The 288,358-nt window shown below is 42.1% G+C and overlaps 3 protein-coding genes and 1 non-coding gene across 4 annotated transcripts; 2 read left to right on the forward strand and 2 right to left on the reverse strand.

Annotated features, from left to right (window-relative positions):
- The first annotated feature begins 23,853 nt into the window (after nucleotides 1-23,853).
- Nucleotides 23,854-149,738, forward strand: LOC126418077 (aldehyde dehydrogenase, mitochondrial). Its single transcript, XM_050085165.1, has 12 exons — nucleotides 23,854-24,014; nucleotides 115,006-115,110; nucleotides 115,277-115,378; nucleotides 118,781-118,946; nucleotides 120,357-120,547; nucleotides 120,630-120,743; nucleotides 129,951-130,053; nucleotides 131,439-131,623; nucleotides 135,124-135,288; nucleotides 147,805-147,962; nucleotides 149,352-149,426; nucleotides 149,513-149,738. Exons 1-12 carry the CDS (start codon nucleotides 23,979-23,981, stop codon nucleotides 149,580-149,582), a joined length of 1,470 nt encoding a protein of 489 aa, XP_049941122.1. The 5' UTR covers nucleotides 23,854-23,978; the 3' UTR covers nucleotides 149,583-149,738.
- Trnat-ugu (transfer RNA threonine (anticodon UGU)) lies at nucleotides 120,023-120,097 on the reverse strand. The gene has a single exon. It is a non-coding gene; the product is annotated as a tRNA-Thr (tRNA).
- Nucleotides 149,739-162,708: 12,970 nt separating the features above from the next.
- LOC126418093 (NADH dehydrogenase [ubiquinone] 1 beta subcomplex subunit 2, mitochondrial-like) lies at nucleotides 162,709-184,914 on the reverse strand. Its single transcript, XM_050085166.1, has 3 exons — nucleotides 184,724-184,914; nucleotides 169,576-169,699; nucleotides 162,709-163,227 (listed from the first exon to the last, which is right to left on the reverse strand). The coding sequence occupies exons 1-3, from the start codon at nucleotides 184,828-184,830 to the stop codon at nucleotides 163,153-163,155; spliced, it is 306 nt and encodes a 101-aa protein (XP_049941123.1). The 5' UTR covers nucleotides 184,831-184,914; the 3' UTR covers nucleotides 162,709-163,152.
- A 25,251-nt stretch (nucleotides 184,915-210,165) lies between these two features.
- LOC126418109 (tubulin alpha-1 chain-like) lies at nucleotides 210,166-220,906 on the forward strand. Its single transcript, XM_050085168.1, has 5 exons — nucleotides 210,166-210,186; nucleotides 219,247-219,469; nucleotides 219,577-219,878; nucleotides 219,971-220,498; nucleotides 220,610-220,906. The coding sequence occupies exons 1-5, from the start codon at nucleotides 210,166-210,168 to the stop codon at nucleotides 220,904-220,906; spliced, it is 1,371 nt and encodes a 456-aa protein (XP_049941125.1).
- The last annotated feature ends 67,452 nt before the right edge of the window (nucleotides 220,907-288,358 follow it).

Raw genomic sequence — 288,358 nt, forward strand, 5'->3', positions numbered from 1 at the left:
AAGGTAAATGATATTGATGATAAGGTTTATATGTATCGACGTAAGAGATATTATTGAAGTATTGAGATTATGTGATGCTGATGATTATTGGAGTTTTGATGGATAAGAGGTAAAGTAAGTGAGGAGAATATTTTTTTTTTTTTTTGGTTTATATGGAACAAGGAGGATGAAGATGGCAGACTAGAACACTCAAGTAGGAAGAAGATTGTCTACACACACTTTGTTAAATCAATAAGCAGTATATACTTTTTTTTTGGAGAGAGGAAGTATTTGCATATATTGGCAACTGTACATTTGATTTGGCTTGGCAAACATTGGTCTTGACATGATGACTATGACGTTGACTAACTATTATTGACTGTTATACATTGCTGCCACTACTACTTGATACACATGTCGAACATCATATCTTTGACAGAATTGCATTTACACAGTTAACACTATTCAATTACACAGTAGTACTTAATGTGGATGAAAGGTGAGTGAGTGTGTTTTGTGTGTTTTCCTTTCCTAATCCCAAATAATTGGTACCGACCTATCTCCTAAATATTATTTTACTTGTTTGTTGGGGCTTGCACTGACACCCATAAATATTATAGGTTTACTGTTATTTGTGTATTTGTAATATTTAATATGACAATTATCTGATATCATTTGTGTGTTTATTATAATTTGTATGTTTAGTGTAAGAGCATTGATGATAATTTTGTAAAAGCAATTGTGTGTGCATTCAAACTGTTGTTCGTGCCTGCACCTGTTCAACATTGCTGGGTGCCACTGATGGAACTGCTACTACTGATGATGTCACTTGTTGCTGTCTGCACCTGTTTAACATTACTGGGTGCCACTGATGGACTGCTTCTACTGAAATGATGTCGCTTGTTGGTGTTCGCACCTGTTCAACATTGCTGGGTGCCACTGATGGACTGCTTCTACTGAAATGATGTCACTTGTTGGTTTCTGCACCTGTTCAACATTGCTGGGTGCCACTGATGGACTGCTTCTACTGAAATAATGTCACTTGTTGGTGTCTGCACCTGCTCAACATTACTGGGTGCCATTGATTGAATAATACTTATGTAAACTATTATGTAAAATCACATGTATGAAAGCATTTGTATTCCTTACTGTATTTTATATATTAGGTTATGGAACGGTCAGTGCAAAGCCAAAATTTATTTAGTGAAGTGATATTTACTTATTAATATTATCTTTTATTTTTGTCTGTATTTTTTTTGGACGAATTTGGTGGTATTTTCACCACCAATGCTGGCAAAAATACCATCAAATTCTGGCCCGTGGAGGAGGGGCATATGAAAGGTAGCTACACTGAGCCACAGCGCCAGAGATTGCGCCAAAGAGTATTATTCAGCCGCCTCCACTGGCAGTTCTTGTCGAGAAGTCGTAGTGGGCAGTGTTGGTTGAGATGTGGTAGTGGAGAGTGCTTATCGAGAAGTCGTGGTGGAGAGTGCTTGTTGAGATGTAGCAGTGGTGAGTCGTTGTTGAGAAGTTCCCATGGAGAGTGCTTGTTCAGAACTTGTAGTATTGTTTTGATGGGCTAGACACCAGATGTTGTTGGATTAGGGATGCTGTAATGTGCTTTTCGTCAATATATATGAAGGTAAAAAAAATTCCTTTTTTAAATTTATTTCAATGTTTTAAACAATAATGCCTCTTGGTCACAGGTTCCGTCAACAAAGTATCTGGCTCGTGTTCTTGTATTAGACTGTATTTCTGGTTTCTATGTGCAATTATAGTAATTCAGGTTTTTTTTAATTACTTCAGTATAAATGGTGTTTAAAATATCTGGTCTTATTGAGGAAGAACCGTGCCAGATGTGTACGTTGAATCACACTTCCACACACAGAACAGCGACACTTGTGCCTTGTTGTTTCGTAGCTTTCATAGTTGCTGGGGACTTAATTAATTGTGTTAACGCAAGTTTTCTCTCATTCTTTGTTGTTATTCTATGCAGTCAGATTGCGTACTAATACTAATCAGGGCCAACCGTTTACGAGACAGCGTAACCGAACAGACAGCTACTAAAAATATTTGCATTTTACTTAATTAAGCCCCCATGCAAAGTAATAGCATAACTGTAGCACTTAAGGCATTATAATGCTTTCGGTTTGTCTGATTCTCAAATCATAATATGGTAGTTAAGCTACTGCAACTAGTGGTCATCACTTTGTAAATAATTTTTTAATGTTAAATGGGATTGAGACAAAATATAGAAAGAAATTGAAAGTAAAAAAAGTTTTATAAAACGTTTTTAAAATGTTTGTGATTTTACAATTTGTTATCAACTTACGATCGCTTCTTCCTATTTTCACAATGTCAGATAAATTCATTTACTTTTTGCAGTTCCTTGCCGAAATTCGTTCGGTACGAACTGACTGTTCCGGGTCTCGTCAGGAACTGCCGTCAATTGCGCATTGCTACCCTTACACTGTACAATACATCACGCAGTATATTGAGAGTGTATCAATATTTTTAAAGCTCAACAGTTTCCTGCTGTACACTGCGAAAACCGTCAACACCACACTTGAAACTGTCAATATTATTGCGCAGTGATCAGTATTGCGCAATAAATATTGAGCGTGTGAGGCCCCTGCATGGATCAACCGCTACAACAGAGCCAACTCAATAGAGGAAACACCCAGTGAAAAGTCAATAGAAGAAAATACACTGGCTGAAAAAGAATATAGGATCCTATTTCAGCGTAACTTCGCACACCTGCACGACTCCAGCGGGTATCTACACCGAAGCGCCAAATAAACTGCTACACCTGCCTAATATCGTGTAGGGGCCCCGCGAGCGCGCAGAAGTGCCACAACACGACGTGGCATGGACTCGACTAATGTCTGAAGTAGTGCTGGAGGGAACTGACACCATTAATCCTGCAGGGCTGTCAATAAATCTGTGAGAATACGAGGGGGTGGAGGTCTCTTCTGAAAAGCGCGTTGGAAGGCATTCCAGAAATGCTCAATAATGTTCATATCTGTGGAGTTTGGTGGCCAGTGGAAGTGTTAAAATTCAGAAGAGTGTTCCTGGAGATACCGCTGCTGTAGCAATACTGGTCGTGGGGGGTGGGGGTGGGGGGGTGTCGCATTGTCCTGCTGGAATTGCTCAGGTCCGTCGGAATGCACAATGGACATGAATGGATGCAGGTGATCAGACACGATGCTTACATACGTGTCACCTGTCAGAGTCGTATCTAGACATATCAGGGGTCCCATATCACTCCAACTGCACATGAACCACGCCATTAGAGAGCCTCCACTAGCTTGAATAGTCACCTGCTGACATTCAAAGTCCATATATTCATGAGCGTCCCCCCATGAACCGTGGACCTTGACGTTGTTGGGGAGGCTTGCGTGCCTCAGCGATACAGACGACCGTACCGTAGGTGCAACCACAACGGAGGGGTATCTGTTGAGAGGCCAGACAAATGCGTGGTTCCTCAAGAGGGGCAGCAGCCTTTTCAGTAGTTGCAGGGGCAACAGTCTGGATGATTGACTGATCAGGCCTTGTAACACTAACCAAAACGGCCTTGCTGTGCTGGTACTGCGAATGGTTGAAAGCAAGGGGAAACTACAGCCATCATTTTTCCCGCGGGCATGCAGCTTTACTGTATGGTTAATGATGATGGCGTCCTCTTGGGTAAAATATTCCGGAGGTAAAATAGTCCCCCATTCGGATCTCCGGGCGGGGACTACTCAAGAGGACGTCGTTATCAGGAGAAAGAAAACTGGCGTTCTACAGATCGGAGCGTGGAATGTCAGATCCCTTAATCGGGCAGGTAGGTTAGAAAACTTAAAAAGGGAAAAGGATAGGTTAAAGTTAGATATAGTGGGAATTAGTGAAGTTCGGTGGCAGGAGGAACAAGACTTTTGGTCAGGCGAATACGGGGTTATAAATACAAATTCAAATAGGGGTAATGCAGGAGTATGTTTAATAATGTATAAAAAAATAGGAAATCGGGTAAGCTACTACAAACAGCATAGTGAACGCATTATTGTGGCCAAGATAGACACGAAGCCCACGCCTACTACAGTAGTGCAAGTTTATATGCCAACTAGCTCTGCAGATGACGAAGAAATTGAAGAAATGTATGATGACATAAAAGAAATCATTCAGGTAGTGAAGGGAGACGAAAATTTAATAGTAATGGGTGACTGGAATTCGATATTAGGAAAAGGAAGAGAAGGAAACATAGTAGGTGAATATGGATTGGGGTGAAGGAATGAAAGAGGAAGCCGCCTGGTAGAATTTTGCACAGAGCACAACTTAATCGTAGCTAACACTTGGTTCAAGAATCATAAAAGAAGGTTGTATACATGGAAGAAGCCTGGAGATACTGACAGATTTCAAAAATTGGTTCAAATGGCTTTGAGCACTATGGGACTTAACTTCTGAGGTCATCAGTCCCCTAGAACTTAGAACTACTTAAACCTAACCTAAGGACATCACACACATCCATGCCTGAGGGAGGATTCGAACCTGCGACCGTGGCGGTCGTGCGGTTCCAGACTATACCTTCTAGAACCGCTCGGCCACCCCGTCCGGCGACAGATTTCAGATAGATTATATAATGGTAAGACAGAGATTTAGGAACCAGGTTTTAAATTGTAAGACATTCCCAGGGGCAGATGTGACTCTGACCACAATCTATTGGTTGTGAACTGTAGATTAAAACTGAAGAAACTGCAAAAAGGTGGGAATTTAAGGAGATGGGACCTGGATAAAATGACTAAACCAGAAGTTATACAGAGTTTCAGGGAGAGCGTAAGGGAACAAATGGCAGAAATGGGGGAAATAAATACAGTAGAAGAAGAATGGGTAGCTTTGAGGGATGAAGTAGTGAAGGCAGCAGAGGATAAAGTAGGTAAAAAGACGAGGGCTAATAGAAATCCTTCAGTAACAGTAGAAATATTGAATTTAATTGATGAAAGGAGAAAATATAAAAATGCAATAAATGAAGCAGGCAAAAATCCCAAAGAAAGCAGGTGTTGACAGTTGTGAAAATTACCGAACTATCAGTTTAATAAGTCATGGCTGCAAAGTACTAACGCGAATTCTTTACAGACGAATGGAAAAACTAGTAGAAGCCGACCTTGGGGAAGATCAGTTTGGATTCCGTAGAAATATTGGAACACGTGAGGCAATACTGACCCTACGGCTTATCTTAGAAGCTATATTAAGGAAAGGCAAACCTACGTTTCTAGCATTTGTAGACTTACAGAAAGATTTTGACAAAGTTAACTGGAGTAGTCTCTTTCAAATTCTGAAGGTGGCAGGGGTAAAATATAGGGAGCGAAAGGCTATTTACAATTTGTATAGAAACCAAATGGCAGTTATAAGAGTTGAGGGGCATGAAAGGGAAGCAGTGGTTGGGAAGGGAGTGAGACAGGGTTGTAGCCTCTCCCCGATGTTATTCAATCTGTATATTGAGCAAGCAGTGAAGTAAACAAAAGAAAAATTCGGCGTAGGTATTAAAATCCATGGAGAAGAAATAAAATCTTTGAGGTTCGCCGATGGCATTGTAATTCTGTCAGAGACAGCAAAGGACTTGGAAGAGCAGTTGAACGGAATGGATAGTGTCTTGAAGGGAAGATATAACATGAACATAAACAAAAGCAAAACGAGAATAATGGAATGTAGTCGAATTAAGTCGGGTGATGTTGAGGGTATTAGATTAGGAAATGAGACACTTAAAGTAGTAAAGGAATTTTGCTATTTGGGGAGCAAAATAACTGATGATGGTCGAAGCAGAGAGGATATAAAATGTAGACTGGCAATGGGAAGGAATGCGTTTCTGAAGAAGACAAATTTGTTAACATCGAGTATTGATTTAAGTGTTAGGAAGTAGTTTTTGAAAGTATTTGCATGGAGTGTAGCCATGTATGGAAGTGAAACATGGACGATAAATAGTTTAGACAAGAAGAGAATAGAAGCTTTCGAAATGTGGTGCTACAGAAGAATGCTAAAGGTTAGATGGGTATATCACATAACTAATGAGGAGCTGTTGAATAGGATTGGGGAGAAGAGAAGTTCGTGGCACAACTTGACTAGAAGAAGGGATCAGTTGGTAGGACATGTTCTGAGGCATAAAGGGATCACCAATTTAGTATTGGAGGGCAGCGTGGAGGGTAAAAATCGTAGAGGGAGACCAAGAGATGAATAAACCACGCAGATTCAGGATATAGGTTGCAATAGGTACTGGAAGGTGAAGAACCTTGCACAGGATAGAGTAGCATGGAGAGCTGCATCAAACCAGACTCAGGACTGAAGATCACAACAACAACAACATATTCATGAGGTTGTCTCCATAAAAAAAAAAAAGTTCAAATGTGTGTGAAATCCTATGGGACTTAACTGCTAAAGTCATCAGTCCTTAAGCTTACACACTACGTAACGTAAATTATCCTAAGGACAAACATACACACACCCATGCCCGAGGGAGGACTCGAACCTCCGCCGGGACCAGCCGCACAGTCCATGACTGCAGCGCCCTAGACCACTGTCTCCATACCCGTACACGTCCATCCGCTCAATACAATTTCGAACGAGACTCGTCCGACCAGGCAACATGTTTCCAGTAATGAACAGACCAATGTCGGTGTTGATGGGCCCAGGCAAGGCGTAAAGCTTCGTGTCGTGCAGTCATGAAGGGTACACGAGTGGGCCTTCGGCGCCGAAAGCCCATATCGGTGATGTTTCGTTGAATGGTTCGCACGCTGACACATGTTGATGGCCCAGCACTGAAATCTGCAGCAATTTGCTGAAGGGTTGCACTTCTGTCACGTTGTACGTTTCTCGTCAGTCATCGTTGGTGCCGTTCTTGGAGGATCTTTTACCGGCAGCAGCGATGTCGGAGGTTTAATGTTTTACCGGATTCTTGATATTCACGGTACACTCGTAAAATTGTCGTACGAGAAAACTGACATTTCACCGCTACCTCAGAGATGCTGTGTCTTATCGCTCGTGCGCCGACTAAAACACCACGTTAAAACTCACTTATACCTTGATAACCTGCCACTGCAGCAGCGGAACCCGATCTAATAACTGCGCCAGACACGTGTCTTCTACAGGCGTTGGCGACAGCAGGGCCGTATTCTGCCTGCTTACATATCTCTGTATTTGAACACGCATACCTATAGGAGTTTCTTTGGCGGTTCTGTGTAACAAAAACTCCGTAAAGATTGTTTTTCAGTGTTCCAAAGAATGATAAGATGCGTAACATGTTGCAACTCGCTCGTAGAGATCCAGATGAATCACAGGTCTCTACGTGTGTTTGTGTCTGTGAGGATCTAAGTAAACGCTCCACATGAACACGTTTTCGCTCGCATCGTAACAGGTGGAGTACTTCGCTTTTAATGCAATGTTTACAACGTCACTGCTCATTCGGAGTACGTCTCATTTTCCCCTTCCTGTTCTCTGAGGCTACTAGAACTGTCTTCTTAAGGTCACTTTATTCGTAATACAGTTATGTAACAGCTTTAAATTATATACCATAATACTTATTAGTATCTATTTTCATTTATTAGCTTTATTTTTACCTAATCAGTTTGAGCTGATTCACAAGGATGGTGTTAAGCAACTGTATTTGATGCCTGACGTAGCTCTTATTGTGAAGAATCTGAGAAACCATTTAACGATTTCCGACCATATTATTCTTCTAAATAAGTCGTCGATTAGAATAATTTGCCACTTACATCTATCTACATTGATACTGTTGTAAAGAAGTATGGTTTTGGCCAAGACAAAACTTGAGCATTGCTTGGAATCTACGAGGAAATATAATAAGACCAGGGCTTTACGATGAAATGAAAGTTGGTCCTGCTTAAGCACTTTTAAATAATAATGTTTCAGCAGCAGTTAAGTGTGCAGTAGAACATCAGATACACAGATACTTTAGCGTTCTGCTGCGTCAGATGGTAATTTTATAGAAGTTATTTTCCGGTGGTTTAAATTAATGACCTGGAGGAACAGAAAAACTGCAATTGTGTAAAGCTGTTGAAGGCAAACACGATGGTGCTTTGCAGGTCTCCAGGAGTGTGATTACGCTGCCTGAAAATTGAGAAAAGGGGTACCTGGAATACAGTAGTCCACTACTGGCCATTAAAATTGCTACACCAAGAAGAAATGCAGATGATAAACGGGTATTCATTGGACAAATATATTATACTAGAACTGACATGTGATTACATTTTCACGCAATTTGGGTGCATTGATCCTGAGAAAACAGTACCCAGAACAACCACATCTGGCCGTAATAACGGCCATGATACGCCTGGGCATTGAGTCAAACAGAGCTTGGTGGCGTGTACAGGTACAGCTGCCCATGCAGCTTCAACACGATACCACAGTTCATCAAGAGTAGTGACTGGCGTACTGTGACGAGCCAGTTGCTCGGCCACCATTGACCAGATGTTTTCAATTGGTGAGAGATCTGCAGAATGTGCTAGACTGGGCAGCAGTCGAACATTTTCTGTATCCAGAAAGGCCCGTAAAGAACCTGCAACATGCGGTCGTGCATTATCCTGCTGAAATGTAGGGTTTCGCAGGGATCGAATGAAGGGTAGAAAAATGGCTCTGAGCACTATGGGACTTGACAGTTATGGTCATCAGTCCCCCAGAACTTAGAACTACTTAAACCTAACTAACCTAAGGACATCACACAACACCCAGTCATCACGAGGCAGAGAAAATCCCTGACCCCGCCGGGTATCGAACCCGGGAACGGGAAGCGAGAACGCTACCGCACGACCACGAGCTGCGGACTGGAGGGTAGAGCCACGTGTCGTAACACATCTGAAATGTAGCGTCCACTGTTTAAAGTGCCGTCAGTGCGAACAAGAGGTGACCGAGACGTGTAACCAATGGCACCCCGTACCATCTCGCCGGGTGATACGCCAGTATGGCGATGAGGAATACACGCTTCCAATGTGCGTTCACCGCGATGTCGCCAAACACTGATGCGACCATCATGATGCTGTAAAGAGAACCTGGATTCATCCGAAAAAAAATGACATTATCGAAGTCGGAAACGTGATGGTACCCACTTCTCCTCCTTACACGAGGCATCACGACAACGTTTCACCAGGCAACGCCGGTCATCTGCTATTTGTGTATGAGAAATCGGTTGGAAACTTTCCTCATGTCAGCACGTTGTAGGTGTCGCCACCGGCGTCAACCTTGTGTGAATGCCCTGAAAAGCTAATCATTTGCATATCACAGCATCTTCTTCCTGTCGGTTAAATTTCGCGTCTGTCATCAGTTAACAATCAGAATTATCTTCTGAATGAAAAAGTTTTCATTGTGCTTCATTGTGGAGGCTTCCAAAACTTGCACAGGAAAATCTTTTAAGCATAGGCCGAGCAAATAATCCAGTTACAGATTCCCCTAGTTTTAAGACAATTCTGTGACCTATTGCTGTGTTGCAATACTTCCTTTCTGGTCGTCATGCAATGAAGTTTTCACGTTTGTAATCTGGGTTGTTTTCGAAAGACGAAGAAACCGTAAACGCACAAACTTTCGAAAGAGTTCAGCTATTAGCCTTAACAGATGATGCTGTAATATACCGTCTAGTAAGGTCATCCGAAGACCAGTATCAGTTGCAAAGCGATTTAGAAAAGATTGCTGTATGGTGTGGCAGGTGGCAGTTGACGCTAAATAACGAAAAGTGTGAGGTGATCCACATGAGTTCCAAAAGAAATCCGTTGGAATTCGATTACTCGATAAATAGTACAATTCTCAAGGCTGTCAATTCAACTAAGTACCTGGGTGTTAAAATTACGAACAACTTCAGTTGGAAAGACCACACAGATAATATTGTGGGGAAGGCGAGGCAAAGGTTGCGTTTCATTGGCAGGACACTTAGAAGATGCAACAAGTCCACTAAAGAGACAGCTTACACTACACTCGTTCGTCCTCTGTTAGAATATTGCTGCGCGGTGTGGGATCCTTACCAGGTGGGACAGACGGAGTACATCGAAAGGGTGCAAAAAAGGGAAACTCGTTTTATTATTATCACGTAATAGGGGAGAGAGTGTGGCAGATATGATACGCGAGTTGTGATGGAAGTCATTAAAGCAAAGACGTTTTTCGTCGCGGCGAGATCTATTAACGAAATTTCAGTCGCCAACTTTCTCTTCCGAAAGCGAAAATATTTTGTTGAGCCCAACCAACATAGGTAGAAATGATCATCAAAATAAAATAAGAGAAATCAGAGCTCGAACAGAAAGGTTTAGGTGTTCGTTTTTCCCGCGCGCTGTTCGGGAGTGGAATGGTAGAGAGATAGTATGATTGTGGTTCGATGAACCCTCTGCCAAGCACTTAAATGTGGATTGCAGAGTAGTCATGTAGAAGAATGTAGAAGTAGAAGAACAGAATTCCTTTCCTTTGTTTCTTAAGAGTTGTAAATTCATTTTCCATCACTGTATAACTGAATTGTTTGCAGAAAAAGCACGGAAAAACACTATTAATTTCGGCTGACATTCCTCTTACACACGAATAGCTCCCTCTTGCTCCCAGCCAGTGACGTTACCAGAGATTCAACCAATAACAGAGCGTTTTCGATCACGTCACCAAATCTTGAAATTTATACATCGATGACGCTGAACTGTTGACCGAACTACGGCTGTCAGTGGTGTCAGTGTGATAGCTGCACAGGGCGCCTTGATTTTTTTCTCGTAGCTCGTCCAGCGTAGCTGGCTTCTGTTAATAAACTTAATTTTTCATGGTCACCCATAAGTAAAAGTCAATCGGATGGCAGGTAAAGTTGATGTTTGCAGTATGTGAATATACGCCTCACCAGATACGCTACCTTCAAAGAAGAATGGGCCAATCAGACCGCGTGATGACAGACCACACAACACATTAACACCCGGTAGATTAACATGTTTGTCCACGTGAACCGGAGGATTTTCTGGAGCCCAGTAAATGCAGTTGCGAAGTTACAGTACCGTCCAGTTTGAACCGCGCCTCGTCAGACCATAGCTATCCCTGTAAACCGTTCATCCACGCGAAGCGTGCCTTCAAACCACTCGCTGTACTTCATCCTTCGATCCCGGGGGTCCTCGCTCATAGCGTGCAGAGATCTTGGAATGTCCACTTTCCACTTTGCAGCCTTCAGAATTCGTCCTATGCTTGATCGGCTTCCCCGCTTTAACGCGCACTCTTCTCCACTGCTTCTTGAGGTGAGCTAGTAAAATTTTGCACCTCAGCAGCGCCGGAAGCTGAACTTGTTGGTGTTTTTGGTCGGCCAGACATTTCCGTAGTGTTTTTGGTCGGTGAGACATTTCAGTACGCACGTCCTGAACAGTACCGTCGGCTTCAAATGTATCCCGACTTCGATAAATTGTTGTACGTGGTGGTGGCCGATTTCCGTACACTTTGCGCCATTGCCGTTGTATCTCTATCATGTTTTCATACATCCAGTACCACTTCAGTACGGCCTTGCGTCGCTCAAACGACAATCTTACTTCATTCACTGCTCCACTGTCGTCTGCTGACAAAACAATGGACTTGCGCTACCGCACAAAATTGCAGCGATAGACTGTGGCGATATATCGTTTTGTTCCAAAGATATTAACTATCAAAGAGTGTCTGCATTTTTCTGCACATCTCTGTATTTTTAACGTAGGAAAATTGTGCAGCAAGCACATTGTAACTTCCTCACATTTGCGACCGCCATCAGAAAAAGGTAGTGGGCTCCTCGCAATATTGTGTGCCATCACGCACGATTGCTCGGAGACAGCAGATTACCGCCCGTGTGTAGGCTGCCGTTAACATCACAGCACAAATAGCTGCGACTGGAATGGTGCTCTGACAGGGAAGCATGGAACACTGAGGAATGACGTTGCTTTGTGATGAGCGATTACCATCGTCGGCGAGTACGATGATATCCTGGTGAAAGTTTCCATCCTCTAAGGTTTAGCCCGCCGGGTGGCCGTGCGGTTCTAGGCGCTACAGTCTGGAACCGCAGGACTGCTACGGTCACAGGTTCGAATCCTACCTCGGGCATGGATGTGTGTGATGTCCTTAGGTTAGTTAGATTTATGTAGTTCTAAGTTCTAGGGGACTGATGACCTCAGAAGTTAAGTCCCATAGTGATCAGAACCATTTGAACCATTTTTCTAAGGTTTTAGAGAGACAAGGCGTGTTACTCCTGGCATCGTGGTGTAGGGAGCCAGCAGGCATGGCTTCAGGTCACGACAGGTAGCGACTGAGGGAACTGTGACAACACGACGGTACGTCGCGGCCACCCAGGGCGCTCATGTGTTAGCGACAGTATCCTGGTACCATTTTTCAACAGGACAACACTCGTCCACACAGGTTGCGCGTCTCCATGAAGTGTGTGCGTGAGGTTGAAGTACTCCCTCTGCCAGCAAGATCCCCAGATCAGTCCTCGATAGAACATGTTCGGGACCAAGCGGACGTCAACTGTGTTCCAGAGCCATTATTCAGGATATAGAGGACCAGTTAGAATAGTTGTTGGCCAGTTTGCCACAGGAGAGGACACTACGGTTCTATGACATCCTCCCCAACAGAGTCAGTGCCTGCATCCACGCCAGAGGGGGTGCAACCCCGTAGTCGTAAAGGGGCTCATACTGCCAAGTCCTTCGTAGGTGTCATTCGATCCTGTAATCACTGCAATATCATCACATAACCTTTGAACCTATTCAGCTTCATTTCCTTTCTCCTCAAGTTTTTTATCCGGCACTGTACAGGGTGTATCAAAAAGAATCATCCGATTTAAAAAACTCGTAAATATTATATGATTTGAGATACGTGGGTGAACAACGTACTGTTGGAAAGACCATATTCTCGAGTTTTACGTGGTTCCCGCTAGGTAGCAGCAAGGTGCGCCCACTTCAGTTCTAACGAAAATGGCGTCGGGGAAACAGAATTCGTGTTCTACGTTTTGCGCAGTACGGCTCAGTAATACACTACTGGCCATTAAAATTGTTACACCACGAAGGTGACGTGCTACATACGCAAAATTTAACCGAGAGGAAGAAGATGCTGTGATATGCAAATGATTAGCTTTTCAGAGCATTCACACAAGGTTGGCGCCGGTGGCGACACCTACAACGTGCTGACATGAGGAAAGTTTCCAACCGATTTCTCATACACAAACAGCAGTTGACCGGCGTTGCCTGGAGAAACATTGCTGTGATGTCTCGGGTAAGGACGAGAAATGTGTACCATCACGCTTCCGACTTTGATAAAATTCGGATTGTAGCCCATCGCGATTGCGGTTTATTGTATCGCAACATTGCTGCTCGCGTTGGTCGAGATCCAATGACTGCTAGCAGAATATGGAATCGATGGGTTCAGGAGGGTAATACGGAACTCCTTGCTGCATCCCAACGGCCTCGTGTCACTAGCAGTTGAGATGACAGGCATCTTATCCGCATGGCTGTTACGTGCAGCCACGTCTCGATCCCTGAGTCAACAGATGGGGACGTTTGCAAGACAACAAACATCTGCACTAACAGTTCGGCGACGTTTGCAGCAGCATGGACTATCAGTTCGGAAACCATGGCTGCGGTTACCCTTGACGCTGCAACACAGGCAGGAGCGCCTATGATGGTGTACTCAACGACGAACCTGGGAGCACGAATGGATAAACGTTATTGTTTCCGATGAATCCAGGTTCTGTTTACAGCATCATGATGGTCACATCCGTGTTTGGCGACATCGCAGTGAACGCACATTGAAAGCGTGTATTCGTCATCGCCATACTTGCGTATCACCCGGCGTGATGGTAGGGGGTGCCATTAGTTACACGTCTCGATCACCTCTTGTTCGCATTGACGGCACTTTGAACAGTGGACGTTACATTTCAGATGTGTTACGACCTGTGGCTCTACCGTTCATTAGATCCCTGCAAAACCCTACTTTTCAGCAGGATAATGCACTACCGCATGTTGCAGGTCCTGTACGGGCCTTTCTGGATTCAGAAAATGTTGGACTGCTGCCCTGGCCAGCACATTCTCCAGATCTGTCACCAATTGAAAACGTCTGGTCAATGGTGGCCGAGCATCTGGCTCGTCACAATACGCCATTCACTATTCTTGATGAACTGTGGTATCATGTTGAAGCTGCATGGGCAGCTGTACCTGTACACGCCATCCAAGCTCTGTTTGACTCAATGCCCAGGCGTATCACGGCCGTTATTACGGCCAGAGGTGGTTGTTGTGTTTGTGAAATCTTATGGGACTTAACTGCTAAGGTCATCAGTCCCTAAGCTTACACACTACTTAACCTAAATTATCCTAAGGACAAACACACACACCCATGCCCGAGGGAGGACTCGAACCTCCGCCGGGACCAGCCGCACATTCCATGACTGGAGCGAGAGGTGGTTGTTCTGGGTACTGATTTTCAGGATCTATGCACCCAAATTGCGTGAAAATGTAATAACATGTCAGTTCTGGTATAATATATTTGTCCAATGAATACCCGTTTATCATCTGCATTTCTTATTGGTGTAGCAGTTTTAATGGCCAGTAGTGTAATTGTTTAGCACGACTATGTATGGTGTGGGTCCTCCTACAGCACAGAGCTATGGCATGAACATTTCCGAGAAACAGGTTGTTTGTATAAAGGCAAATCGCCGGGCCGTCCCCTACTGACTGACACAGACGTCGAACGCATCCGTCTTAGTTTCACACGATGCAGGATGACAGTTTTCTTCCATACTCAATGTTTAGTGACGAGCCGACATTCCATTTAAATGGAAAGATGAACCGTTATAATGTGAGAATATGGGATACGGAACAACCACATGAAGTGTTATTGTAGTTTCACGGGAAAAGGCGTACGGTCCATTTTTCTTTGCTGAGGACACTGTTACAGGAAGCACATGCTCTATATGCTCGAGAACTTTTTTTTCCCACAGTTGGAGACTGATTCCAACGACTTCAGTTACCGACCGGATGGGGTGCCGCCACACTGGCATTTGGAAATGCAGGAATTTTTAAATCAAAGGATTACTGAACGATGGATCGGTCGCACTGGGCCAAATGATTCAGCCTTAGATTACTGCCCTCCAAGGTCACCAGACTTGATTGTATGTGGTTATTTCTTGTGGGGGTTTGTAAAAGACTCTGTTTATGTGCCTCCGTTATCAACAACAATGAATGAACTGAGACATCGCGTAACAGCAGCTGTGGCAGCTGTATCTCAAGACATGCTCGTTGCAGTGGAGTAACAATGTGAATACCGCACTGATAAATGGCGTGCATCTCAAGAGGGCATATTGAACACCTATGGAAAGGTATGAAAAAAAAAAGCTTTTCGAATTTTCCGTTCATCAAAGAACAAAATTCGTTGTATATTTTTATTAGTTTCAGAAATATAGACGTGCGAAATCTGATGATTATTTGATACACCGTGCATATTTTATTGCTAAAATCTTAAGCATCTGTGGTGTGTTAAAAGTAATGGTGTCAGCTGAGCAAGTTACATGCTATGAGAGGGGCGATGAGGGGCGGGGAGGGGGGGGGGGTGGAGAGGAGGAGGAGGAAGTAGGAAATTGTTGTCCCCTCCCCCCTCACTCCCCCCCCCCCCCCCCAGACACCAGCTCTGGAGTTGCACCCAGTAACACCGCTACGACGCCACTGCAGGGCGCACGTGGCGTAAAATATAAAGCGGTTGTAAATTACACGTCATCTCGGAATGATCCGGAGAGGCTATAAAACGAGCAAATGGACGAGTGAAAGATTAAAAAAGAATGTATTACAAAACGACTGATCGCAGTTCCAGAACAAAGCTTTCGAGGGAATTGGTCCATTTGTCGCACTGAAACTTCGTGGCAGATCAAAACCGTGTGCCGGAGTGAAAATCTATCGCACTCTTCGACCCTTCATCTCTCTTTTACGCCAACTTTCTCATTAATATGTCACTCGATTTAGCAAGCTTAGTCATGCAGCTTATAACGCTAGGGGCGGCACATGATTCACGATATTTACACAAGATGATTTACGGGAGTGTTATCAGCGTGTAAAGTTTATCACTGACTTTTCATACAAGTGTGAACCTTTCGGCTCCCATAAATAAAACCTCATGCAAGTGGAAACAAGTGTTTAGGAAGTTGGGTAGTGATTTAAGTTGCTGGGCTGCTATATCTTCTTAATTTGACATGCACGCTTCAGAATTCTATGTATATAATGTTAGCCAGTCACTCATACAAATACTTGTGTATCACTTGGTAGTGATATGGAGTGGGACGATAACGTAGGCTCAGTTGTGAGTAAAGCAGGTAGCAGTTTTCGGTTTATAGGTAGAAGGATAGAGAAATGCAGTGAGTCTACAAAGGAGATTGATTACGAATCGCTCGTGTGACCCGTCCTAGAATATCGCTCAAGCGTGTGCAACTCGTACTAAATAAGACTAGCAGGGGATATTGAACGTGCACAGAGGAGAGCAGTACGAATGGTCACAGGATTGTTGAATCCGTGTGAGAGTGTCTCACAGATACTGAATGACTTGAACTGGCAGACTCCTGAACGCATACGTAAACTATCCCGGGGAAGTCTACTTACAAAGTTTCAAGAACTGGCTTTAAATGATGACTCCAGGAATATACTGCAACTCCCTACTTATCAATCCCTCAGAGATCGTGAGGACAAGTTTAAATTAATTACAGCATCCACAGAGGCATTTAAACAATCATTGTTTGCGCGTTCCATACTTGAACGGAATGGGAAACAGCCTTAATACTTGGTACAGTGGGATGTACCCTCCGCCACGGACTTCACAGCGGTTCGCAGAGTATAGATAAGCGCAGACGATTTCATTATCAGGAAGGTAGGAATAAGTTAGTCACTTATCTAATTCTTAACTGGAGCGCTAATGTGATTGTCGAGATTTCATTATTATGTGGACTCGGAAATTTCCTGTAATATCATTACCATTTATCATCTTAATAACTTAACATCTTTCTGTGATCCGTAGTGCCCCATGTATTCATTATTGTCTCACTTCCATGTCTGTACACAAGTCACTTCTCTTTCGATTAGATGAAGTTCTGTACGCAAGTGAGCTAAGTCTTTACTAAACATAGGAGCCACATACGTCCTCATTTTCCATACACAACAGTATCTACTGCTGGTGAATCATGTTGATGCCTTGGGCAGATGAAGGGAATATTTTGAAAAGTTGCTCAATGTAGGTGAAAATACGATCAGTAATGTTTCAGATTTCGATGTACAATGGGATAGGAATGATGATGGAGATAGGATCACATTTGAGGAAGTGGAGAAAATGGTCAATATATTGCAGTGCAATAAAGCGGCTGGGGTGGATGAAATTAAGTCGGAACTCATCAAATACATTCTAGGCGCTCAGTCAGGAATCGCGCGACTGCTACGGTCGCAGGTTCGAATCCTGCCTCGGGCATGGATGTGTGTGATGTCCTTAGGTTAGTTAGGTTTAAGTAGTTCTAAGTTCTAGGGGACTGATGACCACAGATGTTAAGTCCCATAGTGCTCAGAGCCATTTGAACCATTTTGAACCTCATCAAATACAGTGGAATGTCAGGTCTTAAATGGCTACACAGGATAACTGAAATGGCGTGGGAGTCGGGACAGGTTCCATCAGACAGCACGAAAGCAGTAATCACACCAATCTTTAAACATGGAAACAGAAAAGATTGTAACAACTACAGAGGTATCTCTTTAATCAGCGTTGTGGGTAAAATCTTCTCAGGTATTGTTGAAAGGAAAGTGCGAGTATTAGTTGAGGACAAATTGGATGAAAATCAGTGTGGGTTTAGGCCTCTTAGAGATTGTCAGGACCAGATCTTTAGCTTACGGCAAATAATGTAGAAGTGTTACGAGTGGAACAGGGAATTGTATCTATGCTTTATAGATCTAGAAAAGGCATATGACTGGGTTCCTAGGAGGAAGTTATTGTCTGTTCTATGAGATTATGGAATAGGAGGCAAACTTTTGCAAGCAATTAAAGATGTTTACATAGATTGTCAGGCAGCAGTTGGAGTTGACGGTAAATTGAGTTCATGGTTCAGAGTAGTTTCAGGGGTAAGGCAAAGCTGCAACCTGTCTCCACTGTTGTTCATATTATTTATGGATAATATGTTGAAAACAATAGACTGGCTGGGTGAGATTAAGATATGTGAACACAAAATAAGCAGTCTCGCATATGCGGATGACTTAGTTGTGATGGCAGATTTGATTGAAAGTTTGCAAAGTAATATTTCAGAGCTAGATCAGAAATGTAAGGACTATGGTATGAAGATTAGCATCTCCAAAACGAAAGTAATGTCAGTGGGAAAGAGATATAAACGGATTGAGTGCCAAATAGGAGGAACAAAGTTAGAACAGGTGAACGGTTTCAAGTACTTAGGATGCATATTCTCACAGAAGGGCAACGTAGTGAAAGAACTGGAAGCGAGGTGTAGCAAAGCTAATGCAGTGAGCGCTCAGCTATGATCTACTCTCTTCTGCAAGAAGGAAGTCAGTACCAAGACTAAGTTATCTGTGCACCGTTCAATCTTTCGACCTCCTTTGTTGTATGGGAGCGAAAGCTGGGTGGATTCAGGTTACCTTATCAACAAAGTTGAGGTTACGGATATGAAAGTAGCTAGGATGATTGCAGGTACTAGTAGATGGGAACAATGGCAGGAGGGTGTCCACAATGAGGAAGTCAAAGAAAAGCTGGGAATGAACTCTATAGATGTAACAGTCAGGGAGAACAGGCTTAGATGGTGGGGTCATGTTACACGCATGGGAGAAGCAAGGTTACCCAAGAGACTCATGGGTTCAGCAGTAGAGGGTAGGAGGAGTCGGGGCAGACCAAGGAGAAAGTACCTGGATTCGGTTAAGAATGATTTTGAAGTAATAGGCTTAACATCGGAAGGGTCACCAATGTTAGCACTGAATAGGGGATCATGGAGGAATTTTATAAGGGAGACTACGCTCCAGACTGAACGCTGAAAGGCATAATCAGTCTTAAATGACGATGATCATGATGATGATGAACAGTATCTATGATCGTCTGTAGAAATAACCCCCTCAGTGCTTAGGTAAGCCGTCACATCGGTGTACTAGACGATGATCTCACGCTTTCTTTCGATCTTGATTCCACAGAGCTAGTTTTAGAAGACTCCAGGAAAGCGTGTTGATGTTTTTGATTCTCCTCCACAGATCTTTGTTACACCGAGAGTATCTTTGCAAGAATCGCATTCATATTGGATGAAACTCAGGAACCAGCATTAAAAACACCACAAACTGACGTATGTGTACCCATGTTCAAGAGCGCAACCAGGGCCTGTTAGTTTCGCGTTGAATGACGAAGTGGTTTTAAGATTTCTCGACTGTTGAAGCACCCATTGTATTTTGTGACTGTCTAGAACCTGAGATTCAACTGGTACGTCTGTCTCTTTGTTAAACGTAGGTTTTTATCCAAGGGGTGAGCGGTCAGCTACTTTCCCCCTCTTGGGCACCCCCTTGCTGGTATTACCAATGTAATATTACACACATCCATATATTTTGCATTTTTCAAACATGTCGCAAGTGCTGGGTTATTTTTTTCCTGGGAACTGTGTTTGCTGTTTTCTTTTTTCCAGCTCATGGTTCTTTGTTATACTTTGGCTTGGTTTCATCACGTTCTACACGTAACATTTTGGGTTACTAGTACTTTTTTACTACCTACATCTAAATCTACATCTACGTGATCACTTCGCAATTCACACTTAAGTGTTTCGCAGAGGGTTCGTCGCACCACTTTGAGTATGTATCTTTCCAGTCTCGAATAGCGCGTAAGGAAAACGAACACGTAAATTTTTCCCTGTGAGCTCTGATTTCTCTTATTTTATTACGATGTTTGCTTCTTCCTATGTTGGTGGGGGCGAACAAAATATTTTGGCCTTCTGAGGAGAAAGCTGGTGATTTAAATGTCGTGAAATTATCTCGCGGCAGCGAAAATGTCTTTGTTTTCATGATTGCCACCCTTACTCACGTGTCACATCCGTAACACTTTCCCCCCTATTTTACGAACCTACAAAACGAGCTGGCCTTCTTTGAACTTCTTCGGTATCCTCCGTCAGTTCTCTCTGCAAAGAAAATGATAGCATTTGCTAATATGAAGTCTTGGTAAAAATTCAGAAAAGACATGGAAGAGAATATTAAGGATGACAAGAAGATATTATACCGTGTATTAGGTAACAAAGGAAAGCAAAAAGAAAATACTTCAAAAGACATCAACAAAGATGCAAAACCTATGTGGGAGGAAGGAGAGGTTTTGAAAGTACGGAAACAGTACTTTCGAAAACTATATGAAGGACAGGATGGAACGTATGCACATGATGAGCATGATGAGATATAGGGAGACGAAAGAAATATCACACCCACAACGGAAATAGAAAGGGAAGATCTGCAGATGTTGGATGCAGAGAAAGCTGTATCAGAAACGAAAAATGGCAAAGCTCCTGGTGTAGGCTGTATAGAATAATGAGAATAGTGTGGACGTATGGAAAGATTCATGATGATTGGGCTAAAACAATTATTGTACCTATCTTTATGAAGAGTAACAAGGCGCTCTGTAAGAACGACTTTCTAAGAGGTCCGGCGAGAAAGTGTGCTCTCGCCAATGCTTTTTAGTATAGCCATGGACAACACCATAAGGGACGTACGCCGAAAGTTATCAGCAGATGACACAGCATATGGAAATAATGCGATGATCTGGGAAGAAAATGAGCAGGTGGAAGAACAACTAAATACCTGGAAGATAGTAACTGAAGAAGCAGGCATGGGAATAAGTTTAACTAAAAGTGAAGTAATGAAAGTCAGCAAGAAAAATGAAAAAAATGAAGTATATAAGTTGTAATAGAAAAAATATTCAAGAAGTAGATGCTTTCAAGTATCTAGGAAGTAAATTAAGCAGGAAAGTAAACATCAACGACGAAATTTTGGAGAGAATAGAAAATTGTTCGAAATTTTATTACTGTGTATCGGTCATAAATAGAAATCGGGAATATAGGCCAAAGCAGAGATCGTTATTTGCAAGTCATATTATCTAGCAATTTTGACCTACGGATCAGAGTGTCGGACGTGGACAAAGAAGACAAGCAACAGATGTGCCCTTTCTACGAGGGATTCTATGTAAGACGAGAAAAAACAGGGAGAGGAATGAAATAATACGAAACACCCTGCAGATCAAGCCCCCCAAAAGAATCTGTGGAGAGTAATAGACTTAAATGGTACAGTAATATTAAATGAATGGGACGAGAAAGACTTCTAACAAGGGAACCTCCCCATCGCACCTCCCTCAGATTTAGTTATACGTTGGCACAGTGGATAGGCCTTGAAAAACTGAACACAGATCAATTGAGAAAACAGGAAGAAGTTGTGTGAAACTGTGAAAAAAATAAGCAAAATATACAAACTGAGTAGTTCATGGGAAGATATCCAATATCAAGGACATTAGGAACGCAGGAGCGCTGAGGTCTCGTGGTAACGTGAGCAGCTGCGGAACGAAAGGTCCTTGGTTCAAATCTCCCATCGAGTGAAAATTTTAATCTTTTATTTTCAGTTTATGTGACAAACTCTTATGTTTTCATCACTTTTTTGTGAGTGATTATCACATCCACAAGAAAACCTAAATCGGGTAGGGTAGAAGAATCTTTATACCCATTCGCCAAGTGTACAAGTTAGGTGGGTCGACAACATATTCCTGTCATGTGACGCACATGCCGTCACCAGTGTCGTATAGAATATATCAGACATGTTTTCCTGTGGAGGAATCGGTTGACCTATGACCTTTTCGGTTCCCATTGGAGAGGCACGTCCTTTCGTCTACTAATCGCACGGTTTTGCGATGCGGTCGCAAAACAAAGACACTAAACTTATTACAGTGAACAGAGACGTCAGTAAACGAACGGACAGATAATAACTATGCAAAAATAAAGAAAGTAAAATTTTCACTCGAGGGAAGACTTGAACCAGGGACCTCTCGTTCTGCAGCTGCTCACTTTACCACTGGACCACGCCGCTCCTGCGCTTACATTCTCATGATGTTGCCTATGTTATCCATGGACTACTCAGTTTGTATATTTTGCTTATTTTTTCACAGTTCCACACAACTTCTTCCTGTTTTCTCAATTGATCTGTGTTCAGTTTATCAAGGCCTATCCACTGTGCCAACTTATAACTAAATCTGAGGGGGGTGCGATGGGGAGGTTCCCTTGTAAGGAGAACCATAGAATGGACAGAACCTGGAAGAAGAGTAAGTTGAATGCTACGGACAAGATGGAGAGCCCAGGTAAAGGATGATATGAACTGAAGAGGACCAGAGTGGGAGGAGATGCTAAATGATAGACTATGGGAGAAAAGAGGAACTTGGAATGGCCTCTGTGAACAACCTGTATAAGCGGGAACGTTCCAGCAAGAAGAAGAAGAAGGGGCCTACCTGGTAAGGATCCCCTATCGCAAAGCAATATTCCAGAAAAGGCCGAGAAAATGTAGTGTAGGCAGTCTCTTTAGCAGATTTGTTGCATCTTCTAAGTGTTCCGCCAATAAACCACAACCTTCCTCGCAACATTTTTTGTATGAGGGTTCCAATTTAAGTTTTTCGTAACTGTAATGTCTAGGTATTTAGTTGAGTCAACAACCTTCAAGTTTGTATTATTTGTCGCGTTACTGAAATTTAACGCCTTATTTTAGTACTCAAGCGGAGAACATCATAGTTTTATTTTCCAAGTTCAATTGCCACTTTTCACACCATACAGATATCTAAATCATCTTGTAACTCACATTGATTTTCTGAATACTTTACAAGGAGGTTAATGACGGCGACATCTGCAAATAATCTAAGAGCGCTGCTCATGTTGTGACGCAAATCGTTTATATGTATTAGAAACAGCAGAGGTCCTATAATAACACTCCCTTGGGGAATGCCAAATATAACTTGTGTTTTACTCGATAACTTCTCCTCAGTTACTAGGAACTGTGACCTTTCTAATAGGAAATCGCGAATCCTGTCACACAACTGCAAAAATCTTCTCGAAATCTGGAAATAAAGAATCAATTTCAGATTCCCTGCCGACAGCACTCGTTAGTTCGTGTAAGTCATTTTCCGTAATTAATGGAAAAATTGTCACACTTATTTTCCAAATATTTTGCCTATTCAACCCATTGGTAGGAGATATTAAAACCTTCAGATATGTTGTAGTAGTCCTTTCGACATTGATGAACAAAACTATAGCTGCTCCAATGATTCAAATGGCTCTTAGCACTATGGGACTTAACATCTATGGTCATCAGTCCCCTAGAACTTCACGAGGCAGAGAAAATCCCTGACCCCGCTGGGAATCGAACCCGGGAACGGGAAGCGAGAACGCTACCGCACGACCACGAGCTGCGGACTGCTCCAACGAGTTTCAGTATAGGCAGATCCAGGTTGGGTTCCTTTACTGATGACGTTCACTTATCAGTTGTACCTAGACTACGTCGCCACAGAGTACGCATTGCTCTGGAGGGCTTAGGACGCACTAGGGGTCAGCGAAGGACGTATACCAAGCTGGGCTATTTATAGCCGAGGATGAAAGAAAAATTCAGCGTTCTTGTAAGGGGTTGTTCTGAAAGCGGGAAGAAAAGCTATCAGCAGTAAGTAAGATTGAAAATTTCTTCCGTAAGGACACATTTCGCAACCAAAAGTAGTTCGTTTGAGAAGCTACAGAAAACCCCACGCCATGCACTTGTTTAAAGGTCGCCGCCGCTCACGTCAGCTGCTTGTATCCGTGCAAGATGCTTTTCGCAGCGGCCGCCGGCGGCGCTGTCATCGCATCGGGATTCTGTGGAGGGGCAGGCGTAAACACATGTAGTGTCGCTTCTGCCGCGCCCACAGTCGGCCATCGCGAAGCGTCTGCGACAGCTGCGTTATCATATCAAGAGGCGAAACACCGGCTGTGCGATCTCTCTCTCATTCCAGCAAGCGAACCAGCGATGGCCAACAGGAATCCCAAGATTAAATACACCCAGGTAAATGTTTACGTGCTTATAGCTCTGGCGTGTCTGCAGGAGACGATGTAGGAACTTGTAGGACTGTCAAAACACTTGTTCGAATTCACCCAAATCATATTTAGCCACCGTTTTGCGAAAGACCCGATTTTTATTTTTCACGCTTTCACACCTCTCTCTGTCTCTGTCTGTGTGTGTGTGTTTTTCTATTCTATATAGATTTTTGTAATTTTTCCACTGATATATATTGCAATATTAAAATTACTATATCATTCTGCCTTCGCTTTTCATATTTGTCAAAAACGAGAAACTGCAGAGTTACGAATGTATTGTCTTACTAGTGTTTCGGAAGGAATGAGTGTACCGGAACAAACATTGCTTGTTAGTGACTATCAACACAGGAACAGACTCGTAAACTTGACAGCCGCCCGATGGAGACAGGTCAGAGATTATCAAGAGCGACAAAAATAGACGACTCTGCAAGTATTTTTTAGTCTTTGGTGAACACCAAACAATAAAATTCATAAAATATCTTCATACAGCCTGAAGAAGTGTAAAAATAAATTATTTGTCTCAGTTAAAACGCTGAAGAATACTATGCAAGACAACAAAAGCCTGCTGACTATGGTGTGGCTTTCCCGAAACATGGTTTGGGTACAAGAAAAATAAATGCTTTATATTAATGAAGACATACAGATCAACAAACATGGACAGTAACTTGTAAGCTTTTCCCGTCTCACATATTACAATATAAACTACCTGCCGCCTTCCGTAAATTAATTTTCGTTTCGCTTCTGATGCAGATTTAACAGGACCAACTCGCAGTTTTATATCCTCCTACATAGTTACTATTGTTCCACGACATTTTATTTATGATAGCTTCTTCTGTCTAATTATACTTTTGCAAATTCTTTTTTTCTTTGTTTGAAATTTCTGATGCTTGCATGCACTATAGTGCTCGTGATTGTGACGATATGCCGAAGTGACTGGTCACTGATCTTACCGTGGTTCAGAGGAAGCCAGTTTATTGACACGAAACCTGATTCCAAGTGATTTTAAACATTTGTCCAGACAATGTTTGTTGTTTATTGATCTGACAGCGCTGGATTTGCTTTTAGAAGGAACGGGGTTCGAAATCCCGTACGGACCCTCAGATTTAGGTGAGCAGATATTTCACTGAATCACTTTGGGCGAATAGCGGAGTGATTTCTCCAAAAATCAAATTGGAGACTTCCTTCGTGGGTCAAAGCGACCTTGTTCTACATCGACACGACTGTCAAGATGCTGAAGTCAAATCTTGATTAGAGTATTTTAATATCCTGTCATCGCGGACATTAGAGATAGATCAGAAACCGACCTGCAGGCTGGAAATATTGGGCTGTCGAAGGAACAGCTGAATACCCACCTGAAGTACTGGGTGTGAAAGCTCCAAAATCATGGATGAGACTGATTGTAAACTCGAACAGCTATCCACCTCCATCGTTGCCTGAACTTGCCTCTGTTTTGTAGGAAGAATGGTATACGATTCCGTTTGCAAACGATACGGGAGCCATACCTGTCCATTATGAGAAGACTGGAAGCTGTTTTGAATGGCAACGGATTTCCTACACTGTACTGGGCATGGTAATGAACTGTGTTTCAGGTGTTAACCATTTTTTTCCGAACTCCTGTATGTTACCCAGTTAGAATTGCTAATGATGCGCTGAAGGAACTACTGTTGGTAAGCGAGCTGTATGTTTTCTAACTTTACCTTCATGATCTTGTCGTGAGATGTATGTGCGAGGGAACGATATATTGGTTGGCGCTTCAAGGAATGTACGCTTTCTGGTCGTTGACACCAAACTTCTCCATGGCGGACAACACCTCTAGTAGCATCTGCCACTGGAGTAGGATGAGAAGATTCTCGTCCTACACCAGTGGCCGTAACGCTTTCGCGCTTACTAAATGTACCTGTAATGAAAACCGCTGTTCTCTGGAACCTCTTCAAAATGGGGACTCGATGGTCATCTGTTCTCGGACTCGATATCAATTGCGCACAATTCTACATTAAATGGACTCCTATTTGGGAAGACTGGGGTTCAGATCTTTATCTGGCGATCAATGTTTGTTTTCCCTGGTTTCCCTAAATCTATGACCCTCCTCCCTAAGAAAAGTCCAAAATATGAACATGTGCTCGATGTGTAATAACAATGTCCTACATGGGCTGTTAAACCTTGCTCTTCCTTTCTTTTTTGGTCGTAAATAGGACCATTCCTATTGCCCTCGAGAGAAGCGTCACAGAACTTGTCAGTCATGACAACTTGCTTGGATTGTGAAGTTTTCACCCATATCAGTAATGGAGATTCGTCTGCCAGGTCTTCCAGTAATTCCCTGCACTTGTCTTTCATAGCAATCACACTATTCGTGTAGCTGTCGCTCCTAACTACACTACTGGCCATTAAAGTTGTTACACCAAGAAGAAATGCAGATGATAAACGGGTATTCATTGGACAAATATATTATACTAGAACTGACATGTGATCACATTTTCACGCAGCTTGGGTGCATAGATCCAGAGAAATCAGTACCCAGAACAACCACCTCTGGCCGTAATAACGGCTTTGATACGCCTGGGCATTGAGTCAAACAGAACATGGATGGCGTGTACAGGTACAGCTGCCCATGCAGCTTCAACACGATACCACAGTTCATCAAGAGTAGTGGCTGGCGTATTGTGACGAGCCAGTTGCTCGGCAATCAGTGACCAGACGTTTTCAAATGGTGAGAGATCTGGAGAATGTGCTGGTCAGGGCAGCAGTCGAACATTTTCTGTATCCAGAAAGGCCCGTACAGGACCTGCAACATGCGGTCGTGCATTATCCTGCAGAAATGTAGGGTTTCGTAGGGATTGAATGAATGGTAGAGCCACGGGTCGTAACACATCTGAAATGTAGCGTCCACTGTTCAAAGTGCCGTCAATGCGAACAAGAGGTGACCGAGATGTGTAACCAATGGCACCCCATACCATCACGCCGGGTGATACGCCAATATGGCGATGACGAATACACGCTTCCAATGTGCGTTCACTGCGATGTCTCCAAACACGGATGCGAACATCATGATGCTGTAGACAGAACCTGGATTCATCCGAAAAAAAGACGTTTTGCCATTCGTGCACCCAGGTTCGTCGTTGAGTACACCATCGTGGGCGCTCCTGTCTGTAATTCAGCGTCAAGGGTAACCGAAGCCATGGTCTCCGAGCTGATAGTCCATGCTGCTGCAAACGTCGTCGAACTGTTCGTACAGATGGTTGTTGTCTTGCAAACGTCCCCATCTGGTGACTCAGGGATTGAGACGTGGCTGCACGATCCGTTACAGCCATGCGGATAAGATGCCTGTCATCTCGACTGCTAGTGATACGAGGCCCCTGGGATCCAGCACGGCGTTCCGTATTACCCTCCTGAACCCACCGATTCCATATTCTGCTACGCATTTCTCCTCCTTACACAAGGCACCACAGCAACGTTTCACCAGGCAGCGCCGATCAACCGCTGTTTGTGTACCAGAAATCGGTTGGGAACTTTCCTCATTTCAGCACTTTGTAGGTGTCGCCACCGGCGCCAAACATGTGTTGCTTCAAAAGGGTCAATCGACGCTCAAACATAAAGCAGAATGTTTCATGTAAAATAGAATCTTTATGGTCCAACACACTGAAATGAAGTTTGACCAACGCGAGCAGCAATGTCGCGAAACGATAAACCGCAATCGCCATAAGCTACAATCCGACCTTTATCAAAGTCGGAAACGTGATGGTACGGATTTCTCCTCATTACACGAGGCATCACAACAACGTTTTACCAGGCAACGCCGATCAACCGCTGTTTGTGTATGAGAAATCGGTTGGAAACTTTCCTCATTTCAGCACGTTGCAGGTGTCGCCACCGGCGCCAACCTTGTGTGAATGATCTGAAAAGCTAATCATTTGCATATCACAGCATCTTCTTCCAGTCAATTAAAGTTCGCGTCTGTAGCACGTCATCTTCGTGGTGTAGCAATTTTAATGGCCAGTAGTGTATATCAGCGCAACTGGCTTACAGTGCCCGGCATGTACAGCTTGCTCCCTCAGTCCAGTAATGCAGCATGTTTAAGGCTCTTATAGCTGTAGAAAAACTTTCTCGACGGCATCTTGTCAGCGTTCCGCGTGCCACAGTACCTCGAATATTTCGCCTTACAGTGATAAGTCTGCCTCGTTGTGAGTTTCCCAGACCGTATTAATAGGGACCTCCAGGAATGACTGATGGCATGATTTTCAGATTTACTGCAACGAGGCTTGGTTCGTGTTCAGGTTCTGAGGAAGGCATCCAGGCCAGGCGTCGAAATATTGCACCCAAGAATGGAGTAATCACTTAAACTAGAAACCCGGAGACATACTGTCAGTTTCTCGATCGTTTAGGGTACACATTGTGGAGTGGCTATCACTCCCCTTGTGACGCTTCAAAAACGGCACTCGATGCCAAAACATAAAGCATAATGTTTCATGTAAAATAGAATCTTTATGGTCCAACACACTGAAAACACACTGAAATTAAGTTTGAAAATTGTGACAATATGCGAAGGGTTGACTCAGTAATTGTTACTAGTAACTACTTTTATTTTTTAAGATACTGAATCGAAATTTTTAACAGTATAGTCACATTAAACATGACTCAATAGACTGTGGAAGAGAAATACAGGGTGTTTCAAAAAGTAAAATTTGAAAATTCATATATATTAGTTTATAGTACCTACAGAGGTGATTATAGAGTCAATTTGTAGGGAAATACATGAAGTTTTGTCTCTCGTAGTTCGCTATATAGTGCCGAATCGCACCGTAAGGAGCACTAGCGGCAGTTGCGTTAAAGATGGCACTGGACCCAAGCATGCTAGCTGTGTGTTTTGTTTTAAAGAATCGAAGTCAGCGACAACAGTTCAGCGTAATTTCCATACCGAGTACGCTAAAGATCCTCCTAGTAGGCGTACAGTTTGAGTCAGATAAGTGTTTGGTAGAAACAAGATGCTTGGTAAGATATGGGAAATCATCTGGTTGTCCAAGCTCATCTGACGATGTCGTTAAACAAATGAGTCAACGTCTTGTCAACAGTCCTACGAAATCGACCTGGCGTGCATCTCGCAAACTGCAAACCCCACATGCGACCTTTTGGCATATGTTGAAAAACCGTTTGCACTTGAAACGGTACAGATTGACGATCGTACAAGCAATAAGACACTGTAAAAATTTACTATAGTGATCGAAGCAGAAGAAATGAGTTAGTTTGTGCTGCGACCGGGACTTGAACCCAGGTCTTCTTGCTTGCTAGGCAGAAATGCTAACCATTACACCCCCGCAGTACGATGGTCAACGTTGCTGCACGAACTACCTAAGCTGCGTGCCCTCCCCAACACAAACATCAGTTCATTTTTCCCTTACATATTGTCTCTACTGCCAGGGCTGTACGACATTGACAAGAACCCCAGCATTGGACGTAATGGAACGTACATGTACCATTGGTAATCTTATAGATCTTATAATTATAAGACTGATAAAATTGCTCGAAAGAACTTCTGTGCGGATATGTTAAATCGATTACATGAGGATGAACATTTCTTGGACAAAATCATCTTTTCTGAAGAGTCGACTTTTCACTTAGCACACACACCTGTAGGATTTGAGGCAAAGAAAATCCACATCAAACATTGCAACATGTTCGTGATAGCTCTAAACTGAACGTTTTTTGTGCATTGAGCAAGAACAAAATGTACGGCTCCCTCTTTTCCCGTGAGAGAACCGTCAATGGGATAGTGTACCTGGACATGTTGAAACAATTTTTGATACCACAGATCGATGAGAATGACCAAGAACGAAATGTTTACTTCATGCAAGATGGTGCACCACCCCACTACCTGGCTGTCGTCCTGAATTTTCTCAGTGACCGCTTTCCAGGTCAATGGATTGGCCCTGGTGCACCAATTCATGGCCCCCACGTTCCCCAGACCTGACAGCACTCGATTTTTTAAAGAATGGGGATTAATCAAGGATATCGTGTTTGTACCTCCTGTGCCAGCTCACTACCTGAATTTAGAGCAAGAATTTACGCCGCTACTGAGCAAGTTATACTTGCAATGCTACAGCGAGTTTGGCAAGAAATTGACTTCCGATGGGATGTGTGCAGGAAACCACACACATCTTTAGTGTAAGGTAAAAAAAACTTTAATGTGTTTCCCTACAAAATAACACTAAACCCAGCTCTATATCTTCTTTCTATAAATTTGTTTGAATTTTTAAAGTTTTAAAGTCTGTTTTCAAAAACCCTGAATAGTAACACTTTTCAGTGTTCTACAGAGTTTCAACAAAAATAGACTTTGGATTTGGTAACAGTGGAGATCAAGGGTGTTGGACAAGTGTAGTTCCACTTCCATTACGATGTAAACACCACGTAACGGGAATGGAAATACGCTGGGACATTACGTACTACTCATGTGCATCTACCACCTGGTCAAAAGTATCTAGGCATCTTTTACTGGAGGTTAATGTGGAGTATGTCCACCTGTTCGCCTTTATGATGGCTTGAAATCTGCCAGGGACATTTACATCGAAGTGTCTGAATGTCTCTGGGTGAATAAGGCCGTATTCTTCCTCAAAAGTCGTAACGGATACTGGAGTCTGGAGCGACGTCGTCTTTCTGACACTTCCCAGAGGTGTTCCGCTGGGTTGAGGTGGGGACTCTGCGCAGGCCAGTCCATTTCAGGAATGTTATTGTTCACAAACTATTGTCTCACAGATGCTACTCTATTTTAGCGTGCGTTGTGCTGATACAATCAATCATCGTCTCCGAACTGTTCCTCTATTGTACGCTGTATACAGTGCTGAGTGTGTTCACATTCTTTCGCGTTTAGCGTTTTTCGTAAGCACAATAAGGGGATCACACCCTAACCACGAAAAACGCCCTTGTACCATAACACCACCTCCTTTGTACTTCACTCTTAGCACTACACCTGGTGGCAGGCATTCAACAGACTCAGACCCTTCCAGTCGATTACCACGGAGTATAGCGTAGTTTATCACACTAAATAATTCGTTTCCCTTCGTCCACCGACCAGTGGCGTGGTTCCGTACACCGCCTCAAGTGTCACTTAGCATTCACTACAGTAATGTGTGGGTTGTAAGGAGCTGCTGGACCACTGTACCCCATTACTTTCAATTCCCTATTCCCAGCCATTGTGCTAGCTGAACTGCTGGTATACTCTTCATCATAAGAATAAATCTGATGAAAACAAACACAAAAGCGATAATTGGTCAGAAGCCGTAGCACTCGTACACTGGTGGTGTTACGCTCTTGGAAGTAGGTCATACTTATGTATGACTTTAAGATATTCAAATGTATTAACATCCATCAACGTTTTCCTTAATCACGCTTTAGTTATGTAGTTTTTATTTCAAAATTCGTGTGCAGTCAGGGGCGATTCTAGAAGTCGGTCGGGGGGGGGGGGGGGGTTGGGGGAATGGAATATCGCTTAACAAATGGCTCTGAGCACTATGCGACTTAACTTCTGAGGTCATCAGTCGCTTAGAACTTAGAACTAATTAAACCTAACTAACCTAAGGACATCACACACATCCATGCCCGAGGCAGGATTCGAACCTGCGACCGTAGCGGTCACGCGGTTCCAGACTGAAGCGCCTTTAACCGCACGGCCACACCGGCCGGCTATCGCTTAACAAAAGAAGAGTTGGAGTCCTCCACCAACAAATTGGTAAAATTTGGCGTTGCTTAAAGTAGTGCTATAGGTATGCGTGTTGAAATACAGAGATATGTAAACAGGCAGAATAAGGCGCTGCGGTCGACAATAACTATAGAAGACACGCGTGGTTAGTAGATCGGGTTCTACTGCTGCAGTGGCGGGTTATCAAGGTATAAGTGAGTTTTAACGTGGTGTTATGGTCGGCGCACGAGCGATGACACACAGCATCTCAGAGGTAACGATAAAATGTCAATTTTCCCGTACGACAATTTTACGAGTGTACCGTGAATATCAGGAATCCGGTAAAACACCAAATCTCCGACATCGCTGCTGCCGGTAAAACATCCTGCAAGAACGTGATCAACGACAACTGAAGAGAATCGTTGAACGTAACAGAAGTGTAACCCTTTCGCAAATTGCTGCAGATTTCAATGCTGGGCCATCGACAAGTGTTAGCGAGCGAACCATCGTCGATATGGGTTTTCGGAGACGAAGGCCCGCTCGTGTACCCTTGATGACTGCACGACACAAAGCTTTACACCTCGCCTGGGCCCGTCAGCACCAACTTTGGTCTGTTGATGACTGGAAACATTTTGCCTGGCCGGACGAGTTTTGTTTCAGATTGTATCAAGAGGATGGACGTGTACGGGTATGGACTCTGCATGTCAGCGGGGGACTGTTGAAGCTTGTGGAGGTTCTGTGCGTGGGGTGTGTGCAGTTGGAGTGATATGGGACCCCTGACACGTCTAGATACGACTCTGACAGGTGACACGTACGTAAGCATCCTGTCTGATCACCTGCATCCATTCACGTCGACGCTGCATTCCGACGGACTTGGGCAATTCCAGCAGGACAAAGTGACACCCCACGTATCCAGAATTGCTACAGAGTGGCTACAGGAACACTACCGGTGGCCACCAAACTCCCCAGACATGAACATTATTGAGCATATCTGGCATGCCTTGCAACGTGTTGTTCAGAAGAGATGTCCACTCTTTCGTACTCTTACGGATTTATGGACAGCCCTGCAGGATTGGCGGTGTCAGTTTCCTCCAGTACTACTTCGCACATTAGTAGAGTCCGTACCACGCCGTGTTGCGGCACCTTTGCGAGCTCGCGGGGCCCCTACAAGATATTTGGCAGCTGTACCAGTTTCTTTCGCCCTTGAGTCACTGTCTACGACCACCTGCATGCTTTCGCATAGCATTTCGTCTTTCAGCGGCCTTATTTAAAAGCAGAATGACATTTTGGGTCACACCAACGGTAGTGACACTTTGACCGGCTTCGAGGCGTCCAACTGCTTGTTCACGATCGTAAGCACTCGAATGATGTCTCCCAGACGTGTTGCCGTACTGCATGGAATATCGCAGTAATCGGTTCCACAAGTTCCGTCGGACACCGTAATGCGTAACTGTCGAACGTATACAGAGCGTTCGCGCATAGGCTTCGCTGCACTTAACACGTCCCGCCCTCTATATTTCATTTTACTGCCGTTTGTCAATTGTTCTGTACCAAGTGTCAGTTGTTCTTTACAAGGGAACCTCCCCATCGCACCCCCTCTCAGATTTAGTTATAAGTTGGCACAGTGGATAGGCCTTGAAAAACTGAACACAGGTCAATCGAGAAAACAGGAAGAAGTTGTGTGGAACTATGAAAAAAAAAGCAAAATATGCAAACTGAGTAGTCCATGTGTAAGATAAGCAACATAAAGGCGAACGTGAGATAAGGAGCGCCGTGGTCCCGTGGTTAGCGTGAGTAGCTGCGGAATGAGAGGTCCTTGGTTCAAGTCTTCCCTCCGATGAAAAGTTTACTTTCTTTATTTTAGCATAGTTGTGATCTGTCCGTTCATTGATTGACGTCTCTGTTCACTGTAATAAGTTTAGTGTCTGTGTTTTGCGACCGCACCGCAAAACCGTCCGATTAGTAGACGAAAGGACGTGCCTCTCCAATGGGAACCGAAAACATTTGACCGCAAGGTCATAGGTCAACCGATTCCTTACAGTAAAACACGTCTAATATATTCCATACGCCACTGGTGACGGCATGTGCGTCACATGACAGGAATATGTTGTCGACCCACTTGGCGAATGGGTAAAAGGATTCTTCTACCTTGCCCGATTTAGGTTTTCTTGTGGATGTGATAATCACTCCCAAAAAGTGATGAAAACATAAGAGTTTGTCACGTAAACTGAAAATAAAAAATTAAACTTTTCATCCGAGGGAAGACTTGAACCAAGGATCTGTCATACCGCAGCTGCTCGCGCTAACCACGGGACCACGGCGCTCCTAAGCTCACACGCTCCTTGATGTTGCCTATATTGTGCATAGACTACTCAGTTTGTATATTTTGCTTATTTTTTCATAGTTCCACACAACTTCTTCCTGTTTTCTCGATTGATCTGTGTTCAGTTTTTCAAGGCCTATCCACTGTGCCAACTTATAACTAAATCTGAGGGGGGTGCGATGCGGAGGTTCCCTTGTTAGCAGTTGGCATTTGTTCCTTAGCAAGCTCTGTAGTATGTCTGTACGTGAACGCTAATCCCAAGAGCTACTGTAGTTGTTTTCATACGGTTTTCACTAACAGATGGACATTCATGAGGAACTTAGTGTGTGTAATCTATCACCACAACGCTACAGAAGTCGTCCCGACGTAGATAGTGCTAGGCGTGAGAATTCTGAGCGGCTCGTTAGTTCCTACTAAATAGAGCTGTACCAGTAAACCCCGATTCCTAAAAAAATCTAACTTCCGCGTATAAAACAACTTCAAACGTCTGGTTACTTTAATATGTTAACTATTTGACTTCAAGCATCTCAGCGAGAAAATTTTTTGGGAAGGTATGAAATTAAGCTTAAAATTTGTTGTAAGTCGCTAAGTGTTCTCATTATGAAACACTGGGTGAATGCAGTCCTAAGCAATAGCAAGTTTTTTCAAGCTTCTTAGTGGTTGCGGCGTCACATCTCCTGAACTGTGGGTCATACAAAGGTATTATTTTGCAGGTACATTCAGTAGTACATGTGGAGACTGTCTGAGAACTATGTTGCGAATAAAGTTAATAGCAAAGTAGTAATATCATAGAACGTCATGTCTGATGCTGCAGTTTTACTGCATGAACAGCGAAAATGAACGACAATTTGTGATGATAGCGAAATTTGAATATTACACGTATTCGCCTTGTTTCAGCACGTTTTGAGTTTTAATAATAGCAATGTCGTTGCTACGGATGTAAAGAGAAGTAAAGTATGTGAAAGGAGGTATGTAAAACAAACGCACAGTGTTAAATATATTGAAATGAGGCACTGTATATGTTGAACAATATCTAGACATGGTATTATAAAGTCTTGTATTGTAGAGATCAGCTCTGCGATTTTATGGCCATTTGTTTACCAGGCAAGTGCTAGGTAAACTTGCAAGTGTGTCCGACTAAACTGACAGACAGTGTATACGTATCGGTGCTATGTTCATGTACAGATAAAATTTATGCATGACAGTCTGATTAATTTCTTTCAATCTATGCAGGTTCTCAAACTGTTGGGTGTATCTATGTATTTCTGCATGAGACAGTTTCCTATAAAGTGTCAGTGTAACGTAATTAATTATAACAGATTTGAAATGTGAATCAGTGCAGCAGAAAACATAAAAAATATTGTCGGCTTTCACTTCTTATCCCGCTACCGAAAAAAAGTGAATAAAGTGGAGTCTGAGTTATGGTACTATGGTGCAAAAGCGCAATGCCATTGTCTTCGCATCTGCAGTTCCTGGTATTATATTTGTTAGGATGTCTGTGAAACGCGTATATAAAGTTTCGCGGTATTTCTGAAGGTGACCTATCTGTAGCAGCGAAGTAATAACACTCTTAATGCGGGCTAAAATGCGCCATCCCAAAATCACGTGACTTAAGCAGCAGCAGATGTTGCGGACGGAATTCTCGTTCTGCGCATCTCTGCTGGGCCGTCAGCGGGAAAAGTTTCGAAAAGGTTCGAAATCGTGTTAGGTTTGTGTCAAGTCGCTAAGTGCTTTGATTCTCAAATACTGGATGAATAAAGTCCTTGTGTTTGTGCGCCATCAGTTACACTGCACCAAGACACAGTTTCTAGCAGTAATACTCGTCTTATTGTCTTAAACTCTTAACATGAGGTTATACTTCTTAACTGGTAGATTACGTCAGCATTTTCAGTTTTCTAAAATTCGGTTGATAATTATACGAAATATTGAAAATCAAATTTTTGTTGCCCCCTGGAAGCCATTAGATAGGCAGCTGCATTTGGTTCCGGGTTCTAGAACAGTCGCTTGCTAATAAGATACCATGTGGTTATAATTAAACTTTCCATATTTAACACCTTATAACACGGAAACTAATTACCGTACGAGTCCAAACTTGGTAGCATTAATGTCAAGGACATGGGGAAGAGAAATAACGCAGAATCAATTCAGCTGAAACACTTTTAATGTGCCGCTATGGTACATCATACCATCAGATACCGGTACCATTACTGATAGAAAAGGAGCTCAATATGGCGCCCATCAGTGTCCAGAAGAATCTGAAAGCGCAGAATTGCCTTCTGCACAGCGGAACGAAGCATGCCCGTAGGTATGTTGACTACCTCTCTTGATGTGCTGCGCTTCAGATCAGCACGTGTGTGAATTTTCTCCTGGTAAACCCTGTCCTTCAGGTAGGGCCACAACCAGAAATCACAGGGAGTGAGATCAGGTGATCGTGCCGGCCAATCATTTGGAAACGTCCGCCCCGGTAGCTGAGTGGTCAGCGTGACAGATTGTCGTCCTATGGGCCCAGGTTCGATTCCCGGCTGGGTCGGGTATTTTCTCCGCTCCGGGACTGGGTGTCGTGCTGTCTTCATCATCATTTCATCCCCATCCGGAGGGCAGGTCGCCCAATGTGGCGTCAAATGTAATAAGAACTGCAGCAAGGCGACCGGACCTGCCCCGCAAGGGGCCTAGCGGCCAATAACGCCAGACGCTCATTTCCATAGTCTCACACAACTGACCATTCCCAGTGCACTTGTAGACGTGTCAACACGAGCTTTGACAAAAGGAGCAGGGCGTTATTGGTGAAGCTTCATTATCAGAAACAACAGTAATGCTGCAGCAGCACTTCGAGAATATCGCCGGCTGAAAGGGTTACGGAAGGGTCCTCTTTCTCCACCTGCTGTGTGGAGCGTGATGAAAAAGTTCGAATTAACTGGAGAACTGGGCGTCGCTCTGGGAAGAGGCCGACGACCGTTTGCACCACAGGTGGTTGATGAAATCGCTGTTGCTACGGCAGACAACGCTGCGCGTAATTCCCGATCGTCAGGCAGTGCACTTGTTGTGTCACGGCAGTTGAACATCCTTTGGTCCATTATACGGAAGGTGCTTCGAACGATTCTCAAATGGTATCCATACAACATCCATATCGTACAGCAGCTTGCACCACAGGACACACAACGACGTGTTCACTTCCCTCTCGAGAGGGCTGGCCCTGGATCATCCTATGAACAGACGAAGCTCATTTTTCTCTGGGGGATGAGGTGAACACACAGAATTGTCGAGTGTGGGGATCTTCATCTCCAGGCAGTTCCTCTATGTGGTGAACGTGTCACCGTATGGTGTGGCTTCACGGCTACGTTCACCGTTGGCCCATTCTGTTTTGAACAGGTTGGCATTCAAGGACCAAAGACATGCTGTGTGACTGGCCAGCGTTACTGCGATATTCTTTCCCAGTGTTTCATACCAGTGTTCGATTTGTGCTTTTACCAGTGGGGGGGATGTCTTAGGGGGTTAGTATAATTATATATGTTACTAGCTTGGACCGTGGCGTTACCCATGGTTAAACAGTTATTTATAAATAGATGTTAATGCCGAAATTCACTATTCACGCGTAAGCACTATCAGAAAAGCCATCCCTTGTTATATCTTTAAAAGTACACTATAGGTAAAGATTATTTACAAAATCATCTACATACAGATACACGAGGGGAATTCAAAAAGTAAAGGCACATTTGTGAAAAGCTGTACTTATTCTGATGATAGAAAACTGAAACATGCGTTATTTTTCTACATAACCTCCCTGGACTTCAATGCAGTTTTTCCGACGTTTTACGAGTTTTTTTTATTTCATCAGAAAATACGTTTTTCGGTTGCATCTGTAACCAATTTTGCACCGCAGCAATGACGTCTTCATCACTTTCAAATCTTCTTCCCTGTAGTGCTTCCGTTAAGGGTCCAAACATGTGAAAATCGCTTGGAGCCAGGTCTGGACTGTGGATGTTCCAGCACCTCGAATCTCTACTCCTTTATTGCGTCGGCTGTCCGTTTGGCAGAATGTGGGCGAGCGTTATCTTGCTGCAGGATGACACCTCTTCGCAGTTTTCCACGACGTTTGGATATGATTGCAGGTTTTAGTTTCGTACGCAACACATCACATCCACCATACAATACGGACCTGGCTCTAAAGCCTCGTTTACGCTGGGGCGACGTCTTGCTACATTGTGGCATGCTACGGAAATGTGGCGTGCGTCGTCTTGTCGTTTAGTTCTAAATGTTTTGAAATGCTTACCTACTACATAACACTTTTTCAAAATTAATAAGCACACATATTAATAGTATTAATAGTAAGACTGTATTAAAAACTTTCAGTGTTCGGCTCCACAAATTTAAATTATATGTGAGGTTTTACTCCAGTGCGTGGGAAATAAACATCCCAGGTTGGGATGCATAAACTAAAACCAGAGGAATGGATGGTCTGATGAAGAGGGGGGAAATCCCCCCCCCATCCCCCCCCCCCCCTGCAAATCTCACACTTCCATACCCACCGTACAGGAAAGAGGCGCATTGAATGAAACAGTTTTCAGGCAAGATGGGGCCCCATCGCACACCGCTCCTGAAGTTTACCTGCTTCTCCGAAACACACTAAAGAATTATCAGCCGATCGTTTCCAAATGGAAATGGAATTGAGCGTTTGGCGTCATTGGCCGGGAGGCCCCTTGCGGGGCAGGTCCGGCCGCCTTGGTGCAGGTCTTATTACATTCGACGTCACATTGGGCGACCTGCGCGCCGGATGGGGATGAAATGATGATGAAGACAACACAACACCCAGTCCCTGAGTGGGGAAAATCTCCGACCCAGCCGGGAATCGAACCCGGGCCCGTAGGACGGCAATCCGTCACGCTGACCGCTCAGGTATCGGGGCGGACTGTGAGACTGTGAATCACAACGACTGATCAAGGCACCTGGTGGCCATGGTTGGAACTGAACAGTGGCGCTGTGAAATCATGCAGCCCATACTCTGGGCATTAATGCTACCAAGTTTGGTACTCGTACGGTAGTTAGTTTCCATGTTATAAAGTGTTAAATAGGGGAAGTTTAATTATAACCACGCGGTAGATTTCTTACTGGAAGCAGTGGCGGCAAATAACCACACAATCGCAGTTATCTCGCAAGCGGCTCGATTGCGGGCCAATATTCACTGGAACTGTTTTGCGTCTGTTTTAAACTTTCACCCGTGTGAGTTTGAGCTTCTCGGCATGGCGCCCGAAGCGGCCGCTTGGCGCCGCAACCCAGCCCTGCCCCAGCGTGACGTCACCACAGGCCGTCTGGATGGAGTCTGCGTCGGCTGTAAAACTAAACCCGTGTTTAGTGCTGCAGCTGTGACGCTCATAACAAAAGAGGCTCCTGCCGGCTCGGGTTGCATCTTGATTCACTCTGCATGCAGAGGAATCAAGATGCGCGGCGGTGTGAGGGAGGGGAGGGGCTGCGAAGCGCGTTGTTAACGCGAGCCGCGTATTGGGTGACACGTTAAGACTTGTGCCGTCGTAAACGTCGTTGGTGAGCGAAGTACATCGTGAACTGTTTCTACGCACGGGCGCGCTCCTAGACAGATACGCCACCTTAGCACAGTGGCCTCGCACAAGTGCGCCGACTACCATAACACGACTCCCTCCCCAGTCCAAATTCCCATTCATCCGTCAGTCCACTTTGTATCTCCCCCTCTCCCCCCCCCCCCCCGCAAAAAAAATTGAAAAGGATTGCAGAAGCTCTCCAAATGAATTTGGAGTAGCACCTCAGCATCGAACGAAACGTGGAGTCCTGCCTGAGACACAGGCATATGAGCCTTAATCAAATGAAACTACAAGACTTCAGAAGCCTTATCAAGCCTCAAACATCTATGATGTACAGGATGGTCCATTGATAGTGACCGGGCCAAATATCTCACAAAATAAGCGTCAAACGAAAAAACTACAAAGAACGAAACTTGTCTAGCTTGAAGGGGGAAACCAGATGGCGCTATGATTGGCCCGCTAGATGGCGCTGCCATAGGTCAAACGAATATCAACTGCGTTTTTTTAATAGGGACCCACATTTTTTATTACATGTTCGTGTAGTACGTAAAGAAATATGAATGTTTTAGGTGGACCACTTTTTTCGCTTTGTGATAGTTGGTGCTGTAATAGTCACAAACGGGTAAGTACGTGGTATCACGTAACATTCCGCCATTGCGGACGATATTTGCTTCGTGATACATTACCCGTGTTAAAATTGACCGTTTAGCAATTGCGGAAGAGGTCGATATCGTGTTGATAACAATAGCCAACACGATATCGACCTTTTCCGCAATTGCTAAACGGTCCATTTTAACACGGGTAATGTATCACGAAGCAAATACCGTCCGCAATGGCGGAATGTTACGTGATACCACGTACTTATCCATTTGTGACTATTACAGCACCAACTATCACAAAGCGAAAAAAGTGGTCCAACTAAAACATTCATATTTCTTTACGTACTACACGAATATGTAATAAAAATGGGGGTTCCTATTTTAAAAACGCAGTTGATATTCGTTTGAGCTATGGCAGCGCCATCCAGCGGGCCAATCATAGCGCCATCTGGTTTCCCCCTTCAAGCTAGACAAGTTTCGTTCTTTGTAGTTTTTTCGTTTGACGCTTATTTCGTGAGATATTTGGCCCGGTCACGATCAATGGACCACCCTGTATATCTATGCAGACGGAAGAGACGAACGAAAATATGTACGGAGGCCGGAATTCGAAGACGGATCTCCTGGTCACTACACAGATGTGTTCAGCACTACACCACCATGGCGCAGTGGCTTTGCGCACTGGAAGTGCACTCTAGAGACCTGAAAAGGCGTTTGCACGTATGTTGTTTCATTTCATTAAAGCACGTATGCCTGGGTTTCGGGCATGATCTCCGTTTCGTCCAATGCTGAGGTGCTCTTCCAATATAACTGAAGCGCCAAATAAACTGGTACAGGCATGCGTATTCAAATACGGCGCAGTGGTCGGCAACACATATGAGACAACAAGTGTCTGGCGTAGTTGTCAGATCGGTGACTGCTGCTACAATGACGGATTATCAAGATTCAAGTGAGTTTGAACGTGATCTTATAGTCGCTACATGAGCGACGGGGGACAGCATCGACGTAGCGATGAAGTGGGGATTTTCCCATGTGACCATTTCATGAGTGAATATCAGGAATCCGGCAAAACATCAAATCTCCGGCTTCGCTGCAGCCGGAAAAAGATCCTGCAAGAACGGGACTAATTACGACTCAAGAGAACCGTTCAATGTGATAGAAGTGCAACCCTTCCGAAATTTGCTGGAGACTTCAATGCTGGGCCACCAACAAGTGTCAGGGTGCGAACCAATCGGCGAACGAGCGATGGTACACGGCTTCTCAGAGGTAGCGATGAAGTGAGGATTTTCCTGTACGACCATTTCACGAGTGTTCATATTGTTCAAATGGCTCTAAGCACTATGGGACTTGACATCTGAGGTCATCAGTCCCCTAGACTTAGAACTACGTAAACTTAACTGACCCAAAAACATCACACACATCATTGCCCGAGGTAGGATTCGAACCTGCGACTGTAGCAGCAGTGCGGTTCCAAACGGAAGCGCCTAGAACCGCACGGTCACAGCAGCCGGCTTCACGAGTGTACCGTGAATATCAGGAATCCCGTAAAACATCAAATTTCCGACATCGCTGTGGCCGGAGAAAGATCCTACAAGAACGGGACCAATGGCGACTCAAGATAATCGTTCAACGTGACATAAGTGCAACCCTTCTACAGATTGCTGCATACTTCAGTGCTGGGCCATCAGCAAGTGTCAGCGTCCGAACTATTCCACGAAACGTCGTCGATATGGACTTTCGGAGCCGTAGGCCCACTCGAGTACCGTTGATTACTGCACGACACAAAGCTTTACGCCTCGCCTGGGCCAGTCAGTACCGGCATTGGACTGTTGATGAGTGGAAACACATTGCCTGGTTGGACGAGTCTCGTTTCTTACTGTATCGAGCGGATGGACGTGTACGGCTATGGAGACAAGCTGTTGATCCTGCATGTCAGCAGGGAACTGTTCAAGGTGGTGGAGGCTCAGTAATGGTGTGGGGCGTGTGCAGTTGGAGTGATATGGGACCCCTGATACGTCTAGATACAGCTGTAGGGCAGGTGACATGTACGTAAGCATCCTGTCTGATCACCTGCATCCATTCATGTCCTTTGTGCATTTCGACGGATTTGGGCAATTTCAGCACGACAATGCGACAACCCACACGTCCAGCATTGCTACAGAGTTGCTCCAGGAACACTCTTCTGAGTGTAAACTCTTCCGCTGGCCACTAGACCCCCTAGACATGAACATCATTGAGCATATCTGGGATGCCTTGCAACGTGCTGTTCAGAAGAGATCTCCATCCCCTCGTACTCTTACGTATTTATGGACACACCTGGAGGATTCACGGTGTCAGTTCCCTCCAGCACTACTTCAGACATTAGTCGAGTCCATACCACGCCGTGTTGCGGCACTTCCGCGTGCTCGTGGGGGCCCTAAACGATATTAGGCAGGTGTACCAGTTTCTTTGGGTCTTCAGTGTAGTTGATGAGCCTCTCCAATGGTGTTAGAGTTTAGGGGAAATACGAAGTGGGTTGAGGCGTGAGTAGGAATTTGTACTGAGGAGGGAGGCGTTCTAGCATGTGCGTGCAGTTGTGCAAAAGCCAGTATACCAGGGTGGTGTAGTGGTTGGCGAATGTGTCTAGTAGGCAGGAGACACGCGTTCGAATGCCGGCCTTGGTACAAATTTTCGTTTGTCGCTTCAGCCTGCGTATATACACTATAGATGTTTGAGACTTCAAATGGTATCTGGGCCCATATACTTTTATTTGATCTTTTGAAAAGTCTTAATGGTGTGGAACGAGTCATTTTACATTCACATCACAGATGAATTTCTAAATGTAAGAGGAGTCCCAAAAACTGTCTAAAAAGTCATTACCAACAATTTTACAGGTTCTGGAACTGTGCGAGATGTTACCTTGTTTGGGGAAGCAAAAAAATGAATTTCTGTAAAATTGTCAGTATATTCAGTCTACAAGGACGTGCCTCCAAATTTTTTATTCTGTTCTCATCGTCGGTTGATGTATTAAGTCATGCACATTCCTCGGTCGTTGTTCCTAGTTCGCTGACACAAGCTGCACTCTTTTTGATGTGTTCCATTTCATATCCCTACAAATTGTTTGTATTAGTTGACAGATTCAAACTGTGACTGATACTATAGTCACAGCATATTGCGTTTTTGCGTTTCGTGAACTGCATAACATTGTATTTGTGAACATTTAAAGCGAATTGCCAATTTTTGCACCGCTTCAAGATCTGACTATTCGCGCAGCTTTTTCAGAGAGTACATCATTATAGATAACATCACCTGCGAAAAGTTTGACGTTACTACGAATGTTGCCAGCGAGGTCATTAATATATAACATGAACAGAAGGGGCCCAACACACTTCTCTGTGGCACACCCGAAGTTACTTTTACATTCGTCGATGATTCTCCACCCAAGATAACGTTTTGCGTCCTGTTACCAAAAAATCCTCAATCCCCTCACAAAATTCTCTTGATACCCTACACGATCGTACTTTCGATAATATGCGTGCGTGTCGTGCTGTGTCGAATGCCTATCGGAAAGCAAGAAATACTGCTTCTACCTGACCGCCATGATCCAAAGCTTTCAGTACTTCATGTGGGAAAAGTACGAGCTACGTTTCACGTGATCGATGTTTTCGCAATGTGTGCCTACTGGCATGGTGGACGTATTCTGTCCGAGGTACTGTATCTTTTCAGACTTGAGCTCAGAATATATTCTAAGATTCTAGAAGCAATAGATGTCGAGCATATTTGATGGCAGTACAAAACCCACTACGGAATTCTCTCGAGAAACAAAACTTCTGATCTAAAGTTTCATTGTACTTCAAAATATATATGCGAAGAATAATGTTGGTGTCGATATAATCAACTATGTTAAGTGATGTGGGGGCCTCAAATGGAAAACGTCTTTAAAATCAAAGGCATTAGTAATGCAGCACTTAAAATAGATGGTAAACTTGCCATGTTGTATTTCTGTAGCCCAATCGTAGCTGTAGGCAAACGACTACCAATACGTGATGGATAACTGGTGACAAAACTTCGATACTGGCCGTTAGTAGCCAGAAGAAAGCTAGTCGTCTTGCACACATCATCAGTTGAAATTGTCCGGAACCTGACTCAAGCGACTAACAACAACAACAGCAGCAGCTAGATTTGTGGCGACATAAGTCGTGAGTGCTTCACCACGACAATACATCTGCCCACCTTTGTCAAAGTGTTTTTGCCAAAATGGGTGCCAAAGCCCCCACACATGTTCTTAGTCTGCGATTGCGTTTACCTTTACATCTTTAAATAAAAAATGAACTTGCGCCATTTCAAGGCTACAGAGCCCCATTAAAACACCTTGGCAGGATAGCAAAGCACCAATTTCGTGAGTGCTTCTAAGTCTGGAAAAAGCGAAGGCAGAAATTAATTCAAGCAAAGAGTATCAACTTTGTAGAATACAACGAGTAAATGAATTCCTGTCTTCAACAAAAGGAATTTTCGACACTAGTCAGCAAACTTTTCGTACATCGTTGAGTGTACATGTACATGCAAATGATGAAACTGTATGAAAAATGTTTTGCTGGCGATTGTTTCAAATGTTGGAGTTTATTCTTTCAGAAGTCACGTGTGCAAACCAGTACTCAGAGGAGTAGTTTTCTGAGAATTTGTTGACGGCCTTGAACTGCGCCGGTTTGAGACCTGGCTCGAAAAACGACATTCTCGCTTGCGTGACCCGACGTGAACTGTCTATACCAAATGTCCTTAGTCCTCGCCCTTGAAGCAAGTCTAACAACGCGCTTCTGCAATGGGCTTCTTTGTCGCTCTGTTTCCACCAGTCATTTGGAGTCCAAAACGACAAAGCAAATGACCTGTCGTGACAGGAAGCAATTACTGGAAGCACTCTCGGACTAGCATAACTATTTGGGGTTTCCTGTGCTCTCCAGTGTGTGACAGAACTGCACACGTGGGAAATAGCTGCACATAATGATACCGAGTTAGGAGAACGAATAAATCGTATGACTCTTATTACAACTTGTGTTAGCAGTAATCCCGTGTCTAGAAAGGCATCGTGTTGAGAAATAAAGCTTAGCTGTTTGCTATGCATATAGAGATGACAGAAGCAGCCTCACTGTTAGTTTTTAATTGTTTGCTCTTATTGTGCGTTTATTTGGCGTACTTAATGCAACACACATTTATTGCTCGTTTGTTTATAGTACAAACGCTGCAGTTTCTTACTAAATTAGGGAATCATTTTATAGCATTTGGTTCCATTCGCCACATATGTTAGAAGCAACTTGTTGTAATAACGCCATAATCAGTCCAAGCACCCCTCCCGATCGCCAGTTTGGTTATGAGCCAAAATTTCCTTTTCTGGAGGAGACTGCTAAACTTGACAGTTTTGTTTCTAAATCACTCTTTATTCCTTGGGCAGAAACGAAACAGCCAATGTCAAGAACAGCAAACTATAGACTTACAAAAATTGCTTTTCAGATGAAACTTCCTCGCAGATTCAAACTGTGTGCCGGACCGAGACTCGAACTCGGGACCTTTGCCTTTCGCGGGCAAGTGCTAGTTCTGCAAGGTTCGCAGGAGAGCTTCTGTTAAGTTTGGAAGGTAGGAGACGAGGTACTGGCAGAAGTAAAGCTGTGGGGACGGGGCGTGAGTCGTGCTTAGGTAGCTCAGTTGGTAGAGCACTTGCCCGCGAAAGGCAAAGGTCCCGAGTTCGAGTCTCGGTCCGGCACACAGTTTTAATCTGCTAGGAAGTTTCATATCAGTGCACACTCCGCTGCAGAGTGAAAATCTCATTCTGCTTTTCAGATGATGACTGGCATTTTACCTCGTAATACAGAAAATTAAACTGCGGCGTGCATTACTTTTGTCTGACATTTGCTTCAAAACCACCGTACACAGCCATATTTTCTTACGAACGATACTCACTTTGTCTTATTGAGTTGGTCGGTTAATTACGTCACAGTAATGTAGATTTACGTGTACATCCGGAAAAAAATTCATTTTTGTTTGCTTGTGTGACCCCTAGAAGGGGGAATAAACCGGTAACATGGCTACGTACGTAAATACGCAAGTTTGTAGCGCTTTGGAATAATGGTTATATCTGTATCTGTGTTACAAAAGTGACGAGAAAGAACGCGGCCGAGGTTACTATGTCCCAGCATTAATGTCTGTTTCTGTTTTAGTCACAATGGAGCATAGGAGCATGACAGCTTATATGCCACTTTACTTGCTGAAATTAATCTTAATTCAGGATCCCCAAGGGAGTACAAACAGAGGTGACAAAAGTTATGGGATAGCGATATGAACACATATAAAGGCCGGCTGTATCGCGTACACGAGGTAAAAACATTCAGCACATTGGCGGAACTGTCATTTTGACTCAGGTATTTCATGTGAAAGCTTTCTTGACCAGATTATTTTCGCACGACGAGAATTAAGACTCTGAATGCGGAATTGTAGTTGGAGCTAGACTTATGGGACATCCCATTTCAGAAACCGTTCGGAAATTAAATATTTCGAGATCCAAAACGGCAATAGTGTGCTGACAATACCACACTTCAGGCGTCACCTCTCACACGGACAACGCAGTGGCCGACGGCCTTCACTTAACGACCGAGAGCAGCAGCACTTGCGTAGAGTTGTCAGTGCTAACAGACAAGCAACGCCGCGTGAAATAATCGCAGAAATCAATGTGGGAGGGACGTACGACGAACATGTCTGTTACGGCAGTGCAGTGAAATTGGGCGGACCAACGCGAGTGCCTTTGCTGACAGCACGACATCGCCTGCAGCGCATCCCCTAGGCTCGTGACCATAACGAACTGACCCTAGACGACTGGAAAACCGTGGCCTGGTCAGACGAGTCCCGATTTCAGTTCGTGAGAGCTTATGGTAGGGTTCGAGTGTGGCGCACACCCCACAAAGGGATGGACCCAGCTTGTCAACAAGGCACAGTACATGCTGGTTGTGGCTTCATAATGGCTTGGGGCGTGTTTACATGGAATGGACTGGGTCCTCTGGTCCACCTGAACCCATCATTAACTGGAAATGGTTATGTTCGGATGCTCGGAGACCGTTTGCAGCCATTCATGGACTTCGTGTTCCCAAACAACGATGGAATTTTTATGGATGACAATGCGCCATGTCAGCGGGCCATAATTGTTAGTCTGGTTTCAAGAACATTCTGGACAAGTCGAGCAAATGTTTCGGCCACCCAGATATCGCCCGACATGAATCCCGCCGAACATTCGTGGGACATAATCGAGAGGTGAGTTCGTGCTCAAAATCCTGAGCCGCACCACTTTCGTAATTATGGACGGCTATAGAGGCAGCATGGATCAATAGTTCTGCAGGGGACTTCCAGCGACTTGTTGAGTCCATGTCATGTCGAGTTGCCGCGCTATGCCATGCAAAAACCGGTCCGACACGATATTAGGAGGTACCCCATGGCTTTTCATCACCTCACTGTATTGAACGGGGCTTGCAGAAATACGTCCCTCATCGAAAGCCAGTTAACAAATATCACAGTAGCTTTCCACGAAATATTACTAGTATTTTTTAAGAAAGTTTGCTACTCAACAGTACACACTCGACCGTGGGTCAAACACATCCGAGGCTGTTCGAACTGTCTGGTCTTGTTTGCGCTCGATCATTTTTTTCCTGCTAATTCCTGTTGATTAAAGTAGTTTTTCATTATATCCCCCACAAGCATTTTATAAGGAATCACTTTCTGGACAAAGAAGAGGATCTCAGTATCCTACCAATAAACAAAGCCTGCTACCTGCACTGGAAATTTTAATTTACACCAGAAAACCCGTTTTAACCAGATTCAAGCCAGGGACCGAACAACTCATCCAGAATGCACATCAATAACGCATGCATCGATCTTATCAAACGCAAATAGCTCTTATCATTTTCGAAGCCCAGGGGACAGGAGAATCCACATTCATACCATCCTGCACATCCGTTTAGTAAACAAGGAATTTAAAGCCAGATATGCGGTTCGATTGGAGACTCGTTAGGTTAAAATGGTTCAAATGGCTCTGAGCACTATGGGACTTAACACCTGAGGTCATCAGTCCCCGAGACTTAGAACTACTTAAACCTAACTAATCTAAGGACATCACGCACATCCATGCCCGAGGCAGGATTCGAGCCTGCGACCGTAGCGGTCGCGCGGTTCCAGACTGAAGCGCCTAGAACCGCTCGGTATAGACTAGTTAGGAAATACTACACGCCAGTCTTAACTCAGTTCCATTTCTCACAACACTCTGTTCCTTATGCAGATTCTTAGATGAGCCTTACCTATTCTGTTAGGCAAACTTCGCTATTGTATACTGGGATGGTGCATCACGCTAAATTTGTAGTGAAGAAACAGAAGACATACGTTCGGCCTTTCAGAAGAGTATCACCCACACAGTCCCTAAGATAGGAAGAGCAGATAAATACAGCTATCTCAAAATCAGCACAACGTTCAAGTTGCTGACAAGAATAATACACAGAAAAAGAAGGAAACAAAATTGAGCGTCAGTGAGATGGAGACCTCTTTGGCTTTGGGAAATGTAAAGGCACCAGAGGCAGTTTCGTAGTTGATAATGGAGGCAACACTGAAGAAAAATACAGATACGTTCATAGAAGCGTTAGGAAACGAAAAAGATGCAAGATCATTGCAATTCTGAGAACAATTTGTTGTAAGCTGTAGAGGAATTACTGTAACACAAAAATATACGAGAACAGGGAATAATAAGAATGGAAGCCCAAGAATGAAGTGCCGGGATTTAAAAGGAGGTAAGATAGGGATAGAGTCTTTCGCGACTACATTCAATCTAGACATGGAAGAAGCAATGACGGAAATAAAAGGAGGATTCAAGAGTGGGATTAAAATTCAGGGTGAAAGAGTATGATGACATTGCTATTCTCAGTAAGTGTGAAGTAGAATTGCAGGTTCTTCTGAACGGAATGAATAGTGAGAATATAAAATATGGATTGACAGTAGACCGGAAAAAGGCAGAAGTAATGAGGAATAGCAGTAATGAGGTTAGTAATAAACTTTAGCTTAAAACTTGGGGACTAAGAGATAGACGAAGTGAAGAAATTCTGCTGCCTTTGAAACAAAACACGTGATGTACCAAGAAAGGAGGACATAAACACGGACCAGCACTTGCAGAGTGGACATCTATCGCCATTAGGGGTCTGCTACTGGTCAGACGACGTTCTCGCTTCCACTTGCCTGGAGCAGAAGTACAGGATGTCTTGAGACGAAAAATCCAGTTCGAAAGTCACCAAAACAAACCTCAATGTTCGCACAGATTTCAGCCTCGTATTATTGTACTTTCAGATTTTAACAGATACGGCTTGCCACTGTATCCGATCGTGAAATGTTCACATAAAGGCTGCATTCGAGTTGGGGATGCTGGGAGGTGCCAAGTCGTTTTACAGTCATCCTCTTAAACTTTAGAAAACCATCCACGATTCTTATCTCGGATGTACGGAATTTGCTGCGACGCCTTCGACAAGACGTGCTCTGAAAAATGCATGGAGGTGTGCCTGCGTCTCGGCAAAAGTTTACCAAGCAGGCATCGCCCATCTTGCAATGCATTCACGTCGAGTGGGTATAATAATAAAAGCGGTAGAAATGTTTTCGCGCTAACTACATGATAATCATGGAGAATAACAGAGTCGTAAGCAGTAGTATTAAAGCTTATCCATTGTCCACCCTGACAACACGGCGACTGTATATTATTCCCCGGTTACTTAATCCTCGTAAAACCTACGATAGCAGTTGGTACCAATTCACGGTTCCCAACAATCTGGTATTGGTAGTATAGGGTATAAAACAGGAAATTTTGTGCTTATTTTGTATGTGGCGCACCGTTGGAGACCTTATAATTGTAATTAATTAGTTCATAACTATAAATTTTGGTTCCTTTAAATAAAATATGACGTAGCAAAATTGATTATGGTTCAGTAATAATATATCATTTCCTACCTGTAATGCTCTAGTGTTAAATGAAATATAGTTCCAGATCACTTATGAAATGTCCATTAACTAGTTTGCGAGTCTTTTCAGACTCCTCTCCAGATGAATAAATATAGAACTTCTTCGTACTTTATCAGAAGGTGGACTGAAAAATGCCCGAAAATTAGATAATGAAAATATATTTATTTCATAAGTGACACGGCAGCTGTCTGTATCAATATCTCGGATGAAAATATATTTATTTCATAAGTGACACACGGCAGCTGTCTATCAGTATCTCGGATAAGCAGTGTGGTACGTCTTTTCGCCTGGAGAAAAATTACAGTCAACTGCTAGTCGACCTGCTGCTTGCTTTGCTGTCTATATGACTGCGTATTCTTTATTTTTATTTCAATGAAAATAAGTATCGTGTGACATTAGCTGAATAGTGACCTGAAGAGATTCAGCTGTGCAAGTTGTAAAGGTATTTCTTGGTTCACACGCGATGGGCACTGTCCCTTCTTCTCGCAGCTTGGTCCCTTTACCCCCCCCCCCATTCGCCCCCCCCTTTTGACCCAACCAATTGTCCCTTATTGCGGTACGAATGTCAGTGCGTGTGAGATATCCGGGGTGATTCAGCTGTCCCTACCTACAGATTTTATGCAACCAGCAATGCGCTCATATACCACGCACTCGATTGTCATTTTCTCTCCCTCGTTATGCGCAAACTGTTCGTCCTACAGAAAAAATAAACAGGATGTTTTTGCCATTTTGTAGGAAATTTAATGTAGTTAAATTTTGTACTAGTACACGTTTTCGCTATAGGCCGAAATTTTCGGATTATTTAAGAAAAGTGATCTACAACGCGTTTCTCTTGAAGAATTGAAAAACTGTACCAGTACAAACTTTAAATACATTAAATTTCCAAAAAAAGTTCCTGTTTTCTGTCGGAGTGGTAGTTTGCGTGTGGCGAGCGGGAGAATATAAAAATGTCGCGTGCGTTCTTTGGAGGCATTGCGGGTTGCATAAAACCCATGGGTAGGGGCAGCTTATATATATTGTGGTCCATTCATCGTGACCGGGCCAAATATCTCACGAAATAAGCGTCAAACGAAAAAACTACAAAGAACGAAACTTGTCTAACTTGAAGGGGAAACCAGATGGCGCTATGGTTGGCCCGCTAGATGTCGCTGCCATAGGTCAAACGGATATCAACTGCGTTTTTTTAAATAGGAACCCCATTTTTTATTACATATTCGTGTAGTACGTGAAGAAATATGAATTTTTAGTTGGACCACTTTTTTCGCTTTGTGACAGATGGCGCTGTAATAGTCACAAACATATGGTTCACAATTTTAGACGAACAGTTGGTAACAGGTAGGTTTTGTAATTTGAAATACAGAACGTAGGTACGTTTGAACATTTTATTTCGGTTGTTCCAATGTGATACATGTACCTTTGTGAACTTATCATTTCTGAGAACGCATGCTGTTACAGCGTGATTACCTGTAAATACCACATTAATGCAATAAATGCTCAAAATGATGTACGTCAACCTCATTGCATTTGGCAATACGTGTAACGACATTCCTCTCAACGGCGAGTAGTTCGCGCTGACGCATGTTGTCAGGTGTTGTTGGCGGTTCACGATGGCAAATATCCTTCAACTTTCCCCACAGAAAGAAATCCGGGGACGTCAGATCCGGTGAACGTGCGGGCCATGGTATGGTGCTTCGACGACCAGTCCACCTGTCATGAAATATGCTAATAAATACCGCTTCAACCGTACGCGAGCTATGTGCCGGACATCCATCATGTTGGAAGTACATCGCCATTCTGTCATGCAGCGAAACGTCTTGTAGTAACATCGGAAGAACATTACGTAGGAAATCAGCATACATTGCACCATTTAGATTGCCATCGATAAAATGGGGGCCAATTATCCTTCCTCCCACAATGCCGCACCATACACTAACCCGCCAAGGTCACTGATGCTCCACTTGTCGCAGTCATCCTGGATTTTCCGTTCCCCAATAGTGCATATTATGCCGGTTTACGTTACCGCTGTTGGTGAATGACGCTTCGTCGCTAAATAGAACGCGTGCAAAAAATCTGTCATCGTCCCGTAATTTCTCTTGTGCCCAGTGGCAGAACTGTACACGACGTTCAAAGTCGTCGCCATGCAATTCCTGGTGCATAGAAATATGGTACGGGTGCAATCGATGTTGATGTAGCAGTCTCAACACCGACGTTTTTCAGATTCCCGATTCTCGCACAATTTGTCTGCTACTGATGTGCGGATTAGCCGCGACAGCAGCTAAAACACCTACTTGGGCATCGTCATTTGTTGCAGGTCGTGGTTGACGTTACACATGTGGCTGAACACTTCCTATTTCCTTAAATAACGTAACTATCCGGCGAACGGCCCGGACACTTGGATGATGATGCCGTCCGGGATACCGAGCAGCATACATAGCACACGCCCGTTGGGCATTTTGATCACAATAGCCGTACATCAACACGATATCGACCTTTTCCGCAATTGATAAACGGTCCATTTTAACACGGGTAATGTGTTACGAAGCAAATACCGTCCGCACTGGCGGAACGTTACGTGATATCACGTACTTATGTGTTTGACTATTACAGCGCCATCTATCACAAAGCGTATTATATATATATATATATATATATATATATATATATATGGTGTCAATTATTGAACTATATGAAAAAAGCTAAATTAGTTGCAAACTACGGCGTGCACACGCTTTATTCAACATGTAAACGTCACTACAGATATTCGCATTTAGGTTATGACATGTTCGATATGTCTGCCATCATGGCCAATGATGTGGCGCAGACGAATAGCGAAATTCTGCGTGACCCGCTGAACTGTCTGAACATCGATGCTGTCGATGACCTCCTGAATTCGAGTGATCTGAAAATGCACTCCACCATCTCTTCTCCCCGTGAAGACCAAAGTCACAGGAAAATTTCCTCCTTCACGATCACTCGAATTTGATTTTAATGTTCCAGTGTCTAAAAAGAAGTCGGTGAAAGCTATGTGAATAAAATTTAGATGTGATGTCTAAAAAGCTGTGTGGTGATAAACGTTCACGAAAATTATCCGGTAAATGTAAACACACACCACACATTTCTGCATTAAGAACAGAACGTCCACCGATCGTCTGGCGTAGTAAATCGTACATTAAAGGCACCGATAGTTCTCGTAATGGAGCTATTTTTGAGTGCTGCAATGTCGAACTAAGTAACTTTGATACTAATTACGCTCTTTAACTCATGTATCTAGCAGTTCGACTGGTAACCTGCTTTACAATATGCACTGGCTGACGTATCCTCCTGCATCAAATTGACTTGTAACGCACTGAACCATATGTAAAAAGTATGTATTTTTACGTGATGAAAATAGGAATCGGGAATCCATCTATAAAAGAAAAACAGTATAGGTCCATGTTACAATATTTAATAGTCTATACGGAACTATCTAACTCGGCAGTGTTGTGTTTGAGTGTGCGTTCTCATGGGCAATATTTTTTCGGCAGTGTGTGGCCCAGATTCCTGTAGACCTAAAAGCTCATGGCTACGAATCAGCACGGCTTCGAAAAGCATCGCTCGTGCGAAACCCAGCTTGCTCTTTTCATACATGTCATACTACGAACTATGGATGAAGGGCAACAGGCAGATTCCATATTTCAAGATTTGCGTAAGGCATTCGGCACGGTACCCCGCTGTAGAATGTGGAATTGGATCACAGATGTGAGTGGCTCGAAGACTTGTTGAGTAATAGAACCCAGTATGTTGTCCTGAATGACGACTGTTCATCGGAGACAGGGGTGACATCAGGAGTGCCCCAAGTAACTGTGACAAGACCGATACTATTTTATGTATACATAAATGATCTGGCAGACACGGTGCCCAGCAATCTGCGGTTGTTTCCTGGTGATGCTGTGGCTTATAGGAAGGTGTCGAAGATGAGTGACTGCAGATCGGTGCAAGATGACCTAGACAAAATTTCAAGTTGGTGTTATGAATGGCAGCTGGCTCTTAATGTGGAAAAATGAAAGTTAAGGCGGACGAGTAGGAAAAGAAAACCCGTAATGTTCGGATACAGCATTAGAGTGTCCTGCTTGACAGTCATGTCGTTTATCTGTGTGTAACGTTGCCAAGTGATATGAAGTGGAACGAACATGTTAGGATTGTGGTAAGGAAGGTGAATGGTAGAATTCAGTTTATTAGGAGAATTTTAGGAAAATGCGGTTCATGTGTAAGGGAGGCCACATATAGGACGCTAGTGCGACCTAATTTTGAGTACTGCTCGAATATTTGGGACCCGCGCCAGGTCGGATTGAAAGAAGACATAGAAGCAATTCAGAAGGAAGCTACTAGATTTGTTACCGGTAGGTTCGATCAGTATGCGGCTGTTCCGGATTCGTGAGTTCAGTTGGGTTGGGAATCCCTGAGGGAAGAAGACATTCATTTCGAAGAACTCTACTGAGAAAGTTTAGGGAATCGGCGTTTGAAGCTGACTGCAGAAGGCTCCTGCTGCCGCCAAGACACATTTCGCGTAGGGACCACGAAGATTAGATACGAGAAATTAGGGCACATATGGAGGCATGTAGACTGTCATTTTTCTCTCGGTGTGTAGGAAAGGAAACTACTAGTTGTGGTACAGGATACCCTCCGCCACGCACTGTATGGTGGCCTGCGGAATATGTATGTAGATGTAGATGAATAATGTTGCCGTCAACATTGCTTCAATGTTACTGCAATACATGACAATACTGCGGTACGCCTGGGCAAAATTACTGGTGGAGCAAACTTTTGCAGGTAATTTCTAACGTATTGGTAAGAGCTTCAGTCTGGAACCGCGCGACCGCTACGGTCGCAGGTTCGAATCCTGCCTCGGGCATGGATGTGTGTGATGTCCTTAGGTTAATTAGGTTTAAGTAGTTCTAAGGTCTAGGGGACTGATAACCTCAGATGTCAAGTCCCATAGTGCTCAGAGCCATTTGAACCATTGGTAAGATGTTGCCAGTGTTGTCAGCCTAGAGTGGAGAATACTTAGTGTGGTGGGGCCTCTGTCCTTGTATATACAGGGTATTTATAAATGAATATCGGGGTTTTAACGCTTTATAATATTTATTACATTAAACTTACAGTTATAAATGATATGCCAAATGAAAGAGCAACTCAAACTGTTGTTTGGCAGCAGTGCGCATGCGCAGTGCGCAATGTTTCCGCCGCAATCCGCTAGGCAGCGGTAGTAGCGAAAATGGCGACTAGTGAACAGAAAGTGTTTTGTGTTTTGCAGTTTGCAAAACAGACTGAATCTGTAGTTACTGTGCAATGTGCATTCTGGCTAAAGTTCGGTTGTGATCCTCAAACTGATAACATTCGTAGATGGTATCATCAGTTTGAAGATACCGGCTGCCTGTGTAAAGGGAAGAGCACAGGACGACCAAGAGCTAGTGAAGAGACTGTTGAGCGAGTGAGAGAGCCGTTCACTTGTAGCCCAAAGAAATCAGTCCGGAAGGCTAGTCATGAATTAAAAGTTCCCGTGTCGACCAGCAGATCCCTCTGTACTAAGAAACAGGATTGAAGCAGCTGTTGCTACAATAACTGAAGACACACTTATCAACATTTGGGAAGAACTCGGCTATAGACTTGATGTGTGCCGTATGACAAATGGTGCTCACATTGAACATTTGTAAGGTTCTTGGTAAAACTATTTGAGTTGCTCTTTCATTTGACATACCATTTATGAAATATAATAAATATTATAAAGCGTTAAAACCCCGATATTCATTTATAAACACCCTGTATTGTTTTTCCTCTTTCTCACACTGGTACTCGCTGGAGCGCGTAGTCACATGCAGCAATATTATTTTGCTTCAGTTGGCACAGGTATGTAGACACACTAGATTTGTTGGTTGTTTACAAGAGGGTGTCCCAAACGGTATTCCTCGGGAAATACCCCTTGAAAAATTACAAATAAACAGCATTTTTTGACACTTTGACAGTAGTATTCTTTAAAAATTTTATTAGAATTTCTGTACTGTTAGCTATGACGTAAAATTGAAGTAATCACTGAATAAAAACAATTTTTTCTGATTTTTTAAATAATTTTATTAACCCTCAAAATGAACAAGATGTTCCTTCAAAGTACCATATTCTCAAAGTGTTTCGCCAGCGTTGTACCAAGAGGCATATCGGTCAGAAGTGCACCTTACGCGAGGGTCGTTCAGTAAGTAATGCCCCAAATCTTTTTTCTCAGAACATATTTATTGTTAAGAGTCAGAATTTGGTGACAATGTACATCAACATGTCTTGACCTATTTTTCTACGTAGTCTTCATCACGTTCTGTGGCCGTACGCCAACGTTGTGGAAGAGCGTGTATTCTCTGATGGTAAAAGCTCTTGTCATGTAGGTGTAGCCATGTTTCCACTGCATAACTGACACTCTCATCAGCTTCAAAGTGTGTTCTCCGTAGAGGATCTTTAAGCGCCGGTCGGCACGAATAATGGCATCCACACGATTCAGCATGTCCGGAGCAGTGGCTGTGACAGGACGTCCTGAGCGTGGTTGATCGTAGAGCTCTGTTACTGCATTTCAAAAAAAATGGTTCAAATGGCTCTGAGCACTATGGGACTCAACTGCTGAGGTCATTAGTCCCCTAGAACTTAGAACTAGTTAAACCTAACTAACCTAAGGACATCACAAACATCCATGCCCGAGGCAGGATTCGAACCTGCGACCGTAGCGGTCTTGCGGTTCCAGACTGCAGCGCCTTTAACCGCACGGCCACTTCGGCCGGCTACTGCATTTCCTGATGCTGTAACTTTCTTCACCTATCGCCCAACTGTACTCGTATCAACTGTAGCATCGCCATACACTGCACACAAAGGGTTATGAATACTCTCCACGGTTTCTTTTTCTGCACACAAGAATTCAGTAACAGCGCACTGCTTGTAACGTGAGACGTATGTAGACGCCATTTTGACGCTGTACTACGGCTCTGCCATCTGTCAGAACGGTTCGAAACTTCACCGGCCCACAGAACAAACATCAAATGTGAAGCACGAACAAGGACGTTTGTCTATGCATATTTAAAGCTTTTTAAAAACATGTGGGGCATTTCTTATTGAACGACCCTGGTAGACTAGAAGTGCATCAGAGTTCTGTGTGAATCACCACTAGGCAAAAACTGAAGTGCCACCGCCTGTTATGTTGTAAGTGGTGTACAGTCGTCCATATTGGTACTGGTATTCCCAATTCGCGGACGAATCGCTTCTAAACGATGTATTCAAAAACGTCTTTCACCGTTCTGAAAAAGGTACAGAGGTTGGACAAAAATATGGAAAAGCCGCCAGAAATGCGTGCTTCAACGAAAATACAGAGGATAACCAAACCTGCAGGTGGTTCTGTTGTATCTAACCACGAACGTCACCTGCGCAATGCCTTCAAAACGCTGAAAACGTTGAAAATGTCAGTTGTGGTGAGAACGGTTGTGAGAGCTAAGGTCAAGAGGCACCGATCGAAGATTCATACCGCATACAGGGAAAGCGGAGGAACACCATCCGCGGACGAAAACCTGTGTTTATTGGTCGTGAGACGCGCCTATTGAAGAAAATGGCGACAAAAAAATACGAGGACGATAGCTGCAGAAGCCACTGCAGAACTGAAGGTAGAGTACGTGAACCCTGTCAGCACAAAAACAACACCAAGAGAGCTCCATAAGCAAGCAATTACAGTGCGAGCTGAAATTCCATAACCACTCACCAGTGATGCAAATGCCCGTAACATGAAAAAGTGCTGTTGAAGCCATAAAATGTGTACTACGCAGCAGTGGGAATAATCTCATTTGATCGGATTATACTGATCTGTATTTCACTATATAAAGCTTTCACGACCAGTGTGAAATATATTAAGACCCTTTTCGGTGCACACCCTGGTCGTCAATTCTAAATGAGTTAGGTTGGACTTTTTCATTAATCTGTGGGTGAGTAACCCGAAACTAAGAAAACCAACATAATTAACGTTCACCGTCGTCAGCCATAAAATTTTTAAATGCTTAACGTCAAATAGCAACACATTAACTCATTTTTAAAGTGATAAATGGTTCAAATGGCTCTGAGCACTATGGGACTTAACATCGGAGGTCATCAGTCCCCTAGAACATAGAACTACTTAAACCTAACTAACCTAAGGACACCACACACAACCATGCCCGAGGCAGGATTCGAACCTGCGAACGTAGCAGTCGCGCTGTTTCGGACTGAAGCGCCTAGAACCACTCGGCCACTGTGGCTGGCGTAAAGTGATAAGACCTCTGATTAATCAATCGGGGGCAGGGGGGGAGAAACAGGTGATTATCTAAACCGACAACCAGTTAGCAAGAAAATAGAAATGGTTGTAGAACATGAGATCATTTTCCGCCATTGTTCTTGTCTTCTGTTAGGAACAGACGGAGACTTCAGTGCATCTGTACTCTTACAGGAGAAACTCCCCATCGCCCCCCCCCCCCCCTCAGATTTAGTGGTAAGAGGGCCCAGTGGATAGCCCGTCAAAAACTGAATGCAGATCAAGCATGAAAACAGGAAGAAGGTTTACTGAACAACGAAAAAAGAAGCAAAATAGGAACAGTCAACCGTCCAACCTTAACAAGTGCAATGTCGAGATGAAACGAACAGCTGCCGCGTGTCGTTAAGCGTCGGCACGGTACCTCAGACTAGGAATCGACGATCAAATTGAACGGATATCATGTGACGTCCGCCCAGACCAAACGAAACGAACAATACCGAACAAAATTATGCAGGATGGTCCATTGATAGTGACCGGGCAAAATATCTCTCGAAATAAGTATCAAACGAAACAACTACGAAGAACGAAACTTGTCTAGCGTGAAGGGGAAACCAGATGGCGCTACGGTTGGCCCGCTAGATGGCGCTGCCATGGTCAAACGGATATCAACTGCATTTTTTAAATAAGAACCCCCATTTTTATTACATATTCGTGTAGTTCGACCACTTTTTCGCTTTGTGATACATGGCGCTGTAATAGTCACAAACGTATAAGTACGTGGTATCACGTAACATTCCGCCAGTGCGGACGGTATTTGCTTCGTGATACATTACCCGTGTTAAAATGGACCGTTTAGCAATTGCGGAAAAGGTCGGTATCGTGTTGATGTATGGCTATTGTGATCAAAATGCCCAACGGGCGTGTGCTGTGTATGCTGCTCGGTATCCTGGACGACATCATTCAACTGTCCAGACCGTTCACCGGATGGTTACGTTATTGAAGGAAACAGGAAGCGTTCAGCCACATATGAAACGTCAACCACGACCTGCAACAAATGATGATGCCTAAGTAGGTGTTTTAGCTGCTGTCGCCGCTAATCCGCACATCAGTAGCAGGCAAACTGCGCGAGAATCGGGAATCTCACAAACGTCGGTGTTGAGAATGCTACATCAACATCGATTGCACCCGTACCATATTTCTATGCACCAGGAATTACATGGCGACGACTCTGCACGTCGTGTACAGTTCTGCCACTGGGCACAAGAGAAATTACGGGACGATGACAGATTTTTTGCACGCGTTCTATTTAGCGAAGAAGCGTCATTCACCAACAGCGGTAACGTAAACCGGCATAATATGCAACTTGGGGAACGGAAAATCCAAGATGGCTGCGACAAGTGGAACATCAGCGACGTTGGCTGTTTAATGTATGGTGCGGCATTATGGGAGGAAGGATAATTGGCCCCCATTTTATCGACGGAAATCTAAATGGTGCAATGTATGTTGATTTCCTACGTAATGTTCTACCGATGTTACTACAAGGTGTTTCACTGCATGACGGAATGGCGATGTACTTCCAACATGATGGATGTCCGGCCCATAGCTCGCGTGCGGTTGAAGCGGTAAATAGAATACTTCATGATAAATGGATTGGTCGTCTAAGCACCATACGATGGCCCGCAAGTTCACCGCATCTGACGTCCCCGGATTTCTTTCTGTGGGGAAAGTTGAAGGATATTTGCCATCGTGATACACCGACAACGCCTGACAACATGCGTCTGCGCATTGTCAATGCATGTGCGAATATTACGGAAGGCGAACTACTCCCTGTTGAGAGGAATGTTGTTACACATATTGCCAAATGCATTGAGGTTGACGGACATCATTTTGAGCATTTATTGCATTAATGTGGTATTTACAGGTAATCACGCTGTAACAGCATGCGTTCTCAGAAATGGTAAGTTCACAAAGATACATGTATCACATTGGAACAACTGAAATAAAATGTTCAAACGTACCTATTTTCTGTATTTTAGTTTAAAAAACCTACCTGTTACCAACTGTTCGTCTGAAATTGTGAGCCATATGTTTGACTATTACAGCGCCGATCTATCACAAAGCGAAAAAATTGGTGCAACTAAAAATACATATGTCTTTTCGTACTACACGAATATGTAATAAAAATGGGGGTTCCTATTTTTTTAAAAAAAAGTTGATATCCGTTTGACCTATGACAGCGCCATCTAGCGGGCCAACCATAGCGCCAACTGGTTTCCCCTTTCAAGCTAGACGAGTTTCGTTCTTTGTAGTTTTTTCGTTTGACGCTTATTTCGTGAGATATTTGGCCTGGTCATTTTCAATGGACCACCCTGTATATTAAAAAAAAAAAAAATGGCCACGGACTGTAAACCGGGCGAGCCGTGTTCAAAACCAGCTCGTGATATTTATTTTTAATATATTTTTTTTCCACAACGTCATGAACTGTCGGTCATTGAAATGTTTATTCTCTCTCTGTAATCTTGGCAGTTGTCATACTATACATTGGTTATGGACTATGAATCACGTGGTAAGACTACGTTCTCGTCGCAACTAAATGTGATGAAACAGTGAGAGCAGGCGAGATGCGACATAGGTGTCGCATCGAAATGAAAACAACAAACGAGTGTGAACTGTACAACAAATGAATTCGAGAATCAAAGCTTCCAAAACGGAACACAACTTAAAACACGTTAAAACCAAGTTTTGAAAGAGCATAGAGAAACTTTGTGAATGTGAAACTCTTACTTTCATTTGTTGCAACTTATGTAAGAAACAATTATATTTCCTTGATAGAGGTCACATTCATAGAGACACCTAATTCGGACAAGCAGGCATATCTCACTCATTTACTAGGCGTACAAATTAGGTGCTTCGGTAAGAGATTCCTATCATAGAAATGACAATTAAACCAAGACCCTACGCTGTCGACAGGCGTTGATGTACATCAATGGGGACAGTTGAAAATGTGTGCCCCGACCGGGACTCAAACCCGGGATGTCCTGCTTGCATGGCAAACGCTCTATCCATCTCAACCACCGAGGACACAGAGGATAGTGCGACTGCAGGGATTTATCCCTTGCACGCTCCCCGTGAGACCCACATTCCCAACTTAATGTCCACGCACTACATTCGTTGTGCCCCTGCCCACTACACTTGTTACTGGCGGCAGACAGTCTGACAGAGTCCCGGAAGAGTTCGGGCAATGCGCGTGCATCCGCACAGGAGGAGGTCATGGCCGGTTAGCCTGAGCTATATATGGAGATGGTATCTGTTGTTTCGGACACGTCTGAAAGAGCTGATACCATCTCCATATATAGCTCAGACTAACCGGCCATGACCTTCTTCTGTGCGGATGCACGCGCATTGCCCGGATTGTCCGCCGCAAGTAACGAGCGTAGTGGGCAGAGCCACTACGAATGTAGTGTGTGGACATTAAGTTAGGAATATGGGTCTCACAGGGAACGTGCAAGGGATAAATCCCTGCAGTCGCACTATCCTCTGTGCCCTCGGTGGCTCAGATGGATAAAGCGTCTGCCATGTAAGCACGAGATCCCGGGTTCGAGTCCCGGTTTGGGCACACATTTTGAACTGTCCCCGTAGATGTATATCAACGCCTGTCGACAGCGTAGGGTCTTGATTCAATTATCATTTCCTTCTAGAGCGCTGCATGCCCGAAAGAACAGATACCACTCCATATATATTCCTATAATATGACACACGTACTGCCACTAATGTTGTATATGACATACCAGACGTGTTTTCCGGTGGAGGATTCGGTCGACTTGTCGCCTTGTCATCAAACGTTTGCCGTTCCCATCCGAAGGCCCTTCCTTTCGGCATGTGCAGAATCAACTGTCATCATAGGTATCTCCCTTACACCTCGCTGTTGCCAACGGACATTTCACCACGACACAGACACAAGTATGAATACAGCGAACAACGAAGAATAAAAAGTTGGCACCGTGGAGGTTTGAAAACGCCTCGCCTCGCCGTGACTTCAGCACGACGCCATCGCTGTTAGAGGCAGCTCTATTTTTCACTTCTTGTCCTTGGACCGTTCCCTGTTTCTGTTTTGCTTTTTTTTCAGTTCAGTGCACCTTCTTCGTTTTTCCATGCTTGATTTTTGTGTAGCTTTTTACGGTCTGTCCACTGGGACCTCTTAGCACTAAATCTGAGGGGGTGCGATGGGGAGTTACCGTTATTAGTGTGATCTATCCTCCATTTCATTTATGTCAGGACACTGAAACTGGCAAGTGAGGTATAATGCGATAACGACGGCAAAACTTTGTGACTGTCCTATTTGAGGTACCGTAAGCACATCGCGTGGGAAAGCCGCGAGAATCGTGTTTACTGTTGACGTTCTCGCTTATCTACGAGCGGCGCTTTCACTGGACTCAGTTTAGAGTGAGTTTCTCTGGTGCCTCCTTCGCCATAAATGTTTCCAAGGGAGAGCAGTGGGGTCGATTACATAAAGGCAGTAAAGATGTCTGTTACGCAATGTTTACCTGTTGAAATCGCTGCGAGAATCGTTAAATATTTGCGACGCCGAATATAGCGGCATATACCCCGTATCGGTCACACCAGACGCGACATCGTGATGTGGCGTCACGTCATACCACGTGATGATCTGAATCACGGTATTCGCACTAGCAGTTAATACAAGGCTACTAAAGCGATTCATTCGTTCTGTACAGGGTGTACATAAAGTCCGGGAATACTTCCAGTTATTTATTGCACAAGAACTAAACATTGTACAGATGTTACACATATTGCATTTTGAATGCTCTTTTTTTTTTTTTTTTTTTTTTTTTTTTTTTTTTTTTTATATATAAACATTTCCCGATATGCTAACCAAGAGTGACCCGGCAGACGTCAATCTGGTAATAAGAGTTCTTGCCATACCCGTCCCAGCAGGGCATCGTCGACTGTGGCAGTCGCTTCCCGTATTCTCTCCCAGAGCTCTGCAACATCACGTGGTAGAGGCGGTACGTACACCAGGCCTTTAATGTGTCCCCACAGAAAAAAAGTCACACGGAAATCTAGTGTTAGGGTAGGCCATTTCGAACTCCAACACAGAAAGCTCACTCCGCACCTGAACTCGCCATGTTTGCGACTAGCGCTGACTATCGGCAAATTAGCAAACTACGCTGTGGCGGTATACATGAAAAAAAAAAACTACTTTCAGGGTTTCTCTACAAAATGACATATGTATGATATCTGTGCAATGTTTGGTTCTTGTGGAATAAATAGTTGAAAGTTGAAACACGTATGTAACATAGCAGCGATGGCGAGGCATTGTAGCATCTGTGACCAGAGAGTATGCGCTTGACCGCGCGAGTGTTGCGAGCAGTTCGCTAGTTGTCGCTATGCAGAGCAGTACTCTGTCAGTAGTCGTTGCGAGTCTGTAGCTCTGTCTAGTTGAGAGCAGTACTCTGTCAGTAGTCGTCGCGTGCAGTACGCTAATAGTCGTCATGCAGAGCGGTCGGTCAGTAGTAGCAGCCCAGTGCGGTTGTGTGATGTAGGCGGTCGGCAACACTGGTCAAGATGGTGGATAAGGTATACTGTTAATTAATATAATCATTAGATAATGAAAAATTTTATTTATTGTAATTATTGTCCAACAAGTCCCCCAATAATAATTTTTATTTCAAAAGCAAAAAAAAAAAAAAGTCCATTCAGTGATAAGGAAATTCAATTAAACCGAAACATCGGTCTTTGGCCCTGTGTAAAACAATCAGAGTTAAAGTCTTACCTCAGAATAAATGGATGTCACATTTCTGCTCTTATCTTTCTGCACGGCTTGGAGGAACTGCATTGCAAATGATAATATTCCTTTTTTTTTTATTTTACTGAAAATTTTCTTTAAAAGAAGTGGAGTGAAATGGGAAGTGCAACGAAATCTTTAGTTCAATAAAAATTAAATTTTTGAAAAAAATGCTTTTGAAATAAAAATTATTATTGGGGGACTTGTTGGACAATAATTACAATAAATAAAATTTTTCATTATCTAATGATTATATTAATTAACAGTATACCTTATCCACCATCTTGACCAGTGTTGCCGACCGCCTACATCACACAACCGCACTGGGCTGCTACTACTGACCGACCGCTCTGCATGACTACTATTAGCGTACTGCACGCGACGACTACTGACAGAGTACTGCTCTCAACTAGACAGAGCTACAGACTCGCAACGACTACTGACAGAGTACTGCTCTGCATAGCGACAACTAGCGAACTGCTCGCAACACTCGCGCGGTCAAGCGCATACTCTCTGGTCACAGATGCTACAATGCCTCGCCATCGCTGCTATGTTACATACGTGTTTCAAAGTGTTCCAGAACTTCATGTACACCCTGTATTTCCAATAGTGTTACATGTAAGTTCTGTATTTTCCATAATGTTTACACCTACAAATATAACTGATGCATGGATGAGAACTGTAAAATAAGTTTGTGTTGTGCCCATCAGCTGGCGTTAAGAGTGCAGTGCCTTGACAAAATGGCGACAAAACAAGAGGAAAAGATACTTTTGCTTGCGTGACCACTTCCGCAGCAGCTGTTCAACTCCGTTACTATTGGTTAGCCGTCTTCAGGTGACTACAGTTTAATGAAAAAGAATTAAACCACATGCGTTTCGCTTTTATTCATAAAGCATCTTCCGTTATTATTCTGCAAATTGGATACATACGTTCGTACATTTTTGTTTGTTTGTGCCTTTTTTATACGATAAATACTTGTCAAACTTAAAAATGGTTCAAATGGCTCTGAGCACTATGGGACTCAACTGCTGTGGTCATCAGTCCCCTAGAACTTAGAACTACTTAAACCTAACTAACATAAGGACATCACACACATCCATGCCCGAGGCAGGATTCGAACCTGCGACCATAGCAGTCGCACGGTTCCTGACTGCGCGCCTAGAACCGCGAGACCACCGCGGCCGGCTGCCAAACTTAAAAACATGTTTTTCTCAAAGCCATGTTTTTGGGCGTGATTGTCGTCGCCAACGACACAATTTTCATCCGATTTTGGTTATCTTTGGTCTCCCATGAAGAAAGTTATTGAATTATCTTCAGTTCATCGTAGCCGATTTTTTATGTTGATATTTTTTGCGGTTAGAAAAGAGGGGTTCAAAAATGACCATTTTTTCAAATTTCGCCAATTTTTTTTTTCAAATCCGTACGCTGAACTAAAATTACATCTGTAAGGATCACGGTAATATGGTATTTTCATGTCTCAGATAACCACAATCGGAGTTACAGCGACAACCGTCGATTTACCTCCTTTCAGAGCTGCCTCGGGAATATTGGAATTACACAGTGAAGATATTAATACTTTTCAGTAAAAAATACAATAAAAACATCGATGTATACTTTATTCATTACAGCAAACTCCATTTGTCTACTACATTCCAGTACGGAAAAAATCCTGTATTTGATAAATATTTTTGCCCGTCACCATGTTGTTCCGAGTTACGGACCGGGTTTACGTATTATACGCGCTAACAAATTTGACACTTGGCGCGGTGGCTGATGGGAACGACCGTAAAGGCATTTCTCATTCACAGTCGCTCCCATCAGCTATCGCGCCGAGTGTCAACTTTGCGACAATATTACTATCCCCGCTGCCAAGCGCACTGTAACAGCTCAGAGAACGCATCACTACTGCTGTGATGGCCATGGACAGGATGTTGCTCCATAAGATATGGAACGAACTTGACTACCGCTTGGGTTCTTGTGTGACCAGAGGGACACTCATGGAACATTTGTAGAGTGCAAAATGCAGACTTGGTGTAGCCCAGCACAACGAAACGTGGTCGTCACGTTCTCTGTTGGACAGTTACGTCACGTGATCCTAAGCTCCAGTCCATCAAAATTGTTTCCGCGATCCAATGTTGGTGTATTCTCATCCGCGTACTTGCCCTAAAAATTGTTGCGTTCTTTTCCTTGTTTTTTCTGTTATTATTTTGGCCGGTTGCTGCTTTTGGTGTAGAAGTCTGCGACGACTGCACGAAGAAAAAGCTGTATCTTTCTGACATGTGTTTTCGCACACGAAACAGAAGATGGTAGAGAGGAGGTCGAAATACTGACTTCGGTCTTCGAAATTGCTCCACCGACCGAGGTAGACATCATTACGTTTGCTGCTTTCAATCATCGCACGAACGTCAAAATGGCTCTGAGCACTATGCGACTTAACTTCTGAGGTCATCAGTCGCCTAGAACTTAGAACTAATTAAACCTAACTAACCTAAGGACATCACACACATCCATGCCCGAGGCAGGATTCGAACCCGCGACCGTAGCGGTCGCTCGGCTCCAGACTGTAGCGCCTAGAACCGCATGGACACTCCGGCCGGCGCACGAGCGTCGAAATGACAGACATTGACGAAGTGATCACCATATTGGAAAGCAGCTACAATCGCTTAATAGTGGAAAAACATATGCCCCGGACGAAATGCGTGGCGGATTCTGCAGACTTTTTGCGGAAAAACTTAAGAAGTGACGTTTTCATTCGAAGAGGTCCGAAGACGTAGAATCTGATTGTAGTTGGTTCGATGCGTTACGCGCAGCTGTACGACGACTGACATTCGCTGTTCCTCTGTCTGATAAATGAAGCCTTCGGGTTTTCCCTTACGCTCTGAAACCACACACTATCTTCGTGCAGCCGTACTGGGAAGAAATGACAGGTGGGGGGGAATCACTGTGAGTAGATTTCCCGCATGACTCACCCTTTCTCTGATGCCGGTCGGCACAATGCCGCTATTGCAGACTCATATTAACAGTTTCGTCGTAAGTGCATCAGAATGTCGTTGGTGCCATTATAGTAATACCCTGGTAACTTGGTTCTTTGAATACCGCGACTTCCACACACTTTAACGAACTTCAAATCATATATTTAGAGCTTGCATACCTTTTCCAAACAGACAACGGACCAGCCACAAATATTTTGAGGATGCTAAAATTAAAAATGTGTGCTGAATACATGTTTTCAAAATGCGATTTGTAAATTATAAAATTTTAGTTAAAAATTCAACATTAAAACTAACGTTATAGGCAAAAAAAAACATTTTTTACAGACTAACGCGGCATTTTATATTTCATACAAATGCTTCGGAGTATAAAGCAGTACGAAATACATTGAAGAGCCGAAGAAATTGGTACACCTGCCTAATATCGTGTAGGGTCCCCGCGAGTACGCACAAGTGCTACAACACGACGTGGCGTGGACTCTACTAATGTCTGAAGTAATGCCGGAGGGCATTGACACCATGAACCTGGCAGGGCTGTCCGTAAATCCGTAAGAGTACGAGGGGGTGGAGATCACTTCTCAACAGCACGTTGCAAAGCATCCCAGATATGCTAAGTAATGTTCATGTCTGGGGCGTTTGGTGGCTAGCGGAATTGTTTAAACTCAGAGGAGTGTTCCTGGAACCACTCTGTAGCAATTTTGGACGTGTGGGGTGTCGCATTGTCCTGCTGGAATTGCCCATGTCCTTCAGAATGCACAATGGTTCAAAAATGGTTCAAATGGCTCTGAGCACTATGGGACTTAACATCTGTGGTCATCAGTCCCCTAGAATTTAGAACTACTTAAACCTAACTAACCTAAGGACATCACACACATCCATGCCCGAGGCAGGATTCGAACCTGCGACCGTAGCAGTCGCGCGGTTCCGGACTGAGCGCCCAGAACCGCGAGACCACCGCGGCCGGCATGCACAATGGACATGAATGGATGCAGGTGATAAGACATGATGCTTACATATGTGTCACCTGTCAGAGTCGTATCTTGCGTATCGGGGATCCCATATCACTCCATTTGCACACGCCTCACACCATTACAGAGCCTCCAACAGCTTGAACAGTCCCCTGCTAACATGCAGGGTCCATGGGTTCATGAGGTTGTCTCCGCACCCGTACATATGTCCATCCGCTGGATAAAATGTGAAACGAGACTCGTCCGACCAGGCAACGTGTTTCCAGTCATCAACAAACCAATATCAGTGTTGATGGGCCCAGGCGTGGCGTAAAGCTTTGTGTCGTGCAGTCTTCAAGAGTACACGAGTAGGCCTTCGGTTTCGAAAGCCAAATCGATGACGTTTTGTTGAATGCTTCGCACGCTGACACTTATTGATGGCCCAGCATTGAAATCTGCAGCAATTTGGGGAAGGGTTGCACTTCTATCAGTTGAACGATTCTCACCAATCGTCGGTGGTCCCGTTCTTGCAGGATCTTTTTCCGGGCGCAGTGTTGTCGGAGATTTGATGTTTTACCGTATTAGTGATATTCACGGTACACTCGTGTAATGGTCGTATGGGAAAATCTCCACTTCATCGCTACCTCGGAGATGCTAGGTACCGTCGCTCGTGCGCCACGTTCAGATTCACTTAAATCTTGATAACCAGCCATTGTAGCATCAATAAACGACTAACAACTGCGCTACACACTTGTCGTCTTATGTAGGCATTGCCGACTGCAGCGCCGTGTTCTGCCTGTTTGCACATTTCTGTATTCGAATACGCATGCCTATACTAGTTTCTTTGGCGCTTCAGTCTGTAATAACTGTGTATGTAAATGAGAACAATAATTTTTTTCCAGAATGAATTTTCACTTTGCAGGGGACACTGTGCTGATTTAACTTTAAAGTGGATAGTTAGTTTTAATCAAAATAACAAAATTTTGCTATGTATGTCAAAATTCTTGAACGCGTTTCACCTGCTATTGATATTTCCACCCATGTATTTTAAAATATTACCAAGGCTTTGAATTCATCCTACGAGATTAATTTCGAATACTTGACCATACGAAGATCTATTGTCCTCTTCAGGTCTGTGTTGAAGCGTGAGATGCAATCGCAACACAAAAGCGCGTGCGCTGTCTTGACTGCAACACTGAGCTCAAGATGACTGTAGATGCAGCCGACACCAGCTATTGTAAAGATAAACTAGTAATTGTCGGCAAATAAAAGAATAAAAAAGGATGATACCGGATGTCTTTGTAATGACTGTAGTTAAAATATGTGATTTTAATTTCTAAAATTAACGTTTATTGTTATACTGTTATAATCATTAGTTGTTACTTAGGGCATGTAGAGCCCTTCGTCTGCCTTTTGTAAGGTGCCTCTTACGTGAGGAAGACATTTTTACCAGTTTTAATAAATTATTGTCTCTTATTGATGTATTCACGATAGTTAGGAAGTGCTGTAGTCCGTACCCGGCCATGAGTCGGAGAGCATTTCCCAAGCTGGATGGCTAGGTGAAGAAGCGACCATATGTCGCGCGTAGTGGGGTGGGGCTCGGCGCTGGACCGTAGCAACAAGCGTCAGCCTGGGAAATATACGTGACGGGAAGTACCGCCATCTTCGCGCCACATTCACTGATTTTGTTTATTTACATTTAAGTCCTTTATGACAACATGAATACTAGGAGGCTCTGGATGTTTAAAACAATTTATCATAATTTTGCCTCGTTAAAATTCACACCCGTTCATTAACAAATGCATATCTTAGTAAGTACGAACTTGATAAGAAATCCACGAACTGTGACGAAACTAGTAAGAGATACGGACTGCCCGCCAAAGTCGGCAGTCGGCGTTAAGAGCTCTTCCTGTCTTGTTCGATGGTAGCCATGCTCTCGGTTACGAGTAGTTTGTGACATGAGTGTTTCATTATTGATCTAATAGGAATAAAAGTGATATTACGGCATTCTGAATGTTAATTTCGAGTAAATAGATACCCTAAAGTTGACCGACAGCAATTTCAGACAATTAGCTTCCACTGACAGAGACATCCAATGCGCCAATGAAGAATCTGCACGGGACGACATTTATGAGAGCTGCACTGCGCACAGGTAGGAGGAAATCCGACGACACGACCCACCAAGGCGGATCAAGGAAGGTCCGACTTACACTCGCAAATTCCGGGTGGAAATGCTGACCAGTTATACTGTGTCACATATACCACCCTCTACGGACTCGCGGCTGAGTAATAACAGTATCAGTTTAGAAGCAAGGGGATCTAGCACTTTTCATACTTTAGGCTTCGAAAAATTGCAAAATTATCTATTAAATCACGCGACTGCCAACTAAAAGACAACTAGTTTACTAATATCATTACTTATTATAGCTATTAGAATTTTAACCCCCAAAGAAGACAGGTGTTGTCAGAGACCTCACATACGTAGCTAATATTTCAAATAGCAGGATAGTTAATGTAACTGGAAATCACCAGCTTATTTTTGTGATTTTGGCTTGGAGCATGCTGTACCCATTCACCCAGGTTTTTGAATCTTCTCTGTTGCACCCAAATGTCGCACGATGGTGAAATGATCACAGTTCATCCCATCTGCTGGTTCTCGAAAACACTGACGTGGACCATTATGGATTAATGCGCTTAAACGATCAACAAACCCGAAGGCCTTCCTGAACGTGGGGAGTCACTAATATCAAAGCTATCCTCCTTAAAACGAGAAAACTCCTTTATTGTCGTACGCTGTCAAATGGTATTAACCCCATATACGTCGCAGATGTTTCTGGTCGCCTGCGCAGCTGTCACTCTCTGTAGAATTCAAAGAGAAGAATTTGTTGGAAATGTTCCGATTTCTCCACTTGCCACTTAATTTTCTAGCGTCGACAACTCCACTCACTATCACCAAATGACAAAATGACAATATGTAAACTCAAATACCGAAAGCGAACTACAAATAAAAAAAATGACAATCGAAAAATGAACGCCGGCCGTGCTGGCCAAGCGGTTCTAGGCGCTACAGTCTGGAAACGCGCGACCGCTACGGTCGCAGGTTCGAATCCTGCTTCGGGCATGGATGTGTGTGATGTCCTTAGGTTAGTTATGTTTAAGTAGATCCAAGTTCTAGGGGACTGATGACCTCAGACGTTGAGTCCCATAGTGCTCAGAGCCATTAATTAAATTATCTGTCAGTCAACAGACGAAGTCGGCCTGTACGCTTTTGTGCTGTATGTGTCCCTTCACTCTTCCATTTCACTATCACATCGGAAACAGTGGACCTTGGGATGTTCAGGAGTGTGGAAATCTCGCACACAGACGTACAAGTGACACCCAATCAACTGACCACGTTCGAAGTCCGCGAGTTGCGCGGAGGCCCCATTCTGCTCTCTCACGATGTCTAATGACTACTGAGTTCCCTGATATGGAGTACCTGGCAGTAGGCGGCAGCACAATGCATCTAATATGAAAAACGTATGTTTTTGGGGGTGTCGGGATACTTTTGATCACATCGTGTATGTTGCTGCGTACGAAATTTAGCTAACATATTGAATTTTTCTTTAGACTTGGTTGCAGTTCTCCGTCTGTCACCAATCTGTAGCGCACACATTTGCGATGGCACCGCGCCAGCCATAAAGCCAAAGTGAAATTTCCACAACATTTCTCATATTTCATAAACGGTTTCAGGTATCGAAATGAGGTTTTGACAAATGATAGCACACAAAGAGGAGAGTACTTTGCTGTATGGGAATTATGCGAAGCTTCATTATCTTCCGTGTTATTCTATTAACTACAGACTTTTCCGATTGTAACCTCCCCATCACTTATCGCCCTTAATGACAATAAAAAACTAAACCGCGTGTACCTAATGGAAATTTGGGAAAAGCAATCATCACTGAAGTTAATCTGTCGGTAAAGAGGGAGGAAAGGGTTACATCTAAATGAAAGGAAACATGCAAATGAAATAGGCGAAAATTAATTTTTAGAAAAGGGTAAAATTAATGAAGAAAGTAAATGTGCGGTCGTTACGTTAACAATTAATTGGCGTTAATTAGATATTTGAGATTTGGGGAAAACTACGGTCGCCAGTCATATGGACAACTACTATAATAACTGAAAATGAAAGATTAATGCACATATAATTAGCACTAAAAGCGTGGCAACTGAAGGTTTACACATGCTGTGTGAAAACTGAATGTTTGTCAGAACTAATAAATTTCGCTACACTCTGACTTAATTTAGCAAAAGAATTAATAAAACCGGAAAATTGAAAGTTAATTTAGTGACCGAAATTAATAATGAACTTTGTTTCTGAAGCACATCGAAATTCAATAAAATAAGGTTAGTCTTGGGCTACCTCAACAATCATTTCAAAAGCTACTTGAATTTACGCAATTTAGAAATAAGAGATTTAACTTTGAACTTGAATTAAATGATTCTGAACAATTAACAATAGTAAAATTTAGTACACACAAAGCTGAGCTGCAGTCACAGGTAAGCTAAAATATGGTAACAAAACTCGCACTCTTAATTTGTGCTTGTGTAATCTAAATATTGTAGCCAGCTATGAATACCTTAACTGAACTTTGAAATTAAAGCAGTGAAATGGAATGATATTACTTCAACGCTGGCGTATGAATTTCAACGACACTCGGGTTCATTCCAGAAAAGGAAGGGACCCTGCTTGGTAATGCAATTGGGACAATGAGCAACAAAGGTTCATGCTAAGTTGCTGTATTTTTGTGATGCAACAGTTTGAAAAGCTGAGGTCTGCCATACAGTTCTAAAACTTTACGTGCTTCCAGTCTTCCTTGTTGATTGATTGAAGGTTTGCAGTCGTCGATCGGGGAGGTGGCGACAGTCACTCATTGTCGGCCGTCGCTGTTGCAGAAGCTGTATGTTGGCGCGCCTCCTTCTCGACACGGTCACCAGGCGAAACGGGCTCTTGATGTGCGCCAGCTAATGCTTCCCGTCCGCGACACCGTGTCAGGAACTATCATAGCAAGTCGAGTGCAATTACATACATGCTGCCAAACGCCGAAAGCGCGGCAACTCACGGGAGCGTCACACAACACACTTGCTCCACCGCCCTACTCCAGCCAGACTCCCACTGCCCGCGCTCCATGCGGCAGAGTTAACACTGTCAAAGATCCTAAACACTTTGGTTCTCCACACGATCTATCGATGTAATCGTTCGATAGCATAGGAGGATATGCATTTCCGGCGTTACACGATGAAAGAATGGCATTCTTCAATGGTCCATACAAGTGGAAATCCGAGGGGCTAGTTCAGGTGTGACAGCCGTGGATGGTCTCCTCTTACGCCGCAAATCGTGGAGCTCCGCTGTACCTTTTGTCGACAGCAGATGCTCCAAAGACTTTGCACAAGCGATTGTGAATATTCCCCACAGTTTCTTTCTGTGCAGTGAGAAATTCAATGGCGGCACTTTGCTTGTAACGTACATCACCTACAGACGCCATTTTGAAACTGTTCTACAGCTACGCTATCTGTCGGAAGCGACGGAAACTTGGCGCGCTCATTCAGGGGACTTCAAAAAATACATACGTAGCGTTTCGCATTCGTAGCATTGTTTTGGGCTGAGGAAAAATGCGCTGCATTACTTTCTTGGAAACCCTCGTATAATAACGCAGTATTTCAAACCAGTGCGAAGTTTACGGATAAAAATGACTGCTTGTTACAAGAGGTTTGTTTAAAAACGAAAAATGTCAGCACTGCTGCTATCGGTGATTGATATTTCGTTTTTTTACTCGTTTTTTAGTAAAAGAAAAAAAAACGTCTGTTATAAACGAGAACCGACAAATACCGAAAAGTATAAGTTTTTCGGAACTAAAATACCGCCATCGGTTTTAATCGGTCGGTTATTCCCATGCCTAGTGGCTGGGTGGGACAGGGAACAAGTCGCGCCACGAGTTACGTGTTCAAGCAAGGAAAGTATGTAAGCGAAACAGACGAATGGGGAACCATTACAGCTACTGTACTACCGCAAATGGGGAAATCCACTTACGTAACTTCCACAAAGCGCTTGTTAACTTACGGCATCCTGCGCTCAGTGAGGCTGCTACCACAATCGGCACGGCAGCACGGGAAGTGACTGACTCTACACTCTAGTGCGAGATGCTATGTGTCTAACTGCATGATCTCTATGGGGTCGATCGCCGGGATTGCAGATATCGTTAACGCGCCGTTTTCGGGATTCGGGGAGAAGACCCCGCCACGTATTGGATCCGCCTCCAGGATTAACGACGACAGGCCAGCCAACCTGGATGTGGTTTTTAGGCGCATGTCTAAGTGAATACCTGGCCGGTACCCACGTCTCGCCTCGCCTCGCAAGTGAAACTCTCCCGCGCACCCCCGTCAGATTTAGTGGCAAGATGGCTCAGTCAAAAACTGAACACAGATCAACATGAAAACAAGAAGAAGGTGTACTGAACTGTGGTAAAAAGCGTAATAGAAACAGTGAACGGTCGGACAAGAAATGCAATATAGAGCAGCTTGTGACAGCAGCGGGCGAGCTGTGTTCAAACTTCGCTCGTGCGCCTGTTCGCAACAGCGAGGTGTACGGAAGGGACCTATAAATGCAGTTGACTCTGCACAACTACTCTGTTAGCGGCTGAAAGGAAGTGGCTTTCGAATGGGAACCGCAAACGTTTGATAAGGCGACAAGTCAACCGAATCCTCCACCGGAAAACATGTCTGGTATTCGTGAAATCTTCTCGGCTGATCACCCGAGAAGATTTCACGAATGGAATACGCCGAGAAAGTCTCAAATCACATGTCTGGTATGTCATACCCGGCATTAGTGGTAGTACGTGTGTCATGTAATAGGAATGTCTTACCGACGCACCTAACTTGTACGCCTGGTAAGTGAGTGAAGTATGCCTCCTTGTCCGATTTAGGTGTTCGTATGAACGTGAATGTGATCACTCCCAAGGAAATGATGAAAACATAGTATTTTGTCACGTAAGCTGCAACAAATGAACGTAACAGTTTCACAATCACACAGTTTCTCTTTGCCCAGTCAAAACACGTTTTTAGTCTTTAATGTTGCTTTCCGTTTTGACTCTTAAATTCCTTTGCTGTAACATAGTACACACCTACAATTAATAATGTCAGTAGAGAGCCAGGATGTGAATCGGGCATTCAACAAAGCTACGATCCCCCTTGAAAATGTCCTCCGCTGATGGGAACGAAACGTCGGGTTTTAAAGTGAAATTCCTTCAATGGCTCTGCGCACTATGGGACTTAACATCTGAGGTCATCAGTCCCCTAAAACTTAGGTTTAAGTAGTTCTAACTAACCTAACGACATCACACACATCCATGCCCGAGGCAGGACTCAACCTGCGACCGTAGCGGTCGCGCGGTTCCAGATTGTAGCGCCTAGAACCGCTCGGCCCCTACGGCCGGCTGAAATCCCTTCGACCACAGCATAATAGCCCGGTATATTTTAGTAACTGTGACAATTCCGCCCGCGAAAGTTTACATTTTACAAATACTTCACACCCGTCTGTCTGTTGTTTTCATTTCTGTCAGACGTCTATGTGGTATCTCGCCTGTTCTCAGTGTTCATCATGTTTACTTGAGACGGTAACGTATTCTTACCACATGAGTTGTATTGTACAACCAGTATATAGTACGACAACCGCCAACACTGCAGAAAGAGAACAAACATTTCAATGACGGCACGGACAGTTCTTAATGTTGTGGGGAAAAAAGATATATATGGCACGAGAGAGATTTGAACACGCCTTACAGTTCAGTACACCTCCTTCCTGTTTTCATGCTTGATCTGTATTCGGTTTTTGAGGTTGTCCACTGAGTCATATTACCACTAAATCTGAGGGGAGTGCGATGGGGAGTGTCCCATGTTAGATAGACGCTACACATGCGCAAACATTTAGACAACGTCCTCATGCTTGAGTATGAGATATTAGTCTAGGCACAGACAAAATACTATTGGACTTAACACCTGAGGTCATCAGTCCCCTAGAACTTAGAACTATTTAAACCTAACTAACCTAAGGACAACACACACATCCATGCCCGAGGCAGGATTCGAACCTGCGACCGTAGCGGTCGCGCGGTTCCAGACTGAATGGACACAGGCAGATGGAGTACACAAACTCACTGCCCAGTGGGGGAGAGGAGAGGAGTTGGCACCAGGAAGGACGTCTGAGCACTAGTCGTCTCTAACGTTAGCTAAAACCCATAAATAATGGTGCAGACATCATATTAAACAATGTGATGCACAAGTTCAGGGGCTTTCAATAAGTAATGAACATTTTTTTTGTCGGCTAGTTTCACTTGAAAAAAAAATGCTGAATTTGTTGTGGGACACCGTGGAATATTCGCGCTTCAGCGCCTATAATTTCATGAAGTAGCGATAGATGGCGGCCCTATACGTAGCCTTCAAAATGGCGTCTGTAACGGAGGTGCTGTCAATAATTTTCTTTTGGTGGAAAACCAGAGCAACACAGATATTCATAGGTTCTTGCAGAATGTCTACGGAGACCCGGCAGTTAACAAAAGATCGTCCAAATCTCTCCGATCTCCCGCGTGTCAGCCAGCCACATACAGCTGTGACTTCTGCAGCATGGGAACGTGTGGACACTCTCATTCGAGGTGATAGACGGATCATAAATAAAACGCCTCGCTGCTCAGCTCGACGTTTCTGTTTAGGAATATGCGTACACGACAGGAGCTCACAAAACGTCGCTGCACTGTTCTACCTCGTCCACGGTACAGTCCGCATCTCGCACCTTCCGACTTCCCACCTATTTGGCCCAATGAAGGATGCTATCCCCACAGCAGTACGTTGATGATGGAGAAGTAATTGGTGCAGCAAGACATTGGCTCTGATGTCGACTAGTAGAGTGGTACCATGCGGGCATAACGGCCTCCCACTAGGATGGCGCGACCCCCTCCCATTGAACGGAAAATTTGTGGAAAAATAGGGTTTTGTAGCCAAAAGGAGGGGGGGGAGGGGTAATAATATGGTGTATTGGAATCCTGAATAAAACCAACCTACTTTCAGCAAAAAAATGTGGCGTTGCTTATTGAAAGCCCCTCGTGCTCAGAGCAATGCCTTTTGTATACATCCACAGTTAACTTACGCTTTCTGTATAATTGAAAGAAAATGTCAGAGAAACACAGATAATGCTATTAAAACGTTTCCGACTTCCCCCCTCGAATCCAGAATTTCTAAATAAATCTGTGGACGCAAGGAATACTAGACACCAATGAAATAGTTTGATGTGCAGCGATCTTTTTGCAAATGATAAAACAGCTGTAGAAAGACTGTAATGTACGGAGGTATTCGTTTTCCCAGCCATTTGCAGCAGAAAATTAATAAGACAATCTGATAGCATTGGTCGATGCGTGACACTTTTGAACTCCTAATTTCCCGAATATTTATGTGATCCATACTGATGATAAAACATTTTTATTTGTAGCTTGTCGGATTTAATATTTAGAACAAGGAACTTACAAAAGCAATGATTTTATTGTCTAATAATATCTGCACAACTTTTTTTATTAGGTGTGGCGAGATAGGTGTTTCCATCAAATAGGACCCGCAAATAGCTTAAAGTTCTCATGTCAATGCTCTGCTCATTTTGTGTCGGTATGTTTTCATTCAATTAGTCGTATATCAAAAGTGAAAGCAAGCCCTGTCTTGTACAGAATTATCATTTTTGAGACATTAAATTTTGGAAGATCTTAGGAAGAATACGAAAAATATGGTTTTAGCAGCAGCAGACACGCATCAGTATTAACAGCGAACTGCAAACCAACCACACAGCGTTGGGAGGATCAGTAAATAGTAATGATAGTTTTCCTATGTAGCAGAACAATTTTACAGTTTGCTGTTGTGACGTCATACGTAACGGACTTGCTTCGTGTAGTAATCCCTCCAGCATTGAGCTAATTGAGATAACAATGGCAATGATTCCCTCTGACGACGGGGGGCCAGATGGCGATCTTTCCCTGTTGTGGTCACAATGTCTGACCTACTACTTAGGCGATGTGTACGACCATCCTTTCCGCGCATATTTCACTACTGGAGCAACAGCCGTTATGGATGAAGAAATGTCGCAGAACGAGAAACCCATTTTCTGGAAACCGAACATTCTATCCCATTCGTACTCATGCTGACGAGGGATACTGAGCACCTGTTCATATTTCCGCTTTGTTTCGGGGCATTTTATGGACTTAGAATCATGTAACAATGACCGTTTAGGTCCCCCCGCAAGAGCTCAGCGCCATGTGTATTGTCTTAATCACTTACTGCTTTATACTGTTCATACTGTTCTGCACTTAGTCAGATTTTGAATTAATTAGTGCTGTTCACGCTAGGTGCTGCAATTTTCACGAAGTGTATATTAAAGTTCACTTACTGGTACCGTGTAACGGAGAAATCTGTAAAGTGCTTCCCTCTATGAGCAGAAGCCAAGAAACAAAAAAAGAGATAAGTTTTTAAAGCTTTGACGTTCGACAGAAGATTAACTGAAGGGCAGCGTTCGAGTCTTCCGAGAATTTTCAGTAATTAACACTTGTTTATGAAAAAAGTAGGGCCGCGAGGCACTTTTCTTTATCACAATTCTGGGAAACTCTTCACTAACGTGGGACTGACGGTAGAAGTGGAACAGATTAGAAGAAAGATTTTCTGCATAAGCTCAGAGATCATTAAACAAATATCTTTCTGGTGATAACGTTGAAGTTCATTTCATACGTCGGTATCACATAAACTAATGAAAAATAAGGCGACACCATATTACTTGCATATGAGTAGAACAGCTTCTAGTCGTAGCTTTTTCGAACGAATGCAGTACTGTGGCGCGAAAGGATAGCAATACATTCAGCGATACGCGATGATAATGCTCGCCCTGTTATACTTGTTCCTGAAACCGAAATTGCTGCACGTTTTGGTGTAACAGCCATTTCTCAAACCGAGCGAGGTGGCGCAGCGGTTAAACACTGGACCCGCATGCGAGAGGACGACGGTACAAACCTGCGTCCGCCCATCCTGATTTAGGTTTTTCGTGATTTTCCTAAATCGCTTCAGGCAAATGCTGGGATGGTTCCTTCCCCTATTCTTCCCTAATCCAATGTGACGGACGACCTCGCCGTGTGTCCCACTCCGGCGTATCAACCAACCAACAATTTCTCAAGGACTAGTCAGCATTGTTACGCGCAGTGCAGTTGTATGTAGTGTGCTAGAAAATAACTTTTAGCGCCACTAAAAAGAATACCAATTTTACGTATATTGAGATGTATGTCTGTCTGTTGTTAAGAGACGTCTCTTGCTTTACGGACAAAGGAACAAATGCCACAGAAAAAGTAGCCTGCGACTATGTCATTACATCATTACTCGCAAGTATCTGGAAATGAGTGTTAGAATTTCGACATTCAGAAACTTGGGTGTTTAATGTTTCGCTCATTAAACTACTGTCATAATCTACTCAGGAAGAGATCTGATTTTTCGTCAAAGGCTTAACGCAATAAGTCAAGTATTAAGTTAGTCAGAAACTGTATATGTCTTGATAACTAACGGCGCAACTATTTGAGAACAGCGTTTTCTGACAAACTTTACACACAATTTCAAACCTTTTAGAAACATTTGCTTCTGGCACTCACCCCCTCCTTCCCTCCACGATTTATGCAGTAAAACGTCAGCGTCAGGCACGACGTTTTAATTTACTACCTCGATACTGCTAAATCTATTCATAAAGCATTTTACAGACAGCATCCACATACACCGCTGAACATATCTGCAAGACTGTATAACTGTACGACACATAGTTAAAGAGATAAAACATCGTAAACAGTGAAATTTGATTTTCACTTTTTCATTAGTCCTTGGGTGAATAGCTCGAAATTAATAAAACCAACGTAGTTAAGATTTTGTATGTTTAACTATAAATATTTTGCAAGCTTAAGTTCAAATATTTAACGTCTTAACTAAATTTTTAAATTAAGTAGGCATTTGAAGCTGTTTTGTATATGGGAGCTAGATTTTTAGAGGATGTGGGGGTGGGGGTTTACTGGTGCGAAGTTAATAGGCGAGACAGAAGAGACAGAGGAGAACGCCAGACACCGACACCGACTGATTTGGTAAGCGCGAGAGCGCTATGTGGATGTGCATCAGCGAAGTCCCTACAACAGGCGTTGTGCATCGCGGGGAGAATTGCTTAATACTTAGAGCGCGTATCTAGTTTCCAAGAATATTCGGGCAACAAATTATGTGACATCTTGGGTTGTCGGGTGTTCTGCCGGATATCAGCGTCGTACTTGCACGACATTTCGGTCACGTAGCTCGTAACCTTCGTCAGGTGCGACCTGAGACTGCTCCTCGAATGGACCTGGTCCAGTATTTATGCCTATGGCCTTCCCCCTCCACCAACGGCTACAGGCGCTTCCTCTGTGGTCCGCGCCCATTCCCGACCATCACGAGAAAATTTGAAGAAAAGAAAATAAATAAATAAAGATCATAAGCAACCTTCCGGACCAGCCTTTCTTTCCGCGCTTCATTCACGAGTGGAAAAGTAAATCGTAGTGGTACAGAAGAGCCCTCCGCCACACATCATAAGTTGCCTAGCGGACTGTAGGCTTGGAAATTTCATTGCTCTTACGTTGACTGAGAGGCCGAAGTAAGCTAAAGACGAATTACCTCGATTTTCGTAACTTGGACCCTACTTTCCTGATTGGTTTACGTAAGCGCTCAAGGGACCCAATCAACGTCAATCAAATTCTTACACTAAAAGAAAAAAAATCGTCATTTTCCACGGGTATCGCACACTACTTGTTCAATTGCTACAAACATCAAAACGAAATATTGAAAATAAATACCAGTGTAATCTATCCAATGGTTGATTTTCAGTCTTAAAATGGAATAGTGTTACGTTGCTTCAAAACAATGCTGACTATTTGCAAACTTTTTTTCCTAGATTGATTTATAACTCATAAATGTGAAATGTTAAATGTTGTCAGTAATTTGTTGCGCTAATTTCAAGTTTTGGTGAAAGAAACTTTCGTATCACGCTGTTATAGAATTTCCCTAGCAAGAATCTTCGCCCAGATTGACAACGCCTTCTCGGATGTCATTACGTAACAGCACATATGTGATAACAATGACCGAACGTTCTACTTTGCAAGCACTGGAACAGTGATTACCCCCACAAATACTAATAAATCAAATATACACACAACCGAAGCCCTGCTAATATCTTATTTTTAGTAAACACTCTGCCGAGGTAGTTGTCCGAAACTGAGTAGACATCCAAAAAAATTTTTTGATGCGTAAAAAATCAGTTTTTTACAATATCAAGCATTATGAAACCAATATAAACATAACGAGAAGCGCGAAATGCTAATAATGATATAAAAGACCCTTAAAGCCCAAAATCAAAGATAACCAGCGCGATTTGCTTAATCAAAACATTGTTGCGAAAAGTAAGTATTGTTAACGACACTCACCACTGCGCAGATGAAAGGCGACTTTATCAAAATTATCAGCTTCTGGTACTACCGTGAAATATCAGAGGCACTTCAGTGCTGCCAACTTCGATAGTCTTGATATCCAGTCGAACGACTGATACCGATAGCGAAATTTAGCGCACAGCAAATAATTTTTTTATTTACATTTTTACACATCGTACACCATTTCTGCCCCTCTAATTATCAGTCTGTGATACACTAATGTGATTTCGAGACGAAATTTTTTGTTCTCATATTATTAACTGCACTGGTGCAAGAATAAAATATCGAACAGGTGAATTTATAACTAAAGACGAAAATATACCGACGTGTTGCGTATCACCTGGGTCCCTTGACCGAGAGCGCCAGCTTCAGCCAAAGATAACGTTCCATCAAGTGGATCTCTCTCTCTCTCTCTCTCTCTCTCTCGTTGCATCCGAACTGAAGACTGCATTTCTGTAAAAAATCTGATATACAGTGCAGATGTGCAAATCACAGTGAAACGAAGATGCGTTCAGTCAGCTAGGTTTAGTTTCTTCTTAATCTTGATTTGTCCAACACTAAAATAAGATGTACACCATTCCGGCTGTGATACATTTAGCAGTCATCCGAAGACAAGAATGTTACTGTTTACCTCCTTGTTTTAACGTAGGCGAAATTCTGTTAGCTACAAAAGTTAAAACAATAATAAAATAATAATAATAATAATAACAACTTGGAGTAGCTCTGCATTCTCAAAGTAAATGTGTAATTAGCGTCTGTTAGTCATTCTTGGGTTAGTGAGTTCCCACTAAATTGGAAAACCATATTCAGAGTTGCGGCAATAAACACAGTTCATCACTCGTCGCATTTCTCCGATCGATGGACAACACAGTATTTCATGTAATGGAAACATTACAAATATTGAGAAAAAATGTAGTATTGATATAGTTTCCTATTTAAAAGCTGCACTTGCAATTGCCTTTGTCCTTGTAAAACATTCTGTATAAGCTATTTGTAAAAGCACAGTTTCAAGAACATTTGTTTAACTTGCGCGTATGAAAGAAATCTCCCCACCTTTATTCCCCACAAGAACCGAAACAAGATTATTATTGATCGTTTAAATTTTACAACTTTTCCGTAATAATCTATACAAATAAGTCTCAATAACAATTTCCTTAGCTGGTGCGATTTCCATGAGGCAGTGCCAAAAAAGTCCGTAGACTCGTCGATGCGATTCAACATTTTGATGCTATCTTTTTCCTCATTCCCAAACGAAGTGTTGTATGCACCTCTTGACATACCTGAAAAGCACCCATTTTGACACGGAACGATTGTCGTGTCGCAACGGCGTATTATGTGGCTTTGCTGACTCATTTACAGCGACACGCGTTATCATCGTAAAATGTCATGTTCAGTAGACAATTACAGTAGAATTAATAAAAAAATATTTTCGTACTTTAATAATTTTTTTGTAAGTAATACGTATTAATATATACATCTCTACTTAACTAATAAAAGGTCGTTTGAGACTACGATATCAGTACTGTTCATTGCAAGGAAAGCTTTGACACCTATTGCATTCCATGAAAGACAACATGTTTACGCCAGTGACTGTTAAACTTTTTGTTTCCACTGCTAAGTAGTGCGGATGTATATAACAGCAAATGACATCGACATATAAATGTGTCAGCGTGTATTAAGTTGACATGGCTTAAAGCCAAAACATGTAAGTAAACATGGTTACCTAGCTGCATTTTTCAAATTGTGTAATCGGTCGAATGTCAAAATACATAACGATTTTTGTAAAATATTTGATGAAAATTTTATATTTCAGCTGCACTTGATAATCGCCTAAGACCGAAATTGCAATAGTGGAAATAATAAGCTTAACAGTCACTGGTGTGAAGATGACGTCTTTCAAAAAATTTTACATAACTGTGAATCTCAGTTATGAAAAGTTAATTTATTACATTCTATTTTTCAACAGTAATTCTGAAATAATTTGATATCGCTGTGTGCATCCAAGGAAAAGATGAGGCCTCCCAATCATGCCACAGTCACAAATAAGTCCAGTAATGACGCTAAAGATTCTGGTAAAAGTTTACATATTAAAATCATAAGCGAATTATTGTCACTACGGAACTTCAGCGAAACTTCTTGCCCCGGACTCGCATTCGGGAGGACGACAGTTCAAAACCGTGTCCGGCCATCCAGATTTAGGTTTTCCGTGATTTTCCTGAATCGCTTCCAGGAAAATGTAGGGATGATTCCTTTCAGAACGATTTTGTTCTTCATCCTCGAAACATTCCGAACTTGTGCTCCGTCTGTAACCACTTCGTTTTCTACAGAACGTTAAAGCCTAATGTTGCTTCATCCTTCATAACCTCTCCGTCGTCGACGCTATACAGTATACCCCATCCTCCTTCGTCTGTGCTGTGTGAATCACTCGGAACTGTGTACCTTCTATTACACCAATACACGGTGAAGCAGAACTCAACCGACATACTTTTATAGACGATAGTGTGGGCCTGGTTTTATCTGCACGATGTCTTTGGGAGACATACGTAGATAGCTGAAGAATCTTTGTACTTTCTGTCCTGAGAGCCCAGTTACTGAAGTTTCCTGAACACACAGACTTCGATTTATTGGTAGAATACTGGGGAAGTTCAAGCGGTCTATAAAGGAGATTGCTTACAAATCGTTTCTGGGGCCCATTCTAGACTATTGCTTAAGTGTGTGGGAGGCGTGCCATATAGGGCAAGAGGGGATATTGAACGTACACAGAGAAGGGCACCACGAATGGTCGTAAGCTTGTTTGACCCATGGGAGAGTTTCACAGAGATATTGAAGGAATTGAACGGGGTCACTCTTGGAAATAGACGTAATCTGTCCAGAGAAAGTCTACTAATAAAGTTTCAAGAACTGCCTATCGCTCGCATAGGGACCGTGAGGTCAAGATTAGAACAATTACTGTACGCACAGAAGTGTTCAAACAGTCATTGTTCTCGCGCTCCATACGTGAATGGAACGAGAAGAAACCCTAATAACTGGTAAAGCGGGACGTACCCTCTGCATTCACCTCACGGTGGTTTGCTGAGTGTATACTGTCCTTCTAAATTTCACACAAGTTCGTCCGCGAAACTTACAAGACCCCTGGAAGAAAAGATATTTTGTGTAGTTTGGAAAGTAGGAAGTGAGATTTTGGTGGAAGTGAAACTGTGTGGACGAGTCGCTAGTCGTACTTGGCTACTAGCTCTGTGGGTAGTGCTCTGGCCCGAGAAAAGAAAGGAAAGAGTGTCCGTACCGATTCGCAGTCCAGCACACAGTTTTAATCTGTCTGGAAGTTTGCCATCATCATAGACTCCGCCGCAGAGTGGAAAATTCGTTCGGGATTTCTGGTTACACTTTCTCGCCAGTCAAATATCCTGCGATCCTTCACAGAGGCCTTCTTTGTGTACAGGGCTATTACAAATGATTGAAGCGATTTCATAAATTCACTGTAGCTCCATTCATTGACATATGGTCAAGACACACTACAGATACGTAGGAAAACTCATAAAGTTTTGTTCGGCTGAAGCCGCACTTCAGGTTTCTGCCGCCAGAGCGCTCGAGAGCGCAGTGAGACAAAATGGCGACAGGAGCCAAGAAAGCGTATGTCGTGCTTGAAATGCACTCACATCAGTCAGTCATAACAGTGCAACGACACTTCAGGACGAAGTTCAACAAAGATCCACCAACTGCTAACTCCATTCGGCGATGGTATGCGCAGTTTAAAGCTTCTGGATGCCTCTGTAAGGGGAAATCAAGGGGTCGGCCTGCAGTGAGCGAAGAAACGGTTGAACGCGTGCGGGCAAGTTTCACGCATAGCCCGCGGAAGCCGACGGTTTGGAAAATCTTACGGAAAAGGCTAAAGCAGAAGCCTTACTGTTTACAATTGCTACAAGCCCTGACACCCGATGACAAAGTCAAACGCTTTGAATTTTCGGCGCGGTTGCAACAGCTCATGGAAGAGGATGCGTTCAGTGCGAAACTTGTTTTTAGTGATGAAGCAACATTTTTTCTTAATGGTGAAGTGAACAGACACAATGTGCGAATCTGGGCGGTAGAGAATCCTCGCGCATTCGTGCAGGAAATTCGCAGTTCACCCAAAGTTAACGTGTTTTGTGCAATCTCACGGTTTAATAAAGTTTACGGCCCCTTTTTCTTCTGCGAAAAAAACGTTACAGGATACGTGTATCTGGACATGCTGGAAAATTGGCTCATGCGACAACTGGAGACCGACAGCGCCGACTTCATCTTTCAACAGGATGGTGCTCCACGCACTTCCATCATGATGTTCGGCATTTCTTAAACGGGAGATTGGAAAACCGATGGATCGGTCGTGTTGGAGATCATGATCAGCAACTCATGTCATGGCCTCCACGCTCTCCCAACTTAACCCCATACGATTTCTTTCTGTGGGGTTATATGAAAGATTCAGTGTTTGAACCTCCTCTACCAAGAAACGTGCCAGAACTGCGAGCTCGCATCAACAATGCTTTCAAACTCATTGATGGGGACATGCTGCGCCGAGTGTGGGAGGAACTTCATTATCGGCTTGATGTCTGCCGAATCACTAAAGGGGCACATATCGAACATTTGTGAATGCCTAAAAAAACTTTTTGAGTTTTTGTGTGTGTGTGCAAAGCATTGTGAAAATATCTCAAATAATAAAGTTATTGTACAGCTGTGAAATCGCTTCAATCATTTGTAATAACCGTGTACATATCTTTTAGTTTCATTTGATATCGATCTCGTATGCTTGAACACTATTCTTCAATGAAGGGCTGTACAAGTCTTTTTGTTTGCAATCTTTTTTATATATAAAAAATATTGAGATTTTCCAGTAACGTGCCTATGGCTGGAGGCTTTCCACCTTGTGTACCTGCAAACGAGCCTATATGCTCGTTCCACTTCGTCTCTCTCTCTCTCTCTCTCTCTCTCTCTCTCTCTCTCTCTCTCTCTCTACACACTGTCACTCGCCCCCCAAAACTGATACGTAATTACTGAACCTAGTTGTGGAGTAAAAGGATATCAAATTTTTTCTTCGAATACTCCACTGTTCATTTCTCTGCTACATGCCAGTCTCTGCACCAGAGGTCACCACTTGATACAAAAATTGAACTACCCAGAAGACATAGTCGGATCTCAATATAACCTGGTACACGAACGTAGCTTTGGATGGTTTGTAAAAGATCGAAGTTACAATTCTTTGCGACAGGTGGAACGGCCGCTGGAGTGCATTAGCGTTGTTCGTATTTGCTGTTGTTTCCAGACTACATACAGTATACGAGATCTGTTCGAATTATTCCGGAACTTGGTCCACAATTTTTTTTTCCTATTGTGTATGGTCTCCGAAATACCCTCATCCACAGTTGGTATTTCGCTCCCAATGCCGCTTCCACTTTTGGAAGCAGTCTTGGGTACTCTTTCTTGTTGCTGGAATGCAGGAAGCGCCGTCTGCGAATTTTCTTTGATCAAAAATGGTTCAAATGGCTATGAGCACTATGAGACTTAACTTCTGAGGTCATCGGTCCCCTAGAACTTAGAACTACTTGAACTTAACTAACCGAAGAACATCACACACATCCGTGCCCGAGGCGGGATTCAAACCTGCGATCGTAACGGTCGCTTGGTTCCAGGTTGTAGCGCCTAGAACCGCTCGGCCACCACGGCCGGCTTTCTTTTATCTCGTCTATCTTTGCAAGTCGTCGTGCTTCCAACGTATCGGCATTATAACCGTAGACCCACGTCTCATCACCAGTTATGATTCTCTTAAGGAACATATCGTTCTCATTTGCGCGATCCGAAAGCTCTTCACAGATTGCGAGGCGAAAGTCGTTCTGGTTTTGACTTATGAACCTTGGGACGAACTTGGCGGCAACACGATGCATTCCAAGATGCTGTGTCAGGATTTCATGACATGATCCAATTGCAATGTTACATTCTTCGGCAGTCTCTTGGACAGCCAGTCTTCGATTTGCACGCACTGTTTTGTTGACGTTCCTGACATGAGCATCGCCGGTAATATAAATTAACGTTGCCGTGTAGGAAGTCAGATCTGGAAGCTGGAGAGACCTGTTGAGATTGAATAAGAGTCCCTAAACGTTCTTTCCACCAACCTGTCGTCCTCTAAAGTTGTGTCCCCAGCGCAGAAGACAGCTCGTCGGTCGTGGTATCTTGGTCGGCTGTCGTCTCGAACTTGAACCTGTGTTTGTGCCTTTTTTGTGTGGGATGCCACTTGCCGAGGTTAGTCTCTCTATCTACAGAGGGCAAGATCTGTACTACTTACAATGATGTTAGGCGACACCTCTCATTAATGTATCCTGTGTGTTTATATTTTAAAATATCACGTTTTACACTGTCTTCCACAACACTCGACACAGTTTTCTTAATAACACGGTAATTTTTCTGACAACTTCCGATGTAGAGTACGACATGCCCGTCGGAAACAGAGTTACACGTCCGGCCCTCCGAACGACCGAAACAGAGTTGCGTGACCGGACCTGACCCCAAGTTGTCCAAAGCACTTCGGTTGCAATATACACTCCTGGAAATTGAAATAAGAACACCGTGAATTCATTGTCCCAGGAAGGGGAAACTTTATTGACACATTCCTGGGGTCAGATACATCACATGATCACACTGACAGAACCACAGGCACATAGACACAGGCAACAGAGCATGCACAATGTCGGCACTAGTACAGTGTATATCCACCTTTCGCAGCAATGCAGGCTGCTATTCTCCCATGGAGACGATCGTAGAGATGCTGGATGTAGTCCTGTGGAACGGCTTGCCATGCCATTTCCACCTGGCACCTCAGTTGGACCAGCGTTCGTGCTGGACGTGCAGACCGCGTGAGACGACGCTTCATCCAGTCCCAAACATGCTCAATGGGGGACAGATCCGGAGATCTTGCTGGCCAGGGTAGTTGACTTACACCTTCTAGAGCACGTTGGGTGGCACGGGATACATGCGGACGTGCATTGTCCTGTTGGAACAGCAAGTTCCCTTGCCGGTCTAGGAATGGTAGAACGATGGGTTCGATGACGGTTTGGATGTACCGTGCACTATTCAGTGTCCCCTCGACGATCACCAGTGGTGTACGGCCAGTGTAGGAGATCGCTCCCCACACCATGATGTCGGGCGTTGGCCCTGTGTGCCTCGGTCGTATGAAGTCCTGATTGTGGCGCTCACCTGCACGGCGCCAAACACGCATACGACCATCATTGGCACCAAGGCAGAAGCGACTCTCATCGCTGAAGACGACACGTCTCCATTCGTCCCTCCATTCACGCCTGTCGCGACACCACTGGAGGTGGGCTGCACGATGTTGGGGCGTGAGCGGAAGACGGCCTAACGGTGTGCGGGACCGTAGCCCAGCTTCATGGAGACGGTTGCGAATGGTCCTCGCCGATACCCCAGGAGCAACAGTGTCCCTAATTTGCTGGGAAGTGGCGGTGCGGTCCCCTACCGCACTGCGTAGGATCCTACGGTCTTGGCGTGCATCCGTGCGTCGCTGCGGTCCGGTTCCAGATCGACGGGCACGTGCACCTTCCGCCGACCACTGGCGACAACATCGATGTACTGTGGAGACCTCACGCCCCACGTGTTAAGCAATTCGGCGGTACGTCCACCCGGCCTCCCGCATGCCCACTATACGCCCTCGCTCAAAGACCGTCAACTGCACGTACGGTTCACGTCCACGCTGTCGCGGCATGCTACCAGTGTTAAAGACTGCGATGGAGCTCCGTATGCCACGGCAAACTGGCTGACACTGACGGCGGCGGTGCACAAATGCTGCGCAGCTAGCGCCATTCGACGGCCAACACCGCGGTTCCTGGCGTGTCCGCTGTGCCGTGCGTGTGATCATTGCTTGTATAGCCCTCTCGCAGTGTCCGGAGCAAGTATGGTGGGTCTGACACACCGGTGTCAATGTGTTCTTTTTTCCATTTCCAGGAGTGTAGTTACTCTTATGTTTATGATAACCAGTGAAATTTAATAAACAAAAACGATGTACTCTTAGCGTAACCATGAGAGATTGTCATGCTGGAAACTGGGTTAAATACAATGAAAACTATATAAATAATTTATAAGAGAAGTCGGGCGTTTTGACGCCTAACACCCGAATGTGCCGACCAATCAGAAGTAAGTTCAGTACAATTGGCGGACTCTCCCACGGGAATAGTACATACTGTACCATATGCTGCTTGTACCTCATTCCACTTTTGTACCATATCCTACTTCACGTGTATGAAGCTGCATCAAGGCGAGTTTCTAGCAAGATAAAATACTGGCGGCCACAGCCACGTCGAAGAGCATCCTCACCAGGGGCCATCTTGAGCTTCCGTCCGGTCATTTTTAAACCGTGTGATCCATCTGTAACACAGAGTACAGCTATAACACTCACTACCATAGGGTTCCTGCGTCATTTGGTGTGTCTCTGTAAAGCTTTTCCTGAGTTTAACGCAAAATTTAATGTGGGCGCGTTATTCCTCTAACTCCCCCATCTCCAAATTCGGGAGCTGTGCGACACAACGTTGTACTCAGTACAGCACAGAACTAGCAAATCTATAACAATGAAACTTCCGGCAGTTACACATCAAACACAGGAATATGCAGGGATGGCAACGCATTTCGCTCCAACACACGATAAGCGCGAAGTTGCGGATGTTCCGGAATTTTTTGAACAGACCTCTTATAAGGGGCGTGAACAGTCAGATATTGAACGATCACTGTGAAGGAAGGGAAGAGGCCGCGTACCTCTTTGAGACAGCTTTATCAGCACGTGTCAGAGGCTGAAAGGACCCGCAGTAGCCAGATTGGTGGGGCATTCGGATGTGTTGTACTGCATGGGAACGTGAGCGCAGACAAACTCGTTTACACTTTGCAAAATCTCCTCTACCTGCAAAAATTTCCCTAAGCCAGGAAACTAATATTGTGGGCAAGCTTTCCTTTAAGACCTATCCTAAGAACTTAATGTGCACAGTTTGTAACGGATAACGCGACGTTTTTTAGGTCTTAGGCGTGGATCCTACAGTGGGAGGTTTACACAAGAGTTTAATGTGACAGCGCATCTGACAAAAACATTATTTCATTTAAACACTCCAATTTATTCATTAAGAGACAGCCGGCCGCTGTGGTCGAGCGGTTCTAGGCGCTTCAGTCCGGAACCACGCGGCTGCTACGGTCGCAGGTTCGAATCCTGCCTCGGGCATGGATGTGTATGATGTCGTTAGGTTAGTTAGGTTTAAGTAGTTTTAAGTTCTAGGGGACTGATGACCTCAGCTGTTAAGTCCCATAGCGCTTGGAGCCATTTGAACCATTAAGAGACATATGATAACAACTCATGAAAGGAGACGACTAAACTTTTGATTAGTACAACCTGTATGAAAATTCTGATTAGTGATTGTGTGGATAGCAGTGATCCGCGACTGCATGAGAAGTTACACCCTGTTAACTCAAAAATGACTGCCTAAAATGTAACATCAAAACCCGCTGTTTCCTGACGGAAAACAATGACTTTAAGCTTGGCGACTGATTCAAAGGTTCATACCTTCAACACATGTACGTGGGGGCGGTCAATAAGTAATGCAACACATTTTTTGTTGTTGCTGAAAGCAGGTTGGTTTTATTCAAGATTTCAATGCACCATTTTGTTCCTCGCTCTTTGGTTACAAAACTCTGTTTTTCAACATAATCTCTGTCCAATGCAACGACCTAACGCCACGTAATTGGGAGACCCTGTACGGCCGCATGGTAGCACTCTTCTGGTCGAGTCGGAGCCAACGTCTTGCTGTAACTGTAACCTCCCCATCATCCACGTATTGCCTCCCGCGGAGTGCATCCTTCATTGGGCCAAACAGATGGAAGTCGGAAGGTGCGAGATCTGGGCTGTAGGGTGGATGATGAAGAACGGCCCAATTAAGTTTTACAAGCTCCCCGCGGGTGTGCAGACTTGGGTCAGGCCTTACATTGTCATAGAGAAGGAGAAGTCCGTTTGCATTTTTGTGGTGACGAACACATTGAAGTCGTTTCTTCAATTTCGTGAGTGTAGCTCGGTACACTTCAGGGTTGATCGTTGCACCATGAGGGTGGGCGTCAAATACGAGGCGTGTTTTTTAAGTGAGTACCGTTTTGAAATGAAAAAAAGACGTGCTAAGATATCGCAATTTTATTTTTACATGAAAGCCTGTACCTGAATCTACGTACTGACGCCATTACAGTCTGGTTCTTCCTTGTTTACGTTGTGTACAGAGTGTTTAAGATGCCTCCGATAATCGTGAGTCTCGCCGACTGTGAAGTACGGGCTGTTGTAAGATTTCTTACAAGGGAACCTTCCCATCGCACCCCTCTCAGATTTAGTTATATGTTGGCACAGTGGATAGGCCTTGAAAAACTGAACACGGATCAATCGAGAAAACAGGAAGAAGTTTTGTGGAACTATGAAAAAAATAAGCAAAATATACAAACTGAGTAGTCCATGCGCAAGATAAGCAACATCAAGGACACGGCAGTCAAGGAGCGCCGTGATCCCGTGGTTAGCGTGAGCAGCTACGGAATGAGAGGTCCTTGGTTCAAGTCTTCCCTCGAGTGAAAAGTTAATTTTTTATTTTCAGTTGATGTGACAAACTCTTATGTTTTCATCACTTTTCTGGGAGTGATTATCACATCCACAAGAAAACCTAAATCGGGCAAGGTAGAAGAATCTTTTTACCCATTCGCCAAGTGTACAAGTTAGATGGGTCGACAACATATTCCTGTCGTGTGACGCACATGCCGTCACCAGTGTCGTATAGAATATATCAGACGTGTTTTCCCGTGGAGGAATCGGTTGACCTATGACCTTGCGACCAAATGTTTTCGGTTCCCATTGGAGAGGCACGTCCTTTCGTCTACTAATCGCACGGTTTTGCGGTGCGGTCGCAAAACACAGACACTAAACTTATTGCAGTGAACAGAGACGTCAATGAACGAGCAGACAGATCGTAACTTTGCGAAAATAAAGAAAGTAAAATTTTCAGTGGAGGGAAGACTTGAACCAAGTACCCCTCGCTCCGCAGCTACTCACGCTAACCACGGGACCACGGCGCTCCTGAGCTTACATTCTCCTTGATGTTGCCTATTTTGCACATGGACTACTCAGTTTGTATATTTTACTAATTTTTTTCACGGTTCCACACAACTTCTTCCTGTTTTCTTGATTGATCTGTGTTCAGTTTTTCAAGCCCTATCCACTGTGCCAACTTATAACTAAATCTGAGGGGGGTGCGATGGGGAGGTTCCCTTGTTAGTGCTCAAGGCCTAAAAGCGATTGATATTCATCGTGAGATCTGTGCAGTTTACGGAGGAAACATTATGAGTGATGGAATGGTAAGAAAGTGAGAGAGAGCATTTAAAGATGGCCGCTCAAATGTGCATGATGAACAACAGAGTGGACGTCCTTTGGTCGTTAATGAAAGTTTGGTACAGGAAGTGGACAATAAGGTGAGAGAAAACAGACGCTTTACGATTTCCTCCTTGCGGGATGACTTTCCTAATGTTTCTCGTAGTATTTTGTATGGCATTTTGACTGAGCACTTGAATTACCGAAAATTGTGTGCACGTTGGGTACCGAAAATGTTGACGGATGTGCACAAAACCAAACGTTTAGACACTGCATTCACTTTCCTTGAGCGGTACCACAACGACGGTGATGATTTCTTAAGCCAAACTGTTATGGGCGATGAATCATGGGTGGTCTACGTCGCACCAGAATCAAACCAACAGTCCATGGAAGTTGATCAAGGGCATCGTTTTGCTGCAAGACAATGCCCGTCCGCTGTGGCGAATCAGACCAAAGATCTCATCTCATCACAACTTTTCGATGGGAAACTCTGCCGGCCGGCGTGGCCGAGCGGTTCTAGGCGCTTCAGTCTGGAAGCGCGTGAACTTTACGGCCACAGGTTTGAATCCTGCCTCGGGCATGGATGTGTGTAGTGTCCTTAGGTTAGTTAGGTTTAAGTAGTTCTAAGCTCTAGGGGACTGATGACCTCAGCTGTTAAGTCCCATAGTGCTCAGAGCCATTTGAACCATTTTTTGGGAAACTCTAAATCATCCTCCGTACAGTCCCGATCTTGCGCCCAGTAACTACCATCTGTTCCTGCACTTGAAGAAGCACCTGGGCGGTCAGCGTCTTCAAGACGATGACGAAGTCAAAACAGTGGTGATGCAGTGGTTAACAAGTCAGGCGGCAGACTTCTATGAGGAGGGTATCCAAAAACTGCTACAACGTTATGACAAGTGCCTCAATATTGACGGAAATTATGTAGAAAAGTAGATTAAGGTACAGGCTTTCATGTAAAAATAAAATTGAGATATCTTAGCACGTCTTTTTTAATTTCAAAACGGTACTTTCTTAAAAAACACGCCTCGCAGAATAAGTGCTTCAGAGTCTGCGAAAACCGTCAGTCCCAGAAGACCGTCGCTATGACTATATCGGCTGAGGGTGCGGTTTTCAACTTTTTCTTCGGAGCAGAGGTAGTGCGCCGCCATTGCGTGGATTGCCGTTTCGTTTCCACTTCGAAGTGATGAACCCATATTTCATCGTCTGTGACTATGTTCGACAAAAAATTGTCGCGATCAGCGTCGTAACTCGCAAGAAATTCGGCACATATGGTCCTTCGTTGCTGTTTACGAGCATGTGTTGGTGGCGATGAACCCAGCGGGCACAAACCATTGAATACCTCCACCTGGTGGACGAGTGTGTCACCACTACCAACATAGACGTCCAGCAGTTGTGCAGCGAGGTGATTGTAATTCGTCGATCACCTCGAATGAGTGTGTCCGCACGTTCAGACATTACAGGAGTCACTCACAGCATTGTGCGGCCGACCGACACGCGGGAGATTGGGCAGATTTGCAAGACCTTGTGTTGCGATGACAGACGCTTTGCCCAACCGACTCACCGTGCTAGTGTCCCCGGAGACATTCTGCAAGCCCCTATGAATATCTGCGATGTTCTGGTTTTCCGCCAATGGAAACTCAGTGTCAGCTCTCTGCTTGGGACGCACTTCCGTTAACAGACGCAATTGGCTACGTATAGTGTCGCCACCGACCGGAACTTCTTGGAACTATACGAGTTGAAGCGGGAAATTTCCATGACGCCCCACAGTAAATACCGCAAATTTTCAACCGAAACTGGCCGAGAAAAAAAAGTGTTGCATCACTTATTGAACGCCCCACGTGCGTTGAAACTGAGACAGGCGATCGTACAAAATTCCACGAGTGCGGAATAAGAATGACCTAGCTCACATATGCTGTTGTGAATGCTCGCCACAGCCTCATTGCCCTGCGCCGTGGTGGCCCGAGGTATATAGAAAAAGGAAAAAGCGTGGTGGACGGCGTTTTCTTGGAGGCTCTCTCGAGAATACGAGGGCGCTTTGCTACCGACGCGTTGCAACAAGCGTTCGATAGATGTCTCCTAACTCGGAAGTCGCTATCGGCAACACCGCCTTCAGCGAGTCTCAGCCCCGAGTCCTCAACGTTTTGCTCTCTCACGCTCTCCGTTCCGTTCCCGCCAAACAGTGGCAGTCGCCAGTAGAGAACATGTAAAACACTGCGGCCCAATAGCGAGGTTTCCCTTTAGCATAGAGAATCCCACCGATTCTACACAGAGTACGCGAAAGAACTTGCCCCCCTTCTAACAGCTGTGTACCGTAAGTCTCTATAGGTACGGAAGGTTCCAAATGATTGGAAAAGAGCACAGGTAGTTCCAGTTTTCAAGAAGGGTCGTCAAGCAGATGCGCAAAACTACAGGCCTATGTCTCTGACATCGATCTGTTGTAGAATTTTAGAACATGTTTTTTGCTCGCGTATCATGTCATTTCTGGAAACCCAGAATCTACTTTGTAGGAATCAACATGGATTCCGGAAACAGCGGTCGTGTGAGACCTAACTCGCCTTATTTGTTCATGAGACCCAGAAAAATTAGATACAGGCTCCCAGGTAGATGCCATTTTCCTTGACTTCCGGAAGGCGTTCGATACAGTTCCGCACTGTCGCCTGATAAACAAAGTAAGAGCCTACGGAATATCAGACCAGCTGTGTGGCTGGATTGAAGAGTTTTTAGCAAACAGAACACAGCATGTTGTTCTCAATGGAGAGACGTCTACAGACGTTAAAGTAACCTCTGGCGTGCCACAGGGGAGTGTTATGGGACCATTGCTTTTCACAATATATATAAATGACCTAGTAGATAGTGTCGGAAGTTCCATGCGGCTTTACGCGGATGATTCTGTAGTATACAGAGAAGTTGCAGCATTAGAAAATTGCAGTGAAATGCAGGAAGATCTGCAACGGATAGGCTCTTGGTGCAGGGAGTGGCAACTGACCCTTAATATAGACAAATGTAATGTATTGCGAATAAATAGAAAGAAGGATCCTTTATTGTATGATTATATGATAGCGGAAAAAACACTGGTAGCAGTATCTTCTGTAAAATATCTGGGAGTATGCGTACGGAACGATTTGAAGTGGAATGATCATATAAAATTAATTGTTGGTAAGGCGGGTGCCAGGTTGAGATTCATTTGGAGAGTCCTTAGAAAATGTAGTCCATCAACAAAGGAGGTGGCTTACAAAACACTCGTAAGACCTATACTTGAGTACTGCTCATCAGTGTTGGATCTGTACCAGGTCGGGTTGACAGAGGACATAGAGAAGATCCAAAGAAGAGCGGCACGGCACGTTTCGTCACAGGGTTATTTAGTAAGCGTGATAGCGTTACGTAGATGTTTAGCAAACTCAAGTGGCAGACTCTGCAAGAGAGGCGCTCTGCATCGCGGTGTAGCTTGCTGTCCAGGTTTCGAGAGGGTGCGTTTCTGGATGAGGTATCAAATATATTGCTTCCCCCTACTTATACCTCCCGAGGAGATCACGAATGTAAAATTAGAGAGGTTCGAGCGCACACAGAGGTTTTCCGGCAGTCGTTCTTCCCGCGAACCATACGCGACTGGAACAGGAAAGGGAGGTAATGACAGTGGCACGTAAAGTGCCCTCCGCCACACACTGTTGGCTGGCTTGCGGGGTATAAATGTAAATGTAGATGTAGAAAATGGTGCGTCGCGATCAAGCGCCAATCATAGAGCAAAACTCCGCTACTACTAACGTGGGAAACTCCCAATCGCACTCCCCCCCGCCCCCCCCCCCCCCTTCAGATTTACCTGTAAGACGGCTCAGTGATTAGCCCGTCAAAAACCGAACACAGATCAAGCATGAAAACAGGAAGAAGGTGTACTGAACTGGGAAGAAAAGCAAAATCAAAACAGCGAACGGTCCAAGCTCTAGCTGTGCAACATCAAGAAAAGTTGAATAGTCGACAGTCGAGGCGTGGTAGTTCAGTGGTCACGGTGTACTGTCAACTGGACAAGCAGTGTTCAGAGCTCCCTCATACCATATTTTTTTCATGACATTATGAAGTGTGTGTCCGATCATTGAAATGTTGCTTCGCAGTCGTAGCAGAATAAGAATACGTTACCGTGGCAAGTAGATGTGATGAATAGTGACAGCAGGCGAGATACTACATACACGCCTCACAGAAATGGAAACAACAAATAAATGGGTATGAACTACGTTACAACAAACGAATTCAAGGGTTAAAACTTCCGAAACGGAACACAGTTTCAAAAACGTTAAAAATGTTTTGACAGAGCGCAGAGAAATTGTATGATTGTGAAACTTGCGTTCATTTGTTGCAGCTTAGCCGGCCATGGTGGCCGAGCGGTTCTAGGCGCTTCCGTCTGGAACCGCGCGACCGCTACGGTCGCAGTTGCGAATCCTGCCTCGGGCATGGATGTGTGTGATGTCCTTAGGTTAGTTAGATTTAAGTAGTTCAAGTCTAGGGGACTGATGACCTCAGATGAGTCCCATAGTGCTCAGAGCCATTTGAACCATTTTTTGTTGCTGCTTATGTGACAAACTGTTATGTTTTCATCATCTCATTGGGAGTGATCACATTCGCGTTCCATACGAACACCTATATCTGGCAAGAAGACATACCTCGCTCACTTACAAGGCGTACAAATTAGGTGCGTCGGTAAGACATTCCTATCATATGATACACCTACTGTCACTAATGTCGTCTATGACATACCAGACGTGTTTCCCGGTGGAGGATTGGGTTGACTTGTCGCCTTACCATCAAACTTTTGCGGTTCCCATTCGAAAACCACTTCCTTTCGGCTGCTGATTGAGTAGCTGTGCAGAATCAACTGTCATAGGTATGTGGGGACGCAGAACCACAGGATCTGCCCCCAATATCACTGCCCTACCGCAGCAAGAACAACTGTGTCTTTGCCAGATCAGTTCTCTGTAGTACGCGCTCTATGCTACAAGCATTGTGTGTACCCTGCGAGAATAAAAGTATTCAGAGTAAGTGACGGAAGTGCGAGAGATTATTTATCGTCGTAATTACCATTGCTGCTCTCCACTACCTACAGTTCCCTAAGTTAAACCTCGCTGTTGCAAACGGACTTAAACCACGACATAGACACAAAATTGAATATAGCGAAAAGCGAAAAAAATAAATAAAAAGCTTCGGAGGAAGGAGGATTGTACACGGGTCGCCCGCTTGACAGTCGAACACTGTGATCAGAAAACCACGACACCGTTGCTGTTTATAGCTCCTGTATATTGCACTTCTTGCTCTTTGTCAGTTCACTGTATTTTTTTTTACAGTTCAGTGCACCTTCTCCCTGTTTTCATGCTAGATCTGTGTTCAGTTTTTTACGGGCTGTTCACTGTGGACCTCTTACAACTAAATCTGGGGGGGGGGGAGGGGGGGGTGATGGGAAGTTTCCCTGGTAAGAAACGTGCGCACCAGCTCTGTACTCGTGACGTCACACACTAATCTACCAATCGCGGGTTTTCGCGCCAATGGCACTGGACTCACATCAGAGGGCGTCTGAAACTAGTAATGCCAGCTTACGAGGCTTGCAAGCTATTTTCTGCAGCATGTTTTTTCTAAAGCGGCCGATGATTCTCTACAGATGCGGTGCGCAAAACATGAGGAAGCGGCCGCTGCTTACCGCTTGTGGCGGCTCCCCGTCCCCGGGCAGACACTGGGCTAGACGAGTTTGTAAAGATGGACAGTGAGCGGTTTGCTACCCCCTGGCATGTCTCTGCAGGAGTTTGTGACACTTGCGCGGGGTAACACTTGTACGGAGAGGGAATGAATTGTTGATATTTGCGAGGAGCTCAGGACACTGTAGTTAGTGGACAGGGTAGGGTGTTCCAGAACTAGGATACACCGGCCTGTCCACAGCTACCTGCGGCATATTCTGGGCAAGCCTAAAACACATTTCCCGCACAAAGTTTGCTGTCCTGCACCAGTTCGTAGTGAGCTTAGCTTTCTTTCAGAGTTCAATACTGCAGTTGACCTCTGATTGGCAAGTGTTTCAGTGCTGGGATAACGGAGTTCACCGAGATCACCAAAGGGAAGCCTTTACTGATTGACAATGGGGATCATTATATAGTGGATTATACAAACGAACAAGAAGTGTCTTACTGGCGTTGTCTAAACTTTAAAAAGATTAAATGCAGAGCAAGGGTACAACTCCAGTTCCACGAAGTCCACCTGAATCTCTGGTCTATGCTCCCAGCAAAGTGCCGTTTTCCGTAGCATTCTTTAATCGCCCCGTCTCAGCTCTAACGCAGCATTCTTTAATCGCCCCGTCTCAGCTCTAACGCACTGTGTCTTCTCGCGCACGTAAAAAGCATTCAGAAACCAGTGAGACCAACACCATGTTAAAGAACGGAAATGAAGGTACACTGAAGAGCCAGAGAAACCGAGCATGCAGAAGTGCCGCAACACGATGTGGCGTGGACTCGACTAATGTCTGAAGTAGTGCTGGATGGAACTGACACCATGAATCCTGCAGGGCTGTCCAGAAATCCGTAAGAGTACGAGGCGGTGGACATCTCTCCCGAACAGCATTTTCCAAGGCATCCCAGAGATGCACGATAATGTTAATGTTTGGAGTTTGGTGACCAGCGGAAGTGTTTAAACTCAGAAGAGTGTCCCTGGAGCCTCTCTGTAGCAATTCTGGACGAGTGGAGAGTCACATTGCCCTGCTGAAATTGTCAAAGTCCGTCGGAATGCACAATGGACACGAATGGATGCAGGTGATCAGACAGGATGCTTACGTACGTGTTACCTGTCGGAGTCGTATCTAGAAGTATCAGGCGTCGCATATCACTCCAACTTCACGCTCCTCACGGCATTACGGAGCCTCCACCAGCTTGAACAGTGCCCTGCTGCAATGCATAGTCCATAGATTCATGAGGTTGTCTCCATACCCGTACGCGTCCATCCGCTCGATACAAATCGAAACGAGACTCGCCGACCAGGCAATATGTTTCCAGTCATCAAAAGTCCAATGTAGGTTTTGACGGGCCCAGGCGAGGCGTAAAGCTTTGTGTCGTGCAATCATCAAGGGTACACGAGTGGGCCTTGGGCTCCGAAAGCCCATATCGATGATGTTTTGTTGGATTGCTCTCACGCTGACACTTGTTGATGGCCCAGCATTGCACTCTGCAGCACTTTGCGGAAGCTTTGAACTTCTGTCACGTTGAACGATTTTCTTGGTGGACCTATTCTTGCAGGATCTTTTTCCGGCCGCAGCAATGTCGGAGATTTGATGTTTTACCGGATTCCTGATATTCACGGTTGTTGTTGTGGTCTTCAGTCCTGAGACTGGTTTGATGCAGCTCTCCATGCTATTCTATCCTGTGCAAGCTTTTTCATCTCCCAGTACCTAATGCAACCTACATCCTTCTGAATCTCCTCAATGTATTCATCTCTTGGTCTCCCTCTACGATTTTTACTCTCCACGCTGCCCTCCAATACTAAATTGGTGATCCCTCGATGTCTCAGAACATGTCCTACCAACCGATCCCTTCTTCTAGTCAAGTTGTGCCACAAACTCCTCTTCTCCCCAATTCTGTTCAATACCTCCTCATTAGTTATGTGATCTACCCATCTAATCTTCAGCATTCTTCTGTAGCACCATATTTCGAAAGCTTCTATTCTCTTCTTGTCTAAACTATTTCTCGTCCACGTTTCACTTCCATACATGGCTACACTCCATACAAATACTATTTAAATCTATACTCGATGTTAACAAATTTTTCTTCTTCAGAAACGCTTTCCTTGCCATTGACAGTCTACATATTATATCCTCTCTACTTCAACCATCATCAGTTATTTTGCTCCCCAAAAAGCAAAACTCATTTACTACTTTAAGCCTCTCATTTCCTAATTTACTTCCCGCAGCATCACCCGACTACATTCCATTATCCTCGTTTTGCTTCTGTTGATGTTCATCTTATATCCTCCTTTCAAGACACTGTCCATTCCGTTCAGCTGCTCCTCCAGGTCCTTTGCTGTCTCTGACAGAATTACGATGTCATCGGCGAACATCAAAGTTTTTATTTCTTCTCCATGGATTTTAATTCCTACTCCGAATTTTTCTTTTGTTTCCTTTACTGCTTGCTCAGTATACAGATTGAATAACATTGGGGATAGGCTACAACCCTGTCTCACTCCCTTCCCAACCACTGCTTCCCTTTCATGCTCCTCGACTCTTATAACTGCCATCTGCTTTCTGTACAAATTGTAAAAAGCCTTTCGCTCCCTGTATTTTACCCCTGCCACCTTTAGAATTTGAAAGAGAGTATTCCAGTCAACATTGTCAAAAGCTTTCTCTAAGTCTACAAATGCTAGAAACGTAGTTTGCCTTTCCTTAATCTTTCTTCTAAGACAAGTCGTAGGGTCAGTACTGCCTCACGTGTTCCAACATTTTTACGGAATCCAAACTGATCTCCCCAGAGGTCGGCTTCTGTCAGATTTTTCCATTCGTCTGCAAAGAATTCGTGTTAGTATTTTGCAGCTGTGACTTATAAAACTGAAAATTCGGTAATTTTCACATCTGTCAACACTTGCTTTCCTTGGAATTGGAATTATTATATTCTTCTTGAAGTCTGAGAATATTTCGCCTGTCTCATACATCTTGCTCATCAGATGGTACAGATTTGTCAGGACTGGCTCTCCCAAGGCTGTCAGTAGTTCTAATGGAATGTTGTCTACTCCCGGGGCCTTGTTTCGACTCAGGTCTTTCAGTGCTCTGTCAAACTGTTCACGCAGTATCGTATCTCCCATTTCATCTTCATCTACATCCTCTTCCATTTCCATAATATTGTCCTCAAGTACATCGCCCTTGTATAGACCCTCTATATACTCCTTCCACCTTTCTGCTTTCCCTTCTTTGCTTAGAACTGGGTTTCCATCAATGCTCTTGATATTCGTGCAAGTTGTTCTCCTTTCTCCAGAGGTCTCTTTAATTTTCCTGTAGGCAGTATCTATCTTACCCCTAGTGAGATAAGCCTCTACATCCTTACATTTGTCCTCTAGCCATCCCTGCTTAGCCATTTTACGCTTCCTGTATATATCATTTTTGAGACGTTTGTATTTCTTTTTGCCTGCTTCATTTATTGCAAGTTTATATTTTCTCCTTTCGTCAATTAAATTAAATATTTCTTCTGTTACCCGGGGGTTTCTACTAGCCCTCGTCGTTTTACCTATTTGATCCTCTGCTGCCTTCACTATTTCATCCCTCGAAGCTACCCATTCTTCTTCTACTGTATTTCTTTCCCCCATTCCTGTCAATTGTTCCCTTATGCTCTCCCTGAAACTCTGTACAACCTCTGGTTCTTTCAGTTTGTCCAGGTCCCATCTCCTTAAGTTCCCACCTTTTTGCAGTTTTTTCAGTTTTAATCTACAGGTCATAACCAATAGATTGTGGTCAGAGTCCACATCTGCCCCTGGAAATGTTTTTACAATTTAAAACCTTGTTCCTAAATCTCTGTCTTACCATTATATAATCTATCTGATACCTTTTAGTATCTCCAGGGTTCTTCCATGTATACAACCTTCTTTCATGATTCTTGATTAAGTTATGCTCTGCACAAAATTCTACCAGGCGGCTTCCTCTTTCATTTCTTAGTCGCAACCCATATTCACCTACTATGTTTCCTTCTCTCCCTTTTCGTATTCACGGTACGCTCTTGAAATGGTCGTACGGGAAAATCCCCACTTAATCGCTACCTTAGGGATGCTGTGTCTCATCGCTCATGCGCCGTCTATAGCACCTCGTTAAAACTCACTTGCCATTTTTATTTTGTCGGTATTTAACTGGATGTTACTGTCATTTTTGCCAACCAGAACTTCCTCATAATTCAATGCATCATCTGCAAAAGACCATTGACAGCAGCCAATAATATCGGCTAATTCATCAACGTAAACATAAGCAGTAGCTATCCTATTAGCTCCTTTGGGACATTTCAAATATTGCTTCAGTGGATGTAGATGACCATCGGTCCAAGATGATCATCTTCGTCCTCCCCGCTGGTCGCAAACGTAGGAACATACTTTCGTTAGCAGGCATAGATCTGACACGTAATCAAATGCATCTTGAAAGTCGTGGCGCACCATATCTGTGTGGTTTCACCTATCAAGGGTGCTGAATGGTTAGTGCAGAACGCGAGTTGGATTTCATGTGATCGACGTTTTAAGACAGTAATCTGATTTCCACTGAGAACGTTGGTTTATTCCAGATGTGTCATTGTGTTTGAAATCTGAATACGTTCTGGTAGTCGGCTACAGATATATGAATGATATAGGGCGATTGTTCTGTGTGTCAGTTTTGTTCTTATTTAATTGTGAATGGACGTGGCTTCTTTCCCAGCCATGAGCAACATTTCTTATCTCAAGGGTTACACCGAAAATCGCAAGTTTTTATATGGAACTTGACTCTACCTGAGTTCTCAGGCCTTTTTAAATTTGTCACTTGAGCTTTAAGACCGCTAGCACTTATTAATATGTCAATTATCCTAGCGACGGTGCTCCGATTGAGTGGTAACATTTCTTGGTTTTCCTTTATAAATGATCGTTTGAAGGCTTAATTCAACATTTTGGATTTTGCTTTGCATTTTTATATTTCGTTTCCTGTCTTGTGCTCAAGTGTGTAGACACTGATTTTTCTTGTCACTTGCACACTTTGATTCTTCCGTCGCCACTTTGTAGAACTTCTGAAGCATGGAAAAAGCACAAAATTATACTGTTCAGTATTAGTTTATTAGTTTACCGGTTTTCGGATTACAGAGACCACCGTCAGAGTATAGTTTAACGATGGTTTTGTCAGTCTGAAATCGATTAACTCGTTCATCCGCTCGATACAATTTGAAACGAGACTCGTCCGACCAGACAACATGCACGAGTCATCAATCATCCAGTGTCAGTGTTGATGGGCCCAGGCGAAGCGTGTCATGCAGTCATCAAGGGTACACGACCGGGCCTTCGCCTCTGAAAGCCCACATCGACGATGTTTCGTTGAATGGTTCGCACGCTGACACTTGTTGATGGCGCAGCATTGAAATCTGCAGCAATTTGCAGAAGAGTTGCTCTTCCGCCACGTTGAACGATTCTCTTCAGACGTCGTTGGTCCCATGTTTGCAGGACCTTATTCCGGTCGCAGCGATGTCGAAAATTTGATGTTTTACCGGATTCCTGATATGCACGGTACAGTCGTGAAATGGTCGTACGGGAAAATCCCCACTTCATTACTACCCCGGAGACGCTGTGTCCCATCTGTCTTGCGCCGACTATAACACCATGTTCAGATTCAAATCTTGATTACCTGCCATTGTAGCAGCAGTAACCGATCTAATAACTGTGCCAGACACTTGTCTTATATAGGCGTTGCCGACCGCAGTACCATATTCTACCTGTTTACATATTTCCATGTTTGATGTGCCCAATCTTGAAAGCGCATGCCTATACCAGTTTCTTTGGCGCTTAAATGTATATCGTGCATGAGAAAATGGCGCTATCCAAAACCGGCGCCGAGGCAGCTATGATGTGCCACTGCCCATAGATAACTGGGGTGAACGACGGCTGTGGAGATGTGAACGGGCGAACAGACTTGAAACAGATGAGCAAGTGACCGCCCAGATGAACCAAGGGGCTACCAGCAGTGTCTCGTCAACGGTCGTTCAGTCGACATTGCTGCATGTGGGCCTCTGTAGCAGGCGCCTGGTTCACGCACCGATGCTGACTGATGTTCATCAGCGACGAATCCTGGAATTTCCACGACAATGCTGCAACTAGACGGCCACTAATTAGTGACAGGTGGTCTTTTCAGATGGATAGCGTTTCATGCCCCATTGGACAGGTGGGGAAAATTTTCGTAACATTCCGTGGGGTGATCTCGTCATTCTGGAAGGCACAGCGGATCAACACAAGTATGCATCTGTCCTTGGGGGGGCATGTCCACCACAATGTGCATTCTTTTTTCCTCGACACGATGGCATCTACCAGCAGGACAACACATCACACAGATCTCAGTGTACATGTGCGGCTCGAAGATCACCAGGATGAGATTAGCATATTCATCAGGCCACCAAACTCTCCAAATTTAAACGCAGTCGAGAATGTGTTGGGCCACTTCGATCGGGCTGTGCGCGCTATGGATTCTCAACTGAGAAATGTAGTGCAACTGGCCACGGCACTGAAGTCATTCTGGCTCCACAATCCTGTTGGCACATTCCAGAATCTCATTCACACTTTTTCTGCACGTCTCACGCTGCAAAAGGTGGTCATTCAAGCTTTTGACATATTGTCACATTAACGTGACTGGATGGTGTATTTTGGTGCTAAGTCGTAGACACAACACCAATTTTAGTCGTGATGCGTAAGAGAGAGAGGAGTATTCTGCATGGCGAGCGTGGAGTAGGTGACGACGGAAGCAAAATGGCGAAATAAGAGAAGAAAATGTAGATGCCTAAATTTTCTCGCATTTGTGAAACTCATAGCGGTAGTGACTTACCACTTATTTGCAGCACTGTACGTCCTTCGGATTACTCCAGAACCTTGCAGGTATCTCGACTGATGACTTTTCCTGACTTCTAGTTTGAACTGAGGGGGACATCTCAATGCATTACGCTAGTTAAAAAATGGTTCAAATGGCTTTTGAGCACTATGGGACTTAACTTCTGAGATCATCAGACCCCTAGAACTTAGAACTACTTACACCTAACTAACCTAAGAACATCACACACATCCATGCCCGAGGCAGGATTCGAGCCTGCGACCGCAGCGGTCGCGCGGTTCCTGACTGTAGCGCCTAGAACCGCTCAGCCACTCCGGCCGGCATTACGCTAGTTACCTGCGAGGAAAATAAACTGAAGAAAGGCTGGCATTTACTGTCTGGTTCTTAGCAACTGGAGATATTGAAGTGAGTACCTGTTTAGCATTTCATTAGCTGCTGTATAACATTGTACGAGACATAATTCAGTAGATATGACGTTAGAAACGCTGAGATACCTGAGAAAGTGCCACAGCAAGCACGGCATTGTAATTTAGTAATTATTTACCACTGACTCCATTCAGAACACATTTTGCAGACAGTAGCTACATATATCACTGGGTGGACTTAGAAAATTATATCATTGTATGCTATGTAGTTCAGACATAAACAGTATACTACGTGAAAATGAAACTGTAAGGCGAAATTCGCAAGATGTACTGGTGAAATATGTGTACAAATACACTGTGTGATCGAAAGTTTCTTGACACCTGGCTGTAAATGACTTAAAAGTTCGTGGCAATATCCATCGGTAATGCAATATGTTCACCCACATTTAGCCTTGATGACAGCTTCCACTCTTGCAGGCATACGTTCAATTATGTGCTGGAAGGTTTCTTGGGGAATGGCAGCCGATTCTCCGCAGAGTGCTGCATTGAGGAGAGGTATCGAAGTCGGTTGGTGAGGCCTGGCACGAAGTTGGTGTTCCAAAACATCCCAAAGGTTTTCTATAGGATTCAGGTCAGGACTCTATGCAGGTAAGTCTATTACAGGGATGTTATTGTCGTGTAACCACTCCGCCACAGGCTGGACATTATGAACAGGTGCTTGATCGTGTCAAAAGATGCAATCGCCTTCTCCAAATTGCTCTTCAACAGTGGGAAGCAAGAAGGTGCTTAAAACATGAATGTAGGCCTGTGCTGTGATAGTGCCATGCAAAACAAGTGGTGCAAGTCCCATCCATGAAAAACACGACCACACCATAACACCACTGCCTCCAGATTTTACTGTTGGCACTAGAAATGCTGGCAGATGACGTTCACCGGGCGTTTGCCATACCCACACCCTGCCATCGGATCACCACATTGTGTACTGTGATTCCTCACTCCACAAAACATTTTTCCACTGTTCAGTCGTCCAATGTTTATGCTCCTTACACCAAGTGAGGGGTCGTTTAGGATTTACTGGCACGATGTGTGGCTTATAAGCAGCCGCTCGACCATGAAATCAGTTTTCTCACCTCCAACCTACCTGTCATAATACTTGCAGTGCATACTGATGCAGTTTGGAATCCCTGTGTGATGCTCTGGATAGATGTGTTCCCATTACACATTATGACCCTCTTCAACTGTCGGTCTTTGTCAGTCAACAGATGAGGTCGGCCTGTGTGGCATTGTGCTGTATGTGTCCCTTCACATTTCCACTTCACTATCACATCAGAAGCAGCGGACTTAGGGATGTTTAGGAGTGTGGAAATCTTGCATAGAGACGTTTGACAAAAGTGACAGCCGATCACCTGACCACATTGGAAGTCCAGGAGTTCTGCGGAGCACCCAATTCTGCTCTCTCACGATGTCTAATGACTACTGAGGCCACTGATATAGTGTACCTGGCAGTAGGTAGCAGCACGTTGCATCTAATATGAAAAAGTATGTTCTTGAGGCGGGCTGTTCTGATGCTTTTGATCACATAGTGTACATGTGAAATATGCTAAATATGGGTGAAGCAACAACTATCCTTTTCATAAGTGTTATATATGTGTGAAATGTATTTGAGATTAAAGCCATGGGTAAAAAGCTCATCCTAAACCCCTGGAACGATTTCAGTCAAATTTGGTTCCCATATTAGTTACAGTCTGAGAAGAAATACTGTAGGGTGGTAAGAACCACCAGTGTCCTCTTGGGTTGACTTTGATAACATGGAGAGAGAAAGGAGAAAGAGGTGATGGACAGACATTGAGGAGGAAGAAGGAGGAGGAAGAAAAGGAGGAGGAGGAGGACAGAGATAGTGGAGGGGAAATGGACAGAGAGAGCAAAGAGGAGGAGATGCACAGAGAAAGGAAAGAGGAGAAGATGCTCAGAGAGAGGAGGTGATGAAGAGCCAGAGGGAAAGAGGAAGGAAATGGGCACAGAAAGGAAAGAGGAGGAGATGGACAAAGAGGGGGGGGGGAGAAGGAGGAGGACATGGTTACAGAGGAGGGGAGGGGGGAGAGGAGGTGGACTAATAGAAGACTGGAATAAATAAATACCTGGGCAATGCCAGGTTTTACAGTCAGTCTGGCGATAAACTGGTTAAGGTTTAATATTGAAGCAACCAGACTGTCACATTAAGCTGTCTTTTCATGTCAATAGGATGAGAAACTGCTGCAAAACTTTATTTAAATAAGATAATGAGTTTGCTTCCTCTGAGCAAGGAAATGCAAAATAAAATTATAACAAAAACACAATTCCTGGAAAGGGACGTTTTCTCAACTCTTAATTATAGCCCTTCATCTTTTATTCTGAATTATTAATTTATGCAATACTGTGAGGAACAAATACAGTTTGTAGTGTCTTATACATCATACTAAAACCAGGGTACAGTAGCCTGCATAAACAATAAAATATTGATTTAGTTGTACTCAAGATTTTTTAGGATGTTACACACCTTGTGATTTATTAATTACAATGGTATTGTTAATATGTTATGTGAGTTAATCAACATAATTCATTTAAGAAATATTTTTTCAGCAGTCTTCCATTTTTATTACATCTGTGTGCACAATTATAAAATTGTTATATCTGCATATAAAGAAATTTCAGAAATGTAGGTTTGGGGGGCGGTAGGGCACAACTTAGACAGTTCTACCAGGGTCACAGGATTACCTCTGTATAGCTTTGATAGGATATGCTAAAAAAGGCAGCATCATTGTCCACATTGTTGAAGAACCACAGACAGAACACAATCTGGACATAAAGACCATGACTGTGGGACTGCTAATGCAATTGTAAGTGCTAAGAGTAAACCTGATGGGTGGATTGTGAAGAATGATGAATCAGGTCGCCATTTGGCCATCCTCATTTAGCCTTTCCTGAATTACATAAGGCAAGTAATCCCTTTGGACATAAAAATACTGATTTCCTTCTCCCAGTCTGAACTTGTGGTCCTATGATGTCATCATTCACAGAAGTTTAAATCCTATGCTATGTTCCATTTTCACACTGTTCACACTGATGTCTTTCCATACTCCTACGTGAAACAGCTTTCCAATGGCATACCAACTATTTTGTTTTCATCTCCTGTAAATCAAGTGTTAGGCGATTAGTGCTATCTTGTTCTACAAGCAGCATCAATTCCTTAATGTTAAATCATTGACATGGGGCTCAGTTAAATTTTATTATTATTATTATTATTGTTATTATTATTATTATTATTATTATTATGACGACGACGACGACGACGACGACGACGACGACGACGATAGCCAGTCTCCAAAACAAAGACAATCTCTGAATCTGGGACGTGACGATCTAGAGACAGCAGTGCTAACCATTAGACTGTGAACTGTGGGCATTATTATTATTTCTTTCCTTTCTCAGATGTTATGTTAATAATAATAATAATAATAGTAATAATAGTAATAGTAATAGTAATAGTAATAGTAATAGTAATAACAATAATAACAACAACAACCCACAAGTCGAAACAACAACAACAGCTATCAACACAATCATACACAACAAAATAATTGAAAATACAACTATGGAAGAGTTAAAACTACTGGTTTATATAGGAGCACTCACTACACTAAATATACACACTAGGCAGAGATCAGAACCAACCAACACACAGAAGAAACCCACAAAACCAGCATGGCAACACAGGCTACAGATCAGAATAGAAAAACTGGGAAAAGACATCGGACAACTAACACAATTTATAAGAAATGAAATATCAGACAAAAAACGAAAAAGGTTAGGTAAAATCTCACAACAAGAAGCGATAGAGCAATTAGATGAAAAGAAGTAGAAATTACAAGCATTGGCCAAATGACTTAGAAGATACAAAAAAAAAAAAATGAAAATAGAAGGAAACAAAACCAAACATTCAACACAAACCAAAAGAGATTTTACCAGACAATAGATAACACACACATCAAAATAGACAATCCACCAAACATAACAGACATGGAACACTTCTGGAGCAACATATGGTCAAACCCGGTACAACATAACAGACATGCACGGTGGATACAAGCAGAAACAGACAAGATGATACCACAAATGCCTGAAGTGATAATTTTGCAACATGAAGTCACCCGAGCAATTAATTCTATGCACAATTGGAAAGCCCCTGGAAAAGATAAAATAGCAAATTTCTGGCTAAAGAAGTTCACCTCAACACATTCACATCTAACTAAATTATTTAACAGTTACATTGCAGACCCATACACATTCCCTAATACAATTACACATGGAATAACTTTTCTGAAACCTAAAGATCAAGCAAACCCAGCAAAATATCGCCCCATAACATGCCTACCAACAATATACAAAATATTAACTTCAGTCATTAAACAGAAATTAATGACACATACAACACAGAACAAAATTATAAATGAAGAACAAAAAGGCTGTTGCAAAGGAGCATGAGGTAGTAAAGAGCAACTGATAATAGATGCAGAGGTGACATATCAAGCTAAAACTAAACAAATGTCGCTACACTATGCATACATTGATTACCGAAAAGCTTTTTATAGTGTACCCCACTCATGGTTACTACAAATATTGGAAATATACAAAGTAGATCCTAAATTGATACAGTTCCTAAACATAGTAACCAAAAATTGGAAAACCACACTTAATATCCAAACAAATTCAAGTAATATCACATCACAGCCAATACAGATTAAGCGTGGAATATACCAAGGAGACTCATTAAGTCCTTTCTGGTTCTGCCTTGCTCTGAACCCACTATCCAACATGCTAAACAATACAAATTATGGATACAATATTACTGGAACATACCAACACAAAATCACACATTTGCTATACATGGATGATCTAAAACTACTGGCAACAACAAATCAACAACTCAACCAATTACTAAAGATAACCGAAGTATTCAGCAATGATATAAATATGGCTTTTGGAACAGACAAATGTAAGAAAAATAGCATAATCAAGGGAAAACGCACTAAACAAGAAGATTACATACAGCGACTGCATAGAAGCGATGGAAAAAACATATGCCTATAAATATCTAGGATAAAGACAAAAAATAGGAATAGATAATACAAATATTAAAGAAGAACTAAAAGAAAAATATAGACAAAGACTAACAAAAGTACTGAAAACAGAATTGACAGCAAGAAACAAGACAAAAGCTATAAATACTCACGCTATACCAATATTGACCTACTCATTTGGAGTAGAGAAATGGAGTAACACAAACCTAGAAGCACTCAATGCACTTACACGATCACAATGCCACAAATATAGAATACATCACATACATTCAACAACAGAAAGATTCACCTTAAGCAGAAAGGAAGGAGGAAGGGGATTTATCGACATAAAAAACCTACATTATGGACAGGTAGAGAATTTAAGAAAATTCTTTATAGGACGAGCAGAAACTAGCAAAATTCACAAAGCAATCGCTGATATAAATACATCGGCTACACCATCGCAATTTCATAACCACTTCTACAACCCTTTAGACCACATAACATCAACAGATATGAAGAAAGTAAATTGGAAAAAGAAAACACTACATGACAAGCACCCATATCATCTAACACAGCCACACACCAATCAAGACACATCCAACACATGGCTAAGAAAAGGCAATATATAGTGAGATGGAAGGATTCATGATTGCAATACAGGATCAAACAATAAACACCAGGTATTACAGCAAGCATATTATTAAAGATCCCAATACCACAACAGATAAATGCAGACTTTGCAAACAACAAATAGAAACAGTAGACCACATCACAAGCAGATGTACAATACTAGCAAATACAGAATACCCAGAAGACATGACAATGTAGCAAAAATAATACATCAACAACTTGCCATACAACATAAACTAATAAAACAACACGTTCCCACATACAAGTATGCACCACAAAATGTACTGGAGAATGATGAATACAAATTATACTGGAACAGAACCATTATAACAGATAAAACAATACCACATAGCAAACCTGACATCATACTCACCAATAAAAAGAAGAAATTAACACAACTAATCGAAATATCCATACCCAATACAACAAATATACAGAAGAAAACAGGAGGAAAAATTGAAAAATACATCCAACTGGCTGAGGAAGTCAAGGACATGTGGCATCAGGATAAAGTTGACATTATACCAATTATACTATCAACTACAGGAGTCATACCACACAATACCCACCAGTACATCAACGCAATACAGCTACATCCAAACGTATATATACAACTACAGAAATCTGTAATTATTGATACTTGTTCAATTACCCGAAAGTTCCTAAATGCAATGTAATCAATATAATGGAAGGAAACATTCCACGTGGGAAAAATTATATATAAAAACAAAGATGAGGTGACTTACCGAACAAAAGCGCTGGCAGGTCGATAGACACACAAACACACACACAAAATTCAAGCTTTCGCAACAAACTGTTGCCTCATCAGGAAAGAGGGAAGGAGAGGGGAAGACGAAAGGAAGTGGGTTTTAAGGGAGAGGGTAAGGAGTCATTCCAATCCCGGGAGCGGAAAGACTTACCTTAGGGGGAAAAAAGGACAGGTATACACTCGCACACACGCACATATCCATCCACACATACAGACACAAGCAGACATATTTAAGGACCGGGTCCTTAAATATGTCTGCTTGTGTCTGTATGTGTGGATGGATATGTGCGTGTGTGCGAGTGTATACCTGTCCTTTTTTCCCCCTAAGGTAAGTCTTTCCGCTCCCGGGATTGGAATGACTCCTTACCCTCTCCCTTAAAACCCACTTCCTTTCGTCTTCCCCTCTCCTTCCCTCTTTCCTGATGAGGCAACAGTTTGTTGCGAAAGCTTGAATTTTGTGTGTGTGTTTGTGTTTGTTTGTGTGTCTATCGACCTGCCAGCGCTTTTGTTCGGTAAGTCACCTCATCTTTGTTTTTATATATAAATGCAATGTAACATATACAGTACAGTTAAAAGGAAGTCACACTTGGTCAAGGTCCGCGTCACTTTCCATTTTTAACCAGACATAACGTCTGACAAAGGAAAGAAATAATAATAATAATTATAATAATAATTATATTATTATTATTATTATTATTATTATTATTATTATTATTATTATTACACACTTTACAGGTCTTTTATCAGACCACATGAAACATTCATGACTACTTGTTCTTCCTGTTCTTCCAGTACTCCTTCATTCATTAACTAAAGGCTCTCTTCCTTTCTTCAGTCCACTTTGGTCTTTGGGCTTTAGATGCTGTTTCCTCTGACATCACCTCCCACTTGTACACCTTGTGTCTATAGATGCCTTTGTCCATGATGTCCACTGAATCTATCCTAGCTCTTTCCAGATGAATTTTGACTTTTCATCCAGTGTGTAATGGTCTTGAGTCCCAGTATGTACCTGATGATTCGGCTGGTGGGTCTGGTCTGTGGGAGTCTGCTGATGTGTCCATAAAATTTTAGTTGCCTCTTTCTAATGTCCACTGCAATGTTGGAGAACATCTGTGCGGTGTCCCTGGAGTGATGCCTATATCCTTTGTTTGTGAGTTTTGGTCCAATAATTTAATGATTTTTCTTTCCTGTGTGAGAATGTTCTCAAGGTCAGCCTTTGTGTGTAACATCAATATATCACTGGCATATAGCACCTCAGGTTTGATTACAGTTTTGTAGTGACAAATTTTGGTGCAGGTGGACAGATGTTTCTTGTAAATACCCTGTGTTTTGTATAAGGCTCTCCTCATTTTCATTATTATTTTTTTATTATTATTAATGGAAAAATGAAAAACATCATTTAATTGAAAAAAATTATTTTGTTTCTTTTTAGACTTCAGATATATTGTGTACAATTTTCCACTCACTGACCTATTATAGGATGCTGCTGGCACCATCATAATTAGTATGATCAGGTGAATAACTTCATTAAAACAGTTTTTTGATGTACCTGGTTCAGCAACAGTTCTTCTTCCAGTGAATGATGCGTTACATTATTGCATACCAGTGCTAACGTTTTGTATCATTTCTGACTGCGTGTGTGAAGCCTGCCCAGATCAATGTCTGCTGTGTGTATTCCAAGCAATTGTTGAAACAGTTATATCAATGGAGCACTTGTTTGGCAGGACACTGAAAAGTGTCTCTTAAAAATAGGACTGTCGTCTTAGAGCCTCTCGGTTGAACAATTGACCAGTCTTATTCACAAGCGGCTCAAGAATGTAAAGAGTTCTTTCAAATAAGTAAATCCAGAAATATTGATTATAGTAATCAATACAAAAATTTATGAATTCGTAAGAAGTTGTTACATATTCTCACTCATAGCATTAAAACCCATGAAGAGAGGAATTTATCAAAATTAATGAACAGTGATTTTGTACGTAACATTGTTTGTCTGGCCACTCCTATCATTAGGGAGGTGGGCACTAAATATTATTTGCCATGAAAATTCCATTGGTCAGACATGAACCCGGAATCTTGCTTTTTGTAGGCAACATTCTTACTGACTGCATTTGGTGGGCATGACTCATGACCATCCCTCACTATTAAGAGTACTCAGGAATTTTAGGGATTAGTTCACTTGCACTAATGAAATATCCCTTACACATAATGTGCTCGTTGTTTTAGTAGTTATTTTTGCATAACTTTCGGCATCTGTCATCCATTTTTGCAGTTTTCTGTATTGGAAGCTAACGATCAGATGTTTCTGTTTTCTAAAAAATACTGTAAATACTATTCCATCTTGCTGTTCAGTTAAAGCAAAAGATTAGATATGCTGGACTTTTCTCCTTTGTTGCAATAGTGCCAAGACTGAACAGAAAAAACATCATTTTGTCGTTTGTTTTTAGCTCTTCATCAACAACCAGTTTGTGGATGCTGTTTCTGGAAAGAAGTTTGCCACCATCAATCCAGCTACTGGCACAAAGATCATAGATGTTGCTGAAGGTGACAAGGTAATTGAAGAATCCTTTTTCAGTTTTAATATTCTTATAGTGCTTCCGAAAGAAGCTAGTGATACAACACACTTTATTTCAAATATAACTTTGTGTCAAACAATCATTAATATGCTTTGTTTGGACTGAAAGTTTACGTATATAATGTTCTCTGTTGCATTTCCAGGCTGATGTTGATCAAGCAGTTGCAGCTGCCAAGGCAGCTTTCAAAAGAGGATCTGAATGGAGGAATATGGATGCTTCAGCAAGGGGCAAGCTAATGAATAAGGTACGCATGGTTGTAAAGTTTGTCACCAAGTGTGCCAAGTGTAAGCTATCAGTATTTGATTTCATGATAATTCAGTTTTGTTGCATATCACTATTTGAGTTCATGTAAGATTAGTATACTTCAACAATATAATATTGAAAACTTTTCATGCGTCACATCCATGACTGAGTCTGATCTGACGTTGCAGGAACGGGGACAGATAAATTAAAGAAAAAGCCACAGGGGCTGACATTTTGTAGTTTGGTGATGTTTTTGTGAGTCAAATTATTTACAAGTACACTACAAAAGCAACATGGAACTTTAAATGTTGATAGCTCTAATCAAAAATTAAAGACTCGACAGGAGGTATTGCAATATTCTTTACCAAGTGATCAAAAAGGCTTAAACTATTTGCTATGCACAAAAGATCAAAATTTCAAGAACATAGGCTTCAAATAAATACACTTAGTAAAGAAAATGGACATAGCAGTAAGACAAATTATATAAAATTCAGATAATTACCTACTAACTTCAATGATGTTTTTCTAATATTAGCTGAAAACACACGGACAAAAAAGACCAGAAAGGAAAAGAGGTCCATCGGACGTGTATTGCAGGCCACCACCAGACATCAGTTTTGCCAAATTATTCATTAAATAGATCACCAGATCCCAGAAAAGCAGTAGCTCTTCTGGCCATGATGGTATTGAAGCTGAAGCACTAAAATCTTGTGCTGACTTGGTGGTGTCCCTTCGAGTTACCTTTGTAACGAGTTGATGAGAAGAGGAGTATTTTCCTGAAAGACTGAAATGTGTGGGGTAGTAACACCCATTTGTGAAAAAAGATGTGATGTGCATGTGAACTCTAATTATAGATCCAACTCCCTCCTTCGTGTGTTCCGTGTTCTCTCTCTTTCTTTTTCTTACAAAAGAACATTGAACAATCTCTGTGAGAATGAATAGCAGCTCATTTCAGCTTCTGTCAAGGTTCCTCTACTAAGAAAGCAATATATCATGTGATGAACATAGTGCTGGTAGAAATAAATAAGAGAAATTACCTTATTGGCGTTTTATGTAATCTTGCCCAGGCCTTTAACTGTGCAGATTATGAATTCATGTAGAGAAACTAAAATGTTACAGCATCCGTATGTATATAATAGAGGGGGTGAGGGTACAAATGGTAAAAGTGCTAGCTGAGTAAATGACAAAGATAGTTAAATAGCTAGTTATGAATTATATGAGTTAGTATCGGAATATTGGCTACCTTATCCTAATGGTTGGTTGGTATGTGTATAGTTGTAGGTATGGTTAGAGGTTGTAATGCCTCTGCACTATTTTTTATAATATACTAAAAATACTTTTACTCCTTGTGTCTTAAAACTGTTTACAGTAAAACAGTTACAAGTGCAATAACATTTTATTTACAGTGCTGTGTTTTTAAAGATTTTTTTTTTTTTACAGCGCACATGATGTACATAGTACAATATATGTTCATTGTAAAATGGGAACATGTGTGAAATTAAAGTGAAATTAATATAACAAATTGAAGAGCAATAGGCAAATAGCAGATAAAATGAAAATACCAAAACAAAAATATATTGGTGTGTTTCCAACACATACGAGGGATTATTTGTAGTCATGTCTATAATCCTCTCACAGTCTGTGTCTATGTAATCACAATCATTTCCTTCTGTGGTATGTCTTGAAGAATGTCCTTCCTGGGCAACACTCATGGTGGTATGTCTTGAAGAATGTCCTTCCTGGGCAACACTCGTGGTGGTTTACCATTACATTGTGCGTTTTTCAGTCTTCCTCATCCCCTTCTTTGACCATGTCCTGAATCTTTCTCATTGTAACTGCTGTCAGGGAATGGGATTAATTGTTATAGAACTCATGATAAAGTGGAGGGATGTAGTTCTTCATCTCCTGGACAATTTTCCATATCTCAAATTTTATTCCAAACTCATTTTGATACAAAGGCTGCAGAAGAGGTATTGATAGGGGATGAACACTGGGGGTCCTAAAATCCTCTTGTGGTATTCTTCCATTGTATTTTGTTTCCTTTTGTAGGCTTAGCAACTTTATCCTTTGCTATGGTATCCATGGCTTTAATCGAATGGAAGTTTTCTGTTCTCATTTCCACTACGGGAAACGTTCTGCTGATCTGCTTCACTGCATGTCTTGGGGAATGAATACATGTCTGAAGTGTTTCTTTGCCTTTTCATGGAAACCACAGTCTTTCACATTCCGTATGTGTGTGGCAAGTTTAAAGGACCTGTTGTGCTCAATATGCTGATTTGCCTCAAGATGTAAAGGCAGTATTTCAAATATTATAAGGATTCTTAAGTGTATGCATTAGGCTATAGCTGTACTTTCAGAAAAGTACATACCTGAACAGTGATTAAAGACAGCAACAATTGTCATTCTGTTTTACATTTAAATTATACTAGTTCTATTCTAAATGCAGTCCAGGCTTAGAACTTAAATTTTATCATCACAGAGTACAAAGCTATGCAGGAAGTCACATGCACTTCCTTTGCTCTGAAGAGATCCACACTTTAGCTTTCCAGATGTGCATTTAGATAATTTTCTTGTGAAATGTCACTTGCACTACTTATACCACTTGTATTCTTAGCCCCTGAACTGCCAATACATTTAAACTCTCAAAGAATTTCTTATGTGAATGTTCTAGATGTTTCTGAATAATAATGGTTGAAATTTTTGTCATTAGTACAATAATTCTGTGCAAAGTTTGGCTGAAAGTTTATACTTTCAGGACCTTGGATCACATCTGTACTAAAAAGTGTATATAGTAACTTTAGTAGAGACATCATTTAATCTGTGGAAGAAATGATGCATGACACCACGTTTTCAAATTTTCTACAGAATCGGAGGACACATTCAGTCTTCTTTTGTAGGACGATGTTTCCCTACTACTCTTGATCCATGCTGTTATACTGATACATAAGGTGTCTCAGGAGGAATGATCAATATTCAGGGAAATGACAAGAACGATTATTCAAAACGAAAAAAATGTGTTATCCATGTATGCTCCCCAGACTGACCCAAACTACAATATAAGGATGTAGGCAGTGTGACATATGGACGTTTGGGTTGGTCTCGGGAGCATGCATGTATAGGTGAAGTGGTTCAGGTGGCCACTCACAATAAGTGGGAAATTTAGGTTCAGGCCCAGGTCTAGCACAAATTTTCATATGTCACTATTGGGTAGTAAATTTATACCCAGTACAGCTGATGTCAAGCAATGAGCTGCCAGAGAATTAATTTAGATTTACACTCGAGTTTGAGTGTTTATAGGAACTCTGTAACAGTTCAGTTTGTCGTATTAACATGTACAGTGTGTAACAAATGATGGATCTCATTCTGTTTCATATGTTTCTCATACAAATAATGTTAATTGCAGCTTGCTGACTTGATTCAGAGAGACATTGAGTACCTGGCCAGTGTGGAAACTCTGGACAATGGGAAACCGTATGGAGACTCCCTGTTTGACATCAATATGGCAATTGATACACTTCGTTACTTTGCTGGATGGGCAGACAAAATTCATGGGAATACTATTCCATCAGGTATGAAACTAAAGGAGTAATTCTGTGTTTCATTTGTGTTGTAGCATGTAGTATTAAGATTCCATCATTAGGGAATTATGCATCAACACCAAAGTGTACAGTGTGTTTTACTAACAGTCCCTTTAAGTCTGAAGAGAAATAATGCAGGTATGCTGAACAGTAGAAGGTTGCAACATGTGATCCCTCCATTGAGAATTCATGAAAATTGGATGCAGGACATTTGCAGTTTTAAATTTCATTATCAGGTGGTGCTGGAAACTGTAATCATTGTGCAGTATATTTTAAAGACTGTGCTGCAGCATTGAAATGGCAGTCAGTGAAGAGTTCCACAGGTAACATGTGCCAAGTGGTTGCACAGGTGGAAAGGAGATAGTGAAAATGGAAAATCCAAGGTGGAATGTAACAGTACTATGAAAAGGATAGTTGCTACCCACCATACAGCAGAGGTGCTGAATTGCAGGTAGGCACAACGAGAAGACTGTCAGAAAGTGAGGTTCCGGCCAACAAGGCCTTCATCAGAAATAGACAACTAGAGGTTGAAAATCCGCTTCAGTTGTAAATTTTTTTATTAGCATGACTGGTTTTGGGCTCTCATAAGCCCACACACACACACACACACACACACACACACACACACACACACACACACACACACACACACACGACCACTGCCTCTGGCTGCTGAGGCCAGACTGCAAGCAGCAGCACATGATGGGAGAGGTAGCTTCAAATGTCACCAGTTAAAACACAGTCCTGTTGCAGTGACACATTGTTATCGACATTGCTTTCTCATTGAAGGAGGCCCAAATACGAAAATGATGAACCAACTATTCAACAAATTTCAACAGTCAATTATTGTGATGGATACATTTGTTGGCTGCAGGTCAACTGCAATTATACCAGAAAATGGCAAGAAAGTGGTACAGTTATGCAGTGCGTTTCAAGTCGTATCTGTTGATGAGTTGCAGCTGAGTCCCAATTGAGGCCATCAGTTTTGGTATGAAATGATAATTAAATGGACACCCTAGCTGCAAGCAGGCGTTGATATACTTCATTGGGGACATGCTGAAAATTTGTGCCCCGACCGGGACTCGAACCCGGGATCTCCTGCTTACATGGCAGACGCTCTATCCATCTGAGCCACCGTGGGCACAGGCACTGCTACCAATCAGCTGTTGACCCAAATCAACCAGCCATTGGCACAACGTGCTTCTGAGCACAACATCCTGAGTTTCACCCATGCCCTCTATATCGTTCCCAACAACATCGCATTTTTTGAATTATATAGAAGAGAGCTGTCGTTGCGATGCCTCCTCCAGTTGAGTTTAACATAATTGAATTTTCTGAATTTTTGAATTCTGTTGTGATTTAAAGTTAATTATTTTTATGTAATTTATTTCATGACCACAGATGGAAATTTCTTCACATATACACGAAAGGAGCCAGTGGGTGTGGTGGGGCAGATTATTCCGTGGAACTACCCTATTCTGATGTTGGTCTGGAAGTGGGGCCCTGCTCTGGCTGCTGGCTGTACCATCGTACTGAAGCCTGCCGAGCAGACGCCACTCACAGCTCTGTATGTGGCTGCACTTACCAAAGAGGTTGGTGTAGCTAAGTCAAGAATCAGTTTTCACATTCCAATGACTGTGCCCTCTTATCTGTGATATGTTTTTATTGTTTTAGGCAGGGTTTCCCAATGGTGTTATCAATGTAATAACAGGGTTTGGACCAACAGCTGGTGCTGCTCTTTCTATGCATCCTGACATCAACAAAATTGCATTTACTGGATCTACTGAGGCAAGTATTCCACTTTTCTATAAGATATCGCTGGCAGTGTGTTACATTATGATTAATAACAGTAACTACGTCATGTGTCTTCTGTAACTTGTTTTATATCCCAGAACCAGACTTACTATAGATCAGTAGATTCACACAGATGTAAAACAGCCACAGCATTCACCCAGGATTTTTTTCATCTTCTAAAAGGATAGGAAAGGTTCCTGGAACTAGGATTGTAGATGGATTAGATAGAAAATTTCACAGGTTTCTGAGTTTGGGAGAGACAGCAGGATAGGAAGAGATAAAAGTGAATAATGATATATCAGTAACAGATGAGATTCAAAAATACGTAGAGTGAGAAATGGTAGAGAGGGTAATCTTTCAGACTGAGATAAGGGAAGGAGTGGAAAATTCCTCAGCTAAAATAGTTGTATATACAACTTTTAACATTCATTAAGTGTTGTTAGGGCTCCACAAGACACCAATACTTTGGGGACCTGCCCTGGTCCATGATTGTTCAACCACTGGCCACAAGCCATGAAGAATGGTTGAAGCTAGTTGCAAGCTGTGTACATCTCACTTGTTATCACAGATGTAACCCGTAGAATTGATCTGGTGGATCTGGGGAGCACTCTAAAGCCTGTCAAGTGTTCCTCAAACCATTCTGACACAATATGGGAGCTGGATGCAGTCTTGTGGAAGGCATAGGTTGCTTGCAATGTGCAGACAACTGAAGTGATGGATATGGTTGGGCACTAGAATCCTGTTTAATACAACAGTGAGACATATTGTGAGGCATTTGTCATTTCATTCCGTGTAAACATTCTCCACTGTCGTAACTGTGGTGCTGCGGCAAGGGGAGTTTGTCTTGTTTTGTTTCACATAGTCATTCTCTGCTATCGGTGTACAAATGTGAATATGGCTTGTCAGATCCAGTGTCATTTCTCCATTCTTCAAGCACTCAGTGGCAGTATTCCTGCACCCACACATCATTGTGACGTATGACACACAGTGAACAGAGTTGTATCAGTGGAACAGTGTTTTCTATAGCCCATGGTGAGGTAGTGGTTCTTGATGGTATATAATTATAGTTGTCCAGCTGAGCTCTACCTTCTTTTGGCATACACTACAGGAATGCTCACTTCTCCCTATCTGAATATCAGTCAACAAAAACTGAAGTTGAAGTTGTGGAAGTTGGACAAATGTGCAATCCTCGCTAATGCTTTCTGATTATTTTTTGTAAGGAAGGGTTACACACTGTCATGTTATTGCCTTGAAGTTTTGCTAGGTTAAACTATATAGGTTACACTAGTGGTCCTGCTGTTGATATTCTAAGTGTGTCAGGTTCATAAATTAATAATAAGCGAGAAGTCCCTTAGAATCAGTAATGGTTCCTAACACCAGTGATTTAAGATTTGATGAGCTGGTTATTTATTCATCAATGAAAAATAACAAATAAAACTGGTGACCTTACAAAAAGCAGAGGGATATGGTATTAAATAATAATAATAATAATAATAATAATAATAATAATAATAATAATAATAATTATTATTATTATTATTATTATTATTATTATTATTATTATTATTATTATTATTATTATTATTATTATTATTATTATTATTTTCTGCCAGTCGTAAAAGGCGGCGAAAAGAACAAACCACTAATAGGGCTAACCCCCCCCCCCCCTTTTAAGTGTGATTAGTTGGCTCAGGACAGAACTAATGAAGCCTAGGACAAGCACTGTCATGGTAGGGGATGACGCTTGAACCCTATGCCCGTCCACAATGGTAACGACACTGCTAGCCACACGGAAAATAATTTAAATCCAGATAGAGGTGTTTTGCACAATATGCTTCCTGCAACCACCCTACAAGGAAAACAAAGACGGGCTGAGATGGTCAGATGAAGTTAACCGACACTCATGTTCTGTTATTACCGAGCAACAAACTTAGGAACCAACACAACTGGATACAGATCACAAGTATACACAACATTTATTACCAGATACCCAGAATTAAAATTTTTAACAGAACAATGACTAGCTGATCAGATCCGTGTAATAATAAAAAATAACAGGATACCCCAGTCAAAATTAGAAAACATCAAACAACAATTACAACAAATACTGGAACAAAATAGTGTGCAATCAGAAGAAGAAGAAGAAGAAAATACAGTAATTGACTCAAACATCCCAGAGCAAACAAATTAAGAACAACATGCATCAATTAAACAATCAGCGGAAAATGAAATCTTAAGACAGCCACCAGAACAAGCGCAAATAGAACATGAAATGACACACATGTTAGACATAGAAGAAAAATTTCAGCTGACATATATAGAATACAAAGACACAAATACAGACATTAGACCATTCTTGCATAGACCACCAAATAACCCACAAGTTGAAACAACAATAACAACTATAAACACAATCATACACAACAAAATAAATGAAAATACAACTATGGAAGAGTTACAACTACTGGTTTATATAGAAGCACTCACTACACTAAATATACATACTAGGCAGAGATCAGAACCAACCAACACACAGAAGAAACCCACAAAACCAGCATGGAAACACAGGCTAAAGATCAGAATAGAAAAACTGAGAAAAGACATCAGACAGCTAACACAATTTATAAGAAATGAAATGTTAGGTAAAAGGTTAGGTAAAATCTCACAACAAGAAGCGATAGAGCAATGAGATGAAAAGAAGCAGAAATTACAAGCATTGGCCAAACGACTTAGAAGATACAATAAAAGTGAAAATAGAAGGAAATAAAACCAAACATTCAACTCAAACCAAAAGAAATTTTACCAGACGATAGAGAACACACACGTTAAAATAGACAATCCACCAAACATAACAGACATGGAACACTTCTGGAGCAACATATGGTCAAACCCAGTACAACATAAGACATGCACAGTGGATACAAGCAGAAACAGATACATACAAGATGACACCACAAATGCCTGAAGTGATAATTTTGCAACATGAAGTCACCCAAGCAACTAATTCTACTCACAATTGGAAAGCCCCTGGAAAAGATAAAATAGCAAATTTCTGGCTGCTTGTGTCTGTGTATGTGCAGATGGATATATGTGTGTGTGTGCGCGAGTGTATACCCGTCCTTTTTTCCCCCTAAGGTAAGTCTTTCCGCTCCCGGGATTGGGATGACTCCTTACCCTCTCCCTTAAAACCCACATCCTTTCGTCTTTCTCTCTCCTTCCCTCTTTCCTGACGAAGCAACCGTTGGTTGCGAAAGCTAGAATTTTGTGTGTATGTTTGTGTGTCTATCGACCTGCCAGCGCTTTTGTTTGGTAAGTCTCATCATCTTTGTTTTTAGATATAAATTATTTAACAGTTACATTGCAGACCCATACACAGTCCCTGATACACTTACACAAGAAATAACTTATCTGAAACCTAAAGATCAAGCAGACACAGCAAACCCAGCAAAATATCGGCCCATAACATGCCTACCAACAATATACAAAATATTAACTTCAATCATTACACAGAAATTACACATACAACACAGAACAAAATTATAAATGAAGAACAAAAAGGCTGCTGCAAAGAAGCATGAGGATGTAAAGAGCAACTGATAATAGATGGCGAGGTGACATATCAAGCTAAAACTAAAGAAAGGTCGCTACACTATGCATACATTGATTACCAAAAAGCTTTTGATAGTGTACCCCACTCATGGTTACTACAAATATTGGAAATATACAAAGTAGATCCTAAATTGAAACAGTAATGAAAAATTGGAAAACCACACTTAATATCCAAACAAATTCAAATAATATCACATCACAGCCAATACAGATTAAGCGTGGAATATACCAAGGAGACTCATTAAGTCCTTTCTGGTTCTGCCTTGCTCTGAACCCACTATCCAACATGCTAAATAATACAAATTATGGATATAATATTACTGGAACATACCAACACAAAATCACACATTTGCTATACATGGATGATCTAAAACTACTGGCAGCAACAAATCAACAACTCAACCAATTACTAAAGATAACAGAAGTATTTAGCAATGATATAAATATGGCTTTTGGAACAGACAAATGTAATAAAAATAGCTTAGTCAAGGGAAAACACACTAAACAAGAAGATTACATATTGGATAACCACAGCGACTGCATAGAAGTGATGGAAAAAACAGATACCTATAAATATCTAGGATACAGAAAAAAAATAGGAATAGATAATACAAATATTAAAGAAGAACTAAAAGAAAAAGACTAAAAAAAATGCTGAAAACAGAATTGACAGCAAGAAACAAGACAAAAGCTATAAATACTTATGCTATACCAATATTGACCTATTCATTTGGAGGAGTGAAATGGAGTAACACAGAACTAGAAGCACTCAATACACTTACACGATCACAATGCCACAAATATAGAATGCAACACATACATTCAGCAACAGAAAGATTCACATTAAGCAGAAAGGAAGGAGGAAGGGGATTTATCGACATAAAAAAACCTACATTATGGACAGGTAGACAATTTAAGAAAATTCTTTATAGAATGTGCAGAAACTAGCAAAATACACAAAACAATCACTGATATAAATACATCGGCTACACCATTGCAATTTCATAACCACTTCTACATCCCTTTAGATCACATAATATCAACAGATACAAAGAAAGTAAATTGGAAAAAGACTAACACAGCCACACATCGATCAAGACACTTCCAACACGTGGCTAAGAAAAGGCAATATATACAGTGAGATGGAAGGATTCATGATTGCAATACAGGATCAAACAATGAACATCAGATATTACAGCAATCATATTATTAAAGATCCTAATACCACAACAGATAAATGCAGACTTTGCAAAAAACAAATAGAAACAGTAGATCACATCACAAGTGGAAGTACAATACTAGCAAATACAGAATACACGACAATGTAGCAAAAATAATACATCAACAACTTGCCATACAACATAAACTAATAAAACAACACATTCCCCCATACAAGTATGCACCTCAAAATGTCCTGGAGAATGATGAATACAAATTATACTGGAACAGAACCATTATAACAGATAAAACAACACCACATAACAAACCTGACATCATACTCACCAATAAAAAGAAGAAATTAACACAACTAATCGAAATATCCATACCTAATACAACAACTGGCTGAGGAAGTAAAGGACATGTGGCATCAGGATAAAGTTGACATTATACCAATTATACTATCAACTACAGGAGTCATACCACACAATATCCACCAGTACATCAACACAATACAACTACATCCAAACATATATATACAACTACAGAAATCTGTAATTATTGATACATGTTCAATTACCCGAAAGTTCCTAAATGCAATGTAACTTATACCGTACAGTTAAAGGGAAGTCACGCTTGATCAAGGTCCATGTCGCTTTCCATTTTTAACCAGACGTAATGTCTGAGAAAGGAAAGAAATAATAATAATAATAATAATAATAATAATAATAATAATAATAATACATGTGCAACTGTGATTAAAATGTAGGTGCATTTCCTCAGTCAACTATTCATTGTAAATTTGTGTGATATAGAGTCCCATAACATATTAACTATAAACCATTAACTAATCCACAGAGTTAAGTTCAGTTGCTCATTAAGCAGATTGTAAACTTCAGGCTAGCTGGAATAATTATCAAAAGCAGCTGAAATAGTTCAAAGCCCCTCACTGCTCAAAATCTGAGAAAGCTAGTTTTGTTCTTTCATTGTCCGGTTAGTGTTAATGCGTGATATCTAATGACATTTTATTGACAGGTGTTTAACCAACACCTGGAGGAGCAGTCTAGACACCACCTCCATAAGTTATCCAACCTGCTAACATCCTACTGCCACCTCAGGGCACCACTATCCAGCCCCTATCCTACCCACAATGTTCCTCCATGTCCACCCCTCATAGCACTTAAATCCTTCCTGGCTGCCCTTTTCAACTTCCACATCCCCAAAACTCCCTAACAACTCTCCACCAAATCTAGAGCCAGAACATTCCCATAACACTGGTGTTAACCTTTCCATCAAAACTCTCATCTCCACAGAAGGAAGGCCTCACATTCAGCCCTATGCCCAAATTTAACCATGCTGGACTTGTCAAAACCTACTCTCCTTCTCCTGATCCCTGCAATGGAAACATTTCTTTGCCACCAATGCCTCCAACTGCTCTCTTGGTTCACACCACCATCAAACTGTGATCCTCGCGACCCCCTCCCCCTCCCACCTAACTCCCCACTGGTCGTATTCCAGGAATTCCTTACCTCCAACTTAGCCTCACCATCCTTCCCCAGGTTCCTTCCTCAGAATACCAACCTTTCAGCAGAAGAAAGAATAGCCAGACACAACTTCAAAACAAATCCTGACCTAATCATCCTACCTGCAGACAAAGGTTCCATCACTGTTGTTATGAACTGCAGTGACTACCTGGCAGAAAGCCAAGTCAGTTATCTGACTCCTCCACCTGTAAACTCTGCCAGAGTGATCCAATCCCATAAGTCCACCACAATCTCTAATCTTTTCTTAAAGCCGTAGACCCTTCCCAGAACCTATCCTCACCTCTGTGACACCCATCTTCTACAAGTGCCCCAAAATCCGTGAACCCAACAATCCTGGATACACCATTGTGGCTGGTTATTGTGCCACCACTGAAAGGATTTTGACCCTCATTGACAAATACCACCTCCCGATTGCCCATAATCTGGCCTCCAACATCAAAGATAAGAACCAGTTCCTTCACTGACTCTTTATCATCACTACCCTTTTGCCACCTGAATCGCTTCACATCACCTCACTATACGCCAACATCCCTCATGCTCACAGTCTTACTATTATTGAACACTACTTTTTCAAACATCCTTCAGACTGCAAACCCAATGCCTCATTCCCCATACACCTTACTAACTTTATCCTGACCCACAACTACTTCTCTGTTGAAGGGAAGGTACACAAACAAATCCATGGCACAGCTATGGGCACCCTCCTGTGTCAACCTGCGATGGGCCGTCTAGGGGAAGCCTTCCTAGCCTCCCTTACACTGGTTCAGGTTCATCGATATCATCTTCATGATCTCAGGGCCAAGACATCCTCCCTGATGGCTCTATTTGCATCTCTGTCCACATTAAACCCACCAACCACCAGCAATACCTGTATTTCAACAGCTGTCATCCTTTTCATACCAAAAAAATCCCTCCCATACTCCCTGGCTGACCAGGGATGGTGTATTTGCAATGATAAGAACATGATTCCTCAGTATGCTGATAGTCTCATCAAGGCCTTCAAAGGGAATCACTATCCCCCAGACCTAGTCTGCAAACAGATCTCCCATTTCATTTCCTCTCACACCCCCAATCTTCCCACCACCACCATAAACTGGCCACAGAGGAGTGCCTTTTTTTCGCCCAGAACCACCCTGGACTGGAACAACTGAACCATGTCCTTCACCAGGGCTTTAATTACCTATCATCATGCTCTGCAAAGAGGGACACCCTAACCAACATCCTTCCCACCCCTACTAAAGTGGTGGTCTGTTGCCCACACCACCTCTACAATATCCTAGTCTATCCCTATGCCACTCCCAATCCCAACCCCTTGCCAGAAGGACCACATCCCTGTGGAAGACAGAGGTGCAAAGCTGCCCATTCCAACCACCCAGCACATCCTATTCCAGTCCTATCTCAGATTCCACCCCATCAGGAGTGGGACCACCTGTGAAAGCAGCCATGTAATTTACCGGCTCTGCTGTACTTATTGCACAACTTTTTGTATTAGTATGATAACCAACCACCTGTCCACAAGAATGAATGGCCAGCACCAAACCTGTGACACAACTAGCACCTGAGCATAACATGCTTGATTTCCACGGCTGCTTCACTTCCCGAGCCATCTGAATCCTCCTCTCCATCACCAGCTGTTTTGAACTGTGCAAATTGGAGTTATCCTTACAACACATCTGTGCTCCCGTAATTATCCTGGCATCAACCTATGGTAACATACTATCCCCACACCCTCCACCCAACAGTTTCCACCCCCTCTTTTCTATCATCTCCTCCTCACAGTCGTCTTCCAGCCTGCACCTGCCCATCTTTCCCTGCTCCTCTCCTTTTTTCCCCACCTCCCTGCTCACAACCTCCTGATGCAGCACCTGTTGCCATTCTAGTCCCTGCACACTCCACCGAACTGTGTTCCTCTGTCACCCACCGATGCACTACCGTCCCGTCACCTTCCCCACGCCCTCCAGATTGCTGCTGCCATCCCACATGATAGTTAAATTCAGACTGAGGTGTTGGAGTGGACAGTCATGTGTGCGTGATGTGTGCTTGCTTGTATGCATGAAAGGTGTGTCTTTCACTGTTTCTGTTTTGCTGATGAAGGCTTCGGTGGAAAGCTTTGTGTACATGTCTTTTTAATTGTGCCTGTCTGCAACTCAGTGTCTTCTTTATGGTAAGCAGCAATCTATCTTTTTCTGCATCATTGTTAAACCCTAATGTTTCTTCTTATCTTTCCTCCAGGCTTCACTTAAACCATTCCCCTTTCTTGCCATCATACCGTTATTAGCTTTGCTACTCTCCACAGTTGTTTTATTTGATTGTGTATTGTACCTTTTCACTCTCTTCTATCCCATCCAAATATCCCAAACCAGTATCTCTTTCCAGTTTTTTGTGTGTGTTGAATGCTCTCTGTCTCCCTTTCCATGAGACAGCATTCCAAATATATTATGTTGTTGACATTTCAATTTTAATTCTTATCTTGTCTTTTCCTGATAGTTTAGCATGTCCTTCTATGTCCAGAAATTATGAAGTCTCATCTCTTCAAATAATTTGTGCTTGTTACTAGTCACAGAACATACATGATCTTAACAGACATATCATGTTGTGTGTTCCTATTAGGTTACGGTGTATTCTTTTCTGTGCAGTTAATTTTTGTATTGTCTAAACAGTTTCAGCATGAAAGAATTATGGCTACTTATAATTATGTAGGATTAACCATTAAAATTAACTCGGTCATTATACAGATAATTTATTTCATAAACAGTCTAAATATTTTTAGTTGCTTGTAGAAGTGTGTTGTTTCATGCTATTATTGGACTGTAAATGTATCATTTCTGAAAGACTGTTTAGTACAAATAGTTAGATTTAAATATAACATTTTTAATTTTTTGACTTTTAGGTTGGTCATCTGATCATGGAGGCATCAGCGAAGTCCAACTTGAAAAGAGTATCTCTGGAACTTGGTGGAAAGAGCCCGCTAGTAGTGCTTTCTGATGCTGATGGTTAGTAGAGCTTTACATTTGTGATTGAAGAAACAATTCACATGGAAATAATAGAAATATAGCATCCGATCAGCAAATAACTTATACTGCATGTTATAGTTCTCGAAAAATATAAGTGAGGAAATGGTAATCATTAAAAATACATCATTTTAGGAAATATGAGCCTACAGTTATAAGTGTCTATTGGCCCAATGGAGGAGGGAGAGCTATGTTGAGAGGGTGACTGCAAAACAATAAATTAAAGGAATACATGGTATACACAGATGGAAAATTAAAATTAATGCAATAGCAACTCGCAAAGCTTTGATTCAGATTGAGAACTTATGTTTACTTTTTAAAATGTTCTTGGTGAATCTTCATTTGATTGGCGACTTTATTTAAGACTGAAGTCTGTTTTTGAAGGACTGAGATGGCTGGTATGTTATGTGCCAAATTACTCAGTAAGTATGAAAACAATCAATTTTTGACTAAATAATTTAATTGGATGGATAAAAAATCTACTCACCAAGTGGCAGCAGGACACACACACAAAAGAAGGCTATAATTAGCTAAGATTTTGGAGCCAGTGGCTCGTTATTGGGGCAGAAGGGTTTAAGGGGAAGGAAGAGGGGTGAAGGAAAAGGATTGGAGACATGTAGGAAAAAGGGGTAGATTTTGAGAGTTACCCAGGACCGCAGATTAGGGGAGACTTACAGGATGAGATGAGAACAGTGTTTCTTTCTTATCCTGTCTGATAAGTCTCCACTGACGCATGGTTCTGGGTGACTTTCTCAAAATCTACCCCTTTTCTTAGATCTCTCCAGCCATTTTCCTTCACCCCTCTTCCTTCCCCTTTAACCCTTCGGCCTGAAGAAGCAGCCACTGGCTCTGAAAGCATGCCTAATTACAATCTTCTATTGTGTGTCTGCCCTGCCACTGCGTGATGAGTAGACTTTTTATCTATCCATTTAAATTAGATTACACAGTAAGATTTTCCATTTTCATATTTGACTTAAGTGAGAATTAGGAAGTTGGTGTTGACAAGGCACTATATTTATGACTTCTCATAATTACAATAAATAACTACTTTGTATGTAACTGCATTCCAATCATTTAATGAGTGGGAAGGAAATAAAGTAGAGAGGTTGGAGCATTTGGTTAATATGTGCTTTCATCATCATCTTGAAGAAAACATTCTAACTTGATTCTTCAAAGTCCCTCTGAAGATTAAATATTTTAAGTAGATATTTACTTCACAGAACTATTTTTGTAATTAATTGTGTAGGATATCTAACATAGTTACCTTCTACTTGGAATCTATATTTTTGAACTGTGTGGCAAAATAAACTGTGTAATAGTCATAAGCGATATTGTACATCACATTTTTAATACCTACTTCATTGCAGTTGATGAAGCTGTTGAGATTGCTCACACTGCCATATTCGCCAACCACGGTCAGAACTGCTGTGCGGGATCAAGAACTTTTGTACAAGATGACGTGTATAGTGAATTTGTTAAAAAAGCAACAGCTAAAGCTGTAGCACGAAAAGTGGGGGATCCTTTCAGTGATGGCACCGAGCAGGGGCCTCAGGTAGGCTGCGAGACCTATTGGAAACAGTACTTTTGTGTTGTATTAGCAACTCCTAAATGAAGCTCTAGATGATGTAGACTTACTGGATGCAAACTATTGTTGATTCTTGTTTTGTTTGTTAGCGTTTTATAGAAATGTAAATGAAGAACTATAAACATCCATTTCACAATTATGTATGTATGAATATCATGATGCAGTGGGCTCAGTAATACTTTCAAAAGTGAATATCAACACTGAAGGAAAAGATAGACTGCTACTTACCATAAAGAAGACACATTAAGCTTCAGACAGGCACAATTAAGAGAGACTTACATGAAGATTTTGGCCACAACCTTTATCAGCAAAAGAGAAACACACACCATTCATAAACACAAGCAGGCACGCTTCATGCACACATGGCTGCCAACTCCAGCATCTCAGGCAGGAATTCGACTATCATGTGTGATGCAAGCAGCAATCTGGAGGGAATGGGAAAGAGGAAGGGATAGTAGTGCACATGTGGGGAGAGAGATGATGCTGTCTGGCAGAGTGTACAGGGACTAAAATTCCAAAATGTGCAGCATCAGGAGGTTGTGGGGCTGGGAGGGGGGGGGGGGGGGGTGGAAGGAGGAGAGGAGTGGGGAAAGATGGGTGGGTATGTTGGCAGAGGACAGCAAACAAAGAGGATGGGAGATGAGAAAGGGGGAGGAGATGACAGGACAGAGGGGGTGGAACCTGTTGGGTGGAGGATGTGGGGACAGTATGTTACTGTAAGTTGAGGTCAGGATAGTTACAAGAGCGGAGAATGTGTTGTAAGGATAACTACCATGGCTCGGGTAATGAAGCAGCTATTGAAATCAAGCATGTTATGCTTAGCTGCATGTTGTACCACAGGGTGCCCCATGCTCACCAACCCACAAAAGAGCTGTGGGTTCCATGAAAGGGGGGGGGAGAGAGGGGAGGGGGGGAGGGGAGAGGAGAGAAGTAGTTGTGGGTTATTGGGTTATGAAAAAAGTTAGTAAACATAACAGTGAAAACAATCAATTACTGACAAAATTATTTAATTGGATAGATAAAAAATGTACTCACCAAGCAGTGACAGAACATACACAAATAACAAATGGTTGTAACTGGCAAGTTTTTGGGGGCCAGTGGCTCTTTCTTCAGGAAAAAAGGCAAAAGGGTTGAAGGGGAAGGAAGAAGGGTGAAGGAAAAGGACTGGAGAGGTCTAGGAAAAGGGGTAGGCTACAGGAAAGTCACCCAGAACCACGGGTGAGGTAAGACCTACCGTACGGGATGAGAAGGAAAGACTGATTGTTGGGGGGTGGGGGGGGGGGGGGGGGCTGCATTGGATGAGTTTTGAAAACCTGAGAGCTTAAAGGTGGAAGACAGAGTAATATGCAGACAGAGATTACTGCTTAAACATCATGCATGAGTTAATAAGTGTTAAAAGCTAAGAGCATTGTATGTAACAGAGGTGGGAGGGGCTGAAAAATAGACAGGAAAGACAATTAGAGATGTAGATAACTAAAACAGAGTGAAGCAAACAGTAGTTACAGTGAAGAAATGCCGAGAAGGTTGAAATTAACATAAATTAAGACCAGCTGGGCTTGCACCCATTGTTTTACATGGAATTATCACAGCACAGGCCTACATTGATGTTTTAAGTGCCTTTATGCTTCTCACTGTTGAATAGCAATTCAGGGATGGTGATTGCATCTTTCAACACGATCGAGCACCTGTTCATAATGCACGACCTATGTCAGAGTGGTTACATGACAATAACATCCTTGTAATGGACTAGCCTGCACAGTCTTGACCTGAATCTTAAAGAAAACCTTCGGGATGTTTTGAAATGCTGACTTCGCACCAGGCCTCACCGACGGACATAGATACCTCTCCTCAGTGCAGCACTCTGCAAAGAATGGGCTGCCATTCCCCGAGAAACCTTCCAGCACTTGATTGAATGTGTGTCTGTGAGAGTGGAAGCTGTCATCAAGGCTAAGGGTGGGCCAACACCATATTTAAATTCCAGCATTACCAATGGAGGGCACCACAAACTTGTAAGTCATTTTCAGGCAGGTGTCTGGATACTTTTGATCACATAATATATGCAAGCTTTCGGTCAAAGACTTTTTGGCCGAAAACTCTCACATTCCGCAATCTTTTTGTGGTCTGTCTGTGAGTCAACATCTCTTCTTTATAGTGGGTAGCAGTCTATCCTTTTCATAATATTGTCATTATTCCATCCTGGATTTTCTGTTATTTGATTTTACTCTGTGGAATAATGACTACCCCAAATGAAGAGGAATTGAATGCAGTTTTACCTAGAAAAAAATATTAATAACACAGGAAATTATTGAATGTGTAATAAGGCTCAAAAGCAACACTTGCGATTGCAACAGAATAATCTGCAACTAAAGTATGGAAAGTTTGTTCTTATATATGTACAACTGACTTTAAAATTAAGTGAGTACATTACAGAACTTCAGAAAATAAGAGTATAATCCTCACATACTTCTCAGCAGTTGCTGTCAGTTGTGATAAAGAAAGCCATCCTTTGCATATTTGTCAGCTGCTTGCAGTTCATAGTGCATAATATGTTACACAGAATTAAAACAGTTGGCAAGTGTTACTGAAAAGAAAATTTTTGAACATATGGAGAAGTCAAAATATGCTATGAGTGAATGACAAGAGAAAAATTTATTGATTAACAATAAAACAAATTAATACACCAACATAAAGTTATTAGGGAATTATAACAAAGAAATGGTGAATTTTCTGATAAATGTGACAGCGAAAACTGATTCACCATAATAATAATAATAATAATAATAATAATAATAATATTATGATGATGATGATGATGATGATGATGATGATGATGATGATGATGATGATGATGTTATAATATCAATTTTCTTTACAATTCATATTTTGTTGTTCACAATACTCGTGCAAGTTCTTTGACGAAGTCATATAGTTCCACATCAGAATTTCTCTGCATTAAATCTATTTTCATAGTTGTCTGAATGGAATTTTAACTCTTTAAAGACTATTCCCGAGAATATGTAAATCCATACTAATCTTAAATTTTCAAATAATGCTTATTTTTGCCATTCTCATTAGTGAAGGTAGCTGGTTGGTCAGCATTAGTTAATTGAATATTGCCTCTATCAGACTCTGTGGTCAGTAAAATATGGAATACTATTAACTGGCAGACACATTCATGGTTGATTATTGATTTTAGTATAAGCACTGTGCTTACTCTGCTTCCCTTAAGCTTCATTTTATTTGACTTACTATCTAAATAAAAAGTAATCAGAGATCTTTCATGATATATTAAAAATTATAACAACTAGGTGTTTGTTGAAATGTAGCAGGTAAAGTAATACTTTAAATATATCATGCTAAAACAGCAAACTTGCAGTAGAAAACAATAGTGACATTAACTATTTACTTAAAACTTCTGCTGTGTGAGACCATGATACTTGTTTATTGATATGCTTAATCATTCACAGATTGACCAGGATATGTTTGAGAAGGTACTTGGTTTAATAAAATCAGGAAAGGAACAAGGAGCTCGGCTTGAATGTGGAGGAGATGCTGTTGGTGGGAAAGGCTACTTCATTAAGCCAACGGTCTTTTCCAATGTTAATGATAACATGAGAATTGCTAAGGAAGAGGTAATTATTGCTTTGATATTTTTGTGTTTTAATGTAGTCAATCCTAGTTTATCTAAGAAAGAGAACATATGAACTAGAGTTCTGGAAGGACAGTAGGGTAAGAGTCAGAAGCCCACCAGATGAAAAAAGAGGGGAGTAGGGGATGGTAGTTGTGTATAGAGAAATAGTACCATTAAGAAAATTGTGTGGGGGTGGGGCAGTAATTAGGTCTATTGACACAAACAAGTTGAGGTACACACACCTCCAACAGGAAAAGGAAATACCAGTGACAGGACTACAACACGACGTGTTGCGTGAATGCATTGAAAAAATCTGTTATCACACTTCAGAATGTGTAGCTGTATTAACAATAGTCTAATGCCCTGAATATCTGTCTCACCCAGAATATTATGTAGTCTACCGAAGATGCTTAGAGAAGGGTGCCTGCTGAGACCTGTAGTGAATGGAATTGGCTCCCGAGTTTACATTTTGGGAAGTTATCCACTGGGAAAGTGATATATCTAGTTGAAAAAAACGCACTTTTATGAAATATTCTGTACATTTTTTAGATATATTATTCATGGTGAAGTCATCTGCAACTCACATTGCTGTAAGACTTGACTTCAAATCTTTTTTTACTCTCATCCTGTGATGTTTGCACACTTTATTTCTTCGTTGATAGTCTTCGGTGTCAACATGCTGCATTGTTATAGTGGCTGAAAAATGAAGGGGGGGGGGGGAGGGGGGGTGGAAGTTCAACACTGACTGCTGTAAATGATGTAGCCAACAGTTGCATAATTGCGTTTCATAGTTCTTTACTCTCATTGTTCACTACCCTCCAATATTGCACAATTATATGGCCAGTTCATTATTGGTAAATGTTGATAAGCCTCATTAATAAGTTGCAGGCAGCTACTGCTACAATAGTTTGCTGCTGAACATCTGTGAGCAGTAAAAACCTAACCACACAGTTCAGTTCTTGCAGAATAATATGATATGCGTGACACTATTTTTCAAATAAAGTAAACAGACATTGTCATTAATTGTTGTAACACACCACCTATTTGTGTTACTTATTTTACTGCGAATTTGATGCAGTGTTGTTAATCTAACCAATACATGTTTCACATACGAAAATCAGCCTCGGGACCAAAAATTGCTCCTTTATACATCCTCACAATAACAGGCACTGACACTATACATTGTTTGATGTTTAAGTTACAGAAATTACATTTAAAACATAACCCATTCAATTAACCGAATACGTTGAAAAATTCCTTTTTTAACAGTTCCTTCTACCACAAAGGTTAGGCTGAATTATTTGTTTAAATAATGAAATTAACAGATATAATTGTACAAACAATACTTTTGATGAACATGGCAATTATTTTGGAATTAGTAAACGGCTGGCTTTGCTAATGTGTTTTTGAATATAGCCAAATAAATACTTTAACAATGGTAGTAGTTCTTCTTCCAAATGTTTATAATTAGTACAGAATTTATATTTGTTTATAAGTCAACATTAGAATCTAAGCCATGAAACAATTACTGATTTCACCCTGTAGCAAAAGATATTAACTAGGAACTGTCAAAATAACTTAGGAAATTAATTACATACACAAAACTAAGCACAAAATTAGACCTGGTGCTATATTCCTCAAGACTGGGGCCCAACCTTTCCCTTTTATGGAAATGCAGATTATACTCATGCATGTTAATGGTAATTAGGCAAAAATGAATTTGAGGCAGATGGCAAAACAGGAGGGGAAGTAAAGAGATCCCAGCTTGCTTCATCACAATACCATTAGCAGGTACTACAGAGATAATATGAGAGAAAATTGCTCCAGATAAGTGTGATGTGATGAAATTGTGCCTACATTGAGCTGTTTTAAATAAAAAGGAAAACGTAACAGTCTGACATTGTTATGGATTCACTTTTGTGAAAGTAAGGGTAAATTCCAGTTAGACTCTGGTTTGTGGCTACACAATTAATATATGAAAAGCCTTGCAGAATGTTAGTGACAAATTTTCCCTGCAAATTGTTTTGCATGTTAAACACCACTGTGGCAAGATGTCCTTTATATAATATTCATTGTATGAGAGCTGTTTGTTACCAATGTTTCTACAAGGACTATCACTCTCAAAATTATTAATCATAACATAATAAATAAATTTGTACATGCCTGCTGTATATGAAATATGAGATCAATTGTACAGTAAAACTTGCTCAAAACAAATCACTTGGGACTGATGTAATTTTCTAAATTGGACAAGTTTCCTGATTACACAAAACTCACTGGGTTAAGTAAAATTTGTTGGGCATCATGCACAAAGGTACAGTAATTTTTTTTAAATTAATCATGTACTGTATTTACGTACCTTCACTCAAGCACAGTAGTACTGTATATTGGACAATAGAACACTGAATTATTACACTAATTGATAAATAACACTGCATTTCTATATTTTTACATGCACTCTAAACTTGTTTGTTATTGTATGTACATACAACTTGGGAGAATCTGTGTGCTGCAAATTTCGGAACATCATTTATGCACACAATGGCTTCTTCAGGCATATTAATTTTTATAGGGACATATTTTACACCTCTTCTTCTTCCTTTGTTTCTTTTTCATCATCCTCTGTATTGTGGATTTCTATTAAATCTGTTGGAGAAGTGAAAGTGGAGTGAGTTGACAGAAGGTCACCACTTTGAATGTAATCATCTGCACTACATGGAATGTTTCGCATTTTCATTAATTCAGTAGTTACATTTTCTTGAACTTTGATGGCCACAGAAGCGTCTTGTTCTTGACCGCCAAACCCCTCTTTGTTGAAGCACTTGGTGACAGTTTCCGGTTTTATTTCCTTTACTGCCAAGCCAATCCAATTTACTGCATCCAGGACAGAAACTGACCACACAAGAGCAAATGCACTTTCAGCTTCTTCAACACTAACAATAAGAGGTTGCAGCAGTAATCACCTATGATGATACTTGAATGTCAACCCCCTGGTCCATTGGTTATGTGAGGCTGGTTGAACCTGGAAGGAACCAAGCCAATTTCACATTTGATAATGTTACTTTCGGGTGGCAGGTTGCATTGTCTAGGAAAAGGAGAACTTGACGATTTCCTTTTTTTATTTTGGTATTGAAAGAGTCCAGCCATTCTTCCATAAGACCACTCTCCATCCACACCTTTTCATTGCTTCTTCATGTGACTGGAAGCTTACTGACGCCTATGTTTCTGAAACAACTTGGTTTTGCCACCTTTCCAATCACCAGTGGCTTCTCCATTTCACCTAACATGTTTCCACACAGCAGTATAGTGAGTCTTCCCTTGGACATTTTTTCGCCAATGCACTTTTCTCCTAAAATTGCTAGCAAATTTGAAGACAGCGCGTGATAAAACAGTCTAGTTTCATCAGCATTGAACATATCTTTCGGGTCATAATTCACAATTAAGGTGGACAGTGCTGCCTTCCATTCTGTTGGAACACTTTCCTGCACATCCTTAACTTCCCCACACACCTCATTCCACACGATGTTGTGCCTAGCTTTGAGATTGTCCAGCCATCCTGTGCTCTTTAGCGACTTTGAGAGCCTCACTCTGCAACATGGGTCCAGATAAAGGTAAGGTTCCCCCCCCCCCCTCCCCCCCCCCCCCCCCCCCCACTCACCTCAATTACATTAATCTTTTCGTTAAGTGTTAACTACACATACCGGTTGTTTGACATCATGTTACTGTATCTCTTAAAGTGCTGTTAGTCAACTGAAGCTGGCAGAAAATAATCACCTTGCCAGGTAAAACCATTGTCTAAAGGAGCCATACCCACCTCTTTCACTGTGCACATTGCAGCAGAGTGTTGGTAAATGCGCAACAATGTTTCTGTATGTGCTGGCATGCGTCAATAATGAAGAAAACGAGAAAGCCGACAGAGTGCTGATGAATGAACCATTTCCTTTGATGTACTGTACTAACACTGAGCATAACTTACTTGTTGTTGCACAGAACAGCGCAGTTTTAGGTCCACACCAGCAGCGTCGCGCTGTGCTGGAGCTCTTTTCCTGGTTTTGCACCATTTAACAGAGGTGTTAAAAGTAACATTCTTGTAGAGTCTTGAATAACTAGTGAACTGTATTACAGTAGTACTGTATAGGCTCTTTTTCGCATTATACAATGAATTATTAAGTATGCTCTAAGATTTACTTTCCGTTTTCATGTTAGACACATTCCGCTTTGTACAAAAAATCAGCATATAAAAGTGCACTGAATGAGTCAGGACTGAAATACTTCTACGGTTTGGGCAGATTTCCGAATTATACATGTGCTGATTTGAGCATGTTTTACTGTATTTTTTTTTTTTTTTTTTTTGTCATCTAATTTGTAGCCAAAGTCATTAAGGCAATTATCAGCTGTTGTAAAATGTGAAAGTAGAGCAAGAGAGCAGGAAAACAATTTTCTTTGGGGTAGAATAGAACCCACAATCTCCACTGTAGTGATTTACGACCTTACACACTACACTGTGGTACTGCTACACAGACTGAGATCGTATTAATGGATGGTAAATAAATTAATCTCGTCTCTTGAAATGAATGTCTACCAGGAATAACAGTTTTAGGGTCAGATATATGGCACCCTAAACCATATTACCATTCAGTCTGTTCTCTGATCCCCATCCCTGACTAGAAGCAATCCCCTTGTCAGAGTTTCTCTGCTAGGTCTGAAGTCAACTTGTGTGTGACATACGCTGTAAAGTTCCCACAAGGTTGGTATTCCTTGCATTGTTCATAACTTCAAAGAAACTGCTGCCAAATAACTCATACACAGTGTCAGTTTTTTCCGTCTCATTGCTAATAAATTTAATTTTGTTAACAAGCAGTTTCCCCCGTCAGGTAGCAATGTCCACTGCTTTAATAGTGTGTGACTGTACATAGTCAGGCAACCTAGTTAGTTCCCATCACTGATGGATACTGAGTATACGATTTGTTTTTCTGAGTAGCAGAAGGAAAATCTAAGAATTGGGTGTGGTGTCTGTGAACAAAAGTAATTTCTATAAAGATGACAGCTATAGGCTTACAAATTACTGCCATTAAGGAAGTAAATACTCAGCCACAGTGCACGAGAAATACAAACCACTGTCGGGAAGCCACCTCTGCGCCACACAAATAATATTTTGGCAAAAATTCCCCCTATCTTTCTCTGCCTGTTATCGCTTCCTATCAAATGATGATGGTCCACCAATAGTAGCCAGCACTGTTTCACTCAATAACTCCACTTCTTATGAACAAGTGTGGAAAACTCCCTTTTTTAAGTGAATGTGACACTGGTATTTGACAATGTTCTGCTAACCAGGAACACCAGAAAATCCTGAGGAAGATACCAGCAGAACACTGAATCTTTGATTGTAAATATGAAATTTGAAAAGTAATATGATGCTGCCTGACAACCTAGATTACTTTACCTCCAGTGATGAAGGCCAGGAAAGCCTGCAACTTCTAGGCATTCTTTTACTTTGTTTCTCTTGCCTGATGTTAACCACCAATGTCAAATACTTTTGTTCTGCAATAAGCTAGGGATACATTGTGTATATGGAAATTATTTGTATTTCTAGTATTGTGGTAGCGAATTTCAGAGTTCACCCTGAACTGAATCTTGTTATTGACCACAAAAACCACAACAGAATGTACCATTGGCACATAAGTGTAAAAACTGCTAGGTCCCTGAAGAGGATACTGCAAGATATTTGGTGATTTGCTTTACACTGCTTCATTTCCCCAAAAGATTATGCAACAAAGTATGTACAAAGACTACAAAGCAGTTGATGCATTTAGGTGTGTCATCACGTATAGTTGCGCATAAATGTGAGTGTGTTTATGCTGGAATCAGTTCAATTCCACTTAAAGGGCAAAAACCTGAAGCTTATTCTGAAACTGAACCCTGGCAAAAGTACACTCCTGGAAATTGAAATAAGAACACCGTGAATTCATTGTCCCAGGAAGGGGAAACTTTATTGATACATTCCTGGGGTCAGATACATCACATGATCACACTGACAGAACCACAGGCACATAGACACAGGCAACAGAGCATGCACAATGTCGGCACTAGTACAGTGTATATCCACCTTTCGCAGCAATGCAGGCTGCTATTCTCCCATGGAGACGATCGTAGAGATGCTGGATGTAGTCCTGTGGAACGGCTTGCCATGCCATTTCCACCTGGCGCCGCAGTTGGACCAGCGTTCGTGCTGGACGTGCAGACCGCGTGAGACGACGCTTCATCCAGTCCCAAACATGCTCAATGGGGGACAGATCCGGAGATCTTGCTGGCCAGGGTAGTTGACTTACACCTTCTAGAGCACGTTGGGTGGCACGGGATACATGCGGACGTGCATTGTCCTGTTGGAACAGCAAGTTCCCTTGCCGGTCTAGGAATGGTAGAACAATGGGTTCGATGACGGTTTGGATGTACCGTGCACTATTCAGTGTCCTCTCGACGATCACCAGTGGTGTACGGCCAGTGTAGGAGATCGCTCCCCACACCATGATGCCGGGTGTTGGCCCTGTGTGGCTCGGTCGTATGCAGTCCTGATTGTGGCGCTCACCTGCACGGTGCCAAACACACATACGACCATCATTGGCACCAAGGCAGAAGCGACTCTCATCGCTGAAGACGACACGTCTCCATTCGTCCCTCCATTCACGCCTGTCGCGACACCACTGGAGGCGGGCTGCACGATGTTGGGGCGTGAGCGGAAGACGGCCTAACGGTGTGCGGGACCGTAGCCCAGCTTCATGGAGACGGTTGCGAATGGTCCTCGCAGATACCCCAGGAGCAACAGTGTCCCTAATTTGCTGGGAAGTGGCGGTGCGGTCCCCTACGGCACTGCGTAGGATCCTACGGTCTTGGCGTGCATCCGTGCGTCGCTGCGGCCCAGTCCCAGGTCGACAGGCACGTGCACCTTCCGCCGACCACTGGCGACAACATCGATGTACTGTGGAGACCTCACGCCCCACGTGTTGAGCAATTCGGCGGTACGTCCACCCGGCCTCCCGCATGCCCACTATACGCCCTCGCTCAAAGTCCGTCAACTGCACATACGGTTCACGTCCACGCTGTCGCGGCATGCTACCAGTGTTAAAGACTGCGATGGAGCTCCGTATGCCACGGCAAACTGGCTGACACTGACGGCGGCGGTGCACAAATGCTGCGCAGCTAGCGCCATTCGACGGCCAACACCGCGGTTCCTGGTGTGTCCGCTGTGCCGTGCGTGTGATCATTGCTTGTACAGCCCTCTCGCAGTGTCTGGAGCAAGTATGGTGGGTGTGACACACCGGTGTCAATGTGTTCTTTTTTCCATTTCCAGGAGTGTACATATCAACTGAACTTTGGCTATGTGAATTAAGTCACCTAAAGGCTACTAAATCTGTCTAAACATCAAAGAGAGAATCTGGTTTTGATGGTATGCTCTTAGCAAGAGATGTGATACTGAATGTTATCACCTGTCACTAATCTATTAGCAGAAAAGATTTTGCTCAAACATCTTTGAATACTTTAATTAATAAGCCCATTTGCTGGCCATGGTAGGAGTTGATGTTATTGTGGAGACTCTCTTGATATGCTGTTGTGTTACAGACTGGGGAACAATAAATTTCTGAATAACTTTTGACAATACAGGAATAGATAGATTGCTACTTACCGTTCAGAAGGCACATTATGTTGCAGACAGGCACAATCAAGACACTTCCATAAAGCTTTCTGCTGCAGCCTTCATCAGCAGAAGAGAAACACACCATTCATACACACAAGCAAGCACACCTTACGTGCACGACTGCCAACTCTGGCAGTTCAGATCGGTCCGAGGTCCCGAAGTTGGCAGTGCATGAAGTGCGCTTTCTTGTGTGTATGAATGGTGTGTGTTTCTCTTCTGCTGATGAAGGCTGCGGCAGAAAGCTTTATGTAGGTGTCTTTTAATTGTGCCTGTCTGCAACTTAATATGTCTTCTTTACGGTAAGTAGCAATATGTTTTTTCCTACATGGAGTTTCCATTCTTTGAATAACTTCTGAAACTGAATGTCCCATGCTTTTCCTTCTGCCATTCAAAATTCCATATTTAACCCTTTCCACTGCAAAAGCAAGTTGTGCTTGAAATTTGGAACTTTGTTTTTCACTCTGATGTCAAGCCTCATTTGACATGATTTTTTGTAGCTCTCACATGCTACATTCTTGACTCTCTGTATAATAGGCATCAATGCTGCATACTACTGCCATCTAGGAATCCTGTGTTAAAGCAGTGTTGAACTATAGCAGTTGTGTTGAGAGAGAGGTCACAATTATTATGTTCAAATTAGTAGGTATGAAATGGCTAGTTCTTCATGCAGAGAGAGAGACAATGATTTTGATGGCAACAGGGATTCATTTGTGAACAACTGGAATAAAATGGTGATGGAAACAATCCACCCTGAAGAACATCATAAAATATCACACAATGAAATTTTTTTTTATTTTTTTTATTTCAATGCTTATGTAAATGTACTTGAATGAAACTGCACTTTCTGTTTTGATGTACCATATTTACTCGAATCTAAGCCGCACTTTTTTTCCAGTTTTTGTAATCCAAAAAACCGCCTGCGGCTTAGAATTGAGTGCAAAGCAAGCGGAAGTTCTGAAAAATGTTGGTGGGTGCTGCCACAACTAACTTATGCTGTCGAATATATGTAGCGCTTCACAGGCATGCTTTACTGGCACAAAGATAAATACTGGCCCTAAATCCTCTGCGCTAGTAAATAAATGGAAAAAACAAAAAAAAAAGGTGGGAGACGACCTTTTTTTTCTCTGCCCTGAGTTTCGACCACTGCATTTTCATACATTATCCAACGAAGTAAATACAAATCCCGTATTGTTCATCTTCGAATGTAGCAGCATTTCAATGTACTACGAAAATCCGACTGGCAAGACTGTTTGGGATGTTTGTCAATATGGCCAACTCTACGTTCTGAATTTTTTCCTACCTGTGAGAAGAGATGGTTGCTAATAGGAACTTCTATGAATTGTGAATCACATGCAGTATTCTCTTCACCATAAGAATAATAAGAATATAAACATTTTGCCATGTATTGTTATGTTTTTGCTGCTCTCTCATTTAAATCCTGTCTGCCTAATAAACTACAAAACTAGAGTGAGACAACAGCAAATGCGGAAGAATATACATATCATGTCATGCTTATATTCGTATTATTCTTATTCCTAATAGTGATACAGTCAGAAATGAAGCACAGCAATTGACTAGATTTTTAAATCTAAGATGACTCTAATTTCTGTGCAGAATGTAATGTACTAAAGAGGCGTCTGCAAAGATTTTCAAACGGAGAAAAATTTTCGCTAAACTCTCGTTCAGAACATCTTCTATCATACGCAGTGTATTATTTGGTTCTTGTTGATCATTAGCAGCAGTGTAAGTCTCTTGCCATTGTTTCGCTAATGAGACGATTCCTCTCTCTTTTTTTTTTTTTTTTTTTTTTTTTTTTTTTTTTTTTTTTTTTTTTTTTTAAAAATTGTAAGCGGCGGTAGTGCGCACAAAAGCAAGCCATGCCGCGAGCCACGACAGGCCGTAAACACGCACATCAGAATGCGACAAACAATGCATGACACAGTACAGTAATGCATTTTCAGCTTAGAGTGACATAAACACCTATAACAAAGAAAACGGCACTTATCAGATCAAAGAAAAGTAAGCAATCAATTCATACCAGACGAAGCAAGTGAAAAAGGAAGGGTACCCGTACAAATACGGACGGAGTGCCTGACGCATAGCAATGGCTACCTGGTAAAGCTTAACTACTAAGGTTACGACTCGAACCAAACTACTGTAGCTGTATCGTCATTCATTCGACCTAAATAGTGTCTCATATTACAATGGACCAACTTCGTTTCGATTTGGAGATGCGACCTAAAACTTTTCTCTCCCCTTGAATTTCGAGTCTAAAATTTCAGGTGCCGCTTAGATTTGGGAAAATTTTTTTTCTTTGATTTTGAGTCTCATTTTTCAGGTGTGGCTTAGATTCAAGTGTGGCTTAGATTCGAGTAAATACGGTATATCCTAACCCTGACAGGCGAGCGGAAGTGGAAACAGTCTCTTCTTCCTCCACCATATCACCCCCTCCCAATTCATGTCCCCAAATCACCTTCAGCCTGTATTGCTCCCCACTGGCTCCTACAATTGTGCATCACATGCTTAGCTCTTATACCTGCCAACCTACCCTCCTACATTCCTAGTCGGCAAATCAGCTGCCTCTCTGGGTCTCTAGCCACCCTCCCCACTCAACCTGATGCTACCCCATCACAACCAGGCCATCTGCCAAAATGTGAGTGTGGATGTGTTTGTGTATGCATGCATATTTTACTTTAGTTTGTAAAAAGATTACTCAGAAAGCTAGCAATTTTTATTTCTTTCTGTGTGCACCTATTGTCAGCTCAATCCTTCTGTTTTTCAATGGGTGGTCTCTTTTAACCCGAAAGTATTTACATTCTACCAGAACTTTTGTACAAAATCTGTATGTTGTATGTTAGACGGAAGGTCATTTGCATATATGAGAAACAATAGTTGACCGAAGATTGAACCGAAGCCCAAAGCTCATTTCTTCCCTGTCAGAAGAATCTCCCCTCCTTACATTGCTTGAATTAATAATAAGTGTAACTTCCTGCATTCATTTTGCTGGATATTTAATTATCTACTGGTTTGCTATTCCATAAAACCTCAATTTATCGTGATTCACCAGTCAGATGCCTTCTATAGGTCACAGAAAATATCAGTCGATGTTATTTTGTTATTTAATGCTTGTAAAACTTGTTGAGTGAATGTGTAAATGGCATTCTCAAATAGAGAAACTTTTATGAAATCCAAACTGTGATTTGCTGAGGATATTATTGTTGCTCAGGTGACATACTATTCTAGAATACATCACCACAAAATTTTTGGAAAATATCAGTAGTGAAACAGGTCAGTAGTTATTGATACCTCACCTACCACTTTCCTTATAAAAGTGTTAAAAATGGCATATTTCTATCTCTCTGGAAAAATGCCCTGAGTTAGTGATGCATGACATACTGAGGGTATAGAAGTCATGGGATAGTGATGTGCACATGTACAGGTGGCAGTGAGCTGTTCTTTGTACTCAGGTGATTCGTGTGAAAAGGTTCCCAACATGACAATGACCACACAACAGGAAGTAACAGACTCTGAACAGGGAATAGTAGTAAGATCTAGACACAGGGACATCCCAGAAATCACAGGGAATTCAATATTCCGAGATCAGTAGTGTCAGGAGTGTACTGGGAGTACCAAATGTCAGGCATTACCTCTTACCACGGAGTGGCTGACAGTCTTCACTTACTGCCCAAGAGCAGCAGCATTTACATAGAGCTGTCAGTCCTGATGACAGAAATCAGGGTGGGATGTATCATGAACATATTAGTTAAAACAGCACAACAAAATTTAGCATTAATGGGCTATTGCAGTAGATGACAGATAAGAGTGCCTTTGCTAAGAGCTTGATGTCACATGCAGTGCCTCTCCTGGGCTCATGATTGTATCAGTTGCACTCTTGACAACTGGAAAACCATAGTCTGGTTAGACGAGCCCAATTTCAGTTGGTAAGAGCTGATGGTAGTGTTTGATTATGGTACAGACACCATGAAGCCATGGACTCAAGTTGTCAGTCAGGCACTGTGTAAGCTGGTGGTGGCTCCATAACAGTAAGGGCTGTGTTGGTGTGGAATGGACTAGGTCCTCTGGTCCAACTGAACTGATCATTGACTGGAAGTGGTTATGTTCAGCTACTTGGTGACCATTTGCAGCCATTCGTGGACATTGTTTCCAAACAATGATTGAATTTTTATGGTTGACAGTGAGTCATGTTACCAGCCACAATTGTTCATGATTGCTTTGAAGAACATTCTGGACAGTTGGAGTGAATGATTGGCCAAGCAGATCACCTGACATGAATCCCATCAAACATTTATGCAAAATATTTGAGAGGTCAGTTCGAGCACAAAATCCTGTCCTGGCAACACTTTCACAGTTATGGATGACTGTAGAGGCAGCATGGCTCAGTATCTCTGCAGAGGACTTCCAACGATTTGTTGAGTCCGTGCCATGTTGCTGCACTACGCCGGGCAAAAGGAGGTCTGACACAATATTAGGAGCTATCCCATGACTTTTATCACCTCAGTGTACTATATTATGGGAACTCCATCAAATCCAGATGAGCTTATATTTTTGAGAGGATATGTGATTTTCTTAATTTCAGAAGAAATTTGAGTATCTTCGTAATCACATTATTTTCTTTGCCTGAAACTGACATAAAAATCTTGACTCTGGCATATACTTAGTTTCAACGCACATCCTAGTTTTAATGTCAGGGATGTGTCTTTGATATCACAACAGTATTATTGTCATCTGTCACTGAACACAGCGGTTTATGAGACTGTACATGATTTTGCAATCATTATTATAAAAATGGCGTTAATGTTTCAGATATTTGGTCCAGTCCAATGTATTATAAAATTCAAAACACTAGAAGAAGCAATCGAGAGAGCTAACAACACAACTTATGGATTGGCAGCTGGAATAATCACAAAGGACATAAATAAAGCTCTTGTGTTTGCACATGCTGTAGAAGCTGGTTCTGTATGGTAATGTATCCTCTCATGCTATGCTTAATACACTTATGGGCTAAATTTTATTATACGCCTGTCACTGACGTCACAAAATAAGTCATATCAGTTCACATAAACTGCTTTATCAAAGGTGGGAAGCTTCCCTACAATTATTGGGGGACAGTTGTTGTGGGTGGTTACATTTTGGTGTCAATGGATGTGTGTGCAGTATGATTGGTACTTCCAAAGCTAGCGAAAAGCTATTGTATGTAAGAGCCATTTGCCAGTCAGCTGCAAGTGAATCGCTATGTATCTTCATGTTTGTTTATTGTTTCCATCTGCAATTTCCATCATTGGAATATGACCTTAGGAAAATCTTTTCCAAGTGTGTGTTGCTGCTAAGTTGGACAGTTCTTTACATAAAAGCAAGGAACGGTAGCATATCGACGATAAGTTGTTTTTGTTATCATATGCTGGGTCATATTTTACTTCTTTGTTATTAGTTGGACAAACTGTCTTCATATACTTTAGGTATTGTAGAGTTTCCAAGCTTCTCTCATAATATTTTACTAGCATTTTCTGATTTTGATTAGAACCTTTTACATTCTAGTGTCAAAATGATCTCATATCCATACCCATGTTTACTTAGGTGACCTTTTTCATTTTTAATAATTAATCTCCATACTGAAATATTGTTAAGATTGCAGGCTCTGTTAGTTCACTTAAATTTCTACGTCCAGAAGAATCACTCTTCTCAAGTCCTCGTTTCTGCAAGCCCAAGTATGTTTGTGAATAGATGCTGCATCTCATTACTAAAGCAGTGGCCCCAATACAAAATTTACTATGAGTTACAAATTAGCTTATACCGGCCTAATTCTTTATTTCTCTGATTTAGTAGCTCTTCCACAAACATGCTGCACTCTTGTGTAAATCCTATGAAATCATTGGTATGTGCCCTGACATAATAAATTCCCTGTGATGTCATAATGCTGATCGCCAGATGCCAAAATTTGGGGGAAACCAGAACAGGTTTCTAGTAAAATTCTCTTCTTGGCAAAGGCCAGGTTTGTTCACAGTGCCACGGTTTGTTTATTTAATTGATTTTGTACCTCATGTCAGCATTTGGGGAGTGTGATCTTAAACCAGTGAGCACCTCTTCTCTTGCTCTTTGCTCCAAAATAAACTGTAGGACCAGAAGATTTACAGGCTTGATTTTGTGTTTGATCCAAGACTATTAATTGATATGGGGAGCAGTTGCTTCCCCACTGCCCCCTACCCAACCATCCACCAAATAAGTTACAATGTCCTATAGTAATGAAAGAATTATCGCAAGTTAGTTACGCAAATACTCTTGAAATACAGAATGTAGAACAAATGGACCATGCAAAGGCTTGATTTTAATCACCTGTTTTGTTTTAATTGCAGGATAAACTGTTATGATGCTGTAACATCACAGGCACCATTTGGAGGATTCAAACAGTCAGGCTATGGCAGAGAACTGTGAGTACATTTGCAGATCAGATAAAGATGGAGTATTCAGATATCCTGTTTGCAATTAGGTGGCTTATTCTGTTTTCTCTTTTCAGGGGAGAAGATGCTCTGAAAGAATATACAGAAGTAAAAACAGTTTCTGTTAAGCTGCCAGTAAAAAACTAAGTTAACATACAACAGAGATTTAAAGCTGATTCTTGATGTGATGTGTAATGCCTAAAATACCAGTGACAAGACTTAAGCAAGAAATGTTTTTGAAGATTTACATGTTTTGATAAATAATGCCTGGATGTAATACAAAAATTATTAAAACTTGCCCTATATAGCGCAGACAATTTATTTCTTACAACTTAGTCAACTTTTGTAGAACACTTATATCCAGTCCTGAAAAGAGTTTGGGTCATTTACTGAATACGAGTTGCTGACTGGCAAAATCCAGATGTGTTTATGAAGACCTATCACTACTCACCCAATAGAAGAGCTATTAACAGTGGACAGGCATCCAAAATGTCAATAAAATTGCTTTAGATTTTAGATTGGAGCTTCAAGAGAAAGAAAAACCCTGCTCGTACATTTAAAAAGAGGTAATAACTGTTTTCTGTAAAGATACACAGTTAGTCTTTTCGTGTACATACTTAACAAGCCACTCCCTTAACAAATACATTGATGAGCCACAACATTATGACTACCTGAATGAGATTTTCACTCTGCAGTGGAGTGTGCGCTGATATGAAACTTCCTGGCAGATTAAAAGTGTGTGCCAGACCAAGACTCAAACTCGGGACCTTTGCCTTTCACGGGCAAGTGCTCTACCAACTGAACTACCCAAGCACGACTCGAGCCCCATCCTCACAGCTTCACTTCTGCCTAAAGCACTTGCCCGTGAAAGGCAAAAGTCCCAAGTTTGAGTCTCGTTCTGGTACACAATTTTAATCTGGCAGGAAGTTTCATATCAGTGCCCACTCTGCTGCAGAGTGAAAATATCATTCTGATGTATATTACTGTTTTACTTCTGAGAGCATACATTTGTAGAAGAGTCAACCAAAATTTTGCTTCCTCCTACACATATCAAGCAAAAAGAAAATGGAGGTATAATTAGAGAGAATCAAGCTCACAAGGTGGTGTACCGACAGCAAGGCGGCTTGTGAAGTACGGAGATACATGGAAGCCAGATTAAAGTAGGTGCACGAGGGAAGAGTACGGTACATTAACACACAGTTCCAATCTGTCTTCATTGGATAAGCAGAAAATGACTGGAAGAACCACAGTGTGCTCTCGGTTTGCACAGCTGGATCAAGAGCGACAGTCACTAATAGAGAATGTGGCTGAAATGGTCAGCTTTCTTCATTTTATTTCAGTAAAGATCAAATCTGCAAAATTTATCTTAGAACTAAGTATGGATGATAGGTTATGAGCAGACTGGGAAACATGTACTACACACTTAACTCTTTCAAACCCACTGTTGGACTACATTCAATGTTATGATTTTCCGCTACAGCTCTAATGTCAGACATGTTTCCACAAGTGTAAAATTAACAAGAGTTAGGAAGAATGCAGCGAGTAGAAAAATTTGATTGGAAAGGATTAAGTGACCATTCATTCACCCACTCCCACACATCGTGTTCTGTAAATTTCATCATGAAGCACAGCTTTCACAGATGTGTAATGAGTCTAGTCATACATGAATACACAGAAGCAGCCACTGCAGATTAGTTCAGTAGACATACTAACAACGAATTAAGTAGTGTTAATCTACACACACTGATAAGTGTGATAAAGTGTTTTAAGTGTACCTGTCTGCTACTTAACCTGTCTTCTTTGTGGTAAGTAGCAATCTGTCTTTTCCTACATTGCTGTTAATTACAAGAGTTACTTAGTGCCTATACACTGGCAAAGCCAGTACTACTTTAATATAAACAATAGAATTATGCAGAATTTACCCTAGGTTATGACTTAAGACTTGTGCCATAGGATTAAAAATCACCGAGATACCTCCATAAAATGGCTCAGCTGTGCATCTCACAACATGTGTAGCTGATAGTTAATGAGACGCACAAATGTTTTGATCTATATCAAGCAGTTCCTCATGAATTTAGTTGTAGCTGGCTCAAAACTCATGGTGCTTACCAACTACATGTAATGCATCAAACAAAAGGTATTAATGATAACTGTAGAAGCATTCATAAAAAAGTCCCATAATTTGAAGCTCTCCTAAAACATAGTGGTACTCAAATAATACATTGTGCAGGAAGTTGACTGTAACATCGTCTGAGGGAGAAAAACGTATTACAAGAAACTCCATTTGAATCTACACTCCTGGAAATGGAAAAAAGAACACATTGACACCGGTGTGTCATACCCACCATACTTGCTCCGGACACTGCGAGAGGGCTGTACAAGCAATGATCACACGCACGGCACAGCGGACACACCAGGAACCGCGGTGTTGGCCGTCGAATGGCGCTAGCTGCGCAGCATTTGTGCACCGCCGCCGTCAGTGTCAGCCAGTTTGCCGTGGCATACGGAGCTCCATCGCAGTCTTTAACACTGGTAGCATGCCGCGACAGCGTGGACGTGAACCGTATGTGCAGTTGACGGACTTTGAGCGAGGGCGTATAGTGGGCATGCGGGAGGCCGGGTGGACGTACCGCCGAATTGCTCAACACGTGAGGCGTGAGGTCTCCACAGTACATCGATGTTGTCGCCAGTGGTCGGTGGAAGGTGCACGTGCCCGTCGACCTGGGACCGGACAGCAGCGACGCACGGATGCACGCCAAGACCGTAGGATCCTACGCAGTGCCGTAGGGGACCGCACCGCCACTTCCCAGCAAATTAGGGACACTGTTGCTCCTGGGGTATCGGCGAGGACCATTCGCAACCGTCTCCATGAAGCTGGGCTACGGTCCCGCACACCGTTAGGCCGTCTTCCGCTCACGCCCCAACATCGTGCAGCCCGCCTCCAGTGGTGTCGCGACAGGCGTGAATGGAGGGACGAATGGAGACGTGTCGTCTTCAGCGATGAGAGTCGCTTCTGCCTTGGTGCCAATGATGGTCGTATGCGTGTTTGGTGCCGTGCAGGTGAGCGCCACAATCAGGACTGCATACGACCGAGGCACACAGGGCCAACACCCGGCATCATGGTGTGGGGAGCGATCTCCTACACTGGCCGTACACCACTGGTGATCGTCGAGGGGACACTGAATAGTGCACGGTACATCCAAACCGTCATCGTACCCATCGTTCTACCATTCCTAGACCGGCAAGGGACCTTGCTGTTCCAACAGGACAATGCACGTCCGCATGTATCCCGTGCCACCCAACGTGCTCTAGAAGGTGTAAGTCAACTACCCTGGCCAGCAAGATCTCCGGATCTGTCCCCCATTGAGCATGTTTGGGACTGGATGAAGCGTCGTCTCACGCGGTCTGCACGTCCAGCACGAACGCTGGTCCAACTGAGGCGCCAGGTGGAAATGGCATGGCAAGCCGTTCCACAGGACTACATCCAGCATCTCTACGATCGTCTCCATGGGAGAATAGCAGCCTGCATTGCTGCGAAAGGTGGATATACACTGTACTAGTGCCGACATTGTGCATGCTCTGTTGCCTGTGTCTATGTGCCTGTGGTTCTGTCAGTGTGATCACGTGATGTATCTGACCCCAGGAATGTGTCAATAGTTTCCCCTTCCTGGGACAATGAATTCACGGTGTTCTTATTTCAATTTCCAGGAGTGTATTTTGAATGAGAGTCTGCAGGTAAAATGGTTTGGGCAAATATAACTATCATGGGAAAGCTGAAACTTTTAATAGGGTCATTCTGATACATTTATTCAGAGAAAAAGCTACACCATATCTGCAGTGATCAGGATTCCTTGCCTAGTATGCTGAAGGTCTCAAGAGAGCCTTCACAGACAGGCGCTTCACTCCACACCTACTCCACAAATGGACTTCTCGTGCCATATCCTCACACACACTATAATCCTCCCACCATACCGAAGAATCGGCTCCGAAGGACTACCCCCTCATTACCCAATATTGTTGTTGTTGTTGTTGTTGTTGTCTTCAGTCCTGAGACTGGTTTGATGCAGCTCTCCATGCTACTCTATCCTGGGCAAGCTTCTTCATCTCCCAGTACCTACTGCAACCTACATCTTTCTGAATCTGCTTAGTGTATTCATCTCTTGGTCTCCCTCTACGATTTTTACCCTCCACGCTGCCCTCCAATACTAAATTGGTGATCCCTCGATGTCTCAGAACATGTCCTACCAACCGATCCCTTCTTCTAGTAAAGTTGTGCCACAAGCTCCTCTTCTCCCCAATTCTATTCAATACCTCCTCATTAGTTATGTGATCTACCCATCTAATCTTCAGCATTCTTCTGTAGCACCACATTTTGAAAGCTTCTATTCTCTTTTTGTCTAAACTATTTATCGGCCACGTTTCACTTCCATACATGGCTACACTCCATACAAATACTTTCAGAAACGACTTCTTGACATTTAAATCTATACTCGATGTTAACAAATGTTTCTTCTTCAGAAACGCTTTCCTTGCCATTGCCAGTCTACATTTTATATCCTCTCTACTTCGAGCATCATCAGTTATTTTGCTCCCCAAATGGCAAAACTCCTTTACTACTTTAAGTGTCTCATTTCCTAATCTAATTCCCTCAGCATCACCCGACTTAATTCCATTATCCTTGTTTTGCTTTTGCTGATGTTCATCTTATATCCTCCTTTCAAGACGCTGTCCATTCCGTTTAACTGCTCTTCCAAATCCTTTGCTGTCTCTGACAGAATTACAATGTCATCGACGAACCTCAAAGTTTTTATTTCTTCTCCATGGATTTTAATACCTACTCCCAACTTTTCTTTTGTTTCCTTTATTGCTTGCTCAATATACAAATTGAATAACATCGGGTATAGGCTACAACTCTGTCTCACTCCCTTCCCAACCACTGCTTCCCTTTCATGTCCCTAGACTCTTACAACTGCCATCTGGTTTCTGTACAAATTGTAAATAGCCCTTCACTCCCTGTATTTTACCCCTGCCACCTTTAGAATTTGAAAGAGAGTATTCCAATCCACATTGTCAAAAGCTTTCTCTAAGTCTACAAATGCTAGAAACGTAGGTTTGCCTTTCCTTAATCTTTCTTCTAAGATAAGTTGTAGGGTCAGTATTGCCTCACGTGTTCCAACATTTCTATGGAATCCAAACTGATCTTCCCCGAGGTCGGCTTCTATCAGTTTTTCCATTCGTCTGTAAAGAATTCGCATTAGTATTTTGCAGCTGTGACTTATTAAACTGATAGTTCGGTAATTTTCACATCTGTCAACACCTGCTTTCTTTGGGATTGGAATTATTATATTCTTCTTGAAGTCTGAGGTTGTTTCGCCTGTCTCGTACATCTTGCTCACCAGGTGGTAGAGTTTTGTCAGGGCTGGCTCTCCCAAGGCTATCAGTAGTTCTAATGGAATGTTGTCTACTCCCAGGGCCTTGTTTTGACTTAGGTCTCTCAGTATCATTTCTCCCATTTAATCTTCATCTACATTCTCTTCTATTTCCATAATATTGTCCTCAAGTACATCGCCCTTGTATAGACCCTCTATATACTCCTTCCACCTTGTTTCTTTCCCTTCTTTGCTTAGAAAAGGGTTTCCATCAGAGCTCTTGATATTCATACAAGTGGCTCTCTTCTCTCCAAAGGTCTCTCTAACTTTCCTGTAGGCAGTATCTATCTTACCCCTAGTGAGACAAGTCTCTACATCCTTACACTTGTCCTCTAGCCATCCCTGCTTGGCCATTTTGCGCTTCCTGTCGATCTCATTTTTGAGACGCTTGTATTCCTTTTTGCCTGCTTCATTTACTGCATTTTTATATTTTCTCCTTTCATCAATTAAATTCAGTATTTCTTCTGTTACCCAAGGGTTTCTACTAGCCCTCATCTTTTTACCTATTTGATCCTCTGCTGCCTTCACTATTTCATCCCTCAAAGCTACCCATTCTTATTCTACTGTATTTCTTTCCCCCATTCCTGTCAATTGTTCCCTTATGCTCTCCCTGAAACTCTGTACAACCTCTGGTTCTTTCAGTTTATCCAGGTCCCATCTCCTTAAATTCCCACCTTTTTGCTGTTTCTTCAGTTTTAAGCTACAGTTCATAACCAATAGATTGTGGTCAGAGTCCACATCTGCCCCTGGAAATGTCTTAAAATTTAAAACCTGGTTCCTAAATCTCTGTCTTACCATTATATAATCTATCTGATACCTTTTACTATCTCCAGGGTTCTTCCATGTATACAACCTTCGTTCATGATTCTTGAACCAATATTAACCTAGAAGAAAACAACTCAACCTTATCCTTCACTAGGGTTGAAGTTCAGAAGAACGCGAAATCCCGAAGACTGGCTAAAATTTAGACGCGCGAAATTTGGCACGGACTTCAATGCGGGATGCCTTTAATAGGCTCCACAACAAAACATTGTCTCGAAATTTGGTAGAAAATCCGAAGAAATTCTGGTTGTATGTAAAGTACACAAGCAGCAAGACGCAGTCAATACCTTCGCTGCGCAGTGCCGATGGTACTGTTACCGACGACTGTGTGAACGCAGTTTTCTGAAATTCCTTCACCAGGGAAGACGAATGGAATATTCCAGAATTTGAAACATGAACAGCTGGTAGCATGAGTTTCTTAGAAGTAGATACCTTAGGGGTTGCGAAGCAACTCAAATCACTTTATACGGGCAAGTCTTCAGGTCCAGATTGTATACCGATTAGGTTCCTTTCAGATTACGCTGGTACAATAGCTCCCTACGCAATCATATACAACCGCTCGCTCACCGATAGACCTGTACCTACAGATTGGAAAATGCGCAGGTTGCACCAGTGTTTAAGAAGGGTAGTAGGAGTAATCCATCGAACTACAGACCTATATCATTGACGTCTGTTTGCAGTAGGGTTTTGGAGCATATACTGTATTCAAACATTATGAATCACCTAGAAGGGAACGATCTATTGATACGTAATCATGGTTTCAGAAAACATTGTTCTTGTGCAACACAGCTAGCTCTTTATTCGCACCAAGTAATGGCCGCTATCAACAGGGGATCTCAAGTTGATTCCGTATTTCTGGAAAGCTTTTGACACCATTCCTCATAAGCGACTTCTAATCAAGTTGTGGGCCTATGGGGTATCGTCTCAGTTGTGTGACTGGATTCGTGATTTCCTGTCAGGAAGGTCGCAGTTCGTAGTAATAGATGGCAAATCATCGAGTAAAACCGAAGTGATATCAGGTGTTCCCCAGGGAAGCGTCCTGGGACCTCTGCTGTTCCTGATCTATATAAATAACCTGGGTGACAATCTGAGCAGTTCTCTAGGGTTGTTAGTAGATGATGCTGTAATTTACCATCTAGTAAGGTCATCCGAAGACCAGTATCAGTTGCAAAGCGATTTAGAAAAGATTGCTGTATGGTGTGGCAGGTGGCAGTTGACACTAAATAAGGAAAAGTGCGAGGTGATCCACATGAGTTCCAAAAGACATCCGTTGGAATTCGATTGCTCGATAAATAGTACAATTCTCAAGGCTGTCAATTCAACTAAGTACCTGGGTGTTAAAATTACGAACAACTTCAGTTGGAAAGACCACATAGATAATATTGTGGGGAAGGTGAGCCAAAGGTTGCGTTTCATTGGCAGGACACTTAGAAGATGTAACAAGTCCACTAAAGAGACAGCTTCACACTACACTCGTTTGTTCTCTGTTAAAATATTGCTGTGCGGTGTGGGATCCTTGCCAGGTGGGATTGACGAAGGACATCGAAAGGGTACAAAAAAGGGCAGCTCGTTTTGTATTATCACGTAATAGGGGAGAGAGTGTGGCAGATATGATACGCGAGTTGGGATGGAAGTCATTAAAGCAAAGACGTCTTTCGTTGCAGCGAGATCTATTTATGAAATTTCAGTCACCAACTTTCTCTTCCGAATGCGAAAATATTTTGTTGAGCCCAACCTACATAGGTTGGAAAGATCATCAAAATAAAATAAGAGAAATCAGAGCTCGAACAGAAAGGTTTAGGTGTTCGTTTTTCCCACATGCGGTTTGATGAACTTCCCACCCCTCCTAAAACAGTAATCTATCACCCACCCGATCTAAGCATCATCATGGTTCCAGAATGAGATTTTCACTCTGCAGCGAAGTGTGTGCCGATATGAAACTTCCTGGCAGATTGAAACTGTCTGCCAGACCGAGACTCGAACTCGGGACCTTTGCCTTTCGAGCGCAAGTGGTCTACCACTGAGCTACCCAAGCACGACTCACACCCCGTCCTCACAGCTGGCAGAAATAAAGCTGTGAGGATGAGGCGCGAGTCGTGCTTGGGTAGCTCAGTGGCAAAGGACCCGAGTTCGAGTCTCAGTCCGGCACACAGTTTTAATCTGCCAGGAAGTTTCATCATCATGGTTCATCCCTATGCTACTCCCACTCCCAAACCCTTGCCATACGGGTCATATCCCTGTGGAAGATCCAGGTACAAGACTTGCCAAATCCACACACCAAGCACTTCCTATTCCGTTGCCATCACAAGCTCAGCCTATACTATCAGAGGCAGGGCCACCTGTCAAATCTGGTACCTCATACACCAATTCTTTTGCAATCATTGCACAGTTTTTTATGTCAGTATGACAATCAGCCAGCAGTCTGCCAGACTAAATGGCCACTGGCAGCCTGCCGTCAAGAACGAAGTTGACCACCCAGAGGCACAACATGCAGCTGAGCACAGCATACTGGATTTCAATGGGTGCTTCATAACCTGGACCATTGGGATCCTTCCCTCGATCACTAGCTTTTCTGAACTACGCAGATGGGAGTTATCCTCACAACACATCCACTCCATTAACCCACTGTCCCCATACCCACAAATCAAGAGTTTTGCCTCCCTCGCAATTCACGCCTCCATGTCATCTTTATCATGCACATCACCCACCAACTCCAGTAACTGTCCATTACATGCTTAGCCCATGTAGCTGCCACTCCTCCCTCACACATTCCATAACAGCAAACCTACTTTCCTCTCAGCTGGTAGCTACCCACCTGCAACCCTTCTCTCTCTCTCTCTCTCTCTCTCTCTATCCCATCTGACACAACCCCCATCCCACACTAGTCCGCCACCAAAATGCTATCATTGTATGCAGTTGTGTATTTACATTATAGCATCTTCTACAAAGGATAAGGCACACGAAATTTGTTTGCAGACTAGATATTCAGGGTTGCCACAAGTTTCCCCAAGTGAAATTAACTGATATTTCCCTGGTTTCCAGACAAGCTTTAGCATTTTTCCCTGATAAATTTTGAGATCTCAAGGATAAGTTAAGACGTAATTTGACAATCTGTCTTAGTGGCTATGGTACAAAAAACTATACTGCAAATGAGAAAATATCTTAAAAAAAAAAAGCTTGCAAGCATATTGCGTTCCCAAATGTGAGTAAAAATCTTAAGTACTAACATCAACATCTTTTTGTAGTTAACTGTTTTTAGATGGAGAAAGCAAGCCAAATGGTTACGTTTCATTTACACCACTGATATTGAGTTTCAATAAACAAAACACATTTGGTAACAAAAATAAACATTTGCTTGGAAGTTGCAAGACAGATTTAAAATACCTTCACTGATTTCAGAAATAACCTCAGAAAAAAAGTAGGCCTCTTGAAAGAAGTGTACAAGGCAGGGAAGAATTGTGTAAACCAACACTGTACGTGACTGTCAATAAAATGATGGTTCTATTATGTTCATTACTGTCGGTTCTTAGCAACTTGTTACATCTATTATTTTTCCAGGTATTGCGTGATTTTTCTTTAGAGAAACATGTGAATACATAGGGTACAAACTATTAGTGACTGACACAATTTTCTTCTTCTCATCATCCATACTTTCTAACATATAAACTACTTTTGAAGTGCCAAAATGTACAAGAGGAAATAAAATGTCTATAAAACACCACACTGTACAAGGTATCTGTGGTGAGACAGTCACAATTCCTGAAATTCAAAGCCCGTGGTCTCTGGCCTGCTGAGGAGCACCACAGTCCTGCATCCAAGGATAAACCATGAAAATCCACTGAACTAAGTCACACACAAACAGACCTGGCCTCCTGGCAGATCAGTGAGACTAGATCTGATGGGGCAGGGCCTGCACATTAGTGGGAACCGAATGGCTTCAGATCGGCAGGCCCGATCCATTACAGATACCCGCAAGAACAGCCTCTGGTTTCAGCCCGTCATTGAAATCCACTCATGTGGCCAGCTATTCGTGAGCCACAGACAGCAGTCGATGAAATGAAACCGTGGTGATCAATCAATGCAACAGATAACTTGTTCAAATACTCTGAGAATCAGTAATAATGAGGATAGCTAGCAAATTACCATAAAGATGATTGCTGTGCCGCACACAGGCATGTAGAAAAACAATCACACTCTCACAACTAAATTTCCAGCCATAGCTTCTGTCAGAAAATGAGAGCGCACACACATCCACACAATCACTCTGAAACAACTTGTGCACACATGACCACTGTCCCCTGCTGCTATGTCTACAATCTCTGAGAATCGGATCCAAACAAACCACTCTTCATACTTCCCTGCCTCTCATCAGCAGCTGCTAAACTAGCAGTGGCAAGTGGTGGCAGCACTGGCTGCAAGCTTGGGGGAGTGGTAGGAAGGGGAGAAGCAGTAGGAAGAGGGAGTAGGGAAGCGGCGCATGTGCCAGCTGCACCCAGCCAGCGACAATGCATGACACCGCATTAAACAAACCATTTCATCTACTGAGACAAAAATGAGGGTCTTTTTTTTCCAAATTTCCCTAACGTCTTTGAAAATCCCTGATTTCCAGAACCCGTGGCAACCCTGATATTGATGGCAGTGCCTGTCTGTAAAGGCCCACAAAGGTATCTGATGCTAGTTTATGCACCAATACGTTCACTTTCTGATGAGGCAGCAGAGGATGGCTATAAAGAGTTGCAGAAAGTGATAAACGAATGCAAACTCCATTACAAGATCGTAACAATGGATATTAATGCAAAAACAGAATAAAACTAAAGAATGACTTGTCAGTGTGAAACTCTGGAAACTACATTACTAGTATTTGGTGTGAACATGTTTGTCTTTAACACTTTTTCCAGAAGGAAAGAAATGGAAAATGAATTTGACTAGAACAAAATCAAACTAAAAATTTGAGAGATTTTATTGGGAATTACAAGGAACATGACAGTACTACACAATTTTCAAATTGGAAGTTATGATGTAGTCAAAAGAAGCAAAGCAAAATTAAATACAAAGCTAGAAAGACACTGATTCGTCAGGCAAGAAATTTCCATAACTTACATTACATAAGTAACGGTAACGCATTCAGCATAAATGAACTGAGAGACTGGATTGAAGAGTTTCCAGCAAACGGAGCACGACATGTAATTCTCAAAGGAGAAGTCTTTATCCATAAAAGTGCATTCCCCAAGGGAGTGTTATAGATCCACTGCTCTTCACAATATATAAATGACATAGTAGACAACTTCAGAACTTCCATGGGGCTTTTTGTGACACCTTGTCTAGGGAGTGGCAATTGACCCTCAACATAAACAAAAGAAACATTTATCAATAGCAACTGGGAGTGTCAAGTGATTAGTATATGCTGGGACATCAGCACAACATGTTTTTAATTGTGTGTTAATTTATTTGTGACAAGCTGATGTTCCCTACACATTTTATTTGACACAACATCACTATGTGACTTTCAGTATTTTAACGAGCATGTACAAATAATATTACAAGATCCGATGATGACAGCGTGGATCTGTTGAAACTGGTCATAGTAATAACAAGAATTGCTAACAATCTTGGTTAACTTGATTCATCAAGGGTAATATTACTTTCAGATCACCCCCACACTGAAGCAATGTCAAAAACATTTAAATTAATGTCTTCTACATCAAAATATTTTGATCTGGGGACACCTCCTAGCTACCACACAATTGCAACAGTAAGCCAACTGCAATTCTGAATTGTACATTTTACATAGTTTATTTGTACTGTTATATTCACAATGCTTGATACCCTTCAAGGCACTAGATCTGAAGGTGATCTGTTCATCAGATTGAATCAAGTAATAAATAATTTACCAATCCAAATGGCTTTTTCTTTTATTATACCAACATTAGTCATGATTTTTTAAAGATAGGTCTTCAATTATGAGTTATTTGGGAGTTTTCCACTTTCATAACTGCTGTAACTGACAGTTGTAGGACATCTAATTTGAATATCTGCTACTTCCTACTGGAATCTGTAAGTTGGAGCCACTTTTTCTCTACTCCTGAAGCCTCTGACATGTTGGATTTCTGTTAATATTTAATCTTTGGAGTTAGAACATCACGCTTCACATGACTTACTGTGTTATCCTTGTTCAGAAATATGTTGTTCCAGCTGATTTGACTTTTTTTCTAAATAACGTGAACACTATACATGCTCAGTAATCTCATTATTTTGGAAATGACCATTACATTCTGTTAAAAAATGAACACCAATGCCGACAGGCATCATAAAAATATTCCTCTATTTAAAAATTATTCTGTAATGCTTTTCTTTCTTGAGTATCAGTGTTATTTAATTCAGTGTTATTAAAGCTTTCACTAGTAGCTGCCCTTTATTATTTTTTTAACACCTAAGTTTATGATATGATTTTAATTTAAAGTTTTGAAGCCAACAGTCACAATCAAAATAATTGAAATGTGAAACTCTTTCCATAGTTGTCCCCCTTCCGGAATACATTTTGTTTAAGTGAAATGTCTTTATTAACACAAGCATAGACAGACTTCCTAGCGCATCGTGAAAATAGTACGCACCTACCAGCTACCTAAATTAAGTGTTGAGCTACCTCCACTATCTTTACAGAACACTACTACACTCTTTTCACTAGAATACAACAGAACACTATTAGTAAGGCTTAAAAGTGTAAGGCATATTTCCTTATTACAGCAGAAATGTTCTGTAGTAATAACTGAAGCCGTTCTGTTGTTGTCAATGTTCATCATCCACAAATAAAATTATGTTTAGAAAACAATCACCATTTCTTAGAACACTGCTTGTTGCTTATTTCTTTCAGCCTTAAAATGATGTGCCTGTATGTATAAATATATGATATATATATAGTTGTTTATTCCTTCAATTTTCACAATGTATACTTGGCGTTACCCACATATATCCCTGGATTCTTCCATCACCCACCATATTAGAGAAGTAATTACATAAGTAGATGCTTTTCAATTCAAATATGAATATCCATTTATTTTTCTTCTCTTTTTTTATTAACATATCACAGAACAAGCATGCTATTTATTCGGGAGCACCTTGCCCTAACTTTGCAGTGTTCATCTAGCGGAAGTGCATTTTTCATTCTTGTAATAATTTTACAGATGCTGAAATATACGCCATATATTTTTAAAGCAAAACTGATTTCACACCATTATTTTAGTTGCATCCAAACTGTCTTTATTAAACCCACAGATAAAAATGGAAGTGTGATTCACGCTTTACTTGAAAAGTCTGAGAACGTGCATTACATATCCAAATTATGTTTGCAAGAGCTCGCAGACCAGACTGAATACATTACAATTTACACTTTATATACAAATTCACAAACAGTTCTTAATCTATATAAATAGAAATAAATTCTGCAGCACTAAAGAAACAATTCTCGTTTATTCCTCTTCATCTGGTGGTATGCCTAGCTCTTCATCTGTCCATTTTGATGGATCAGGATATGGAAATTCGCCCTGTAAACAACAAAGGAAAGTTGGTCACAAATGTTATTTTATCTATGAAGGCAAATTCAAAGAAGATACTTAAAATAAGAATAACAGCAGGTAAGCAAACATTACATATAATACAATGGTCAGTGACACTTGCAAGATTCTTATGCAACATTCTCTTGAGCAGTTTAGAGTGACAGGTGGAATCTGGGGAATGACTTAAGCTAAGAAGGGTATACAAGACAGTACATCAAATTAATCAAATGGAAAAACAGATCTAAAACAAAGCCGTATTAGCTTCACTTTTGATTATTTCATTCCACAGATAACAGAGGCTGCAGTTAATCTTTTGACCTTTTTTAACATCAGCATTTTGCTACTGTCACATTGCAGATGAAGACCATTCAAAGGCAATTGAAATCATGTTGACTTTGCAAGTTATGTGACAGAATTCCTCTTCAGTATTTGTCTTTGTAGGCAAATTGTGTAGTACTGCCGATAGACACGTCTAAAAGTGAGATTGACACACTACCTAGCATACTAATACTCCCTTTCTTGGGAAGGAGAGAGGGATATGCTGGGAAGATTGAAAAGGGAGGGAAAGTCACTCAACACACCTAGATGAGAGGAAAAATCTAATGTTCCAAAAGCTGGGTAGTGAGTCACTTTAACATTTATATTTGACTATCAGCAATACAATATCTGATCAAAAGTATCAACACACCTATTAGTGGACATTAATATGGGGTTTGTCCACCCTTTGCCTTTGTGACTGCTTATACTCTGCTGGGGACGCTTTCAGTGAGGTGTCTGAATGTCTGTGGAGCAATGGCAGCCCATTCTTTCTCAAGAGCTGAAACCAGAGAAAATGGTGAGTCTGGCACAGGGCAGGAGTGAAGTTCAGGCTCTAAATCATCCCAGAGGTGTTTCATTGGATTCAGGTTGGAACTGTAGGCAGGGCAGTCAAAATCAGAAATATTATTGTCCGTAAACCATTGCCTCAAGAACCTACTTTATGACAGGGTGTACTGTCTTGCTAATAGAAACAGTAACTGTCTCCGATCTGTTCCCCTACAGTAAGCAGTGTTGTACAATGTGGTCATACACTTCCGCATTCAGCATTTTCTTTGGCACAATATGGGGATTACAACCCAAACCACAAAACACACCCCCATACCATACTCTACCGATACCTCCACTGTACTTCAGTTGGCACCACAGATGGAAATCCAAATCCTTCCACCTGAGTGCCACATGGTATAGTGTGTTTCATCACTGCAAGTCCATTGCTTCCACTCATTCAATGTCCAATAGCATTGCTGTTTACACGATGATGTATTGTCTAGCACTGACTACAGAAATACACAACTTACAAGGAGCTGCCAGATGACTGTACTCAATTCTTTTGAACCCCCTACAAATGCATGAGGCCCACTTGGTCTTGGTTTATCTGTGGTTTTTCTCTTTGCATTCCCACTTCACAAGAACATCACCAATGGTTGACTTGAGCAGCTTTAGAAGCGTGGAAACATCTCTGATGGATCTGTCACTCAGGTGATATCCAATGATCACGACAGAAATTATTAAGCTCTCCTGACCAAACCATTCTGTTGTTCTGTTCTGACAACAAAGTATTCTCTGCCTCCTTTTACATTGGTGAGACTGCATTACATAGTGGTGTCTCACAACTTTAATCAGACAGTGTCCTACACATTTTGCCTCCTGAAGGTAAGTACTGGTCATCAAATCTGTCTCTTGATTTATTCATTTTCTCAAATGAATTTGCCTTCAACACAATTAACTGTTGATGGTGTTGGGACAGCAACCAGCCACAATTTTACTTTCAGTTCCTTTATTCAAAGGGTACTGTTACCAGTTTCGAATCATTATGATTCATTTTCAGACGGTTTCCATGCTTTCCTTACAACATGTGGAGCGTAGGGAAGGCAAATGGTCAACTTCGCTTCATTGGGAGAATTTTAGGAAAGAGTGTTTCACCTGTTTAGGAGACCACATATAGAACACTGGTGCATCCTATTCTTGAGTACTGTTCTAGTGTTTGGGATATGTACCAGGTCGGATTGAAGGAAGACATTGACGTAACTCAGAGAAGGGCTGCTAGAGTTGTTACTGGTACGTTCAAACAAAACTTCAGTGTTATGGAGATGCCCCCTGGATGAAAAGCAGCGTTCATTTCAGGAAACACTGTTGAGCAAATTTAGAGAACCTGCATTTGAAGCCAACTGCTGAATGATTCTGCTCCCACTAACATACATCGCACATATGGACCATGACAATAAGATACGAGAAACTAGGGCTCATACAGAGTCGTGCAGACAGTCACTTTTCCTCACTCTGTGAGTGGAACAGAAAGGGAAATGACAAGTAGTGGTACAGGGTACCCTCCGCCATGCGCCTTATGGTGGTTTGCGGAGCATCTATGTATATGTAGATGTACAGGTTCACATCCATTTTACTCTTTTGTTAGTGTTGGCAACTTCTGTTTGTCTGCCTCTTGTCACTTAGTGTCTATGTAAGGTCAACATTGTGATTGTGGAAATTAAGTAACACTGGGCCCACAAGTAGGTCATACTTTTGCAAAGAACTGGAGTCTGTGAGGTACAATATACAAGTCAGTGTAAACAGTCCAGTCAACAAACAGGCAGTGAAAGGGAGAGGAATTGAGGTGTCACAAACATTGAGAGTTGCTTCTTGTGTGCTCTGCGAATGAGTGTTTTGATATTAGCTGGTCACAGCCACAATTATTAGTTTTGTTAAAAAAGACAACTGTTGGAACTGCACGTTTCATTATCCTGTGTATGATAATTTTCATCCAAACTCTACATCCTACCAACTTGGAGGACTTTAATTACTTTGGGACCTCATATAAGGTCTCATGCCAAGACCCCATAAATGAAGAATTTTATCCTTCTCCGAAGATCCAACAAGAATTTAATCTTACTTGTTACCACTAAGTGAAGCATTTGCACCACACATGAGATCAAATAGGCTAGTAAACATGTTTGCTAAGGATATGCAAAGTAAGTGTTTGCAAAATAAACTAATAATCATTGTAAATGTGTGTGTGTGTGTGTGTGTGTGTGTGTGTGTGTGTGTGTGAGAGAGAGAGAGAGAGAGAGAGAGAGAGAGAGAGAGAGAGAGAGAGAGAGAGAGAGAGAGAGAGATATGAAAGCCACCAATGTAATGGCATGAATTTTATTACTGTACTTGGGGAAGTTCCATTAATTACATTTTTAAGTTGGCCCTGCTTGACTTGGCCGTGTCTTAGCTAGACTTAATACACTGAGGCATATCCGTAGTGTGATTGTCACGCTGTAGTGAATGAAGATAGCCCACATCTGCCTGAAAAGAAAATAGGTGGCAAGTTGCAATTTTCAGGTAGTGTGAGAGAAAAATTAATTAGATGTAATGCTTAATGGAAAGTGCTGGTACTAAATATGGACTTTTTTCCCTTCTTTTCTTGGCATAAACTTATAGAGCAGATAGTGGAACTTAAAATATTTGATTAACTCTGTATGCTGTACAACAACAAATAACTACTAAAAATTTAGGAAAAGATTTTTTAATGTCAGATTTTCAGGTTTTTGGCAGAGTATAGGTTGCCTAAAAGGTCTCTTATCACCAATTTTCTAAAAAATGCAATGTAATTATGTGGCTAAACTGAGACATTGTACATACAGTCTATTAATGCTGTTGCTATTTCTATTGTAAAAGTATTTATGTTTTGGAAAGCTGTAAGAATGGCCATTTGCAACTGTCATTACTGAAATTTTTGCTAGAAAGCACTGCTTTTGCTACAAATGAAAATTCATTAATGAAAGGGCAAATAAAAAATAAATAAATAATAATAATAATAAAAAAAACAGTTCTACATTGTCATCAATTCTGGAGTTTTTGCAACCAGAATGTGATCACTGCAACAATATCTTGTTAAAGAAAGCAGTCAAATAAGTCATCATTTCAAAGAAAATCAATCTCCTGTATCAAAATACCACACAAAGCACAGCCAGAATTTTATATCGCTGCACATCCATTATTGCTTACTGAATATTCTTAACTGGATGGGTGACAACAGAATACAGTTGACAATTCACATGTAAACAAGAATATAAAATTTTATTGGTGCTCTTTGTCACCATTCGGGGCACATCATATTTTATGTCTTTCATGGTAATAACATTATTTTGAAAAAAGCAAGAAGAAGAAGAAGAAGAAGAAGAAGAAGAAGAAGAAGAAGAAAGGCTTTTTGTTAAATATAATCTCTACCAAATTTAGTGAAGCATTTATTAAATTATAAATTTATGAGTTTCACTTGGCCAAGAGGTAAGCAGAAGGTTCTTGCTAATTAATCACACCACGGCCAGGGATATACGAGGGCTATTCGGAAAATAAGGAACGATAGATCGCGAAATGGAAACCACAGTGAAAATCAAAACTGTTTTATTTGCAACAGTTAGCTACAACTTCCAGCAACTAAACTCCATGGTTGCCAATCTGACTTAGACGTTTGTTGTAGTGTTGCACCAACTTTCCAATACCCTCGTTATAGAAGGCAGCCACCAGTGCTTTCTGCCAATTCTCTATGCTGGTCTACAGCTCGCTGTCTAAGCCAAAATGTTGTCTTCATAGACAGTGGTTCATGTGAGCAGAGATGAAACTCAGAGAGAGACGAATATGGGCTGTATTGTAGGTAATCAAACATTTCCCGTTGCCTTACACTGATGATGATGATGATGATGAAATGATAATGAGGACAACACAACACCCAGTCCCTGAGCGGAGAGAATGTTCAACCCAGCCGGGAACTGAAACCGGGCCCCTTGGCGTGACAGGCTGCCGCACTGACCACTCAGCTGTCTGGGCGGACAATGCTGCATAGCTTCAGGCGAAATTTATCACCAGGCCCTCATACTTGGCAGGAGACACTATTGTTCTAGGTATCATTATATGCTCCCTGTGAGTTCAGAACTAAAAAGAATGACATAACGCGATCGACGGGCATGCTGAAGGCACTGCCCAACACACCTGTGCAAAACTTCATCAGATTTTCACTGTGGTTTCCATTTTGCGACCGATCATTCCTTACTTTCCAAATAACCCTCGTACAAATGGAAAAATGTAGAGTGACAGCCTCTTTTTATCAGGGTTGCTGGCGTGTAAAGCGGAACCCAATACTTCACAAAGGACAGAGTGTTCATTCTCAGGCGTGTACTTTATTATACCCTTCCCATTAGTTGTCTCAAGACCCTCTCATAATGATACGGAATTGATCTCTTTAATAGAAGGAAGAATAAAAGGTAAAACTTTAACTGTTAATTTGCTTGTGATAATCAGAGACAGCCTGTCTTCACAGTAACTAGCTTCAGTACCACTATTTATTCTTGGATGATTTCTATTTGCTATCCTACTTCCAGCCTGACGTCATTGTTTCATCAGCTACAGCTAAGTCTTAACAGGTTGGAGAAATTGTATGGTGAAACAGTTTCTATTTCTTATAACAGAAGTTTGTTTATTGACTTTAATTTTGGTTGTTCTTTCTTTAATTTATTTAAGATAAAAGAGGGGACGCTGTTACATGTCTTAAAGAATCAATGAAGTTTCTTACCCTCATATTGAATCAGGAATTGACTTTGACGCCGCATCTGAAGTATATGAACTCACATGGCACTCAATAGTGCCAAGGTAAGAGAGCAGATATCAACTCTGCAAATGATACATTTCAATGTACTTAGGTTATCTTTCTCTTCTGATATTTGAGGCAGTGTGACCATTATATTGAGAATATTAAGACTGTGCATCATTATTGTTAACACCAGCAACTCTGGCTTACAGAAGAATTCTTGGGCCACAAAAGCACATTCAGACATGGTAATAGGATTGCCAGTACCAACCAGCCTCCATCATGCAGTTGTTTTAATCAATGACAGCTTGCGCACTGACTTTAAATGCTTTTCATTTAATATGGTTAGTATGTTTGCAGAGGAAAATGTTCTGACAGGGAGGAAGTTTTATGGCAAAACACAAATGTATATAGAATCTGCTTGGGAAACCTAAAACTCAAACAAAGTATACATTCAGTACCATTACTACTATTACTGTGATACTACTGTGACTTTCTTGTAAAGAAAACCAAACATTAAAAAAAGTCCTGCTTATAATTGTACTGCATAATAGTTAAAACTATTAATGCATAAATGTGTTTTCTGGCAAGTCAAACTTGGTCTTCACAAACATAATACAACACACAACATGTATTATTTTCTTTTAGTAAATCAGTGCAGATGTAAGAACCTGTGTCAAAAGCAAAAAAGGAAGGAACAGTAAAGAAATTTTGAGCAGAAATAGTCTTACTGTAATATGCTCGGGTTCATGCCAAAGGTGCCACAGGATCCACCACCACATGTAGGCTCCGACTGCTTCTGCTAAGAATATTGTAATTTTTGCATGTGGTTTTGGAGCTGATCGGTATACATATCTGGCAACATATAAAGAAATGTTACTAAACATATATTTATACTGTATATCCACACAGTAGTATTAAATAAGTAAAATTAAAACAAAGTTTAGGCTATATATAGTAGATTTTGATGTTTTGGTGCGTTGCACTTTATTCTGACCTCTTTTTATACACACAGTGTCAAAATGAGAGACAGTACCAATAGGTAAATCACAGAGCACACAAAACTTTTAAAAAGTAGTCTGCATGCCAAAGAAAGTCAAAATATTTTTTATTTACAGTGTTGGGGCAACAAGAAGTAACACAGGCTGTTCTTCAAAGACCTGTTGGATAAAAGTTACAGAAAATCTTGCATTATTTTATGATTCCACAATAACACAAACAATGCTCAAATATAAGGAGTTTTCAAATTAAACGGTATGAAATGTTGCAGCAACCACACCACTGGAAATTTGCTTATGCTGCTGTGGGATAATGTAGCGAGACATCTAGGAGAGTGAAGTATGTGTCATCACCTACCCCTAGAAACTTTGAAACTGTACTCTCAGCAGGCAAGGTGATGCTCACTGTCTTTTTTGAAGTCAGAGGTCCAATATCCATCAAATTCCTCGAGCACTGAAAAACCATTAACAGTGACACATACTGTGAGACACTCCACAGCTTATGCGAGTCCATTATGAGCAAACAGCCTGAACTGATGGTGTCCACACATCTCTCATGTCACACAAAGTGCAATGGCCAAGTTCAAGTCGGAGCAACTCGAACATCCCCCTCAGAATCCGATACGTCGGCCTGTGACTTGCACGTGTTTGGTCCGCTAAAAAATGCATCTCAACGGGAAACATTTCAACTCTAATGATGAACTGAAGGACACAGTGGAGTACTGGCTCCTGTCCCTACCACAGGGATGCTGAGAACAGGAAAGCATTTGGCTCAACAGTGGGATAATTGTGCTCAGCCTCTGATGATTACTTTCTAATAAAGACTGCAATTATATCTACATTCTTGTTTTATATCTTTTCTTTTGAATGCCTTTCAAATTATATAAAAAACTTAATGAGATTATGGAAAAAACTCTTCTGAAAAAATAAGGTAATGCAACATTGTGGCAACAGACGTTAAATTTCTGTATGTCAATTACTTAAATAAACAGGCAACAGAATGTTTATTTGGTGGGTAAGAGTTTACCCACTTACTCTCACTGAAATCATTACGAATGAAATAGTAGATGGGAATCTGTAACATACTTTCTAAATTAGATAGATCCAATTTAGGTTGAAAGGTGACAATCTAGTTGAGAATTGGTGAAGCCAATGAATGTGAATACTAAATAAAGGTTGTGGTAACAAAGTGGCCTGTAACATATATTAGATAATGGATGAGCATTTTGATGTGTATTATGTACATGTTGGTGTTGCGGTCTTCAGTCCAGAGACTGGTTTGATACCACTCTCCATGCTACTCTATCCCTTGTAAGCTTCTTCATCTCCTTGCTGCAGCCTACATCCTTCTGAATCTGCTTAGTGTATTCATCTCTTGGCCTCCCTCTACGATTTTTACCGTCCATGCTGCCCTCCAATACTAAATTGGTGATCCCTTGATACCTCAGAACATGCCCTACCAACTGATCCCTTCTTTTAGGCAAGTTGTGCCACAAACTTCTCTTCTCCCCAATTCTATTCAATACCTCCTCATTAGTTATGTGATCTACCCATCTAATCTTCAGCATTCTTCTGTAGCACCACATTTCGAAAGCTACTATTCTCCTCTTGTCCGAACTATTTATCATCCATGTTTCACTTCCATACATGGCTACGTTCCATACAAATACGTTCGGAAATGGCTTCCTGACACTTAAATCTAAACTTGATGTTAACAAATTTCTCTTCTTCACAAATGCTTTCCTTGCCATTGCCAACCTACATTTTATATCCTCTCTACTTCGACCATGGTCAGTTATTTTGCTCCCCAAATAGCAAAACTCATTTACTACTTTAAGCGTCTCATTTCCTAATCTAATACCCTCAGCATCACCCGACTTAATTCGTCTACATTCCATTATCCTCGTTTTTCTTTTGTTGATGTTCATGTTATATCCTCTTTTGAAGACACTGTCCATTCTGTTCAACTGCTCTTCCAGGTCCTTTGCTGTCTCTGACAATTACAATGTCATCGGCGAACCTCAAAGTTTTTATTTCTTCTCCATGGATTTTAAATCCTACTCCAAATTTTTCTTTTGTTTCCTTTACTGCTTGCTCAATATACAGATTGAATAACATCGGGGATAGGCTACAACCTGCCTCACTCCCTTCCCAACCACTGCTTCCCTTTCATACCCCTCGACTCTTAACTGCCATCTGGTTTCTGTACAAATTGTAAATAGCCTTTCGCTCCTTGTTCTACGTACATAAACTACAAACAATACAAAGCAGTGTCCACTATGTAACTTATCGCATTCTGAACTAATTGTAAGTGTAGATTACATGCAAAAATGACAAAATAAGCTTCATCCACAAAAGTACAAATTAACATCAGATTTCATATGCTTCAGATCTGCTTACTGTGATGCTTATTCACAACTACTCCTTTCTACTTCAATAGTGTTGTTTGAGAGGCCATAGAATTCAGACTAGGGACCATCTCCTCAACCAAGATTGCAGGTATAATCTTATCAAGGCTTGGGGACCAGCACCGAGTTTAATTAAGAAGACTCTCAGCAAACAAAACAATCTGGTGACCTGGGCAGACAAAGCACCTACAACAGCGTTACAACAGGTACCGACACCAGCGTTTCCATGTCCACTGATTCACAGGCTCAGCCTGCGGAGGGAATGGCTGGCTGGGGGTGAGGATACAAGTCGGCCGCTCATCCTCTGGAGTTCAGTTCATCAGCACATCAGACATCTCGCCATTGTCAGATATGTTAATTAACAACACTGTCCCAGTATTTGGAAGTCTGTGACAGGATCCTGGTATGTTCATATCCCATGGCATGAATCTTTGACAAACAGTGCTCTGTAACTGCTTGCTTGTTGGGAAACATCACTTGAGTGTGCCTCTCATGTTCTCGTTAACAGTCTTCAACAGTGTGCACTGTCTGTTCAATACATGTCTTTCCACATTGACATGGAATCTGGTATACACCAGCCATCGACAAACCAAGAATATCTTTGACACATCTTAATAATGCTTGAGTTTTACTGGGCACGCAAAACAGTTTTTACTCGGTGCTTCTTCAATATGCATCCGATTTTTCCTGATAGTGCATCAGTGTACAGTATAAAGGCAGTGGCTGCCTCGTCCTCCGTGACTTCTTCAGTCTTCACAGCTTGTACTGTTGTGGTAGGGCAGAGAGCATTCCTAATCTGCCATTCTGGGTACCCGTTTCTTTCAGAATACAATCCTGACATGTTCCAGGTCTTTAGGCAGACACTCGGCATCTGAGATGGTGCACGCCCTGTGTACTAGTGTTTTTAGTACCACATTCCTCTGTGAAGGATGGTGGCAACTGTCTGCATACAAATACAGGTCAGTGCGCGTTTTCTCCCAGTACACACACAGGCCAAGGGTGCCGTCAGCTCTTCTCTTGAGCATAACATCCAGGAATGGTAAATGTTCCTTCCACTTTGTCTCCATAGTGAATTTATGTTGGGATATGTAAGGAAGTCAAGGAGTTTGTTCCTCCCAGGGGGTCAGCATACAAACATGTCATCCACATAAAAAAGAAGAAGAAGAAGAAGAAGAAGAAGAAGAAGAGCACGTGGGTTTCAATTTGGATTATGCCAGGGCTTCTTTGTCAAAGTACTGCATATACAAATTTGCGACCACAGGCGATAGTGGGTTGCCCTCTATGATTCCTTCCATTTGTTCATAGAGTTCTCCATTAAATAGAAAATATGTGGCGGTCAGGACATGCCTGAAAAGTTCAGTGGCCTTCTATTTCTCACCAATAAGCTAAAGTGGCTCTCATAGATAAGTCCAGGGGAATAACAAAACACCATTGAAACTCAACAGGATAATGAATCTTTCATCATGAAGTTGTTGAGGCATTTTACAAAATTCACAGAATTGTAGATGTGATGAGTGCATTTACCAACATAAGGGCTCAGTACTTCCATCAGGTATTCTGCCAGAAAATATGAAGGCGCCCTAATGTTGCTGACATTGGGGCACAATGGCACCCCATCTGTGTGAACTTAAGGGAGTCAATAAAGTCTTGGCAGTAAAATCCTTGAGGTAATAGATTCTTTGTGATCTCCTCCAGTAAATCCGTGTCCTTGAGAAGAGCCCTAGTCTTGTTCTCCATCATCTTTGCAGGGTCAGCATTGATCTTCCTATAGTCGCCATGTGGACAAATTACTGGGTCGACTGAATAGCCTTGTATATATTATGAATATCTTGTATAGTATTACTGATTTAGCTATAAGAAAAACTGTATATAATGCATATTTTGTTTCAGTCATTAGGTATAGTATAATTTTCTGGGGGTCTGAAAAAACAAATTTACTTAGAGCTTTTAGATTACAAAAAAGAATCATCCGGGCAACGGTGGGAGCAAAACCAAAGCAACACTGCAAACCTTTATTTGTAAAACTGGATCTAATGAGCATTCCAAGCATATACATCTATGAAACTCTCACTTTCACGAAAAGAAACCCACAACTTTTTGAGGGCAACTTCTTCTTGCATCAATATGATACAAGACATAGAACGAGCTACATGTTACCTACCCACCGTTTAAAATCATATGAAAAAACCCCATACTATATGGGCATGAAATTTGTAAATAAAATATGGAAAGATATGGATGACCCAAATGTAAAAGGCACCAAAAGAGACCTGGAAAAATATCTGAAAGATAAATGTTACTATAGTGTAAAAGATTTCATAAATGGTAACAATGCATTATAATTGTAATTAAAATACCTCTTTGAAGATGTTACACCATGTATATTATTAGTTTATTGTATTTTTAGTATTGTCATATATAGTGTTAAAACTGACAAGTCACCTATGTCACAATCTTTGATTGTATAAGGCATGTTATGTGATAATAAAAATTGAATTGAATTGAATAGGAGCCGTCATCTAGCAACCTCTGCACCTTCTCAATGTAGTCATAGTGGGAAAGAGCAACAGTGGTTTTGCCTTTGTCTGCAGATAAGACAACAATCTGAGGGCACACTCCTAGGTCCTGAATAGCCCCCCCCCCCCCCCTCTCTCTCTCTCTCTCTCTCTCTCTCTCTCTCTCTCTCTCTCTCTCTCTCTGCTGGTAATGTTCAACTTCATGGACTTAGTTTTCATCAGAGCATGGCTGGTTTCACGACATACTTCTTCAGCTTCTTCGGCCGGTAGTCGCACCGTAAACTGTTCAACTGCGCCAATGATGCCTGCAACCAGTATGAACTAAGGAGTGGGAACAAAATTAAGTCCCTTCTCCATAACAAACTGCATTGTCACTCAGCTCCGTGTCTGTCAGATTGATAACCACCTCACATGGGGCCTCCAGTGATGGTTTGTCAGAAAGATGAGATAATTTTGATAGTTACGGTCTTGTGGCCTTCCTATGGGCAGAATCACCCACCACCCTGGTAACGCTAAGTCCAGTCCCAGATCCCGGAATTAAAATAATTGATCAGTTGTAAATGTAGTTTAAACAGTTCCTGGGAGTTGTACTCAGGGTTTTGATGGGTAAAGAGCACCCTCCACATAGCAAGGCAAGGCTGACCCGCCTCTTAATTCTCCTGGTTGTTGCAGAGTCAATGCGATGCGTGACTTTAGCAAAGTTTCAGAATTGCAAGAGCACTCAGCAAATGGCATCTTTGGTGGTACAGCTGGTCAAATTTCTTCAAGCTATGATACATCTCCTCCCCCATAAAGGTACATGATGTGACTCTTCAGTTTCATCCAGCATATTTGTCAGCCAAACAGTCCACGTGTGTACTGCCAATTTAGTGTCCAACAGTCACAATGTTTTGATGATCGGACTTGTCTCCATCGAACTGAGTTTCCGACAGAAATGTTAAGCTCTTATTTGGGTAAATGCCCTCATCATATCTGCAATTTCGTGGATTTTGTAAAAGGCCTTTACAACTTCAGGATGAAAGACTCGTATTCTGGTGAGTTTTGACACAATTTCATTATTCCCCAGAATGCCTCAAAGACAGTCACTAGCGCTTATTGGTCAGAAATTTGACGAGAAGGCCATGCATGACCTTTTCAGGCATGTCCTGACTTCCACGCATTTTCTGTTTAATGGGGAACACTATGAACAAACGGAAGGAGTAGCAATGAGTAGCCCACATTGCCTGTGGTCACAAATTTGTATATAGACTACCTCGAGAAGAAAGCCCTGGCATTAACCAAATGGAAACTCACATTTTTCTTTCCTTTATGTGGATGACATGATCATCGTCTGGCCCAATGGAAGGGACAAACTCCTCAACTTTCTTACACATTTGAACTCTGGACCACTGTATGTATCGGAAGAAAATGCGCACTGACCTGTTTTTGTACATAGACAGCTGCCACCACCCTTCACACAGGAATGGGATGATAAAAACTCTAGTATACAGGACATGCACCATCTTGTACACTGAGAGTCTACTCCAGGAGCTGGAACACCTCAGAACTGTGATCCAAAAAAATGGGTATCCAGAATGGCGGAGATTAGATATGCTCTCTACCCCATCACAACAGTACAACTAGTGAAGATGGAAGCAGTCATGGAGGAAGAGGCAGTCACTACCTTTATATCGTACACTGGCACACTATCGGGAAAAATCAGATGCATACTGAAGAAGTACTGAGTAAAAATTGTCTTTTGCCCACCCAACAAAACACAAGCACTATTGAGAAATGTTAAAGATGATCTCGGTTTGTGGAGGGTCAGTGTATGCCAGTTCTATGTCAATATCGAAATACATGTATTAGACAGACATGGCATACTGTCAGACATCATTACCAAGAACAAAGGAGACACACTCGATCTGATGTATCCCAACATGGTCGCAGAGCACTGTTTGCCCAAGACTTGTCCAATAGAGTACAAACATATCAGGATGTTTACACAGACTTCCAAATACTGGGACAGCATCGTTAGAGGGGCTGTAGAAATTTGCACCAGGGATGATCTCATCAACCGAGATTGTGTCTATAATCTTATCAAGGCTTTGGAACCAGTAATGGGTTTAATTACGGAGACTTTCAGCAAACAAAATGATCTGGCAACCAGGACAGGCAGAGCATACTCATGAATGCTACCACAGAAGCCGATGCTAGCATCTCAACATGCGCTATCAGGCGGCCGCATTGGGTACGCCCTGCATGGGAGAGGATATAAGTTGGCTGTACATCCTCAGGAGCTCAGTTTGTCAGCACCTCACAATGAAGACATGTCTGATCCCTGAAATGTCGAGCCCGCTGGACACTACAAACTGGCATGACAATGATAGGCTGTTCAATTGACAAATACGCTGGGAGAAACTGAAGAAGCACAAACTTTCTACTGATTAATGACATCAAAATGGCATCCATGGCAAACAACCAATCAAATTATAAATTCTTAATGTTACAGTCAACATTTTGAATTTATAGCCTAATGCAATCTGTGGTCTTGTTGCTAGATTTTATACAAAATTTACTGAAACAAAGAAATTTCATAAATTATGTGGTAAATGGCACTGCCATGTAGAGTTTTAATAAGTGGATTACACAAATATTTTTATTTTTATCGGGGGGCAAATAAATAGCAGATTCAAGGAAGTTTCTTTAGAAGTGATCGGTGTATTAAAATCAGAAAGCATTTTAAAAAGTTTTAAAAATCCATCTACTGCCACTAAGCTTAATCCTGCCTGTAATATCAAAACTAAATAGAAGATTACATCTCGATTTTATTACTGATGCTTTAACTACCACAAGAATAAGACAGTTTTAACAATTCTATTTTTCAGATGGCAGATTGCCTAACTGTGAAACTTCATGATATTGAAAAGTTTGGTGTACTATCTGCACCCTTACGAAACCACTGCCGTGCCAACTTAACTGCAGAGTGAAAGACTTCACAGAGTATTAAACCTCTGACTATAGCTTAAGCACTATTCCCTCAATCTTTACTCTGGCTGCTAGGACTGTGGGATAGCTAGGCAAATGCAGCAAGGGAGGTAACATGTCTGTTGAAAACGACCATTATGAAATGGTGCGCGACAACGGGTGCTGCCGATTCATGATAACACATATTTTCATACTGCAAATTTCGGAATGCAGGAGAGTTACACCGTCTCAAGTGGAAGACACTCGAGTACCCACCCTACAGTCCTGATCCATCCCCATATGATTATCATACGCCCTCGGTCTCTTAAAACAGCCTTGAAGGGTCAACTATTCCTATTGGATGAGGATGTGCAGCACGCAATTATAGACTTCTTCATACAGCAGGATATGGTGTTTTAGTAAATGGGTGTCTTCAACCTGGTGCACTGATGGGATGACTGCCTCAAAGCTCATAGGGATTTTGCATCATTGGTATACCAATTCTGGATTGTACGACCTTCGAATGGAAACTTTTTGATCATCCCTTATACTTCACGTACATCACATCACAGTCTGACAGTTGATATCAGGAGTCCAATAGTTTGTGTGAACAGCCCACAGGTACAGGGAAGAAGTACAACAAAACAAAAACTGCAACCCAATTAGTAACAAGTTCAAAGATATTAAGCTCCAAAGGGCCAACCATTTGCTGATAATTATCTGAAGGTAAGACCGACATTCAGACACCTTGAGAAGCCGATAAAATCAAAGTAGAAATAAAGAAAACACTACACTTAGAAAGCTAGTCGCTAAATTGCGATGGTAAGCATATTGGTAACAAAGAATATCAGGTGTTTGTCTTCAAGAACGAATGAAGAGAAGTGAAGGTGGAAACATTAGATCTACTACTGTCAAAGGAACAACAGCTGTTCTCAAAGAATACAGTTTACGGATGAGTGTAAAGATGACTGTTGCTGACGCTATGAATGTGAACACTGGAAGAATGAATGGTATAATAATTCAAGACAGCTTGCTCAAAAGAAACTAGGAGAACCACAATTTATTATCTGGACACCATGTTCTTGGCAGTGCTCTTCACATAATAACGAATGGTGAACTTGGAGGAAATAACACATTCACCAAATATTGAGAATCCATTTATCCCAGAACTTGGCGAGAATTATGAGCAACTCAAGATGAATTTTTCAGAGTATTCAAGATGAGATTACTGAAACTTTGGAATGGGGTTGTGATATGAAGAAACTGGAAGGTTTCCCAAGTAGTCCAGTCAAATTGCAGATATACCTTGCAAAAGGTGGGGTAGAAGAGTTTATTTTTTCAACTCGTTCATATGGTTGGAAAGATCAGAAAACCGAGTTTTGCCAACAAAATTTCGCTTGGGAAAACTTTCTGCAGTCAAAAAACTTGGAAATTTTCGACCTTTTTTCAGTTTTTTCAAAATCTCAGTTTCATTTGCTCCTATCGCTTTAATGTCTATTTTCTTTTTTAAAGAGCACAAAATTCTCTACAAATTTGATTGTTGCCATTTTTTTCTACTCCCAATATCTAAGGTGCTACAGCGCCTCAAAAAATATCAATTTTTCAAATTTTGAGCATAGTGGCAAGATACCTTATTTTTGAACACTATTTTTTCTGTTTCTGTTTGTGTAGTATAAATACATTATACATCATGTTATATGTTGGAATTTACCACCTCACTTTCAGGTATTCAATTTCTCTGTATGCAACATGAGGATTGCTGGGCACCCAACTATTGTGATTCTTACATCACTACCTCAAGTTCACTATGGGGCACCTCTGCCCTGGTATTTGTAAAACTATAAATATAAAAATACATTATTAAGACACACACACACACACACACACACACACAATATAATCTGTCTCAGGAAACTGAACTATTATTAGCTGCAATAGGCAACCTAATTAGGTAGGTAATTATTCTTGTGTATAAAAGCCACGCAGTTGACATTAAAAATAAGTAGCTTTATTACAATTAAAATGCATAGTTACTAAAAAATGTTGACAGTTCTGGGTGTGCAATACTTGTAATATCGCACTTTAGCACACTTGAGACAGATATGAGCATCATTTCCAACTTTTTGATGGGCCAGGTTCCTCAGTGTCACCAGAAATGCCTTGAGTTACGGATTCAGGGTCTGTACATAGAGTTGATCCCAGATTGACCTCTTCTTTAAACAGCGAGTCAGCTTCAGCAAGTTCGTTGATTTCGTCAGCGGTTTCCTCAACATCCTCCATAACATCTTCTTCACTGTCTTCATATAAAAATTTTGGCACGTTTTCACAGTTGACCCCAATACATTTCTTACAAATTGAAGAACATTTCAAACCCGCTTTTCTGCAGGAGCACGCTCCGCCACAGTTCAGCTTGCATGAGCATGAAACAATGTGAAGAAGTGCTTCAGGTGCTGGATCTTGGCTCATTATAATGGGTATTGGACCGTGGTCACTGTGATTCCAGCCACATTTCTCAGGAGGTTTCCCATCCAACTTTGGACTTGTTGGTAAGTCCGCAACGAATGATGTGTAGCATCTTGTATAGGTGGCAACCGTGCAACATTCAGTTTGCTTTTTGTGGCAGACTTGGCGAATAGCTGGTACCGCAAGTGGTCTAGTGTGTGGGAACTGCTGACACCTCCACTATACAATGCGATAGGTAACCTGTTCTCCTGCTGTTATTATTTCTACACGGGTAGCATGTGGTTTATTGAACGTGCAAAGGGCTGAGGTTAGGTGTTCATTTTTTGCAACAATATTGCAGCACTTAATTTTTCCTTGACCAAAAAATGGGGATGTTGTATCACATCCGCTAAATGCGTAAGTGAACAGAACATATTCACTGTCAAACTAGTAAGCTGCAGTGGAAAACCACATGTCTTCTGCATTTCTTCTTCCTGGCTTTAAGAAAAATAAGCTTTCAATGCCTTGCCCCAAACCGGTCATGAGCACAAGCAGGTCAACATCTTCTCCTACAATGACAATACTTCCAAAATCTTTGGTTCTTGAAATGGCAGATGTTACAATCATAACGTCAGCATCATCTTGTGCCTGGAGCAATTCAGTGCTACACTCCAGAAATTCCTTTTTAAGAAGTGTGATCAAACGCATCTTGTTTCGTTCGTTGTACCAAGAACTTGTCCTGAGGGACTTGGTTCACCATCTCTGATTCAACCACAACATCAACCGAAGAATGTTTTTTGGACCTACGAATCCTCTCAGCACTCTTTGTGCTACATTTGTCTCCCTCACATGGATGCCCATCAAATACAATAGCAAATTGAGATCCAAAATGACGTTGCAGGTAAGAAACATAGCTTTGGGCTATTGACTTGAAGCAAACATTTCGAGTCCAAGTCACTTTGTGGATAAGTACCTTCCATCAATGACAAAAAATTTACACGGTCCACCTGACTTTACATCTTCCACTGGAACGAAAGCCAAAGAATAAATACGCTTTTGTCTGCTAAAGAACAATTCCTACATACTTTTTCTTATAACTGATCATTAACGTCAATCAACTGTAGAAAATGTACAGCACCTGCATGCAATCGTATTACATATTGTAACACAAATAAACTTCACGCAATCCGATGTGAATGTGTTCGTAGTTACTGAATATGATGCTGTTTGTCCTGGCCCTGCAGCAGAGTGAGATGGTACATTCCAATGAATAACATGATGAGTAATATGTTTATACCACACAAATAGAAACTGAAATAACAGTGTTCAAAAATTAGGTAATTTGCCACTTTGCTCGAAATTTGAAAAAAATGGTATTTTTTGACATGCTGTAGTGCCTTAGATACTGGGAGTAGAAAAAAAATGGTAAGAATCAAATTTGTAGAGAATTTTGTGCTCTTTAAAAACGAAAATAGACGTCAAAGCGATAGGAGCAAATGAAACAGATATATTTTGAAAAAACTGAAAAAAGTCCGAAATTTTCGAAGTTTTTTGACTGCAGAAAGTTTTCCCATTTGTTGGGAAAACTTCGTTTTCTAACCTTTCCAACAATATGAACGGGTTAATAAAATAAAATCTTCTACCCCACCTTTTGCAAGGTACAGGCTTTTTTTTCTGACAGTTTCACTGGACTATAAGGTTAAGCTTCAGAAAATACCAAATGTAAGTGACACAAGACAGAACTCCCGAGCAATACAAGCTCTTTCGGCATTTGTTCTTATACCAGAGAGCAGAGACTCACTATTCCAATTCACAGGATCATCTCTTACAGATGAGCAGATCATTAGTTTAATGACCGTGTGTAGCATGCAAATGACTATCAGAAGCTGCGCAGCAGCTCACTGGTTCATGGAAAACCATTAAACTGCGTGAAAAAGTTTTGGAATCAAGAACCATCAAGTCTATCAGTTCTCGGTGTGCAGAACAGGCAATCAGCTGTCTTCAAGATCTTAATATCTATTGTAAAATGAAGCAGAAAATTTTGTTGGCATTAATTTTGTCCAGCCAGACACAAGAGTGATTTATGATGCAACATTTATCATATTTATACTTATAAGTTAGTAGTTTTGTATTTATTTGTAATTTGTATGTCATAAATAAGAATAAAGTTTTGTAAAAATTGATTTCTTCTGGTTGGGGGTAATAATTTTCCGAAACTAAAATAACTGAATATCTTTTCATTATCCTTGAACAAAAGTTCATCAGTTTATGTCAAGACATGTGGTTACAAAAAACTCATATCCCTACAAAGATAAGAATATTAGTTTAAAAAAAATTTGAGGTTCATCACTATGAAACAAGAAACTACCAAAAACTAAGAACAGTTCACATGACAAGACATTATGAGAAAAGTTCAACACACATGGGAACATACCTATTCAACTGCCTTCCAAATGATATCACCCAAATAAAGAACATTAATGCCTTGCACCACACAGTCAGAGAAATATTGTAGAAAACTCAATTTTACTCCTTAAACGAATTTTCTGTTTGTTGGAGGGTAAATTTTAAATAATCATGCATGCACAAGTAGAAAATAGACGTAACTGACATGAAATTTTGATAAACAACATGTATGCAAATTTAAACACAGGGAATCAGTCATAACTTTAAAGAATTAAAAACATTATACAATGCCATCCATTTATTATGCTGCAATCTGTTTTATACAGACACTGAATTGTATAGTACACTACATAAATGTCATTGTGTAATGAACTTTTACCAGTGATAATATCGGAAACATGTGATAAATGATGTAAACAACATTGTGACAATGTGAGATCAGTGGCAATTTTTTCAGTCTAAGCTACAAATCAGTGTGTCACCATGACCAGGTTTATTTAGTTCCACATTTGTTGGCTTTGCCAACCCACAACCTAACTGTCACCTTGCAACCTAACCTAGACCTCGGGCAAAGCTACAGATTAGCCTGTCACCACAACCAATTTTTTTGCTTTCATTTTTGTTGGCTTTTTTTCAACAAGCCTGTAAATATCCACACCAACAGGTAACATCACTTTAGCCATTAGCATTATATCAGTGATCCAAGTGGATGACTCACATTGCTTGACCCCAAACAACATGTATCAATTGAAATAGCCTACATCAAATGGCTGAATAAAATTACGTTTCTTTTGTTTTGGAACATCAGTTATGTACATTAAGAACTATGAGACTACACATTTCATATTCTCTCTTTTTGAGTTTAATTTTCTTCTGCGCTACTCTTAGTAAAATACCCTCCTCATCTGTTGTTATTAACAAACAAAAATACACTTATGTTAAATGACAATGATCCTGAAATAGCCAGCTGCAAATTTTATAAAAAACCTCCATACAGCATAAATAACTGAAAAATAATGTCTACATTCAAATAAAAACTAAGATGTCACCTGGTCTCAGCCTGTCGTCACAATGTAAATGAATTCTTGGAGCCAAGTATACACGTTAAAATCTACGAATCCATTAAAATATCATTTGTCTACAGATCCCATACAACATCATGTAATGATGTGCTGGCAACTCTAATTTATGTTTGTGAGTAAATACAGAAACACTTTGCAGTAACAGGCATGTGTATATTGATGAATCCAATTCTAGAAATAGTCACCAAAGGATGAAAAATAAATTTTAAAAAATGTAATCCCCACCGTTGCAAGGGGTATTTATAATGTTGAAGTATCCTTATCACGATGCTATGACCCATGGAGTACAGTTACAGAAAATACCACTAGGATAATTCTTCTGTTTTCCACTGTCACTTGTTTTAAAGGAAAGAAGAGTTGCAAGTGATGTTATATGTAACAATGTCAAATTTTTATCTACTGGTCTGATGCGAACATCTTATTCTTGTATTGTTCTTGCACACGTTAGTTTGGCTTTTGCTATACACTTAATTGTTTCATATCACAACATAACTGAATGTTGCAGCCAACATCTGACAACTTTTTCTAGTCACATCCAAATCATGAAGGCATCTGGACTTAAAACATTAAAGTTTCCGCGAACAAAATACAGTATTTGCATAAACCGTTGTTTCTATCTCGATTTAATGCTAACTTATTTTGATGAGCGTGTATTATTTGAAAGTAAACTTGCACCAATGTTTTCGCACAGACATGAAACGTTTACCCTTGCTGGCAACCAAGTACAAAATGACTTCTTCAGAAACGGATGGTTTATTTCTCTTAGTAAGTATACATTTTCCTTGAGTTCATGAACATCAATGGAAACAACTGTCACCAAAACTGCATGTCACAATTTCTGCTATAAAACGTAAGCCTTACAAATATACACTGCAACTGGACTAAAAGTGCATCAACAACTGAAACACTCTCCAACCTAGTTTTTCATAAACACCTGCTATACATTTTGCGATCTACAGTGACTGACGTCTGACTATTTTGATGATAAGCCCGGAACATCGACAAAATGCTTGTAAAAAAAAATCGTCTGCTTCATTTAGAATGCCTTATTACCTGACTATGCCTACGCAAAGTTACTTACTCGCCACCGCCATTTAGAGGTGGTTTCAGCATAAACGTACGGCTCTGTATACTCTTCGAAGTTGACGCTAATCTCCGACACAGCAACAATCCCCTAGACGAAAACATTTTCACCTCCTCCTTCTACGAGGTCATTAACAACAGACACCCAGATCTTCGGGGGACCAAAATATCAAAGATCTTAAACCTTGGAGACCTTCCGTATAACTACAACGATTCGCAGCAGTTCGTCACCAGACTACGCGATCAATCCAACAAGAAACTGAAATGAGTACGGTACACCTGGCGTTAGGATGAAACTGACCGATTGAATATGACGTGAACGTAAACATTTAGGCTACACTGTACATTAGTCTGTTATTGCAACCTTCATTTGGCATTCGTTGACTTCGCCAACTCACAATCAAATCATCACCTTTCAGCCTAACCTAGAGCTCGGACGACACCACAGATCAATCTATCACCACCACCAAGTCGACCAATTACTGCCAAACACCAGTTGCACCGTACTCATTTTAGCGACTCATTTGAAACAGTTGATATACGTCCGACTGTATTTCCAAGCCATATCCATAAAAATTTCAATACTACACAAAAAATTATCTAACGGATAGTTTACACGACGACATTAGGTTGCGCTACTCATTTCGCGCAAATGGTAGACATAGTGACACTACTGTAACTTCTTCAGTTTTAAGTGCCGGGATCGTGTCTGAATAAAAGTTTTGGCAGCCATACGAGTAGTGGTGGAGTCAAAATTTGTCTGCATAAGAAATGAAATAAGAAACGTATTGCCCAAAGAAAAGAAGTCAGCTAGGTTTCTCGACGACTTTGCGGAAAGAAGTTGTTGTGGGAGATCCAAGAAGTTATTTCACTCATCTGAGAATATCACAGGAACGGTTCACGTTTCTTTCTAACGCAATAAGGAAGAAAGATACTGTAATGCGTGGAGCATTGTCGGCGGGGCAGAAACTACAGTTCACAACGCCTTTCTTGGTGAGTGGGGATTCGTATTCGTCTCTTCAGTGCCTATACTTCGTTCCTACAGATGCCACATTAGGTCCAGCTGTTTTGATGTCATCTATATTGGGATTTAGAGAACAAAAAATACATATACGAACAATTGCAGTGCGGAATACCATTACAACTCAAAATAATGTGGCGTCATACTACAAGGTGATGGCTTTAGACAGACAGTCCTCCTCCTTCGCTCAATACTTCTTTAGCACCAGTAACACATTGCCTTGAGTAGTAATATTCTTTCTTTTAGCTCTCAGCCAAGAAACGCATTCGCTTAGCATTAATTAGCGATTGGATTGCTTCCGTAACTTCAGTGTTGTATTGTTCTGGCAGCTTCCGCATTTGCGCCACAATACTCTTGTTAAAGTGGGAATTTCATCGTGCTCCTCAGGTTGTTGTGTGATTACTCTGTCTTCGTGCCCTGTCACCTTGCTAACTGTGAGCCGCTACAGAAACAATGAACATTGTCATTGATTTTTCTTGAAGTGGGCGTCTGTGGTTTTCTTACTGTGTTCTCCGATGCCAGAAAATTTTCTTCATCATTTGCTTTATCATCATCCTCAATGGGAAAAAACAAGACTGTTACAGCCTGAGTTGAAGCACACCTGATTATAATTTGGTACCATTCTACTGAATCTCTGGATACGTAATCCTAATTATTTTTGATAGGCACCTCGGCCTCAGGATGAATGGCAGGGTACAGCGGAAAAGCTTGAAATCTAATGGAACTTAGCAAGCAGTACTCTAAAACTGGCAGCAGAGCCCAGACCTCTCGGCTTGCTACAAGATACAGTTTTATTTGGCGATGACGCTTTAATGTTGAGATCATGTTTAATGAGGCTTTAAGGAAGCAATCAAAGTTGGTCAGTGAGGTCTTATTCAAAGCAAGCATGGTCCACTGAGCTTCAACAAAAGGTTATTCACTTATAGACTGTCGAGAGTCTGTGGTATTGTGAAAAAGGTGTTTGGAATACTAGTTTCCAAATTTCGCTTGTATGAAAAATCTGAGATAAGGAAAGGATAAGTGCTTTACTTCAGTTTCTATAATAATGTGTCACATCACCAACAACTTTAATCTTGCTACAGTTAAGAGCTCCTTTAAGCCACATGGACACAGAATCAGGCTCATTTATTTTATGATGATTCCTCGTCCTGAGAACATAGTCTTAAGTATCGCAGATAAGCATAGTATACAATTCTATGGAATATATATATATATGATACTTAAGAATATGTTCTCAGAACGAGGAATCACCATAATAAATGAGTCAGATTCTGTGTCCATATGGTTTAAAGGAGCTCTTAACTATAGCAAGATTAAAGTTGTTGGTGATGTGACACATTATGAGACAACCCTGTAAAATGGATTCATATACTTCAACAGTTAACGTTTTCGCAAGTGCAGTAAGACCACCGTACCCTAAACGTGAAAAACACCTCCCCCCCATACCGTAACACTACTTCTTCTGTATTTCACTGTTGGCACTACACATGATCTCAGGTAATATTCTCCAGGCATTCATCAGACACAAACCCTTCCATTGGGCCACCAGACGCTATAGAGTGATTTATCATTCCAAATCACTAGTTTCCATCTAACATTCTGCACAGTGTCTGTTGTTCTATGTTGTGTCTCCTTAGCACTTTCGCGCAACGACGCTAGGGAATTGACTAGTATGAACCTGGGACCTGTTGCTGGTAAGGAGACGCCAGACCACACATGACATGTAGAGTTCAGAAGAGTTCAGTGAGACTAGCGATGATATAACCAAATACTTAATGATTTCAGCGTCAGCTCCACTGCACTCCTTGTAAAAGAATCTTAATACTAACTAAATTTAGTGGAAGGGGTTCTAGGCTTTCCTATTTTTGGTTAGCTGGTAAAATAACGTCGAAAAAGCAGTTAAGTTTACCATTGGAAATTTTATTCTACGCACAAAACATTGTTTATAAATTGCACCATTGATAAAAGGAGATGTTTTAATACAGGATGATAAAAACCAATCTGCGGTCAACAAAAATGTGAATGAATATTCTCTGAATGGGTTTCCAAGTTCTACAATGGATCAAAGGATGACCTATGCCATATCGCATCTATAATCTAGATTTAAGTTAAGTTTCATAAAAGAGAAAATTATCAAAATGGTCTACAGTGACCCTCACTTATCTTTAATTACTTATCTATCTTGTCATAAATTACAGTGGCTGATGTGGCTTCTCGATAATTATATAGCAGAAAAATCATCGCATTTCAGATTTTTTCCTTCACGTAGCAAATGTGAATACCATGAGCTTTAATTAACGATCGACACTAGTATTGCGCAAAACGGGGGTGTAACAGATGAGACTTCTGCAGTTCTGAGTGAAGCTTTATGCACTGTTATGCGGCATCGAGTGCATTCATTACCTTGTCGTTGGTTATGCAGCATCAGAGGGCGGCGGGTTTAAAAAAATCTTTCATCTGACCAATCAGGGTCTCAATGTTAACCTTAAGCTCCACCTACAAAAATTCTTTCTATCCAATGAGAAACGTTATACTTTTCGTGGTGGGGCAATGTTTTTAAAGTCTGCAACGTAACAGAGACGTGAAAAAGTCTCACGCTAAAACTTCCAGCTGGTGTGGCCCTTTTAGTGTTATCGCAAAATCTATACTGTTCTTCTGGAGGGCTCTATCTTTTAACATGGGCTAGGGGGTGGTCCTGGCGGTTACTTTTCGTGGTGGGGCAATGTTTTTAACGTTTGCAACGTAACAGAGACGCGAAAAAGTCTCACGCTAAAACTTGCTGCTGGTGTGGCCCTTTTAGTGTTATCGTAAGATCTATACTGTTCTTCTGGAGTGCTCTAGCTTTTAACATGGGCTGGCGGGTGGTCCTGGTGGTTAGCTGACGACGTGGGTGTCCATCCCTTATCATAGGGCCTTCTAGCTTAACACGGTTCTGCTCTCGGCTTCTGTTCTCGTTTCTCCCCTCGGAACTGCGTCTGTGTCACGGTGGGAAGGTATGACATGCATTTAGGTTTTCTTGTGTTAGTCTGTGGTATTCCATTTGCTCACTCGTTACTCGTATTACTTTGGTTAATTTAATGTCACGATTTATTCGGAGCTATGTGACATACTACTGGATTTGCTTATCATGTCAGGGTTTTCATGGAAGGTGTTGGATTTGCCTGACACCTTACATATCACCACCCTTCCAACTTAATTTTTGCACTGAAGTTAGGCAATGATTGAATCGTTGTCTAAGTCAGTCAAAAATTTTCCTTTATCTAAATTTGTTGCCTATCGTTCAGTCACGTTATTCTGGTTCTATGCTAGTTTGTATTACTAATTTATATTTTTATATTCTTCCACATTATTCTCAAAAATATGTTTATATTGACAAGAGAAGAATATTTTTATACTATTAATATTATTATTAAATTTTAATTATTTTCTTTCTTTATTTAAGTGTGAAGTTTGTTTTTTGAGAAGTTTGTTATCGAAAGTGAGGAGTCTTTCACATCGATTTTCTTAGAAAAATTATTTTTATCAATGTAGTAATTAAGTGAAATCTATTCCTAACACATTTTCTAAATATCATGTACAAGTAAAATGTTTTTGTTTCTATACACTCATTTCAACATTGTTATACTAACAAGTAAGAATTATTTCCAAGAATTGCTTTGACAAAGAAATATACATACACAAGTTTTGAGATATTATCCTAACAAATGGTACAAATGTTAAAAAAAAGGAAAACATCAAACAAGATAATTTTTTATTCTTTGTGTTTATAAGGAGAAAATAAGTAAAATATAGTCATTGTTTTATTTTTATGAGGAGAAAATAAGTGGCAAATAGTTTTAGTGTTTATTATACCTTACTTTTGTTCTTTATATACTGTCCATTTCAGAACTAATGACTTATTTTTATCGATAGTCTATTTTTTACTTAAGTCCATAGTCAATGACTGTTATTTTGCAGTTTATTAGCTGTCTGGTGTGCTTAACTTATTTAGTTTTTCGCGTGTTTCTTTTTGCACACTTCCTACATCACATAATTTGGATTCACACTTTCACTCAATCCTATGAATGTTTAAGCATGTGGTTGGCAAATGTTTTTGCATGAAGGTGATGGACTTGAGCGAGATGGATGTGGGCAAGTATTTGATGTACAGCTTCGTTCGTCGTTTCTTGTTGGCTTTGCAAGTGTGTGTTGCTGTTGTGAAGGTCCCATAATGGAATGGAGCTGTGAGTGCAGAATCTCGTGGTTTACTGGCTTTGTATGCGTGAAAGTCATCGTTATGTGTCGCTGAAAGCGGTCGTTTTTCGTTGTAATACTTCGGAGACGACTAATTTACAATAGGATAGGGATTTGGGAAGGTATGTCGTCTATTCTTCACCTATCTTCTTTCTTCGTCTCAATCTTGCGAATCTTCAACTTCTGTTCTTCCTGCTTTTTCTCTGCTTCTTACTTGCTTCTTGGTTCTTCTCTGGGCAGGATATGGAAATATCTGTTGATAACTAGTAGCTTTGATATTCTCCTCTTAGTAACAGTTTGATAAATTGTTTGGGCATGTCATTTTTACTTTGTGGAAGTTTTCTTCAGTTTCGTGAATCAGCGAGCTGTTTAATAGCAATAGTGTGACTTTTACACATATTTTTTTGCCAGTGGTGGCTTGCCCAAGCGGTTTTCTCGACGGGCCGTTTTTTGCTCACTCCGCTGAGTCGGCATTCCGAGACCCTCTTGGCCTTCCGTGTTCTGTCCCATCAGGGTTCCGCCACTCTGTGGTTCTGTGTTCTGTCCCAGCAGGGTTCCGCTTAGCGGGCAGATTTACTGCCCACTTCGGCTACAAGGGCCCTCTGTTGGTCTCGCTGTCCTTTCCCTTCTCTCGACGCTTCTGCCTTGTAGGAATCGTGTCTTGCTAATTATGTCCTTTTCTTTCTAGATACTTCTCGCGTTGCAACTTGTGGGTCGTTGCATCTGGTCTTTGCTGGAGTTGATTCTTACAAAAAGATTTACTTATAATCATCTAACATATGTCTAGAACCTACATTATTTTACGCCTTCTTAAAAAGCTTTACAAATTTCGGCGCCCTTTCCATATTACAATTCTAAGATATTTTGAGTCTTAACTTCTACAAGAATCTTCAAATTCGTTTTTTATTTTTGTGTAGTGTCGTGGTTTATAGCATTTTAGTATTTCATGCTGTTAGACTATCTATGCTTTCTCCCTTTTTATTTTTGTTTTTGTTTTTATTGAAACTACTTTCTTTTTCCCACCTTCCTCTCTCTTCATTCATCTCTCCTGACGATCTTATCTGCAACATAATCTTGAAATATTGTGCTGATTATTTACCAGGAATAAAATTAATCTTCAAACTCTTTGATATGGCTCTCATGGTGAAGTCCTAAGGTTTTGCCTGTTTTTGGGTTCATTAGTTCCACAGCATAATCATGAGCAATTCGGCTAATTATGACAGGTCCTTTGTGTGCAGCATATAACTTATGTATTTTGTGTTTGTGTTTGCTGGAGAGATGGTGTGTTTTTACAAATACTTTCTGGCCTACTGAGAATGTTCTTTTAATTGCTGTTCTATCTCCTCTTTCTTTTCTTTTAATGGGTGCCTTTCTGATGTTGGAGAGTGCTGTTGCTATGACTTGTTAGTGCTGTCTACGTGGTACAATAGGAAATCTAACATTTTCTCTGGTTATGTTTGGGGGTTCAATATTTTTAAGTACAGTAACTGGAGGTAGTAGTGTAGTGCTACGTGGCATTTCCATTATTACTTCTTGAAAATCTTTAAGGTATGTATCCCAAGTGTTGCGTCTTTTGCCTGCATATAGTCGGCATAAAGTGGCCATGTCCATCATGGATCATTCTGCTGGATTTACACTAGGTTTATACTTAGATATGTAGATGGGTTTTATTTTGTGTTGTTTTAACGTGTTCTGCCATTGCACTGATTTGTATTGTGGGCCATTATCCGGAATTATTCGTTCCAATTGACCTACTTGTCTGAGAAATTCTTGTCTAAATGCTATACTTATAGTAAGACCTGTTGCCTATTTTAATGGTGTCAAGGTAACATATTTAGAAGTGAGATCCAAAACGACAAATATGAAAATATATCCATTTTTTGTGTGTGGGAGGGGCCCCATCAAATCTGTTGCAGCTATTTGTTTTAATTTTTTAGGGATTATTGGAAACATAGGTGGTTTGGTTTGGAAAGTGACGTGTTTAGCCCTCATACATTTTTTGCATTTGACTAATACTGTTCTAATTCGTCTTTCCATATTAGGAAAATGGCTTGTTTGTTTTATTTTTAAAAAGCATTTCTTTGGTCCAAAGTGGTCATTACTTAAATGTGTATACCATTTGTACTTATTAATTAGTTCATCTGGGATATAAATTAACCATTCATTCGTTGCAACATTTCGTCTAAAAAATAAAACATTGTTTTTTACGAGATAGTGCTCTCGAATGTCTGGAAAATCCTTACTTCTCCACTTGTGTTTGATTCCTAGTATTTCGGGATCCTTGTCCAGTTCTTTGCCTATGTTTTTCAATGGTGTCGTAATGTAGTTTTCGAAAGGTACTTGTTTCATATAGTAAATTGTAAACTGGTCTTCTGCTGCTTCCAAACCTATGTTATTGGATGCACCCTGTGGACATCGTGATAAAGCATCTGCTAATACATTCGCTGGTCCTGGTATGTATGTAATAGTGAAGTCAAATTCTTGTAGAATTAACATCCATCTGGCTAACCTCCCATGAGTTAGTTTGGCGGATAACAGAAATTCTAATGCTTTGTGGTCAGTGTAACTTTTGTTTTTCTTCCGAATAGGAAGTATCGAAAACGTTGGAAGCCCCATGCAATGGCCAATGCTTCCAGCTCCGTGACTGAATAGTTTTTCTCGCTTTTTGTGAGTACCCGACTGGCAAATGCAATTTTTCTATATGATCTTAGCCCTGCCTGTTCGTAGTCTTGGAATAAAACAACTCCTAAACCTGTTTTAGCGCTATCAGTGGCCATACAAAATTTTTGTGTTAGATCAGGATGTGCTAAAATCGGTGCTGTTGTTAGTGCGTTTTTCACTTTTAAAAATTCTTCATTGGCTTGTTGATCCCATACCCATGGCGTGTTTTTTCCGGTCAATGCACATAGGCATGGTGTTGCGAGAGAGTCGATTCAAATAATTTTTTTATAGAATCCGGTGAGACCTAGAAATCCTCTGAGAGTTTTCTTATTATATGGAGTACAGAATTCTTTGATTGCCGTTAGTTTTTCTGGGTCGGGCATTACCCCTTTCTCTGAAATTATGTGTCCAAGAAATTTGACCTCTCACCTTCCAAATTTGGATTTTGTTATATTTACTGTGACCCCATGCTCTTTCATGATCTGTAAAAACTGATTTAATGTGTCGTTGTGATCTTCCCAAGAGGGTTCTGCTATAATCACATCATCATCATAACAAGTAATTTTTTGTAAAATTTCAGGACTGAGTATAGTATTAAATCCCCTAATAAACGCTGCTGATCATATGTTTAAACCAAACGGCAATCGTTTAACCTGGTAACATCTACCGAATACGATAAATGCTGTAAATTTTCTACACTCTGGGGCCAATTCTATTTGCCAGAAACTACTCCGTAAATCAATTGATGAAAATATCTTAGCACCGTGGAAGTTTTGTATCAATTCCTCTAATTTTTCTGGGCGATCTGTCTCAGTGATTATGATTGTGTTGATCTGCCTGAAATCAAGCACTGATGCTCACATCTCGTTTTTGTACAATATGGAGCGGGCTGTTATATGTGGAGGTAGCTGGTTCAATAGTATCATCATCTAACATTTTAGATATCTCCTGGAATACTTTATTCCTGTAGCTTAATGGGATTGTATAGGGTGGCACTCTAAATGGTTTGTGCTGTTTTACTTCAAACTTGTACTGAAAGTGTTTAATACTGCCAGTCTTAGGTAAAAATACCTCTGCTTTATCTCGTGAAATACCCTCTAATTCTCTTTTTCTGTGTTCCGAAATACCTTGAACTTCTTGCAGTTTTTCGTCGATTTCTTTATGGACTTCTAACATGAGTTGAGGCGATTCCCCCTTTTGTGCATACCATTCTAATTCTCCATCCTCTTTATCTCGCCTCATTCTTAATTGTTTGTTTATAACTGGTATTTCTTCTAATTTTAGCTTTTGCTCAAAGAGAAGTGTGACATTCCCGAACGTTACGCTACCTTTCCCCATATCTATTATCGCTCGTCTCTCATTTAAAAAAATCTGCACCTATAATCAAATCTACAGTTAGTTTAGGTATAATCACGAAGTTGGCTTCGATATTTTGACCTTGGCACGAAAGAGTTAACCTTGTTTGTCTCGCAAGTTCCGCAGCATTGTTTCTAATAGGACCTCTTACTTTAATCTTACGTGTTTTCAGAACTGGCAATTCCTCATTGGCATTACACTGCATGAATAAATTTTCTGAGATCGCAGTCAGTTCACTTCCGCTATCAATTACAATATTGACTGGGATATGCTTTACCATGGCCTTCACAATTGGTTGAATTTGAAAGGCATGGTTCTGTTCTTCTTCTTCTTGCATCAACAAGTCCTCCACTGAATCATACATGAGTCTTTTCAGGAATTTTCCTAGTGAATTCGAACTTTCTGTAGGATAAGCTTCGACTGCTACTTCTCTCTCTTTTGTTTCCTCTTCTCTATTTCTTCCTTCATTTACGCTTCCTTCAACATCCTTTACTTTTTCCTCATCCTCGTCTATCTTCTCCTTCTTCGTCGCTACTTCCACATAATCGCATCTAAATGCCCTAATTATCGCTTCATAACTTCCTTCATTATATACGTTGGGTTGTGTGCCCACTAGTAACTTATTTTCAACTTCTGACGACTGCGCATTATCCCCATTGAATTCTCTTTCCCTGGTTTCCATCTCAAATAGCTCTGCAATACTCATTACTTCGTCCTTTCCTCCTACATTCGTTGTGCATGCCTCTGGCAATTCATCTTCCTCGTCAGTATTCTCCCAATTAATTTCGTCCCAACACGATATTGTTATTTTCCTGTATTCGTTCTCATGTGGTGCCTGCGGATTTGTTTCTTCCTTCTTCTCTTCTCGTCATAGGGTATTTACTTCTCTGTTCAAGGTGCTGCAATTGTCCTGGGTCGGTGCGTCATTCTCTTTGGCATGGGCGCTTAGCTGACAATTCGAACGTTTATCGGGGTTTGGTGGTCTTACCTCCACCTCTTCTATATGTATTCTCTTTTCTTGTTCAGCTTGTTGATAGTGTTTTCTTTGTTGATAATTTGTCGGTCTATTGGTTCTCCAATACCCGTTCCGGTTGTCGTTATTCCCTCTGTAATAGTTGTTGCCGTTCCTGGGTGAATTATAGTTATTGCCATATTCTCTTCTACTCGTAAATCCAGAACCGGTTCTTTGTTGAAATCTATTGTCGTTTCTTGGTGCGAAGTTATCACGTGGTTCGTAATTATTGTTTCTTCGTACTGTGTCTTGTCGATTCCACTGCTTTTTGCTTTCGTTTTCATGTGCGCCTCGTCTTTTTCTTGCGTCATCTTCCGAAAATATGAACTCTGGTTCCCTTAGAATACCTTTAAATGCTTCGCCGTCATTGCCTCCGCGACCTACGAATGATTGCTGGTATTTCAATGGTAACTTCATCGCGCATAATTTAATCAACTCTCCGTCACTGTATGGTACATCTAAGCATTGATTTTTCTTTGCCATTAATTCGAAAAATTTCACGGGACTCTTCCCTCCTGAATTTTCAAAATATGGGTTCTGTAATAATTCGTACTTCACTCTGTTCTCTGCTTCGCTGGACCAATATCGTGAGAGAAACTTCTCTCTGAAATCTTCGTACGATCGGCATGTCGCTGCAACATTCTGCATGGTTTCTGTGACTGTTCCTGACATGTGTGCACATATAAAGTCTAATTTGTGTGCTAGCGTCCAGTGTTCTGATAATCCTGTTCGGATTTGATCAATAAAAGTTCGTGGATGTAGTGAGTTTCCTTCTCGAAAGTGTTGAAATTTTCTGACTGCGAGAAAATGATCGTTGTCGTACTTCGTCATAGTTCCATATGAAATTCGCGATTCTTCGCCACTTTTGTCTCTGATCATTTCTCCCGTCGTTCTTTCCGGTTGTGGTAGATCCATTGGATATTGTCCACTGTAACTTTCGCCTACCCTTGCGTAGTATCGTTGGAGTGGTACGCAATAATTTTCTTCCATCGGTTGTGAACGTGTAGCATAAATGCATTGCACTGTACTCTTCGCGACCTGGCTTTCCATTGTCAGGTATTGGTTCGGTATCTTGTCTGGCTAACCTTGCTGCTTCATTGCACGATCCAAACTGTCTTGACACATACATTTGTGGTTCTGCATATGTTTGTGGTGCCGTTTGTTCATCAAGAATTTCGAAACGTGTTTGTTGCGGTACAGGCTGTCTGATTTCACGTATGTTATTTTCCGCCTGTGATTGGAATCGAAAATGCATGATATCTTCGTTAATTGCTTGTTTTTCCGGTGTTGTTACAGATACGGATGTGGTTGCAGACTCAGTGCTTGTTCGATCTTGTTCACTACGCTCTTTAATGGTTTGCAACAACTCTGTTCGCAATTTCTGAAATTGTTGCTTCGTTTGCGCTTCTATCTTTTCAGCGCTGCTTTTGCGATACGTTTGTGTAACACACTGTTTTCAACAATTTCACGCGTTGTACCTGCTGCTTGTCTAGTAATTACGTTTATCTGTTTCTCTATTTTCTTGACTTCACCCTGGGTGTTGTTACGTAATGTTTTGATCTCGTCCTGAGTGTCATTACGCAATGTTAATACGTCCGCTTGTACCTTGTCAATGTCTGTTCTCAATTGATTGTGACCTGTTATTAAGTTTCCTATCACTTCTCGAGATTCTTTTGCCTCGTCTTCAATATGACTTAGGTGTAACTGAATTTTTTTGTTTTGTTCTTTAATCTCACGCATTTGTCTCGTGGTTTCTGCAATTTGTTTCGTCATTTCTGCATTCTGAATTTTAATTTGCTTCGCAATTTCTTTATTTTGTCTTGTCATGGTTTCCTTCATTAATTGTAATAATCCTGCCAGATTGGTGGGTCCTATTGCGTTTTCTTCCGACGTCCTACGCTCTGTGTTTTCGCCCAAGTGTTGGTTTCCAACCGATTGCATTGAACTGTGCGGTGACACGTTTCAGCTCGAATTCCTTGTACTCTGTGGTGCGGGAGCTCTGATTACTTGAACTATGGGTTCTACGTATTCAAGACGCAAGATAGAACCCTCATCGGCTGTCTCTCTACTTTCCTGCTCCTCTGTCGTATGCTGACCTAGGTTTTCTGTGCCTTGGCGTACATTATCCTCGTTGTGGTGCGTTATCTGTCCTATTTCTCGCGATACTGCATCGTCTGTTGTACTGTCCTCTATTCTCTGTCCATCTTCATGTTGGGTCTCTACCTCAATTCGGTCAAGGTCTCGATCTGCCATTGCTAATCTTTCCGAATCCCTTATTTTCTGTTTTAAAAGCAATTCACGCACCCTACTTCGCGTCAACATGCGCTCAAACGATCTCACGCGTTTCATAAACTTTTTGCACGCACGAGTTGACAATCCATTCACTTACTTGTTGGGTCAGAACCAACTTGTCAACGATGTATCCGCCACCTGTGCGCTTGCATTGGAGAGAAAACTTAATTCTAACAATATTAAAATTCATAACTTAATTATGCTATTGTCTCTGCTAGAATGTCTCATGCTCTACTGAATACTTTCTTACTATCTATCGCTGCAGCTACTGTTTTCGACTATTTATAACTTTAGGAAAAAAAATTTGTTATAAAAATTTTTCAACAAGATATTTTTCTGACCTAGTTAGGCATGTGGTCGACCTTCAATCATGGTATTTTACCATCCTGGCAGGGTCGCCATTCTCTAACATTCTGTGTGGTGTCTGTTGTTCTATGTCATGTCTCCCTAGCACTTTCGCACGACGCTCTGAGCGTGTTTTTTTTAGGGAATTGACTAGTTTGAACCTGGGACCTGTTGTTGGTAAGGAGACGCCAGACCACACATGACATGTAGAGTTCAGAAGAGTTCAGTGAGACTAGCTATGATATAACCAAATACTTAATGATTTCAGCATCAGCTCCACTGTACTCCCTGTAAAAGAATCTTAATACTAATTAAATTTAGTGGAAGGGGTTCAAGCTTTCCTATTTTTAGTTAGCTGGTAAAATAAAGTCAAAAAGCAGTTAAGTTTACCATTGGAAATTTTATTCTACTCACAAAACATTGTTTATAGATTGCACTATTAATAAAAGGAAATGTTTTAATACAGGATGATAAAAACCAACTGCGTTCAACAAAAATGTGAACGAATATTCCCTGAATGGGTTTCCAAGTTCTACAATGGATCAAAGGATGACCTATGCAATATCACATCTATAATCTAGATTTAAGTTAAGTTTCATAAAAGAGAAAATCATCAAAATGGTCTACAGTGACCCTCAATTATCGTTAATTACTTATCTATCTTGTCGTAAATTACAGTGGCTGATGTGGCTTCTCAATAATTATATAACAGAAAAATCATCGCGTTTCAGATTTTTTCCTTCACGTAGCAAATGTGAATACATTGAGCTTTAATTGACGATCGACACTAGTATTGCGCAGAACGGGGGTGTAACAGATGAGACTTCTGCAGTTCTGAGTGAAACTTTATGCGCTGTTATGCGGCATCGCGTGCGTTCATTACCTTGTCGTTGGTTATGCAGCGTCAGAGGGCGGCGGGCGACGCAGCTCTATACAACTCGCCGTCTCGGAAGCAGCTGTCTCCTAACTTCTCCTTACTACAATATACCGAAGTTGGTTTAAAAAAAACTATCTGGCTGTGTTTTCATCTGACCAATCAGGGTCTCAATGTTAACCTTAAGCTCCGCCTACAAAAATTCTGTCTATCCAATGAGAAACGTTATACTTTTCGTGGTTGGGCAATGTTTTCAAAGTTTGCAACGTAACAGAGACGCAAAAAACTCTCACGCTAAAACTTGCAGCTGGTGTGGCCCTTTTAGTGTTATCTTAAGATCTATACTGTTTTTCTGGAGGGCTCTAGCTTTTAACATGGGCTGGCGGGTGGTCCTGGTGGTTAGCTGACGACGTGGGTGTCCGTCCCTTATCGTAGGGCGTTCTAGCTTAACACGGTTCTGCTCTCGGCTTCTGTTATCGGTTCTCCCCTCGGAACAGCGTTTGTGTTACGGTGGGAAGGTATGACATGCATTTAGACATTCTTGTGTTAGTCTGAGGTATTCCATTTGCTCACTCGTTACTCGTATTACTTTGGTTAATTTAATGTCGCGATTTATTCGGAGCTATGTGACATACTACTGGATTTGCTTATCATGTCAGGGTTTTCATGGAAGGTGTTGGATTTGCCTGACATTTTACATATCACCACCCTTCGAACTTAATTTTTGCACTGAAGTTAGGCAATGATTGATTCGTTGTCTAAGTCAGTCAAAAATTTTCCTTTATCTAAATTTGTTGCCTACTGTTCAGCCACGTTATTCTGGTTCTATGCTAGTTTGTATTACTAATTTATATTTTTATATTCTTCCACATTATTCTCAAAAATATGTTTATATTGACAAGAGAAGAATATTTTTATACTATTATTATTATTATTAAGTTTTAATTATTTTCTTTCTTTATTTAAGTGTGAAGTTTGTTTTTTGAGAAGTTTGTTATCGAATCTGCGACCGCAGCAGTTGCGCGGTTCCAGACTGAAGTGCCTAGAACCGCTCTGCTAACGTTTTGGTTCTCTCACGTAACTCCTCCTGCTGACTCCATGCGATTTTTTTTTTCACAACTACCCTCTTCAATGCTCGATGAGCCCTGACCATGTTGTAAATGATGTCTACCTGATGTAGGTTTACCTGTGGTTGTTCTTTCGGATTTCCGCTTCACTTTCACGACATCAATAATCCACTTGGGTAGCTCTGGAAGGATTGACAAGTCCTTGGTTGATTACTCAGGCAACATCCACAGACATGTTCAGAGTCACTGAGCTCTCTCGACCAACTTATTCTGTCGTTACTGCTTCTCCACTTATAACACACACTCTCTTCATACTACTGAAACCTCTATTCGTAAGTTTGCTGATTTATTTGGGAAGTGTCAGCATTTGTTGCTCTTCTTTCCATAATTTGCATTTTGTTAGGCATTAGTTTTTCTGATTAATTTGTAATGTTTCAGCATTTGTTGCTCTTCTTTCCATGATTTGCATTTTGTCAGCCATTAGTTTCCGGCCTTTATGATTGTACATTTTGTTGTGGTGTTTCTTTGCTATGAAACAGTGGCTTCATCAGTGCTGTTGACGATGCTGGTGCGGCCAATGCAGGGGTACTCACCATGTTTCTCCTCTTCTGAAGTTATGTATCTTCGCGTTTGGCAATCTCTCGGAGTTGGAAGGCTGCAACAGCGTCAGCGCTACGACGTACGCCATGACGTGGATCTCGTCGCTGGGGTACTCTCCTGGTAGATGGAGTGCCCATCTGAGCGATCTCTTCTGTACCAACTGCAGACGTTGCGGGTTAAATGCTGCAGTATTCCTCCATATGATTACTGCATATGTCATCACTAGTTGTATGAGGGTTTTGTGCATGATTGTGCTCAGACGTTCAGGAAATGGTCCCGGATGTAGCACTGGGTAAAGCATCCTGATTCTACCCAGTACCTTTATGAGAACTTCTTCGACGTGTGGGCGCCACGTAATACATTTGTCTGGTGTCGTGCCCTCATATTTTGTAGTGTCACACCATGGGATGGGTCTTTCCCAATCTGTTACTTCTCAGAGTTTTGCTGCAACCATCTTGTGACCAGTGACGACGGCTTGCGCCTTCGGGGCGTTATACACCAGTCGCCACTTCGTTGGCTAGTCTTCCAGGTCATTTACTGCGGCCTGCAATCTCCGCTGCATCATCCGTATCTACGTGCTGCGACTGTATATAGCCGCATCGTCTGAGTATCGGGCGACTTTCGATCGATCCGTATGGATCCGTATGGAGCAGGTCGGCAGTGTACAAACAGAAGAGCAGTGGTCCAAGGACAGAAGCTTGCGGTGCACCGATGAGTATTCGACGCCACGTGCAAATTCCACAGTCTGTCCGGACGTGAAACGAGCGTCCTGCGAGACAGCTCTGCAAGATTTTCACACGTGTCCTACAGGAAAGAGTTTGTAGAGGAGGTCATCAAGCCACATAGTGTCAAATGATCAGAAGTGCACACAAGTACTCGTATCGCTCCACGGCGCAGAATGCTTCCTCTGCTAAGCCGTTCTCACACGGAACATATTTCTCATCGTGAAGCATGGCAAATGTGGTGTTCCTCATCGCGACTGGCGACGACAGCGCTTTCTAGCGGCAGATTCCGCTTGCATCTGGTGCGCAAATCACCCAGTTTCTTCAGTAAAATGAACGCGCGTAAAATAGCTGTATTAACTCTGTTAGCGGTAGTTGAAGAACAACAGAGAAAAACGTGAAGAAGATGGTGGACCCGTCGGTGGTTTGAACAACGAATTGCTTGTAGAGGACACTACATAACGCTGTACACTAGTCTGAGATACATACTATGAGGGTCATTTCAAAACTACTGCACACTGAAACATGCAATTGAAGAAAATACTTTATTTTACAAAATACCTTTACAAGGCTTATAATCTCCATTCTTGCTTATGAGAGCTTCCCAATGTTTTGGCAACTTCCTTATTCCGGCAGCTTCATTGTTGAGCTACCTGATTACTCGAGCCACCTCACTGGAAGCTTTATGAATTGTATCAAAACATTTGCCAAGAACTATTCCTTCAATGTGTGAAACAACTCGAAGTCTATTGAGCTCATATCAGGACTATATTGGGGGTGGGGAAGTATTTCCCATTCATATGTGTCGAGCGTTTCTCCCACTGGTAGGGCAGTATGTGGTCTTCCATTATTGTACAAAATGAGAACACCGGCTACAAGCAATCTGGTCTTCTTTGACAAATTTTCGGGCGCAAAACATTTTGCAGAAACAGCTTGTAGTATGAGCCTGTAGGATACGCCCCTGGGGCACTCTGTTTGTAGCTATGACTCCATCATATCATCGCAAAGATCATAATCAATCTCACCGGAAATTTTTTCGGGCTTGGAGGGTCAGAGCTCCCACGTTGTGACGACTGAGATTTCAGTTCCAGCTCAAAATGCCGTAACTAAGTTTCATTTAGTGCAACAACCCTTTTCAGAAGCCATTCTCTTTCTGTTCGATAACGTTTAAGCAAATCTTCTGCGATTATTTTGCTACCCACTTTCCGTTTTACAGTCAGACCATGCAAAATCCATCTGCCAGCAATTTGTTTCATCTTTAGCTTTTCAGTTATGATTCTGTAAACTGAAGTGTCAGACATTTCGTCACACCTTTTTCATCGATCCTCTCTCAAAATGTCATTGTCAGTAACCTGAGCAGCTGATGGTCTTCAATTTCTTCAGATGTCCTCAATGCTTACCCGACCTTCACGGAAACGAACAAACCACCGTGGTACTGTGCCACGATCCACTAAACTATTCCTACACACTTTTCACAAAGCGTTGTAAATTTCCATCGGATTCTTTCCATGTAGGAATTCGATTTTGCTGTTGAAGAATTTTAGGAAGGAGTGGTTCACCAGCAATGGAGACCGCGAGACCGCATATAGGACGCTGTTGCGACCTATTCTTAAGTACTGTTCGAGTGTCTGGGATCCGTACCACGTCGGATTGAAGGAAGACATCGAAGCAATTCAGAAGTGGGCTGCTAGATTTGTTACCGGTAGGTTCGAACAACACGTAAGTGCTACGGAGATGCTACAGGAACTCAAATGAGAATCCTTGGAGGGAAGGTGACCTTCTTTTCAAGAAACAATACTGATAAAATTTAGAGAATCGGCATTTGAAGCTGAGTGCCGAACGATTTTACTGCCGCCATATAAACTGTGCATAAGAACGACGAAGATAGGAGAAATTAGGGCTCATACGGAGGCATTTAGACAGTCGTTTTTCCCTCGCTCTATTTGCGAGTGGTACAGGAAGGGAATAATAAGTAGTGGTACAGGGTACTCTCCGCCAAGCATCGCACGTCGGCTTGCGGAGTATCTATGCAGATGTAGGAACGCTGGTCATTACATGTAAACCGACCGGACTCGATTTCAGCTTCCACTTTAAAACTGAATTGCTCACGACACAGCCACGTGAACCAGCAAACACACATAATGACAGCACAGCGAAAGTCTTGCTCACAACTGACATGAATTTAAACTTGATGACGCCATCGTAACGGTCGCATGCACAGTGTGCAGAAATTTTGAAATGGCCCTTGTAGCAGAAGCTAATCGCTAACGCAGTTGAATCTTCGTCTCATTTTCGATTTTAAATCGAATATAGATAAAGTATAGTGTCTAATGTCAGTTTGCGCATTCATAAATCCATATACTCGATGTTGATTTACCTACCATCACACTGAAGTAACGTAATTCATCACATAGGTTCCAGTATCGGGATTCGCTTAGGAATTTAATGGAGGAGGATATCTTTTTGAATCCGCTAACTATCACCGAAAAAGATATAAACCAGCAAGATACAAACAAGAGACACTCCATGAAGCCAAGAGATAAGTATGTACATGATTTAATAAAATTCCCTATACAGACTTCGAGGACAGGTTTCTTACACCAAAATAAGAAAAATGTCCAGTAAATATGAGCTCTAAAATGCATTCTTCAAGAGCTACGAGCAGTTGTTTAGTAAAAGAGCTGTATCTTCACAGTATCGTAGATGATTTAGTGCATATCTTACTGGATATTGATTTTCTCTGGTGTAAGGAAACTGTCCTCGATGTCTGTAAAAGGAATTTAGTTGTACTCTGTATATTTTACACAAAGTTTCGTAATAGCAACAACTTCCAGTGTGTAATTTGTGTTTGATTTCTGACACAGACTAGCAGTCACATTTACATTGCTCGTGACGGGAGAAACATTCCAGTCGTTGGCCTATGCAACAAGATTTGGAGCAAATACGTTGTTTATAATAAACAACATCGATTATTGCAGAGAACACTTCTATTTAATAAGAAAGAACCGGAATCAATTAGAACACAAAAGATGAAAAAAACTGACAGTAGCTAGCCACAAACCTGCTACCTGTCTCTTTAGAAGTTTCTATGCCATCATTTACGCTATTGAACTATGACATATTGTAACAAAAAGACGCGCTTTTGATGGATCATCATTATGCTGTAGCACTGAAACGGTACATAGTACACAAGTTATAACATTAAAAACGTCAAATACAGCAAGCTTTTAACAGCCAGTTAGTGGTTTCCTGTCATTTCATTATAACAAATCGTACCCTTTTCAAGAGGTTCTCAGTGTGCTGGTGCTGTGATACAGCTTTTATTCATACCATGTTTGCTATAATTAAAGAAACCACCAAATACGGAATTTGACCCCCATAAAATATGGCATCTCGTAAGTTCTGAATAGTGACATAAAACCATCTCATTGGCCACAATACTCTCCACGAAGCAAGAATCTGACGAGCCAAATTCTTCATTTCACGCTTCGCATTGTAATGGAATGTGGAGTACCATGGCGTGACGTCACCATATCCTCGTCCATGTGCGTTTTCACGACCCGTGAGAGGACGACTTTGTCGTAGCAGCTGATGTATGGTGGAGTGACCGCGCTGAAACCCGAACTGCTCGTCTGGCATGAGCCTTTCTGCGACGAGATAGACGTGTGAAGCGCCGATAAGGTACTCAAGTAGCGTAAAATCTGAAGAGCACACGTCTGCTAGGGCGCATGGATCTTCAGGCGCTCAATATTTACTGCTCTATTAGCTGGAGCACCCGGCGTTGCACGGGTGTAGACTTATTCCAGTCTTCTATTGGTTCATCTCTTCCTTGTCCCTCTCCCTGTCCATCTCTACATCTACGTTTACATGGGTACTCTGCTCCTCCTTCTCTCCCTCTCTGTCCACCTTTTCCACCCCCTCTAATCTACTTCCTCCACCTCCACTCCTACCCCTCCCTTTGTTCTTCTCCTCCTTCCCCTCTCTATGTTCATCAGATCCTTGCCCCACCGTCCGTTTCCTCCTAGGAGACAAACATAGAGTTCGTCTCCTACTTCTCACTCCTCCTCTCCCTCTCACTGTTCATCTCCTGCTCCCCTTCTCTCTGTCCATATCCTTCTCCTCCTCTCTATGTCTATCTCCTCCTCCCACTCTCACTACCCATCTCTTTCTCCCACCATTTCTGCCGATCTCCTCCCCTCCCTCTCACTGTTCATCTCCTGCTCACCCTCTCTCTGTCCATTTCCTTCTCCTGTCTTTGTCTATCGCCTCCTCCCATTCTCACTACCCATCTCTTTCTGCCGCTATTTCTGTCGATCTCCTTCTCTTTCCTATCTCTGTCCATCTCCTCCTCCTCTCCCTCTGTGTGTCCATTCCCTCCTCCCAGTTCTCACTCGATGTTATCACCCCCACCCCAGTAGAAGGCTGGTGGTCCTAGACCCAAAGCAGTAGTATATAAATGAGAGTTCTGGCTTAAAAAGCACATTGATTAAAAATTTCAGGATGTAAATCGAGATTTTAATTTCACCATATCCCCCAACCAAAACTTTATCTACACCTGCAAAACGAAATTTTCATTTAACAAAAAAATAAATTATCCATTTAAAAGTTAATCTTCTAAAAACTAAATTAAAAAAAATTTAAAATTTATTCAAATTCAATAACATGTATCGAACAATCTTTATTTTTTTTACCCCAATACATAAAATTCAGCCAATATATTTATCTAATTTTTCATCATCTTCTGAAAAGATTTTAGTATAACGATCTGGAAGAGTAATTTCAAATTTATTATCTAAAAGTAATAAAACTTTTTCACTATATTTAGTTGAGAAAGTTTGAACTTTTGAAGCATTGTAAGATTTATGATTTTTCAGTTTTGATAGTTTAATGAACACTTATGCACAACCATTACTATAACAGTTAAATTCACTTACTAGATTTTTCAGTGCTATAAATTTTGTTCATTTTGTTTTGGTTTTATTTGTGTTGAAAAAATTGTAAGCTTTCAAAAATTAAAACATTTTGGAAAATGAGAACAAACAAATATGGACAACATAGTGAAAGGAAGTAAATGAATGAATAAAATGGAAGTAAATGGGGACTGATGCAAATTGAGGCCAACAAAAAATGGACAACAGATTTTTTATTCATGTTCTTTCATTTATTTGCTTTCTTTCACATATGTTGTCCATTTTTCGTTGTCCTTTCAATCTCCATTTACTTCCATTATTGCTGGCCAGTGTGGCCAAGCGGTTCTAGGCGCTACAGTTCTGCCTTGGGCATGGAGGTGTGTGATGTCTTTAGGTTAGTTAGGTTTAAGTAGTTCTAAGTCCTAGGGGACTGATGACTTCAGCAGTTAAGTCCCATAGTGCTCAGAGCCATTTTTGAACTTCCATTTTTCATTCATTTACTTTCTTTCACATGTGGTGTCCATTTGTTGTTGTCCTCATTTTTCATCAGTCTCCATTTACTTCAATTTTTCATTCATTTATTCCATTCATTTACATTCTTTCACATATGTTGTCAATTTTTTGCTGTCCTCATTTTTTGTCAATCATCATTTACTTCCATTTTTCTTTCATTTACTTTCTTTCACATATGTTGTCCATTTTTTGTTCTTCCCATTTATCAAAACGGTTTAATTTTTTAAAAACATAAAATTTTATCTATATAAATAAAATCAAAACAAAATCAACAAAATTTATAGCGCTGAAAATCTTATCAGTTATAGTAATGGTAGTGCAGAAGTTTTCACTAAATTATCAGAACAGAAAAAAACCATAAATCTTACAATGTTTCAAAAGCTGACATTTTGTCAACTAAATATGGTGAAAAAGTTTTATTACTTTTAGATAATAAATTTGAAATTGGTATTCCAGATCATTATACTAAAATCTTTTCAAGAGATGATGAAAAATTAGAGAAGATTATTTGACCGAATTTTATATATTGAGGTAAAAAAGAAAATAAAGACTGTTCGATTCATGTAATTAAATTTGAATAAATTTTAAAATTTTTATTTATTTATTTTTTAATTTAGTTTTTAGAATAATGAATTTTAAATGAATAATTTATGTTTAGTTAAATGAAAATTTCGTTTTATGGGTGTAGATAAATTTTTGGTTGGGGATATGGTGAAATTAAAATCTTGGTTTATATCCTGGAATTTTAATCAATGTGTTCTTTGAGCCATAACTCTCATTTATATACTACTCATAGCATTTCTTTCCAGGGTATAAATAATATGCGTACCGAACTTGTTTGACGTATTTCCCGTGGTTTAGGATGAGCTTTTAACTGGTGGCTTTGCCTGTATACACACATGTTAAATATATTTCACACATTGTTGCTGTTGCAGTCTTCAGTACAAAGACTGGTTTGATGCAGCTCTCTGTACTACTCTATCCTGTGCAAGCCTCTTCATCTCCAAGTAGCTACTGCAACGGACATCCATCTGTATCTTCTTATCTGCTTAGTGTATTCCTCTCTTGGTCTCTCACTACGATTTTTATCCTCCACGCTTCCCTCCAGTACTAAATTCGTGATGCCTTGATGCTCAGAATGTGTCCAACCAACGGATCCCTACTTCTAGTAAAGTTGTGCCACAAATTTCTCTTCTTCAAATTCTACTCTGTATCTCCTCATTAGATACGTGATCTATCCATCTAACCTTCAGCATTCTTCTGTAACAGCACATTTCAAAAGCTTCTGTTTTCTTCTATATTTCCCATACATTTAAAATACTTCACACGTATTTGTGCACATATTTCACCTGTATCTCTAGCGATTTTCGCTCTGCAGTTTCATTTTCACGTAGCTCATTGTTTACTGTGTGAATACTGTCTGCAAAATATATCTCGAATACAAAGAAGTAACAAATTAAAACGTCGTGGTTAATGCGGTAGTTTCACTGCATGAACAGTGAAACTGGGTAAGAGATAAACTTCTTTACTTTTATCATTTTATGAGGGCTCTCAGCGAGAAAAAGTTTCGTAAAGGTTTGAAATCGCGACCCATGCGACAGCGAGCGCCACCTTATAACATGTCTCGAAACAACACCCATAAAAACGAGATTTGTACGGGGTTCATACCTCAGGTTCTGTTGCTGGTAGAAAGGTAGGGTCAAGGATTTTGGATAGCCCTTCGGCTAGGGACCATTTCATCTTACTGTAAACATCCTACAATACATGGTCGAAATTTGAATCTTACACAGTTCCTACAGCTTAGGCAAATGGAGCTAATCGTATGTTTTTTTGCGTCATATGTGGTCTGTGATGCGCTTTAATGGGGCTTATGGAGCCACCATTTAGTTCATGGGCCATAATGGGAAACATCCAAAAAATATGATTTTTGGGTACCAAAACTGAGCCGCGGATTCCAAGACGGCTATGCACAGCAAATGGTTGATAGTCTTATGATATATTCCTAAGATCCCAATCTCGAACAATCTGGAAAATTTGCTTGATATCTTTATTCGATTCCGAGGTACAGAGGCTGAAAGTTACCTTACTTGTATACGTCCAGTCCTTTGTGAGGGGAAAACGTACTTTATAAAGTGACGTAGCACGGAAAAATATGCTGTAAAATGTCTTCGTTATCATCAGAAAGGTTATGGCAACCCCTTGCTGCAGTACTGAAGCACACTGCAAATTTTTTTTGCAGTTAAAATCGGGTCTGAGATGTAAAATTAGCTGCGTTATTTCGATTTCAGATAAGTAAACTATCAAATTTTTACTGATGTCTACAGATATTTTCATATGAGTGACATGACTTGGCGTGCAGGGAAGAGAAGCGAAGCTGACGAAAAATGCTCCTATTGGAGCACAAAAAAAGCGAATATGCTCCTGTTTATGAAAAGACTGACTGAAAAGTGGGATACCAGCTGCCTCCTTCCACCTCCCACAACACGTTCAAAAATTTTCCCAAAAATTCTGGCATGCAAACATATTCACGCTTTTTATGTTGAGAGAGTGGGTAACAGACGCAAAAGTACACTACTAGCCATTAAAATTGCTACACCACGAAGATGACGTGCTACAGACGCGAAATTTAACCGACAGGAAGAAGATGCTGTGATATGCAAATGATTAGCTTTTCAGACCATTCACACAAGGTTGGCGCCGGTGGCGACACCTACAATGTGCTGCAATGAGGAAAGTTTCCAACCGATTTCTCCTACACAAACAGCAGTTGTCCAGCGTTGCCTGGTGAAACGTTATTGTGATGCCTCGTTTAAGGAGGAGAAATGCGTACCATCACGTTTCCGACTTTGATAAAGGTCGGATTGTAGCCTATCGCGATTGCGGTTTATCGTATCGCGACATTGCTGCTCGCGTTAGTCGAGATCCAATGACTGTTAGCAGAATATGGAATCGATGGGCTCAGGAGGTTAATACGGAACACCGTGCTGGATCTCAACGGCCTCGTATCACTAGCAGTCGAGATGACAGGCATCTTATCTGTATGGCTGTAATGGATCGGGCAGCCACGTCTGGATCCCTGAGTCAACAGATGGGTGGGTACGTTTGCAAGACAACAACCATCTGCACGAATAGTTCGACGACGTTTGCAGCAGCATGGACTATCAGCTCGAAGACCATGGTTGCGGTTACCTTTGATGCTGTATCACAGACAGGAGCACCTGCGATGGTGTGCTCAACGACGAACATGGGTGCCAGACAGGAGTACCTGCGATGGTGCGCTCAACGACGAACATGGGTGCATGAATGGCAAAACGTAATTTTTTCGGATGAATCCAGGTTCTGTTTACAGCATCATGATGGTCTCATCCGTGTTTGGCGACATCGCGGTGAACGCAAATTGGAAGCGTGAATTCGTCATGGCCATACTGGCGCATCATCCGGCGTGATGGTATGGTGTGCCATTGGTTACACGTTTCGGTCACCTCTTGTTCGCATTGACGGCACTTTGAACAGTGGACGTTACATTTCAGATGTGTTACGAGCCGTGGCTCTACCCTTCATTCGATCCCTGAAAACCCTACATTTCAGCAGGATAATGCACGACCGCATGTTGCAGGTCCTGTACGGGCCTTTCAGGATACAAAAAATGTTCGACTGCTGCCCTAGCCAGCACATTCTCCAGATTTCTCACCAATTGAAAACGTCTGGTCAATGGTGGCCGAGCAACTGGCTCGTCACAATACGCCAGTCACTACTCTTGATGAACTGTGGTATCATGTTGAAGCTGCATGGGCAGCTGTACCTGTACACGTCATCCAAGCTCTGTTTGACTCAATGCCCAGGCGTATCAAGGCCGTTATTACGACCAGAGGTGGTTGTTCTGGGTACTGATTTCTCAGGATCTATGCACCCAAATGGCGTGAAAATGTAATCATGTCAGTTCTAGTATAATATATTTGTCCAATGAATAGGCGTTTATCATCTGCATTTCTTCTTGGTGTAGCAATTATATGGCCAGTAGTGTAGTAAGTACTGGAAGATAGTAGATAGTGACTGTGGTGTAGAAAGAACGAAGGAGACAATGGCAGTGTGAGAGACAGAAAGGGAACCAATGACAGTGAAACATAGTTGACAGTGAGAGAACGCTAGGAAAAGAGTGAAGGAAACAGGGTCCTTGGGAAAGTAATAAAGACAAGGAGAGAGTGGAAGTGGGTGGCAGCCAGTGATAATGAGAAACAGAGTCTATGACAATGACAACAAGGAAGAGAGAGATAGTGACAACGAGAAGAGACAGCAGTTGTGGGAAGGAACGAATGAGATAGCAGTAGTAAGAGAGAGAGAGAGCAAGAGGGAGGCAGCGACAGTGAGACGAGACTGTAGCAGTACGACAGTAAGAAGGAGAACGTGGCTGAGAGACAGGAGACAAGAACAGAGAGAGACACGAGGAGATAGTGACACTGAGTTGGGCTAAATGAGTGAGTGAGAAAGGGCAACTGGGAGTGGATGGCTATGAGAGACTTCCAGCGATAGAGTAGTGGGTGAGAGCGAGTTACAGCTAGGGGAGCTTGTGGAAGTGAGAGATAAGCAAGATGTTAAAAAGAGCGCAAATGTGTGCGCATGCCAAAATTTTTGAGAAAATTTTCAAAGCCGGTGGTAGGCAGAAAACATCTTCCGAAATTGTACTAAATGCTTTCTCTGGGAATTACTTTGAACAATTAGTTCATGAGCCCACACGAATTGTAAATGGTTGCGAAAGAACACTCGACCTCTTAACCGCAAAAAATACTGATCTAATAGAGAGCGTCATGATGGATACAGGGATTGGTGAACACAAGGTCATTGTAGCGAGGCTCAAAACCGTACCAACTAAAACCACTAAAAATAAACGCAAAATATATCTATTTAAAACAGCAGATAAAAATTCGCTTCATGCGTAAGAGTCTCCATTCCTTCCAAGCTAATTATCTAAGCGTAGACCAGATATGGCACAAATTCAAAGATACAGTATCGACAGCAATAGATAGATTCATACCGCATAAGTTAATAAGAGACGGGACTGATCCACCATGGTACAAAAAACGCGTCAGAACACTGTTGCAGAAGCAAGAAGAAAGTATGCCAAATTCAGAAGAACGCAAAATCCCCAAGACTGGCGAAGTTTCACGGAAGCTCGAAATTTAGTGCGGACGTCAATAGTTTCCACAATGACATATTGTCTCAAAATATGGCAGAAAACGCAAAGAAATTCTGGTCGTATGTAAAGTACACCAGTGGCAAAAAAACAGTCAATACCGTCACTGCGCCATAGCGATGGAAATGTTACCGATGATGGTGCCACTAAAGCGGAGTTACTAAATACAGTTTTCCGTAATTCCTTCACAAAAGAAGACGAAGTAAATATTCCAGAATTCGGAACCAGAACAGCTGTTAGCATGAGTGACATTAAAGTAGATATCTTAAGTGTTGCGAAACAACTCAAATCACTTAAGAAAGGCAAGTCTTCCGGTCCAGAAGGTATATCAATCAGGTTCCTCTCAGAGTATGCAGACACAATAGCGCCTTTCCCAACAATCATATACAACCGCTCACTTGACGGAAGGTCTGCTCCTAAAGAGTGGTAAGTAGCACAGGTCACACCGATATTCAAGAAAGGAAATAGGAGTAATCCATTGAATTACAGATCCATACCACTGACCTCAATTTGCAGTAGGATTTTGGAGCATATACTGTACTCGAACATTATGAGTCACCTTGAAGAAATTAACTTATTGATACATAACCAACACGGATTCAGAAAATATCGTTCTTGTGCAAAACAGCTAGGTCTTTATTCCCATGAAGTAATGAGTGCTGTCGACAAGGGATCTCAGACCGATTCCATATTCCTCGATTTCCGTTCCTCACAAGCGACTGTTAATCAAATTGCGTGCATGTGGAGTATCGTCTCAGTTGTGTGACTGGATTCGTGATTTCCTCTCAGAGAGGTCACAGTTCGTAGTGATAGACGGTAAATCATTGAGTAAAACAGAAGTGATATCTGGGGTTCCGCAAGGTAGTGTCATAGGCCCTCTGCTGTTCCTGATTTATACAAATGATCTAGATGATAATCTGAGCAGCCCCCTTAGATTGTTTGCAGATGACACTGTAATTTACCGTCTTGTAAAATCATCAGACGATCAATTCCAATTACAAAATAATCTAGAGAGAATTTCTGTATGGTGCGAAAAGTGGCAATTAGCACTAAACAAAGAAAAGTGCGAGATCATCCACATGGGTACTAAAAGAAATCCGATAAATTTTGTGTATACTATAAATCGCACAAATCTAACGGCTGTCAGTTCGAGTAAATACCTAGGAATTACAATTACGAGCAACTTAAATTGGAAAGACCACATAGATAATGTTGTGGGGAAGGCGAAACAACGACTGCGCTTTCTTGGCAGAACACTTAGAAGATGCGACAGACCCAGTAAAGAGACAGCCTGCATTACACTTGTCCGTCCTCTGCTGGAATATTGCTGCGCAGTATGGGATCCTTACCAGGTAGGACTGGCGGAGGACATCAAAAAAGTGCAAAGATGGGCAGCTCGTTTCGTGTTATCGCGCAATAGGGGTGAGAGTGTCACTGATATGATACGCGAGTTGGGGGGTAGTCACTGAAACAAAGGCGGTTTTCTTTGCGGCGAGAACTTTTTACGACATTTCAATCATCAACTTTCTCTTCCGAATGCGTAAATATTTTTTTGACACCCACCTACGTAGGGAGAAATGATCATCATCATAAAATAAGAGAAATCAGTGCTCGAACGGAAAGATTTAGGTGTTCCTTTTCCCCACACGCCATTCGAGAGTGGAATGGTAGAGAAGTAGTATGAAAATGGTTCGATGAACTCTCTGCCAGGCACTTAAGTGTGAATTGCAGTGTAGCCATGTAGATGTACCCACGTTTCAGTCAAATCTTTTAATAAACAGGAGCATATTCTACTTTTTGCGGTCTGATAGGAGCATTTTCGCGATGATTATGTATAAATCATGAAGTGGTCTCATTTTCAAATTCTGGAGGAATAAACTACTAATATTTCGATCTTCGTGAGCTACACATCTTCCCCCCTTTTGATATTCGGGTGGTTCTTATAATGATAGCGGTTCTTTCCAGACAGTTAATAGTACGTGTACCGATTTTGTTTGAAATCGGTCCAGTGGTTTAGGAGGAGATGTGGAACATACGTATATACATACATCCTTTTTTATAATATGTACGGACACTGAGTACTGCGCAATTGACCATCTGAGAGCGGTATTGACGGTTTGCGACACACATTGAAACAGACTGCAGAATTTTAAATATATAGACTCTCGCTCAGTTTATTTGTTCCGTGTAAGGGTGGTACTGTGCAATGCGCGGCAGTTCCTGCAGTGACTTTGTGATTTTTGAACACGTAAATAACCGATGCAGCGAAGCGATGTGAATATGAATACATCAAGAACAGATAGATGAAAGACAGCAACTGTTGAAGTGTATTCTTCAGGGGAGTAGTTTGATTGCTTATTCAGTAATTAGCTGTGGAGCCATTCGACAAAAGTGTGTAAGTGCAGGGAAATAACACTGCAACTGCTTATTTGTTCGTTTCAGAAGCTTGAATTATTTATTGCAGAAATACATAACAGCCCCACCTACCGATGCTCTATAATACTGCATTCGTATTTTACTATTTTCAGGTTTATAGATCGCTTCCAGCGTTGTGGGAAGTGTAATCCGATGAGTACATGAAAAGTATCTTTTTTGTGTAAAAGTCTCCCAATTCGATGAAAGATTCCTCGTTCGTCCTTAAAAAATTTCAATAGTCTTCTGGCTCTGCTGCAAGATCTGTTAGCACGTTAGTGTGGCCGTGTGTAGAACACCTTCCTCCAAGCCACTTTTTCGTTCATTACCACTTCCTCTTGCTTCTTCTTCATTTTTTTCAGCACATAGTGACTGCAATGGCAGTACGTGCAAGTTCTACATCATCGAGCCCCGACACGTTCACTATGAAGGAAGAGTTCTACCTGACGCTTCCTGGGCACAAACCTCCTTTTATACTGGAGGGTTCTCCTCACATGACATCTGGTCGTCAATTCCGCATCACATAGGGGTGTGCGGGTACTTTTGATCGAATAGTATAGTTGGCGAAATCGTCAGAGCTACATACACGATTCATAACTGGCGGGGAAAAGTAGCTACCCAGCAATATGTACAGCCACAGGAGCATGTTGATACTGGAGGTTACCAAGAAAGTGGAGAAGCGTAATTACGGGGTGTGGGGCGGGGGGGGGGGGGGGGGGGGAAGGGGGGAGGTTTGCATTTTACAGCTTCTGTTTACGGGGCATTTTTTCCTGTTTTCGTCAATACTACCACCTCTCTAAATATGGAAATCAGAAGGCTTGCAGTAAAGAGATTTGTTTCACAGTATCGAAGATGAAGAAGTGCTCGTAAGTCTTAAGGTATCCATTGTAGTGTCCACGTTTCCTAGACTTCTTTTCTTCTGATGATCATTTCTGCCATATCCCTGAGTGTTAACCATTCCTTCTGTGCCAAACTGTATGTATGCAATTTGTAAATGTGAAGCACTGCTGTGACGTTTTAGATAAACGAATACTAAATAAAGAGTTCAGCCCACCAGATTTGTATAGCCTTTCCTCCGGTATTCAGTTTCCTTTATACATAGTCTACCAACTCGAAATACGGGATTTTAGTGTTGTAGACGTGGTCTGTCCCATAGCCAGATGTTTCGCATGCCTTTAATTTTCTTGATACGTTTTCGTACGCATCCCTAAGTGAATGATCTCTGCACTACAGCTCAACTGATGTCAATCCCCATCTGCGTTTAGATCGCGTAGGACGGCCTTAAGCGCAGCAACACGTTGTTCATTTTGTAATCCAGCAGGGGATGGTGGCGCTGGAGAGAGAGGGGCGGGGGGTTTGGGGAAGAACAGCTGCCTCTTAGTGATACCTGAGTTTTCAAATATGAAAAAGGACCTGTAACCGTAGGCCCGGATTTTCATGACTTAAAAACCTGAAAAATCATAAGTAAAAAGACATGAAAATATCAATAAAATGACGTAAAATTATATAAAACACATGTAAAATGCGTTGTGAAATGAACTAGAGTAGTGAAAAACTTTGTAGGATGTTGGCTCTGAAATTACTAAAGGATAATTAATTTTAGGTCCCTAGGCTTTTTTTTTAAGAACTTTCATTCTTTGCAGGTCTACGATAATTGTTGTATAACCATCATAGAGCTAAGGTCCCACTATGCACTGGGTGCGCAAACTTGAGACGAAGCATAGCACAGTTTTGTATGAGAATGCTCTGGCAAAACAAAACACACACAGAGGAACGTCCGCACTGCGGGTGGGCCCATCATCTGTTGTTCATTGACGCATGACACTGCAAAACCTTCAAATGTTTGGATTTTCCGAGTCAGTTGGCGCGACACAGTGATGGACTACGAGAAGCTAATGAGCCTGGCAAAGCACAAAGATGCCTGTGGGACCAAAAGACGCCTCACAGTGACCAATGAAGACGGTATTATACTTGTGGTTTTTCCTTATTTGGCCCAAATTCCTAAAAGCGTTTTGCGTTATATTTAAAGAATTATTATAATAACAATTCTTACTGGTATTGAGGGACAGCTGTAGTATGGCGGATTCTCTGCCTCTTTCCTGTAAAATAACCTAAGTAAAATTTAAGTGAGTCAGGAGATGAGTCGTGGTTGTGTCACAGGCTAAACATGAAGGCAAATTTACAGGTGGAACGTCATTGCCACTTAAGGACCTTAAACCACTTCTGATATAATTTGACAGGTTTATGTTAAATCCCATTTGTTCCTAGACCGTCAAACTCGTGAGGAATTTTGTAATGATAAAAATGACAAGTAAAATAAACTGCCACGAAAAACGGTAAGTTTTGAATGACGAATAGTTCGCGAGATCGTTGTGAAAAAATCACAGTTATGTCAATAACGCAAGTACCAGATATCACAACGGTAGTATAATTTTTTTGCAGTTGCTAAATGAAGGAAAGATGACGAAGTTATGGGAAAATGAAAAACATGTAATAATAATACATCTGACAGAAAACGGGGACATCTAAACGATGGCCTTTCTTCACTCAGTTGATCTTCCTGAAGGATACCATCAGTACAAAAAACATCTGAAGCAACACTGATAATGAAACGCAAAGTAATGCTGCTGATGACGAAGATACAAGCGATAATGAGGCTGAACCGAACAAAACCTGTCATACTGAAGAGCAGTTTACCAATAATGGAGATAATTTAGATGATATCCAGAGACAAGGAGCACAACCTGAAACCCAAACAAAGCCTACAATGCAAGACAAATGTTTCAAGCGCCTACGCAGAAATAAGAGTCAGAAGACAAATTATGATGAGAAACTACGAGAGCATGTGAAAAGTAAGGCCTCCCAATTTTTCACGTTGATGCTCTTCGAGCTTCTTAAATTAAACAGCCTTTAGTGTTATTCATGACTACATAATTATTTCTCAACATAGCCACCCTGGCGACGAACACATTTCTCCCAACGAGAGACCAGTTTGTTGATATGGTCACTGTAGAATGTTTGACTCTGTTGAATTAGCCATGACCTCACCTCTGCTAGCACCGATTCATCAATATCAAAGTCAAGGCCTCGAAGGTGTAGTTTTTAAGTTTTGGTAACAGATGGAAATCGGATGGTGTCAGGTAAGGACTGTACGGAGGATGATCGATGACAATGATTACAGCAGATGTCGCGGTACTCGTATGTGGTGAACGGTTGGAAACTTGATTAAGGCCGCTGTTTCCCACGCACCTCGTAGTTGGTAAACACACCATCATATTACACACTGCAATTTGGTGTCCTCTAGGGTTGAAACTTGCGTCGGTGGTTCGGGAAATCGACCGAGTAATATGCATACCATTTAATACCTCAACCGATATTGAGAACAGAGTAAAATTTTAGGAGGCATTACTTTCCAGCATGTTCTCATTCTTGAAACTGAAAAGAAGTTTTCCTTTTTTCAAAAAAAGCGAAGATACGTTTCTCAATTTTAGATGAGTTTGTTACATCTGTCTGAGCTTCCTCCACATACGAAGTTGAGCATACATGCAGAATTAGTGAGGGTCCTCATAAGGGAACAAGAGCAGTGGATCTATCTTCAATAATACTGAAGTTCACCACCTCAAACTTTGTCTTCTGGATACACCACTACAAACGACCTCAGTAGTACATTGCAGATTTTTGCTACAGTGAATTTAATCCTCAGTAAACGTGTCGCTTTTTACAAATTCGGTTTTACATTACTTTTGAACGACTTCTTTGTAAACACTTTTGTTTTTACAAGCTGAACTGCAATAATCTTCGTAATGTAGGCTTACTCGTTAAGGATGAATGACGCTGTCGGATTTATCGTTTACAGATCTCTTAAACGAATGTTCATATAGTCGGATATTATTTGTGTTGAACATAAGTCGTCGATTTACCTCTCTGTACTTATTAGTTGAAGATCTTTCTACCAAAACAAATCAGAGAAACACTTCGATAATACTACGATTACTTCATTAAAATGATTTTCACGTGTTGCGTGTATAGTTGTTTAGTTAAACATTTCTTTTATTTTCAGCACTCCGTGCTGTTGTCGTAATTGGGCGCATTCTAAACGAAAACGTCGCAGTTTAAAATTCCTCCGACGTCAGGTCACAGGCGGTGCCATCACAAGGTACAATGTTTACATAAAACACACGTATTTACCTTTGGGGAACCTTAAGGTTATTTTCCGTTTTACACGTGTAAATGAGTACGAAGTTGGCAGGTTGTCACTTTCAAAGAAATAAAAGGCAGCAATAGCTTCCAAAATTACAAAAAATATACCAATTTAAGGCATGGGCTGCTGCTGTAATTCGTCTGCAAGAATGATTTACAATTTACCCAATAGCAGAGCGCGTTTGAAATCAGCTAGCGCAGCGACCAATCAGAAGTTCCAATGCATGCTTCACTACGGAGTTTACATATCTAAAATCTGACGCAGCTGTGACTTTAACTTCGGAGCTGGACAGCTTCATACATTTCAGACGCGGCCAAAGTTCGCGATTTCGTTTTTTACTTTGCTGAATTCTATCGAGCGACAACAAAATGGTAAGTTACTTCTTAACATTGATTTCATTAACTCGGGCCAAATTTTGTGAAATAGGCAATGAAGTTGAGGGACTTGATTTTGTTAAAGTTTACACCGGAATGTTCGTAGTTTGATGTTAAGGTGTTAAAGACTGTTAACGGGAAGAACATGAATGATCATATAAACTTTTTGCGATTAGTTGTGAGAATAGCTTTTGGATCAGATGAAGCACGAAGCGTTTCAGTATTGTTTTCTGTATCTGAAATTACAAATTTGGCCGGCCCCAGTACACAAAATGAAATGCATTTACCGCGCAATTTTTGGTACGTAAGTCTTAATTCCCACAAGAGCATAACTTAAGCAGAATTAAATTTCACGTTTGTGGTCAGCCGAAATTAATTATTCCCATCCGATCTAAATTTAAAACAAAATCGAACGACATTAATGGCTGAGAGTTGATGATTTGAAATGATTCATCGTCCAGCTTCGATATTTCGATGAAGTTCCGGCTGACATTTTATCATTTTTCATAGTTAAATTCACTTCTGTTGGGACAGTTAAGCGTTGTGGTTTCGATCGCGATTTGCTTAGCCAGAGATGCTACATTTAACAACGAACCCTCTTGTATTGACTCACAAACTTCACGCGGATACACATTTCTTCAGGACAGTATTAGGAAACAATTCTAGTATTTTGAATAAGCCACAAAATCTTTACTCTTAATGTTTGACGATATGGTCATTTAATATATTTTTTTCAGCGTGAATGTATCTCAATCCACGTTGGCCAAGCGGGAACCCAGATTGGTAACGCATGTTGGGAACTGTACTGTCTTGAGCATGGTATCCAGCCCGATGGACAGATGCCATCAGATAAAACTATAGGAGGCGGCGATGACAGCTTTAACACATTTTTCAGCGAAACCGGCGCTGGGAAGCACGTACCCCGTGCTGTATTTGTTGACTTAGAACCGACTGTTGTTGGTAAGTTAGGCAGCATACGCTGTTTCTACTCCGTGGTGTACGCCTATAAATTATTTCAGTGGTAAACTACAGTTATTATCTGAAGTTTTACGTTTTTCATTTTGCAGATGAGGTGCGTACAGGCACCTACAGGCAGCTCTTCCATCCAGAGCAGTTGATTACAGGTAAGGAAGATGCTGCAAACAACTATGCCCGTGGGCATTACACAATTGGAAAGGAAATAGTGGACCTTGTACTGGACCGCATTCGCAAGCTTGCTGACCAATGTACTGGGCTTCAAGGATTCTTGATCTTTCACTGCTTTGGAGGTGGCACTGGTTCAGGCTTTACTTCACTCTTGATGGAACGTCTGTCTGTGGATTATGGCAAAAAGAGCAAACTGGAATTTGCAATTTACCCAGCTCCTCAGGTAAGAACGTTTCGTCAAAACTGAAGCTTGTCATTAAGAGATTTCGCGAAATATGTAGTTTTCTGTGACTAAGTCATAATTGTGTTCTTCAGGTATCAACAGCAGTTGTAGAGCCGTACAATTCCATCCTAACCACTCACACCACCTTGGAACATTCAGACTGTGCTTTCATGAGCGATAATGAAGCTATCTACGACATTTGCCGCCGTAACTTAGACATTGAACGCCCAACGTACACCAATCTGAACAGGCTAATTGGCCAGATTGTATCCTCAATCACGGCATCTCTTCGCTTTGATGGAGCTCTTAATGTGGATCTGACAGAATTCCAGACCAACTTGGTGCCCTACCCTCGTATCCATTTCCCACTTGTTACTTATGCCCCTGTCATATCAGCAGAGAAGGCTTACCATGAACAACTGTCTGTGGCAGAAATAACAAACGCCTGTTTTGAACCTGCCAACCAGATGGTGAAATGTGATCCTAGGCATGGAAAGTACATGGCATGCTGTATGCTATACAGAGGAGATGTAGTGCCGAAGGATGTAAACGCTGCCATTGCAACTATCAAGACAAAGCGAACCATTCAGTTTGTGGATTGGTGTCCAACTGGTTTCAAGGTTTGTGTGACTGCTATATTGCTATTAAATATTTAATAATTGATCCACTATTGTAAGGCACATAATGGAGATACTGAGTTCGTTTACTAAACTCCCCTTTACTTGTTACAGGTGGGGATAAACTACCAGCCTCCTACTGTGGTACCTGGTGGTGATCTTGCAAAGGTACAGCGTGCTGTTTGTATGTTGTCAAATACGACTGCAATTGCAGAGGCCTGGGCTCGCCTTGACCACAAGTTTGATTTGATGTATGCCAAGAGAGCTTTCGTGCACTGGTACGTCGGTGAGGGTATGGAGGAAGGAGAGTTCTCAGAAGCTCGTGAAGATCTGGCTGCCCTTGAAAAGGACTACGAAGAAGTCGGTATGGACTCTATTGAAGGAGAAGGCGAAGGAGGAGAAGAGTACTAAGATCCACAAATGAAAAAAATGACATATTTAAAATTTTGATTGTGACGTCATTAAAGTTGTAAGTGTTGTTCTTATTTTTTTTAAAAATTGGAAGGTGCTTGTCCATCCACTTTTTATGTAATAAAATTTTTTTTGTCTTTTAAGTTGTGTGATACTTACTTAAGAACTCCTAAACGAATAAGAGGAATTTTAATCAACAAATTGACTAGTCATCATTAGGGAGAAGCATAAAAATGTGCATTAATGGTATGCTTGATAGCAAAACATCGCTTCTTTTGCTGTGGGTTCTCCGTCAAAATATAATTTTACTGACGGGTCAGTTTATTGAGTTTGATTACAAGTAACCATTTCCGTGACTTCATCTTATTTCCTGAAAACTCATTACCTACAGTTTACAAAACATTCGTCCTTGTTGTTGCTGTAAATGTGACATAGAGCTAGTCTTTTCATCCCTGTACTAGTAAGTATTTTTTTCTGAATTTACTTTAGATGAAAATATTCATTTAGACTGGATAATAATCTTATGCTCCAGGTTGTGTAACAGTAGTTTTGGATTAAAGAGACTGATACATGAGAATTAAACTCGACTGTGTTAGCTAATTTCTATCTGAGAATAGGACATGTGGAATAGATGAGTCAACTGTCCATCTTTCGTTAAGGTCTTATTTTTAAGACAGTGACTTGGGAAATTAGGTTTTTCATGTGAGTTGTGGGCAGTTCTGTGGTCCAGTATAAAGTCAGGTTTGAACCAAAATATTAACATGAGGTGTTGGTATTTAATAGTCTGATATTAGAAAGTCAGCAATCTTGTCAAACGTGAAATGTAAAAATACAGTGTATTTAAACCCACAGGCTTCAGATCATGCAGGACAATATTTATACTAACGCAAAATTCACTGTTTAAAGTTGATGTACAAAATAATTTTATACTTACGTTTTCTGACAGGTGTATCACTAGGTACGGAACTGTTAAGCCATTGACATTCACATTTCTTAGGTTTGTAAGACGTCTACAACCTGGCAGCCTTTGAATGCTGGCGTCAAATAAGGAACTAAAATCACTGGCCTTCTGAGAACTTTTATCACATGAAACTGTGAAAAGTGTGGAGTTGACTTCTCAATAACCAGAATACTTAATGAATGCTCTATGTTTAACAAATTTGTGTTGGGTTTGTCAAGGGATTTAATTGACTACTGTGCTACTAAAGATCAATTCCAGTAGCTCAGTGATCACCACTGATGAGTGCAGTTCAAAGTTGGTGGTTGAATTTTGCAGTTATGGCACTGATGCTTGTAAGCTTCAAATGAACGCACACAGAACATGAACATTTGTCTGAGTGTGGAAGGGTGTTACTAGTGGCCCACACTAATTTGGGACATACACTGTTGTTGTTTATCATCACTTCAGACTGCAGTTGACCTGTAAATACAGAAGAGTGCTGATGAGAAATTTGCAACATGATAAGCAGCAAAATCTTTTGGCCTTAGTCACGTAATGGTTTGATGTGTTATTTATTTTATCAGGTATGTAGTTGAGGTTCTCTTAGAACATTAGGAAAATGTATTGGGCTGGCGTAGCTTTATATATACATTTTCCTAACGTTCCAAGAGAACCTGAATATCCGCATGTATTCTCAGTTACTGTGTATGGGCACGTTTATTCGATCCTCCTGTTACACGTAAATTAATTGGGCCCTGAAAACGCAAACGCCTCACATTTTACAGGGAATATTTATTTATTTAACTGGTCCAATAAATCATTTTTAGTACAGTGCTTGTACATATGATACAGCTGACAAGTCAGGAGCAACACGATAAATTTATAATTACAGTGTTTAGTGTGATTACTTGTTCAACACTAAGCAAACAGTAAAGTGACTTGACACATAATATAGAATTAACAACATTTTGTAAATTGTATTTATTTTTTTAGCTCGTTTGGGCCACGTGTGGACCACGGTGCTTCTGGTTTCGCTGTGATGGCGTCTGCCACTACTTGTGTTCTTGATTTGCTTATTAATGTGCTCAGAAACGGAATAGAAGCAGTGGTCAAGCAACAACTGTTTCAACTTTAAATGCATTTACTGCTGGAATGTGTTTTAAGTAAGAAGGCAAATGATTATACAAAATAATCTCTGTGATATTCTCGCTTGCCTAAATTTCTACTTGGTGTATTTATGTGTACGTTAAGCTTCTACCTTTTTTGATATGAGTGAAGATCATAATTGTTTGAGTATATTTCCTTCTTTTAAGGTGCTCCATCTTTTTAAAGATTAGTATTTCATAAGATTTACACACACAAGGCAATATTTGCAAAGCTTTGAATTTGGTCCATGCTTTTAGCTTGCATTTTCACTCTGAGAATCCTTTCCTGTGTTTTAAATATTTTTTTGAAAATCGCGTAATTCACCCTCGTGAACAAGACATGCGACTGTCGCAAGCGATCGATCACTGACGGCTCATAGTTCCCAATTAGTTCGATGAACTGGTCGTATCTTGCAATACTGATTTCAAGTTGGGGCCAGTTTGTCTAGTTGTTAAACGTAGTTTTGGAAATTCGTTTCGTTTGTTTCACTGTGGCTACATGGAGTTAAGATTTACGTTAGAATTTATAGAGTTGTTCACGTAGCACGAAATCCTCTAAAAAGTGAAGCCAAAGTAGGCCTCGTCACTTAAATTAATAAGGGATACAAATTTAAAACAATGATACTCTTATGTCTTACAGTGATCAGCATTTTGGAAATATAGGGGTAGAAATTAATGGAAAATGGATTTTGAGTTATTCATGAACAAATTGACACACTATAATTCTTTTTAACTTCCAAACACAACAGGATAATATTAGGTGGAGATTTTAATTTTTTAGAGTTTACTTTTTCTGGAGGTATGAAAATTGTTTGCGATTTCTTGTAATCTAACTCGTCTCATACAATTTACAAGTGTTATAGGAACTAACAACAGTGCTTTTGATAAGCCCCAAAATTGCATACACATTCTCGAAGTAGCAGCTAATTTAGATATGATCGCTTTGTTTGTGGAAAACCTGCAGTTCCCAAGAAAATTGTTCCAAAACAAATATGATGCATTTCAACTACATTTGTTTTTCCGAGTTTTAATCGACTATATGGAACAAATTCCACCACTGATAAACTTAATACTTTCTCCATAACGATGCATTTCAACTACATTTGTTTTTAGGAGTGTTTAGTCGACTTTATAGAACAAATACCACCACTGATAAACTTAATTCTTTCTCCATAACAGAACTTTACGTCACAATGATGTTAGAAACACTTGTTTTATATCAAAATCTACATAGATACTCCGCAATCCACCTTACAGCGCGTGGCGGAGGGTACCTCATACTTATCCATTTCATAACGACTGACCCCTGGCTTTGCGTTCATATTCTGGTCACATCGCATGACGAACATAGATGTATTATACTTTACCGGAATTTCTACTTTTTTTTGGTGTATGAATGTTACATTTAGTTGAAAGGGGGCAGCATACGCTGTAATATTTAAGAGATAGCGTGCTTTTCCGAACATTTTTTGGCGAGTGTCAAATTTCAGGAGTCGTAGAAGTCGATCCGCAATTAGGAGAAAAATTTTCTTTGCACAGTTTAAGGATACAACCATACTCAACTTCCAGACGAATTGTCGTTGCTTTCCAATTAGTCTTTTGGCCTAATAATGGTGGGCGTAGATTGCTGCAATTCGCCTAATGGTGACACATATCAACAAGATAAAAGTTTAAATGCAAGCTCTGTTGTTACGTTTCACAGCTGTTATGTTTTTATGCAAGTAAATCTACATAAAGCTCCTAATATCACATCTTTATTTGCTTTTGCGTTTCTATACGCTCTATGTTCATGTGTGCTATGTTGCCGAACTTCTGAACAGTATTTCCATTTAATTGTTTATTAATGCAGTGTTTACATCGCGACTTCCCGTCAGACTGAAAACTATCGTATTCCCTATCGTTGTTGTGTGTTCATGTGCGACAGTGCCCGTAACATAATTAGTTGTCTTGTACTTGTGTGAAACCATGCATCACTTATGGATTTGTATGGTCATCAGTGCTTAAGAGGCCGAAAAAGAACAGGACGCGAGCAGTTCCGTATCAGAGCCAGTAAAGAGAACATCTGAATGTCTCGGCAGCTGCGGGTCTTCGATACTTCCGAATTGGGGCAAAAACTTGATAGTGGTGCCCCCTCCCTAACACCTCCCCCTCGAGAGTTTGAGACAGGACGTCAAAAAATTAAAAAAATATTTTTCACAAATATGTTCAATTTGTAGCGCACATCTTTCTGAAGCGTTTGATATATAAAACATACATAAAACATAACATGTCTGAGGAAATTTAAGATTATTTGGTCTTATGTGTGCCAAAGCGCAGTACCACTCCTTTTCACACAGCATTCTTCTGTCGCACGTCGTTGTATTTCACTCTGTGGAATTCGAATGTGTATGTCTTGTAATGGAAGCCATCAGACCTATATTCAGGACAGTGGAAACTAAAATGTCCTGTGGTGCCTCTCCTGCTCCCAGTCGGCCGGTTTGACAACCAACCTGCCTTGGAAAAAACGCACAATTAATACTGGGTGAGATTATATTTGAGCAGGAGAATAAGAACTCTTAAAAAAAATTGCACTCTTTATTACCTGTTCGTTGATAACTTTCTGTTTTGTGTGACATTAATTGAAATACAGGAAACATAAAACCAGTGAAGACAAGAGACAAGCAAGACAGTACACATTTTTTCCTCTCTAATCTTGCCACAGCTTTCTTTACACGGCGTGCTTTCCTTTCTGCGAAAGAATGTATTACCTCATCGAAGTTAGTCAAACGATTTGTTACTTGAAAAATCAAAATGTCCTTGTCCAACACTGTAAAAGCTATTAATACGAATTGTACCCAAGACTGATTTGGTTTCTCGATTTGATTACGTCTATTTTGTCACTGTCTGCTAGATAAAATATGCCTTTCCAATATTGCAGCAGTTGTAACACACGCCAACAAGCGAGACTGTTTTGGCACAAATGGCCATTTTTATCCAGCTGATTTTCATAAATAACACGGCAGAATATAATTCACGAAGTACCAAAATGAAATGCCTATTAGGCCTACGACAAGCAAAAAGTTTTATGTTAGGAAATAGTTTCACGTTTCATTCACATGCTCCAGTTTCTCAAGCATGAGATCGAAAAGTAGCAGTAGTAGCACGAAATTTTTATATAAATTTGGAATCGTCATATTTTCCCATATAATTTGTGTGATGTCCCTGTTTCTTCTCCTTCCTCGTTCTAACAATCAATCTTGTCATCACTAATTCTGGAACTATTCCTGCCATTGTCAAAACGTGTTCTCCGGTTGACTTCACTAACCCTGCCACAATCACTGGTTCAGTTATTCTGCCTTTATTCTCCTGTTAGGCGTCATTAGGTGTTCGTACAACGCGTTTTCCGCACTATTTCGAGAATAGAATTTAAGCGGCTGCTAACTGAGAGCTGTACACCAGGTGCTTGGCGGTGTAGCGTTCTGGTATAAATTTCCTGTAAAAATTTCATTTTCTTGGATACACTGAGAAAATAATATGTAGTTTCTCTTACCTGTTATTCCTGTTAGTCGTTTATTTCGACGATGGTAGTGTTAAGCTATGGATTTCGCTAATAATTATAACAACACTGATGATTTGTACATCCAATCAAGCACATAAGCAACGATTGACATTCACCCGTCCGGGTTTATTCAGCCCAGTTCGTATAGCCCCGTCCCTTTTTGTCTGTGCGAAATGTTTTTTATACCTAGATGCGATGGGGATTCCCCTGGTAGAGACATCACGTATGCTACGCGCGCATTCAAAAATCAACTTATGATTCATTCAGAAATCAATTTAGAATGTCAATAGAACGAGGAACAAGCCCAAGTTGCAAACATTTTACATTACATTCGATGACTAGTTTCGGGCTGAGACCCATTTCCAAATCAAACTTTTCATCACTAATTTTGGAACTATTCTTGCCGTTGTCAAAACATATTCTCCGATTAACTTCACTAACCCTGCCACAATCACCAGTTTAGTTATCCGGCATTATTATGTGTTCGTACGGCGCGTTATCTGCGATTTTGTTATGCTGATTTGAAAATGTATCTCGGCTCGAATGAAAAAATATTTGCAACCTGGACTGGTTTTTCTTTCTATTGGTTAACAGAAGTTGCTGACCCAATTTACTCCAACATGCTGGAAGTTTGTAACTTAAAATATTCAAAAACAGGGATGCGTTTTAAAACCATATGAATAATCGGTAGATCAACGTGCACTGGATGTTAGGCGCTTTGTGAAACAAGGTTTTTCCTTCTTCAAGATAACGAACCTGGCGCCCCTTGAAATTGCCGCCCGGGGCAGATAAACCCCCGGCCTGTGTCTCGGTGTTAGTGAAAGTACTGTGAAGCGAATTTTGAAACAATATAGAGAAACTTAATCTCCTGTATCACCAAAAATGTTCTGGCAGGCGACGTAAGTTTGTATTATACCATTTTACACAGGGAATAACAAGAAGAAAAATTAATGGCTTGTGTATGGAAAAGCAGTTTCCAAAAGTGGCAGCCATGTTGGAAAAGTTGAAGATCGAAGTGGAAGACTTTCCTGATATGAGTGGAACAATCCTTTGACGTGCTATTCGAAAATTGGTCTTCAGATACAAAACGTTCAACAAAAAACATGTGCTGATGGAAAATGACTAAGTAGTAGGAAAATGTGAAGGATTCTTGCGGAAAATAAGTCACTGTGATTCTTGAGTTTCTCCCGGCGTATTTGATAATCAAAATATCCACGGGTGTACTGCCGGTCTACAGTGTCCAACGGGCCCGTTGAACACTGTAGACCGGCAGTACACCCGTGGATATTTTGAATAAGTCACTGTTTATTGCACTGATTAGAGTTGGTGTGGTGCAAATCATTCCAGAAATTTTGGTTGGCAGGAACAAAAAGTGCCTTATGCGTCAGAAAATGTATACGATTGTCACCGAGGAACTGTTAAGAGTGGAATGGCCGCAAAGGCGGTTCTGGAAGAAGGATTATAAAGTGCCACATTGCGAACGAAGATGGGTTCGTGCAAAATGCTGGCCTGAGTTTTATTGGACAAAAAGGAGGTGCAGATTATCATTCTGAAATGAATGCCAGACACAATGAAGAGCGGTTTAGGGGCGTTCCCGAAAAATTACCTAACAGATCTGCGTTTGTTTTAGATCAGGCTCCATATTGTACGGTGATAAACCCGGTTTCACGAAATCCATCTATGATATGGAGAAAGGACTCTATTATTGAACTGATGAAAAGCAATAATGTAGAGCTTCCATCTAATGCGACATCATACGAGGAATTTACTAAAGCTGGCCTACTGGAACAGGCGCGACCGCACTTCAGGGCGCAGGAATACCTTTTGGATAGTATATTGCGTTCAGTGGAGAGGAGATTAAACTTCTGTGGTTGCCTGTAGCGCACGGCGAATTGAATGCCACTGAACTTATTTGGGCATTTGTCAAGAACAAGGTAGCAAAGGTGAACAAGAATTTTGAAATAAATGATACTTGGTACAGTTGTGTCGCTCCGCTCTGGAAAGTGCTCCCCAAAGTGTCTGGAGGAATTCCGTGCGACATGTACATAAACTTGAAAACAGCTGTGCATAAAGAGCCCTCTGTCTTGACATAGCAATAGAACCGTTGCTGGCGCAATTAGACGACTGCAATAGCAGCAGAGAAACCTCAGCCAGCAGCGAAAACGGTTAAAGTGGGTTTTATTTTAGTCGCCATTCTTTACTGCAAAATTTATTCACTTTACTGTTGAAATGTGCTATAGAAATGATCATTTATTGTGAGCTGCTTGCATATCGAGCATTTATTTGCAATTTCCCATAATATTTCCCTCTACTCCCAAAAAACACTCAACACGGCAGTGCTCTACTGAAAAGCGACTACGAAGTTGCCGTTCTTCGCTTACGAACAAGCCCTTATGGCTTATTACAATACTGGAGGCGTGCTGGCGTGACAACTATGATAGGCGGACGCTGTGGCCGAGCGGTTCTATGCGCTTCAGTCTGGAACCACGCTGCTGCTACGGTCGCAGGTTCGAATCGTGCCTCGAGCATGGATGTGTGTGATGTCCTTAGGTTAGTTAGGTTTAAGTAGATCTAAGTCTAGGGGACTGATGACGTCAGACTTTAAGTCCCATAGTGCTTAGAGCGGTTTGAACCATTTTTGAACAACTATGATGATGATGTTGGGTTTGTGGGGCTCTCAACTCCACGGTTATCAGCGCCCGTACAAACTCCCAATCTTTACTCAGTCCATCTCGCCACTTTCATGAAAGATGATAAAATGATGAGGACAACACAAGCACCCAGTCCTTGGGCGGAGAAAATACACAACTCGCTCGGGAATAGAACCATTTTTTTTGTTCAAAAGTGTACAGACTTTTGTTTACAAGATAACAAAATTCGTTTTACTAAACAGTTTACATGTTTGATGCTTTTCAGTAAGACAATTTGTTCTTTTTTCGGTTATAGTCCAGGTAATTATTTCAATTTGTCTCTGTATTTTGCCAGTGTCTCTCAGGCTGAGTTCGTTAGTACTTGCTTATGTTGTTTACTATATTAATTCAAGTTTCTTTGAGGCCAGATACATTACATCTATGCATTTTAATAGAAGGGAATCAGAAAATATTGAATGCAAAATGAGCTAGGTTACAGGAAGGAGTGGAAAGATAAAAGTTAAAGTATAGTCTTTTCACTTAATACTAGTTTGGTTATATTGATGTTTTATGTTGTGTGCCTTTTGTATTTGAAGCCTGCATGAGTTGAGTTAGCAGGCAGGTAACAATCTAGGGTTGTTAGAACATGGATGCGGGATATTTCCTGGTTTGTATATGTCAAGAAATATTTCAGCATGTAAAATCATGTTGTATGTTAACTGTTTACTTATTTTTGTCTAAGCTTTGGGAAGTAAAAAGGAAAAACACGTTACATTGGGTCAGGAAACAAAAATGGTTCAAATGGCTCTGAGCACTATGGGACTTAACATCTGAGGTCATCAGTCCCCTAGAACTTAGAACTACTTAAACCTAACTAACCTAAGCGCATCACACACATCCATGCCCGAGGCACGATTCGAACCTGCGACCGTAGCGGTATCGCGGTTCCAGACTGAAGCGCCTAGAACCGCTGGGCCACAACGGTCAGCGCCAGGAAACAGACCGTGCTGGATTCAGTCAGATCGAAAGAGGAACAACACACTAGGAAGCAGTGGACAGATACAATGTAGAACTGATTAGATAGGGATGGTGGTCGATGAGTAAAAGAGATTGAAAGGAGAGTGATGAAGCTATTCATAGTGGAGGAAAGGGCATTTTTGAGGATGTAACTTTGTTTGGTTTCACTGTTAAACTGTAATTATGTCAAGGTACTCACTGTTTGGCACTCATGTTGATTGCACACGAGTAAAGATAAAATACACTCAAAGCAAGGGTTACAATGGCACTGTTGGGAAAACTTTACATGTGAGAAACTTTAAAGGAGGAGAGGGAAAAAAAGCACTTTTTTCTGTCACTTTTTTACACTTTGGGACATACGTATCATTATTGACGCTTGTGAGGTGTGGGAGGGCGTGGGGGGTTATGAGGGTGGGCAGCGGCGGCAATGGCGGCGGTCACGTCCCTGAAGGCGGCGGTCAGCGGGATCCCCAGGAAGTTGTGTATTTGATGTGTAGCTTTGTCTTCTTGTGTTCTTCCCACAAGTCCACGAGGAACTACACGCTCTCTGACTGTTTTTTAGAAATGACTGCGTGTGCAGCCATGGCGAGTATCCACATCGCAGCCGTGCGTTTCGGTCTTGGGAACGGTTTTGCATCAGGGACGGTGAGAGTCGTGATTTGAATGTTGCGTGGGTCACTCCTGTTTATGTCGGCTATCATTCTTTTGCTTGTCGCCCACATATTGCTGTTTGCCCTGCATAGGAATCGGTGTTCTGTGGTATCCTTTTCGTTGCAAATTTGACAGTTGGGCCATTCTTTTATATGGATAAGGGCCAGCCTCTCGTTATTCGGTACGGTGTCGTGCACTACCTTGTGCCACGTAGATCTGGTGTGCTCCGGTATTGCTCGTTCTGAGATGTTTTTTCCAGACGAGTGGCCAATCGTGGTCTGGAATTTTTTTATCGATTCTTGTTTTGCACGTTTGCCCTCTTAGTGAGCCATAGATGTGTTTCGCCGGCCGTAGTTCCCCGGGACCCCGTGGCTCAGAAGCAGCAACGATAGTCACTAAACCACGAGCTGCTGACTATACAGGGTGAAAAGTATTTAAACTGACAAACTCTGGGAGGTTGTAGGGGACATCAAAACAAATATTTTTCCCTAATGTCATTTTTTCCTATGAGGAATATTTAAACCGGTGGCAAATTAACTAAACCAACAAACACTTTTCCATTTTTTATGACCAAGAGGCAACAAATTAACACAACCCAATTTCAATTATAGTAGATTTTCAAAAATGCCTCCATTGACACGTAAACCATGTTCTGTCCGACACAGGCAAAAACCCCAGGAGTACCCTGAATTGTTCCTGCTGCTGCTACTATCCGGGCAACCAGATCCTCTTCTGATGCAACAGGAGTTGCATAAACAAGGTTGTGCATCTCTCCCCACACAAAAAAGTCCAGAGAGGAAATATCTGGGGATCGAGCAGGCCATGGTACAGGACCACCTCTGCCAGTCCACGTTTCTGGGAACCGTCGGTACAGGAATCGACGCACATGACGACTGAATGTGCCGGCGCCCCGTCATGTTGGAGCCACATGTGTTGTCTTGTAGGGAGCGGGACGTCTTCCAGCAATTCTGGAAATGCTCTGGCGAGAAAATTGTAAGAGTGCCTGCCATTTAATGGACTAGATAGCAGATACGGCCCACTTAAACAGTCCCCAACAACACCGACCCACACATTAACGAAGAACCGCACTTGATGAGCGATAGTAACTGTGGCATGTGGGTTATCCTCACTCCAAACATGCGAATTGTGCGTGTTGAAGACTCCATCACGCCAAAACGTTGCTTCATCGGTAAATAACACAGAGGATGGAAATGTAGGATACATTTCACACTGTTCCAGGTACCACCGCGAAAACTCTGCTCTGGGTGGATAGTCAACTGGTTCCAGGTTGTGGACACCCTGTAAGTGAAATGGACGTAAAAATTGCTCTCGAAGGACTGTTCTTACATTCGTCTGATTCGTCCCCATGTTACGTGCAATTGCACGAGTGCTGACTGAAGGATCCTGCTCCACATGCTGCAAGACAGCTTCCTCAAATTGCAGCGCTCTTACCGTGCGACCGCGTCCCTGTCCAGGTAATCTGCTAAATGACCCGGTCTCACGCAGACGTTGGTACACAGCAGGAAAGGTCGTATGATGCGGGATACGGCGATTAGGATATTGTTGTTGATGAACCCGCTGTGCAGCTCGTCCGTTGTGGTGCGCTACGTAGTATGCACCAACCATATCAGTGTACTCACTACATATGTATCGCTCCATTAGTAAACACAGACAATGCACTACTGCACTGGTAGACAGCAGTTGCCTACAACTGAAGAGCGTAATACGCCCTCTACCAACTGAAGATCGTAATACGACCTCTAACAACTGAAGAGCGTAATATGGCCTCCACCGGTTTAAATAATCCTCATAGGAAAAAATGACATTAGGGAAAAATATTTGTTTTGATGTCACCTACAACCTCCCAGAGTTTGTCGGTTTAAATACTTTTCACTCTGTAGTGTGACAATTATGCTCCACCACAGCCTCGCTTATATTTCAGCTACTAACACAACTGAATCGGTCGGTGGAGGAAGGAACTATGTCACTTTTTCTTACTTTTCAGGAGAGAACAAGAAAATCTTTTATTGTTAAACTATTTGACTGACTGCATTAAAATTTTCGACATTTGTTGCACTCTAATCATACATACTGTGAATGAAAATAATTTTCATGTATTCTACAAAGTATGTTCTGAAAAAAATTGAAAATTTATTACATAGTTCCTTTCTCCAGTCAACAAGGGAATTTAGCACTTTTCGTGAGTAGAACACATTCAAAATTACACATTTCTGGTCTAACACTCAAATTTATTGATTAACTAATGGAAAATTATCTTCAACTGAACATGAAAACAACTACTTATAGAATTCAAAGTTCTGAGTAATTGATGATTTAACATAGTGAGTTATTACTTGCAGCCGGCCATTTCAATATCTCCTTATAAGAAATCTCAGCGTCTTCTCTACGGATGTACGTAACCAGTTTCTGAATATCTTCAATTTTCCTTTTATTGATTCTAACCTTTTTTCCATCTCGTAGCCTTTGCAACCCAATTTGAAATGAAGCAAAATTAGTTTTTGCCAGATCACAGGAGCAACTGACACAACTGTTTATGGAAGGGTTGGCAGTCACGACTCCCGGTTTCATTGCTTCATAACGAAATCTTTGAACATCGCCACAGAAAAACTTTGTTTCTCTTGACGAGGCGTCTTGAGATGTGCCACTTCCCTAGACCGTATCTTTCTTTTTTTTTGTAATGACGAGGCCACCAATTGTCAAAGTTCATTATGTCTTCACTTTCCACCATAGCGACTGTAACTTCAGAAATACTGTTTGCTATGATTTCCATAAACTCTTTAGGGGTGTAAACTCGGTCACATTTCCGTATTTGTCTCTCCAGTGTTCCAAACACAAGGTCAAAAGGGAGAAACGCTTGACCTCTTTCGGGAAATTTGTGATGATTTTTATTAAAAAAAAATTTCTGTGTCTGTAAATGCAAGGCACCTTCTGTAACATTTTTCAATACATAGTTTTCTGTTGTAACATCATAGATTAAAGGTCGACCTGCGACAGCAATCGCACAACTTGCGTACGGGCCGCTAGACGCCGCCGTGAGCGCAACCGTATAAGTGCCGACGGAGTTCGGCCAGATCTCATTTTGTTGGCATCTCGTTTTTGCCTATTCTCTTATTTATCTTAGTTGCTCAGCTCTTATTCGTTTATGGCTCATGTTATTGTGCTCTCTTTCAGCCATTCTGATTGTTTTGATTTACTCCCAGTTGAGAAGTGCTCATTTTGGCATTTCACTTTTCTATATTTCTCATTTTGCTAATAATATGCTCCTTAGCTTTTTACAGTTGAATTGATTAACATAGTCTCATGTACTGTTTGTTCATTTCAGCCTGTTCGTATTTTGATGTTCTTTAAATACTGCAACATCTATCGGAAGCATTTCTTCCCTTAAGCTTGTGTAAAGTATTTTCGATGTAGGATTTGTTCTGTGACACAGGTGTAAGGTTTTGAATATAAATTATATACGAAACTGTGTTTTAAAAGGAATTTATTTTTTTCAGTTTGTACTACATCAGACAACAATTTTGTGATATGAGGGAGAAATTTGAGGAGCGAACCCATGGAAATAGCCTTAAGTGATCCCCTTTAAAAATAAAAATTTGTGTGACACTGAAAGACGTGACACTGTAGGCACTGAAAATTTATATGTCACACAGTGTACTGGTACTGGAATGAACAGACCTCATTCGCTCCCTTTTTCGCTTCATCTTCATGATACAAGTACACTCTGGAACGCCTGGGCTTTATCTACATCTACATCTACATCCATACTCCGCAAGCCACCTGACGGTATGTGGCGGAGGGTACCTTGAGTACCTCTATCGGTTCTCCCTTCTATTCCAGTCTCGTATTGTTCGTGGAAAGAAGGATTGTCGGTATGCCTCTGTGTGGGCTCTAATCTCTCTGATTTTATCCTCATGGTCTCTTCGCGAGATATACGAAGGAGGGAGCAATATACTGCTTGACTCCTCGGTGAAGGTATGTTCTCGAAACTTCAACAAAAACCCGTACCGAGCTACTGAGCGTCTCTCCTGCAGTCTTCCACTGGAGTTTATCTATCATCTCCGTAACGCTTTCGCGATTACTAAATGATCCTGTAACGAAGCGCGCTGCTCTCCGTTGGATCTTCTCTATCTCTTCTATCAACCCTATCTGGTACGGATCCCACACTGCTGAGCAGTATTCAAGCATGGCATGCATCACATATGTAGAAACAGTTAACCCACAGCTGACTTAAATAGAATGTTTCCTGCACTGGGATGTTTGGCAGAGACAAGATTTGCCGTCGAAAGCAAGTCCAACAATGTCATCCTTGCCCATACATTCTTGCTCAGTTATTTTAATGAGTTTATAAAATGTCCTGCTGCGCCTCTTGCGAATATCCAACTCAAGTTGCGCAGCTCTTAGACTACTGTCAGAGATATGTGGACTTCTTAACTTAACCTGAAGTTCCTCACATTTGCCACATACATCAGTTTGGAGACGACCAAAAGGAAAATTGTAATTTTCAAGAAAATGGTTCCTACAGAAGTAGTATTTCGCATTTACTTCTTGTATACTTCGTAAGGATCATTTCGTGCTTAGTTTTCAGATCCAAGCGTGCATCTATGTATTCCATTTCCTTCCCAACATAGTAAGTTTTTTTGAGTGGGAAAGATGTGATGTGGGTATCTATCAAATTTATTACGTTTTCCGAAATTTTGGTTGTGCATGAAACTGTTCCACGCATGTCCTTTGGAATTTGACCTTTAACTAGTAACTGGAAAAAACGAAAAACACGTTTCCGTGATACAGAATGAAGAGTGAGAAAACCACGTTTGCAGACACGAACTCCTCTGCCACACACAATGGCATGCTAAACAAAGGAATGCCGTTTCTTGATGCTATGTCACTGACAACTTTTCTTGTCCTTCTTTTCGTAATGTCACCTGCCACCTTTACCCCTTCTAGATAAGTATCCTGACTATTTTTTTCCATGTTTAAAAAGTTTGAAAGTATCTCGATGCAATTATCCTCACTGATACGTTGGAAACATTCCATTCGACATCTGGAATTTATTAAGTAATCGCAAAGTATGTAGCACATGCTATGGAATTTATATTACATTGAATTTGTTGAATTGATAAATGTCAGTACTTATACCTTACCTGCAATCAGCACCGGTAGTTTTCCAGGAACCGCTTTCCCACGGTAGTCATTATATGGCAACCCGTGAACTCTTGCCTCCTTGATTCTGTTGCTATTGTGCTCACTTTCATTTCTCTTTCGTTTGGGAGATATTCCGAAAAAGGCATGCAATAACTTAAAACAACAATCAACAATAACAAAGTCACACACGAAGTTGGCGCCAAGTTAGTGTTTTGTTACGCTTTCTGCGGCTAACCCGTGAACTCTTGCCTCCTTGATTCTCTTACTCCTGTGCTCACTTTATTTTCTCTTTTATTTGGGAGACATTTGGAAAGATGGCATTCAATAACTTACAACAACAATCAACAATAACCAAGTCACATCACGAAGTTGGTACAAGCTGGCTGACAGTACAGGCTGCTGGCGGGACGCGACGTGCGGCGTAGAAAGGAACTAAGTCACTGACTTGATCTCTCAGCACGCAAGTCGCCCTCGTGTTATTTTTAATACATTTATGTAAAAAATTAAACATCGCCAAAAAGTGACTTAGTTCCTTTTTCCACCGACCTAGTCAATTGTTTAACAAACTCTAAACTAACAAACATGGGGAGTGGATGTAACCAACAAAAGTTCAAGCTTAACACCAGTGCCTTCTCGGTCGCAATATCTATAACGATAAGCTCAATTGCAGCGTCTTGCGTTTGACATTGTAGGGATGAAACGATTAATCAGAAAATAAAGAAAAATCGCCTATAAATAGAACAAGATAGTATCTTTAAACTGTGCAAAGGAAATTTTTCTCCTAATTACGGTCTGATTTTTATGCGTCAAACTTGACAGTCGCCGAAAAAAGCTAGAAAAACCACGGTTCCCTCAAATCTCACCGAGTATGTCGCCCCCATTTCAACTAAAATGTAATATTCATATTCTAAATAAAAGTAGACATTTCCACGATTCCGGCGAGGTATAAGATGTCAATGTACGTAGTGCAACGTGACCAGAACATTAACTCAAAGTCAGGGTCAATCATTATGAAATAGATATAGAACGAGGGGAATAGACTGTATATGCCTCCATATGAGCCCTAATTTCTCGTATCTGACCTTCGTGGTCCTTGTATGTTGGTGACAGTAGAATCATACGGCAATCAGTTTCAAATGCGGTTGTCTAAATTTTCTCAATAGTGTTCCTCGAAAAGAACGTCATCTTCTCTCCAGTGATTCCCATTTGAGTTCCCGAAGCATCTCCGTAACACTTACGTGTTTTTCGGATCTACCAGTTACAAATCTAGCAGCCCGCCTTTGAATCGCTTCGTGTCCTCCTTCAATCCGACCAGGTACGTATCCCAAAAACTCGAGCAGTATTCAACAATAGGTCGCACCAGTGTCCCACATGCGATGTCCTTTACAGATGAAGGCATCCTACCACGGTCCTCACATACTTGTCCCATTTCATATCACTCTGCAACGTTACGGGTAGATATCAAACGATGTAACTGTGTCAAGCAGTACATAACCAATGCTGTATCCAAACGTTACAGGTTTGTTTTTCCTACTCATCTGTATTAACTTATATTTTCCCACATTTAGAGCTAGCCGCCATTCATCACATCAACAAGAAATTTTGTGTAAGTCGTCATGTATCTTCCTACAGTCAGTGAACTTCGACACCTTACCGTACACCACGGCAGCATCAGCAAACAACTTCAGACTGCTGCCCACGCTGTCCGCCAAATAATTTATGTATACAGAAAATAATAGCGGTCCTGTCACATTTCCCTGGAACACTCCTGACGATACCCTTGTCTCATGAGCACTCACCATGGAGGAAAACATACTGGGCTCCATTACTTAAGAAGTCTTCGAGCCACTCATCGATCTGTTAACACATTCCACATGCTCATATCTTCATTAATAGCTTGTAGTGGGGCATCATGTGAAATGCTTTCAAGAAATTAGAAATATGGAATCTGCCTGCTGCCCTTGATCCACATTTCGCAGTATATCATGTGAGAAAAGGGCAAGCTGACTGAGGTTTGCACGAATAATGATTCTAAAACGACACAGTTTTGTTGACAGAAGCATCTCACTCTCAAGGAAATTTAATATATTCTAACTGAGGATACATTCAAAGATTCTGCGGCAAACCGAGGTTAGGGGTATTGGTCTGTAATTTTGCGGGTCCGTTCTTTTAACCTTCTTATATATAGGAGCCACCTGCGCTATTTTTCAGTCGCTTGGGACTTTGTGCTGGGCGAGAGATTCGTGATAAATGCAAGCTAAGTAGGGGGCTAGTGCCCCAGAGTACTCTTTGTAAAACCAAACTGCGATTCCTTTCGGACCTGGTGATTTATTTGCTTTCAGTTCTTTCTGTTGTTTCTCCATTCCATGTATACTTGTTACTATGTCGTCCATACGTGAGTCTGTCTGATGTTCAAATGACAGTATGTTTGTACGATTTTCCTGCGTGAACGATTTCTAGAACGGAGAAATTTAAAGCTTCCGCTTTCGTTTTGCTGTCTTCAGCTGCCACACCAGACTGGTCAACAAGGGACTGAATGGCAGCCTTAGACACGCATAGCAATTTTACATACGTTCAGAATTTTCTCGGCTTCTCTGCCAGATCATTTACTAAAGTATGACGGTGGTAGTTGTATGCTCCGGGCACATATTTTTTCACAGACGCACGAATCTCTACTAACCTTTGCTTATCGTCATTTGTGCATTCTCTTTTGGATCGAGAGTGCAACAACAGCCTCTGCTTCTACAGCATTTTCCGAATTTCGTCATTAAACCATGGGGATCTTCTCCATCCTTTATTCACTTACAAGGCAAGTAACTCCCCAGATCACGATTTACAGTCTACTTGAACATTGCCCATAATCCCTCTACGTCCATCTTACTGGAACTAAATGATGTCAATTCACTTCTAAGTGAGATGCTAACAAATGGTTATCTGCTCTATCTAGTAGAAACACTCTCCTAGTCTTCTTGACTATTTTAGTAACTTTCGTAACCATACTTGCTACTTTTTTATTTCGTATGACCTTAAATACGAGATCAGATTAAATCAGTAATACAGCATCAGATTACATCTGCTACATTTTTAGATACAAGTTATATGCACAGTGCGTACTGATAATAATACAAAATACTGATAACGACAAATGTGTATAATATCAAGTCACATAAAATAAAATAATAAGTGATGTATAATTCCATAAGGTGACCATATTTTTGGCATTACTATTCTGCTCAAGGATGGATGTCCTGTCCTTTCAGGCAGGCGGTAGCTTCTCCCTTAAGCAAATGAAGGTCCTGGAAAGCGCCTTGGAATTTCCTTAAAGGACATTCAGTGGCGATGTGCTGTAAGTCTGTTTGTTGTGTCCACAGTTGCAGTCACGTCTATCAACCACACCCCAGTTATGTTTCCAGTAGCGAGAATTTCCATGCCCTATTCAGAACCGGTTGAGTGATGTCCAGAATCTCCTTGGTAGCTCAAATCCGACAGGGCGTTGGCGCGGATCTTTGATTAGATCATTTGAGATTGGGTTGGAGGAAAACCATTCTCGGCACCAAGCAACATCAATGTTAAAATTGTCTCTTACTAAACCCTCTCCCACCTTCCATGATGGTGTAGAGACCTTAGTCGAGATTAGAAGATGAGGTCTTGATAGATAGGAAGTTGACGGTTGTCTAGGCAGTTTTGACACTCTTTTCTTCAATGCTAGCTGTCTTCCTAAGTGTGGAGGATGGATGTTGGACAGAACAGGGAGCCACTGGGTTTGTGTTGACTTGGTGGTTCCCGATATCAGCCTCATAGTATTACTGAGTTGAATATCTACTGATCTTGTATGGGCGCTATTTAACCACGTAGAGCTGCAGTATTCTGCCGCTGAATAGACAAGAGCAAGGGCCGATGTCCTGAGGGTTGTCGCACTCGCTCCCCACCCATTTACTGTCAGTTTTTGGATTATGTTATTTCTAGTATTTATTTTGCAGGCTGTCTTCTCCAGGTGGGCTCTGAAGGTGAGAGTGTGGTCAAGTGTTACTCTCAGGTATTTTGGTTGAGGGTTGTATCTCAACATTTGGTTTCTGAAAGCGATTGTGGGTGCATAGTGTGCCTGCGTACTGTTTAGGCGAAAGCAGGCTGTCTCTGTCTTCATGGCGCTGGGTTTAAGTACCGTACTTGGTAATATTCATCCATCTTTTTCAGGTTGTTTCCAAGAGTAATTTCTGATGTCTCGATTGGCTGATTAAACACACACTACTGGCCATTAAAATTGCTACACCACGAAGATGACGTGCTACAGACGCGAAATTTAACCGACAGGAAGAAGATGCCGTGATATGCAAATGATTAGCTTTCCAGAGCATTCACACAAGGTTGACGCCGGTGGCGACACATACAACGTGCTGACATGAAGAAACTTTCGAACCGATTTCTTATACACAAACAGCAGTTGACCGGCGTTGCTTGGTGTAACGTTTTTGTGATGCCTCGTGTAAGGAGGAGAAATGCGTACCATCACGTTTACGACTTTGATGAAAGGTCGGATTGTAGTCTATCGCGATTGCTGTTTATCGTATCGCGACATTGCTGCTCGCGTTCGTCGAGATCCAATGACTGTTAGCAGAATATGGAATCGGTGGGTTCAGGACGGTAATACGGAACGCCGTATCACTAGCAGTCGAGATGACAGGCATCTTATCAGCATGGCTATAACGGATCGTGCAGCCACGTATCGATCCCTGAGTCAACAGATGGAGACGTTTGCAAGACAACAACCATTTGCACGAACAGTTCGACGACGTTTGCAGCAGCATGGACTATCAGCTCGGAGACCATGGCTGCGGTTACCCTTGACGATGCATCACAGACAGGAGTGCCTGCGATGGTGTACTCAAATTCGAACCTGGGTGACGAATGGCAAAACGTCATTTTTTCGTATGAATTCAGGTTCTGTTTACAGCATCATGATGGTCGCATCCGTGTTTGGCGACATCGCGGTGAACGCACATTGGAAGCGTGTATTCGTCATCGCCATAATGGGGTATCGCCCGGCGTGATGGTATGGAGTGCCATTGGTTACACGTCTCGGTCACCTCTTGTTCGCACTGACGGCGCTTTGAACAGTGGACGTTACATTTCAGATTTGTTACGACCCGTGGCTCAACCCTTCATTCGATCTCTGCGAAACCCTACATTTCAGCAGGATAATGCACGACCGCACGTTGCAGGTCCTGTACGGGCCTTTCTGGATACAGAAAATGTTCGACCGCTGCCCTGGTCAGCACATTCTCCAGATCTCTCACCCTACATTTCAGCAGGATAATGCACGACCGTATGTTGCAGGTCCTGTACGGGCCTTTATAGATACAGAAAATGTTCGACAGCTGCCCTGGCCAGCACATTCTCCAGATCTCTCACCAATTGAAAACGTCTGGTCAATGGTGGCCGAGCAAGTGGCTCGTCAGAATACGCCATCACTACTCTTGATGAACTTTGGTATCGTATTGAAGCTGCATGGGTAGCTGTACCTGTACACACCATCCAAGCTCTGTTTGGCTCAATGCCCAGGCGTATCAAGGCCGTTATTATGGTCAGGATCTATGCACCCAAATTGCGTGAAAATGTAATCGCATGTCAGTTTTAGTATAATATATTTGTCCAATGAATACCCGTTTATCATCTGCATTTCTTCTTGGTGTAGCAATTGTAATGGCCAGTTGTCTATGTCGTCGGCGCAAATGAAGTTTTTAGAGTGGGTGTTTGGTAGGTCAGATATGTATACATACTGAAGAGCAGAGGTGAAAGAACTGATACCTGGGAAAGGCCGTCATTGAGTTGGTAGTTGCGGCTTTTCTTGCCATTAAGGTGTACTTCGATGTGTCTATTTGCCAGCATGTTCTTAAGTAGTGCGACTAGTTTTTTGCAAGGTATGATGCGTAGGAATTTCAGCAGCATTCCTTGTCTCCATGCTGTGTCATACGCAGACGATAGATCAATAAATACAGCTGTGGATTTTTTGCTTCCTTCAAAGCCCCTTTCGATATGTGTGGTTACTGCTAGTACCTGGTCGCCGCAGCTCCTTTAAGGTCTAAAGCCAGCCTGTTCTACTGGTATCTTCTCCTCAACAGTGGGTTTTATTCTGTTAAGAATGAGCCTCTCGAGCAATTTATAGCAGACGCTCAGGAGAGCTATGGGTTTGTAGTCATCAGTGAACTTTTCTGTCTTTACCGATTTTAGGATTGCTATGATTTTGGCGCTCTTAAAGAAGGCTGGCAGCCTTCCAGTCTGTAACATGTTGAAGAATTCTGTCATCCATCGTAGAGCATTGGGGCCGCAATGCTTGCCTGCGGCTTTCCCTGTTTTTGTGTCCTTATTGGTCTTGGAGATCTCGTGTGTTCCAAAACTCTTTCAGGCGTCAGTTTCACGTGTTCTTCCTTTAACACCAGTTCTTCTCTGATTTTTCCGGTTTTCTTTTTGTCTATCTCTGGTGTTCTACGTGTAAGTTTCAAAATTCTGTTGGTAACATCATAGGGACTTATATCACCACTATTGTGTACTCTTTTCATTGTAGTCGCACCCAGTCTTGTCAGTTACTGCCATGACTTTCTGCTGGAATGTTCGAATCTCATTTCATTCATTAATGTGTGCCATTTTTCTCGGCGAACTGAGTCCAAACATTGCAAAAGCTCGTCAGCGACGGCATTCTCCAGGTATTCGTTATAGAGGTCAGTGCATTCTTGGCTCCATCCATGAATGTTTTCCGATAGCCCCTGGGGCATGCTTTCTGGCGATGGATAATAGCAGGCCCACAATCCATTGAATGTTAATCTCTAGCTCAGAAATATAGTTCTCCCAGTTAGATTTACCAAAATTCCATCTGGGTTTAGGAATCGATCTGATGACAGGAATTTGTGCCCCCACGTTGAGCAGAACAGGCCTATGTTGACTGCAAGGGAAATCTGAGAGTTCTTTCTTGTTGCAACGTAAAGATGTACTTTGTACATCTTTTGTGACGAAGCACAAATCTGGACAGTAGTCTCTACCCCATCTAGCAGAATGGAATGTGCCCTTGTCTTTGGGGTCATATATTAGAAAAGTGTTCTGTGTCTCTGCCCATTTGGATACTTCTTCGCCGTCTTGATTGGTGTAGGTGGATCCTCATTGAGTGCTGTAGCAGTTGAAGTCTCCCATGACTGCAGGGTGTTGGATATCTCGGATTGTGTTGTCATTTCAAGCTTGGGCTGGAGGCCTACAGAGGTTTATAATTTCCATATTAGAAATTTTAATGCGTGTGACATACATGTTTCCTTCTGTGTTGGATACCATGTTATTCACTGTCTCGATGTTATTCCTGACATAGGTGGCAGTGCCATATGTCGTACGGTATGTGGCAGCAGCTAGAGAGAAACCAGGTAGTTAGCATCTGTTTCTTAGTTGTCTCATCAGCACAGTGTTTTTCCTGAAGTAAAACTTCATCAACAGAGTGATCATTCAGGATCTTTAGTGGGTAATCTGCTTGTGATCTGTTTGCACCTTCTATGTTCAGTTGTAATATTTTCAAGACATCTCCAACATCCCTCGTCGGCTGGTTTTGATAAGAACCGTTTGTTTTAGCATTTGCTTTAGTAGTCATTATGCTGTATTTCTAGAAAGCTGGGAAATCCCGTGTAAGTCCAGCAGCCGGTATTGTATACTATTTAGTTCAGTCAAGTTGACCGGTATGCACCACGTGGAGGCTAGTCTACTTCGCATAGTTGCTGTAATGACGTCATGATCGCTAATCCTCTTTTCTATACTGACGTTGTCGATAAGATCCGGCCTATTTGTACGAGGGTAATCCCAAAAGTAAGGTCTCCTATTTTTCTTATAAGTAAATAGACCCGTTTACTTCTCAAGGTTTACATCAGTTTACGGCCTGAACATTTAGCTATTTTTCGGCATAATCACCATTTCTGTCGATGCATTTTTGTAGACGCTGTGGCAGTTTTTGTATGCCCATGTCATACCAGCTCGCCGCCATGCTGTTCAGAAAGTTATGAACTGGTGTGATTGTTGCTTAGTCTCAGGTGTAAAGTGGTATGCCCAGGTTTCGCCACCGGTGACAATTGAGTCCAGAAAGTTGTCCTGTTCGGCTGCAAGGCGGTGAAGAAATGCGCGGGAAGCATCAGCTCTTTGCCGCATGTGGTCCTCAGTAGCATGCGAGGCACCCATCTTGCGCACACCTTCCGGTAGTTCAATGTTTCCGTTAAAATTCCGTGAGCGGTGCTTCGGGAAACCTCAGGAACCAACGTGCAGAGATCATCCAGGGTGATCCGCCGATCTTCACGCATGCTTTGCTCAACCTTCAACACTGTCTCCTCAGAAATTAACGGTCTCCCGCTCCTTTGTTCGTCGCGTATTTCGGTCCGACCAGCTGCAAACTCTGTACACCACTTACGATCATTTTTGACATCCATGCACGACTCACCATATACTTCCATCAATTGGAGATGGATTTAAATCGGCGCAGTGCCCTTTGCGTTCAAAAACTGAATAACTGCGCGCAATTCGCACTAGGCCGTAACATCCAACGGGAGCTCCATTCTCAAGGGCTGCCAAGCCAAGACTGAGCGCCTCAGCGCGGCGTGCGCATGTTTGCACACAGCGCGTGAAGGACTCTTCATAACAAGTGTGACCAACTGCCACACAAACAGAGTTTTGTATTTATAAAAAAATAGGAGACCTTACTTTTGGGATTACCCTCGTGGCTACACAGTCTAAGATATTTCCGTTGCGTGTGGGCTGCCGAGCTAGCTGCTCAAGACAAATTTTAGAAAACGTGTTCAAAAGTGTTTCGCACGACTGCCTGTCTGTACCCTTCGCAATGAATCCATAGCCATCCTAGTCTATACTTGGTAGGTTAATGTCACCTCCAACTAGTATTACGTGATTGGGTATTTACGCACTACTGGCCACAGACTTTCTTTGAATGACTCTAGAACTGTCACAGCGGAATCGGATGGCCCATAAAAACACCCAACAATTAACTTGGTTTCACCTACACCTGTTATACGCTACCAGATAACTTCGCTGTCACACTCCACTTCAACCTCAATAGAGACGATATTTTTGTCAACTGCAATGAACGCTCCCCGTCCTATGGCCTCTAATCTGTCTTTCTGACTCGCTAAATATCTCGGAGTTCTCCACTTCGGCTTTCAGCCAGCTCTCGGTCCCAAGAACAATTTGAGCGCGAGATTTTTCCTGTAGGGCCGTAAAAATTCGGGAACTTTGTTACGAATACTTCTACAGTTTACTGATAAAACTTTGTCAGTCGGAGTGTCTTTACTCTGAACGCGGTCTAACTTCCCTTGCTGGTGAGTGTTCATCAGAGTACCTTAAACTACCGCTAGCCTAAAAAAACCATCATGTTAACCCCACAAGCACTCTACTACCCGAGTATCTGCTTCCTTCATGTGAAGCACTCCTGCCATACCAAGGGGAGTCCTACAACCCCACCCAATAACGCAAGTCAAGAAATCTTCAGCCAAGCTCGTCACAGAATCAACGAATCCTTTGGTTGAGGCCTTCCACTAATCTCCAAACCAAAGGACCCCGCTCAAGTCCGGCAACAACGCTGCAAATTGCGAGCTCTGTTTGCACTCTGCACGCGAGGCCAGCAGTCTTGACGACCTCTGCCAGCCATTTGTATGAACTGAGGATCGCCTCAGAGCCCATGCGACACGCGTCATTGGTTGGTCCGTTGGCACCGAGGGCGGCCTGAGCTGGCGAGGCGAGCGCATCGCTGCCGTTGCGCGCTTCGCTTACTCGGCCGTTGAGAGCTCGTGAAGAGGTTTCTGTGCCGTGGGCGCCGCGGAGAGCTAATTGTCGTGCGTTGTTTTGACAACGCGTGCAAATTGTCGTGTTCCGCGCCTCGCAGCATGGGAAAGAAGGGTGCGCAGAGGAAACCTGCCGCTACGAAGGGTCCTTCGGTTGTGCAACTCACTGAGCCTGCCGACCATGCGAGGAACTCCCGAGAAGACGAGTCGCGGCCTGTCGCCCCCTCTGTACGTCAGGTGCAAAGGCGGGTGGGCAGCGCTGTTCGACACCATGACGAATTGCGCTCGGAACGAGCTGGTCTACGAGTCTGTCGATACACACTCGCTGATCTGCGTTCGAGCTGCAAACGTGGCCGACCACAGGGCGATCTAGGTCGCAGTGGCCGACCACATCGTCGACGCGCCGCCGGCGCGTGAGAAGGCACCTTCCGTAGGAAGGATGAAGACGACCGAGGCACTCCTCAGGGGGTTACCTCGGTGCTGTGACGAGGCAGCGGTCCGGGAAGGGCTGCTGCGAGCCGGGTTTGGTAATGCAGCCGCAAGGTTGCACAACCGGACCAACAGGAAGAGGGCGCCGCTCTATGCCGTGACCGTGCAAACGGCCGACGGCGGGAGCGACATCTTCGACTTGCGGAAGCTGCTGGGCTTCCCGGTGACGACAGAGGCTCTCCCGACCGCCACGGACCCTCAGCCCCAGTGCTTCAGGTGGCAGGGCGAGGGCCATGTTGCGAGGTATTGCCGCAACGCGACGCGGTGCGTCTAGTGCTCAGGCGAGCACGACAGCCGCGCCTGCGACCGCGGCAGCAACGTTCTGCCGACGTGTGTCCGCTGTGGCGGCCCGCACGTCGCCAGTTGGCGCGGTTGTGCGGCTTTCTCGAGCCGCAGCCGTGCCGGGGGCGGCGAGGCGGCCGCGGCCGCAACGACGCAGCGGCAGAAGCGAAGACGACGTCGGAAACGGCGTAGGGCGCAGAACAGCCCGGCGCAGCTGAGGGACGGCGCAGTAGCAGATCCACCTGCCAGGGGCAGGGACGACCGCTCGGAAACGGGCAGCCAGGACGCAGCTCGCTCTCCCGTGAAGAAATGTGACCTCGAACTCGGCACCGCCGTGAAGGAGGCCACAGCAGCCCTCAAAGCCGTCATGGCGGTGGAGAGGGCTGCCTTCGCAGCTGCCGTGGCTGCAGAGAAGGAAGAGGCCTCGAGGCAACTGCGAGCAGTCTTCGCCCGAGGCCTCAGCGCAGTCGTACCTGCGAACACTCCTGCGACCTCGCAGAAGGACGTTCGCGCGCCTATCCCAGCGGCTGCCCCAGCAGCACCGCAGGTGAAAGGTGCAAAGAAGAAAACCGCCGCCCCAGCGGAACCGGTAGTGACGCCGACCGCTGCGGGAGCGGCCCCTCCAAGGGACCGAGAAGACAAAAAGGCAGCCATCATCGCACAAGCGCGAGCGCACGGCCTGCATTTCTCCGACGCTGAAGCGGCGCAGCTCACTGAACATACGGAGCTGCTCGAAGCTGCACTGCAGAAGGCCTGCGCCGTGTAGTAGAGGAGGACGCTGAACGGTAGCCGATCGCCGCCGTTCTGCACCAGCCTGATGAAGCTGCACCAAGTCACTGACACAGCAGAGGGCCTAACAGCAACGCATGCCGAACTCTTATGTTACAGGGAGGAAGCCACTGCAGCCGGCCCAGGAGACTACAAGCGAGCCCAGCCGCAGCACCCGGACTGACCCAGCTAACGAACACGCAGCACATAGGTAACGATGCACGATACCTCACGCTAACCTTCCCTCACCTTGCATGCTCTGTCGCAGCTAGCAAGCCGCTACTGCCCTTACTACCCGTCCTACTGTCGCAGAGGTTTTTTTCCCTTGGCGCTGGCCTTGGTACTTTTTTTCCTCTGCCCTTACAACCGCTACCCTTCAATCGTTTTCGACCACTTCTATCTCCTGATGGACCATGTTAATGAGTAATCTTACCCAGACCAATGGATAACATCACAGCCCGCATCCTGTGACGCCTGATTCAAAAACTAACATGTTTACGGAGGTGACAGTAGAACTTTTGGTTTGGTCACCACGTTCGTGTGGGCGTGGAGGGGCCCCATCCTTTATATACACCCCTGGAAATTGAAATAAGAACACCGTGAATTCATTGTCCCAGGAAGGGAAAACTTTATTGACACATTCCTGGGGTCAGATACATCACATGATCACACTGACAGAACCACAGGCACATAGAGACAGGCAACAGAGCATGCACAATGTCGGCACTAGTACAGTGTATATCCACCTGTCGCAGCAATGCAGGCTGCTATTCTCCCATGGAGACGATCGTAGAGATGCTGGATGTAGTCCTGTGGAACGGCTTGCAATGCCATTTCCACCTGGCGCCTCAGTTGGACCAGCGTTCGTGCTGGACGTGCAGACCGCGTGAGACGACGCTTCATCCAGTCCCAAACATGCTCAATGGGGGACAGATCCGGAGATCTTGCTGGCCAGGATAGTTGACTTACACCTTCTAGAGCACGTTGGGTGGCACGGGATACATGCGGACGTGCATTGTCCTGTTGGAACAGCAAGTTCCCTTGCCGGTCTAGGAATGGTAGAACGATGGGTTCGATGACGGTTTGGATGTACCGTGCACTATTCAGTGTCCCCTCGACGATCACCAGTGGTGTACGGCCAGTGTAGGAGATCGCTCCCCACACCATGATGCCGGGTGTTGGCCCTGTGTGCCTCGGTCGTATGCAGTCCTGATTGTGGCGCTCACCTGCACGGCGCCAAACACTCATACGACCTTCATTGGCACCAAGGCAGAAGCGACTCTCATCGCTGAAGACGACACGTCTCCATTCGTCCCTCCATTCACGCCTGTCGCGACACCACTGGAGGCGGGCTGCACGATGTTGGGGCGTGAGCGGAAGACGGCCTAACGGTGTGCGGGACCGTAGCCCAGCTTCATGGAGACGGTTGCGAATGGTCCTCGCCGATACCCCAGGAGCAACAGTGTCCCTAATTTGCTGGGAAGTGGCGGTGCGGTCCCCTACGGCACTGCGTAGGATCCTACGGTCTTGGCGTGCATCCGTGCGTCGCTGCGGTCCGGTCCCAGGTCGACGGGCACGTGCACCTTCCGCCGACCACTGGCGACAACTTCGATGTACTGTGGAGACCTCACGCCCCACGTGTTGAGCAATTCGGCGGTACGTCCACCCGGCCTCCCGCATGCCCACTATACGCCCTCGCTCAAAGTCCGTCAACTGCACATACGGATCACGTCCACGCTGTCGCGGCATGCTACCAGTTTTAAAGACTGCGATGGAGCTCCGTATGCCACGGCAAACTGGCTGACACTGACGGCGGCGGTGCACAAATGCTGCGCAGCTAGCGCCATTCGACGGCCAACACCGCGGTTCCTGGTGTGTCCGCTGTGCCGTGCGTGTGATCATTGCTTGTACAGCCCTCTCGCAGTGTCCGGAGCAAGTATGGTGGGTCTGACACACCGGTGTCAATGTGTTCTTTTTTCCATTTCCAGGAGTGTATAAAAAAAAGCGTCATTGGCGTCAACGCGAGCCACAACTTGCAGACGACTGCACTCTGCAGTCTCGATAGCCAGACAATGCCGCCTCAACATGTCGGCTGAGGTCCCCGAGCAGACATACCGAGTGCACATTGGTTTTCTTTGCAGCCCTGAACGCTATCTGTCCAAGGGGCTCCGTAACATGCCTAACCTTGGAGCTCCCGATAATTGATAAACCCCTCTCTGCGTGTGCCTGCTCGGACCCTGCTGAAGGAACGGCCACCCGTTCACTCACAGGGTGAATGGGCGAGGCCAGGGGTCCAGTCTCCACATTGGTCCTCTTCCTCGAGTGAGGCGAATCTGTTACCGCCCGCCACCCACCCCTGTGGTGAGGACGGATCCACCGTGTCTGGAACACTAGCTGAAATTGGTTGGTAAATCGCTCTTGTGTGCAGAGTCGGCGAAAGCAACCGATTTGGGGAGATACTGTGATATTGTTCCTACAAGATTGACGACGATATATCTGATCTGTGAGGTACCAAATATCCCACACTCTACTCTTGATTTCCAGGGGATTTCTTGGTGTGAACTGTCTTCAAGTACAAAAGATGAGAAGAAATGTATTACTGCTTTGAAATTATAATTTGGTCTTGATCTCCGGTAGCTACACTGTTATAATTATGTTAAAATATCTAATAATAATAAGAATTTACATAATTTGAAGTACCGGGTGATCAAAAAGTCAGTATACATTTGAAAACTTAATAAACCACGGAATAATGTAAATATAGAGGTAGAAATTGACACACATGCTTGGAATGACATGGGGTTTTATTAGAACAAAAAAAAGTTCACAAAATGTCCGACAGATGGCGCTGGACAGCAAAACGTCAGTGACTGCGCATGACAATCGTGTATAAAAGGAGCTGTAATGAGAGAGAGAATCAGATGCGCCAGCAGTCGCAGCATGTTGACGTTACCTGAAAAGGCGCTTTTTGCGAAGCTGTATTATCATAATGGGGAATGTGCTAGTTCAGCGTTACGATCCTATCGCCATAGGAAGGGGATTCGAACGGGTAAAGGTCCGTTGACAAATGCAGCTGTGGCGAGAATGATTTCGAAGTTCGAAGCCACGGGTTGTTTAGACGATAGACCCTGTAGTGGCCGACCGAGCACAGGGCGTAATGCTGCTGAGACAGTTCAGGAAGAAATGGAGACTTTAGCGGGTTCGTCTATGCACGGGGAAGTCAGCGCTCGTGCAGTCGTACGTCGCACCGGCATTCCATACACTACTGTTTGATTGGCACTTAGGTGTACCCTCCGATGCTATCCGTACAAAATCCATCGGCATGATGAACTGTTACCTGGCGATTTAGTGAAGCGGAGGGCATTTGCGGTGTGGGTGTTTCAAAAGATGGCGGAAGATGAGGATTGCTTGAGTAACGTGTTGTGGACCGACGAAGCTCATTTCACGCTCCGAGGGTCTGTCAACGCCCACAACTGCAGAATTTGGGCTACCGAAAATCCTAGAACTGTCGTGGAAACTCCATTGCACGACGAGAAAGTCACGGTATGGGTTGGATTTATCACAACTACCGTTATCGGGCCTTTTCTGTTCGAGGAAATGCGTGATTCTGGTTTTGTAACTGCTACCGTGATGGGTGAGAGGTACGCCGATATGTTCCAGAATCGCATCATCCCCAGCCTGGCTGATAAACACCTGCTGGAACGTACGATGTTTATGCGGGATGGCGCTCCACCCCCTCACCATAACTCCGGACATGCTTTACAGTGCTGTTCTTTTCTGTATAGAACATCATCTTTGCTTTGTCTTACTTTGTTATGCTAATTATTGCTATTCAGATCAGATGAAGCGCCATCTGTCGGACATTTTTTGAATCTTTGTATTTTTTTGGTTTTAATAAAACCCCATGTCTTTCCAAGCATGCGTGTCAATTTGTACCCCTCTATCTACATTATTCAGTGATTTATTCATTTTTTTCAAATTTATACTGACTTTTTGATCACCTGGTATGTAATAATAAGAAATAACTATTAATACGTATTTTAATGTAAGTGCCACAATTCTCTACTGAATGATATTGTCGCTGTATATAAATGTTTTAAAGCGGAGATACAGTATTTCTTATTCTTTTAACTCAAGCATGTCTTTACTGTCACAGACTACATCAAAGACCCTAATGGAGATGAGCGTGAAATGTAAATATTTAGTCTAAATACAAGCTGATGAGTGGTTCTGTGAACAGCAAATTATGTATTTGATATTATACAGTAACTTGCAGTTTTACTGTGTAGGAAACAACTACTAAAGTATTGTATTATCTCTATCTTGGATGTAAGCACTGCTAGCTCAAACTCTGCGTGACAGAGCAGCCTCAGGAACCATTTCACACAATTAGTGTTTCACTTTATTAGACATTCGACGACGATTTCCACACCTGATTCAAATGTTTCCTTCTTTAAAGAAAGTATCGTTGATTTGAAGGAAGTCAAGTTTTGCTCTCGTGGTCGTCTAGCAAAAGAAAGTTTTGAATGAGATTTAGTTCAGTTCATTGTGCAATGAACAATTTGTTGTTAGAAATCTACTATTTTATTACTTGCCGATTAATGCGATGTGAGAGCACTTATTGCCGGTAATGTTCATAAATTTTGTCAAGCAGATGTGCGAATGACACTACCGGATCAGACAGACCTTAGTGAATTTATGAGTCATTTTAATTACTGTAAAAGTTGCAAAAGTGACTTAGCAATGTTGCATTCATGATCATTTGGGGGCAATACTTCTACGGAACTATCTAATACTGAAGGATCTTAGGACAGACTGTCACACATGAACCGTTATCCGTGCAGCATAAGACCGCATTTAATTTCACTCACGACGAGCAGGCTTTGCTTATTTGGCAACTGTTTATAAGCAGTGCATATCTACATCTACATCTATATCCATACTCCGCAAGCCACCTGACGGTGTGTGGCGGAGGGCACCTTGCGTACCTCTATCGGTTCTCCCTTCTATTCCAGTCTCGTATTGTTCGTGGAAAGATGGATTGTCGGTATGTTTTTGTGTGGGCTCTAATCTCTTTGATTTTATCATCATCGTCTCTTCGCGAGATATACGTAGAAGGGAGAAATTTGACTCCTCCGTGAAGGTATGTTCTCGAAACTTCAACAAAAGCCCCTTACCGAGCTGCTGAGCGTCTCTCCTGCAGAGTCTTCCACTGGAGTTTATCTATCATCTCCGTAACGCTTTCGCGATTACTAAATGATCCTGTAACGATGCGCGCTGCTCTCCGTTGGATCTTCTCTATCTCTTCTATCAATCCTATCTGGTACGGATCCCACACTGCTGAGCAGTATTCAAGCAGTGGGCGAACAAGTGTACTGTAAACTACTTCCTTTGTTTTCGGATTGCATTTCCTTAGGAATCTTCCAATGAATCTCAGTCTGGCATCTGCTTTACCGACGATCAACTTTATATGATCATTCCATTTAAATCACTCCTAATGCGTACTCCCAGATAATTTATGGAATTAACTGCTTCCAGTTGCTGACCTGCTATATTGTAGCTAAATGATAAGGGATCTTTCTTTCTATGTATTCGCAGCACATTACACTTGCCTACATTGAGATTCAATTGCCATTCCCTGCACCATGCGTTAATTCGCTGCAGATCCTCCTGCATTTCAGTATAATTATCCATTGTTACAACCTCTCGATATACCACAGCATCATCCGCAAAAAGCCTCAGTGAACTTCCGATGTCATCCACAACGTCATTTATGTATATTGTGAATAGCAACGGTCCTACGACACTCCCATGCGGCACACATGAAATCACTCTTACTTCGGAAGACTTCTCTCCATTGAGAATGACATGCTGCGTTCTGTTATCTAGGAACTGTTCAATCCAGTCACACAATTGGTCTGATAGTCCATATGCTCTTACTTTGTTCATTAAACAACTGTGGGGAACTGTATCGAACGCCTTGCGGAAGTCAAGAAACACGCCATCTACCTGGGAACCCTTGTCTATGGTCCTCTGAGTCTCGTGGACGAATAGCGCGAGCTGGGTTTCACACGATTGTGTTTTTCGAAACCTATGCTGATTCCTACAGAGTAGATTTCTAGTCTCCAGAAAAGTCATTATACTCGAACATAATATGTGTTCCAAAATGCTACAACTGATCGACGTTAGAGATACAGGTGTATAGTTCTGCACATCTGTTCGACGTCCCTTCTTGAAAACTGCGATTACCTGTGCCTTTTTCCAATCCTTTGTAACGCTACGCTCTTCTAGAGACCTACGGTACACCGCTGCAAGAAGGGGGGCAAGTTCCTTCGCGTACTCTGTGTAAAATCGAACTGGTATCCCATCAGGTCCAGCGGCCTTTCCTCTTTTGAGCGATTTTAATTGTTTCTCTATCCCTCTGTCGTCTATTTCGATATCTACCATTTTGTCATCTGTGCTACAATCTAGAGAAGGAACTACAGTGCAGTCTTCTTCTGTGAAACAGCGTTGAAAAAAGACATTCAATATTTCAGCCTTTAGTCTGTTATCCTCTGTTTCAGTACTACTTTGGTCACAGAGTGTCTGGACATTTTGTTGCTGTTACTTCTGTATTTTGTTGGCTGTTTGTGGTTTCCATGAAAGAGAACTGCGGTTGTCAAAGTCACCGCATCGTGACAAACACAGTTCTGTCACTTAATTCAGCAGCACGTCCTGCGTCGTTATGCAGATTGCATGCTTAATTACATCTCAGAGAGTAACAGGACTGGTTAGCCATTGCCAAAAAATGAGACGTGGTAACTGACAAATTCAGTTTATGACTGGATAAAAATATTTCATTTAAAAAAAAAATCCAAGAAAACCCTGGCATTGTCTAGTACTATAGGCTAAACACACACATTTATCACACAAAGGACAAATGAATCGATTATAGAGTAAAGAGTCCTATACACGCACTGATTTATCACTTACATCTGTAGTTTCTGACATGAAAATGATGCTGCATGGAACCCGATCTCTCACGGGGAGAGCTGAAGCTCTACGGGACATGAGCGAAAAACAGTGGCTTGATGCATGACGACTTGTAGTGTAAGTGGTCTTTTTTTGGCTTCCGTTCCTGAATCGGTAAAAACGGAATCATTATGTGTATCACGTTGCTGTCCGTCCGTCTAACTGTCCGACTGTTAAGAGACCTTTTTCTCAGGAATTTATGTCAAATATCAAGATCTATTGTCCCTTAGCGGTGTAAAAAATTTAAGCTTGTAAGTTAATACAATTAAAAGACACGGCAGTATCTGTCACATATTATGACACTCGCAAACACACTCATCAAAAGCTATACGATACTTCCCGTTGACCTAGAATCATGAAATCTAGAAAAAAGCAAGGCTTTACGGTACAAGTAAAGGAACGAATCCGAAAACTGTGAATTCGTAATTTTATCACACGGTAAAACACGGGTTTTTCCCCCAAGTTATCCGATTGTCAGTGTGTCTGTTAAGACCCCTCTTTTCTCAGGAACAGATAGAAGTATCAAGTTGAAGTACATGCCACATACTGGAGTGTACGGTTCCTTGGCGGTATAAAAAATTTAAGCTTTTACGTCAATGCAATCAAAAGATACGGCCGTTTAAGCCATGTATATTTGATATATTGCCAGTATCGATATCGATAACAATGAAATATCGTGAAATTCTCGACTCCCAGAATGGACGAACTGTCTATAGGGTGACAAAAAAAGTAGACTAATTACACACTACGGCGTGCATACACTTTATTCAACATGTAAACGTTACTACAGATATTTGGATTTAGGTCATGTCATGTTCGATATGACTGGCATCGTTGGCGATGATGTGGCACAGACGAATAGAGGAATTCTGCATGACTCGCTGAAGTGTCGGAACATCGATGCTGTCGATGACTTCTTGAATGGCAATTTTCAGCTCAGCAATTGTTATAGCGTTATTGACGTACACCTTGTTTTTAATATAGGCCCACAAGAAAGAGTCACATGTGTTCAGACACAGAGAATATGGCGACCAATTGAGACCCATTCCAGTGGCCTCTGAGTACCCCAGAGCCAGAATGTGGTCCCCAGAGTGTTCCTCCAGGACATCAAACACTCTCCTTCAACGGGGTCGAGCTCCGTCTTGCATTAATCACATATTGTCGAAATCGGGGTCACTTTGGAAAATAGGGATGAAATCATCTTCCAAAACCTTCACGTACCATTGGGTACTTACCGTGCCATCAAGGAATATCGCACCGATTATTCTGTGACTGGAAATTCCACACCACACAGTCACCCATTGAGGATGAAGAGACTTCTCGATCGCGAAATGCGGATTCTCACTTCCCCAAATGCTCCAGTTCTGCATATTGACGAACCCATCCAAATGAAAGCGGGCTTCGTCGCTAAGCCACTAATTCCCATCATGCTCTGCGGCCAATCATGCAGTCTGAACGTCCTATCGCAAACCGTTCAGAAGCTATGACGATTTTATTTCATATAGATCAATAATTATCACCCTGTATAAACCTGTGATTCTTCAGTTTCTCCCGGCGTATTTGTTGATGAAACAGGCCACAGGGGTATTGCCGGTTCTTCATAGTGCCCAACGGGCTCAATGTTTCGGCGATCAGACATGTCGCCATCGCAGGTGCGCTGACGAACTGAGCTCCTGAGCAGCCGATACCACCCACATGAAGGCCACAGAACGCTAAATATCAAAATTATCAAATCTCTCTGACAAACCATCACTGGAGGCCCCGTACGAGATGGTCATCAATCTGACTAACTTGGAGTTGAGTGATGATGCGGTTTCAGTTGTGGAGAAGGGACTTAACTTTGCTCCCACTCCTAAGTCTGCACTGACTGCGGGCACCGTTGGCGCAGTTGTACGGGTTGCGCTGCGACCATCGCCTGAAATAGCTGCTACACGGGTAGCAGGGGTTGTGTGGCGTGGACTGGGCGGTTTTTTAGCTTACATGGCCTTGGGCAAGTACAGAAAGGCAACAGCCTCAAAGGGTGCGGGGCAAAGTCAGGACATGCGGGGATCAAGCAGCAATCGGTATTGTAATTGTAAACTGTCGAAGCTGCATTGGTAAAGTACCGGAACTTCAAGCGCTGATAGAAAGCACCGAAGCTGAAATCGTTATAGGTACAGAAAGCTGGCTGAAGCCAGAGATAAATTCTGCCAAAATTTTTACAAAGGCACAGACGGTGTTTAGAAAGGATAGATTGCATGCAACCGGTAGTGGCGTGTTTGTCGCTGTTAGTAATAGTTTATCCTGTAGTGAAGTAGAAGTGGATAGTTCCTGTGAATTATTATGGGTGGAGGTTACACTCAATAACCGAGCTAGGTTAATAATTGGCTCCTTTTACCGACCTCCCGACTCAGCAGCTTTAGTGGCAGAACAACTGAGAGGAAATTTGGAATGCATTTCACATAAATTTTCTCAGCATATGATAGTCTTAGGTGGAGATTTCAATTTACCAGGTATAGACTGGGACACTCAGATGTTTAGGACGGGTGGTAGGGACAGAGCATCGAGTGACATTATACTGAGTGCACTATCCGAAAATTACCTCGAGCAATTAAACAGAGAACCGACTCGTGGAGATAACATCTTGGACCTACTGATAACAAACAGACCCGAACTTTTCGACTCTGTAAGTGCAGAACAGGGAATCAGTGATCATAAGGCCGTTGCAGCATCCCTGAATATGGAAGTTAATAGGAATATAAAAAAAGGGAGGAAGGTTTATCTGTTTAGCAAGAGTAATAGAAGGCAGATTTCAGATTACCTAACAGATCGAAACGAAAATTTCTGTTCCGACACTGACAATGTTGAGTGTTTATGGAAAAAGTTCAAGGCAATCGTAAAATGCGTTTTAGACAGGTACGTGCCGAGTAAAACTGTGAGGGACGGGAAAAACCGACCGTGGTTCAACAAAAAAGTTTGGAAACTACTGCGAAACCGAAGAGAGCTTCACTTCACAAGTTTAAACGCAGCCAAAACCTCTCAGACAAACAGAAGCTAAACGATGTCAAAGTTAGCGTAAGGAGGGCTATGCGTGAAGCGTTCAGTGAATTGAAAGTAAAATTCTATGTACCGACTTGACAGAAAATCCTAGGAAGTTCTGGTCTTACGTTAAATCAGTAAGTGGCTCGAAACAGCATATCCAGACACTCCGGGATGATGACGGCATTGAAACAGAGGATGACACGCGTAAAACTGAAATACTAAACACCTTTTTCAAAAGCTGTTTCACAGAGGAAGACCGTACTGCAGTTCCTTCTCTAAATCCTCGCACAAACGAAAAAATGGCTGACATCGAAATAAGTGTCCAAGGAATAGAAAAGCAACTGGAATCACTCAACAGAGGAAATTCCACTGGACCTGACGGGATACCAATTCGATTCTACACAGAGTACGCGAAAGAACTTGCCCCCCTTCTAAAAGCCGTGTACCGCAAGTCTCTAGAGGAACGGAAGGTTCCAAATGATTGGAAAAGAGCACAGGTAGTCCCAATCTTGAAGAAGGGTTGTTGAGCAGATGCGCAAAACTATAGACCTATCTCTCTGACGTCGATCTGTTGTAGAATTTTAGAACATGTTTTTTGCTCGCGTATCATGTCGTTTTTGGAAACCCAGAATCTACTCTGTAGGAATCAACATGGATTCCGGGAACAGCGATCGTGTGAGACCCAACTCGCTTTATTTGTTCATGAGACCCAGAAAATATTAGATACAGGCTCCCAGGTGCATGCTATTTTCCTCGACTTCCGGAAGGCGTTCGATACAGTTCCGCACTGTCGCCTGATAAACAAAGTAAGAGCCTACGGATTATCAGACCAGCTGTGTGGCTGGATTGAAGAGTTTTTAGCAAACAGAACACAGCATGTTGTTATCAATGAGAGGCGTCTACAGACGTTAAAGTAACCTCTGGCGTGCCACAGGGGAGTGTTATGGGACCCTTGCTTTTCACATTATATATAAATGACCTAGTAGATAGTGTCGGAAGTTCCATGCGGCTTTACGCGGATGATGCTGTAGTATACAGAGAAGTTGCAGCATTAGAAAATTGTAGCGAAATGCAGGAAGATCTGCAGCGGATAGGCACTTGGTGCAGGGAGTGGCAACTGACCCTTAACATAGACAAATGTAATGTATTGCGAATACATAGAAAGAAGGACCGTGGTTCAACAAAAAAGCGGAACAAACACTGGTAGCAGTTACTCCTGTAAAATATCTGGGAGTATGCGTGCGGAACGATTTGAAGTGGAATGATCATCTAAAATTAATTGTTGGTAAGGCGGGTATCAGGTTGAGATCAGGAGGAGGTGGCTTACAAAACACTCGTTCGACCTATACTTGAGTATTGCTCATCAGTATGGGATCCGTACCAGATCGGGTTGACGGAGGAGATAGAGAAGATCCAAAGAAGAGCGGCGCGTTTCGTCACAGGGTTATTTGGTAACCGTGATAGCGTTACGGAGATGTTTAGCAAACTCAAGTGGCAGACTCTGCAAGAGAGGCGCTCTGCATCGCGGTGTAGCTTGCTCGCCAGGTTTCGAGAGGGTGCGTTTCTGGATGAGGTATCGAATATATTGCTTCCCCCTACTTATACCTCCCGAGGAGCTCACGAATGTAAAATTAGAGAGATTCGAGCGCGCACAGAGGCTTTCCGGCAATCGTTCTTCGCGCGAACCATACGCGACTGGAACAGGAAAGGGAGGTAATGACAGTGGCACGTAAAGTGCCCTCCGCCACACACTGTTGGGTGGCTTGCGGAGTATAAATGTAGATGTAGATGTAGAATTGCATCGTGATACCTGCTGTGGTCTGGCGAGAACTAAGCCTTTTAAATCGAACATTACCAGCAGAGAGAGAGGATGGCTACTTGGGACCTGAGAGAGTGCCTTGAGACAACGCCGCTGTTGTTCTTTCTCCAAAGGGCTGCATTGAGAAGCTCCAGAGCCTGCTAGACGACGACTCCTACAGGAAGATCAACGCTGACCCTGCGAAGATGGTGGGGAACAAGGCTACGGCTGAAACTTCCTGGCAGATTGAAACTGTGTACCGGACCGAGACTCGAACACGGGACCTTTGCCTTTCGCGGGCAAGTGCTCTACCATCTGAGCTACCCAAGCGCGACTCACGCCCCGTCCTCGCAGCTTTACTTCTGCCAGTATCTCGTCTCCTACCTTCCGAACTTTACGGAAGCTCTCCTCCGAACCATGCAGCACTAGCACTCCTGAAAGAAACGATATTGTGGAGACATGGCTTAGCCACATCCTGGGGGATGTTTCCAGAATGAGAAGTTTGGAAGGTAGGAGACGAGAGACTGGCAGAAGTAAAGATGTGACGACGGGTCGTGAGTCGTGCTTGGGTAGCTCAGATGGTAGAGCACTTGCCCGCGAAAGGCAAAGGTCCAGAGTTCGAGTCTCGGTCCGGCACACAGTTTTAATCTTCCAGGAAGTTTCATATTAGCGTACACTCCGCTGCAGAGTGAAAATCTCATTCAAGGCTAGGACTCCTCTCAAGGATCCGGATTTACTAGAGGGGGTCGACAAGAATGTGTTACCTCAAGGACCTGTACTGCGGAGTCATTATGGACTCCCTAAAGAGATGGGGTGCCATTGCGCCTCATTGTCAGCAACATTAGAGCACCTACTTTTTTGCTGGCAGAATACATGATGGAAATACTAAGCCCTAATGTTGGTAAATGCCTTCATCACATCACAATTCTGTGAATTTTGTAAAACGCCTCAATAACTCCATGATGAAACACCCAGATATCCTGATGAGTTTTGACGTTGTTTTGTTATTCATCTGGACGTCTGTACGAGAGCAGCTGGAGGTTATTTGGAGAAATTGGACGAGAAGACAGTGAACTTCTCAGGCATGTTCTGACCTCCAAGTATTTTCTGTTTAAAGGATAACACTGTGAACAAACGAAAGGAATCACAATGGGCAGCCCACTCTCGCCTGTGATCGCAAATTTATAAGTGCAGTTCTCCAAGGAGGAAGCCCTGGCATCATCCACATGAAAACCCATGTGTTTTTTTCCGTTATGTGGATGACATGTGGTAGTACAGAAGAATGCTGAAGATTAGATGAGTAGAACACATAACTAATGAGGAGGTACTGAATAGGATTGGGGAGAAGAGGAGTTTGTGGCACAACTTGACTAGAAGAAGGGATCGGTTGGTAGGACATTTTCTGAGGCATAAAGGGATCACCAATTTAGTATTGGAGGACAGCGTGGAGGGTAAAAATCGTAGAGGGAGACCAAGAGATGAATACACTAAGCAGATTCAGAGGATGTAGGCTGCAGTACGTACTGGGAGATGAAGAAACATGCACAGGATAGAGCAGCATGGAGAGCTGCATCAAACCAGTCTCAGGACTGAAGACCACAACAACAACAACATGTAGATGACATGTTCGACATCTGGCCCCATGGAAGGGACAAACTCCTTGACTTTCTTCCACACTTCACACTTGAACTCCATACGTTCCAGCAACAAATTTACTACGGTGACCGAAACAGAAGGGAGAATGATCATTCCTGGATGTCGTAACCAAGAGAAGAGCTGATAGCATTCTGGGCCACAGTGTGTATTGGAAGAAAAGACACACTGACCTGTATGTGAATGCAGACAGCACCCACCAGCCTTCGCAGAGTAATGGATACTAAAAGCACTGGTACACAGGGTGCACACCATCTCAGATGCAGAGAGACTGCTTCAGGATCTGGAACACCTCACAACTGCATTCCGAAAAACCGGATATTCTGAATAGCGGATCAGGCGCACTGTCCACCCCACCACAACAGTACAGGCTGTGGAGGCGGAAGAAGTCACGGAGGAAGAGGAAGCCTCTGCCTTTCGGGAAAAATTGGATGCGTATTGTGGCGTGTACCAGATTACGTGTGTAATACGACTTAGTGAAGAGACACTTTATGAACCTGTAACGCCGGAAATGCATATCCTCCTATTTCCATCTATTGTACTATTATTTTTTTCCTTGTTTTGTTACCTCAAGATATGACATTTCTGTCTCTTTATATATTGTAATTGCTTTACTGTTTGTATACATATATATATATATATATATATATATATATATATATTTATGCATTTATGTCGATGTATAATTGGTTTGTTTCGTAAATATTATTTGTATTTTTACGCTGGGTCTTGCCTAGGGAAAACTGCTATCGAACGATTACATCGATAGGTCGTGTGAAGACTCAAAGTGTGTAGGATCTTTGGTAGTGTTAACTCTGCCGCGTGGAGCGCGGGCAGAACAGTGAGAGTCAGGCGGGAGTAGCGAGTGGAGCAGGTGTTGTGTGACGCTCCCGCGAGTTGCCGCGCTTTCGGGGTTTGGCAGCATGTAATTGCGCTCGACTCGCGATGATAGTTTCTGACATGGTGTCGCGGACGGGAAGCATTAGCTGGCGCACATCAAGAGCCCGTTTCGCCTGGTGACCGTGTCGAGAAGAAGGCGCGCCAACACCGAGCTTCTCCAACAGCGACGGCCGACAATGAGTGACTGTCGCCACCTCCTCGATCGACGGCTTCAAACCTTCAATCAACCAACAAGGAAGACTAAAAGCACGTAAAGTTTCAGAACTGTATGGCAGACCTCAGCTTTTCAAATTGTTCCATTTGCCTCGCAAAATTACAGCAACTTAGCATGAACCTTTGTTGCTCATTGTCCCAATTGCATTGCCAAGCAGGGTCCCTTCCTTTTCCGAAATGAACCCGAGTGTCGTTGAAATTCAAACGCCAGCATTAAAATAATATAATTAGATTTCACTGCTTTAATTTCAAAGTTCAGTAGCTGGCTACAATATTTAGGTTACACGAGCACAAATTTAGAGTGCGTGTTTTGTTAGCATATTTTAGCTTACCTGTGACTGCAGCTCAGCTTGGTACGTACTAAATTTTACTATTGTTAATAGTTCAGAATCATTTAATTCAAGTTCAAAGTAAAATCTCTTGTTTCTAAATTGCGTAGAGTCAAGTTGCTTTTGAAATGATTGTTGAGGTAGTCCAAGACTAACCGTATTTTACTGGATTTCGATGTGCTTCAGAAAGAAAGCTCACTATTAACTTCAGTCACTAAATTAACTTTCGATTTTCCGGTTTTATTAATTCTTTTGCTAAATTAAGTCAGAGTGTAGCGAAATTTATTACTTCTGACAAACTTTCAGTTTTCACACTACACGTGTCAACCTTCAGTTGCCACGCTTCTAGTGTTAATTATATGTGTAATAACCTTTCTTTTTCAGTTACTATAGTAATTGTCCTTAGGACTGGCGACCGTGATTTCCCCCAAATCTCAAATATCTAATTACCGCTAGTTAATTGTTAACGTAACGGCCGCACATTTACTTTCTTTATTAACTTTACCCCTTTTCAAAATTAATTTCCACCAGTTTCATTTGCATTTTTCCTTTCATTTAGATGTAACCCTTTCCTCCCTCTTTACCGATAGATTAACTTCGGTGACGATTGCTTTTCCCAAATTTCCATTAGGTACACGCGGTTTAATTTTTCACTGTCATTAAGGTCGATAAGTGAGGGGGGAGGTTACACGTGGCGACCGTGACAGGACAATCTTCAAATTTGAGGTTGTTCTGGACACGAATTTTGCATTGTGCAAATCTCGTAACAAAGTACTGGTTACGAAATGGTCGATACGTCAGCGAGAATATTCGTGTGAGGAATCCTAATTAGAGTTGAGATTTTGCATTTATATTGAAAATTATTAAAATGAGTGACGGCAACAATTACCAAAATTTGGTAGACTTGGATACGGAACAATCGGTCGAACAGTGGGAAACGCGCACAGTGGTACCCATTGTTCCGGGGCAGGCGGCTAGCATGCAAGATGCGACCGCCGAAACGCAACAAAGAGCAGAAAAGGAATTCCAGACTTTAGAAAATGTTTCGGAATCGGAAGTGAAAATCAAATCTGAATCCCTTGATGACGAATACGGGGGGACAATGAAAGAGGAAGCCGCTACGGAAGTAAAACCGGTGGTTTCCGGGAATTTAACTGATTTATTGAATGTTTTGATTAACGAAATCAAGAGTCAATCGGCAGAAATTAAAGATCAGGCTGCCAAGCAAGAAGCTCAGGCTGCCGAGCAAGCAGCTCAGGCTACCAAGCAAGTAGCCCAGTCTGAAAAAATTGAACGGATGCTAGACAATCAGAACAAAGCTATTAATGTTGTTAACAACAATGTTGAAGTTGTTAACACAAAAGTTGATAAAATCAAAGACGATATTGTCGTGATTAATACCGAAATCGGTAACCTTAAACAGGAAATGATAGGCGTTCAGGCGGAAATTGCGAGCATAAATACTCGTTTTGATTCCGAAATTAGCAGAATCGAGAAAAGTGTAGGAGACGCAGTTGCTCCGATCATCGAGAATAAGGTGACGGAACAAATTCAATTAGTGAGAAAAGAGGATCAACAGAAGGTGGAAACTTTAAAGGCTTTAGTATCCGAAGTAGATACCAAAGTGACGAAGCAGGCTAACACCTGCGAAGAGAAAAAGAGGGAAGTGGAAACGCTTGCGACAACCACTTGCCAAGTGATTACGAGGGTGTCGGAATTAGAAAGGAAACTTGACGAAAAACAGAGCTATGTGCCAATCTGTGCACATAGTTCGGAGTTGTTGACGAAAGAGGAGCGGTTCGACCCCTTGAAAAAAGGCGGTATACACCCGACGGATTTCATTAAAAATTGTGAAAGTGTTTTACCCAGATCATGGACTAATTAGAGAAAAATTAATGCGGTTATTGATGTGTTGGCTGGTGATGCCAAGCGTTGGGGCCTAAACCTCAACATTACGAACCTGACTTTTGACGAGTTTAAAAATTTGTTTCTGGCTGAATACTGGTCAGAGCAAAAACAGCAAAGTGTCTGGCGCGAATTTGTCGTATCGAGGCCTATCGATGCGAATTCGCGCGGCTCGATGAAGGAGTTTTGTGAGGGCTGGATCCGCAAGTTGGAATATTTGCGTGATCGCCGCACGGAATCCGAAATAGTCTGGGAACTCTACAAAAAGCTTCCAGATGATACAAAACGCTACGTAGGAAGCAATTACAGGACAATAAATGATTTCCTGGAAAGAGTGGAGGACGAGGACAATTGGCGCAATAATCGCGACAGTGGTAGAGGCCGTGGTAACAACAACGGGTACCACAGCAACCACACCAACGATAACCATGGGAATAATGCATACCGCAACCATGGCAGCAATAACAATAATGGTTCGGACCGTAATAACAATCGGTACAATGCAAATAATCACCGGAATGACGGAAACCAGTATCATACTAGCGTGATACGGGCTGCGCAGAATAGTAATAACGCCAGAGGGTGTGACCAGCCGCCTCAGCAGTATCCGGGGAGCGTATCTGCTGGGACGAGACAGGGAAACCATTAGCCGCGCCGGTGAGGGGCCGACCGGGCGTGGAGAAATTTTGGCGGCCCAATAACAGGAGAAAACCCAGGTGTCGTCGTTATGAAAATTCCGTATGGAATAATCAACGGCGGGAGAGTGTGCCAGTGTTAGGAGAAAGGAGTGCGCCCACAAGTAGTAGATCAGCTGTAGACACGGCAGTAGGAAGTACATTCACTGTCAGTGAGAACAATTTAAGTAGTGTTCCGGAAATCGATTATAAAGTGGCAGCTGTAATACCCACAGCGGAACTGGAGATTGAGTTTAAGAATGATTCGCAAGTGTTGAAAGAAGATCAGATGTCGGATAAAACGTCCGTCATCGAGCGAGGAGATGCAGAGAGGGATGAGGTCTGGTTAAGGCAGTTCGGTCGCTTATACGACGAACTAAGAGATTATAGGGGCCTGTACGGGAGAAGTGCTTATGGGGAGCGCGGGCAGGATTTGCCGCGTCTCGTCCCGCAAGAAGATAGTATTTGTGAAGTGATGGAAAGTTCTGGCCCTAACCGGCAGACTTTACTAGAAATAGTTGATGTTAATGGGGAGCACGAGCAAGATGCGTCGTGTTTCGTCCCGCAGGAGTTGAATGTTGAAGTAGTAACGGAAAGTTCTGGCCCTAACCGGCAGACTTTACCGAAAGTTGTAATGGTAGAAGTAGCCGACCCATCCGACGCGAACATCCAGTTTAAACATTGCGAGAGTATTAAGGAGAAAGATTGCGAAAATTTTAGTGATAGCCGGACACGATTGGTAGAAAACCACGTAGATTACAGTGTGTGTGAGGTTAGAGCTGACGTTACACGGTCAGACGATAACAGTGTGGGTTGCGCAGATCTAGAGGAAGTAATTGCAGATACTACTGGGCACATTTCTCCAGGTAGATTGGCAGATGAGATCAATCTGGCTAAAGAGGAATCAACGAAGGTGACAATTAGTGAATTGATAGCAAAGCAACACTCACTAGTTGACGAGTTACAGGAAAAGGTTTCGGTATTGGAGGCGACGCTACAGACTAAGCCTCAGGACAAACGTGTTGAAATTAAAACAGTATGTGAACAGAGGCTGAAAAAGCCGCCAGATAAACCGGATTTAGGATCAAAGCCGGATGGTTTTTTTCTGGAATGACCTGGATATAGACGAGGATTTACTGTGGGAAAATAAAGAAACAGTCGAGGACAAATGTAGACAGATAGTAGTGTCTGTTAATATGCACGACCTACAACTAAACGTGTTGATTGACACCGGTGCAGAATTGAGTGCTGTATCTGGGAAAATATTTGAGATACTGAAAGACAGACCTGGCATCGTAGTTATGCCAGTAACAGGAGTGAAAATTATCGGTGCTACTGGGAAGGCCAGTAAACCGGTCACGAAACAAATTTTTGTCAACTTCGAGATTTGTGGGGCACGATTTGAGCAAGAGTTTGTCGTCGTGCCAGACTTAACTACGGAAGTAATTATCGGGTTAGATTGGCTATTAAAGAATCGTGCAGTGATTAATTGGGAAAGCAAAACTTTGACATGTACGTCACAAGATAAAACAATAGTAGTTAGTTCTGACGAGGCAGGAGACTGTGTGCATAGGCAATACCAGCCTATACACGTTGTTAACTGGCCGGATGCTATTGACGTAGGTATGAATCTGAACTACTGTAATGTGAAGAATCTCGGCATTGACAATAATGTAGAAAGTGAATTGGAAAGTATTGTAGACGGTGTGTCAAACGTAACTCACGAACAAAGACGAGGCCGACTTTCCCGTACCTATTGCCATCTCAACCATAGGGCATGGGGCAAATGTGAAGCAGAATTTAAGAGAATTATGAACACCTTGAGACATGAATCGACGGGATTTTCTCCAGAGGAAATCCTGTTGGATGACAGAAGTAAATGTTTAGTGGAAGAGACAATCAAATTCCCTCCACGGATTGACATTAGTATTGGTGTGAAAAAAGATCGTTTGCGAGAAGTAATGAAGCTTAAAGCCGATGCTCGCATACGTCGTCATGACGCTAAAGCGCGTTTTGCTAAGTTTGCGATCGGAGACTTAGTACTTGTAAAAGCTCATGAGAAATCGAGCGAGATAGACAATGAAATCTCTAAATTTAAGTTTGTTTATAATGGACCATATAAAGTCATTAGTATACCTCACACAAATGCTTATTGCTTAGAGTATCCAAGCTCTGGAAAACGATTAGGTATACGGAATATAGTAGACTTGAAATTGTACCAACCTAGGATCGATTAATACCACACAATGCGTAATTTGTACAATATGTAAATATAGAGTGTAAGATTTAAGGTTTGCTAGATTGCCATGCTTTTGCCTGACCAAGAGGACATTAAAGAAGTTGTAATTAATAAGTAATTAATTTTGATTAATCAATTTAATTTTAATCAATTTAATCATGATCTAATCAACTGAAAAATCCAAGCTGCTAGTTTAAGTTTTCAGCTGAGTCACAGTAGATTAAGGAATGTAAATATGATTTTGTAAATAGCTGTAAGATTCCATGAATATGTGTTCTACTAGTCATTGCCGATGTACTTAGACGCTGTTTTAAGTTTCAGGCTAGTACATGGGTGTGATGATGGACAGTGTTGAGTTATCCACTGTGATAGTGTTTATGGACTCCTTGAGATTACTCGGGAGTGAGTTTTACCGAAAGAATTCAGTGAAACGGACGTTCTGGAAATGCCGTTACAAGGGCGAGAGAGATCAAGCGTGCCGCACACGCGGGCGCAACAATACTGGCGAGGCGAGCCGCTGTCGGCTCTTGTGCCGCTGTTGGCTCTTGGGCCGCTGTCGGCATTCTTTGTACTTGCGAGTACGGAAGGCGGAATTGTTTTTCTTCCTGGACAGCTGAAAGAATTCTACTGTCAATATTTATGTTTTTTTCGATCTGATGTGTGTTATTTTCTTGTTTAGCGTTTAATGGACTCCCATGACGAGAATATTAATTATGAAAGGGTTATGTAAAAATGTGTATTCTATGTAATTAATTATTAATTTGCGTATTTTGATCTACCTGTTTTTATGACCATGTACTCTGATTAATTTTGTAAATAGTATTCCATTTCTTGATACTGTTGGGAATTTTGACAATTTTAGAATAGCTAAACCATTTTCTATGTTTTCTATGAATTTTAATATGTTGTCAACCTGTTTTATTTTGTGCAAGATGACAGAGTGGAATAAGATTAGGAGTGTCTCCACTCAATTATTATGGTCTAAAAATTGATTTATGCTTAATTAGACGAATGCTAAATTTTGTTGATGTTTTGAGCATATGCGTTTCCGCTGTTTCTTTTTTGGGACATTTTCTGAGTCTGTTTACGTTACACGAACATCCTCAGACAATGTGGGGCACATGTAACGCCGGAAATGCATATCCTCCTATTTCCATCTATTGTACTATTATTTTTTTCCTTGTTTTGTTACCTCAAGATATGACATTTCTGTCTCTTTATATATTGTAATTGCTTTACTGTTTGTATATATATATATATATATATATATATATATATATATATATGCATTTATGTCGATGTATCATTGGTTTGTTTCGTAAATATTATTTGTATTTTTACGCTGGGTCTTGCCTAGGGAAAACTGCTATCGAACGATTACATCGATAGGTCGTGTGAAGACTCAAAGTGTGTAGGATCTTTGGTAGTGTTAACTCTGCCGCGTGGAGCGCGGGCAGAACAGTGAGAGTCAGGCGGGAGTAGCGAGTGGAGCAGGTGTTGTGTGACGCTCCCGCGAGTTGCCGCGCTTTCGGGGTTTGGCAGCATGTAATTGCGCTCGACTCGCGATGATAGTTTCTGACATGGTGTCGCGGACGGGAAGCATTAGCTGGCGCACATCAAGAGCCCGTTTCGCCTGGTGACCGTGTCGAGAAGAAGGCGCGCCAACACCGAGCTTCTGCAACAGCGACGGCCGACAATGAGTGACTGTCGCCACCTCCTCGATCGACGGCTTTAAACCTTCAATCAACCAACAAGGAAAACTAAAAGCACGTAAAGTTTCAGAACTGTATGGCAGACCTCAGCTTTTCAAATTGTTCCATTTGCCTCGCAAAATTACAGCAACTTAGCATGAACCTTTGTTGCTCATTGTCCCAATTGCATTGCCAAGCAGGGTCCCTTCCTTTTCCGAAATGAACCCGAGTGTCGTTGAAATTCAAACGCCAGCATTAAAATAATATAATTAGATTTCACTGCTTTAATTTCAAAGTTCAGTAGCTGGCTACAATATTTAGGTTACACGAGCACAAATTTAGAGTGCGAGTTTTGTTAGCATATTTTAGCTTACCTGTGACTGCAGCTCAGCTTGGTACGTACTAAATTTTACTATTGTTAATAGTTCAGAATCATTTAATTCAAGTTCAAAGTAAAATCTCTTGTTTCTAAATTGCGTAGAGTCAAGTTGCTTTTGAAATGATTGTTGAGGTAGTCCAAGACTAACCGTATTTTACTGGATTTCGATGTGCTTCAGAAAGAAAGCTCACTATTAACTTCAGTCACTAAATTAACTTTCGATTTTCCGGTTTTATTAATTCTTTTGCTAAATTAAGTCAGAGTGTAGCGAAATTTATTACTTCTGACAAACTTTCAGTTTTCACACTACACGTGTCAACCTTCAGTTGCCACGCTTCTAGTGTTAATTATATGTGTAATAACCTTTCTTTTTCAGTTACTATAGTAATTGTCCTTAGGACTGGCGACCGTGATTTCCCCCAAATCTCAAATATCTAATTACCGCTAGTTAATTGTTAACGTAACGGCCGCACATTTACCTTCTTTATTGACTTTACCCCTTTTCAAAATTAATTTCCACCAGTTTCATTTGCATTTTTCCTTTCATTTAGATGTAACCCTTTCCTCTCTCTTTACCGATAGATTAACTTCGGTGACGATTGCTTTTCCCAAATTTCCATTAGGTACACGCGGTTTAATTTTTCACTGTCATTAAGGTCGATAAGTGAGGGGGGAGGTTACCGCCTAAGATACCTATTCGGTGTACCAACCGATCCACATCAAACAGAACACAGTATGTAATGAAACGTCTTTTGGTTCATTATTTATGATCAGATGCTAATGTATAGATTATGTACACGATGTAGTATAGCTAAGTAGCTTACCAGCCTGCAAGGTAAAAGTACAGCCAGGCTCTGTAATTACCAATCATGCATTATTTCGGAATCAGCAATTTTATAACGGTTGTGAGAAAACTAGTTAAGTTACTTTTGAAAACAATAAGTGAAGATGTCTTGATGATGTTAACATCAAATTCCAGCTTGTTGTAACCATTTAGCAAATTAGTCACTAACATTCGCTTATTTCAAGTGAAGCCAAATTAACAATTTGAAGTTTTTCACGACATCAGCTGCAATTAAAGTCGCATAGTATGTTAGGGAAGAATGTTATTAAAGATGCCAAACTCAGAGTGCTTGCCATTAAATTTGTAATTAACATCTTCTAGAAATGGCAGGTATAAAAAATGACCTTTCTAAAATTTTGACAAAACAAAGTTTTTGTATAAAATGTGAAGCTTGTAATCTTGTTCCACTGTTTGTAAAGCTCTCCAGTTCATGTTAGCACGAAAGGTTATTCAGTAATTAATAAGAAATCTGTAATTTTGTATCAAGTATTGTTAACCGTATTTCATCACTTTATTTTCTCTCAAAACCTAAAAACCAACACTTGAAACAATATTAGTTACAAACGAACCTTTGTTTACTTCAAAATTGTGTTGACAGAATATTTTGTAATGAAACTTTCCAACTGTAATTCGATCAATCTAATTTGTAAACAATAAGACCAAAAGAGCGTGTATTATCACGAAAGTATATAAGCAGTGCTGCATGTTAAATAAGAAGAACACGTTCAGGTTGTGTTAGTGTTCTGTGACAGAAGGTCTGTGTAACTCCACTACTGACCATTAAAATTGCTGCACCAAGAAGAAATGCAGATGATAAACGGGTATCCACTGGACAAATATATTACACTAGAACTGACATGTGATTACATTTACACGCAATTTGGTTGCATAGATCCTGAGAAATTAGTACCCAGAACAACCACGTCTGGCCGTAATAACAGCCTTGATACGCCTGGGCATTGAGTCAAACAGAGCTTGGACCGTGTGTACAGATACAGCTGCCCATGCAGCTTCAACACGATACCACAGTTCATCAAGAGTAGTGACTGGCGTATTGTGACGAGCCAGTTGCTCGGCCACCATTGACCAGACGTTTTCAATTGGTGAGAAATCTGAAGAATGTGCTGGCCAGGGCAGCAGTCGAACATTTTCTGTATCCAGAAAGGCCCGTACAGGACCTGCAACATGCGGTCGTGCATTATCCTGCTGAAATGTAGAGTTTCGCAGAGAGCGAATAAAGGGTAAAGCCACGAACGTCCACTGTTCAAAGTGCCATCAACGCGAACAAGAGGTGACCGAGACGTGTAACCGATGGCACCCCATACCATCACGCGGGTCATACGCCAGTATGGCGATGACGAATACACGCTTCCAATGTGCGTTCACCGCGATGTCGCCAAATACGGATGCGACCATCATGATGCTGTAAACAGAACCTGGATTCATCCGAAAAAATTACGTTTTGCCATTCGTGCACCCAGGTTCGTCGTTGAGCACACCATCGCAGGCGTTCCTGTCTGTGATGCAGCGTCAAGGCTAACCGCAGCCATGGTCTCCGAGCTGATAGTCTATGCTGCTGCAAACGTCGTTGAACTGTTCGTGCAGATGTTTGTTGTCTTGCAAACGTCCCCATGTGTTGACTCAGGGGTCGAGACGTGTCTGCACGATCCGTTACAGCCATGCGGATAAGATGCCTGTCATCTCGACTGCTACTGATACGAGGCCGTTGGGATCCAGCACGGCGTTCCGTATTACCCTCCTGAACCCACCGATTCCAAATTCTGCTAACAGTCATTGGATATCGGCCAACGCGAGCAGCAATGTCGCGATACGATAAACCACAATCGCGATAGGCTACAATCCGACCTGTATCAAAGTTGGAAACGTGATGGTACGCATTTCTCCTCCTTACACGAGGCATCACAACAACGTTTCACCAGGCAACGCCGGTCAACTGCTGTTTGTGTATGAGAAATCGGTTGGAAACTTTCCTCATGTCAGCACGTTGTAGGTGTCGCAACCGGCGCCAACCTTGTGTGAATGCTCTGAAAGGCCAATCATTTGCATATAATAGCATCTTCTTCCTGTCGGTTAAATTTCGCGTGTGTAGCACGTCATCTTCGTAGTGTAGCAATTTTAATGGCCAGTAGTGTATGTTGTTTGAGAAAATATACAACTGTGAAAAAGGAGATTTTCAGTACTTGACTTTTATTTAAAGCATCAGGTCTTCACATGTTGAGTTCTCAGGACTATCTGGAGGTAGATTAAGTATCCCAGTTTCTGCTATGTGGTAGAGATTTCCGTTGTAAAAGCTAGTAATCAGCTCTCTAAGATTTATGAAATTGACAGTAACTTTTATTAAGTTAGTCAATTTCCTTAGGTTTTGTGAACTTTAATTAATTACTCAGAAGGTGGGTATGTAGGATATGTCGATGTGGGTAGACATATATTGTACAAAAAGTGTGCACTGTAGAGGATGGTTGCCTAGAACATCAGGGGTACACTTGACTGACGTATCCCACCAAGTCAGCAGTCGCAGAGTACCGTTTGTCCGAGAATCACGCTAAGGAGTACTAACGTACCGGGATCTTGGCACAGACTTCCACATACTGGGACTGCATCGTTAGAGAGGGCTCAGAAATTCCCACCAGGGACGATCTCATCAACCGAGATTGCGGCTATAATCTCGGCTACGCTTGGGAACCAGTACTGATTTTAATTAAGAAGACCCTCAGCAAACAAAACGATATGGCGACCTGGGCGTACAGAGCACCTACATCAGTGCTATCACAGGCCCCTACGCTAGCGTCTCCAGGACCGCCGACGCGCAGCCGCAGCCGCTGGCACCGACCACAGACGGGGCGGCTCCAGGGCGGTTCCAGGGCGGTGTGCGGACATTTGGCACGCCGGACATTTGCCACGATTTTACCTGCTCTGAATGGTTGAGTCCCTTGTCCCCCCCCCCCCCCCCCCCCTCCTCCTCCTCAGTCGCCGCCCGACCCGCAGTAAAGGTACTGAGCCTTTCCGCTTGTTTACTTAACATATGACCAGAATCTCTATGGATTTCTCGCCACATTTCTAGAGAGAGTTTCGTTGTGGAAACTATTGAATGCATCTCGCTTTGAAATCCGCACCAATTTCGAGCCACAGTAAAACTTCGCCAATCTTGGAGATTTTGCGCTCGTCTAAATTAAACGTGCCTTTTTCGGTGCTCCTGCAACAGCTTTCTGTCGTGTTTTGTGTACCATGGGGTATCAATTGCGTCTCATATTAATTTATTTGGTATGAATCTCTCGAGTGCTGTTGATACTATTTCTTTAAACTTAAGCCACATATGGTCTTCATTTACATAGTTTGGAAGGATTGGAGACTGTCTCTTAGAAAGACGTCAACCGAATTTTTAGTTGCTTTTAAAAATATATATATTTCGCGTTTAGTTTTGGTGAATTTCTTTGTTACGGAATTGAGACTCGCTACGACTGTGTGTTCACTAATCCCTGTATCCGACGTGATGCTCAGGATTATTTGTCGCTAAGAGGTCAAGTGTGTTTTCGTAACCATTTACAATTTGAATGGCCTCGTGAACTAATTGTTCAAAATAATTTTATAAAAAGCATTTAGAACAATTATGGAAGTTGTTTCCTATCTACAGTCTGGTCTGAAAATGTATTTTTGTCAACATACGGAAGGTAGACTGAAGTCACTGCCAATTGTAATTATATGAGTAGGGCACCTATTTGCGATGAGACTCGAGTTTTTTTTGAAATGTGCAGCAACTGTTTCATCTGAGACTGGGGGTCGGTAAAAGGAGCCAGTTATTAATTTATTCCGGTTGTCGAATATAACCTCTGTCCATACTAAGTCACAGGAACTACCTGCTTCATTGTCGCTGGAACACACATTACATTGTCGCTGGAACACACATTACATTATTTTTCCTTAAGTTGTGCTTCTTGTTTCTGTTATAGTGAAGATCATTCGAATTACAGCTTTTCCCTCCAAAACTTAGGATGCTTTCTCTGTGACCCTGTAAATACCAGAGCTAAACAATTTAGAACAACAATGTACGGTACAATACGATATTACTTCATTTCCTATTTCTAACATTTTAAAATTGTACGTCGACTTTAGATGATATGTCAAACATAGATGTTCTTATCTCTGTTCATGAACGTACTTTCAGTTATGTTGTAGGGAAGCAGCCTACTCACGCTGTATAAAATTCACATCAGTCTTTCCATTGTGTGCCAGCCTAGTCCGCTGTAACTAACTCTGACGTCATAAATGTTGCGCAGTACTTTAAAAATCAAGTAAATAACCTGAAACGTTTCTAGCATGTCAGGAGTAATACTAAATCAACATGTGTTGAATGTCAGTTCAATAACTTTAACCATTTTAGAAATTTGGACGTTTTTCTGTAAAAATCATTGACGCAACAGAAAAGAGCTAGAAACTTAAAAATTTATATTTAGATTCCTTTTTCATAATAATTTAATAGAAACAGTACTTTGGATCTCACAAATTAAGATTTTAGTTGAAATTCATGATTTTCTGGTTTTTGTCTTAAAAATTAAGGAAGCAAGATAGATTAAGTAGGCTAATGAATAAGGCTAGGATGTTTATATTTAAGTAGAATGGAGATCCGCTATAACCATAAAGATGTGAGAAGTTTCATTTGAATAACTATAAAACTATAACGATAGCGTATCTCCAAAGGGCAAGTTCAGAGCTCGTCTACTGCGTACAGTGTAATTAAATTAATTCTCTCGCCCAAAATATTTTACTTAGCCACATCAGACTTTTATTATGATTACTTACCTGTGTGTTGAATGCACATTTAAATTGAGAGCTTCATCGGCCATCAGCAAAGGAAGCGATGATTTATTCAATGACTTAACGTGGTGCATTACTAGCCCAGCGGCTAGTTGGGAGAGCCGATTTGATCAGGCGTTCCCTTAGCCGTCCGCACCGCGGCTTTATATATAAGAACGCTGCGCGTGGAAGGAAGGCCGCAGTTCTCTCCAGACACTGAATAGCACACCATCTGTGTCGGGAGTTGCGTCGCGTCGGTATCATTGCTATAAACAGCCTCGGATGCCGTATTAAGTTACTCGGGATACACGTAACCATGAAATCATTTTCGAGTGAAGTGTTAATTCTGGGATGACTTTAATGATCTATCTTCAGTTTGCATATGTCGTAGTTTCACGTGCCGTCGCGGGACAAACATTCTACCATTATTTAGCGTGGCGTTTGATGAACATTATCATCAAATTATGGCGTGCATTCACTTAAACATTTAATTTGGTCAGTTATAGTTGCATCAGCGCATTAGACTCTGAACTGCTCTGTTAGTCACATTGTGTGGATTCTTTTTTTTTATCTGTGACTTTCAGAATATAGCGAACGTTTTTTCACGATCGTTTTTGATTATGAATCCCAGACAATCTCCTAATTCCTCAGAGCTATAAGCTGTAGCTATAAGTGTATTTCTCAGATGAAGTGGGCACTAGGAATTCTAATTACAGGCTTCACGTTTTGCTAATCACTTTCTGGTTGCCAAAATTGTAGTTAGAGAGCCAGTGTTGAGAACGGCAAAAGACAGCATAATTAATAGGAACATTTATATAACAATTAATTCCACCCGCCGCCCCACATATGGTTAAACGGCAGGGAAATGCATTCTTTTCTACACTACATTTCTACATTATATATAAACAACATAAAAATTTCCACCCGCCGCCCCACAATTGGTGCATCGGCCGGGAAATGTTTTTACCTTACAAACCAAACATTATACAACAGCAACTAATTCCACCAGCCGCCCCACAATGTTTTGAACATTTATTAACTAATGTTTCGCCGCGAGGGATATCGGATTTTGAGTAAATTAATATGGAGTATGTCATCCTTCTTTTCAAACATTCACATACCCACTTCTTCTTTCCATATTGTCTTTTGGGCATGCAGTTGTAGTAATTAAAGTAGGCACAAATGCAGCGATCAGAAAGAAATGATTGGCGTACATTCTCATTCTGTTTACAGCGTTCCTTTCTTGTTGCTCCCATGGTGATGGACTGTTTCTACCACGTACTGGTTGTATCGAGTAAGATATGGAGACGGCGGTTTGAAAGCGAACAGAAGAAGTACATCTACATCCATACGCCGCAAGCCACCTGACGGTGTGTGGCGGAGGGTACCCTGAGTACCTCTATCGGTTCTGCCTTCTATTCCAGTCTCGTATTGTTCGTGGAAAGAAGGAAGTACGAGGAAGGGCGTCCCTTACCTGAGGGGAAAGTGTGGCAAATTTCCGGCGTGGCAAATGTCCGGCATTCTCCAGGGCTGGAGGGGGGGGGGGAGGGGGGGAGGGGGGAGGGGGGGAGAGGGGGGAGAGGGGGGGGACGCGAACTCAGAAGCTCAGCAGATTCTGAGCTGAGTTGCAATACTGAGAGAACCACTGTGAAGGTGCGGAGCTGGTGGCAGATCCCTGTCCGGCATAGCTCACTCTGTCGGCGGCTCCGTGAGGTTCCCCAAGGACAACAAACCAGTAGATGTCTACGGACAACAAGACGGAGAGTGATAAGGGCCAGCGCAGTCGTTATGCGACCTCAACCCTGACTGAGGCAGCTAGTGGCCTAGCCGATAGCTGTTCGGCGGGGCTTGCCCTGTCGGCTTCGTCATCTCGCCAGCCACCTAACACTGACCAGTCCAAGAACACGAGCGCTACGCAGAAGAGCAGGCGCGCACTTTCAGTGGACAGCTGTAGCCCAAGTACTCAGACAGCCCACGGGCCTCCTTCTGAACCTCCATCACGCGCAGTGCGGTCGTAGCTTCGGCTTCGCGCGCCAGACTCGGCCGATCGACAGCTGCGAGACGAAACGGAACCGCGGCTGCCGCATCTGCCGACACCACTACGCAGGGCACACCACCTGCAACAGACACGGACGGCACAGATGCCGGAAGCAGAAAGGCAGCTCACCCTCCTGATGGGCTTAATCTCAGGGGCGAAACCGGCGACCTAAACGATGCAGATGGAGAAACACTCGCACAAGCACCAAGTTGACGCGATTGCACAACCAACTCCAAGAGGTCCGGACATACTTCGACCAGCAGTGCACCAACACTATGCACACAGCAGAAGGCGTCGTGGAAGACATCCGGGGCCCTTCCACCGACCATACGTGACGAGGGCTTATACAGCCCAACCGTAAGCATGCTGCCAGGACTGTAGTACTCGGACAACAAGTGGCTATAAATACAAGCAACCGGTCCTCTAACCTCAATGACCATGCAGGTGAGCCCATGGAGGACCAACAGCAGGTCGCCCCTGCCACATCCTGTGGACAGGAGTTTTCAGAAAATTCAGAGAGAAGATCAGAGCTGTGGTCAAGTGCAACATTCAATTCGTAGAGCAGGGCGCGACTTCCATCATATTGTCACGAAGACCGCAGGAGATTACCGCAGGGACAACTCAGACATGCCACTATTCATGGCTATTCTCGATGACACCATCGATAACCGCAAGGTCTTCCACTTGATCCATATGGCGGAGTCAGTCACCGAGGAGAAACTTTGCAATAGAAGAAGGCTGGCACAATAGTACACCTGCCAGGGACTGGACCATGTGGTGAAGTTTTGCAAGATTCCTTATCGCTGCGTAAAATGCGCCGGAGACCATCACAGTTCGGACAACTGGATCCAAGAGATGGACACACCAAAATGCTGCAGATGCACCGACAAGCATGTGGCATGTTACCGATCCTACATCACCTTCCAGCATGTGGCCACAAAGCTAAGAGTACAGCCAACCCATTCTGGGTTGGCCCGACCTGGAAAGAGCTTCGCTTCCACTGCTGTCTGTGTAATACCTGCCAAATGAGCCGAGCAGCGCCTTGTCGCGCGAGCGGACCGCCAACAGAGCGCCCAGCACCAGCCACGGCAGGCCACTGGCGCGGATGGAGGAGGGAACGCCCTGCTGTCGACCCTGCCGCCACACAGTCCGCCGTTCAGGACCAGGAGGTGGCGCTATCCCCCAGCACTGACCAGATTTCTGCAGCGACTGTAATGCAAGAAGTCAGAGCCACGAGGGAGGAGTTCAAGCTGCTCTTACAGTAGCTTCCGCAGATGATCACGTATGCAGTGCAGTCGGCTGTCCAGGCCATCACCGCAGCAGTTCCTTCCACACCTAGGCATAGGTAGACACGTCCAAGGCAGGGCCGGCGCAAGCCCAAGTGCCACCCCGTGCGAGCTGCTAACTTGCCTCCCCCCCCTTTTTTTTACAAAACGTTTGTGGAATTTTATTTTAAAAAATCTGTAGGAAATGTCAGAAATCAATCGCAATTTTTCTTACGAAACGCAATGAAAGTGCTTCTGACCAATCTTGACTCCCTCGGTCAACTACCGAAACGAATTCTGTAGTTTTCGTTTTAGAGAACGCAACAATACCTATTGCCTGGAAAGGCGAAGTGGTAATGCGGCAGTGCCAGGAACTAGGTCACATGACGAGGTACAGCGAGGTTAAGCTAGCGCCCAAGAAGAAGAAGCAAGAAGCTCACAATAAGTATGTGACCGATGATATGGATAAATGTATTATCAGGCAGCAATTTCTACGGCATTACGAACAATAGAAAGAAATACCAACTTTGCGAAAACTGCATAACTTCTGTCAAACAAAAATGAGGTTCAAAGCTAGAAAGGAAACCCTTAGAAGCAATTTTCTGTCTATGGATTTTCGTTTTAGAAGGTGTCAAAGTTAACATTTTGTTTTGTGCGGACGAGAGGACATTGTTGCTAAAAGACCATACTTTCTTCAGGTTTTCATCAAAATCAAAGCGACCAGTAGTTTACTAAGATGAAACGTCGATTCACACGCATCATACAGTAAATAAATGTTGGCAAAGTGATAGTGTGCGAGTAGTTTTGTCAAACAAAAGTGCCGGTCAGAAATAATTGTTGTACATGCAGGCGGAGACAGGTGTTTCATGGCTCAAAAACGAAAACCTCCGACTATCACTCAGAAACGGATAGCAAAAACTTTCAAAAATAAGTCGAAACCCAACTTATGCCAGTTTTATTAGCAATGTCTTTGGGCCTTGTAATTACTCGCAGTGTATTTACCCATTCGGAATACTTCTAGCCATTATAGGTGTTCGACATGTTTGACTGTAGTAATTTTTTCCACAATGCGGGAAGAATAAAACACTCGGAAACTGCCGTTGAAGGGCTTACCAAATTGCTTCAGGCTTAATATGCAACCGCAGTATCGAATATTGCATTATAACTTCCTAATTAGATTTCGTCTTCTGCAAAATTAGTTGTGAATAAACACACGGCGCGTAACAGGCTGGCAGCGCTCCATTCATAAGAATACGCCAGGCTGCTTCCCCCTCTCTGTTCCTCCGGCGTAAACACGGCGGTGCTGCCACAGTGGCGGGGAAGAAATTAGTTCTCCTCCCTCCCCTTGTTCAAGATGGCCGGTCGGCAGGTAGTCGAGGCGCCGTGCCACAGTTCCCGAAGCTGCTCCCTCCGAGATTTGGTTTCGAATCCCCTCTTGGGCATGAATGTTGAGTTTGTTCTTAAAAAAATTTTTAAAAAGGGGGTGGGGGGAGCGGCAGATTTGCCGCCCCTCGGAAAGTGCGCCGGCCCTGGTCCAAGGTCTAACAATTTGTGTGTGGAATGCAAACAGCATCAGAATGCAAGCAGGAGAATTCAAACAGAGTCTGCATGATTAGCATATGGATGGCTACCTCATCACTGAAACATGGCTGAAACCTGGTGTGAATATGTGGGCGGCAAACTTTTATTACTTCCGCACCAATCGGACGACTCACGGAGGTGGAACAGCAGTTTACGTGATAATGTCGTTGTGCCATTACCCAATGCAGCTCCCTGAGACAGCAACTCTAGAAACCACTAGCATCGTGGTCAGCACCTCAGCTGGACAAATGACGTTCGTGGCGGCCTACCGACAGCCGACCGGGTTCCTGCAACCCACAGACTTTGAGACACTGCTGTCAATGTGTGACAATCTGTTCAGTGGCGGTGATCCCAGTGCCAAACACCCAGAGCGGAACTTTGGGTCACCGCCACAATGGGAGGAGGATGCTCCTGGTGGTTAACGACCATGATGCCGTAGTGCTGCGTTCCTTTAACCCCATACACTACCCGAAGCGCGGCTGACCCGATGTTCTCGACATCGCGATCGTCAAAGGGGCAGCACAACTCGATAGCGACCACTCGCTGTGCCCTGTCATCTGACCACCTGCCAGTGATCTTCGAGTTGGACACAAATGGGCCCCACCAGAACATCGCAGGTCTCGGCGCAATACAACTTGGGAGCAACACCTGACGGAGACTGTCGCTGCCACGCTCGACTCAGAGAATGACCAAGAGCTTGCTGAGTAGGTGCCAGCACATCCTGCGATTGGTCGTTTTGTCACTGCAGTACCAGACATCAAGGCTAGCGTCCTTGCGGACACCTTCGTGGCAAACTGGCGGACGACATCGTCGATGTAGACACGATCCAGGGGGTGGCAGAGCGTCTCCAGATGTACATGAATAACCAGAACGAGACGGACACATCGACGCCATCACTGAGCAGGAACTCCTGCTCTACCTCACATTCCTGTAACCCAGGAAGGCAGAGGGATGTGACAATGTGGAAAACCTACTGCTAAAGAGGCCGCCGCTGGAAGCAGTGCACATCGTCACCACGATATTCAACACCATCCTTTGCATTGGCGTCTACCCTACTACATGGAAACATGCCAAGTTAGTTCCCATTCCCCAAGGCTGGAAAGGACCCCAGGCTGGCGCAAAACTATAGCCTGACAAGCCTTCCCTCTCTAAAATCTTCTGGAGAATATATGTCAAATGGCTGCAGCGTCACATCAGTGACGAGGGTCTGCTTCCTGACTAGTAGTCTGGCTTTCGACGCGGTCAGTCGACCCAACACCAACTTAAGCGACTGGTGGAGCAGGCGCCGGGGGCTCCATAATATCACGAGTACCTTGGGGTAGTCCTACTTAACGTCTCAAAAAGTCTTTGCAGCGTGTGGCATGACGGCCTCAGGTACAAGCTGCTGGTACTGGAGGTACCCATGTCGCATATCCGCCTGCACCTAAGCCGGCACACATTCCATGTGCGATCTGTGGAGGCGTGTCAACAGCGCGCAGCATACAAGTGGGAGTACCACAGGGGCCTGTGCTTGGCCTCCTATTGTATTCTCCCTACACTGACGATTCTGAGAGTTCGACTTGCGCTCTTACCGACGATACTGAACGTTATACACGCATTATGAGGGCGCAGCTGATGTGCAGCCAAATGTAGCTCACCTGCAATGAGCCACCAAATCGCGGCTCAAGTTCAATGCAGCAAAAAGCCAAGCAGCGGTGGTTACATTCACGCAGATTCCAGATGCACTGCAGCAAGTGCGGATTGTGGGAGGCCCCATTCTATGGTCTCATACTGGCAGATACCTCGGTGTCGCCTTGGACTGTCACCTGTTCTAGGGACCACACATCTGGGAGGTGAGGGGCCGAGCGCTCGGAAGGATGAGCTTGTTCCACCCTCTGCTCAACCCCGCGACAACTCCGCCCACACACTGTAACATTTCGCTGTACCTGGCACTCATCAGGGCGGTGCTGGACTACGCAGCAGAGGTGTGGTGAAACGCGGTAGAAAAACAGCCCAATGCACTGCAAATAGTGCAAAAGAAATCCGTCCTGCTGGTACTGCATCTGCCCCGACATTTCAGCACGAGGCAGCAATACGATTCGAGGGCATCCCGAAGCTGAAGCAACGCTCCGCGAGTTCGCCACGAGATTCTACGCGTCGGCGTGGGCATCGACGAAAACGATGGTCAGTGGACTGGGCAACCAACTTCACTGTCGTCTGGCTATAAGATGGCCAGATCTGTAGTGGAGTTACAAACCCGGTAGCAAGACAAGATTAAACTTACTAGAAGTGACAAACGAGAAGACGAAACCAACACCTTCAGCATGAATGTCCGATGCAGGAACAGCAGGCTCTGCTGAACCTGCAACAACCGTGCTTGAATGAATGCGAGTCACATCTGCCTGTCTGTTTGGAGCTCAGTTCGTCAGCGCACCTGACGATGGCGACATGTCGGATCGCCGAAATATGGTATTGTGGTTGTTGGACACTATAACCTGGCAGTACGCCCGTGGCCTATCTATTGTATAAACACAATATTAAGTTTGTATGGAGTCCTGTTCGCACTTATCCTGATTTTTTTATCTATCAAGTGTGTAATTTTCGTTGGTGTCTCATGAAGTTTTTTGTGGTCTTGTTAAAGAGCGAGTTTTTCTCCTTCTTGAAAAGAGAAACGTACCATCGCAGACAAGATGTATGAAGGTAAAACCAAGGAATTTTCCAGAGTTCGGAAAGAGCTACGATTACTACAAAATTTTTTTCTCAAATATATTAAGTCACACCACAGTTACGGATGCAAATAATTTACAAACATTTGTGCACTTCATGTACAGACAGGTGTCACAAATGAAACGCACACGCACGAGGCAACGGTTGTAGTATGAAAATAAAATGTCCGCTACAAATGTAACACGGAAAATGCAGATAAATACCTTCTGCAACCATTCAAAATTTTTCGCCGTTTAGTATCCGCTGATAACTTGTACTGTACTTTTAATTCTGAACCGGTAGGATTTATTACAGAAACTATATTTAATATGTAATAGTGTATTTATTTCTGAGTATATACAATTTATTTGCAATTTATAATGTACATTGTTGGGAACTTTATTGTAATGTGTCGATAGCAACGCCGAAATGGCAGTAGCTGTCCCATTGTTCACCTTTGCATATGGAGAGTCTCTGTCACGCTGCGAGCAGAGAGGAAGCAGAGTAGCCTGAGCCAGAAAAGAGTGTGGACGTGTTTGCTGGTCGCTCCTGGAGACCCAGTGTGCAGCTATGCTCGCGTCAGTGTAGACGCGCCTGATTCGTCAATTCACGAGTACTGAGAGCACGGTAGTAGTGGACAGGCGGAGGAACCTGCAGGTCCAACTACTGCCTGTCCCATAATTATCCGTGGCTCTTGAGACGACTCGGAGTTCTCATCGAACAGCACCAGCAACACCAGCACTCACCATTGTCGACGGCTACATTCTTCATCGTCTGCACAGTTACAACATCGTAAGTTTGTTAACTAATAGTCTACAGATATAACAAAGCGACAATTCTTTCACAAAGGTCAATAATGTACTTCCATAATAACCTGCAATAGTTAAAACTTCTAGGGCACCTATGTTATCACTGTCCTCAGAACCAAACAGGGTGCCTTTCCTTTCCGTATAATCTCCGAGTGTCGTTGATAAGTGATTAGATTAGATTAGATTAGATTAATACTAGTTCCATGGATCATGAATACGATATTTCGTAATGATGACATAATTAGGTTAATTTAACAACATACTTAAGTTAATATAACAACTTTATTTTTTTGTGTTTTTTGTTTTTCTTTATTTTTTATTTTTATTTTTTTTATTTTTAAATATATTTTTTCTTTTTTTTTTCTTAATTTATGTCTAAAAATTCCTCTATGGAGTAGAAGGAGTTGTCATTCAGAAATTCTTTTAATTTCATCTTAAATACTTGTTGGTTATCTGTCAGACTATTTGGTAAGTGACCAAAGACTTTAGTGCCAGTATAATTCACCCCTTTCTGTGCCAAAGTTAGATTTAATCTTGAATAGTGAAGATCATCCTTTCTCCTAGTATTGTAGTTATGCACACTGCTATTACTTTTGAATTGGGTTTGGTTGTTAATAACAAATTTCATAAGAGAGTATATATACTGAGAAGCTACTGTGAATATCCCTAGATCCTTAAATAAATGTCTGCAGGATGATCTTGGGTGGACTCCAGCTATTATTCTGATTACACGCTTTTGTGCAATAAATACTTTATTCCTCAGTGATGAATTCCCCCAAAATATGATGCCATATGAAAGCAATGAGTGAAAACAGGCGTAGTAAGCTAATTTACTAAGATGTTTATCACCAAAATTTGCAATGACCCTTATTGCATAAGTAGCTGAACTCAAACGTTTCAGCAGATCATCAATGGGTTTCTTCCAATTTAATCTCTCATCAATGGACACACCTAAAAATTTGGAATATTCTACCTTAGCTATATGCTTCTGATTAAGGTCTATATTTATTAATGGCATCATACCATTCCCTGTACGGAACTGTATGTATTGTGTCTTATCAAAATTCAGTGAGAGTCCGTTTACAAGGAACCACTTAGTCATTTTCTGAAAGACAGTATTGACAATTTCATCAGTTAATTCTTGTTTGTCAGGTGTGATTACTATACTTGTATCATCAGCAAAGAGAACTAACTTTGCCTCTTCATGAATATAGAATGGCAAGTCATTAATATATAATAAGAACAACAAAGGACCCAAGACTGACCCTTGTGGAGAATTGATTATGTACTGCCAGTTTTGTTTGTTTGGTAATGGCCAGTTTCAGTCTAAATTTTATGCCTCAGTAACTGTTAATTCTTGTATTCCATAACAGAGGCTTAAATAATTTGTAGTTTTAAGTATACTTCGTTTCTTTAAAGTGACGTAAAATTTCACAGGCAAAACTAATAACTAAAGATACAGCACAAATTATGAGTGCGCAATTTCATTTATTCTGTATTTAGCTTAGCGAGTGACATCTGCTAACTTGGTATGTACCTTATTGTTATGTTAAAAGTAATGCACTTGCTCATTTTGCTTAAAGTAGATTCAATTCAATCTTTCAATAATTAAAAGTAAATTGCTTGTCTTTTTCCAAATTTTTTCATTACTTTATCTTGAGGTTACTGAGGGTAATTTTTTACGAAACGAAGTTTTAGTTGCAGTCAGTCATTTATCTAACCAGCAACTTCATTTAACTTTACTTTCAAAATTGAGTATTTCAGACTAAGTAATTGCAAACTCAGTGCATTTTGGTTCATTTATTTTCTCATAAAATGTGTTGTAGAAAAGGGTGACGATTTTCTGTTGCCACGCCAGTGATTATTTGCTTAATTTTTTGTCGTTATCTTTCTTAAGATTGAGGATATTCATTGCCTAGTGGACTGGTGACTGTTTAAATATCCCTTTTTTGTTAATCAGTATTTTTTTTATTGTCAGTATTTTTTGTGTTAAAATATCATGTGGTTCCCTTTTCACCCCTGTGTGGTTCCTGAGCGATTACAGAAAATTCCAACCATTTCAAAATTATTATCAATATTTAGAATAGTTTCTTCCTTCAGAAGGGTCTGTTGTACACTTTCGTACTACTAACCGGTATTATTTTCCTTCACTGTAAAAGTTTGTTAGACATTAGGACGATTAGGAGGGGGGTGGTTACACGGAATCCTTTAGTCGTTTCTAAGACATCCTGTTTTGATACTTAGGCATTGCTGCATGATGTGTTGATTGCATCAGAAGAGACTGAATTTGGATTTTTCCAGAAACACAGTGACTGGAAGCAGCAAACTGAAAGAAAAATGTTGTCACTTAACGCCTGAGAAAGTGTAGGCCTACACTAACACTTCTTCCATATAATGTCACGTGACATTTGATTGTACATCATCATTCAGGACGGTATGTATTTGAAAGTAAGGCCTTACGCCACATGAAAACGCATAGGAGCAACGAAATACAAGGCATATGTCATGCAGCACTGAAGTGACCAAGATGCTAACTCCAAAATCAAGGTTGTGAGTACTCATGTGGGTCGTCAGAATGTTGTAAGTCAGTTAGTCTTGTTAAAAGTGTAAAGAAGCAAGCCACCTATTGGCGTAGCTAACTAAATTCAGTTCCATGTCATACACGACAAAAAGACACTTCATCAGCTTTCAAGTTAGAGCAAATCAATACGATGACAAAACAGATTTATGTAGCATTGAATTCTAGAATAATTTACACTTATATGTCACGACATAAAAAGAATGATATGAGAGAAAGAGCACAGATTAACGAGATCAACACTAGCGATAACCTCTTTATGTTGTTCTATGAGCCACAATATATAAGCAGGCTGACATTCATTCCTAACAATCTTCGTTCTCACTGTTGTGAATAGTGCTTAAGAAAATATTCTAAACAAAGTATCGCAGAGACTGTATTTACATCGATGGAACCCAATGGTTTTGGTTTTGAATTAATTATTATTCTTATGCCTGACGTGAGGCAAGACTTTGCATGTGCTTCCCCTGTTTCATACAGATCAATCAAGAGGTGGCTACTTTATTTTATCTAATTTTTATGAAATAAGGACTGAAGTATGTAAAATGCGGCGCTAGATTCAGATGAATCATTTTACGATTCTTGGCTTTCACCGATGAATGAATCAGTGAGAAAACTGTTGTGTTTGTGGCACAGTGATAAGGTGAGAGAAAAAAAAGTATGTACAAAAACGAAATCACAGGAAAGAGATGATGAAGTGTGTAAGACAGCGAGAAGTTTTACTCAAGAGTAAGAAACTTTTTCTTTTTAGGAACTTGAATTTATGATTTGTTCAGCGTAGCACAGTAGTTTGTTTTTCTTTCTGTTCTTTAAAAGTTGTATTTTCTGCAACTATCATAATTAAAACAGTAAAAGAATGATCTTAAGTTGCTTGAATGCCAGTGATACGCCAGAAGAAAGACTTTGTGGAGAACGAATTTGGAATCAGCTTTTGTCACCAGCAAAGTTCATTATAATAAAAGATGTTCCTTTTGGAAATGTAATCAGTTTCAACGTGTTTATATGTTCTTTCAATGATGTAAGCTATACAGATTCTATTGAATTCATGTTGCATGCCACGAAGAAATCACAGAAATTCATATTTTCCACCTATGGTTGACTCACTTCTTGTAGCTGCACATCAAGGGCTAGACACGAGTGATTTATCACTCGATCACCAACCGACCAACTGATCAACCAACTGATGCGATGTGGTGGTAACCTCTTGACCAACAGCACACAGCTTCATATTGCTGGCTGCTTATTGTGTATATTAGGATTGTTGAGATTATGCTGCTAGAGATGCCACTTAATATAGCAAAGATGCAAATAGTTGGTTTTGCCTTGATCAGTATGGAACTGACAAGGATTGGAAAGATGAGAGAAAGCTGTAGGAAAAGAAATGCCTTCCTCAAAGAAATTCACTCACGCCTCGTTTATGAAGAAAGTAGTATACAATGATTTCCGAGATTAAAAATGTGTGGTATTGTCCAGAGATCAGGGTGCATCCAGCAGTGGCCTCGCAGGGAGGTAAACATAGAGGCAAGCGTGGAAGTGCTTTATCCCAGTCCATGACCTCGGCTGAAATAGTCAATGTCATCAAGGTGGACTAGAGAGTTATTCAAGTCTCAGATGGACATGTATTGTTGTAAATATTGAACATTGTACTTCGAGAGAGTTTTCGATTGTGCATATCGAGGGATGCTTTAATAGTCAATGACAGTTGTAAATAATCTATGCACTCCTGTGACAAAGAATTGTATCGGGTTAAGTAAAATTATTATTATTCATGTAACAGAGTGAACTAATGTTTCATATGTTGTTCAGTTGAGCCACCTCTCAGACTGATCAAAGAACCCACATCGATCAGTTGTACAATTTTGGAACACATATTATGTTCGAGTATAATGAATTTTCTGGGGACTAGAAATCTACTCTGTAGGAATCAGCTTGGGTTTCGAAAAAGACGACCGTGTGAAACCCAGCTCACGCTATTCGTCCACGAGACTCAGTGGGCCACAGACACGTGTTTCTTGACTTCTGCAAGGGGTTGATACAGTTCCCTACAGTCGTTTAATGAACAAAGTAAGAGCATATGGACCATCAGACCAATTGTGTAATTGGATTGAAGAGTTCCTAGATAACAGAACGCAGCATGTCATTCTCAATGGAGAGAAGTCTTCCGAAGTAAGAGTGATTTCAGGTGTGCCGCAGGGGAGTGTCATAGGACCGTTGCTATTCACAATATACATAAATGACCTTGTGGATGACATCAGAAGTTCACTGAGGCTTTTTGCGGATGATGCTGTGGTATATCGAGAGGTTGTAACAATGGAAAATTGTACTGAAATGCAGGATGATCTGCAGCGGATTGATGCATGGTGCAGGGAATGGCAACTGAATCTCAGTGTACACAAGTGTAATGTGCTGCGAATATACAGAAAGAAAGATCCTTTATGATTTAGCTACAATATAGCAGGTCAGCAACTGGAAGCAGTTAATTCCATAAATTATCTGGGAGTAGGCATTAGGAGTGATTTAAAATGGAATGACCATATAAAATTAATCGTCGGTAAAGCAGATGCCAGACTGAGATTCATTGAAAGAATCCTAAGG

Source organism: Schistocerca serialis, chromosome 1, assembly GCF_023864345.2.
Source record: "Schistocerca serialis cubense isolate TAMUIC-IGC-003099 chromosome 1, iqSchSeri2.2, whole genome shotgun sequence".
NCBI lineage: Eukaryota > Metazoa > Arthropoda > Insecta > Orthoptera > Acrididae > Schistocerca > Schistocerca serialis.

What these genes read in the sequence shown, in the direction of transcription:
- LOC126418077 (XM_050085165.1), top strand. Translation starts at nt 23,979, where the DNA reads ATGGCCAACAGGAATCCCAAGATTAAATACACCCAG. An exon ending in ATGTTGCTGAAGGTGACAAG is followed by an intron (nt 115,111 to 115,276) that starts GTAATTGAAGAA and finishes TTGCATTTCCAG; the next exon opens with GCTGATGTTGATCAAGCAGT. An exon ending in TGAGAATTGCTAAGGAAGAG is followed by an intron (nt 135,289 to 147,804) that starts GTAATTATTGCT and finishes TTAATGTTTCAG; the next exon opens with ATATTTGGTCCAGTCCAATG.
- LOC126418093 (XM_050085166.1), bottom strand. Translation starts at nt 184,830, where the DNA reads ATGTTTTCGTCTAGGGGATTGTTGCTGTGTCGGAGATTAGCGTCAACT. An exon ending in CCTCTAAATGGCGGTGGCGA is followed by an intron (nt 169,700 to 184,723) that starts GTAAGTAACTTT and finishes ATATGTTGCCAG; the next exon opens with ATATGTATACCGATCAGCTC. An exon ending in ATGAACCCGAGCATATTACA is followed by an intron (nt 163,228 to 169,575) that starts GTAAGACTATTT and finishes TGTTGTTTACAG; the next exon opens with GGCGAATTTCCATATCCTGA.
- LOC126418109 (XM_050085168.1), top strand. Translation starts at nt 210,166, where the DNA reads ATGCCCAGGCGTATCAAGGCC. An exon ending in TGCCCAGGCGTATCAAGGCC is followed by an intron (nt 210,187 to 219,246) that starts GTTATTACGACC and finishes TATTTTTTTCAG; the next exon opens with CGTGAATGTATCTCAATCCA. An exon ending in CAATTTACCCAGCTCCTCAG is followed by an intron (nt 219,879 to 219,970) that starts GTAAGAACGTTT and finishes TGTGTTCTTCAG; the next exon opens with GTATCAACAGCAGTTGTAGA.